This window comes from Megalobrama amblycephala, linkage group LG23 (genome assembly GCF_018812025.1).
Source record: "Megalobrama amblycephala isolate DHTTF-2021 linkage group LG23, ASM1881202v1, whole genome shotgun sequence".
NCBI lineage: Eukaryota > Metazoa > Chordata > Actinopteri > Cypriniformes > Xenocyprididae > Megalobrama > Megalobrama amblycephala.
In genome coordinates, this window is record NC_063066.1 from 23320943 (window position 1) to 23529200 (window position 208258).

Genomic DNA, 208258 nt, shown 5'->3' on the forward strand with positions numbered 1-208258 from the left:
TCATTTTCTTAAAACACATCTCTGGTCTTATTGTGATTCATTGGTGCATGTTATTCCAAAGATATATGAAGTTTAACTTGCATTGTGTTAATTAACTATATTTTATAGTTTACAATGGTGAAATCACAAATATGAAAAGCAATTTCTCATTAAGTCAAATAACTAAATTAAATTAATGACTAAATTATTAACTAAATAGTAAATTGTTATTCATCTATTTCCTGCATTATTTATTTATTTATTTTTTTTTTTTTTGCGTAGGCTTTGCTACCCTTGCTTCCTCTGACGAGCCACCGCTGGTTTATAGTAAGATTTGGTGACATTTTATTTCTTGACTACTGCAATACATGCATTGTAAGAAGCAACATAATATCATTTTGCAAAACAGACAACAAATTTGGGTGGCAAATACCTACAAAGCTTATAACAATAAAAGAAAATATTTTTGAAAGAAAAGGGATTTGAAAAACATATATCATTACTGAAATGCCGTCGAGTGTGAACTTAACATTCAGCTTCCACGTCCCAGTCAAAAAGCTTCCTCAAAACTGGGTGCTGGTGGTGTTTCTGGAGAGTTGTAAACCTCCATAACTGACTGCAATTAACAATCCAATCAAATCCTGATGTATAAAATCAATGTCTGCCTCATTCTCACCTATTTGACTCATAAAAATATTCAGAAGTACATTCCAGAAGTAAAATGGCTTGCAAAAGCCTTTTAATGTTGGCTTCAAGGTCTTAGACAAATAGGAAACACCAGATTGCCTCACTGAGGGATTGTCTTTACTCCACTATCCTGCATTGGTTTAAGTATTTAAAGATGCTACTTTGCTGGGTTATTTGATTAACAACCTAGTGTTCCTTCTGTCCTCTCCCAGGAGGTTTTCAAAGAGCAGCCCGCAGGATAGATCACATCCATCCCATATTCCCTGTGGAAGTCTTTAATGTGAATTTTCTCTTGGGGAGACATACAGCCTCTTTGCCTCAGTGCATTCCCTGTGTGCGTGCTCGTGAATGTGATTGATCATTCAGTCTTGGCACGTATATGATTTTTGTTAGTACAATAAGTGTCACGGCACAAGGACAGACAGGGAACCCCTGCATGCAGTGATATCAAAGCAACATTACCCATAATCACATATGTCCAGAGAGCATCTCTTGGGATGTGCACACACGTTATAATGTGGGCTAGACTGACATGTTCTGTAGTCTCTCCACAGACCCTCCTCTTCTCTCCCCTTCTGATTTATGCCAATAAATGAAGCATCTCTCTCCTGCACCCTCCCTCCCTCTCTCCCTCTCCCTCTCCCTCTCTCTCTCTCTCCCTCCCTTTCTCTCTCCTCTTCTGTGTTCACGCTCTATCCCTCCCTGCATCTCAGTCACACTCGCTGGATCTCACAAAAGGAAGGGAAATGCATGCAAACCCAGCGAGGTGGAGAATACGGGGGAAAGTTCCATCCAGCAGTCAGTAAGAGCAAACGCACACGGCAGGGATCCGCCAGAGATGTGAGAGGTCCGAGCGGCCACCCATCCCCCTGTCTGCTCGAGAAGACACCGGGGCCAGCTGCAATGACCTGGGTGAATGGGAAAGAGCTCTCTGTGAACCTCCACCTGTGCAGCTGCCAGCAAGCACTCGAGCTGCCCAAATAGGAGGGCATGACTGGTTGGGCTGAAACCGGCTGCTGCATGCAAACGCTCCTTCAGACATAGGTAAGGTTCAAGCTGCCATCTAATTCAACAGATTTAACCTCTGAAAGGATCAATATAATCATAGGGGAGAAAGGGCTTTGCGAGCTGTCGTTCTTGGTTTTTGTTTGGTTCTCGCTCTTGGAGAAACTGTACATATTGTGAGATTGGCATGTCTGAGCGAGAGCATGGTTCGAACGAAGTTTGAAAATACAAAAAATTTGCGTGTAATCAAAACTCATGCCTTGGAGATGCTGGGAAAGATCCTCATTAAAATTCAGTGTGTGTGGCAAAGCAGACAGTAAAATGAAAAAAGGAACTATGCCTTAAGCGATCATATCTACTTTACTCACAAATGAACAGTAATGTCAGCCACAGTCGTCTTATTGCAAAATCGTTATTAAAACTCATTTACCTCGTCAATGAACTCTGAATATGCCAACCAAAGGATGTCAACAACATTATCTGGTGGCTTTGATTAGTGGACATAACCTTTCACTTGAGCTTGCCTTGCATTTACAGAACTGGAATATTCAGTTAGCAAGCATTAAATGCACTATTGACTGAGGAAATGCTTAATTTGCATTGGGCTAGGGTTCTGTGAATCCCTTGTGATGGGGGTGCAGGTTTAGTACCAGTGAAAGATTTACACATGTATATTGTACCTCGGCTCACAATTTCAATGCAGGCAATCTGTGCTAATAACCACATTCAGTACACAAAATCAGCTGTGTTTACATTTGCATGTTTATTTTCTTGCATCATTACGAATAATGATGCATGATTTTTAGAGATGAATCTCTGCCAATCTTTCAGGAAATCTTTGTTTGTAACTGGATGCGCTTCTTTATTTTACTGTAGGGGAAATGTTGATGCCTGGCATAGATTAATGATGTGTAGTGAAGAGTGGAAATTTCATGTTGTGCATGTTGAGAATGGATAGGAAGGTATGACTAAGTGATTTCAGTCTTCTTTTTCCTTTACTTTAACCAATGAATGTGGAATTTGATTGGGGACTCAACAGCTTTGAAAACTGCACCATCATGTCCTCTATATTCAGTGACTGATTTGCTCTTAGGCTCGCTGTTATGGTCCATATTTACTCACATGTCCAATTCAATCTCATTTGAAATGATTAAATCTGTCATATGGTCTCCCGTGGACAACACAGTTATATGATCTTCAGTGTCTTGTTAACGCAATGGTTGGCCAACATACCGAATCGGACACAGCAGCTCATATGCATGTAAATGCGTACTCCAAACCAGGAGTGCAATCTGTCGATTTTCAGTTATAGTACAACACGATAAAAGTTTATGACAGTATAAGGAAGCACCATAGTGCATTTCCAAGATTAAACCCTGTGTAGAAATGTTGCATTTAGAGGTGATTAGGTCTGGTAGAGATTAGGTGTCTGCCATTGTTGTGTGCAACATTCATCACGCTGCTGAGCAGCACACTGTAGAATGGCCATGTCACCAGCTTGAAGGGGACAGATAGCAGGTGGAAAATTTACAATGGCAGTATGAAGGTACAGTGATGGGATCAAGTCATAATGGCCTTGATATATAGCTACCATGGTTCTGAATGATTTCCATTTTCATTTATCATGACATTTACATAGTACTCTACAATACTTCAGACAATACTTATTAATTAGTGGAGTATTTGGAGTATAAGACGTTGCGTCTTTATGAACTTTATCACTATCCAACTACAATCACTATCCAATTTGACAGTTGACAACAACTCTCAGTTTACTTGGCACTTTCTTATGATAACTGAATTTATTCTCACAAAATATAATAATTCAGCCTATGTTAATATTTCAGTGTCCACTTTCTTATGATAACTGATTTTATTCTCACAAAATACAATATTTTTTTTAGCTTATGTTCATATTTCATGTCAAATAGTAGTCTGCCAGTCATTATCACAAAATAAATCCATTCGGGGTGAGACAAGACCCGTGGTCTGAACCACAATGGTAGTTTAGGTGCTTAGTCAGGTAAGTTTTAGATTAGTTTTACCAACCTTGGATTTTGGATACCACAAAAACAGGTTAGTTTTTACTGGTGTCCATTCCAGTATTAACGTAAGCTCAACTGCTAACCTGCTCCATAACAGGTTTGGTTGTTGCTCAGCTCGTAATCAGGTATTGAACCAATCAGCTGTTAGCACAGTGACGTTGCTGATGCCGTCACTCCCTGTTTCTCTGGCTCTTCAGATTAAACCTGACTGCAGAGAGAAATATTGGTAACACTTTATTTTAGGGTATTTTAACTAGTTGCTTATTAGCTTGTATATTACTATTATAAGTACTTATTAAGCACACATTAATGCCTTAATCTACATGACCTTATTCTGCTTTCTTAATCCTTCCCAATACCTAAACTTAACAACTACCTTACTGACAATTAATGAGCAGTAAATTAGGAATTTATTGAGGGAAAAGTCGTAATTAATTGTGAATATGTGTTCCCTATACTAAAGTGTTACAGAAATATTTTAATATTTCCATTATATTGTAATTATAACTATTCATCATAATAATTATATTCATATAATAATAATAATAATAATAATAATAATAATAATAATTTATTCCATAGAATAATTTCTGAATTTTAAGCTACATATTAAAAATATCTGCAATTGACTGGCCATCCATCCACAGAGTTTCTCTGACTACGGTCTGAGATGCAGGGATAGACTCCAGCATCCCTGCAACCCTACATAGGACAAGCGGCTTGAAATGGATGGATGGATGTATCGAAAATATTTGTGTGTGTGTACGTGTACAGGTTTATACTTGTGAGGGCCAAATGTCCTCACTTATATAGTGAAATATTATGACAACCGACTAGTGAGGACATTTTACTGGTCCTTGATAGTCAAAAAGGCTTATAAATCGACCAAAACATGTTTTTGTTTAAATGTAGTGTTTTGCACATGTTTCTGTGATAGATTTAGGGGTAGGGGTTGGTTTAGGCCATAGAAAATATCATTAACCTGATATAAAATCAATGCCAAAATCAAAAATCAAACCATTACGCCTATGGAATGTCCCCACAATTCACAAAAACAAGCATGTGTGTGTGTGTGTGAGTGATGGTAATTACAAACACTAACCTTTTTTAATGATATAGTTGTGCTTAGCCTTACATTTTGCTAGCTGATTTAACATGTAATAATAGCAATTAAAATTAATTAATTAAATTAATAAAAAAAAAAAATGCTTTTAGTAAGTTTAATAAGCCTTTATTTTCTTGTTGTAAAATCTGGAATCACTTTCTCTGACAGAAATTTTTGTATATTTTATTTCACTATTTTCCCCTCTTCAGCATTCCTCTCAAGCTTTCCAGGCAGCAGTCATTTTTTCTGTTGCTGTGTAGATATGTTTTAATTCTTCATAGTCTTCATAATTATCTCTTCATTAGCAGCCCAGAAATATACTGCACTAACTGTCACCAGCAGGGGATCGTATTGTCTTGCGACTGGATGTTTGCTGCAAATGTAATGCTTCACTGTGCACGCTGATGAACTAATCACAAACTCAGGATCCAATCCTGAACTGACAGAGAAAGTTTAGTTTGAGTGTAGTGGTACCTCTTAAACCTGGTGGCATTTGTTTGGTTTTGTCAGCTTGAATCGTATAAGGCCTCTGATCACTTGTCAGGGTTTATTTGCATTAAAGGGATGGTTCACCCAAAAAATGAAAATTCTATCATTTACAGTATTTGGGTGAACTATCCCTTTAATGACCATCTGACTGTACATTAGCCCTTACTCAAGTTTCAAGATGACAGGATGACAGAGATTTTGTATTTGACTCCTTCGGAGAAAGGGTCCTGCTGGCTTCGCAGTCTGGACACGTTCTAAGTCTTTATTGGGTTCTACATGACACGAGAGGTCAGAGGCTGGGTTAAAATTAGAAACATGACTCAAGCTTTTCAACTGTAGGTATTGAAAAAAGTCAAAGGACAGATGATAATAAATCAAGGGGGATGTTCTAGACAAACAGGACTTTTGGTGACTAAAAACATGTCTTTGAACATAGAATTGCACGGATCAGTGCATCCATTTTGACATTGGCACAAATGTATTATTTTGCTTTTTCTTAAACTACTTTAGTTATTGTAACCCAATGTTCCTTCAATAAAATTAAAGAATTTGACTTTGATAAAAAGTTCATTTAGATGGTTTCAGTGTTGGACCAGTGTTGTAGTCGAGACCAGCTCATTAGAAGTCGAGACCAAATCAAGACCGAGACATATTCTTTCTGCTGAGGTAGGGCTGGTCGGTATGATGATATTTATATTGTTACCATGGTATCAAATGTCTATTGTTTGAGGTTTTGCTATATTGTGTATATCGCGGTATGTAAATATATAGGCCTAGCACTATTGAAAATTCAGAGTGATGAAATGCATGAATGAGAATATAAAGATGGGGACGTGCTTGATTTTAAAAGACTTATAAGCGCACTATATCCAGAAAAGGAACTCGGTGCGGTGCTCGTGCTGACTGGCACACTGCCAAAGTGTGCATACACATGGCTGCCTTTTTCAGAAGACGATGGTGGATTTGGGATGTTAAAAAGTGTTATTAAGCACAATAAGCAGTTAAAAAGAACTGTGGCGTATGCGCTGACTGACACAAAGCTTAAGGGCGTGCACGTCTCCAATTCAGTTCTCTTTCACATCTTAATGCACTTCATGTAAACATAGTCGTTTATGTCTCAAGTGAAAGTAAACAGTTGGGTGTAAACGGGATGTGTATCAGTATAATAGATCCGTGCATTTGGTCTTAAAGTGACAGGAGCCTAATATTCCTACCTGCTGCTCTGTGTCATTAATGTGAATCAAAAAAAAGAGAAAATAACTGACTGCTCTTCACTGAATAACTTTTTTTTAATTTTCTTTTTTTTTTTTAGCTTTAATAAGAATAAATTTATATTTAATTCATTCACAGTTAAGCAATTCACAGTGAAGGTTATTTTTTTAAGGTTTTTTTAAGGTTTTTTTTTTTTTTTTTACATTTTGTTATTAATTTTCGTAACTAATTCTAAATAAATGTTAAATAAACCTATTGTACCTGAAAAACATCTTGGGTTACTTGTGTAACCCTGGTTCCCTGAATAAGGGAACGAGACGCTACATCATATGACGTAGCATCGACAGTTCCCATGAAAGGGAACTTAATTTGTTTTAATTCATATTTTTGTTATATTGACAGAAATTAGATGAAATAACACAATATATCTATATCATTATATATATTTTTATTGTGAAACAAAATTTCTCATATCAGAATTTGGTCATGTCGCTGATGCCTGTGGTGAATGAAGCCTGGTTTTGTGTCAGTGTCACACGAATCTTCGCAGTGCACACACAATGTGCTCCGATCCAGAGACATGGTAACACAGAGTGTTAAGTACAGTGTTAAGAGTCGGCACAGACCATAAAAATTAACTGCAGTCCAGCTTGGTTCACCAGTGAAACTTTGTTCTTGGACTTGAAACAGACTTGAGACTGAGTCAGGTCTCGAGTACTAGCTACAACACTGTGAAGTACATTTATAATCAGGAAAAAAAATGTAATACAGTTTAAAAAAACTGGATAATATAACTGGAAAATGTGATCTATCTTAAAAGGTCAAAGCTAACATTTTTAGCAAAACCCATATATTTTTCTTCACAGAGTATAGCTTGTATAACTAAACAGAATGGTACAGGCATATCAGTAGGTTGGTGTGTCATATAGTGTTGATTGCAGATTGAAGTTGATGCAAATGCAGTAGACGCAGCTGAGAGCTGCAGTGCAGTGACACACAGAGGGCTATTATACAAAACACACCCACTCTAGTGAACACTCACCAATTTCACAAATTACACTGGATGGCATTTGAGATTAGCAATAAAAATTGTTATGTGGTTATTCAGGATTTGTGACACAGCCTCGCCATTAGACTTCATGCCATCACTTCTGATAAGACTTAAAAAAAACCCAGGCGTTATATTTTGCACATAGCCTATTTTTAGGACCATTAAGTATTATTTTTGATTATTTAGTATGACAGTTAAGCAAAGCAAAAAAGTGTTAAAATCACACACACACGATACGACACAGAGTGTGTGTGTGTGTGTATATATATATATATATATATATATATATATATATATATATATATATATATATATATATATATATAAAATATATAAAACATTATTTTTTTTTTCACATTACAGTAATGAGATGTAATGTGAACATGTTTTTGGTGATTACTTTCCAAAGGCACATTTGGAGTCTTGGTTCATGTTTTATGTTTAAATGCAAAGTAACGATTTCTGGTGAAAGAGACTGGTGTCCAAATTTGTGTTAAATTATAATCAGTAGGTCAGGGAATTATCCAAAGCTGTTGCTTATGGTTGACTATGTATGTACCTATCATCTACAAACTCCATTAATGGCAAAGCAAAGCCTCTGGCTACCATCACACTACAGTCTATGCAAGGCCTTAACTACTTTTTTTTTGAGTGATCATTTAGTTCCCATGGAAACCTTTTGTAACTCATAGCAGGATAGATGAAAACAAAGATACTGTGCACAGACGGAGAGAAAGAGAGGGAACTGTGGATGAGAGTCCACCTACTCAGAGCTGGAACAGAACAGCTCTTACCATGGTCAAAGAGCAGCCACTCACAGCACTGCCACATCAACACTACAGCTTCACTCCCAAACTCTTACTGCTATAAATACAGCACTAGAATATCTGCAACTGGATGAGCTAATTCACAAGCTATATTAAAGACAACATGAAACTTGATTGTATTAACATCCTTTTATTTATTTTTTTTACTAATGTCCATTGTCTCACTGTGCATGATTCATCATTGCATGTTATTCTTACGAAAATAATGTTTGAATACATAATAGATCAACAAGTCCCACCCTACACTATTTATTTGCACTACTAGGTGCAAATAAAAGTATCTGGGTTAGAAACAAACAAATTCAATGTAGCAAATTGTTAGTTACATACATAAAGGGATTTTTTGGAACATTGCTCAAAGATGACAGGAGCATAGGAGCAAGATGCATAATCAGTGATGTAAGGAAGTATGTTTTTACTGACAAGAGAGGTCAAATGGATGGTTATCAATCCCCAGCACTGCACATTGGATTACTCTCCTATTTAACACATCTGATTTATATCATCCGCTTTAGATTGATAACATTTTTTAACATTTAGATTGGTAACATTTTCTAAAATAAGTGTCTTCTGCTCACCAAGGCTGCATTTATTTGATTCAAAATACAGCAAAAACAGTAATATTGTGAAATATTTTTACAATTTAACTATACTTTAAAATGCAATTTATTCCTGTGTTGGCAAAGCTGAATTTTCAGTCTTCAGTGACAATATGTTTAAAAAGAACAGCATTTATCTGAAATAGAAAGCTTTTGTAACATTATACTGTTCAAAAGTGTGGAGTCAGTAAATATATTATCTATCTATCTATCTATCTATATATATATATATATATATATATATATATATATATATAGAGAGAGAGAGAGAGAGAGAGTAGTTATACTAATACAAATAGGTATTTCAATCAGACCCATTGCCAGAGGTGTATAAAATCAAGCACCTAGCCATGCTGTCTGCAGTTAGAAACATTTGTGAAAGAAAAAAAAAAAGAAGAAAAAAAAAGGTCATTCTGAAGAGCTCAATGAATTAAAGAGTGGTACTGTGATAGGATGCCACCTTTGCAATAAGTCAGTTCAAAGGTCAAAACCCCTTAAGTCAGGGATCTGACTTGGCCACTCAGGGACATTCACCTTTCTATCCTTAAGCCATTGCATTGTTCTTTTGGCATTATGTTTAGTATCATTGTCATGTTGAAAGGTGAATGACCTGTTCCTCTTGAACTGTCTACTAGAGGGACGCAGGTTTTCCTCAAGTATTTGGATGTACTTGGCAGCATCCATTTTCCCTTCAATCCTGACCAATCACCCAGTCCCTGCTGAAGAGAAACACCCCCACAACATAATGCTGCCACCAACATGCTTCACAGTATGTTTATTTTGTTTTGGGTGGTGTGCTGTGTTTGCTTTCTGCCAAGCATAGCGTTTGGAGTTCAGTCTAAAAAGGTGAATTTTGGTCTCATCAGACCATTTTGCCAGATGGCATCAGAGTCTTCCAGGTGTGTTTTTGCATAGCACAAATGAGACTGAGTGTGGCACTTTTTCAGGAAAGGCTTCTTTCTTTCCACCCTGCCATACATGCCAGCTTTGTGTAAAGCTTGTGAGATAGTTGTCACATGCACAGACCGACCAGTCCCAGCCATAAAGCCTTGTAAGTCTGCAAAGTTGCCTTTAGCCTCTTAGTAGCTTTTCTGAACAATGTCCTCCTGGCTTAAATCTTCAAGAAACAGCTGGTTTTATTCTGAAGTAATCAAAACCGCTACAATTGATGTCAGGTGGGGCATTTAGCATGGTGTTTGATCTGGAAGCTGACTGGTTGCACATGAGCAAGTTTATAATGGTATACTCTAAGGCAGGGGTTCCCAAACACACTCCTGGAGCCTCCCCAACACTTCACATTTTGCATGTCTCCTTTGTCTGACACTCCCATTTCAGGTCTTGAAGTCTCGACTAATGAGCCAATGATCTGAGGAATGTGTTCGGGAACCCCTACTTTAAGGGGCTTATCACAAACCAGGTATTTCACTAATTAATTTTTAACCCTTTAACACGTACGATCACACCGGTGTGATCAGTCTTGGCTGGCACCAGAAGCGTACGATCACACCGGTGTGATTAGAACGTTCAGTGCATTACGTGATCAACTGCCAAATTCAAATGTGCGTGCGCGCTTTAACTGGCGCTAAACCAGAGACGGACGCACGCAGCGCTTTTCATATATCACATATATGCAGTGTTTTCAACCAAATAATGTTAATTTCAGGTTTCAGACATTTAAATACACATGAGTACTAACAAAACAATATATTTAGAGTTTGTAAAATACACAATGATGTCTATAGAAGCGGAAATAACAACCCTTTCCATTATAACTTGACCACACCTTTAATTCATATCAGATACACATTGTGAAAGTAACTTAAAAGCTTACCCTATTCTTCCCCAGTTCACCGGCACACTTACTTTCATGTATTTCGGGAGAAGTGGAAAAATTCACGGGTTGTAAATCCAACAGATCCGATTCTCTGTGCGGTGCAAACTAACATGGCGGCGCCCATCGCTCATATGGCTCAACTAACGCGATCGTTATAAAGGTGCTTAAACAGCAAAACACATCCACTTGCACATATTTGTCAATCTGAATATTAGATATTTCATGCTATAGTTAACAAATTTGTGAATATTTTGAATAAAAAAAGGAAAAATGAAATGAAAGCAGATCATCATTCATACAGTGCTGCGGTGTGTCACGTAACAAGCAATGACGCGTCACCATGGAAACCATAAAGTGATACGTTCTAAATAACGGTCGCCTTAAAAAACTAACGCTGTGGGGTCAGCCAGAATATTTGAAACTTACGTGCGAAAGGGTTAATAATCCTCCAGACCCTCGGTTTCACAGATAAGGCTTAAGCTAATCCTAGACTAAAATGCATGAGCTGTTTTAACTGAAAGCAACTTGTACTGACATATCTTAAAATATGTCGGTGTCAATGCTTTTTCTCAAAATGCACACCAGAAATGTTTTTATTTAGTGTACTTTTATAAAAACCTATGAACTAAGGCTTAATCCTGGCTTAGGCTGAGACCTGTCTGTGAAACTGGGCCAGAATGTTTTAAAATGTTATTTTAACCCTAACCCTACAGCTAAAAAAAAAAAAAAATAAGACTTCATTTATTTTATTTTCTAAGGTGTAATGTTAGATTTTCACTGCACTGCACTGTACTTTGCTTAGATTTATTCCACTCTTCTAGGCAGTAGCTTTCCTTTTTATAAAACCCAGCTGAGAAATGAGGTGGTGACCTGGAGTATGTCCTCAAGTTAACATCATGTTGAAGCACTTAAGAGTCCTCCAGATGAGAAACTAGAAGATCCAATAATACAGACTTCTACTGCTTCTGAGAACTTAGACTAGTTAGAGGATATGCCATTATTTATTCAATCAACATTGAAGAAAATGAGGTCCCAGTCCCTTAAAGGTGCCATAGAACATCTTTTTAAAAGATGTAATATAAGTCTAAGGTGTCCCCTGAATGTGTCTGTGAAGTTTCAGCTCAAAATACCCCATAGATTTTTTTTTTTATTCATTTTTTTAACTGCCTATTTTGGGGCATCATTAAATATGCGCCGATTCAGGCTGCGCAGACCCTTTACATTCTTGTGCTCTCCACCCCCAGAGCTCGCACTTGCCTTAAACAGCATAAACAAAGTTCACACAGCTAATATAACCCTCAAAATGGATCTTTACAAAGTGTTCATCATGCAGCATGTCTAATCGCGTAAGTACAGTGTATATTTGGATGTTTACATTTGATTCTGAATGAGTTTGATAGTGCTCTGTGGCTAAAGCTAACATTACACACTGTTGGAGAGATTTATAAAGAGTGAAGTTGTGTTTATGAATTATACAGACTGCAAGTGTTTAAAAATAAAAATAACAATGGCTCTTGTCTCTGTGAATACAGTAAGAAACGATAGTAACTTTAACCACATTTAACAGTACATTAGCAACATGCTAACGAAACATTTAGAAAGACAATTTACAAATATCACTAAAAATATCATGATATCATGGATCATGTCAGTTATTAATGCTACATCTGCCATTTTTCGCTATTGTCCTTGCTTGCTTACCTAGTCTGATTATTCGGCTGTGCACAGATCCAGACGTCCTGCCCTTGTCTAATGCCATGAACATGAGCTGGCATATGCAAATATTGGGGGCGTGCATATTAATGATCCCGACTGTTATGTAACATATTAATGATCCTGTATGTTATGTTATGTTGAGATTCGCCTGTTCTTCTGAGGTTTTTAAACAAATGAGATTTAGGTAACACTTTACTTGAAGGGGTGTGCATAAGACTGACATGACACCTTCATAATCATGACATGACACATGTCATGAATATGAAGGAGGTTTTATGAATGTTTATGACAACTGTCATTAAGTGTCATTCGCTCTGTTATGTCATTTTAAATGCAAAGATGACATTGCTTGAGATGTCCGAGTTATGACAACTTGACATAAACCAATACATCGTAACCTGTCAGTGTCTTTGTCATGACAACTTGACATCGTTTAGCTTTATGGGTTAACATTACATTAAACTGTCATGTGGTTGGTTTTGACATTGGCTGTCATGAGGCCATTATAATAGTGTCATAAATATGTATCTTGAGCTCAAGTACAGTGGTACAAATTGAACTTGTCATTAAAATGTCATTAAGTGACAAAACTCTGACAAATAATTTTATAAAGGTGTCATGACTATTTTTCATTTCATGTTTTTTTGTTTTTTTTTGTTTTTTGTTTTTTTAAGTTTCCTCCAACAGAAGGTCAGATAATAGACAATTTCAAATTTCGTAAAAAAGATGACACTGTTATAAAATAATGGTAACATTTTATTTTAGGGTCTTTTAACTAGTTGCTTATTACTATTAGCATTCATATGGCTAAAATATTGGCTATTTATTAGTACTTATAAAGCACATATTAATGCCTTATTCTGCATGATTTTATTCATTATTAATCCTACCCAATACCTAAACCTAACAATTAACTATAATAAGCAGTAAATTAAGAGTTTATTGAGGGAAAAGTCATAGTTAATCGTTTATATATGTGTTCCCTGTACTGAAATGTTACCAAAATAATGTAATGTAATGTTAACCCATAAAGCTAAGTAGCTTTTTAAGTTTGATAATTAATCTGCTATGTCATGTTTGTGACAGGTTATGATGTTTTGCTAATGTCAAGTTGTCATGACAAAGACACTGACAGGTTATGATGTATTGGTTTATGTCAAGTTGTCGTAACAAAGACATCTCAAACAATGTCATCTTTGCATTAAAAGTGACATAATTGAGCGAATGACACTTAATGACAGTTGTCATAAACATGCATAAAACCTCCTTCATATTCATAACACGTGTCATGTCAAGATTATGAAGGTGTCATGTCAGTCTTATGCACACCCCTTCAAGTAAAGTGTTACCGAGATTTATATAAGAAGTAGGAAACAACAGTGTTTGAGACTCACTGTATGTTATTTCCATGTACTGAACTCTTGTTATTTAACTATGCCAAGGTAAATTCAATTTTTAATTATTTAATATGTCTTAAGTCATGTATAATTTTCACAACTCGTGTTTTCAGAGCTCTTTGTCAACTAGAGATTTGTTGAAACATGTATTTTTTTATTTTTTTTTTATGTTTTGTCAACTGAATGTTTGACACTCACTACAACACATTAAATTGTAAAGAAAAACTTCCATCCCTCACAGCCACATTTTTGTTCCTGTCAAATTAAATATGCTGTTGACTCTGACTGAGGTCTATTCTTTGTGTGCCAGGAGCATGTTGAGGCAGGAGAGGGCAGTTTGATTTGAATGTGGTTCAATAGGAGCAGGATATATATATATATATATATATATATATATATATTTTTTTTTTTTTTTTTTTTTGTTTTTTTTTTTTTTTTGTTTTTTTTTGATGGAACTATTTATTTTGACTATGATTTTAAATCTACTTGCATTGGTTACTGAACACTGTTTTGTTTCAATAAATCTGTGAATAGATTCTGCTCTATGTCACAGACATCTTATCAGTGCTAAGTGCATACTCGAATGCAGATACTCATGCAAAAATACAGTACTTTAGAAGGAAATGGATTGCAAATTTCATTGCCTGAAGATGTGTAAAAATAACAGCAAGAGCTATAATGCTGATTAGACAATTAATTAACACTGCATGAGTCCTTTTCAATCATTATCAGTCTTAGCTTGAGATATTTGCATGATTCACTACCACAGCCATCCATGTGTGTACAGTATATGTGCAATTTTACAGTGAGTATGTGTGTATGTCTGATTTAAGTGTGTTTGGTCCTGGTAAACCCTATGTTCTGAGGACAAAATGTCCCCCCAAAAATAGAAATATCTGAATTCTTTGTCTTTGTGGGGAGATTTTTGGTCCACATGAGGGCAACACTTTTTTCTTTGAAAATGTAAAAAAATGCAGCTTAGCGTAACAAGGTTAGTAGATAAGGGAAGAAGGAGGTGGGAACCGGCGAACATTTAACGTAACTTTAGTAATATTCAATATAAACAAGGCCCCTCATGGACGACTGCTGCACACACATAAACAAAACATAACGTAAAATATTCCAGGCCTGGTCCTCTCTTGTCCTTCACTGTCGTCGCTCCTCCTTTTATGCTTCCAAGCTCCTCCGTGAGATACGAGACTGGTGCGGTGCACAGGTGGCACTAATTATCAATCATGCCACCGGCCTCTCGCTGTTCTCATGGTTTTCAGCCTCGTCCTGCTTGCCACAGGTAGGTTTAGGATTAAGGGATAGAATATGCCGTTTGTACAGTATAAAAATCATTATGTCTTTGGAAATTCCTATTAAAAAACTTATAAACCCAATGTGTGTGTGTGGATTTAGAGTGTGTCTTCAGTCTAAGTACAGAGGGCTCTAAATGTCTGAGAGCAGTAGTGATAATATAAAAGTTAAAACAAAAAAAGGTATGTCATGTTTTATTTATTACAACCAAGCAAAACATGTCTGATGTCACAAGGCAGCTGGTGACAGAGCTCAGTACACTGAAGTGCAGAATCATCAGTGACCTTAGTGAACAACTTATAACTGGTACCTGATGAAGACTAACTAGTTGAAACATTGTGCTTTATTGTAATTTAAAAAAACAAGTGTAATAGAAAGAATTGTTCTACAACTGATCCCAATTTGAGTTTTAGATGTGCAGTTCCCCTTCAAAAGCTACTCTCAGTGCTGCGCTAATTTAAGCACTATGAGAAAACATCTTTGTTTGACCGGTTGTGAACACGTGTGGCAAAGGCGCCAAGAATTTGGCTTAAATAACCTCTTCTTTCAAGCTCTACATGATGAGTTATCAAAATCATGGAACAAACCCTATTCCTCTCATGTCTTCAAGCCCTTGACGTCGGTATATTTGTATATCGTTGGTGTGAAGGCACAGGGATATACGATGATGAAGAGATGCTCGTAGGCTATCTCTCCCCTGGCAGTGCATCATCCTTGAAAAAGCCTGTTCTTCCCTCCAGATAATGTAGAATCACATCTTCGCTGCTGGGGAAGGCTTTTCGGGCTGTGGGTCAGGCTGGTGATGCTCTGGACACCATGTTGTTGGTGCTATATGCATAGTTAAGCATGTGCGGAGGTAATGTTAGTGAGGAGGTGTTTTTAGAGCTGCGCCGAGCTACAGATTTGTCTCTCCGTGCAACCAACTAAATGGCCCACTCTTGATGCCCCTGTATCGTCTTCCGGCCTATTACAGTAAACACCGTAGTCTGGAGGTTCTGGGAGGCTAAGAGATATGAGGAAGCATTTGTGAAGTTCCTCCCCCGCCATGCTCAAGGGTTGGGGCTGTCAGCCACCCAGCTCAAACCAGGTCTGTCTCAAAAAAGGGAGGTACAGAAGCAGAGCATGGTGAGTCATGGTCCCCCTCACAAAATTGGGCCTAACAAAAAGAAAAAGATTAAATAGCGAAATATTAAATGTTCAATTACTTCCTGCCATTTCTCATGACATGAAACATTTAACATTCCCCAATCAAGCAGACATTGTGTCTTCTGACCTATTACAGCCATTATTTTCTGGTTCCCAAAACAATGGGGGGTTGTGTCTGATTCTAGACCTTTGCGGTCTGAATCGTTCTTTCAGAACACTCAATGTTGACAGTCAAAATGATTGTGTCTCAAATTCAACACAAAGATTGGTTTGTCATGATCGACCGATCATTCGGTTCAGAAACTTCTTTTCTACCATTAGAAAATGTAAACTGACCATAATATCAATTCACATAAGCGACAATCAGGTCAGCGCCGGGAAAGGCAAGAAAACTGCGACTTAAGCCGGGTTTCTGTGTGGATTTCTTCCTGTCATCACCAAAATTTCAGGAACAGCTTATTTGTTTTGTAATTTAACAATTGATGGCTGTATTTCTGGCCCTGAAATACTTCCTCAGGCAATTAAGAGGCTACCATGTCCTGGTGTGCGTGGACAACTTGGTGGTAGTCGTTTATATAAATCGCCAGGGCATACTGTGTTTGTCTGAACAAACTAGCGCAGCAGCTTCTGCTTTGGGGTCAGGAGAAGTTCCTGTCCCTCAGTGTGATTTCCATTCCTGGAAGCATGAATGTGGGAGCAGATTTACTGTTGAGATGGGAGGTCACACAAAGGGATTGGAAGCTCCATCCCGATGTGGTCAGTCAGATCTGGAAAAGATTTTATGAAGCAGAGGTGGACCTCTTCGCTTCAAAGGAAACAGCACAATGTCCCCTTTACTTCTCACTGCTCATCCAGCCCCTGGGTCTGGACGCATGGTCCAACAAGGTTGGACAACCAGAGTTTCTCAGAAATAATATCTCACCTTGACAGCTTGCCCTGGGCGATACCGAGCAGGAGGTATCTCCTGTCTCAGACTCAGGGGACGATACTCCATCCCCGGCCAGAGCTGTGGAACCTTCATGTCTGGCCCCTGAGGGGGACCGGCTAAAAGCTGATGGACTTCCAGTGGAAGTATGTAAGCCTTTAAGTGGCACGTCTTTGAAAGCTGGTGTACTATGCATCATGCAGACTCAGTTCACTGCCAGATTGTTTCAGTACTAGAGTTTCTGCAGGAGAAGCTGTCAGCAGGCACATATCCTGCAGCTCTCAGAGTTTTTGTGGTGTCATCTCAGCCTGCCACTCTCTGATTGCCCACTTCATTCATGGAGCTAGGCATTTGAGACCACCCACCAGGGTGAAAGTTCCCTTGTGGGACTTAGCCGTGGACTTTGAGGGGCTTGTCGATGGCATCTTTGAACAACTAGAGTCATCGCCAATCAAGCTTCTGACTTTTAAGTTGGTTTTCCTTATGGCTATATGGTCTTTAAAGAGAATTGGAGATTTGCAGGCTCTATCGGTTTCACCATCCTGCTTAGACTTTGCCCCTGGACTAGTCAAGGCTATTTTGCAAGCTCATCCCGATTACCTTCCAAAGGGCATCCGGTCATTCTTGAAGCTTTCTGCCCTCCACCATTCACTTCGCTGGAGCAGGAGAGATTCCACTTACTCTGTCCAGCTTGTGCTCTTCAGATTTACATCCACCGCACTAGCCAAAGTTGTAAGTCAGAGCAGCTGTTCATTTATCGTGGGGGCTGTAACCGTGGGGTGGCTGTGACTGTCACATTGGGCGAGAGATGCTATCGCCCTAGCCTATGAGGTGCGTGGTCAACTTTGCCTCTAGGCATCAGGGCTCATTCTACCAGGGGGTTGGATCCTCGAAGACTTTGACAAGGGACGCTCCCTTGCAGCAAGTATGTGATATGGCAGGTTGGTCCTCTCTGTACACATTTATTAGATTCTATAGTTTGGATGTTCATGTTACTCCGGGCTCTCATGCCCTTGAGTCAACATCCCAAGCCCATGTCTGAGGCACACACACTAAACAACCTTGAGGGGTCCAGACACTTCCAGTGCAGTTGGAATTGGTATTCTCATTCCTTAAATCAGCACAGCATTGAGAGTAGCTTTTGAAGGAGAATATCTAGAGTTACTTGACTGTAAGCCTGTTCCCTGAATAAGCGAGAATGGGATGCTGCACTTTATTGCCATACTGGGCATGTCCAGGATGTTCTTCAGACAAAGTGAGAAGAGAAGAGAAGAGAAGAGAAGAGAAGAGAAGAGAAGAGAAGAGAAGAGAAGAGAAGGTTTTGAAAAGTGTGCGAGAATCAGTAGAATTGTCAATTTTATTGTGATAGTATGTGGTTTTATCAATGAAGACATTTGTAGAGAAGGAAAAGAGTTGTGACCGATTCAAGCTAAAATCAGTAAGATCTTTAGTTCCCTTTCATGGGAACATTGACGCTGCGTAGTCGCTTTGGGAACGCCTCTGCGTGTTTTGTCTTGAAGCACTCATGAAATCGAACCAATAGTGTGACGGGACGTCAGTGCGGATGACGTCACGGACCAGGAAGCTATAAAGCACTCCTGAGAACAAAGAACGCCAGCTTCTGTGTCTTCAGCAGCGCTCTGTGTTATCGTGTGTTTTATTTGGTGTTGTCTGTCATTTACATATACAGAAACGATCTCTTTTGTTTGAGAACAAGAGTATCAGTATTACACCACATATATATGTATATAAAAGACACTATAATGGCGAGCAAACAACATCAGACCGTGTGTTTTTCCCTACTTTCATTACTTCACGGGTGGGGATACACACGAGCTCTGTTTTGTTTGTCTGGGAGCGGAGCATGCTCAGGCGGCCTTCGAGGGGGTTGTTTGCGAGCATTGTAATATAAAACATCTCCACTCCCGCCGGGCGCTCTTTGAGGAAGGTGCCGCGGCTCGCGTTCTTCGTGGTCAGGTCCCTCGCATCTGCCGAGGCAGAGCGGCGGCTCAGATCATGGAGTTCGCAGATGAATTTGGCAGAGGGGTTAGAGACGGGCGCTGCCCTTTCTCTGCCCTTACCTGCCAGTTTCAGTGCCGTCTCCCAGGTGGAAGCATGCTCTGCGGTTTCTTCCCCCGGGTTGAGGCACCGGTACTTCACATGTCCAGCTCTGAGGAGGTAGATATTGTGATATTGATTTGAGGACTCGCCACCTCACACACATATCGTGTTTCAAAATCACACGTTTATTCTAACATCAAAAACAAATCAGTTGTGTTTGAAAGCCATGATTATTTTGTTTATCTGAAATATTCAGACCGTGAAATACTTGTCTGATTATTTTCTCGATTTAACTGAGAAGTTAAATATCTTTCTGAATTTGTCAACTTACAAATATTGAAGATATATTTGTATATATAAAGAAAGTGAACAGCAGTTTGAGTTGCGTTCCTTCCAGTGCTATACTACAAAGTGAGTAGGGATGCACACGATGTTTTGTTTGCTGAGAGTGGAGCATGCACGTCAGTTCACAGCTGACAGTGTTCATTCATAAAAATGTCCCGAAGTGTAAAGAGAAGTATGCACTAGTGAGAGTTTTTAGCTCCACTCCTGTTGGCTTTATTCTCGAGGGAATAAAAGTCTAACGCAAGGCTCGAATCTCGCGTTTGCCGCGGCAGCGCGTGGATTAAGCCTGCAATAAAGAACATATAGCTCGGATCTCGCGTTTGCCAAGGCAGCGCGCAGATTAAGTCCGCAATAAAGAATATACGGCTCGGATCTCGCGTTTGCCGAGGCTGCGCATAGATATCGTGCCCGTAATATATTTTATATATATGTTTATATATATATATATATACATGTTTATATATATTTGGAGGGAACTGAGTAGACGGGAGTTCCCTTTCTCTCTTTCCCTATAATATTGCAAACTATTACGAGCTATAATTCTTTTTGTATTCTAATATATTCAGCCTGTCATTTTTGACTGTTTGTTTTTGGCTGCATTTATTTTAAGAATTAAATGAAATATTGAATACATTAAATTCTGAGGAATTTAAAAAGAAAAGAGGCCGGTCTGCCAACCCTGCCACCTCGTGTGCTTCAGGGCGCAGCGGTTTCCAGTGATCCTCCAAGGAGAGGAGGGTCATAGAGTGGTCAGTTCAGTTGTTCCCTGCCGGTTCGCCGTTTCAGGGCACTGGTCTGACCGTTCATTCAAAAAAAAAAAAAAAAAAAGTGTCGCCACCCGTGCTCCCCCGCAGAAAGCTTGGGGACCGGGACAGGCAACACAGCTGAAGTCTTTGTGGAATCTGCGGACTGTTATTATCACCAAGAAGGCTTCGAAAAGGTCCTGACGCCAGCGGCATGGGACAATCGAGGGTAGCCCCCTTCCGAAGAGGGTTCTTTACCACACTATATGGTATCCTCCCCTCCTCGGTGCCCTCAGGGGGCCGTTCTGCCAACCCTGCCACCTCGTGTGCTTCAGGGCGCAGCGGTCTCCACTGACCCTCTGAGGAGGGCCGGTCAACATTTGATTCGGTTGTTCCCTGCCGGTTCGCCGCTTCGCTGCTTCAGGGCGCTGAGTCAAATGCTCAAAAAAAAAAAAAACTCCAGAGGCCAGTCTTGAGAGACTGGTTCCCTTAGTAGATTTCTGGTAGATGGAAACTTCCAAGTATTTCTCAATGGGTACTGCTCACAATAGAAAAGGGTTACAGAATTCGGGTCTCGCCCGCCCCAATTTAACAGGGTCTTCCCTATAGTGGTGGACCCCTTGCAGTCTCTGGTATTGGAACACATAGTTCTGACGCTCTCGCAAAAAGGAGCTATAGAAGGGGTTTCTCCTCCCAGCTAGCTGTCAGGGTTTTACAGTCTGTACTTTGTTCCAAAGAGGGTTGGAGGGTACTTTCATGTATCCATCCATCCTCAGCACAGGAGGTTCCTCAGATTTGCTTTCGGGGGCGAAGCTTATCAATACAGGGTTCTTCCTTTCTGCCTAGCTCTTTCACCCCACACCTTCACAAAATGCGTGGATGCAGCTCTGGCTCCTCTGAGACTCCAGGGCATTCGCGTGTTGAATTATATCAACAATTGGTTGAATTTAGCTCAGTTTGAGCATATAGCAGTCCAACATCGAGATGTTGTTCTGTCTCACATCAGAAGGCTAGGGCTGGAATAATTGCCAAGAAGAGTGTGCTTCTTCCAGCTTAAACTACCAACTATCTAGGGGTAGTCTGGGATTCCATCACAATGCAGGCACGTCTGTCTACTGCTCTGATGCGTTCCATTCTCTCGGCCGTGAATGGGGTGAAATTAGGCCAGTCACACACTGCAAAACAGTTTCAGAGACTGTTGTGTCTTACGGCAGCTGCGTCCAACGTGATACCTTTTGGCCTGCTGCACATGAGACCCTCACAGTGGTGGCTCAGGACCAAGGGGTTTTCTCAGAGAAGAAATCCTTTTCGCATGATTAAGGTCACGCGGCGATGCCTTCGTGCCTTAGTCATGTGGAAGAAGCCTTGGTTCCTGTCCCAGGGACCTGTGTTGGGGGCTCCTTGTCGTCGTGTAATGTTAACAACAGATGCTTCCCTCACAGGCTGGGGGGCGATCATGAGTGGTCGCTTGGCTCAGGGTCTTTGGGAGGACCATCTACTTTCATGGCACATAAATCATCTGGAAATGATGGCGGTATTTGAGTACTCAATACTTCCTCCCAGACCCAAGGGTCGCCACTATGTGTTGGTTCGCACAGACAACATGTCAGTGGTCTCTCATATCAACCATCAGGGGGTCTGAGGCCTCGCCAGTTGTGCAGATTAGCCCATCAGATCCTCTTGTTGGCCCTGGGGAAGCTCCTCTCCCTGAGAGCAGCACTTATCCCGGGGCATCAAAATGTGGGGGCAGACATCCTGTTGAGGCAGGGGCAGAGGCCCGGGGAATGGAGTCTCCACCCTGAGGTGGTGGAGCTCATTTGAGAACTTTGGTCGTGCAGAAATTTACCTATTTGCTTCGAAAGAACATCTCTTTGCCCACTGTGGTGCTCTCTGACTAATCCACCCCTCTGGGGTTGGATGCCATGGTGCAGACGTGGCAGAGGTTACTTCTGTACACACTATTTCCCTGATCGCTCTGTTCCCAGGAGTTCTGGAGAGGGTTTGCCTAGAGACGGTCTATCTCATACTGACAGCCCCGTTCTGGCCAACCCGAGTTTGATTTGTAGACCTAGTGTCTCTTCTACACTGCTCCCCCATGGAGATCCCTATCAGACAGAACTTTCTGTCTCAAGCGGGCGGCATGATAATTTACCCCCACCTGGAGTTGTGGAAACTCTGAGCCTGGCCTCTGAGGGGGCTGGGCTCATAGAATCCGGTCTCCCAACTGAGGTTGTCGAGACTATACTCCACTCCAGAGCTCCTTCCATGAGAAAGCTATACAGACAAATAAATGGAAGTTGTTTTCTACTTGCTGTAGACAACGTCAGCTGGACCTGTTCCACTCTTCTATCAGTCTTGTGCTGCAATTTCACCAAGTATAAAACTTGGATGGTTTATCTCCTTCTACCTTGAAGGTTTATATAGTGGCTATTTCCACTTATCATGCTTTGTTGGGGGACTCTTCTGTGGAAGAGACTCCCCATTTATACGCTTTCTCTGTGGTACCCAGAGGCTGAGGCCTTCTGTGCGTACAAAACTCCGGTCTGGGACTGGGCTATTGTGTTGGAAGGGTTAGCTGAGGCTCCCTTTGAACCATTAGAGGAGGTGTCTGGAAGATTCCTCTCTCTTAAAACTGTCCACCTGTTGGCAATATCATCTCTCAAAAGAATTGGAGATCTTCAAGCACTTTCGGTTGCTCCCTCGTGTTTGGAATTTGCGCCTGGTATGTTCAGGGCTTTCCTTCATCTTAGACCTGGTTATAAATCCAAGGTCCCCACCAACGTCCCAGGACCGATTGTACTGCAGGCCTTTTGTCCTCCTCCTTTGATTAATCCGGATCAGGAAGAATGAGCAAGTGGGTGGTCGAGGCCATCTCTCTTGCCCATGAGTCATACGGGCAGCTTTCACCTTTGGCTGTCCGGGCACACTCTACTAGGGGTATGGCTGCCTCAAAGGCTTTGATCTCGGGGGTTCCCATTAACGAGATATGTGATGCGGCTGGGTGGTCAGCTCAGCATACCTTCATTAGGTTGTATAACCTTGATTTGGGCTCCACTCCAGGGTCCTCGGTGCTGTCGTCGTAAGATAACAGACAGGCACTTGGTCTTATGGCCTAGTTGGGATAGCGTTCCCAAAGCGACTACGCAGCGTCGATGTTCCCATGAAAGGGAACGTCTCGGGTTACGTCTGTAACCCTGGTTCCCTGAATAAGGGAACGAGACGCTGCGTAGCTTAGCCATACTCCCTGCACGCCTGTGAGCGTCTGCTTCATCCATATCAGAAGCTGGCGTTCTTTGTTCTCAGGAGTGCTTTATAGCTTCCTGGTCCGTGACGTCACCCGCACTGACGTCCCGTCACACTATTGGTTCGATTTCACGAGTGCTTCAAGACAAAACACGCAGAGCCGTTCCCAAAGCGACTACGCAGCGTCTCGTTCCCTTATTCAGGGAACCAGGGTTACAGACGTAACCCGAGACGATTTACGCCACCTCCTCTCTGCAGCCCTGAGTCTAGACTTATGCTCACAGAGAACATCGGATAGCCAGGGGGCAGAGGGTGTGGCGTGGGCTATTTGCTACACGTGTTCACAACCAGTCAAACAAAGATAGCACTTAAATCAGCCCAGCATCTCGTTCACACTTTTTCAGGGAACAGGGTTACAGTCAAGTAACCTGAGATGGCTTCTTGATACTCTATTGATAATACAAAAGTTACTTGATAGGTTTACTTTAATTTGTTAATTTGTTTGTTTGTATTTTAAATTCCTTATTACATTTATAACTTGTGATAGGTTTATGAAATATGCTTGGGAAGTTTACATGTCCTGTGTTGTGTCATGCTATAGTGAAAAACGGCATTTTACTAATTATTTACATTTACTTGTCACACAGAATAACTATGTAAATTTTCTTAATGAAAGCAAAAAAAAAGAAAAAAAAAAAAAAAAAAAAGAATTAAAACCAAATAGGGACTATATATATTATATAATATTAATATACATTTTTCATTTACAGAATTTTTAGCCTAAAATCTTGTTGGTAAAAAAATCAGTTAGTCTAAGCCTCAGACATCACACCCATTGTCCGTTGGCTGAACGTCTGATGCATATGGCACACTTAACTGGAAACACAATTTTCGAAGTCATCATCTGGTTGGTTGAATTCTACAGTATGTCTGGGAGATGTGTGTTGTAATGACTGAACCGATCAAACACACAATTGTAAAAAGTTAATCATTCACCCATGCAGACTCCATAATGTCTGGCTCCCACACTGAGCACTATCACCCTTCTGCTTCCCTCACACACTTCAGAGACACTTGGGACATTGATTGTTCTCAAAACAAGAATCAGACATGCAGCTCATAGAAATGACATCCTTTCCACTAATTCATTGACAAATTTGCTTAAATTAATGAACATGCATTTCCCCAGTACATTTTGTGTATTATTACTTTGGGTATATTGTTCTTTTGTATATTGTACAGGTGCTGGTCATATAATTAGAATATCATCAAAAAGTTGATTTATTTCACTAATTCCATTCAAAAAGTGAAACTTGTATATTATATGCATTCATTACACACAGACTGATTTATTTCAAATGTTTATTTCTTTTAATTTTGATGATTATAACTGACAACTAAGGAAAATCCCAAATTCAGTATCTCAGAAAATTAGAATATTGTGAAAAGGTTCAATATTGAAGACACCTGGTGCCACACTCTAATCAGCTAATTAACTCAACACACCTGCAAAGGCCTTTAAATGGTCTCTCAGTCTAGTTTTGTAGGCTACACAATCATGGGGAAGACTGCTGACTGCAAGACACAAAAAGTCATTGCAAAAGAGGCTTACTGTTCACAAAGCTCTGTGTCCAAGCACATTAATAGAGAGGCGAAGGGAAGGAAAAGATGTGGTAGAAAAAAGTGTACAAGCAATAGGGATAACCGCACCCTGGAGAGGATTGTGAAACAAAACCCATTCAAAAATGTGGGGGAGATTCACAAAGAGTGGACTGCAGCTGGAGTCAGTGCTTCAAGAACCACTACGCATAGACATGGGTTTCAGCTGTCGCATTCCTTGTGTCAGCCACTCTTGAACAACAGACAGCGTCAGAAGCGGCTAAAGACAAAAAGGACTGGACTGCTGCTGATTGGTCCAAAGTTATGTTCTCTGATGAAAGTAAATTTTGCATTTCCTTTGGAAATCAGGGTCCCAGAGTCTGGAGGAAGAGAGGAGAGGCACACAATACACATTGCTTGAGGTCCAGTGTAAAGTTTCCACAGTCAGTGATGGTTTGGGGTGCCATGTCATCTGCTGGTGTTGGTCCACTGTGTTTTCTGAGGTCCAAGGTCAACGCAGCCGTATACCAGGAAGTTTTAGAGCACTTCATGCTTCCTGTTGCTGACCAACCAAGATGCAGATTTCATTTTCTAACATGACTTGGCACCTGCACACAGTGCCAAAGCTACCAGTACCTGGTTTAAGGACCATGGTATCCCTGTTCTACATTGGCCAGCAAACTCGCCTGACCTTAACTCCATAGAAAATCTATGGGGTATTGTGAAGAGGAAGATGCGATATGCCAGACCCAACAATGCAGAAGAGCTGAAGGCCACTATCAGAGCAACCTGGGCTCTCATAACACCTGAGCAGTGCCACATACTGATCGTCTCCATGCCACGCTGCATTGCTGCAGTAATTCAGGCAAAATGAGCCCCAACTAAGTATTGAGTGCTGTACATGCTCATACTTTTCATGTTCATTCTTTTCACTTGGCCAAGATTTCTAAAAATCCTTTCTTTGTATTGGTCTTAAGTAATATTCTAATATTCAAATTTTCTGAGATACTGAATTTGTGATTTTCCTTAGTTGTCGGTTATAATCATCAAAATTAAAAGAAATAAACATTTGAAATATATCAGTCTGTGTGTAATGAATGAATATAATATACAAATTTCACTTTTTGAATGGAATTATTGAAATAAATCAACTTTTTGACGATATTCTAATTATATGACCAGCACCTGTATAGTGTTATGCATGTCTGATAATAGAACTACTAGATAATGTAGCACATCTAGGTGGTGTTTCATATCAAAATACTTGCCGTTTAATAACTCACACTTTGATAGACATCACCATCTCTTAGAATGCATTGTATGTTTGTTAAATTTATCAGGGTATAAATGGACACAAACTACGAGCTTACTCCCCTCATGCAAATTAGTTCACTTTCAAACAAAAGAATTTTCCCGCTTGGAAATTGCACCTTTCTCATTGGTCAAGCCAAAACTCAAAGGTGTGACCTCTGTTGAGCTTTAAAAGCCCCCATGCAGATTGCACTGCTCTCTTCTGGTCTTCTGCCTTTGTTCTTGCCGATTCTGCTGATTGCTGGTCAACTCACCCGGCCAGCCGGACGGCGCAGCCGCATTGACAGGCCTCATTCACTTCAAGCCATGCACAACTTCCTCATAATTTTTTTCACTCAACGCATAAGATATTGATTACAACTTCAGTACCATCGGACCAAAGCATCAAGAATTTCTCCTGAGACTGCATATCTGGACGCTCCTTAACAGTTAAGACATTTGCAAGTATTGTACATTTGAACACTAAACGGCGATTTAGTATTAAGTTGTGGTGCTTTATAGTGAGAGACTGATGGTTCTTCCAGCTCCTTTCCCCTGTTATGCTATGGTTCAATTCATTTCAACTCTCTCATTTCCTATGTATGCGTGATTTGTATGTCTGCGTGTGTTTAGTCTAACTACGTGTTCGTGATTTAGTTCAATAAAACTTTGTGCACATTCTTGCGAGTTGATTCTGATCTGCTTCTGCAATGTCAATGATAACATGCTAAGAAAGAGTTATTTTTCTGTGGCCACAGAAAATATCCTTTTTGAAGAGTTGATAGACGATCAATACTGAGTGTTCGCTGGCCGAACAGATTAAATGATTGTAATATTAATTCAGCTACATCAAGTTAATTCGTTAACTGATTCAAATATTTATAATGAATTATAACGAGTTATGATAAATTATTCATATTTCCCTTTTGAGCTAATCTGTTACAGCATGTCCATTTTTTAATGGTCCGCCTAGAAACAAATGCTGTGATGCCAAACCCCCTGATGGAAGAAGAACGCTGTCTACAACTGTTACAATGAGTGCTTACCAGGATCAACTAAATGATGGATTTTAAAAAGTATGCGAAGTTCACGGCTCCGTTGTTGCAGTAAACTTGCACAACATTCTTGAATGAATAATTTATTAGACTTTACATTTTCACATCCCTACACATGACGCAGAACAAAACGAACTGTGAATGGTTGCATTACAGTCAGTCAAACGTCCTCTTGGGCGGTCCTTGTGAAAGCTATGATAGAGTTCAGACCTTCAGAAGGTCTGGCTACGCGAGACAATATATGTCATATGAACATTTTATGCATCTTTCCGTTTACTGTACATGTTATGTTCACTTTTAACTGTAAGAAAAAAGAAAGAAAGAAAAAAATCTGAATAATTGTTAATCACATATTAAACTAAATTAGGATTTCTTGTTTCCCAAAGAGTGAATCTAGAAAAGACAGATAAAGTTGAATGGTTTGAAAGGGACAACAGGACTATTCAATCCCACCATGCCTTTTACTGCAGCACAATCCAATACTAGTTAAATCTTTCATAAGGTTTTTATAAAATAAAAATGGAAAAGAGATATGCAGGAAAAAAAAAAAAAAAAACATATAGATATATTCACTTAATATTTCAACAGAATTTAATGGATTTCTCTTTTTCAAGGGCTTTTTTTTTCTTTCTTTTTTTTCTTGTCTTGCTTAAAGCAATGCCGTCTCCTCTTCTGTCCACTCTACATGTAAGACTTGGACCCTTCAGAAACAGACCTACAAAAACATTTTGAAAACATTTAAAAAAACAAAAAAAAAAACAAACAAAAAAAAACCAGGAAGCTGCATAGTGACCTAACTTAATATACAGAGAGAGATATAAGTTAGCCATGGAAGATGGATTCCCCTGAAAAGTATAATGCTGTGATTCTATCAGAACATTTGTTTGAGCATCCTAATATGATCTTATATACAGCTACACTGCAAAACTCAGATATTTGTGATATTTCTTCTTTTTTTTTTTCAGGAGTAATTGTAAAAAATAAAAAAATTAAAAATGTCAGAAAGAACACACCATGCATAAAACCTGAGAAAAAGGTTTTTTGTTTTGTTTTGTTTTGATTGTTTAAATCAGAACAGGGGGATCTGCATTTGCATTTATCAGTCCCTGCAACATCCAAAATCATGAATCAAGATCGCCTTCCATTGGTGGTAACTATAGTGAGCTGGGTTTGCTGATGTAAAAATAAATAAATAAATAAATAAATAAATAAATAAAAACAATGTTAGTGGCTTCTCCGTCACAAGTCGTGCCCCAGTTTGTGTACTTATGCTCTATTTTATGTTGTTTTGTAGTATAAAGGGTGCTAGTTGTGTGTTCACACTGAAAATTCCAAAAAGAAAAAGTACATAGTGCGTCATTTGGGACACAACTGCAGTTTACATTCTGAGATATCAACACTGCCATCTAGCATTCAGTCTCATATCTCACAGAGGAGCTTGGAAGCATAAAAGGAGGAGTGACGAGCCGACGGCAGTGAAGGATGAGAGAGGACCAAGCCTGGACTATTTACATTATATTTTGTTTATGTGTGGCAGTCGTCCATGAGGGGCTGCCACCTTTACTATCGTTTTGTGTTTGTTTATTTTATAATTATAGTGTTTAAATCATTCGCCGGTTCCCACCACCTTCTTCCCTGAACAACATACCATGTTATACTGCTTAATCTCTGCTAACACTTTATTTTGATGCTCCCCAACAGACAGTCAACTGATAAGCAACTTTGTAACTAGGCCTACATGTTAACTTATTCTACTAAACCTAACCCTACCTAACAGTCTACTATAATCTCTATTGAGAGTTTATTGACATGTAGTTGCAAATTAATGAGAGTTAGTAGACATGTAGTTACAAGGTTACTTATAGTTAGTAGAATGTCATATCATAAAAACAACAGTATCAATGAATGATTAAATCCATGAATTCAATATTCAGTAAGTAAGGCTTTGTAAACATGCACATCTATAAAGTTGTTCATATGTAAATACTTTATCTGTTATATGCTGTCAATATGTAAATATTGCACATTTCAATGTCTATGCAAACGGGAGTAAATGTACATGTGTGGTAGAACCACATTTTATGTAAAATACATATGCATTCTCGAGATCACGTTGGACTTGTCACGTTGTCTACCTTGAATCTGCTCAGTGGATGCATGTTGTTTAAAAATACAATTTGTGGTTGTGAAAACTGTATCACTGTGAGCTCTGGGGCTAAAAACAGAAGTGCTGATAAAGTTCATGTATTCCAGTGGGCTCACACTCAAAGACCATGTGCTCAGCTCAGAGCATGCAGGCACCATTTTCTGCTGGCCCTTCATTTCACTGAGTACAGCAATTAGAGTAATGACATTAGGCAAATTACAACACTAAAACAGACACCAGGTACGTGAGCACCATACATCTCAGCGATATACTTAGTTCATACTGGAGGCAGCATGAGCTCTCTGATGCATGGGAAATGAATGATATGTTCACGTGAATAAGATGAAGCACAAGCATTAATAACGTTCAATCGTATATCTGATGATTGCCATTGAAACTAGACATCTGCTCATAAATACTCAAGATTTCTGCAGCGGCTCCATCTTGGAGATGGAAAATCAGATGTGTGTGGCGTGTGGTGAGACTGACTCAAGAACTGATGTGATTGATTGCACCAACCTTTTCCAGTGCTGCCATTTTGTGTTTGTGTTGGAAGGGCATAAAATTCCCTGGACCACTGGGGAAGGCATTGCATGACATTGCATAAAGCATGCATAATGATATAGAGGACTTCATGCTAGCTTCCTGCATGCATTTCCATTTATTTGGTGCTTTATGTGCTGTTTGCTTAGGATGTCCAATTGTATCATTTCCACAGTGCAGTCTATTTTCAGACTAGTTCTCCCCAAAAGAAAAATTCTGTCATTTGTGTAAATGACAGAATTTTTCTTTTGGAGAGAACTAGTCTTCCAACCCAAATGATTTTCATGTTTCTTTGAAACACAAGAGAAGAATTTCTAAAGACTGTTTCCATACAATTACAATCAACAGTCATCAAAAAACAATATAAAAAATTGATGCAATAGGCTTCTGAAATTGTATGATAGCTTTTTTCTTCTCGAAGAAACAGATTGAAATTAAAGTTTTATTTTTAAATGTTAAACTTTCCCTTCAGTTAGCTGTGACTGCGTAATTGAGTTAAAATTGTGATTTGTGAACAAATCATCCCGGCTGTCTGTAAAATGGATAAACATATTCACTGAATATCTACATTTAGGAATTGGACATTGATGCTTCTCTGACAAACAAATGGAGAAATTTTGGTCTGTCTCTCACAGAGCTTATGACTTTGACTTCAGAAATGTAGGGCCTGCTTTACACCTGGTCACTTCATGAGTTATCTCTGATCCGATTTGAACAGATTTAAAATGTAACTTTGCAGATTTTCAACCCACTTTTTATTGCTACAATGTTGGTAGTATGTAAATGAACAAGATTTACTCTTTCTCCATGTTACCTGGACTGAGAAATTAATTTTTATTTGTCAGCAAAAGTCCGCCGGATGATGTGTTTTGTGTCATCCAGCGAATTTTGACAGCTCCAGGGCTTTTGTGAAAACTACTGATTATACTTTTTCTGATTATTCATTATTTTATCTCCGCCTAAGGACAGTCTGATTGAAAGAGGGTTATTAACAGAACCAGTGGCGTAGCGTCTGGGCATGCAGGGTATGCACGTGCAAATGGGCCCAGGCGGATTGGGGGCCCGCCAAGGGGAAAGAGGGAATGAACTTTTAATTTGTGGCCATGATAAATATATTTTGTATGCATGTAATGTAAAGTAATTTCTGTGTGAGAGCTTACTGAAGAGATACAACAAGACTTGTCTCCAGCCCTTCCTTCTGGCCATTTTTTTATTGTTGAGAACAACTCTATCACATCTAGCTTCAGCGACATGTGCACAGTTTTAGTTCTCTTTCATCCCTGTTGCTGTTGCTTCAGCGGAGCGCTCATTTTCAAAAATGTCGCACCATGTCGCAGAACAGACTATCGGGACTGGCAATTATTCTTTCCATTGAGAATACACAAAGCTGTGAATTAAACACCAAGGACATTGTGGATGAATTTGCCTAAAGAAAGGCTCGGAAAAATCGGTGTTTTTACATTTTGTGACGCCGTGCCAAGATCGTTGTTTGCATGCAGTAGTTTAGTATTGACATTGACGGAGTCTTGGTTATTTTAGTAAAGGGGGTCTACTGTTGATGTAATGACGAACAATTTGTTGTATGTGTTGTGGATATTTAAAGTCCCCGTGAACCGGAAGTTGCAAATGACTTTTCTCCAGTGTTGTGACATATTTCCAAGTGAAACGGAATAGAGTACCTCGATGATGTGTTTTTGTATGCAAAACCCATTTTAGGACTTCCGGTTCCATCGCCCTAAAGTCTATAGGTTTTTTTGAATGGGTTTTTGCTAAATCACCTGAAATAAGGTCTGTGGTTAACAAAGCCTCTAAATATTTTCACGTTTTGATCTATGACATAAAACACATCAGTTATAACCCGCTTGTGATTTTTTAAATCTTTATTGTGTCTTAAAAACGGCGGTTGCTAATAAGTTGCTAAAAGGGACTACTTCCTTTGGCGGGGACTTTAGACGTCATCATGACAAAAAGGACATTTGGACAGAATTTCTCATGAAAAAGTGGATAAGTATTCATACACAGCGCAGATCATAATCAGCGAGCATGTTTTTTAAATAAAGCTGTTTTTTAAATAAAGTTTGAGGAAGTTTGGTGGTGGTGACGTTGAACCGCGACCATGGTGTGCTGTAGTCCATTTATCGCCTACTGTTAGCGTTTTATATCTGATGACTTTATTTAGGCTTCAAAATGTATAAATGTTGTGTTAACTTGTAAAGATTATCTTGATAGACAAAGTGTGTAAGCGTCATAACACTTTGTTAAACACAGAGCTTATTTTTTGCGATTTTCTAAATAGGCTTTCGATCGAGGAAACCCGTGCGCCGCTAACTTCCGGGTTGGCCTACAAAAACACGTCATCTCTGAGGTACTATATTGAATAGAGGGCAGGGTTTTACTTTAGCGCTCCTCCTCTCTATCTCTAGCATCTATAGCAAACTAACGGATGGAGGGGAGTGGTTTAAATGTTTTCAACTGAAGCCGTCAAACTGACATCATCAGAGAAGGAAAGCCATTCCAGACCGGAAGTAACTTTTCAGACAAACAATTTTTTTCTGTGTATTAACTTGCACGGATTAATTGTTCAGCACTAGTAATATGCACTAACAAAGTAAATAGGGTCAATTTTGATTTCATGATGACTTTAAGAAAAAAGTTTGCTTTGCATAGCCTATTCAGTTTAACAGCTGTGTAACTGAACTGCACACATTATTTTTGATGCTTAAATTATGTTCTAAAAATGAAATTATCAAACGCTTTTGCAAAACTGTCTGAATCCACTCCATTTGTTTGGACTACTCTCACTGAATAGCTTAACCTGAAGCGATTTCTGTCAATAAAACACACACAGTATGGAGAGAACAACAATCGCTGTTTTTCAATTGTTTTCCTCTGTGAACATGCGCTAAATTAATGTCTGACAATTTCGTTGCTTTTTGAAATTTCTGGATTTAAAAAAAAAAAGTTTAAAACGTCTAGAGATAGAGTCTATACTCATTCTGCGGTATCTCTCACTGATGGTCCGAAAAGTGTATAATAGTTATGCTATATAAATAAAAAAAACTCTTTGTGTATATCGTCAGATGAAATCCTGCAGGCGTCCATGGTTTCTCCGTCCATGCAATAAAATGCACGTCCTTGAATGAGTGTGGATTTCTAGCGTATTTACTTGAACTTCTCAGGTAATATCTATGGTTTGACCCTTCCAGAGGCTGCTGAAATCAGAATTTAAAATGGACTGAATAAAGCTCTCTACGAACTTGACGTGCGATACCATGATGATTGACATGTATGCGCGTGAATCACAAACGCACACGCTCAGAGCAATATTGTAAGTTACTGCATACATTTTTAACAAGCAGAATAATAGTCAGTCACGATACACATAGTCTCACTTTTAGCTCTGTCTTTTAACTATTATAGTATTTCGAAGAACAAAAACAACTTTAACTATTGGCTTAACATCAAGTCAGCTGTCACTTTACTTTGGCGCAAGGCCCTGGGGAGGCGCGCAGCCCTGTACGGTAGCACGCTTCGCACAGCCCTTGCAATGGTACTGGGAATATTATACTACAATATACACTACAGTTTACTGTAGTAAAAACTAAAGTATACTACAGTATTTATTACAGTTTATCAGTTCACTATAGTTAATACTACAGTATGCTGTAGCATTCATTAAAGTGTTGTAAATACTATAATATATACAGTATACTAAAATTTACTATAGTATGGTTCAAAAACACTATAGTATTTATTATAAATTACTTGTCACGGAATGCACACAGACAAGATGTTAGGATCCAAGCACAGCATTTATTGGGAAATCCAAAGTCGTAATCAGGCAGGCAAAGGTCAAACTCCACAGGAAAGTCCACAAAACAAAAAGCCAGAGATACAAAAAGTGCACGTAACAATACAACAAACCACAACCAAGGACAGAAACAGAGTATAAATAGACAGACACTAACACAACAAACACAAAACAGCTGAGTGCAATGACATGGGATAATGAGTCCAGGAGGTGAGTTATTGGTAATGTAGTCTAAGGTGAACAATGTCCATGTTGGAGTGCCCTCTGGTGGCTAAACGGGGCACTCCAACTCATGATCATGACAGTACCCCCTCATTACGGAGCGGCTACCAGACGCTCCATGAAACAAAAACAAATACACAACTCTCAGGAGGGAGGTGGACTGGAGGAGGACCAGGGGGAGGGACGGTGGGCCAGGACCAGAGCCCCTGACTGAAGGCCAGGGAGGAGCCGGAGGAACAGACCATGGGGGCTCTAAGAAGGTTGGGGTCCTGGCTGAATGCCAGGGCGGCGCTGGCGGAACTGACCAGGCGGGTTCCAGAAGGTCTGGAGTCCTGGCTGATTGCCAGGGTGGCACTGTAGGAACTGACATGGCGGGTTCCAGCAGGTCTGAATTCCTGGCGGAGTGCCAGGGCGGTGCTGGAGGAACAGACCAGGCAGGTTTTAACGGTTCAAATGGCCCGGGCAGTGGCGGCAGGGCTGGCGGCAGCGGCAGGACAGAAGGCTTGGATGGCGGCGACGTCAGGGCAGAAGGCTTGGATGGCGGCGGCGGCAGGGCGGAAGGCTTGGATGGCGGCGGCGGCGGCAGGACAGACGGCCTGGGTGGCGCCAACAGGACAAGATGTTTGGGCGGCGGCAGCGGCAGGGCAGACGGCCTGGGTGACGGCGGCAGGGCAAGCGGCTTGGGCGGCGGCGGCGGCAGCAGGGCAAATAGCTCTGGTGGCGTCGGCAGGGCAAGGCGCTTAGTTGGCGGCGGCAGGGCAAGGCGCTTGGGAAACCAAAGAACAACCTCTAGGGTGGTCTCCGGGCCTTGAGGGATGGAACCCCTTCTCCTCCTCCTTCGTGAGTGAGGCGGTAACTCGGTACCCACCTCCACTGAGGACTCTGGAGCGGACTCTCTGGCTGGAGCGGACTCCCAGGCCTTGAGGGATGACTGAAGCCTTCCTCCTCCTCTTCCTCCTTTTACGTGAGTGAGGTGGAGACTCAGTACCCACCTCCTCTGTGGCCTCTGAAACGGATTCACGGGCTGGAGCGCGTTCTGGCTGAGCAGGTGTTGCCCATTGGACTCTATGGGAGAGATAGTTGACAAAGCCCCAAAAGTTCAAAACCTGCAGCCTCTCCATCTCCCATTGGGGCAGAGGATCATCGAGACCTTTATTAAAAATCTCTAAGCGCCTCATCATTATATTTTAGCCCCACCGCCTCCGTCCAAAACCTCAGGGAAAAGCACCATACCGCCTCTCCCTCCTGACGTAGAGCTATCACCGCCCCAAGCAAAGCCACACGCTCCCTGCTCGTGGCTGCCGGAAAAACCCTCATGCTGCTGGATCCTTGCAAGGGTGGTTTGTTCTGTCACGGAATGCACACAGACTAGATGTTAGGATCCAAGCACAGCATTTATTGGGAAATCCAAAGTCGTAATCAGGCAGGCAAAGGGCAAACTCCACAGAAAACAGTCCACAAAACAAAAAGCCAGAGATACAAAAAGTGCACGTAACAATACAACAAACCACAACCAAGGACAGAAACAACCGAGTATAAATAGACAGACACTAATGAACAAACACAAAACAGCTGAGTGCAATGACATGGGATAATGAGTCCAGGAGGTGAATTATGGGTAATGTAGTCTAAGGTGAACAATGTCCATGTTGGAGTGCCCTCTGGTGGCTAAACGGGGCACTCCAACTCATGATCATGACATTACTATAGTATTTTTTAACCTGGGTGGGTAGACTAGAGTGTTTTTTTATGGGATTGTTTGGTATGGTATTTTCTTGATACTTTACAGTGAACACCTATAAATGTCTCTTCAATATACTTGGGGGGTGGGGGACTAGGGGGACCCGTACAATTTAAACAAATTGGATAGCTTGTTAATAGTGTGACAAGTGTAAATAGGCCCTTATAGGAATATAGTACACAAATTGACTACTTTTATGATGCTCAGTCCCCATTCATTGTAATTGCAAGGAAAAGAGCATTCCTCGTTTGTGTGATGAAAGAAAGTCATTCAGGTTTGGTGTAGCATGAGGGTGAATAAATTATTATTTTGGGGGGGTGAACTATGCTTTTAAGAGTACACATGTGTGAATCTGGTCTGCCATCTATCAGTGACATCTGTCAAGATTCAGAGTCCATATTGGCCCCGTGTTCTGGGATGTTTTCAGATGAAAGGACCCTCTTCTTTACTACAGTATATGAAAAGGAATATGTAGGAATATGCTCACACTCTCAGTTGGAATAAGCATTATGGCAAATTGCCTTTTTACCTTCAAGTCATTTTATGTGTATAGCTTTTTTAATATTTATTTAGTTATTTATTTTACAAAACATTGTTGCAAACAGCTGTACAGATATTCATAATGTTAATGTTTAGAATATATATATCTTCATGCCAAATTTAGCGGATTAGAGCTGGTCAATAATATTGTTTACAAATTAAATATTACACCCAATTGATTAAATATTTCCTAATTGATGGCCTACAAGAATAGTTCAACCATTCAAATGAATTTCGTTCCAGACCTGTATGGTCATATTTTTTCATGGAAATGTTGCTTTATAGCAGTTATATGACCGGAAAAAGAGCAATAAAAGTTGCCCCCCGTGATTTCTGTCTTCGGATATCATAGGTCTTGAGCATAGACTGAAATTTAAATATAAATTACAGTATATTAGACTATTTAGATGTTTTGTTACCTTTAGACCTTTTAAAAAGTGTATTAGAATCTTAGTTTAATTTGAGAGAAACTTCTAGAAAAGAAATAATAATTAAAGAAAATCCATTCCAGCTAGCCCCCTCAGAGAACAATCAATTTTTCATGTCTTGAAACCTTAAAGACTGTTAGGTACATTACAGCCTTAAATTACAACTTTGAAGCATGACTCATATTATGTGCGAGAGCTGACATTAGCTGGGAAAATGAGAGTGCTTATTTGTGTCTTTACAACCCACATAGAAAAGCTTTTAAAGCAGGAAAGAATCAGACACATCAGGATTAGGATCACCAAAGGTCTGTATAAAGTGTTTTTAAATGTCAGTGAATTACATAATGAAATGATAAGGACAGATAATGACAATTTCATTTGAATAATTCCAAACTTTTCCACATTAAACTGCTACAGTACGTGCATGTATATACCAGTCAGTGTTGTCCATTTTCAGTCTTCGATTTATTCTAAAGTACATTTTCTAAAATAAAATCACCTGTTTTATCCATCCATCCATCCATCCATCCATTTTATGAACCCTTGGTCCTGTGTGAGGTCATGGGGATGCTGGAGCCTTCCCCAGTGTCTTGGGTTATAAAGCAACAACAGCAACAACAAAAATCTGGATTTTAAATATTTCTGTTCTTCCAGTGAAGTACAGTAGAGGAGACCAAGCTACTCTATCTCTGAGTTTATTTATGTTTACTTACTTACTCTCTCTGTTTACTTATGAGGTTTGGAGTAAAAAATGTAATTACACTAATGCTTGTTTTCTCTTGCCATGGTTTTGTGTGCTGTATGCTTTGTATGCATGTTTAACAATTCCTGTTAGCCAAAGTGATGATGTGATAATTTAGTATGTAACCATTTCCATTTGGAATAATCCAGGCCAAATATTTAATAACACTTAATATATTTTTATTATATTTAATAAAAATCAAAAATAAAGAAAAAATAACAATAAGGCAATTAAAGGATTAGTCCACTTTTAAATACACTTTTCCTGATAAATTTACTCACCCCCATGTCATCCAAGATGTTCATGTCTTTCTTTCGTCAGTCGAAAAGAAATGAAGGTTTTTGAGGAAAACATTCCAGGATTTTTCTCCTTACAGTAGATTTCAATGGCTACCAACAGATTGAAGGTCAAAATTACAGTTTCAGTGCAGCTTCAAGGGCTTTAAACGATACCAGATGAGTAATAAGGGTCTTATCTAGCGAATCGATTGGTCATTTTCGAAAAAAATACAAACGTTTATGCTTTATAAACAAAATATCGCCTTGAACGTACTTTCCGCTTCTGTGTTTTTCATAACGCTTACGCTGAATGTTCTACGCCTTCCCTATTCTGGTTACGGAACGAACGCGGTATTATTACCTCATAATAATAATAATAATAACAATAATAACAATAATAAAAGCATTTATTTAATCAAGCTCCAAAAAAAGGCTCGTTGGATATTGGGGGACTTATAAACGTCACACATGTAAATTAATTTGCATGACTTCCTTAAGAATTTTACATTATCACACTATAGGCCCCGCCCACACCAAGCCGGTCGGCCGTCGGGAAGTTTTTCAGTGTGTTCTGCACTGTCGGCTGAAGTTAGCCTCGTCAGCTGACGTGAGGCGACAACACCGTTGGCTTTCGTTGCTGCTAGTTCTTTGACGTTGGGTTGGTGTGTCCCGGCCTTATCATCTGACACTTCCCTACACTGGATGCAGATGAATTTAGAAGGATCTCAGCCTCAGAAACAAGTGGATGGTTTATTTTAATGGTGTCCTGAATTGCGTCAGAGGATTACATGTTTGTTCAGAGAATGTGACTACAGATTGTTCTGTAAACAAGGCACAGTGTAATGGAAAGTTCACAAATAAACTTTTGTTGAAAGATGAAGCAGTCAACCGTATGGGTTCTTTGGAATACTTTTGTATTTTTACTCAAGTAAAATTGTAAAGGAGCACTTAATACTTTTTACTGTAGTAATATTTTAATAGCGTATCTATACTTTTACTCATGTACTCAATTTGTGTATTTTGACAGCAGCATTTTTCAGTGATTAACAGAGGGAAACTATACCCTTAAGATGATTATTATTATGGCACAGCTGCTGAGCACAAATGCACAAAGTCAAATAGAGTCTTCAGCAGCCTTGTATGCATAAACATTCATTTTCTCCCTAGAGATTAAAAAAATAAATAAATAAATAAATAAAGCGTTTCAATCCATGAACCAGCTCTGACATCATTGGTTGCATTTTTTTTTAACTCGCATCAAAGTTTAAAAGTAGTGGTAAAGTGATTGTAAAAAAAATAAATAAATAAAATGTAATGAATTACTCATCCTATGAATCACTGCGAATGAATAATAAAATCAACAAGGACAGTTCAATCAACTCTTCATTATAAATAACTGATTTTACTTCTGTGTATTGCAAAATATTGACATATATGCAAATATATAAGCAGTTTAAGAGTGTTGGGAGAATGACTGGATTATGTCATTTGCAATACTTCATAGGAGTGGCTGGTCGCTGCTGAGCTCCTCTGCTGCAGTTCTCATTTCCATGGTAACAGTGACTTCTCTGATTGGTCAATCTCTCTTCAGTATTCAGTTTGTCTTCTTGAAAGGTTTATATGTAATAGTTAACTATTTTTCTATGGGGAAAAAAAATGAATGTGATTTTTACTTCCATAAAATCCTTCATTGGAAGAAATCAAATAAAACAGATTTCAAAACAAAAGCAGCATGTTCATGTGTTCCTGCCAATCACATCATATTTAAATGGCTGCTTATCTCATTCCAGTGACAATTCTTCCGGAATCCTTCCACTACCCTATCTCCACCTTTATTACTGATTCACAAGTTCAGGACTTCCTACTAAAAGATGTGAACTTGTGAAACACGTCTCATACACTATAGGGATATAAGGATCACAAGTTTGGTTAAACTCCAAGTTCTACTCAGATGAATAGTAATGATGAAACTGGTATCAGGACTGTGTTTAAACCTGTGAGACGAGGGATATTGCACAAACTTTAATAGCTAGAGCAGTGAATAATGAGGTGGGGGACTGAGGTCATTAAGATGAAATCACATAGTGTGGAACTAACTCTCACAAACAGAACCAACTTACATTAGTAATTATTTACTGAGTAATTAACCAGTAATTAACATAGTACTAATTAAGTGTTAAGTGGAAGTCAGTGGGTTTAATGAGTTGAAGAGGTACTTAAAAATGTTCCAAAATGTTTTATTTATTTATTTTTTGTTACTAATGCTCATACTTTAATCATTTGAGGAAACTTCTGACCATAAAAAATGGATTTTGACATTTAACTCACCTTGCAACATTTGTGCAAGCATGAATGATAGTTTATATTGTGCAACATCTTGAATAGTGAGTTATTACTTATCAAGTCATCTTCATTTATATAACGCTTTTCACAATACATATTGTTTCAAAGCAGCTTCACAGTGACAATAGGAAAATTATTATTGAGCTAAAGTTGTTTTTTGATTTAATCACTTCCGTTGTAAAAATTGTTAATTATTACTTTAGGGACCTTTCCTACTGAGAAAAAAAAACAAAAAAAAAAACCGAATACCTTTAATGCATTCTTGCCGTTCATTTACGTGTTTAGTCTATAGGTTTGCGTGTTTGAGTGCGTGTGTTTGAGTGTGTGTTCGTATAGCTTGGTCTTTTTTTTTTTTTTTTTAAAGTGATATTTGCCAAATTACTTGTTTGGTCTGCATAATACAGAAAAAATTAGTTGTGTCCGTGGATCTATGCGAACTGGAATAATTTTGATAACATTTTATCTATACATAGGGAAAGGAAAGGGAAGGAAGCCTTCGCAGGGGATAATTTAGTTGAAAAATCAGAGCTGCGTTATAGTCATGTCTAGGCACAGGTCCTTCATCTCATCTGGATCTGGCAGGCTGCGGCAAACCTCGGGATAAACAGAGAGAGACTAATATTAGCATAGACACCATTCTTCTTATGATGTAGCGAGTACATCAGGTGTTATGGGAAGTGTTCCCGGTTCCGGCTGACCTAATCTATGCAGCCTAACCATTTACATGATTTGAATTATACAAGTAGATAATGTGTTATGTGTATGCAAGTTTAAACAGATGTGTTTTTAGTCTAGATTTAAACTGACAGAGTGTGTCTGCTTCCCGAACAGAGATAGGAAGACTTATCTAAGGTATTAGGCAGTGGAAGGAGGCACCTGAACCACCCTTGCCATAATATCATTGGAGGTGGGCTATTTTGACTTAAGCCAGTATGCGACTACCTGGGAATTCTCAAGCAACCACATAGCAACACACTAAAAAAAATGACCTGATAAACTCCCACAATTACCTAGAATTGTGATGGTGCAGACGTCGAGCCTCAGGTCCTGCAACCACCATCAGCGCCTGAATGGGTAGATCCTTTGGCTCTGTCTCTGGCCTCAGATCATCTTGCTCCATCTCAGCCCATCAACCCGTTGGCTCCACCTTGGCCTCTCCACCAGACACCCTCAGCCTTTCAGCTCCACTGGGTTCCCTTGTCCCATCGGCTTCCCCTTTGTCAGTTGTCACTCCACCTTCGCCGCAGACTTGTGGACCTTCCGCTACACTCCGTGCCTCCACCCCTATGGCTGCAGCGGGCTCCTCCTTCCCTTTGGGTATGCCTCAGTCCTCCATCACACCGGAGTCACCTAAGACCTCGGGCAGTCTGGCTCCACCTCAGACGATCGTCGCCGCGCCCAGGCCTCCTGTGCCAACGATGTTGCTCTTCTCCATTGGTTCTCCGTCTGCGCCCTGGGATCCATCGGCTCCGCCTTCATCAGTTGTCCCCCAGTTGACGTCACCCTCCACTCTACCTTGGCTCCTCCCTCCCTCGACTCCACAATGGGCTGTTGTCTCTGGGCTCTGGGTCTGTGCCGTCGGACACCCTTCATTATCACCGCCAGGGTCTCGTTGTCCATATTGCACCATCCTCTCATCATCTCCTGTCCTCCCTGTGTCATTGCCTCAGCCACCTCCAAAGCCACCTCCACACCATGTTCTGTCATGGATATCTGGACTCATTTATTTTTAGTTTCTCTTTCAGTTTGTTTTCATTAGTCACATGTCTCTTTGTCTTTGTTTCCCACCACTCCTCAGTTCCCTTGGACACTAATCTTCCACCACAACTGTATGTCATTTAGTTCATTATATCTGTGTATTTAGTTCCTCTGTTTTCAGTCTTTGGTTGTTGGTTGATGTTTGTGTATGGAAGTGTTATGTTATGTTAATACTCCTGCCTTCATTGTGAATCAAAACCTGTTTATATTTGATAACCCCGTCTTCAGTCCATCTTCCCTCATCTTGATCTTGTGACAGATGGCACATTTTGCATTGCATTGGGGTAGGAAGTATTGACTCCTTCAAAGGTTTTAGAAAATAGTGTTATAGGTGATGTATGCATTCATATTTTCTATCCAAATGCAGTGGGGAATACATTTGATTTCTGTTGCTTAAGCTCAGTGTAAATAAAAAGAGAACAGTTAAAGTGTTAAACATTAAAGTGAACAGTGATGATAGAATAGCCTCATATGATTATATATTAAAATAAAATTTTAAATTGTACAGTACTTAGCGCAAATGAGTACACCCCCTTTGAAAAGTAACATTTTAAACATCTCAATGAACACAAAAACAATTTCCAAAATGTTGACGAGACTAAGTTTAATATACCATCTGTTTAAATAATAACATGAAAGTAAAGTTAATACACATTTTTCAGTTTTTACTCAAATTAGGGTGATTCAAAAATGAGTACACCCCACAACAAAAACTGCTACATCTAGTACTTTGCATGGCCTCAATAATTTTTAATGACAGCACCAAGTCTTCTAGGTATGGAATGAACAAGTTGGCGACATTTTGCAACATAAGTTTTATATAACATGTTTAACTTACTTAACTTACTAAAGTAAGGTTAATAATATAATTTAGAGAACAAAATTTTCAGTTTTACTCAAATTAGGGTGATGCAAAAATGAGTACACCCCACTGAAAGTCTCTGAAGCAAAGCTAAATTTTAGACTACAAATGACTAATTTAACAATAATTCAACCAGGTGAGTCTAATTATTTATTACACAGGTGTCCAGCAGACAGTTGACTATAAAAGGGTGTTAAAACCCCTTCCCATTTCATGCTGTCAGCAATGGCACCACATGGAAGAGAAATGTCACAAAGAAAATCATTTCTTTACACCAGAAAGGTGAAGGCTACAAGAAGATCAGCAAAGCTTTACTTAACAGTCAGAATACTGTAGCAAAAGTGGTACAAAAATTTAAAAAAGATGGAACTGCAACCATCTCACAGAGACGTCCAGGTCATTCACAGAAGTTAACACCTCGACAGGAGCGTCTTCTGATGAGAAGTTTGAAGAAAATTGGCATGCAAGTTCACTGCAGTTATCTAAAGAAGTAGAAAGCCAAACTGGGGTCACTATTTCATGTGACACAATACGGCATACACTGTAGAGGAATGGCATGCATGGCTGATGTCTACGAAAGAAGCATCTCTTAAAGTCCAGGCACAAAAAAGCCCGTCTAGAGTTTGCCAGGGCCCATGCTGACAAATATGAAGACTACTGGGACTCTATACTCTGGAGAGATGAGACCAAGATAAATGTTTTTGGAACTGATGGCTGCAAAACTGTATGGCGTCGCAAAGGTGAGGAATACAAAGAAAAATGCATGGTGCCTACAGTGAATCATAGTGGTGGCAGTGTTCATATGTGGGGCTGCATGAGTGCTGCTGGTGTCGGGAGCTGCATTTCATTGATGGCATCATGAATTCACAGATGTACTGCTCTATACTGAAAGAGAAGATGCTACCATCACTCCGTGCCCTTGGTCGTCGTGCACTTTTCCAACATGACAATGATCCTAAACACATCTAAGGCCACTGTTGGATTTTGAAGAAGGACACCTAAATCGAACACCTATGGGGAATTCTGAAGAGACAAATTGAGCATCACTCTCCATCCAACATCCAGTCTCTAAAAGAGGTAATTCTTGAAGAATGGAAAAAGATAGATGTTGCAAAATGTCGCCAACTTGTTCATTCCATACCTAGAAGACTTTGTGCTGTCATTAAAAATTATTGAGGCCATGCAAAGTACTAGATGTAGCAGTTTTTGTTGTGGGGTGTACTCATTTTTGAATCACCCTAATTTGAGTAAAAACTGAAAAATGTGTATTAACTTTACTTTCATGTTATTATTTAAACAGATGGTATATTAAACTTAGTCTTGTCAACATTTTGGAAATTTTTTGGTTTTCATTGAGATATTATTTAAAATGTTACTTTTCAAAGGGGGTGTACTCATTTACGCTGAGCACTGTAACTGTAAATTGTTCGTTGACACCTAGTGCATTAACTGAAGTGCTACCATTAGGATGCCGATTTCTATAACACCAAAAAGGAGGGCACAGGATTCAGTGAAGCCAGGATAAAAACTGAAAAATAATCCCAAACATGAAAGCTCTAGCGTAAGTTCTGCCAGGAAGACTCAATGCACCAATTAGTTTAGAGCTAACCAATCATTATCTTGCACTTGGAGTATATAAGATTGCCGACACATGTTTGAGTCCGCAGATGCTGACGCAAACCTTCACCTCCATCCTCCCCACCACCACCAGGATGGTCCCTGTCCATACCTCCCAGGGGGGTCGGCTATGCCCCTGCCTTCATCTTCAGGCAGGAAATGCAGAGTCCGCAACCCTTTTGGATCTGAGCTACGGACGGGGCCTACACCAAAGAACTTTCTTACAACATTTTGCTTGCTGATTGTTTATAAATATGGTTGTCACGTTATCTTACCTCCCCGAGTCTTTCTGGTGGAACTATAAGCAGTGACAGAAATGAATGTGTGAGTCACTGTATTAGTTTAAAATGATTCATTTAGGAACAAAGCAAGTGACTAGCTAAGTCCGAAATCTCATACTCTGTGACTAGGTACTTTGCAAGCATTAAAAAAGTATGGTCTACATAGTATGAATGTGTTTAATTTAAAATGAATTAAATTTGGACGGACTACATGTTGTCACTCTCATGTGACCTATGGTGTGAGTTGTGTCGATTTACTGCCATTCATAAATCCTCTCCCATAGCCTCATGGGATATTAAAGTGTTCATCAGATACATACTGTTTTATGAATACTGTGAACTTTGCACTTTTTCACATACTATATAGTGGGGAAGTATGCGATTTTGGATGCAGCCACTGTCTTTATGCATAGACTGTAAAAAATATGGAAGTAGTGTCTGTGACGTCACCCGTAGATATCTGAAGAGCATTTCTGAAGCAAAAATGAGGCCGCTGCCATCTTATTAGCGCGTCACTGCATGTCACTCCCGGATAACTGAAAATAGGCAAAGAGGCGGGACGTGGTTGGAACTGAGGTGCCTGATTACTGAAACCACGCCCGCCTAGAGTGTCATGATCATGTTAGCAGGCAAAGGAGATCTCTATCTAAGATACTATCTAAAAGATTAATAAAGGTAACAAGTTATATCATTAGAAAATTCTAAAGGTTTACTGTCAGTCTGCGGTGTCTTTTTTTACGATATAGATGCTCGAGCACTAGTAATTGTAATTTGTGCAAATAACAACATGAAAAATCAAACGGGACTTCATACCTTTATAATGAAATAGCGATCGCACAATGAATCCAATCCGTGGCACTTAGGTCAAATGTCCATGAGCGTCCATTGAAAAACAAACAACAATACTTTTTGTCCACAAAAGCGTTAGATCCATGAAATATTGATATATTGTCCATTGTTTGCATCACATTTCTTCTGAATGATCTGCTCTCCATCATCATTCTTCAAGAAATTATGCAATCTGAGTAGTGTTTATGTTGTAAAACGGTGTATGATTGTATATATCTCACAAACAAATGAGCCCACGTCCAATTGTCATTGTAGTAAATCTCAGGAACAAAACTTTCAGCCAATGCCACAATCCAACAATGTGTGTTCTGTTTATCTTCCACATGCATGCACATGTACACAGACGCTATTGCTCCTAAAAGCTGGTTGCCAACCGCCAATCAAATCAAAAGAAGAAGAAGATGTACACAGACGCACATCTGTCTCGAGTCTCGACCATTAATGCAGCAAGCCATATTATTTTATAATTGTATATATTATTATTTTATAATTGTATAAAGTAATCCCGAAAAAAAGTACAAACACGGCAGAGATGCCAAATTCAGCGGCTGGAATTAGCTGAGGTAACATTACGGCTCACAGACAGCAGCTCAATCCACCTGTCAATCAAGTGACCACGCCCTTAATTATGCAGAACTTTAAGGCTTAATATAATTTAAACGGACAAGTTATAAAAAAATTCACCCCCTTCAGAGTTGTCATGAAGGGCAAAATTAGCTGTATAGACCAAAACGACAAATTGATCCAGGCTGTAATCATGTTTTTTCTGCTGTAAATTTGGTCATTTTAACATGAGACTCAATGAGATTCTGCTCTCTTTTGGAGCCTGTCCCTAGCGGCCAGTCCATGAATTGCAGTTTAAGTCACTTCCGTATTGGCTTTAAGAGAAACTGGGGGAGGTTGCTGCTTGTCTTTATGAATAGGTCAATGAATCTTTGACTCACCCGATTCATTCAAAAAAACTGAATCATTCAGGAACAAAACACTGCGTTGAACAAAGATGCAACGTTTATTCTTTAGCTTTGTTTGGTGCTATTTTTGCTGGTGAAATGGAGCAAAAACTGTCAATATTGACAATACTGTGTCTAATTTTTTTTTGTCACTTTATATTAACTTAAACAGAGCCTATTTATTTATTTACATTTAATCATTTTTAGCAGTAAAAAAAGGAGGACAAATGAGCATCCGGCTCAAGGCATAGACAAAGAGGTGGACATGTCCTTTCAAAACCGGAGAGTCCAATCTAAAACTGGACAGATGGACACCCTAGCTACCATGTTAAAACCTCTATATTTAGGAGGATTAGGAGATACTACATGCTTGTAAAACTAAGAGCTTAAGGCATAAGAGGTTTCCTAAGACAGTAAAAATTAGGGGGTGTTTAATAGGACATGCTATATTTTCTTTTACAGTTAATTAATTGCATGTTCTTTGAGCTTTCAATAACTTTAGAATAATGTGGCTGAGACTCGCAACTCTAAATTCTTATAAACCATGTTGCAATTTACTGTGTACCACAATGCAATTTGGCAGAAAATCTCAGAGAAATATATTATAGTTGAAACGCTCCAAGAAACGCGTAAAGAGAATCATTTCTTCTGTGGTCAAGATACAAATAATTGCGAGTGATTTTCATCTGTGAAATGGCTCTTGTGTTAAGCCTTGGGGTTCACTAGGGGCAGAGATTAATTGGCAATCTGCTGTGAATGTAATTAGGTGTCACATATATTAAACATGCTAGCTTTTTGGGATGAATTGCAGGTCGTTAGGTCAAAGACACACTGACTGAAAGGCTGGTCCTGTCCCGGACCTCTGTACATCCAGAGACCTCTGCATCAGTGATAGATGACTGCAGCGTATACAGAGTGGTGCTACACAAAATCATTACCCTATGAATTCAGTGCTGCCTCCCGTGGCTTCTCTTGATCTAATTGTGCTTGCAACAATAGCACTGTGCACACTGGTTCAGGCAGCGCTACATATTCATCTCATCTTTGTCCCTTAAAAGCATTCAGAGTTTAAATCCAGCTGAGAAAGATTGTGTGATATTGGTGGGCAGCTACCAATGTAGAGTTTATTTGAATTTTTAAGGGTGATAAAAGCTTTACAGGGGTGATTGAGGCTAAGATTGGAGATGATTATTCTTTTGAATATCTGCGCTGCATGGGCTACATTGAACATGTACTGTGTGCTTTGTATTCTGCTTGTGTCTATGCATGAATTGCACCATTATACTGTTGTGTATTTGCTCATGATTTACTAAAGGAATTATGCTAATCAGGTAATGCTGCAAACATGCCCACAAAAAGTGTTGATTGCAAAAAAAAAAAAAAAAAAAAAAAAATCACTATAAAATATACATAGGCTTCCTTCAATATACCTCCATTTACCACCAACTTTACAGGCAAGTCAAATTGCACTGACCTTTACGAATGTGATACATTCTATAATGAGCCTCATTTCCATAGAAAAAAGCCATGATTGTTCAGTAAAAAAGAAAATTATTTGCCATATAGAGTGACCCTGGTTATATTGGACAATGAGTGGTATTTGTATGTATGAATGCATGTACTGTATGGATGCTGCCAAACTGTGCTAAAGTGGAGTAACTATTTAGTAAATGTAGCAGTTTCTTACAACTGGGTACCAGAACGCAGTGGGTCTCATAAGTGGCACTACATTTATACTGTGGGTTTTGGTCACACACCACTTAGAGGGATAGTTCAACCAAAAATTTCAAAACACTGCTTCATGACGCTTCTGAGCTTTATGAATCAAATCAGTGGTTCAGAGCACCAAAGTCACGTGATTTCAGCAGTTTGGCGGTTTGATACACGATTCGAATCACTGATTCGACTCAAAAGATTCATAACGCTCCAAAGCAGTGTTTTGAAATCGGCCATCACTAGGTATTGTTAATAAGGCAATATTTTATTTTTTTTTTTTGGCGCACAAGAAATATTCTTGTCGCTTTATAATATTAAGATAGAACCACTGTACTCACATGAACTGATTTAAATATGTTTTTAGTACCTTTATGGATCTTGAGAGAGGAAGTACCATTGCTGTCTATGCAGGCCTCACTGAGCCATCGATTTAATTAAAAATATGTTAATTTGTGTCCCGAAGATGAACGAAGGTCTTACTGGTGTATAACGACATAAGGGTGAGTAATAAATGCCATTATTTTTATTTTTGGGAGAAATAACCCTTTAACTCTAACAGCACCTTGAAAACTCATGTCATGAGATTTTGAATAAAAGGCACCACAATGACTAAAGAGTCCTGTTCCCAGAGTATGTGTACACAGAAAAACTATTTAAAAAACTATTTAACAGTATTTGAAGTGCCCCCCTATTATGCGTTTTTGGATATTACCTTACATGTAGTGTGTAATATAGCTGATTGTGAAGGTAAAAGGTCTGCAAAGTTTCAAAGATGGTAAAAGGTCTGCAAAGATCAAAGTGCAGATAAAGTGAGTTATTGTCTCCCAAAAGAAAGAAGTGATTCCGAACTGCCTAAAACAAGTCATCAGTAATTCCAGTTTTAATTCCTGCATGAATCTTCATAAGTTTGTAGCAAATTTGCACAACACCAGCCTATGGTTTCCATTGGCTGACCTCGAACAATGTCTTTTTTAACCCTCAAACACTGTAGGTGTGCATGCATTTTTGTTGATCCTGGAACAACATTCAAATCAACCAATCAGATTTGAGGGACACGTTTACAGATTATGTCAAGTTTAAGCTTAAAATCATGAATTGGTGCTTCTACATCAGTGTTAATCATCTATCATTTCCCTCTGATTTTTTGGGCTAACTTATGGGTAGGGTTAGGTTTAGGGGTAGGAATAGGGTTAAGACTAAATTTTCAGACTGGAATGTTGTTCCAGGATCAACAAAATATGTTGACCCAGGAATACATCTAACTCATCAATATCAGGACATGCCTGTAGGTGTAGCTTGAGGCCTGGAAGAGTTTGGTTCACGTTGTTGACATGTTGAGAAGATGCTGATGTCTGCACTGCCAAAGCGAATCCACTTTGCATGCACTTCTAAAGAATGAGAACCTTTTTTTAACCAGGAAAACTCTTGAGGTTTAGAAATCTCTTTGTGTTCTGGTCAAGACAGGCAGCACAAATAGTTTCACAAAAATAAGACTTTACAAAAGACGCAACATAATATTAATTTTACATCACAGCCATCTCATAAATTATCAGTCAAAACAATTACAGTCAGATAAACCTAACACCAACTCTGAAGCGCTGTGTTTTAAAGCTCTGTGTTACTTGATTAGCATGGGTTTTGCACTACTCACTTTTGAGGATATTGGAGCTTACAAAGTTACTTCATGTTTTACACCAAGACATCACAAAGCCTAGCAGATATGTTTGCAAATATCTGCAAAAGATTAGCTTCACCAAACAATCCAAATATTGCCATCTGAGCCATCATGTGTTTGCCATATACCCCATGCTAAACGAACACATCAATGACATTTGCTGTCTGGCAGCATTGATACGTAGCATTCAATAAGCACTGAATGATTTATTCATTGGATCAAGAATTTTGATCCAATTAGGCATCCTAACAGCTTTCAGCATATTCCAGCTTTGAGCTCAGCCCTCAGATTCTTAGTGCAGTCTAGCTGAGTGTCTTTTCAAAGATTTCTTGCTGCTATAAAGACCTTCTGTCTCAATGTGTCGCCTCTAACTGCACCGCATACAGATCGCATTGCATTTAGTAATGCTGGGCCGGTGTTGGTAATGAATTAGTGGTGTGAGGTGCTCGGGGAGCCATTTTAGAACACCCACTCCATGGTTTCATTAGCAAGTTGACAGAGTAGCTCCACTGATCGATGCCTAAAAAATGTATAGCCCATAATTAATGCTGGGATTTATGCAATATGAGAACATAACGCCAGTCCCTAGCTGTGTAATTAATCCAAGTGCTGCAGGGGCACACCTCATGTGAACTGCATTAAAGTAGCACATCCTTTTCCACAGCTTGAGTGAAGAGTAGAATTTAAGTATTACTCTGAATGAGCTCTGGCCCTGTTTGGTAATCACCCTGTCCAGGGCCCTTTTTATACCTGATATTAAGATGTGTTTTCATCAATTCCGATCTCAAGTGGACGACACTAAACACAGGTGTAAATGGGGTCTAAAGCTTGTCCACTTTCGACCACTTTCAGAGGTATTCGAAAACAGGGCATTCGACCGAATTGCATTTTTAGTGTAAACTCTCATGTTGTCGAATGCGTTCAAACAGCCTCAAATATCGCCTTAAATCTGCCTACTGACTTAATGTGTAAACAATATGTGAAGCGTGCAAGCCAGATGGGATTTAAACTTTGTCACCTGAAGACCAAAGTTTGGTCTGAAGACGAAAAACGTACCATGCACAGTGTTCTCTCACCATTCCTGATTTCTGACACACACTCACAGCGTTCAGCGTGGTCTTGTGGCTAACAGAGCAAAAACAAAAGCTGCTGTTGCTCTCTGTATGTTATTCCGTCATCTCCGGATATGTTCATATGTAAAATTTGTGAGCTTATTTCGTCGGTAACACTTTACAATAACAGTACATGAATAACCATGAACTAATACCTGAATTAATAGTTACTTCAACATGAACTCATGATTAGTTAAGATATGAACTAATGAGGAGTGATCCTTAACTACGACAGGAGTCATGAGGATTCATGCATGAAAACAGCAGCCTTAACTACGCGTTAATACGTTTGATAATTAATGCATTAATTAACATTTAGGGGTAAACTAAATCAAACAGTCTCTATAAGAAGGAATAATAAATACTTTGACTTTGAAATAAATTTAAACAATTTATTATTGTCAGAATTTAAACTAGTGACATCAGCAGCTTCATTATAAACATTACTGAAAGGCACAGGATTAGTTTGTCATTATTTTCACTGATCCTCCTTATCAAACATATAAAATACTAATAAATACACTAATAATTTATCTTAAAAGGTCTTAATATGTTTTGTGATATTCTTTCCTATCAAACTAAACAACTGTGACTTACAACAGTTCCTGAGGAATCGGTTCCCAAAAAAATAACCAAACAGGCAACATGAACTACGGTCAGGGAACGTTTGCTGGATTCAGATTCAGAAGTTCACTCTCCATCCAGACGCAGGCTGTGATCATACTGTACCTCCATTCTCTGACTTTTTGAAAAGTCACACAATATCACTTAACTGGGCTGAATACTTATATATTTGTATTAGTACATGTGTATTTGATAGTAAGTTAATGATAAATCACAAGTTGAATTTGGTAAGTAGTTAATAATTAATTAATTATGATTGTGCCCCCTCAAGTAAAGTCATGACATAATTATGCATTAACAAACCATTAGTTGATGTTAGTATATGTTAAATTAATAATGAGTTAATTATGATTGTGCCCCCTCAAGTAAAGTCATGACATAATTATGCATTATTAAGCTATTAGTTGATGTTAGTATATGGTTAGTTAATTATGATCGTGCCCCCTCAAGTAAAGACATGACACGATGCACTTACAAATCATTCACTAATATATGAATAAACACTAAGAGTGCCATCCTTATTCCTTTACACCCCGGTGCAAAAAAACAAAATAAAATGTATTTGTATTTTATTTTTATATACATAATTAAACATATATGGACTTGAAAGCAAGCCATAAACATACCTGTAAAGACACACATAAGGCACATTTAGCAAAATTAAAATTAAAATCGGGCGTCCACAAGCTAATGCTAATCAAAGCATATACATTTAAATGACAAAAATACAAATACAGTTAATAACTGCACATAACCTCCTGAAAACCCCAATAAAACATACATGTAAATATGTCTTTAATTATTAATTCGGCTTACCAAAGCAGTCAACATTTATTAGTTTAAAATGCCAGCAACACAACAAACGCCCCAAGAGAACACCTAGCGTGCGCCACTAATGAGTGTCCCGCCAGAAACAAACCCTACATACTTTAGTTCCGGGAATAAACTATGACTATTTAGCTGTGACTAAATATAAATGAACAATAAAAATCAGAAAACGGTTTAGATCAAATTAAATTTATTAGTGGTAGTTAGTCTATTTTCCACATTTGATTAGACAGATCTATGTAATTAATGGCTAAATAATCATGTGCCATTCCAATCATTTGTCACAAAGCTGCAGATGACAGATTATGATATTACAGTGTAAATTATGACAGTATTAAATCACGTTTAATTCATATTCAGAGTACTTCTTGTTTACTCTTATGGAGCCTGATTTATTTAGTTTACCCCTAAATGTTAATTAATGCATTAATTATCAAACATGTATTAACGCATAGTTAAGGCTGCTGTTTTCATGCATGAATCCTTATGACTCCTGTAGTAGTTAAGGATCACTCTTCATTAGTTCATATCTTAACTAATCATGAGTTCATGTTGAAGTAACTATTAATTTAGGTATTAGTTCATGATTATTCAAGTACTGTTATTGTAAAGTGTTACCATTTCGTCCATTAGATTGAAAGATCTGAAAAATCCCATATATTTACCCAAACATAGACCCTCCCGTCGAAACAAATCAGGATAGAAGTGGTTGAAAGTGGCCAAAAGAGACAGATTAAAACACCAGGTGTAAACAATATGTGTCTCCCTTGTCTACTTGTGATCCAATCGACCAAAACACATCTTTATACCAGGAGTAAACAGGGCCTAGTGTAATTCGATCACATGTGGTCAGCTGAGACAAACTGCTATTTACACCTGCTAACATGCATCTCAAATGCATCTCCTGCGACCACTTGAGATCAGATTTCCTAAATGGGAGGATTTTCAATTATTACATACAGGTATGTCACATACAACATTAGTGTGTTTCAGTGGAACAAAGTTTAAAAACACTCAATTATACTTAAATGCCATGCAAATGTGCTGTATTAATTGAATTTTCTAAATCTGATGCTAAATAATGAAATCAGTCACACTTAGGAGGATACTCTGTGAGGTTCTAAGCATGTTTACGTTTCCCATTTAATTGATTAGATGTTTGATCAGAAGTCCCACATAACCATTTAAATCAACCTTGGCACAAAGGTTGGTTACGTTGTTTTCTGTCATTTGCTGTTATTGTGAACGCCTCAAGGGGAGTATTCAAGAATTCAGGGTTAACATCCTGTCACATAAACCCTAAATTCTTTGTTGATTAACCCAAAACCTACTTGTCTTGCAGTTCCAAATAGACAGCCCAGGAGTAGGTTCAGACATCTCAGAGCAGGGCTGACCCAAGCCTTTATGGGGCCCTAAAAAGAATTTTATTTGTGTGGTCAAGATAAACAGTATAATAAAAATAAATGTAAATGTACAAAACGGATAATACTAAATTAAATAATTACATAAAATGAACAGATCATGAACAGTTTTTTTTTTTTTTACTTTGGGTTTTGCACCAGCACACCACACCTTCAAAAGGTGGTCTGAGGTGCTGTTTATGTAATTTCAGGTATGGTTTACAACTAGTATGAAGGCAATTCATCCCATCTCACCTATCCATCCTAATAACAATTGCTAATAACGGTGTGTTATTTACTACTGACTACACTAAAGAATGTTTATCATAGCTGTTTGTCTCCACATAAAGTGCGTGTGAAGTTTCAGTGTTAAATCCTCCAGGGACAAATATTTCAATAACACAGTGAACTGGCATCTTCTCCCTGTGAGCTGTTACCCTAAACAGCTACAGCTGGTACCATAGTTGAATTTATGCAAAGGAAATGTGATTGGGAGAGGTGGAGGAGAGGGTTAGAAGACCTGCAGTTACTATCACAAGGGCATATGTTTTTACCCTTTATCATGAATTATCATTTATCTATGCTAGGGAGACGTGTGGTCCCATGGGATGTAGACACTCTGTTGAGTCAAACATAATCAGTCTCTTCCAGAAGATACTGTATCATAAAAATTGCATAGTATTCAAGTATTTATCTAGCTCGTCAAGTGCAAAGTCATTAAATGAGAACATTTCAATTCAAAAATCATAGCTGTACTTCCTAAATAAACAAGGGCAGTTTGTTACATCACTCTGAATGCTATTTTTAGTTTGGCCCGTCACCGTTTGACGTGCATCAGAATTCCTGTGCTCCTGACGTCTTGTTTTTTTGTTTTTAATTTCTAATGGCATCCTTCATTTTAAAGCCCTGCGTGACTAGATGGATGCAACATCTGGTTGTGAAGAGGTTGTTTTTGTGTGGCTGAAACTTCAGAGGCAGGTTTAATCTTTCTTCTAACACCTTTCAGCCCTAGAAGCTGCTGGTGTCTCCCCCCTGATGTGGGCTTCCTTCCCTTGATACGACATCAGTCTGCTAGGTGCCAGGTGGTTGCGATGAAACATTGCCAGCTACCAAATGTTCGTCATCAGCAATGAGAAATGGAGAGCAAAGCAACAAATATGTAAAGTCACCTTTATTTAAGTGTTTTATACAATACAGATTGTTTCAAAGCCGGAAAAAAACAACAAATTTACAGTCCTGCTCGTTCGTTTATGTACCTCTAGCAGAATATGCACAATGTTATTCATTTTAATGAAATACGAGGGATCATAAAAATTGCATGTCATTTTTATTTAGTACTGTCTTGGCCACATGAGAACTGCCCACCCAACTGAAGCCCAAATTATGTTCTGTTCTGTTTATGCAGTTTTTCTTCAACTACCTTGTGAATCAACGCCTCCAGGACACGGTTGCCACCTTGTGGATAAACTAACTACTGCAATAAAATTAAATACGCATGTATGTCAATGCACGTACAAAGTACGTGTGGTTACAAATATCCAGTGGTGCTCCTACATTACACGCATACTCTTCTGATACGAAATTCACATCACGTGCACTGTACCCTGACCCTCGCGTACGTGTAAAATGTGAAGTATACTTTGAGCGTGAGTCTGGTTTCTTCCAAGGTTTTATTTCTCCATTTCCAGTGCTCGAAGTGGGACGGTACGGACTACTACGCGGTACCGGCACTTCTATAATTTAAGCTGTAGCGTACCCTCACGTTTTCTTGCGTACCGGCACTTCTCATATGTTGCCGGTATGCCATCACTAGACCCTTTTTTAAACACAATCACACTGCAAAAATGGTTTGTCGGTTTAACTTAAAATAGCCTAACCTGGTTGCCTTAAAATTTTGAGTTAATTTAAACCAAAAAAAAAATTAAAAAAAAATTGAGTTGATACAAAGAACGGATTAGTTTATTCAACAAACTCAAAATATTATGTTATCTGAACAACATTCGTAAACCTAAGCTGATTTTACAAAAGATTTGTGACAAATTTTTACAGTGCAGTGACAGACAGAATGCACTGATTTAAACTGCTTAACAGAGTGACAGAGACAGAGACAGAGAAACATATGTTATTTTGTTCCACTAAATAATGAACCAGCAGCGGATTGTGACATTTATAGCCTTTAGAGTAAAGGGATTTGTGGTTATTGATGTCCCTTTGAATTATAGAAGTGGCAGAAGTTTGTTTGTTTGTTTGATTGATTGTTTTTGTTTTGTTTTTGTTTTTTGTTTTTTTATATAGAAATGGTTTAATATAGGGCAGATTAAACATATTGCCAATCTAGACAATTAATATAAGGTTTGTCTATATTCTAAATTAATGTTAATGAATATGACAATAATCAAGGTAATGCTAGGGGTGGCCTACAAAAATATGTAATTCCTGTAACAATCAACATATTTGCATCTGCTTTGCAAAAACTAAGTCTGCTAATAATAATAATAATAATAATACATGTTGGCTTTTTTACATGGCAACATAATAAAAACTTGAATTGACTCATCAGATACTAGGACTGGAATATTTTAGTAGACTACGTTTGCAGTATTAATGACACTGTCATCTTCTCTGTATTCATCTCTGTATTTGATGGATTTTTGATTGATGAGCCAAATAATTTTACAATTAATTATTGACACGTAAATTTATTTATAATTATTTGTACAGCTGTAACTGGTTTCTTTTGTGGAAAAAGTAACTTCATCCAACTACAAAAGGATTTAAAGCCATTTTCAAGCTCTTTAAAACCCATCAGTCCACTGTACATTAAATAATCTACAAATGGAAAAAGGTTTCAGACTACTGCCAAATAGTCCACAAAAATCATCCCAAAAGCACAGTGCAAGATGCTTCAGGAAGTTGTCAATGGATCAAAGGACAGAAGGTCAAAGTAATCCAAATGCAGTAGTAGGAAGACAAATCCAAATGCAGCAGGCTGGTACAAATTCTAAAGATCAGGCAGTGATAAAAAAATAAATAAATAAATAATAATAATAATAATAATAATAATAATTTTTAAAAAAGGTAGCAGGTGTTCAGGAAAACAGAACTGGTAAAGAATTCTGAATAAGATCAGGATATGATGGTCTGCAACAAACAGAGGAACAAACAGAGTATATAGAACAACTGGGAACAGGTAAAACTGCATAATTAAACCCTGAAAACGAGTCATGTGCTCACAAAAAAGGGACAAAACAGAAACCCTGACATGAAAACCATCACAGCAGTTCTGTTGTATGTTAAAATGCTTTGATACGTCTTTGTGTGCAAGGACAAAAAGATCAGAATGTAGGAAATTTGATCTAAAGCGCTCATTGTAAAATTGGCCCAAAATGTGATATTGTTGCAAATTCATTTTGTGAGACAAGACTTGTTAATAATTTTCATTTATATCAACAGTTAAATGTTCTTTTGTTGAAGAGCATAAAGCCAAATAAAAAGCAGCAATGCTTTCAAAAAGACTGGTTGGCTGAGGACGATGCCATATATCCATAGTACAATAAACATATTTTCACAACTGGTAAGGAATGGATTTGTGCAAAGTGGGCCCACACTGACTGATTCAAAAATTCAAGATAAATTTGATTCAAATTTGATACTGATTCAATAAATTCAATATTCATATGAAATACGCCTGCCCTGACATTGTAGCTCCAAGATATACACTGTACTTTTCACGGTCTGGTTATATAGATCGCACAAAGATGCAGGAGATAAACAAAATAGTCTTTAATAATAAATCTAATTAGTAAACTCAGGAGATCACTGGAATTTAATACAACCACGTTAAACATGGACAGAACCAAACACTGAACAAAGAGAACTAAGGGCTTAAATTCACAAGGAGGCTAATCAACGGAACTACAAACTGGTGCATAACCTAATCAGTATCCATAAACAAACAAGGAAATAGAACTCAGGCAAACAGAAACAGGGAAAGCCATTTACACAACAACAAAGTATTAAAAATGGAAAAGTTTTTCCTTTGTGTTTTTTGCAAACAGACGTAAACATGACCCCTGTTCACACCGATCTGTGAAAACTATTAAAATTGCTGTATTAGTTGGTTAGGTCAGTTTGTAAAAAACTACATGCCTATAGACTGAAATCTATGCATGCCTATGATGTCATCATTTTCATAAATTTGAGTTTTTGTAGTTCACACAGAGACAATAACTGTATCGTTTTAAAAATATGCATTTTGAAACCTGTTTTCAAAAGTTTGTGTTTTCATGCCCCCAAAATGCCATTGTCCTGTAAATGAATGGCAAAACCACGTAAAAAATGTTCAGTATTTAGTTGAAAACAAAACTGTCTGCTTAATATCAGTTAACACTTTATTTTGATGCTCCCCTAACAGACATTGTACTGAATATAAGTAACTTTGCAACTTCATGTCAACTTATTCTATTAACAAGAACCCTAACAATGTACTGCAGCCTACCTAGGGGCCATTTACACGACACCGTTTTCAGCTAAAAACGGAAAACTTTTTATGTGTTTTGGCCTTTCATTTACACGACAACAGCGTTTTGGTGGCCTGAAAATGCAAACTTTTGAAAATGGGTTTCAAAGCGAAAGTCTTTGAAAACAGTCTCTGTGTAAACAACAAAAACGCGAATCTGTGAAAACGATGACGTCATGCACACGTGCATCACACGTTAGTGTTTCATCGCCATCTAATGGCCTGCCAGCAGAATACAGCGTTTTTAGTCACTTTCATGGATTCATATAAATGGGGATTGTTTTGATAATGGTGTCGTCTGTACGCGGAAAACTTGAAGGAAAAACTTCTCCATTTTAACCATATCTTTTTTTGTGTAAACATGCCCTTATACTCTAGTTAATTGATATGTACTTACAAAGTTACTTATAGTTAGTAGGATTCTAAACTGGATCAAAATAAAGTGAAGCCGTTACCAGTGTTTACTTTAAATCAAAAACCTAGAGATTAAATCAATACTAGTTTGATTCAAAGTAATCACAACTTCAGTCCAGAAGAAAAAACGGGACACTTTTTGTACCCCAAAATCATTTTTAAACTACAGGTATTCTTCTCAGCGCAGGAACTCCTCTGAGCATGTGCTAATTAATTGTGTGTTTTCTCTTTTTTTTTTTTTTTTTATTAGTACAAATATTATTATTAATTATTCATGAAAAATGTCTAGCTGTGTGCTTGATAGAGTTATTTTTTGCTGACTCTGGATCTTATTGTGAAGCCACTGGGCCATGTTAACTACAGCCAATATAACCTTTAGAGAGTTTACAGCCTCACAGGAGAGGCACAAAATGTGAAGTGTGGCGTTAAACAGAAATGCTGAGGAGGCAAATCGACCAGGGGGGGAAAAAAACTCCCTTCCTCTTCACTACAGCCGACCTACAGCCTTCTTTAATTTACAGCTTTCAAGTCAGAGAAGACGCCATTTTGCATAGTGTTACTGAGCTTTAATCAAAGTGATAGATGGAGATGTGGTGCGTTTTAAAAATGGACAAGCACATTCATGAGTACAGACAGAATGGGAAATGGAAAATGTGGTGTGATAGCAGTTGTAGACTTGTTTCTCTAAACTGATCATCAGTGTTTTATGAGTCTGACAGTGTGCAGTGGAAACACATGATGTTGATGATGATGATGATGATGATTTAAAATGTTGTGTTTCTAAATGATCCAAATATGAAATTCATTTAAATATTTCACGGTTGTCTTGAAACCATATGTTTGTCTTAAGAGAAACCTACATGTCCTACTATGTAGTCCTGAAACACATCTACTGTATATAACAAAGAAGCTTGGTTGAAATACATTGATCCAAAAAAAGCGCTTGGACTGGACACTTAAGTCATTAAAATCTGGACTTAAGTGACACTCAAAATTCTTGCGGGGCTACTGTATGTAGTTTCGAAATATAAAGGTTCACAAATGAATATCATTTTACATAAAGCATTATGTGAGCTAACTGAGGTTTGCATAGAATTCAAATTTTTCAAGTCAACATGAAATCAAAATCTCTTTTTACTTTCTTAATACACATTCCTGGCCTTATTGTGCGCAATTCCTCGGTCCACTTCATTCTACAGAGAGAAAAGTTTGTATACTGTAATCACTTTTGCAATGACTTTCCTTTTAACCACTTACTTTCAATTACTCTATTCAGTAAGTGCCTTCTCTTTTCCATAGCATTTAAAAAGCTATTCAAAAATATGTTTTATTCGGTGCAGCCAGTGGTTATAGGCTATGAGGCAGAAAAACTGATTGAAGACCTAGTAAGACACAGAAGTGTGATGGTGATGGAGGTGTTGTTTAATTTATTGATTAGGCTGAATGCTGGAAGGGCTGTGCTGTTTCAGTGACATTGCATTACATGAAGTGGGCTTTTTGCAGCCTGGCACACTCCAGCTAAAATGGCTCTCTAGCTCTGCATTTATGAGTGTGTTTGCACTCTATCTCTGCCTCACATACCTTCTCGGGGAGGAAAGGGCTTTTGCAGTTGACTGGCTTGCTGTCAGGAATATAGCTGCTGGTTCTGTCAAAGCACTTTAAGAAATGGTGCCTCACCTCAGTAATCGCAGATAACTTGTCAGTTTGAATCAAATGGACAGCCAACAACTGTATGAAAACAATACCTGTGCGAGCTCCTGAACACACTAAAATCGGTGGCACAGATAATTACTATATATCGATAGCTTGCAAAGATAAATTATTTTTGTCACAAATAGCACTGCATCTTGAAAAATAATACACCTGAATAAATTCATGAAATTGCAATCTGCTATTGGGGAAAAAAAGCATATGTAAAAATGATTGGCAATGTCTATCAAAGGGGTCATTGATTCTTTTTATTATTGTATAATGTTTCCTGAGGTGCACTCATAATATGGTTTTTACATCAAACAGTTGTCATAATTTAAAAATAAATGGCTATTTTCTACCCTGATTTTAGTCCTCTGATTTGAACACTTTAGGGCATGTCTGATGTAGGACGTCAATGTAAACACCCACTGCTGTGAATGGCTGACATCAGTTGAAATAAGTATTACATGTGCAAACCTTTTGAATACTTTTACCATATTTTTACTATTACAGCTGTCGAGATTAATGAATTGTGAAAAGTGTTGATTATTGCATTATATTTAGATTTAATTCTATCACATAGAAGGTTGCAGTGATTAAAATTGAGCAGATGACATTCTGTTGATCGTGTGAATGCAGTGATCTCGTCATTGCAACACAATTTCTGCACTCCCACAAAATGCTTTCACCATAACTAACAATGCAAACACAATTTAAATACAGTAAGAGATTCATTGTGTAGTGTAAGAGCATCACTATAACATGAGTTTTGGCAAGTGTCCAGATAAACTCAAGCTGCTTGACTGACAGCTTCAGCCATTATAAAGAGAATGTTCTTTGAAATACAAATACTAAGATTATTCATAATGATTTTAATTTAATGCTCATTACCAATTTAAATATGAAATGCGTTACTTACAGTTTGCAGGGTCCTTGCTGATTCCAGAACAGTTGATTCCTGATCTTTGAGCAAATGTTTCTGGGCAAAGCCAGTCTCGTATTGTGACTTTTTCTCAAAACAGTCGCTGGTAAAATGTTCACTACAAAGATGCAAGTCGGCACTGACGTGCCTAGGACATTTGTTAAAAATAAACTGAATTAATTTTTCTCTGACATCGGGATCCTTCGGAAGCTCATGCAAAGATGTTTTTCCACATCCAGGAACAGCACAACGTTTGGGTGGCATCGCAATCTTGTTATTATCACAATCTTATCGTAAACAACTAATGTTAGGCCTACTTTAGATCCACTCGCTGCTCATCAACTGAATATCAGTAGGCGGGGACAATGATGTGAATGCAAATGATTGTGCCCCTGTGATATCACATGCCACAAGCTTTTTTACAGATTGATTTTATAAATGCATTTTTATTGATGATGAGGACTTTTTAAGTTATGGAACATGCAAGATGTAATAAGATACAAAGACCTCTTAAATGCCAAAAGACCAAGGAAAATTTGATTTCTCGTCATGACCCCTTTAAATTGTAACAGAGAAAAAAAAATCTAAACCTGTTGATGCACTTGTAATTATATGCAAGAAGAGATTCTGCTAATGTGTGAAGGGGAAATAGTGCCACTAAATGAGGGCTTTGACCTTCACAATTTTATTGAGATTTCAGCTGAGTGTTAAAGTTCTCCTCCCCTGCACTGCAGAGCACCAATTCATCCACAGTATAAGCAGTGCAACCAGCAAAGTGAGCAAATATTTTACATGCTACATGCTTGAATTCAAGTCTTGCTAATGAGACAGGATAAAGACTATTCTTAAAAGACATGACAACATTGTTTTTATGCATTAAAAGTCCACATGAAATTAAAATGAAGTTTTTGGCTTTTAGAATGAATTACAGCATTAAAGGATTAGTCCACTCTTAAATAAACTTTTGCTGATAATTTACTCACTTCCATGTCATCCAAGATGTTCTCTTTCTTTCTTCAGTGGAAAAGAAATGAAGGTTTTTGATGAAAACATTCCAGGATTATTCTCCTTATAATGGACTTCAATGGGCACCAAACGGTTCAAGGTCCAAATGACAGTTTTAGTGCAGCTTCAAAAAGCTTTAAATGATACCAGAAGATGAATAAGGGTCTTATCTAGTGAAACGATCGGTCATTTAAAAAAAAAAAAAAAAAAAAAAAAAAAATAAGTCTTATAAGCACAAATGCTCTCCTTGCTCTGTTCTGCGATGCGCGTTCATGACGTCACGTAATACGCAATTACGTTGAAAAGGTCATGTTTGACATAGCCGGAAGTACCGACTCAGTGTTTACAAGTCAAACGCCGTTTACAAAACAGGTAAAACAACAATGTCGGACGATTTTGAACTTCGAGGAGAAGATGAGTTTTTCGCCCTGCCCTACCTTTTTGAACTGGAATACACAGAGGAAGAAATTAGGCAGATGGAAGAGACTGCATATTGGGATGCAGGGTTAGTATTTGCACATTCAATTTGCAAACACTGAGTCGGTACTTCCGCATACCTCAAGCGTGACCTTTACAATGTAATTGCGTATTACGTGACGTCACGAACGCGCATCGCAGAACAAAGCAAGGGAGCATTCGTGCTTATAAAACTTAAGCCTTTTTATTTATTTTTTTTAAATGGCAGATGGTTTCTCTAGATAAGACCCTTATTCATCGTCTGGTATTGTTTAAAGCCCTTTGAAGCTGCACTGAAACTGCAATTTTGACCTTGAACCGTTTGGTGCCCATTGAAGTCCATTATATGGAGAATAATCCTGGAATGTTTTCATCAAAAACCTTAATTTCTTTTCGACTGAAGAAAGAAAGACATGAACATCTTGGATTACATGGGGGTGAGTAAATTTTCAGCAAAAGTTTATTTAAAAGTGGACTAATCCTTTAAGGTTATCTATAAGCTAGTGTGCTCCAAAAGAATGACAAAATTCACATTTATAAGATATAAGCCTTCAAAACTTACTGTCTCTCACTTCCGCCAATATGGATCAATGATCACTCTGCACTTCAGCTTCTCATCAGAATTTAAAAGACATGACAACATTGTTTTTATGCATTAAAAGTCCACATGAAATTAAAATGAAGTTTTTGGCTTTTAGAATGAATTACAGCATTAAAGGATTAGTCCACTCTTAAATAAACTTTTGCTGATAATTTACTCACTTCCATGTCATCTCTTTCTTTCTTCAGTGGAAAAGAAATGAAGGTTTTTGATGAAAACATTCCAGGATTATTCTCCTTATAATGGACTTCAATGGGCACCAAACGGTTCAAGGTCCAAATGACAGTTTTAGTGCAGCTTCAAAAAGCTTTAAATGATACCAGAAGATGAATAAGGGTCTTATCTAGTGAAACGATCGGTCATTAAAAAAAAATAAAAAAAATAAAAAATAAGTCTTATAAGCACAAATGCTCTCCTTGCTCTGTTCTGCGATGCGCGTTCATGACGTCACGTAATACGCAATTACGTTGAAAAGGTCATGTTTGACATAGCCGGAAGTACCGACTCAGTGTTTACAAGTCAAACGCCGTTTACAAAACAGGTAAAACAACAATGTCGGACGATTTTGAACTTCGAGGAGAAGATGAGTTTTTCGCCCTGCCCTACCTTTTTGAACTGGAATACACAGAGGAAGAAATTAGGCAGATGGAAGAGACTGCATATTGGGATGCAGGGTTAGTATTTGCACATTCAATTTGCAAACACTGAGTCGGTACTTCCGCATACCTCAAGCGTGACCTTTACAACGTAATTGCGTATTACGTGACGTCACGAACGCGCATCGCAGAACAAAGCAAGGGGAGCATTCGTGCTTATAAAACTTAAGCCTTTTTATTTATTTTTTTTAAATGGCAGATGGTTTCTCTAGATAAGACCCTTATTCATCGTCTGGTATTGTTTAAAGCCCTTTGAAGCTGCACTGAAACTGCAATTTTGACCTTGAACCGTTTGGTGCCCATTGAAGTCCATTATATGGAGAATAATCCTGGAATGTTTTCATCAAAAACCTTAATTTCTTTTCGACTGAAGAAAGAAAGACATGAACATCTTGGATTACATGGGGGTGAGTAAATTTTCAGCAAAAGTTTATTTAAAAGTGGACTAATCCTTTAAGGTTATCTATAAGCTAGTGTGCTCCAAAAGAATGACAAAATTCACATTTATAAGATATAAGCCTTCAAAACTTACTGTCTCTCACTTCCGCCAATATGGATCAATGATCACTCTGCACTTCAGCTTCTCATCAGAATTTCTGTCCAAAAGAATCTGAAGCATCCCGCCCCCCACACTACAAACAAAGCTTGTGTCTCATTTCAAAGGCTGCGTCCTCTGGAGTTTGCATTTAAAGTTCAAATAAACAAAGGACACATATCGAAGGATCTCATATCGAAGGACGCAGCCTTCGAAATGAGACATCATTACTGTATCACTGCAGCTGCCGTTAGAATCTCTGGTTGCCATAGAAACAATCTGTGGTCTGAGACGCGCACTTAGGAGTAGACATTCGCATTGGCTGGTCCAGCCTGTTTTTTTTTTTTTTTTTTTTTTTTTTTTTTTTTTTATGCTATTTGAGCACAAGAAACCACATTTATGAGACAGTGGTTGTCAGATTTCGTTGGTGATTTCAGATATGAAATTTATTGTAAGCTTGGTGAACTGCTTTGGAGAATTTGATGTTACCCCATTCAAAGAGATAGGAGCTGTACTTCCATGACTGAAATAGCTGCTTGAGAGGCGTTTCAAAGATGGCCGCTGAGTGAAATGACTTATCTTAAAGGGACTTTGCTATAGATAGAAGCTAAAGCTGCAGCTGAAATCGGTCACTTGTTCAAAAATGACTATTTTCTATATGGTGAATGACACAAAGTGCACTATATAGGGGATAGGGAACGATTCAGACAGAGTAAATATGTGTTCTGTTTGGGTAAATGAAGTCTGGTTTGCGTTAGTCACGCGAACCACCTCAGCGTACACACAGTCTGCTTCGGTCCAGAGACAAGATAGCACGGAGAGGATCATGTGTGCGAGTCACAGACAACAAAATGACTGTCACCAATTTTAATTCTACACAGAATGTTGTATTTTAAAGTGATATGGAGGAGATTAGGAGGAGAAACGTTTAGACAGACTTAGCATTAGAAACAGCACTGAAGGGTGCCATGCACCAACATAAATTACACACTTTTCAAATTACACATCCTCAGTGTAAGTTAGTCCAACTGAAGGCGAGCTTGAAGAACCCAGGTGCAGTTTTATTAAACTCCAAAACGTGAACAAAACAGCCTAACTTCTCGTGAGAGAGCAGCGCAATTCACGTCTCTCCTGAAGATTAAGAGATTGTTATAAAAAATAGCTAATCAAATGTAAAACAACATTGCATATAATTGTCACTGTATAAATTAAATAAAGATTAATCATTTTTCAATTAAGTTACAAAGGCTGTTCAGTCAAGAGCAATGAGTGATTTCCTTGTCTTTTGTTATTTGATTAACATTAAAAACATACAGACAGCAGTAATATTAGGATGCTGTCACTTTAAGACATTAATGCATGGATACAGTACACTGATGCTGAACACATGTTCTTTCTCTAGTGTTTAAGTTCACTTAAGATATAACCTACTATGCAACGTGTGCAACACCCGGGTGATGATGGCGTAAAGGACTGGTCATAGAGCGCATACAGCACTCGCATTGAACAAAGTTTAGGGGAAGCCAGAATGCGTATCTATTAACAGAAACATACATTAGCCTAACTGTCTGTTTTATTTATTTTCAAATATATAAAACGAGATGCTCGATATGTCCTGCCCTGTCTTCCTGTGTCAGTGGAAATTACATCAACACACTGAATAACACTGCAAGTTTCAAGGCACTTCAGTGGGCCTTTAAAGGAACATTTTACCCCTAAATGAAAATACTGTTTTGTACTTTACTTCTTTTCCTATACTTTTTTTTTTTTTTTTTAACCAGAGGCTATCCAAGTGATCTGAAGCCATGCCATAGAATTGTCTGAAGAACAGACCAAAACTCTGATCTTGTATTTACGTATATTTAAATATGGCATCAAGACATGTTGCTCTGGTTATGACAATGACAACTAATGTCTTTTGATATGTGATGTGACACATTTGAATTCGGACAAGTGCAAATTAGATTTGACAGCTGCAGTGGAGGAGAGCATTTCAGCAAGTAACTATGAATTATAAGCTATCAAAATTGCATTAGAAGATTTGGAATGCAGCACTGAAGTTGTATGGATTACTTTTATGATACTATGATGGAACATTTTAGTGCATTTGTGTTCTTTTTGGAGTTTGACAGGCCCTGCTTTCTTTCATCCCACATTTTTCACTGGTTTGGAATGGCATGATGATATGTTTAGGATGACAGGATGCTGTTTAGGTGAGCTATTCCTTTAATAAATGTATGATTTGACATGATGATATTTTGTCCTCTCACTAATGGTTACAAAGTGCATTAATAAAAAATAAAAAAATCATGATATATGCCAGCTGAAACTTTTCATTGTCAAAAGAAGTCAAACCAAATATGAATGCGCTGAGGCAGCACAGCTCTTTTCTAAGCTAAACTTAGATTGTTTTACAATTGAGCTGTAATAAATTCAGGATGCTGCATTTTTGGAGAACAATCGGAAGTAAATATATAAATAAATAGGGTATGGCGCTGATGTTGGAGGTTGTAATAGTCTAGTGGTTAAGGATGTGCAATAATTTATGCCTCTCAGCTAATCAAAACATTCAAGGCAGGCAGCTTGCTCTAGGAGATGAGGATAATGAGCTTAGCATGAAAATAATATTTGATTCCGCTTAAGTGATAGAGCTAAACTGATTGCTGAGTAATTTAAAATGTTAATTGTAATTTCTTTTTTGCATATCCCATACTCACTCAATTCATGATTTCCTTCGAATACATATGAAAGAAACTCAAATGTACTGTTTTTTTCATGGACCTATAAAAATCTCCTGTGTAACACTGCATGAAAAGGGTAAAATGTATGAGGAAAATATATGAGCCAAGTTACAAAGAACAGTAAATTTACAAAAAAAAACAAAAAAAAAAAAACAGATACTTGGTGTACACAACCATATACAAGAATTCATGAAAATTTATAGACATACACAGCTTAACTGCCTGCGTGATCACCGCGGTTTTTTTTTCTAACCAGTGTGAAAGAGACTCAAAATACTCAGTCAATGTTGCACATACAATTAAGAGCTATACACCATTTTAATCTGTGGAATATCTTCTTTTATTTGTGTACACTCAGAGTAAAAACAAAATGTTGTGCTTTTTGTAAAATAAAGAAAACTAACATGATGCGTGATCTCTCGTCTCCCTCTGAACGAACTCCAATCTGATAGTTCTCAGAAAATGATCTGTAACTTAGTGAATACTAATCACAAAAAAATTTGACTTTTGTCTAAAAAAACGTTGAAATGTCAGGTTTTAAATCGTGTAAGTCAAATCGAAAACAAACCTTCTGTGTTTATGTAATCTGTATGAAAAGAGAGCCATGTCAGAAGTCCTTGATTCAGCTCATTATCCGCTAATGTGGCCACGCCCACGGAGCCAGCGCTATTCAGAGGCAAATTCAGTCAATACATGCATACATCATCTTAATCGTGTATTTATTGTCTTGAAAAGTGTTTTGAATAGCCATAGTTAGCGATCTCTGGCCTCTGTTAGTTCAGTTGTTTCCTGGATTGCCTATTCTTCTTTAGCATTGGCATTTGTGGACTAAAAGTGCACAGAGCGCCTTCCGGCTGCAAGTATGAATTGTAAACACAGTATCCAGCGTTCACAGTGACGACAATAAATAATGAATAAATACTCCTCTGTATAGAAAATTGACAAACATGAGAATCCATCAATATTTCTCCAAATGTGCATGCTTTTAAGCTAAAAGCCTATATGAAATGCCATAGAGGTAACATAACTGTTCAGACACTTTGTATCATAGAAATGCATTATATTTTAATAATAGAATACCATTATTTTAAATTGTAATAATATTTCACAGTATTGCTGTTTTTTCTGTATGTTTGATTTACATTATGATGAGCTTGAGACATGATCAACAGAGGGTTTTTTCACAGCCTATCTGACTGAAAGGCCTCATTATTTATGCAGGTCATTAGAGCTCTTTTATGCAATTCTTTTGTCTTCTCAGGTGAGAATCACCCATTATTCATGATTATTCACGCCTCCACGCATACTGTGTTTCTTGACCAAAGATGTTTTAGAAAATTTAAATCTCTCTATTGTTTTATATGAAGGAGTAGGAATGATAATTTTTACATAATTCTGAAGCAAAAACTCTAGTCTACAACCTCCAATACCCAGAAGTCTTGTGAACACAGATTTAATATATATTTTTTGGCTTTATTTCAGTGACTTAAGTTTTTTGTTTTTTCAATAACCACGCATAAACGTTATTCCTTCAAAAATACAAACATGTACATACATGTTCCTTACATATTATGGTAGCCTAGTTTGTGTTGAATACAGTGTAATGACACTTTTTCCATTAATATGTTTATGAACAACTGAAAAAAGCACAAATGTCAGGGCATGTCAAAACTTCTCCAGGCCCCAAATCAGCCTCAGACCCCTGAGGGTTAAACACTGCTGCTTGTGAGAACTGATGGCTGTCAGGTGTGAAGACCTTTCATATGTTAATGACTGGCAGTTAAGGTGCTTGCTGTGCTCTCAGGTGGAGGGAGGGGGTAAGCGAGGGAAGTTCCAGAAAACAGCCTCAAAATAGTCTTAGGCCCTGTCCCAAATGGCACCCTAAACCCTCATGGTCTTCCTCTGAGTCCGCACTTTCACAACGTAAAGACTGCCGGGTAAAGTCCTCTGCGTAGCTCACAGTCTTGCAGGCTCAGCAGAAGTGCGCATCAAGGGCGCATAGCAGCCGCAAAGGGGGCGCTCACGAGCTCACAAGCTTAAATGACGAATGGGACACCCCATGGTCTTGTGGACTTAAAGGGTTAGTTCACCCAAAAATGAAAATTCTGTTATTTATTACTTACCCTCATGCCATTCCACACCCGTAAGACCTTTGTTAATCTTCGGAACACAAATTAAGATATTTTAGTTGAAATCCGATGGCTCCGTGAGGCCTGCATAGGGAGTAATGACATTTCCTCTCTCAAGATCCATAAAGGTACTAAAAACATATCTAAATCAGTTCATGTGAGTACAGTGGTTCAATATTAATATTATAAAGAGACGAGAATATTTTTGGTGCGCCAAAAAAAAAAAAATACCGACTTATATAGTGATGGCCGATTTCAAAACACTGCTTCAGGAAGATTCGGAGCATAAATGAATCAGTGTATCGAATCTGCTGTTCGAAGCGCCAAAGTCACGTGATGTCAGCAGTTTGGCTGTTTGACGCGCGATCCGAATCATGATTCGATACACTGATTCATAACACACCAAAGCTTCCTGAAGCAGTGTTTTGAAATCGGCCATCACTATATAAGTCATTATGTTGTTTTTTTGGTGCACCAAAAATATTCTCGACGCTTTATAATATTAATATTGAACCACTGTACTCACATTAACTGATTTAAATATGTTTTTAGTACATTAATGGATCTTGAGAGAGGAAATGTCATCGCTGGCTATGGAGGCCTCACTGAGCCATCGGATTTCAACAAAAATATCTTAACCCATAAATGCATGACTGTTTCGCCAATCATTCTTACATATTCGGGTCTTTATTGACCCGGATCTATATCTAACACGGATGGATCTCTACCTGTCGTGATAATATAAAACTCCTCTGATATTAGAGTAACAATTACAGAAGAATAAAATAAATCGTATTTTGTTACCTTTTAGAGCTTGAAAGGGCTCCGTTTGAGCAGATGTTTTATGCCATCATCACTGTCCTCGTCAGAGCTCATTTCCCAGTAAATTCAGCAAATAATGGGCTAGTTTTATGTTTGAGGTCACGAATATGAGCCCATTCATGATCTCAAACATATTCTCAAAACTATATAATTTTCACCAACTTCAAAATCAATATTTCGATCACTAACAGCTTCACCAGATCCATCCAGTAACAGTTACAGTCATATTTGATTGCGTTCAGTACTTGCTCTGCAGTAAATAGCTGAGCCATTTCATGTTTCTCTTATTATTTCATTTTCTGTCTAAATGAGTCGTCACTTCAGCATTGTGTATCAGACGTTGCCACCTTGTGGAATAAAGGTGAATTGCACTTATTCTGTCATCTAATTATTGTTGTGCAGAAAAAATATATGTACACTCATACACACCTCGGGTCGTTTGCGACCCTTTACAATTTTTACAAAAAGTGAATAAAAAAATAGGCATTCTTTTATAATTTTATGATTTTTTTCTTGTTATATTCTTTATAATGAATTGATTGAGGAATACCAAGAAGGTTGATGTCTAACTATAAAAAGTGAATGACGTCCCGGGTCACTAAATACCCGAGGTATGCATTTAAGGGTTAATTTAGTAATAAATGAAAGAATTTTCATTTTTGAGTGAACTAACCCTTTAACATTGTAAGTCCACAAGACCAAAAGGGCACATGAAATGTGCCATTTGGGACAGGGCCTTAATTGTCACCAGTAGTCTGTTAGTTTAGTTTTCATGGACTTTTAGTTTGTATTTCATTAGTTCATGTGTTCCTTTGTTTGATTTTCCTGCCTTTTCTTTTGTTTCTATAGTTACAGATGATTATGAGTTCGCTTGGCTCAGCTGTATTTGATTATTACCTCATTTGTTGTATACTTAAAGGGTTAGTTCACCCAAAAATGAAAATTCTGTTTTTAATTATTCACCCTCATGTCATGCCTCATTTCCACACTTGTAAGACCTTCATTCATCTTTGGAACATAAATTAAGAGATTTTTAATCAAATCCAATTCCTCGTGTGGCCTGCATTGACAGCAAGTTAATTTAGACTTTCAAATGCCCAGAAAGGTACTAAAAACATATTTAAAACAGTTCTTGTGACTGCAGTGGTTCAACCTTAATGTTATGAAGTGACAAGAATACTTTCTGTTTGCCAAAAAAACTAAATAAAGTCTTTATTCAACAATGTCTAGTGAAGAGTGATTTCAAAACACTGCTTCATGAAGCTTCAAAGCTGTACGAATCTTTTGCTTTGAATCAGTGGTTCGGGGCACTGCAAAGTTACTCGTTACTCACAGCCTCGCTTACTGAAATCACGTGACTTTGGCAGTTTGAGATCGTTTAATACATGCTTCGAACCAATGATTCGAAACAAAAGATTTGTAAAACTTCAAAGCTTCATGAAGCAGTGTTTTGAAACCGAATTGTTATGAATCGGCTTCATAACATTAAGATTGAACTAATGTAGTCACATGAACTGTTTTAAATATATCTTTAGTACCTTTCTGGGCATTTGAACATCTAAATTAACTTGCTGTCAATGCTTCAATGAGCCATCGGATTTTATTAAAAATATCTTAATTTGTGTTCCGAAGATGAACAAAGGTCTTACAGGTATGGAACGACATGAGGGTGAGTAGTTAATGATATAATTTTCATTTTTGGGTGAACAAACCCTTTAAGTTCCTGCATTTCCTCAGTTCAGTGTCCAGTCACTTTTGTGTTTGGAGTGTTTGCTGCAGCCATTTGTGTTATTTATCTGTGGACTGTTATTATTAAATATTCGTGTTGTAACCTCATTCTGCTTCATTTTTAGTTCACACACTTGTGACATTAATATTACTGAACTCAAATTTATCTAGCATTATCATTTTTGACAGAGCCATTAGAGACCATATCTATGTATGATTTATAATTTGAAGGCATCCTCCTCCCCAGTTTCATTCTTGTGTCTATATTATTTCACAGAAATTAAAACCAGGGGGTCATGTATAAAACTTTATGTAGATTTCATCCTAGAAGTGTGCGTACGCAAAACTTTTTTTTTTTTTTTTTTTCAGATTTATAAAACCATGCGTATGCCAGAACCTTTGCAAAATTCCCTTTATAAAACCCAATCAGCAGAAGATTGTGTGTACTGTTGCCACTATATCAGGTTAAACTTCTTCAGCCAATTATGTATTTATCCACTGACCTACAGAATATGATATTATTGCTGTCTCAAATGATAAAGTTATGAAATTAAACATGTCACTAGTTCATATAACCACTTGAATGGGTCAGTAAGATGTATTGCTGTCTCAAATCAAACAGTGTTTTTTATTCTGTTTGCCCTTAAAGGTGTGAGCTTGACTTAAGGCAAGCTTAAAGAGTGGTTTGTTTCAGCAAAACCGTTTTAAGCATCACATCAATAATGAAACCAGGCACTTTGATTAAAGTTCTTCAAAACAGATGGAAGAAGTTTAAACAGAGCAAAACTCATACATATTTTATTATTAGATACTAGTGTGTTTGAATGGGTTCACAGTATTTGAAATGTTTGGCAAAAATTTTTAATTGCATTATAAAGCTTCTAAATGCTACTATTGTGGTGTGTGTGTGTTGTAGATGCTCATTAAAATAATAAAGAAAACTGTGCTGAATGTTTAAATTAGTAACTGTGTATAAATGAGTGGAAAGCTGGCAACTTCATTTGTCTTTATGGAGTATGTGAAGTATGAAGTATGTTTAGGGACATTTAATTGGTGAGCCCTGAGTGCCCTTCACTAAAATGTATGCAAATGCAAATAATTTGATCTTTTGAATATGGGACTCAATGGTCCATAGTTCAGCTTTCCGCTCTGAGGTGGAAGGCTAATCGCACGGCTCATTGAAGGAAAGCAGACAACGAAGGTCCTTCTGCAACCCAGCAGTTAATTAGCTTTTGGTTATCAGCTATCAAACTAGCTTTCCTGGATGCCAGAGGTGTAAATCAGAAGGAGATTGTGTTAAATTTACCACAAATGATTCACAGCAGAAGCACCCTGGGGACAACTCATCTGACAGAGTAATTACCTCAATCATTGACATCCTGTACTCGATGATGGTGCAGGTGTGTGAAGGACTGAGATTTGACCTTCCATTTTTCCTTCCAGATGTTCAAAACACATAACAACACAATGTCACTTAGAGATATTTAAGATTTCAACTCTTTCAACCAGAGGCATTTCTAGTCTCTCATCAGAACTAGGGCACAGATCCCCATCAAAAAGTCTTGCATATTTTGATACACATTTTTTGATAATGATATGGATACATTTGCAAGTTGTGTTTCATACAATGGATTGTAGGTAAATATCCATCACATTCAGCTCGCTTTTGTTCTCTGTCTTAAGTGTTCCGTCACTCTTTCCGTCGGGTAAAACACTGTAAACAATGGGTTACAAGTTAGTTCTAAACATCTAATAGAAAACATATTGATTGCTGAAATATTATCAGGAAAACTGAGTCCCATTTAGCCAGGATTTATCAACTGCTTTTCACAAGTGAGGTACTACTGATGTATTTTATGTAATATAATTAAACATGAATCTCTATTGAATAAAGCACTATTTAAATAAAGGTGACTTGATATGGAGCTTGTATTCACCACAGACTTCATTTCAAGCATTTAACTAGTAAAAACCCATTCAAAAAAACTTTGGAAGTGCAAAACTGCGTGCTCTGGTTTTAGGACTCATTCCTGCAGCACATTATTTCCTTTAAAGCTGCACTACAGAACTTTACCGCCATCAGTAGATGTTATACAGTACACATAAAATTGCATGATGCTTGCTGATTATTTATTCTATGTCGATCGTTCTTCGTCCCTGCTCTTCTACTTGGGTGAATCTGTTAGTTTGAGGAGTCCTTATAGTGACCAGTGATAACCATATCAGAGTGGATCTGTCATGCTGCACCAAGACCCCTGAAAATAAGAAGAACTTTTATCAAAACATATCAGACGAAAATGCCATATGAGCAGTAAGTGATGTGTTTACATTTTTTTTGTTTTTTTTGCCGCACTCTCCATTTTAGCGGGTCAATGAGGGTTGCTCTTCATACAGAACTGTAATTTATGACATAGGGGTGTGCAGTGAAGCCAATATCTCTATCTGTATCTGTTTGCTCCTCTGCCATTGACGCTCGCTGAGAAAAACGCTGCCAAGACAGATCCGGCAAAAATGTTAGTCGAATATCACAATGCTTTGAGCCAATCAGATTCGAGGACTAGCACTAACTAAATGTACATGTATATGTTTTTCTTATTAAATTACATAGAGGTCTATGTTTTTTATTTATATACACAATAAAATGTAGACAGGCTTTAGAATGAACATATATGTACAGAACATGAACATCAACAATATAAGCATGTATTACATACAACATACACTGCATGAAAAGACCAGTATACACTGCAGAATTTCAGATGAATCCAAAAGTATTACTGACCAGATATATGGGAAATACCACGGGTCCATCTACTGCAGAAATTATACCAGTGCAGTGCACAGGGGATGCTCCTAGCAATCACGCCACCGGCCTTGTGCCGTTCTCTCACGGCTCTCGCCCCACCCAGCTTGTCACATACCCCCATTGCCCCTCGCAGGCCGGGGTATACTCCCGCGGTCTTCACTCTTCCGCGCTCCCGACCTCCTCAGCCGCACACACACATAATAAAAACATAAAATAAAATCAAGGCATGGTCCTCTCTCCGGAGCTCCTCCGTGAGAGATACGAGACCGGTGCAGTGCACAGGTGATGCTCCGATCACTCCATCTACCTCGCACCGTTCTCTCACGGCTCTCGCCCGCCCTGCTTGTCACAACATCTTTCTCATAGCCTGAAAACAACAAAAATATAAAAGATTGCATATTATTGGATATTAGAAGATTGCAACAACCTTCTGAATGTTCCTTTTTTTTTAATAATCTCAGAAGATGAGTTGACCCAATCTTGTGTGTAAAATCCACCATTGCTGGTCACCAGCATAAGGTATGCTTTTGCACGCTTGGACCAGCATGGGATGCCGGTTGTTGGTTTGCTGGATCCCAGGCTGGGATGCTGGTTGCTGGTTTGCTGGTCCCCATGCAGCATGGGATGCTGGTGTGCTGGTGGACCAGCATGTGTTGTCTTTTGGGTGCTAATATGATCCCAGCAAGGCTACTACAAAACTTGCATGTGTGTTTACATATTGCGTTTCTCAGTGTGTGTGATTGTAATTAAAGAAAGACCAAGACAATTTTCCAAATTACTTTTAATAAATTATTTAATAAAATTCATGTTGCTGGTTACATGCTTACTGGTACACAGTAAAATCCTCAATATTAAAGTGTCATGAAACACACGGTGCTGTTTAGAGGACTAGAGTATGTGAAATATGTCCATAAAAACTTGAACATGCTAACTCCAGTCTGTATATGATCTTTGATTCATGTTGCGAGCGTTGTTAAATTTATCGCAGTGTTCCGCGCAGAAACCGCTCTCATGTTTGCTCCACATATTGTTACATGTTGTTTGAATTCTGTGCTGTAATGCGACCTTATGCATAATACAGCACAGTGATTGGGTTAAAAGAGTTCATTCTCATGAATAAATACAGAGAAGTGCTCAGAACCGGATGATGTAGAATCATGCCTCTCCAGCCCCAGCAGCCAATCACACACTCTGGATGCACGCTTCTACGTCAGATTCCGTGACATTGCTTCGACTTTGCTTTTCAACCCGGAAGAGCGAAATTGCTCAGACCAATGCAAAAATAACCAATTTCCACTTGTTGATTAAATTTATGTGTGTTTTCAGTGATGTGCAGCCTGTGCATATCTGTTCACATCTAAAAAAATGTGTTTTGGGGTTTCATGACCCTTTAAACAAACACTGCTCAATTTCCATATCGTCACAATCTGTAGAGTATAAAAGTAACACTGACACAATGTTGAAGTTAGTGAAATAAAGTGATGATGTCACCTGCGGTTAACAAGCAGAATCACTGAAGATACACACATAAACAAAACAACTACAACTTACTTAGAGCCACACAGCCTTAGATGAAATCAACTGCAAATAAAATCAGTATCTCACCAGAGGATGATTAAACAACTCTGAAAACAGCATTGCCATATTCACTTATTACAAACCAGTTTGGCAAACCTGTTTGTACATGTACAAAGGTAGCTGAAGTCTGTTTGAAGTCACCACTATGGTGATTAGTGTAATATATGCTTTTATTAGACATTTTTCTTGGTTTTCATATCTCTCAATGTTTTTGTTTTGCAATGTACACAAGCTCTTCTTCTGATTTTAATTGATTTTTATAGAGATCTTTTGAAACAGGAGACTATTCCTTTGAAGCTTTGAAATGTTTTTTTTTCCAGTTTACCAGTGACACTGATTAATAATGTAATCATAACAAAAACAATTTTACAATTTTCAGTTCTACTTTAAGCAGAGGGAGCAAAAGAAATTAAGGAAGTTATAATCATATAATTAAATAAATCATATGTTTTAATTTTATATTGTTTTTATTTACATCATTAATGTGTTAAATATAGAAATATGCCAGCAAAAACAATGTTTGTCCCCAAAACACTGCTTGCATACAGAGAGCTGGCCTACTCACACTCAACCCCGCAAGACCATGCTGGCGAACCTGCTTTCATTTTGCTTGAGCAGCATGAATGTCCACCAGCGAGACCAGCACTATTCCAGCAAAAACCAGCCTGGACCAGCATGGAATCCATGCTGGTTTATGCTGTATTTTTCAGCAGGCATTATCTGAGAATATAAATATATATAATATAAATAAGGTTTTGTCATTAAATATATTAGTTTTATACAATATAGATAATCAGTCTTAACTGGTTTGTACATCATGCTGAAGTGAATTCTTCTCGGAACTGTGCAGGCCTACTGTGTTTCAGTCTGTAGCTGTTGGTGTGCAGAAATGGGTCCTCAGGAATTTTGACCAAAGATCAGTTTTTTTTTTTTTTTTTTTTTTTTTTTGAAAGTTTGGAAAGGTTTAGGGTAGGGTTAGAGTGTAGAATATACAGTTTGTACAATATAAAAATCATAGTCTATGGAAAATCCTCATTAAAAACATGGCTTCAACATAGACATGGCCGACTAGACATAGACTCAAAAAATCAGCAGGCTTGAAGAGATTATTTTAACTTTTAAGGATTTGACTATTTCCTGCTTATTTTATTTTGAGCCTGGATTACATTTTTCAGTAATGTCATTAGTTATGTCTGAATTAGATGCTAGCGGTTACTTTCGTCTCAGAGGAGGTGATGGAGCACTCAGCAGGTGGTTTTGGAATGGACATATTATGTCTGGCTGATCCTTTAGAAGAAAACTCAAACTAAAGGCTGTGGTACAGCCTAAGGAACTGAGTAGATTTGGTTTTCTTCTGCATCCTCTGTTCTACATTAAATTTTAATTCTGTTTCTACAAAGCGGTTCTGAAAGCCACAGGCTGGTTGTATGGCTCTGAGAATACAGCACAGCAGGAGTTAAGCATTACTGAGTTCATGGCGACGATCAGAGTGGATGTGAGTGCAAAGTCTGTGTGCATTTGAAATTCTCTCTGACGCTATGTTGTAAATGCTTTCATAGCATGAGACCGAAACAGTTAATCTCAGTGTCTTCATCTCCTTAGAGACCCTTTTTGGAATTCCAAGAGCTCATAGAAAGTGCTCATTAAAATAAGGTTAGCTTACTGTTGCAAAACATAAGTGCACTAGGCAACCTCAGCGGGTTTCAACTTTGACTCCTCAAGTGTTTATTGGGCGTCCTATTCTGAGAGCTGTAGTGAATTAATTTAAAGGGGTCATGACATGAGAAATCAGATTTGCCTTGATCTTTTGACATTTAAGAGGCGTTTGTACCATTAAAACATCCTGAACATTTCAGAGCTTAAAATGTCCTCCTCCTTATAAACAAAGCATTTATTTAATCAAGCTCTGAAAATGGCTTAATTTGATATTGCGGGATCTGTGACATCACACGGATTTGCATATGCCTCCTGCTTCCAGAGCAAGATGTCGACGAATAGTTATACATCATCACACCATAGGCCCACTGGCATCCAGTCGCTTAACGGCTGACACTTGCCCGTACTGGATGTGAGTGCCGTGTCAAACACATAATAATCATTGACACTGTCTACAGTGGATGCAGCATACAGATGTGCGTTCAGCTTCTAACATACTCCACGCACATAAAACAGGACAAAGGGAAGAGTGAAAGAATGTTCACTTTGACGCGTCCAATTTAAACAGTTCGTTTGTGTCTCTGTACAGACTTCAGAAGGATCCCATCGGCCAGCATCGGAAACAAGTGGATGATTTATTTTAATAGCGTCCCAAATTACGTCGGAGGATTATGTTTGCTGGGAACATTTTGTTTTGTAAACGAAACACAGTGTAATGGAGGGTTCGCAAAAAACTTGTTGAAAGATGAAGCAGCCAACTATAATGGATCTGACAGCAGTTGCATCACAATCCATAAATAAATGATTTCATAATGCTTTATCTGTAAATTACAATTTTATATGGATAATGTTTTCAAAACACTTACTCGTGTGCAATAACGTGTAGGCATTGATACTGTGATACTGACGTTAGCCAATCATTACAGTGGCCTTAAAGGAGCTGCCCCTTAAAAAGACAGAGGGTCAGAATGAAGGTTTAAAATAATCGTTTTTGTGGAAAAACTTTATTAACATCATAAGTGAACCTCAAGGAAAATATAAAAATTATTTTTTATAAATCCATGTCACGACCCCTTTAAAGATCGCAAACTCTGCAGAATGGGTTAACATCAACATGAAATCAAAATTTGCTCTCTTAATACACTTTCATGGTCTTAATGTGCTGTGCATTAATTCATTAGATCATGTTATTCCAAAGAAAAACTATTTTTTTTTACACAATCTTTCATCCAGGGCAGGTGGCAACTTTTTAGTTGAAAAACATATTTCCTTTTTTGCTAATGTTAAAGGGGTCCTATTATGCTTTTTTTTTTTTTTTTTTTTTTTTTTTTTTACATTTACACCTTTCTCTAGTGTGTAATGTTGCCTGGTTGGGTGGGCCTGGTTGAGTTAGTTAGACGTGTGTTGTCGCCATGTCCAAGAGATGCTGTTTCTTCCACCCTGAATCTAAACTCCGAACTTAGGAAACAGTGGTTAAAATTTATTTTTAACACTATTCATCAGCAGTACAACCACAACCTTTTGTGTTCTCACAATTTTTCCAAACAACTGATTCTGAACCATGCAGTTCAATGCAGGTCAGATGTTATAAATGTTATAAATGTATGAGAGGTATAGGCCCTGTACCAAATGGCACACATATGCACTTGTGGTCTTGTGGACTAACAATGGCTTTCACGTGTGCACGCTCATAAAGTGCACAAGACTGCAGGGTGTCCCATTTGTCATTTTAGGTTTCAGAAGGGTGCTCGTGAGCACCCCATTTGTGGTCAATATGTGCCCTTGATATGCACTTTTGCTAAGCCTGCACTGAAGCGAGCACTGCAGCAGGCTTCTACTCATCAGTCAAAGGGATGTTACTTACAAAAGTGTGGACTCGTAGGAAGATTGTGAGTGTTTAGGGTGCCATTTGGGACAGGGCCATAAAATAAAGAATTACCACTGTGAAACTACCTCAACAAGTTGTGCTTGCGAAGGTGGCTCAGGTTGAGCAGCTTGTTATTCTCGACTGTCATTATTGGACTCGGGCTGAAAACTGATATGGCAAAACTGATGCCATAGTTTGTGTAGTTACAGTAGTGTTTACAGCACCTCAGAACATACTCGCCAGTTATGGTAAGGGGTGTTACATTTGCGACACACGCTCTAAGTGGTAGACCAATCGCAACAGACTGGACTTTATGAAAGGTGGGGTTTAAATAAACTAAAACTAAAACAGAGTGTTCCAACAGAGGGTGAAAACAAGTGCTGCTACATTGTAAATTATAAGAATATATATATATATATATATATAGATATAGATATATATATATATATACACACTTTTTTTTTAGATGATGTAAATCTATTCTAGTAAACCCCATAAACAAAATCATGAACCTGTAAATGAGTATGTGAGTATACAATTCATTAGATAATGTTATTCCAAAGACAAATAAAATATTTTTACACAATCTTTCATCCAGGGCTGGCGTGAAGACTGTCTACTCTGCATATAGGAAGTGACGGTAAAGCTTTCATCAAAATGTGATAACTTAAACTATAACTAAAAACAACTTTTGTTTTTTGCTAATGTCATTTACAGTGTTGGGGAAAGTTACTTTTAAAAGTAATGCATTACAATATTGCGTTACTCCCTAAAAAAGTAACTAATTGCGTTACTTCGTTACTTTTTATGAAAAGTAATGCGTTACTTTACTTTTGCGTTACTTTTTCTCACCAGGGCTGGGCTTGCTTGTTTGTTTGTTTTTTAATAACAACAAAAACATTCTAATTTTGGCAAAAAGGCCCTTTCACACCAAAAGTGAAATCAATAAGCCTTAGGCTGAAGGAAAAGCATATTTACACCTGTACAGTAGAGGGCGCAGCTCAAACAAATCTTTCAGATGTGCTGCCGTTCTGGATTTAAGAAGAATAAGATACAGTAGAAGGAAGTTCTAGTTCTTATTTCTAAATCTAATCTAAAGTATTTTTTGCTTATTAGTATGGTTGAATTGAAGGTCAGCAGCAAAGACATTGGTTAATAATTGAGATTAAATACATAAAGTATATTTGTGTAATTTAATATAGTTAATTATTACAGGTTTGCAAAAATTCTGAGATTGCATTTCACTGTTTTTATTCATTTTGAGGAATACTGAATGATTTTGTGCAAGTGAGATGAGTAAATGCATGTTCACATTTAGTCTAGAACTACAATAACCATCATTGCTTACACAGCGCACACAATATCTCTGCACTGTATTCCTCTCAACATGGGGACAACATGTCAGTCAATAAATGTGAAAAAGTAACTTGCATTACTTATTTGAAAAAGTAACTTAGATATTTTGTTGTAAATTGAAAAAGTAATGCGTTACTTTACTAGTTACTTGAAAAAGTAATCTGATTACGTAACTCAAGTTACTTGTAATGCGTTACCCCCAACACTGGTCATTTATGCCATGCAGGCTTGGTAAATGTTAAAGGGGTCCGATTATGTTTTTTTTTGTTTGTTTGTTTGTTTTTTCTATTTTCAACTTTCTCTAGTGTGTAATGTTGCTGTTTGAGCATGAAAAAAGGTCTGTAAAGTTACAAAGCACAAAGTAACTCCAAAGGGAGTTATTCTCTATATCAGTAAACACTATTTCTGAACTCCCTGAAACACATCGATTATAGTCTTGTGTTTTCTTCAGGGAATGAACACGTCACAATATTCCTATAATTTATATTGTAAATTATAAGAAAAATAATGATTATTATATAATAAATAATGAGTTTGTTTCAAGATGTAAATATATTCTAGTAGACCCCATAAACAAAATTATGAACCTGTAAATGAGCATAATAGGACCTTTTTAACTAACTGTCATTTAGTCTTGGGTGAACCGTTACCTGCTTCATTAAAAGTGGATGATGGCAGGAGATTTTCACAGTCTACTGTAAACTCACAATTAGATCTGGCTTTTATCTGGTATACAGCATGGCATCTTTTCAGATCCAGTCAATACACTGTGGATTCAATCAAGTCCTGTATTTTTTTTTTTTTTCTAAATTAATACATTTACTCCTACATTTATCCCAAATGTTGGGTTTAAAAATTAATTTAAAATTTGAAACCAATGGATGGGTTTGTCCATATCTGTCTCAAACATGGGTTGAAACAACCCAGAATTTTTTAGAGTGCAAGTACAAATAGCCCATCTTATTGGCAGATGCTATTTTCACTAATATCCGCCCACCATTGTCTGACTGAGACAGACAAAACTACAAAAGAAATCCCACTGATAACAGTATCTGTGGCACAGAGAATGTGGGTGGAGTTAGCTTTTGACGCGACTGACTTGAGTTTGAGTCTGCCTTTTTCCAATCTAATTTTTCTCCTTTTCAGCTCCTTTTCAGGCAATTATTTTAAACATATTTTCTATAACAGAAAATATTTGAAAAGTGGAAATAGTGCCTAACGTGTATTTAATAGAGGGAATAAAATGTTAACAGAGGTGTAGGGGAAAGCTTTATTGATAGGGACAATTAGGCCCGGTTTCACAGCCAGGGCTTAGACTAAGCCAGGATTAGGCCTTAGCTCAATTAGTACATTTAAGTAGTTTTTTATAAACATACCTTAGAAAAAAAACATTACTGGTGTGCATCTTGAGCAGGGCTCCAGACAAAAACAAACAAACAAACAAACAAACAAAAAAATTATTAAGCAGCCACTGGCTCCTATACGGGGAAAAAACAAGCGCCAAATAATCTTTTTAAGAGCCACACAACAATGAACTTACATTTTGAAATCACTTACTTTTAGTCATCCTGTTGTTTTCATATATCTTCCCGTTTCAGTTTCAGCATTTTCATCTTGTGATTTTCTGGGAAATGAATTTCACTTTTGTCACTATTTTCACTTAATACTATTATAGTTTCTGTTAATATTTTGAATTCGATTAGATTTTTATATTTTCTGCTTTCATTTTTCGTCCAGTTTATTATTATTATTTTTTTTTTTTAACATGTCTGTTTAGTTTGTATAATATTTTTGTTTAAGTATTAACATTTATTTCAAGTAGTGAAAACTGTTTTTTAATTGTTAAGTTAACTATAATAACCCTGATGCTAGTAAAATCTTTGTATTCAATAATATGTCAAATAATGTTCTTAGTCTTTCCTTACTGAAGCTACAACAGTTTACTTTGAAATGAAAATAAATATATAAATATATGGAAATAGATATATTAAATTTGGTTTGTGTAACCAAATGACAAACGGGGGAAAAGTTACTACTTGACTTTAATGAACATGCTGAAATACAGCGGGACTCTTATTTTGAAATGTCTGTGCTTTACTATTGCTGCTTATTCAAGTTCAGATGAGGAAGAAAGATGTACGTTGTTACAGCTGTTTACAACACATTACAATATAAATAATACAAAGTAAACTTTGTCATAATTGATCAGCATTAGTTCATAAGCAATCAGTTGACAAATGTGCGCTAATCATTGATTGCGAGCTGCTCTGAAGCACTGTTGCGAGAGCCTAAAGAATGCACAACTGCGCCATCTTTTGTCTTTAAAAAATGCAGCACTCACATTTATTTAACGAAATTAAAGGTGCAATTTGTGATATTTTTTTCCGCTAGAGGTCGCTAGAAGCCTATTCAAAACAAAGGCGTAGTTTGATGACGCCAAGTTTTAGAGCGGAAACTTGGGACATGTGGTCTCCATCTCAACGGACGGTGCAAAAGAATAGGGATTGGAGTCTGGAAGAACTCATGTTCGTGGATGCGATTATTAACGTTACTGTAGTATGAAGCAGAACAGGACCGAGTGTTGCGGGAGCTGAACGAGGAGCTGGAGCGATTGATCAGCACATGCCTCACGAGCAGCGGGACTTTTATTATGACACAGTCACCGGCGCCGCTTCCGCTTTTCCGGTCATGAGTTTACAGGAGCTGTCCTTGTCGACAGAACCAGCGGCAGATGGTAAACAGTAATTATGTTCCATAAATAAGTAACACAATCCACCATAAAACGTGCAAGAAGTAAATAAGGAACTGCTTGAAGCAAGCTAGTGGTTTGCTGGACGCTAGACACTACTTCCGCATTTGTCCACGGCACTGTTGTCATGTGGTTTCTACGTCAGTAAAGGCGGTAACAAAGGGTAACTGACGTCATTGACAGGCGACTGCACTGCCCCGTGTCACTGTTTAGAATGGGAATTTTCTCATGATTTACAAGTAGGTGAAAACATTAGAGATATTGTTAGTAATCAGCTGGACAAAATATATAACACTAGCCTAGTGGTTTTTGGATATTTTACTGCAAATATTTTACATATTGTACCTTTAAAGTTAATAATCACATTAGTGAGTATTGCGATTTGTTTTTCCATCCACAAAATATAAGATGCCTTAAAATGATCATTAATACTCTTGTTATACCATTTAAGGTACTGAAGACTTTTTATAACCTTAAATTTATCTGATGAGCATGAGCAGAGTGGAATAATAAAAGTGATCAGCATGACTGATATTCAAAACATTAAGCACGTGCTGCATTGTGTGTGTATCTGCAAAACCGGAAATAGGCAGTTGTCTCCTTTATGCAGGAGCAGAACATGCAAGCTAGTTGGCATTCAGCTGTAGTCTTTTCGGTGTGTTCAAATGCAGCTTTTTTGCACCGAAGCAGGAGACGCGAGGCAATACAGTCGGCTTTCATCAGCCTTAGTTCTTTGGTGTTGGTTTGGTGTGTGATATTTCTCCCTACCCTTTCATATTTTGGCGCTCAATGTCAACATAACAAATTTCACGAGTTCACACTTGCAAATAAGTCAGATAAATAAATAGTATGCGTATTTGGCGTGCTGTCCGAGGAGAGGGCTCCGAGCTCGATATTTGGCCCGAACCCAGAGTACTCCCCCCGTATTCTGGTTAAGGAAATAACCAGGCGCGTGTGAGATTGGTTAGGAAGATAACTATGTGAGAGTGAGGAGATGGGGTGGTGGAGGGATGCTGAAGAACTGTCGAGGAACATGGGTGAGTCGACTGTGTATTTATAATGGTCTCCACTTATGCTGATTGGGTAGACTTATTGATTACTGATTGCTGACAGCTGGTCAGAATGACGTGATGATTGAAAGGATCATTTGAAAGTGCTCCTCCCGAATTTTGTTAATGAAACATCATTATGTGATTGGCTACTCTTCACAGAACACGCAAATAACATACAAATTTTACAGTTATAACATGTATTGTTCTTTGTCAGTCATCATCTGTACTGGTTGTGTTTATAGTTCTCTGTTATTTTCTGAGTATTCTAGTGTCTGATTGAAGACTACTTCGTGAGATTGCCTGCATCAAGTGTTGTTGGATAACGCCTCTGTTACAACTGTAAACTTGGTTCCCTGAAGAGGGAATAAGATGCTGCATCGGAGACGCTGCGTCAAAGACGCTGTGGGAATGCTCTGTGTGATTGCGTCATGAAGCACATATGAAACCAGTCCAATGGTTAGACGAGATGTCAGAGGCAGGTGATGTTACAACCAGGAAACTATAAAGCAGGCCCACTAGCTTCTAAAAGTCTGAAGTCGCTGACAAGCACGCCGGAAGTATGGCAGGGCAATGCAGCATCTCATTCCCTCTTCAGGCAACCAAGGTCACAGTTGTAACCGAGATGTTCGTTTTGAAGGGAACTCGCGCTGGATTGAAGACGCTGTGGGAAAGCTTATACCCATGCCACCATATTGACAATTGCCTGTCTAGTGTGGAATCATAAAAGCACTAAGACGAGAACACAGCTCAAGTCCAGTTAGTAGAAGCTCATGTATGTGTGAGGTGAGGACCAGCCTACCGTATCACAAACATCTTGAAGCCAAACTCCTGACAAGAGAACTTTAGAAGCAGCCATACTCCTAGTAGAGTGGGCCCGGACTGACATAGGGGAAGGTTGTCCGGATGACTCATAAGCAAGAAAGAAACCCTTGACTATCCACATGCTCATCCTCTGCTTAGATGCTGGGGACCCTTTACTAGGAGGCCCAAAACAGACAAACAGTTGTTCAGATTTATGCCACTGGGGAGCTCTGTGACTAAAGCAACTAATGGCCAAACTAGGCACTGCAGATTATTACGTTCCTGGTCTGGATCCCTGAAGGGAGGAGGACAGAAGGCCTGCAGCAGAATAGATCTAGCCTCATTAGTGGGGACCTTAGGAATGTACTCTGGCCTAGTTTGAAAGAACACCTTTACCATGCTGGGTGCAAATTCCAAGCACGAAGGAGCAACCAAAATATCTCGCAGATCTCTTATCCTTTTAAAGGGTTAGTTCACCCAAAAATGAAAATTATGTCATTATGTCATGTCTTCTCTTTCGGGTCTGTTGTCAATCCATGTTCACGACTCTGCAGTGATGCTGCTGACATGTTATCTGGTGCGCCGAGCTTCGTTTACAGTCTGAGGCCAGGTTCACACCACACACGTCAGCAGAGTGTAAGCAGCGCGTATTTTTTTCGGCGTAAATGTTAACAGATGAGAGCATTCACACCGCACACAGAGACTGCACGGCAGCGCGTTGCAGGAGCAGAGCAGAAGCAGCAGTGCCGCGATCGTTTCGGTGCTGCTAACGCTCAATTAAAGTGAAAGTACACCTTTGATGGACAAAATAAATATGATTTCACACAAAAAGTGATTAAAATGCACAGAATAAGCATATCTAGTGTGTTTTAACAAGAATTGAAGTATGTCAGGAAAGAAAATTAATATTAAAAAATATTTATAGAAGATTTACTCATTTAAACTTGTTTTTAATTATTCATTTTGGGTTAAAGTATGGTATTATAAAAAACTAAACTAAACTAGCCAGAAAATAGGATATATAAACATTATTTAGTTATTACACAGACAGCAATATAGGCTCTAGCATACCCAAATCAAACCTGAGTTTGCTGGCTTTTTTCACTGAGTTTGCTGTGTTGTAAACATGTTCATGCGGCAGATGATGTAAAACACAAAGCTTACCTCATTCGTGTGCAGCAATGGATGACATGAGGCTTTTATTTATTTATTTTTATTCATTTTATGTTTATATGTGAGTTTTGTACACCTTGCATGTTAACAAACGATTAACGTTTATTAACGATTATTAATGTTATAAATGACCAACTTATAAAAACAAATTTATAGCTGTCTTTGTAAAGAAATGCCCACTTTATATGCAGCTTCGAGCCGCTGCTGTGACGCTGTACAAACGCTTCCAGTGTGAATACTCGCACATCTCTGCAGCTGGAGTTCATGCTCACGCGCTGCTAACACGATGCTCACACGCTGCTCACGCGCTGCTGACGTTTGCGGTGTGATCCCAGCCTGAGGGAGACGCATGCTGTAAACAAAACAACCTTCGCAAACATGTCTAAGGATTTTGACACAGAGGAAGACTTGCATTTTTTTTCTCAGCCATATTTATTTGAACCCGAATACACGGACGAAGAACTAAGAGCGATGGAAGAAGCTCCTACACAGCAGCAACCGCTGTCACAAGCAGCGTCACTGCGGAGTCGTGAACGCGGATTGACAACAGACCTGGAAGAGAAGACAATGCTGAATAAAGTCATAGTTTTTGTTATTTTTGGATCAAAATGCATTTTCAATGCTTCAAAAAATTCTAACTAAGCCACTGATGTCACATGGACTACTTTGATGATGTTTTTATTACCTTTCTGGACATGGACAGTATACCGTACATACATTTTCAATGGAGGGACAGAAAGCTATCGGACTAAATCTAAAATATCTTAAACTGTGTTCTGAAGATGAACAGAGGTCTTACGGGTTTGGAATGACATGAGGGTGAGTCATTAATGACATAATTTTCATTTTTGGGTGAACTAACCCTTTAAGAGACATAATAGCTAAGAGGAACAATGACTTGAGTCAAATACTTGACTGGAACCTTTTCAATAGGCTCAAAGGGAGCCAGGGACAGGCCTTGGAGCACCAAAGCTGGCACCCTAGTGCTTACTGCAGGCCTCAGGCTCAAAGTGCCATGGAGGAAACATGTAACCAATGGTTCTCTGCCTAAAGACATTCCACCGAAATGAATGTGGTAAGCAGCTGTGTCCGCCACATAAACCTTTAAAGTGGACGGAGATAACCCTGCAGTGAATCGCTCTTTCCAGAACTCCCCTGGAGCAGAGATTTCTGGGGAAATGCATCCAGATGTAGCCTCGGCCATGTCTGAACCATAGCATCCAGTCCAAGAGGAGCTGGATGCATGAGGGAGAACCAAAGTGAACAGAGAGACGTCTCTCAAGATGCAAACAGATCCACTTGAGCCTGGCTGAACACCCTCCATATCTGCTCCACCACCTCTGGTTGGAGCCTCCATTCCCCGGGCCTCAACCCCTGCCTTGACAGGATGTCTGCTCCCTGGTTTTGGCACCCAGGGATATAAGCTGCCCTGAGTGAAAGCAGCTTCCCCTGGGACCACATGAGGATTTGGTGCACCAGTTTGCAAAGTGAATGTGAACGCAAACACCATTACTGATTTATGTAGGCAACCACCGAGCTCCCAGCATGGGGCCTTGGGATAGGAGCCAGTGTTTCTTTCACATTACTAAAACATATAAGCATCAGCGCGTGACCTTGATCATGCGAAAAGGATTGCCCCTCAGGGAAAATCTCCTGGTCCTGAGCCTCCACTGTAAGGGTCTCATGTACAGCAGGCAAAAAGGTATCACGCTGGATGCTGCTGCTGTCAGACCTAACAGTCTCTGAAACTTTCACAGTGAGTGACTGGCCTAACTTTATTCAGTTTACTGCTGACAGGATTGACTTGATACGTGCAGAGGACAGATGTGCCTGCATCATAGACGAAGTGAAAAAAAGAAGAAAAGAAAAGTGGTCCACTGAGCTGGAGAAAGCACACTCTTTTTGGTGTTCAACCTCAACCCCAATCTTTCCATGTGAGTGAGAATGACATCTTGATGCCGAACCGCTAGCTGATGCAACTGAGCTAATATCAGCCAATCGTCAATGTAGTTCAGAATGCGTATGCCTTGTAGATGCAGAGGTGAAAGTGCTGCATCCACGCATTTTGTGAAAGTGTGGGGTGATTTAATCTGGCAACAGCATAACTCATAACCTCAACTAGTTCCTCATATACAGAAGAGTGAGGTGGCAAGTCCTTTACATCTTCTGCCTCTATGTTTTTTGTCTCAATGTTGCCAAGCAATGTTGCTTAGGCACTTTCCCATTGAGAATGAGCAACACATTTCTATCTGGATACTTTAGATCAGTCGTGGGCAGTTTTTTGAGATCCTCCGATCAGAATGCTAGCAGCTGATCACGTGACTAGCTTGGAGATTTCAGAAAAAATTCAAACAAGATGGCGGGCTCTTAGTGCCAGTGTAGCGAAGAAGAGGAGCGTGAACTTATATCTTTTTATGCTGGTAAGTTGTCATGTGTCAACCCAAAACAGGGAATTTACCTCATTTAATGCTTAAAATTCCAACAGATGTCCAATTTAATGTACATAGGCTGTAATTTAGCCATCAAATATTTTTAGTTAAATGCTAAAAAGACGTGCTCCATGTAATGTCTGCAGTGGCATAGGCTGTAGATAGTATTGCCAGAAATCGTATTATTATAGGGACATGAGAGGGTCTGTATCTCTTACCATTGGAGAAAGTGTAACGGCTAATTTAATAATGTGCCTCACCTCTCAGCCTACGGTGTAATGGCAGTGACATCAGTTGCAACCAGGCACGTGCACAGGTAGGGCTCAACCTGTGCAGAGCACATGCCCTTTTTGTCCTTACACTCCGAAGTGCCCCTTTTTTTTGGAGGTGTTTTATTTTATTTATTTTCTTGAATAAATCAATGAATTTTCTTGAAAAAAATCAATAAATTTACAAATATATTTAGCCTAATAAAGGTATTAAAAAGAGCTTGTGACAAAATCGTTTTGGTTCCGCTCAAACTGTCAGTCAAACCTCTTAACTCCGCCCCCTGAGTGCAGCGAACTGAAGTTCCACAGCAGAGCAGCTGAACGTCTTGCTACAGTAAATAAATATATTGTTGTTTGAATAAGTAGGCTACAACGTTGTCTTTATGAAAGAAACATTAGTATGTCTATAAAGTTTCATATTTTATGCATTTGAGGCCTGAGACCGGCGGCGAAGAGAGAGGGAGGGGGCTAGCATTTGTCTTCTAAGTCATAGCCAATACCAATAGCCTACAAATAGCCTTAAATAGCCTGTGCATACAGTACAGTAGTATTACATCTTTTATAAATTGAGATTGTGGCCAAACGTATTTTACAACAGGAAAAATTGAGTGCTCATAACCTATTGATGACGACGTAACACGTAGCCTAATGTGATGCCATCGTTTTAATGACGGACAAATTGCACATTTGCACATATTCGCTGGTCAAAAACCCGGCGTAACTGCATTTGAATTTGACAAAAAAGCGACTGAGTGATCCCTGTCGTCAGCTAGGTAAAATATATTTCTAAGGAATTTCTTCTTTGATTTATGATGGCTATCTGCATACACTTAATTCATTAACATTTAATCGTATTATATATGGTCACACAGTATGGTTAATGTTTACGATGTTAATATGTATTTGCTCGCTAGATAATGTTTTTAATCTAGTATTGTATACTCCCCGCTCTTCACATGTATAAACATAGTAAAACATGGTTTTACTACAGTAATGTTGTAGGAACTAAAAAACATTACAGAATCATCAGGTCACTGTGCTTCTTTATATTTTATAATGCAGAATGTAATGTGTGTGTATTAATGTGTTGAGAGGGACATCTCTGGATCACAGTGAAGTCAAACATCTTCAAACACATGGCTCACAGAAGATTGCTGTTGTAATTATTTTTAAAGAAGCCCTGAAACCCTGTATATATGTGTGTGTATATATATATATATATATATATATATATATATATATATATATATATGTATATATATATATCGTGCCCTTTTTTTTCAGTTTCAGCACATGCCCCTCAAAAGGTCTGTGCACGGCCCTGGTTGCAACATTCCCTAGTCTGCCTTCTCTTAAAAAAAATACATTTTTATCAAGTTAAAATCTACATATAGTTCCCAACAAAAGCATTGTTTAGTGTAAAACATGCTGAAGATTAGTGAACAGGCTGTCGAATAATTAAATGATTAGCTATTTCCCCACAAAAGCTGTTTAATCAGCATAGTGAAGCCTCTCATCCATTGACATCCTTTCAAAAAACAGCCTCTGGTCTCCTTCCCTGCGTACCGCCAGAGGCGGAGCGTTAGTATTAGCCATTCCGCTTTTTTTGCTAAAGGACTTTGGTATGGCATGAGAAAGTAGCTTTTGACGCAATCGACCAGGGTTCGAATCTGCCTTTTGCCTAACTCACTCTTCTCCCTTTTACCATCACAAATTAGATTGGAAAGGCATTTATATTTAATAAAAATGAAGAAAATATTTGAGAAGTGCCTAAAGCCGGGGAAACACCTAACGATTAGCTGAAACATTCTAAGACTGAACTGAACACACATACCGATTGTTTCCTTCGACTGGAGCCGATTTTAATCGTTGACAGTCGGAGAAGAACACAAACGTTTACGATTGAGACCGCTGCTAAGCAACACACTGTGCGCGGGATCTTGAAAATGGGTGTAAACAAACAGCTGGCGCTCTTCATCTGCAGCTATATTTGTTTGGAAAATAACAAAAAAAAGAGGAAAAACGCTCAGGATATGTGTGAGGTCCTGGCTGGAGAGGCAACATGGACTTTGTTCTCTACAGAGAGAATTTGAGGTGAGTAAACTTTGTTAAATTCATCTATTTTTAGGGCTTGCACTCCGGTGGTGTCGGCCGTTGTTAAGCAAGCTGCGATCCTCAATGAAGCTTGTTCGACTTGAAACGGCACTGTACAGACCATTAAATTACCACAGAAGTATACTACCACAATGCGACCTCAAAGGGCACTTTCACTTTCGCGATCAAAGGGGCAGATGCTCCTTACATATTGGCTCTTTATATTCTCTCTGTATATATTGTATCATTAACTGTTAATTTTGTTTCCGTATCCTTCCAGATAAATAATATATATACAAAACATGAAAAAAAAAAAAATAAATCTAGTCATTATCTTTGTCACTTGTTGCCCCCCTATTGGCTGGTGCCCCAGGACACTCGCCCAATCCCGTCTATGGATAATCCGGCCCTGTATCTGACACGTTCAAAGCTTCCGCAATAGCAGCCCATCTTCTTTCCTTATCGCTTCTATTATGGTATTCCTTCAAAGATATGTTGTAGGCCTATAGACATTCGTACTCTTGTATAGAGTTCAACCAGTTTTTCTTCCATACCGGTTGTCCAATGTGTTTTTATGTTGCAAACGTTTTTGACGCCATTTCGGGAATTATCAAATTTGAGAAGAATCTTTGTGAGGAGGACTGGCAATGACTGTTTCTAAAATTCTAAGACTAGAATCGTTAGACGCAGCACACTGCACGATTTTAACCACCAACTGTAAACACCGACTGAACGCAACTGGCTCTGACTCGGCGCGATTGGACATGATCAGTCGTAAGTATCAAATTACATTCATAATCGGCCTTACAATCGTTAAATGTGTGCCCGGCTTAACAAGAAAAAATTAAGAAAATATTTGAAATGTGCCTAACAAGTGTTTAATAATAAAGTATTTATTGGGTTGGCAATAGATTTGTTTCTCTCTGATTAGTTGCAGCCAACTGTCTGTTGCCCTAATTAGTTGCCCTGTGTCTCACCAGGTTGCCTGTTGACAGCAACATTGCCCAGCAACATTGCTCAAAATGTTGCCCCATGTATCATCACCTTTACTCACAGAGTGATGTAACATATTTAGCTAAAAACATGTCTCTCGTCTTTCCGGGGTTGCAATGTGTTATCCAAAGTTTCTGGAACCGTCCATGCTTGTTTTCCAATGTGGCCTAACACAAAATAGGTAACATTTTAAATCTTAAACTCAGCTTTTTAATGGATCTAACTAAATTGATCAGCTCTTAACGAGTGCTGAGTAGTCCCTATAAACCCGAGTGTACTGCCTGTTGGCGCCACCTAGCAATGAAAAAATTAATAATCATATTTTTCAAAACTGGTCCCCTTAGTAAATTTTCTGGCAGAATGGAAACTTCTCCCGAATATTTCAAAATGGGTGCTGCTCACTATAGAAAAGGGTTACAGAATTCAGTTCGGGTCTCGCCCGCCCAGATTCAACGGGGTCCTTTCCACAGTGGTGACCCTCGAGCAGTCTCTGGTTATGGAACAGGAAGTTATGATGCTCTTGCAAAAATTATCTATAGAAAGGGTTTCTCCTCGCAGCAAGCTGTCAGGGTTTTACAGTCGTTACTTCATTGTTCCAAAGAAGGATGGGGGACTACGTCCTATCATAGATTTACGTGTGCTAAATTGATCCATGCAAAAGCTCAAGTTCAAGATGCTAACACTCAAACAGATTATCCCACAGATCAGGTCCGAGGACTGGTTTGTGGCGACAGACCTGAAAGATGCTTACTTTCATGTGTCCATCCATCCTTAGCACAGGAAGTTCCTCAGGTTTGCTTTCGGGGGCAAAGCTTACCAATACAGGGTTCTTCCTTTCGGCCTATCCTTATCACCCCACACATTTACGAAGTGTGTGCGGCTCCACTGAGACTCCAGGGCATCCGTGTACTGAATTATATCGACGATTGGTTGATCATAGCTCAATCAGAGCAACTGGCAGCTCAACATCGAGATGTTGTTCTGTCTCACATGAAGGTCTTAGGCTGTACTGGTTCCGACTCAAATTGCCAACTACTTAGGGGTAGTTTGGGACTCCACCACGATGCAGGCACATCTGTCTCCTGCTCGTGTGAGTTCCATTCTCGGGGCCGTGAATGGGGTGAAGTTAGGCCAGTCACTCACTGTGAAGCAGTTTCAAAGACTGTTGGGTCTCATGGCAGCTGCGTCCAACGTGATAACTTTTGGCCTTCTGCACATGAGGCCCTTACAGTGGTGGCTCAGGACCAAGGGGTTTTCTCCGAGGGGAAATCCTCTCCGCACGATCAAAGTCACGCGGCGATGCCTTTGTGCTCTGACTGTGTGGAAGAAGCCTTGGTTCCTGTCCCAGGGACCCATGTTGGGGACTTCTCATCGTCGTGTAATGCTTACAACGGATGCTGGGGGCGATCATGAGTGGTCGCTCAGCTCAGGGTCTATGGGAGGACCATCAGCGTTTCTGGCACATAAATTGGCTGGAAATGATGGCGGTATTTCTTGCAGTAAAATACTTCCTCCCAGACCTGAGGGGCCATCACGTGTTGGTCCGCACGGACAATGTGTCAGTGGTCTCATATATCAACCATCAGGGGGGGTCTGCGGTCTTGCCAACTTTGCAACTTGGCCCGTCGGATCCTCCTGTGGGCCCAAGGGAAGCTCCTCTCACTGAGAGCAGCTTACATCCCAGGGCATCAAAATGTGGGCGCAGACGCCCTGTCGAGGCAGGGGCCGAGGCCCGGGGAATGGAGACTCCACCCCGAGGTGGTGGAGCTCATCTGGAAAAATTTCGGTCAAGCGGAAGTCGACCTGTTTGCTTCAGGAGAGTCAACCCAGTGTCCACTGTGGTTCTCCCTAACACATCCAGCACCATTGGGTCATTACGTCTGTATGCATTTCCCCTTTCGCTCTGCTCCCGGGAGTTCTGGAGAAAGTACGCCAGGAAGGGGTCAGTCTAATATTGGTAGCCCCGTAGTGGCTAACCAGGATATGGTTCTCAGACCTAGTGTCACTCCTAGACGGCTCCCCGATGGAGCTTCCTCTCAGGCAGGACCTCCCGTCTCAAGCGGGCGGCACGATAATTCATCCACGCCCAGTACTATGGAAGCTGTGGGCCTGGCCTCTGAGGGGGCCAGGCTCATAGATGCTGGTCTCCCAACTGAGGTTGTGGAGACCACCCTTCACTCCAGAGCTCCCTCCACGAGGAAGCTGTATGCATATAAATGGAAATTATTCTCTACTTGGTGTAGACAACGTAATACGGACCCTGTCCATTCTTCTATCAGCCTTGTGCTACAATTTCTCCAAGAAAGATTCTCGGATGGTTTATCTCCTTCAACCTTGAAGGTCTATGTTGCAGCTATTTCAGCATATCATGCTCTTCTGAGGGATTCCTCGGTGGGTCGAGACCCCCTTGTTATCCGCTTCCTCCGTCGTACCCTGAGGTTGAGGCCTTCAGTGCGTACAAGAACTCCGGCCTGGGACTTGGCTGTGGTATTGGAAGGGTTAGCCGAGGCCCCCCTCAAACCACTAGAGGAAGTTTCAGAGAAATTCCTCACCCTAAAGACTATATTCCTGTTGGCTATTTCATCTCTTAAAAGGATAGGAGATCTTCAAGCACCTCCATTTGAAACATCGGATCAGGAAAAACTCAATCTACTTTGCCCAGTGAGGGCTTTGGATGCATATGTCCACAGAGCTGACCTGTGGCGTAAAACAGATCAGTTATTTGTATGTTACGAATCTCCTAAGAAAGGAGGCACAGCATCCAAGCAGAGGATGAGCAAGTGGGTGGTTGAGGCTATCTCACTTGCATATGAAGCGGCCGGTCAGCCATCTCCACTAGTTGTCCACGCCCATTCTACTAGGAGTATGGCGGCCCCAAAGGCCTTGCTGTCAGGAGTTTCCATCAATGATATATGTGATGCACCTGGATGGTCATCCCAGCACACATTCATTAGGTTTTACAACCTGGACGTAGGCTCCACTCCGGGGTCTTCAGTTCTGTCTACAAGATAAACAGACAGGTATTTAGTTTTAAGGCGTAGTTGGGATGGCATTCCCATAACATCATATGACATAGCGTCGACAGTTCCCATGAAAGGGAACGTCTCGGGTTACTTCAGTGTAACCCTGGTTCCCTGAATAGGGAACGAGACGCTACATCGTGTTGCCGTATCCCCGGCATACCTGTGAGCTTCTTGCTTCAGCCATAATACAGAAACTAGCGTTCTTTGTTCTGGGTATGCTTTATAGTTTCCTGGTCCGTGATGTCACCCGCCTCTGACGTCTCGTCTCATCATTGGTTAGATAAAAGAGTGCTTCATGACGCAATACGCAGAGGGTTCCCATAACGTCATATGACGTAGCGTCTCGTTCCCTATTCAGGGAACCAGGGTTACACAAGTAACCAGAGACGATTTCAAGTGGCATTTTTAGTCATAACTTCATGAAACATGAACATACCGTAGAAAATGAGTCTAAAATCAACATAATCCCTTGTATCGATCACAAGCTATTCCTCATGGAGGAATGATTTTAAAAATGTTATGAGTTATGAGTCTTTACTTTTGTGTATGTCACTCAAAAAAAAAAAAAAAAAAAAAACAACTCTAAACAACTCTAAAAATGCCTTCAGGTCTAAAATGGTTAAGACAAAACCTACTGTACCACAGCAATAACAAACTTCAGAGTACTTCGATAAAAATACAGTAAACCATCTGTTTTAAAACCAACAATCATTATGTTCACACTTGATTCATAAATAAAAATTTCCACAGTCCCACTCAATCAGAGCTGTATGACTGAGATTTAGAAAATGCAATAAAAAAGTAAATAGCCAATTTAAAAAAAAAAAAAAACGACAGTTGAGCTTCTTGTCTATGAAATTATTTCTGTTTCTTAGAAACAGTATCTCTAATATATCTCTGTTTTAACAGTTTGCAGCTATGCAATCAGATGCACCTTTGAAACATTTCCTGTAATGGGAAATTAAGCTTATCACCTCTAAATTAATTGAGATGGTAACCTAAAGTTTTTATATAATACAATTGCTTATAGACTGAATGTCAACCTTATTCACAATCAAGCCACGTTTGTCCAATATCCGTTTTCATTGATGATTATAATTAAAAGGCATTGCTATAGGTCAAAGACTCTGTGGAAGTGACTGATGAGCAAAGTATTTTTACCATGTTACTGAAGCAGTGACCCAAAATGTTGTTCAGTTTCTAATGGTCTTTGACCTTTATATTCCGCTCTCTCTGGGTTGTGGGTCAAGGGGAAGTTCAACTCTTCATTACAAATCACTGTGGACTGGAGCTTTTTCTGTTCTTTTGTAATTTCTCAGTGGAAAGTGTGAGTGAGAGCTTTGTCTGTCCTGTTCAAGCTGATCCTCACTGTTCAGTGTGGACAGCGTCCTTACAGTTGTCCAAATATTAAACTTTATATAGTTCCTGAGAGTGTCTGTGTGCTTCTTTTTAAAAGCTACAGCACAGTAAGTAATTTACCAACAAAGTATTTTAATTTTGGGAAACTTAAAACATAACATATTATGTTTAACTCCACCACATTCCAGAAATGAAGTAATCCACTGGTAAACAAATAGTTTTGTGAGAAATTAAAAAAAAAAAAAAAAAAAAAACTTTTAGCTGCTTGTTAGAAAAGGGATCTGACACATATTCCAGGATTGCCTTTGACCGGACAGTCGGGCACAGTGGGTCACCCTGTTTGACAGACCAGTGCTGCAAAGCTCTGACAGAATCTTTTGTTCAGATTTTATGTGTGCGGCAGCTCTTCTCTGAAGGATGCATCACGGAACTCTGGCTTTATCAGCAATGCGTAATCTGTCCAATGCATCTTTAAACGGATGCATTCAAAGAACAGACAATGCCTGCAGACTTGACAGGACTCACAGCTTTCTGATTTAATCAGTTCAGCCACAACTCAACAGATCAATAGATGTCAAAGGACATACTTTTAGAAAATGAGCACATGGCCTGACTTTATGATAGAAACAAAAGGGTTGTATCCCAAACAAAGATATCTAGACTTGTTGTAAATTGTTGTAAAGATACTGGCATAGTTATTCAATTAGAGACGAGTCTGACTGCTTGAAATCTCAAAAAATTGAATTTATTCAGATAATCTATTTTTATTTATATGTGTGTGTGTGTGTGTGTGTGTGTGTGTGTGTGTGTGTGTGTTTCTGATGTGATAGTATTTTATTTTTTTCCTTCTGGTTTTGTAAAGAAGTTAGATACGCATTTTAATTGCTAAACAGTTATTTAAAATGAACTCAAAAAAAGAAAGAAAGAAAGAAAGAAAGAAAGAAAGAAAGAAAGAAAGAAAGAAAGAAAGAAAGAAAGAAAGAAAGAAATTGGTAGTTTCTCAAATATTGACCAGGTCATGAACTGAGATTAAAATCTTAGCATTAACATTTATGATATTTAAATTAATATTCTGATGAGCTGATGAATGTCTTTCCTTTCCTTTCCTTTCCTTTCCTTTCCTTTCCTTTCCTTTCCTTTCCTTTCCTTTCCTTTCCTTTCCTTTCCTTTCCTTTCCTTCTAACCAAACAGAAACTTGGTAGAAAATGAGAGACATAATGGTAATGGCAGTAATATATTGGAGACATTCATTGTTATTAAAAACAAAATCGGAAAGAAACATTTTCTATAAATTAATTACAAGCACAAAATAATAATAATAATAATAATAATAATAATAATAATAATAATAATAAATAAAAGTCAATAAAAGTCTCCAGACTGCAGATTGAACCAAGTAAAGATGATCTGTGTAACACAGCTGTTCATAATACATCTGAAAGAAGATACATATGTAAGTGACATTGGCACATATGGAGATTGATTGTTTTGGTCCATCATCATATAAAACATTTCTATAGCTTTAAATATATAGATTCACAGAACAATTACAAATGTAACAACAGACTTCTGTTACCTTGCACATTGACTGCTAATCAAACTTAGGATGTAAGTGGCTTGCAATTGTTTAAGTGCAAATATATAATAATTTTTAGTTTCATTTCTATATTGCACAAAATGTCTGTGTTTACATCAGTTAGCTACTGTATATGTTTAGGCTCAAAGGATACTCTATGCAAGTATGTGAAAAGGTAAAGTATGTGTACGTGTCGTCTTTTGTTTGTCAGTTCAACTACTGTCATGGCACAGCAACAGTTTAAAAGAAAATCTTACTGAGCAAGTTATATACAGTTTCCCAGGGGTGGCCAATCCTGCTCCTGGTGTCTCCATTGTCCTGCAGAGTTCAGCTCCAGCCCCAATTACCCAATCACCCCTCAGCTAATCAAGGTCTTACTAGTAGGCATACTAGATATTTCCAGGAAGGTGCGTTGAGGCAAGTTGGTTCTAAATTCTCCAGGACAGTGGCCCTCTTGGTGTATACCCTTTTGGTGACACCCTTGGTGTATACAGTAGGCAGGCACTTGAAAACCAACACATTTGGTTTAATGCCACAGACACTGCAGAACTACCCGCAAACACTGGACCAGACTATTTAAATAAGCAAAAAGGCTCACTAGATGAAAAATATGCAGAGGTTAATCAGCTTGTGCCATGTAGTAAATTATGTGTTAGCTACACTCAAAAAAATGATTCTAGCTGCTTGTTCAGTTTATTTAAATAAAATAAGCTGAACCAACACAAATCTTTAGTTTTTTACTTAATTGGCATTTGCACTCAATTGTATTATGTTAAATTAAATTAAATTTGCAAAATGTTAGGTTAACCTAAACCATTTGTGTTGGGACGACATGAATCATTTATGTTGCATTGATTGAAACTGGGCAGTGGATTTCTAGTTCCCAGCATGCTTTGAGTAGGGAAAGATCAGGACAGTAAATGTTGAACTTAAGTGCTGTTTAATGTGTTTTTTAGTAAAGGGAAATACCTTTTAAAGTTTGATGTTCAGTTATATTTGACATTTAAAAGAGTTTATGTTATGTCGATTTTTTTGAGGTTACCATTATGCTGAAGTGTAGACCTTGTGGTTAGGCTCTGGGTGGCTACATGAAAAAAATCTATGTTGTTCTCAACAAGCTTTAATTGTGCTAAAGCCAGTGATGAGAAGTTCTTTACCTGATCATTACTTGCATGCTATAAATTTTATTTAGCATATGAAAAAGTGTTATTTTAGTTTAGTTTTTATAGAAATATAAATAAATTAGTTTGAAGGCCAGCACATAATTTACACTGTCTACATATGGTCATCAGCTTTATCCCTCTCAACGGTCATGAAACATGTATGTCTGTGCACAACTGCTACTCACAACCTAAGCACAAGCGCACATCTTCACCACGATGGTAACAAAAAAAAAAAATAATTATACGCTACAAACTCTTTTAAATGTTCAAAATAACTAAACATTAAACACTTAAACACTAACAGGTCTTTCCATTTCTTTAAAAACGCAGAAAACTTGAGCAACTCTGCACAAGGGCACCAGTCTGAATTGCAATAGCACTGGTTGGATCAACAAGAATTAATTATGTTCAGGAAACATTCACAGAATATGTCAAATGAAACTGGTGTGATCTCATTCAATTAGGATGAATTTTACTCATCAGTACAATTAACCTAGCTTAAGTTCAAATAAATCAGTTCAACTGTGTGGAAATAGGTGTCATAATTGAATTAAGTTAGACCAACAAGTTATTTTTTTGAGTGTAGCAGATTGCAGGTAAAGGACCCATCAGACTGTACCATCTAAAGTTTCATGACTGAACTATTTCATGTTTTGATAAAGAAAGCGGTTTTAAACATGTTGTGACTGGTTGCAACAATGCCCCGAGGAGTGAAATGGGGAAAGAAAGAGCACTTTTTCCATTTGCAGGAGGAGATTGTTTCTGTCACATTTCACTGGTTTGGAGATCAGACTGTTCATGGATAGTAAACATGACCTCTTCTTCCTCCTGTTGTTCAGGTTTCAGATTTTATTGCACATGAACACAAAGAAGTTCTGAGCATTCACTGGGTCCACCATTGCCTCAGGAGTACAAAGTCAAAAGACTCAACATGTCAAAACACTTAACATGACCACACTGTGATCAGAGGGCCCTCGAAAACCACAAACTTGAAGTATCTGCTTCATATTTCTGAGCAGCAGGACTTTTGTTGCTCTTGTATTAATTATGTCTATGGCATCAGCGCTGTGCTTCATCTCAGTTTGATTTCAAGCAGGAAGAAGGCAGCTTTGAAGTTTGCAAAGATGTGAAAGAAGCGGCCCTCATTAGAGTGTGAGTGCCTGACATGTTAAGTCACTCGTCTCAGAATGTCTTAATGAATGAATTTGTTAGTTCCAAAAAAATCTATATCATTCCATACTTTAATGATGAGTAAATATTCTCATGTCAAATGTGTGATGTTTGCTCATCACAAGTATTACTGAAATGACTGGTGTAGTGATGGTTTAAAACTAGTACAAATTGGAAAAAGTAGGGAACTAGGATTGCAAAGATGAAACAAAATCACATCTGTGACAGCCTATAGTCTCATGAACTTCACAGATAGCTATAAAGCTATAAAGGGATAACTGGAACAAAGTATTGTCAGCTTCTGATTGGCTGAAGCAAGCTGTTCACAGGCATGCAGAAACTACGGCAAGGTGATGCAGTTCCTTCTCAGGGAACCATGGTTACAGTCGAAACAGGACAAAAGCACTTGAGACCCTGGTGTAGAGTCCAAATGCAGGCTATAAAATATGTTGAATGTGTGCGAAGAGGCCCAGCCTGCCGCATCACACACTTCTTGGAGGGAAACTCCTGACAGTAAAGCCTTTGATGCCGCCATACTCCTATGATTCTGCACCTAGTAGGCTGTAGATATAGCCTCAACAATCCACTTACTTACTGACTGCTTGGAAGCACCCTGTCTCGGTGAACTGAAGCATACCAGCAGCTGGTCAGTCCATTCCCCGGGCCTCATCCCCTGCCTCAATAGGATGTCTGCTTCCTGATTTAGGTACCCAGGGATCTAAACTGCCCTCATTGAGAGCAGTTTGCCCTGGGCCCACAGGAGGATCTGGTGTGCCAGTCTGCAAAGTGGGCACGACTGCAGACCCACCTGATGATTTATATCAGAGACTACCAATGTGTTGTTTGACCGGAGAAGAACATGATAGCCTCTGAGGTCTGGGAGGAAGTTACTCAGTGCTAGAAATACAGGCATCATCTCCAGGCAATTTATGTGCCACAAAAGTTGATGGCCTATCCACAGACCCCAAGTTGAGCAGCCATCTAGGACCGCAGCCCAGCCTGTGAGGGAAACGTTTGTCGGAAGCGTTTTGCGATTACAAGTGCCCCCTAACACAGGTCCCTGGGATGTAACCCTGATCATGTAAAATTTGTTGCCTCTTGGGGAAAACCACTTGGTCTTGAGCCATCTCTTCAATGGTTTCATGTACAGAAGGCCAAAAGGAATCACATTGGATGCAGCTGCCATAAGTCCCAAAAGTTTTACAGTGATGGCTTGGCCTTGCTTGATTCTGCCTATGGCTAAAAGAATTAACTCGATACGAGCGGGAAACAGACGTGCCTGCATCATAGTCAAGTCCCACACTACTCCCAGAAAAGTTGTCAACTGTACTACAGAAAGCATAGTTTTCTTGGAGTTTAGTCTTAACCCCAAGAACCTCATGTGATTGAGGACAAAATTTTGATGCCAAACATCACTTCCTGTGACTGTGCTAGAATAAACCAGTCACTGATGCAATTGAGTACACGAATGCCCTGGAGTCGCAATGGAGCCAGAGACGTGACAAGGCTAGGCTGAAAGGGCGAACCCAACACTGGTAAGATTCGCCCTCGAAAGTCCTCGGACCTGATTTGGGTCACAATGAGCTGAATCATAAGCATGGGATGCAGATCTAAAATGGGACACAACCCCCCATCCTCTCAGAAGGAGGAATATGCTCTACGGTGTAACGTTTGTGCAACTTTCCTGGGTGGACACAAAGTAATGAACTTGCAGGAAACCTCGGTGCCCCGAGGCACTGGAAGTGGCGGGGTTGGCAGATCGATTGCCCGAGGGCACAGTGTAGAAGTTGGTACACTTAAGCATTCAGGCATCAGGATATTTACCTGAAGGAGTGCTGGCTGAGTAATATGTCTGATGCCCTGAAGCGGATGATGACAGAGAACAAACATATTTCTCCAACACCCTCCTTGGAGGAAGTGAGCCTCCCAGTTCTGCAACATTCCTAGGAGGAGACTGGGCCAAAACTCGCTGGAAAACACTGTGCCCTGAAACACAAACAAGGTTGGCAGACCAGCCTCCCCAGTTTATATATATATATATATATATATATATATATATATACACAACATTTCATGATGAACACAGCCAGACCCCTCAAGAGCTGACTGTTCATGCTCCGCTCCCAAGCAGACCACACACAGATCATGTGTGTCACCTCTTGTAATGTAAGGCAGGAATACACACAGATCTTAAATGCTGCTTTTTTTTTTTTTCTTCAGTGGTACAAAGAAACACCAAATAAGATGTTACACAGAGCACTTGCTGAAGACACAGAGAGTAACACTTTGTTCCGGGTATCCTTAATAGCTTCCGAGGTACAGTATGCTGTTACACATCACGGGGTAACGTTGCGCCAATCAGAATTTGAAAAGTTGCACACGTGCTTCAGACACAATCACACCAAGGCGTTCCCCATAACATCATCAAATCAGACGCAGCATAGATTTCTCTCGAAAGGTAACAAACTTTGTGTGTACACTACAGTACATGCATCCTGACCCCTGATCTCAGTTGTCTTTTGTTTTGTTATTTATTGTCATTTTTAGAGTGTTTATATTTTATAGATTGTCATATCTGTAAGTTACACTGCACTGTGTTAATTTGCATAATAGTATAGTTTTCTTCATTATGATAATTTCATCAATATGTATCTCATTGTTTGTGTGGCTTTTGTTTCTATCATACCTCCATCACTAATGCTTCACTTTAAATGCTGTGTACATCTGTGGGTGTTGATTTGAAGCTAAATGTTTATTAACTAAGAATAATAAACTCAGCAATTTGTGATATGACAAGAATCAAGGCAATACTCATCAAGAAACTGATATAGTTAAACGGAACAACAGTAAACAACTGATAGTGAAAACATATATAACAAGCCAATAAGGAAAAGAAATGAGCATTACAGATGAAGCAAACAACACTCACTTACACTGGGAATCTTAGTTCAGGCTTAGTGATGTCTCGCGCATATACTTCAATGAGTGCTAGACATCACTGCCGTTGTCAGAGCGCGATCAGTCCTCACTAAGCGAGTGCTGAACGCGGTTGGACATAGTGGTGTATTAGAGGTAAAAAATGATATAAATACTGTTCGGTTTCTCGCACAAACTGATCGTTTCGTGTCTTAGGACATCAATGTGTCATCACGAGCCGCAGGGTTTAATTTGGATTTGTCTATGGAAGGTTTTTCGACTCTTATTGATCCAAGTTCCCATTCACTCCCATTATTTGACTGACAGACGGCAACGGTTGGAGTTAAAAATCATCATTTGTGTTCTTCTGAAGAAACAAAGTCACCTACATCTTGGATGCGCTGGGGGTAAGCAGATAAACATCAAATTTTCATTTTTGGGTGAACTATCCCTTTAAGTGATCCTGACTGAACTTAGACTGAAACATTTTTTCTCAACGTGTTACATCTTGTCTAGGTTAAAGGAAGCTAAAATGGAAAAGAGGAGGAGCCGACAAGGCTAAAATAACACACACACATACTTGTATGTGGTTTACGGGGACTCTCCATAGACGTAATGGTTTTTGTCAAGCTTATTTTTTATTTGCACAATTTCCTCACTTGAAAGGGAGGGTAACATCATCAACGGATGCCTTAACTGGATTCCACTTTTTTTTTTATTGAAAAGCATCAAATAAGCCAACAGAAGAAAGGTAAAAAAACCTTTAACAGGAACAAAATACAGAAAATGTAAATGAATTGTAAATAAAGCTTATTAAACATGTTTTTACCAATGAGATCTTTGTATATATTTTAACACGAAGCACTCTCAAATGATATTATTAACAAGCTTAATAAACTTAATTAGTATAATCTGCACTATACACAATCCAGAAAATTAACCTAAACACTTACACAATAAAGAGAAGAGATGAGCAGAAACAAAACAACTACAACTGACTTAAGCTCGGGATACACTGCACGATTTTAGCAATCCTATAAGATCATTACTTTATCACACTGTGCGACATAGATCTACTAAACTTGGGCACGACATGTATGTAGACTGTACGATCATGACACCTGTTGACTCCTAGGCTACTCTGCAAGTTTCTGTAAAAGAATAAAATGTCATCAGCATGCGCTAGTGATTAACAAAAAGACATTTTTATTGGCTGGTCAGTAGACGCAGGTCGTAGCAGCAAATACACTGTGTGATGATCATACAGAATTTCTGACACTGTCAGAAAATGATCGTAGGCTATCTTCGGTCGCAAGTCCGGGAAAACAGCCATCTTTGAACCTCTCACTGTTCGAAATAGGACCACCGATTAAGAGCCACGATCACAGAAACAGCCACGATTGTTTCACGATGGCAATCTTTCGTCTGGGACAGCCAAACATCATGCAGTGTATCCCAGACTTTGCCTAAAGCCTGGGATACACTGCTGTGATCGTGGCTCTTAATCGGTGGTCCTATGTCGTACAGTGAGAGATGTTCAAAGACGGCCGTTTTCCCGGTCTTGTGACCATAGATAGCCTACAATAGTTTTCTGACAGTGTCAGAAATTTGCTGCTACGACCTACGTCATCACACAGTGTATTTGCTGCTACGACCTACGTTTACTGACCAGCCAATAAAAATGCGACATGAAATCAAAGCGACATGGCACTAAAACTTAAAACTGCTTACCTCAAGCTCTTTTCCCTTCTTTCACTGCTTCCTTTTTTCAGCACACATAAAAACTACATCTGCCAAAGTGTGATTCAACATAGTGTTTTGTTTACCAGTAGCGCATGCTGATGACGTTTTATTCTTCTAAAGAAACTTGCATCGTAGCCTACGAGTCAACAGGTGTCATCATCGTACAGTCTACATGCATGTCGTGCCCAAGTTTAGTAGATCCATGTCTCACAGTGTGATAAAGTAATGATCTTATAGGATTGCTAAAATTGTGCAGTGTATCCCGGGCTTTAGATGAAATCAACTGCAAATAAAATCAATATTTACAGAGGATGATTAAACAACTCCGAAAACAGCATTGTCATGTTCACTTATTACAAACCTTGGTTTGGCTTAATTTCTTTGGTACATGTACAAAGTCACCATTATAGTAATTAGTGTTCCCTTTTATTTGAACGCTTGGCTATTGGACTTTACTTGAATTAATTCCCTTTCAGCAATTGTTGAAAGTCAATGCTATCACTATTGTCAACGATATTTCATGCTCCTGACTGCAATGATTTTACTATGTGCATTGTTTTGGAATCAGTAACTTACAGCTAAATTTTAACACATGTGAGTTCCCAAATTAGTATGAATGTTTTTAAAAAATTCAGTTCAGTTTTGAACTTTCACTATCAAGTTGTTACTAACTGTCCCATTGAAAGAGCTTTTCTCATAACCCCTGTTAATGAACAAACTGCTTATGATTATTATTATTATTATTATTATGCATTTTTCTTGCTTTTCATATTTCTAAATGTTTTTGTTTTGCAATCTACACAAGCTCTTTTTAACTGATTTTACCAGTTTATCAGTGACACCGATAAATAATGTAGTCATAACTAAAACAATTCAAATTTGCTGTTCTACTTTCAGCAGAGGGAGCGAAATGAATTACAAAGGTATAATCATATAATTCAATAAATTATGGCCCGGTTTCACAGACAGGGCTTAGACTAAGCCAGGATTAGGCCTTAGTTCAATTAGGACATTTAAGTAGCTTTTATAAACATACCCTATGGGGAAAAAAGAAAAAAAAAAAAAAAAAGAAAAAACTGGTGTGCATCTTGAGACAAAACAATGGCACTGACATATTTTTAGATATGTCAGTACAAGTTGCTTTCAGTTAAAACAGCTCAAACATGCATTTTAGTCTAGGACTAGCTTAAGACTTGTCGGTGAAACCAGGGCATATGTTTTGTCCTTTAATTGTTTTGTATTGTTTTACATCATTAATGTGTTAAATAAAGAAATTTGCAAGCAAAAACAATGCTTGTCCCCAAAACACTGCTTGCATACAGACAGCTGATCTATTCACACTAGGGTTGCCACCTTCAATACAGAAAAATAAGGGACGCCTGCCACAGCGGGGGCCACACCCCTCGGGGCCACGATGACCACGGTTCCGATGGCGTGCCAGTGGTGGTATATCATAACAATAAAACATGTTTTCATAAAAATATTAAGATTGATACCAATGGACATTATAATAAGATATCTGCTATTGAAATCAGTGTGAACAGATGCAATCAGTCTCTCACTATCACAACTTAAGTGGTCATACTGAATACACAGCTATGACAATAATAAACATAGGCCAACACCTGCGTTAACTCAGCTGCTGTAACCCAGAGGGGAGTAGGATAAGAAATTGCTAATTAACTCGAGTAATTTTATAGAGTGATGTGAACAAAGATTTTGGCTAAAATATTTGGCATTGTTTGCAGTAACACCATCCAAACAGTGAAACCACACCTAAATGACATAATATCTACAAACATTTCTTATTTAAGTAAAACACTTAACAACATTTTTATTATTGGTAAGTAAATATATTTATGTATTTATTTATTCCATTTTTATATAGTCTATTGTTAATTCTATAGTATTGAATGATGCAATTATTTAAATTGGTTAAGCATAACAAATAGTTGTTTATTTTATTCACATAGGTACTTTATTTTATTTTGTATTACTTTATTTTATTCACATAGGATTTGATTAAATATGTATTAAATATACCTCTCTTAACTCTTATTAAAGTAATGCTTATGTATCTGACTGTACAACTTAACCTTAATAAACAAATCATACCATAACATGATTAATGTACATTATTAACATTATTTCTTAATAGGCAGCATATGAAACATTATCAATTAAAAAAATTGAGGTGATAAAAAAAAAATCTGGACCTGCCTCCGCCATCGTTTCAAATGGATTCTCTGACAAAAGAACGACCAAGGCGGCGTTCTGCCCTCCTCTGACTCTGATTGGCCGTGATTCACGGCCCGTGAACCTGAAACAAACCAATCAAACCAACGATGGCAGCGAGTATTACCCAATCAGGGGCAGAATAGGACACGTCTTCACACAATGATTTGCATGGGATGCTGCATAATGTGGAGCTATGTAAAATACGGAACAAATCGTGTCCCGTATTGACTTGATACGGGACGCGTCATTTTGCCTGTAAATATGGGACGATTCCGTATTTCACGGGACGGGTGGCAACCCTAAGTCACACTCAACCCTGCAAGACCATGCTGGTGAACCAGCTTCACCAGCTCTGTTTTGCTTGAGAACAGCATGAATATGCTGGTCCACCAGCCTGGACCAGCACTATACCAACAGTAACCAGCATAAACCAGCCTGGACCAGCATGGAATCTATGCTGGTTAATGCTAGATTTTTTAGCAGGGATTGAGACAGGCCAATGTTTCACACTCTTCTTGGCTGCTTCCTTTTTACGCCAACCCATCCATAGTTACGTTTAAGGAAACTTTAAACTGCTTCATACCCTTCCCTCACTTCTTCAGCTCTCATTGAACTTCCTATCAACTATTTTTTTGACAAGCTGTATTTTCACTGAAATCCACCTTCTCATTAACACTTTACGCCCTCTGCCCTGTAGTCTCAAAACAGATCCAAAGATCAGTCCATAGCACGAATCATAGAGAAACAGGACAGTAAACCTTATTCAGATATCAAAACAAAAAAAGGACGTCATTCTTCCATTCTAGAATCAACACTATGATCATCAGCCCACACAGGCCTTTTCAACTTTCTCATGCCTCCTCCACCTACTCTGCCATCCACAGTCTTTGCTAATGACTTAACGCACTTCAAAAACAAAGTGGTCATCATTCTCCAAAAGCTGCAAGTACAATATACTCCATCCTTTCAAGCAAAATCTGTCATGTTCCTATAAACGTGGATGCGAGCTTGACTGACATGACCTGCTAAAACTAACGCTACGCTTGATATCCATTTAAGGATGCTTTTTATAGAATTTGTTTGCAAGTTATTTTACAACAATTTGACTAATCACCTTGAATTCCATAACTTTTTGTTGGCATGGTATGAAGATGATCTGATTCAATTTTTGTGAAAACTAGATCAACGGTCTAGGGGGAACCAAAACGCAACAGGAAATACAACCCATGTATCTTCTTCTCTGAGGTGAATATATCTGTTGTGTTCATTGTAACAAGAAGTTATCACGTTCACTTCTGTCATCAAACAAATGGAGTTCCAGTCCAGTGATAATTGACTCAGTGAAAAAAGTACACAGATGCTTTTTTAGAGTTTTCCAGGTGTTGTATTTCATGTTGCGTTTTTGTTATCTTGATTTCTCACAACTTGTGTGCTTTTTCTAAATGAAATGCAGTACCAAAAGAGTCTCATGAATGCGCACCTTGTGCAGCTGTGCAGAGAGGTCCAGTGGCTAAGGTCAAGAATTTTATTAAATAATACATTAAATTTTGATTTGTTTTCTTCACAACCCTATGATATACCCCCAGAACACTTGGAATATACAGCACTTGTCACATGGGATTTTTTTAAGCTTGATGCTGGTAGAAATTCACTGCCATTATATGAACAAGTGCAAGCTGTACATTTTTGTGTAGCTGTACAATTCTCCTTTTGTGGTCCATAAAAGAAAGAAGGACATACTACATTAGAACAACACCAGGATGAGTAAATGATGACTTAATTTTAATTTTGGGGTGAACTATCCCTAAGTTATAACAAATTCCCTTAAGGGATCCTCTTTAGTCTAATTGATTCCCCTTTTAGATTTAATATAAAACTGTTACTACAGCAAAACAGTGATCATCATTATCATCATCATCATCATCATCATCATGTTGAGGATGTATGGTTTGAAAAGTGTAAAAAGTGTAAAAAGTGATCATTTGTGTTGCTGCATGGCACTAGTGTGTCTCTCTTACTCGTCAGTGCTGTTTCTAATGCAGAGTCTGCCTAACCTTCACCTCCTAATCTTATCCATATCACTTTAAAATACTTAATTTTAAATGATTCAAATGGGATCGGATATGTTTTGTTGTCCGGGCTCGTGCGTATGACCCACTCTGTGCTATTGTGTCTCTGGACCGGAGCAGACTGTGTGCGTTCAGTTCGTGTGACATCGATGCAAAACCAGACTTCATTCTCCCCAATGGAAAGCATATTTACACTGTCTGAATGGTTTCCTATACCCTTGTGCACTATGTGCCTTTCACCATATACTGCAGTAAATGTGTGAACAAATGGCCGATTTAATTAAGACACAGCTTTAGCGTCTATTTATAATGTAGGGTATGGGAGGCTTCAGATTCTAGAGAACATTTGATTGGACAAAAAATGTGATGAGAAGCTTAAGTGCAGAATGGTGTCATCAAAATCGAAATTTCTTTAGGCAAAGCCCAGGATACACTGCACAATGTTTGGCTGTCCCAGACGAAAGATTGCCATCGTGAAATGCGAATTTTGTCATTGTTTTGGAGCACATAGCTTATAGATAACCATAAAGTGCCCCTATTATGCTATTTAAAATGTTCCTAATTCTGTTTAGAAGGTCTCCTACAACAGTTTTACATTCATCAAAGGTAACAAAACAAACAAACAAAAAAACATTCATTTTCTCATAATATACATTTCACATCAATGATTCACAAACGGTTCGTGACTCAATGATTCACAAATGATTTACAAAAGGCTTCCGAAAGCTCAGTGATTTTACACACTGTACAGACAGTAACGGTGGCGTTGATTTTACTATATCGATCCGAGCACGAGTCCGATGATGAAATATTGGAAGAACTAGCTACTTATTCAATACAAACCTCCATCTCAAGGACGACTTGAGCAGGACGTTTCTCAGTGATACGCTACTCAGTTTGACATTCATCATGAGATGTTGCAACTGTTATTCCTTCCCATCAGCATTAACAAGTGTATGTTCATCAACAAACCGATGTGTATATTTCTAATATATTGCGGTTTACATGTGTATTATTAACAGTATCAATAACAGTGCATATGTTAGCCGAGCACTAACGTGAATGACTGATGTAACATTTAAGTTTGTCCAACAAATCTTGCTCCATCATTACTCGGAGTAGTAAGAACGACAGACAATCTGCATTAATGGACACAATTTTAGGTAATAGAGGGCTCACAGATGATTAGCAGAAGTAGGTGGGCATTATGCAAATGTAGCTATTAACTTGTGACGTGTGAACTTGAAAATGGGAAAATGGGATTCAAATTACAAAAGACTCATGTAAGTGGTTCAGAGTCTACTGTTTCTTTTGAGAGACAATAACTTTATTTATGATGCACTTTGCAGGCAGTTTACATTCACATATAGCTATATTACACACTGCATGAAAGGTAATTTTCAAAAGTCTATAATACGGGCATTTTAAGGCTAGCATATTAATACTAAAAGCCAAAAACTTTTAGTTTTGATTTCATGGGGACTTTAACCAATAAGAGGTAGGCCTACTGAACATAATATTTTATAGTAGTGTATTTATACCCCATTACAACAGTCTCTTTACACTTACTGCTCTCATAAAAATGCTATTTACTTGTATTTAAACCTACATGTAACAGCAAATATTACATTTTAGTTCACTCCCTTTCTAATGAGCTCTGTCTGTTTGATACGCACACACACCACACCAGCGCACATTCAATGCAGTTTATAAAGTTCAACTGAGACTCGCTTGCTGCAAAATGGAAACACTCGTGGGAACATATAAAAGATATAACCATAAAAAGTTATGTGCTGAGAAAAACAGGTATCCAAATGCATTAAACTGCACACACATGACAGGGCAAGCCGGGGGAAACTATATGCCTATGAGTTGGTTTGAAGAGCATAATATGACACATTGTCATGTTAAGGGCAACTTGGTTCCTGCAGCAGCTCAGTCTGTGACTTCTGCTATAGTTCAGATGTGTTTTGTTCATAGAAATTTGTTATTAAAGGGATAGTTCACCCAAAAATTAAAATTACCCCATGATTTACTCACCCTCAAGCCATACTAGGTGTATATGACTATCTTCTTTCAGACGAACACATTCAGAGTTATATTAAAAAATATCCTTGATCTTCCAAGCTTTGTAGTGAATGGCGCTCCTGATTTTGAAGTCCAAAAAAGGGTATCCATCCATCATAAAAGTAATCTATATGACTACAGGGGGTGAATAAAGACCTTCTGAAGTGAAACAATGTGTTTTTTAAAGAAAAATATCCATATTTAAAACTTTATAAACTAAAATATCTAACTTCCGGAAGACTGTTTATGCAAATCGACTTGAGCCAAAAGAGTAACTTCTGACACAATGTATGACGTAGGATGTAGAAGTAGCATAAGCTTAGACTCCTCTCGCGGTTCAAACAAATAGGGCTGGGCAACAAACTCAAGCTCCTCTTCTTTTATATCCTCCAATATACATCTAAAAATTCTCATTTTGGACTTCTAATTTGTGATCAGTGTTTTGTTTTGCTCTATCCTCTGCACTTCCACGTTCATCGGTATGTCATGCATCAGGTCGGAGATTATTCTTTTGGTGTAAATGGATTTGTGTAGGCCATCTGCCAGAAGCTAGTTATTTTAGTTTAAAAAGATTTAAAAATTGATATTTTTCTTACAAAAAACATTCACTTCACTTCAGAAGGCCTTTATTAACCCCCTGGAGCTGTGTGGATATCTTTTATGATGGATGGATGCACTTTTTTGGACTTCAAAATCAGGAGCACGATTCACTACCATTATAAAACTTGGAAGAGCTGGGATATTTTATAACTCTGTTCATCTGAAAGAAGATAGTCATACACACTTAGGATTGCTTGAGGTTGTCATGGAATAATTTTCCTTTTTGGGTGAACTATCCCTTTAACGACTGTAAAATGACTGACAGATGTTTCCGTGCATAGCACACAGATGTGATTTATCGATAATCAAATTTGTTGCTGATTATTTTCGATTATTATTATTACTTGTTGAATCTCATTATCCTTATTATCGTGAATTCAAAAGAAATAGAAATGTATTTCAACTAATTTGTATGATATAATTTCCAATTTTCCCCTTGTGTTTGTGTGTGTGTGGAAGCTCACTGTTGCCGAAGTGCATATATTTAAGGTTTTTTTTTTATGTTTCAGGTATATGTTTATTGAGTTTATACAGTTTATTGATGCTTCTTAGACAGTCTTGTGCTGTGCCGCAAACCAGTCTGAGAAGTCTGCAAAGTTTTCTCATGCTGAGAGATAAGCAGATGTATGCGTCTGAGGAAATTTATATTTCTGCTTCACACCGTGCCTAACAACACCTTTCAGCCGTGACTGTATTCACAATACAGCACGGCTTCTCAGATCTTATTGTTTACATAACTAAATGTTCATCAAAGGTCAGTTTCCATCAATGTCAATAAGTGACTCATGGGTGTTCTTCAGCAAATGTATGTAATTAGAAGAAATTCAATTTCTGTGTTCTGTATTTACATCCATCAGATTTACATGGCATCTCTTAAAACATTACCCAATTATAGGAACTCTAAACGCTACTATTACCACATATACATGGCCTAGGCGATTATTTTAAAGACTGATTTTCTTTCTTTCTTATTTTTGCAGTGGCTCTCTCTACCTATGCAGAGGTATTGAGGATCTTGGACCCTGAAAATCATACCAGCTATCCACAGCACCTTGCCTAGAAACATCGTAAGTCATAGACATTTCATAATCAAAACTGCTTCACATAAACTTTGGGTTAAAAGATAAACTGGTGATATTCAGTCAGATATTATCTAGAGTGAAAGAGACAGTTAGCTAGTATTGATTTGATAATATTTTCAGCTATATACAAACAAATACACTAATGAAAATGCATGTTTATTGTACATTTTTTCAAACAGTGAGGAGTTTTGTAATAGTTTTCACCCTAATTAACAAAAAATTGCATAAACATGCAGCAAATGTTTACCATTGTACAGTACTGCAATCACTGATCTTTATTGATCATGCCTCTAATTATTTACATCTGGCAAGAGAATTTAATGTACATCACAAAATATATTCTTATCATGCATTATGGGGGGGGAATGTGGTGAATGTAAATCCACGATTCTTCTGCCTCAACATCTCCACAGGCCTCTTCCATTGTGGTTGGTGGTATTGTTTAACAATGACAAGCTCTTTTTCCATTGAAAACAAACTAGACATCCACCTCATTGTTCTGAACTTGAAGCATGTATAATGTTTGGACATTTACAGATCTTTTTACTCTAAGGCTGTCTCAAAACTTTAAATGTACACTATCAGCAATCACCATATAGTACAATACTCATAAATATAGAAGTGGAATGACATAGTAACACTTTGGATCTGTCATAGCTTCTATCACTCTTACTGTACACCTCTTTTGTTTCCCCTTCTCATGCTTATTCTTATTCTTTTTTTTTTTTCTGATTTGTATAACAGTCCTTGTTATATTTAAAAAAAAAAAAAAAAATAGTTTTTATAGTTAATGTAATTGTGATAGCTGTGTAAACAATTAGAAAAATTGCATTTCCTGTGTTGTGTGTATTATTAACCAAGCAGATACCAGTTGACCAAATTGAGAAATTGAAAATATCCAATTGAGAATATGACAAATTACACTTATATATTAATTTGGTTGGTTGTGTGAACTGTTGTCAACACATTGAAGAATTGTGTACACAATGTTTTGAGGAAATCTGTAATTTCGATGAAACGAATAATCTGTTTAGGACAATTACAGTGTGTTCAGATCACCATAAGTGTTTTGAGAGCAAGTGATTTGAGGTTGAAGAAATGTGTCAAATCAATAAAAAAAAAAAAAAAAAAAAAAAAAAAAAAACACTGTAATAGATATGAAATCCAGTTTCTGAATGTTTCCTGAAATGCAGCAATTTTAGAAGATTAATTTCTGTCATGTTTTAAAGGGCCATGTTATTGCGTTAACTGTCCACCAGGCCCGATAATAAGGCGTAACTTCAACAAGAGGTCGAGTCAATGTACTGTTTGAATTACTCATGAGTACATTTTAAAACAAAAAGATGGAGAAAAAAAGTGCTTCCAGGATGTGTAAAACTAGAGCTTTGTGAAGCAGATTTGCACAGTTATTGACAATAGACTCAATTTTGCCAACATCCTCTTCTGCTGCCTCTAGGTCTCATCGTGTCTTATTAAATTCTTCAGCTAAATCATTAAGACTACTAAAAAGTCCACAGATCTGAGCTGTTCCACTCCACGTCCTGCTCTCTGCTCTCATCCTCTGAGTGCATTAAAAATGAGTCACGTTTGTGATCGAACGCAGTGCATTAGAGCTCATGAATTTAGCATGCTTTACTATGCAGAAGCAAGACTGTTTAATCTGAACTTTACTGAGTGATATTCATGAACTCATGCTATTTATAGCTCAGGTCAAACCACCACATGGAACATTGATGGGCTGGTCAATGATGTCATGGAGCATTACTTCACTGTGAAAAATGAAGAACTGACAGAGTATAGGCATACGCTTTTGGTACAATGACTAATTTTATTACATCAGAAACATAAAAAAACAATGTAATGACTGTCAAAAAGCTATCGGCTGTCTATGTCTCTACATTAAATTTATATTTAATCATTTAGCAGATGCTTTTATCCAAAATGACTTACAAATAAGGAGAACAATAGAAGCAATCAAACCAACAATTGGGGAACAATATGTATGTCCCATTTAGCTAGCACAGTACATAGCAAAGATTTTTTTTTTTTTTTATAAATAAATATAAATAAATGGATAGAATAGAAATAGAGTAGTAAGTGCTAGTAATAAGGGGTCAAGTGTTGACGAAAAAGATGCGTCTTCAGCCATTTCTTGAAAAAGGCTAAAGACTCAGCAGCTCGGGTTGAGTTCGGCAGGTCATTCCACCAGCAGGGAACAGTCAAGGTAAAGGTCCCTGGAAATGGTTTTGTGCCTCTTTGGGATGGTACCACAGGGTGCCGTTCATTTGCAGAACACAAAATAACTCTGGAGTCTGTAAGATGCCCTATAAAATTCCAACCAAATTGTTTATCATCGACTTAAGGAACAAGCTGTTTGGTACAAACAACACCTCCACCATGTGATTTTTATGCCCTGAAGACTAGTCCTACTAGGTTTACCTTTTCAAAGAGATTTTAGATGAATGGCATAACACTCAGAGACTGTAGTTCTTACCTCAAAAACAAATGCTGGGTTACTGTATTTGCTCACAGACGTGTTCCTCCAGAGACAGTATAAAGAAAAGAAAATGACTGGGGGAAAATCATAATGTTCAACGATTTGGCTCTTGTTTTACTTTATAATGTGCATGCTTATGACATGGAACCTTAAAAAACCTTCCATTTTAGCACAGTTGAATATACTTAAGTATAGTTGGACCTCAGCGCGACTTCCGGATAACTAAAGTCTCATAAGTTCAAAATTAGTTCCAATTTAGGAGTATATCAATTTAGTATACCAAAAGTACAATTGCAGGGTATTTATATTAAGTACATAAATATGTAAATGTATTTGTAGTATGCTTAGCATAAAATAAATATTTCAGATTCACTTTGGTAGCCTATATTTATTTTTCACTAGGGAAAACTGTGCCTACATATAAATACTATCAGAAAAGTGCTAGACAAATTGCTGGAGATGCTGGCAAGCAACTTGTAGTCAAAGACTGTGATTTTGCCAAGTAGGACATGTTCCTGGATCAATGTTTTTTGTCTGTCCTGGAACAGTGAGAAATTGTATGCATGCCCCTTTAGTCTTCCACGTTTAACCTCATGAAATTCAAAGACACTTAATTCTTACAGTCTAGTAACATTTCTAAATAATGTTGAGATGTATATACACTGTACGGCCTGAGTAAAACTGTTCCCCCATTGTAGCCTTGTTTTTCATTCCTTGCCACAATTGTCTGTGGCATGCTTATATGGGGGACTGAAGAATTATGGAACAGTCTAGCAGAAAAGTGGGTAATAATACAAAATCTTGAAGACTCTTATTCACAAACACATAAAAACAATGGGTCTCATTCACTAAGCATGCGTATGCACAAATTTGTGCGTGAAATGTACGTAGGAACAATTTTAAGAACAAATCACGATTCACCAAAAATCTCGTACAAAAAATCATTCTAAATGTATGACCAAATATAGGAAAAACTGAAAGCACTCGTTCAAGCACCTATTCTGTATGGCCTTATAATCATGTTAAGAAGTTATATAAATGTGACCCTGAACCACAAAATCAGTCATAATTCGTACGGGTATATTTGTAACAATAGCCAACAATACACAGAGTCAAAATTATTGATTTTTATTTTATGCCAAAAATCATTAGGATATTAAGTAAAGATCCTGTTCCATGAAGATATTTTGTAAATTTCCTACCATAAATATATATATTATTTTTGTGAGTGGATATGCATTGCTACGGACTTCATTCAGATAACTTTAAAGGCAATTTTCTCAATATTTAGATTTTTTTGCATCCTCAGATTCCAGATTTTCAAATAGTTGTATCTCGTCCAAATATTGTCCTATCCTAACAAACCATACATGGATGGAAAGCTTATTGATTCAGGGTATAAATCTCAATTTCAAAAAATTTACCCTTATGACTGGTTTTGTGGTCCAGGGTCACAAATATGAAATTGCATCCCAAGACTTTAATTATATTATAGTATAGTATAGTATAGTATAGTATAGTATAGTATAGTATAGTATAGTATAGTATAATAAGTATGTTACATTAATTGTATTATATAATCCATATATAAAATTATATGATAAAATTATTAAATACAAATTAATCTTAAATACATTTCATCATATACAGTGATTATGTTCAGCTGCGAAGTTTCTCGGAATAATGTAGATATACGTTTATGGGTCAATGACGTATAAGGATTTTCAACAGGCCAATTTTTAAATACAAAAAACTAATAATATCTATTGCAATTGTTTAAACATTAAGAATGTTGTGTACACATAAATCCATATTAAAATTTTAAATTAAGTTATTTTAGTGTGTGTGTGTGGGGGTGGGGGGGGGGTGGGGTGGATTCTCATGCTAAACATGGCCAAAGTTGGACTTGCAGAAACTGTGTGTGATACCCCGAACATGCTTAATATTTTACAAGTTCTCAATAATTGCAGTGTTTAAAAACAAAGTATTTGCAATTCGTTTGAGATTCTGTAAAGAATTACCTTATATTTTTGCTCTATGACTTCAGAGTTGCCTTCTTAAATGTAGTTTAACATTTGTTTTTCCTTTAAATAGCATACAATTTATAAAAATGTTTTAAAAATACCATTCACTTAAGCATGCTGTATCAGTGATTCATATTTCAGCCACAGAAATTAGATATTTTTAGTTATTGTTATTATTGGTCGCACCACATGATGTGTGGTCGCTCCAAATGACACAAGACCTTACATTTCATTAAAAATCTAATCATTTAAGTTGAAATTAATTAATTCTTTAATCCATCAAGGACACATTAGGCTTAAATTGATCAAAAGTGACATTTAGAAAAAAAAGACATTTATAATATATTGCTTTATATCATATCTATATAATCATTTTTTAAGAAAGAAGCTACAGAATATGGTTCCTCATTATTTCTGTCTAAAAAAAAAATCAGGAGTACAATTCCAATCACCACAGACTACTAAGAATTCATCAGAGTTAAACCTTTTTAAAATGTCTCCCAATTTTCTGAATAAAATAGTTCTATCTGTACCTCTGTTTGGAGCTTAAATATGTATAAAAACAAATACTTTATTATGAATTTCAGAATTAAAAGATGTCCTTTAACTAATGCTATTTTTGATATATATTTTTTACATTACAAAAATACAGATTTACAAAAATCTGTAAATAGGATAGCTAGCTCTGCACTGACATTTGTGCCATTGGCTAAAACACATTTTTCCTTCCCACCACAAATTCAACTATTCATTTTTTGAGTCACTATCCCCCAGTTTCACAGACTAGGCTTAAGTTAGTCCCAGACTAAAATGCATGTTTGAGCTGTTTTAACTGAAAGTAACTTAAACTGACATATCTTAAAATATGTCAGTGTCATTGTTTTGTCTCAAGATACACAACAGTAATGTTTTTTTCTAGTGAATGTTTATAGAAGCTACTTAAATGTCCTAAGCGAACTAAGGTCTAATCTTGACTTAGGCTAAGCCCGGTCTGTGAAACCAGGCCTATGAGTTTCTTGTAAAAATATTACACGATTATCTTTAAGCCTAAGAAATTCAAATAGTAAAGCTCTTTTCCCTCCATCCCTCAGCCCATTAACATTCAAAGATCCTCCTCTTAGAATCTGCATTACAGGGGAGAAATCTTACACCCATGTGCTCTTATTTTTATTTTTTATTTTCGTTTTGACATTTTTACTTAATCATTTTGAGTTTTACATACAGCTGTCATAAATTTTTCCAGCCTAAATCATTTTTGGTTTCGAAATCACATTGTAACCAACAGTCTTCTGAGCATTCATTACTGATTTAACAAATTTGTTACCATCAGGGAAGTATTTTAAAACATCAACCTTTTTCCCCTTTAGTTTGATCCAGAAATTCATTTCATTTTATCACAGAATAAACGCCATTCATCGACTGACTGCAATCAAATTCAGAAACCTCCGAGCAACTATCACATTCCTCCATCTGTGCCTCATCACTATCTTCATCAACTAGCAAAGCAGACTGCAAACCACCTCATGCACCAGTGCCATGTTCACTATTATTTACAGAATCAACAACATCCTACAAAACATTTGGGCCAACTTTATTTCACCATCTTGTTTAGGTAAATTAAAAGCACTCACCTCGGATTTTTCACTCTGTTCTGAAACACTTTGCTCAGCTGAAGATTTTTGTTGGTCTGATAAACTTCAGATGTAGAATTAGATGCCTCCATATCTCTGCCTTGAATTTCCTTCCACTTTTGTTTTTGGACGCAATTACAGGTCTTTTTTTTCCTTATCAGAGATTTCAGTGTTCTCAGATCGATCTACATGCTCTTTGTTATTCTGTTATTCACTTCATTTTCCATCTGTTTTTTATGTGGGCAAGTAAGTCTCTTATGCCCTGAATCTCTGCATTCGAAACAATGCATACTATCTGTTGTTGCGAAAATCACGAGCTGTCTCCATGTTGTATGCAAAAAGAAATGTCCAAAGACTTAGAGAGTGCATTTAAAAACATGAAAATTTGTCTTTGAAAAAACAGCAAGTTTCAATGTTTTTGCAGCCAAGAGGAACCACTTTAATAGAACCAGTGAACTTACCAAATCGACAAGTTCTTTGGAAATTTCTTTATTAGAAATTAAAGGAGGCATGTTTGAAATTGTCACTTTAGTAACAGGCACACACAGCGGCGTTAACAGCAACAATGTGTCCATCACAAAAATTCCATTTTCAACATGCCTATTCACTAAATTTTCCTCTTTCGGAAAAACCACGACGGCCTTGCACATTCTAGAGGCCGAGACTATTTTTCCACGTCCTACAATATCTCCCATAGCTAGTAAAACATCTTCTACCGTAAACGCTTGATCCGAAAAAAACCTTACATCCATTCTTGATAGAGAAAACCAGCGTTCCCTCACCTGAGGGAGATGCCATAGTTTTCAAAATCAAAAAAATTTGCAACACCATTTCAAACATAAAGAAAATATCAAAAACTGATGAAAAACACCATAAAAAAACAAAGAAAATTTGAAACAATTTCAAGTGTACCACTCTCACACCCCACGCCTCACTCTCACTTCCCAGCATATAACACATGAGAGAGAAAGAGAGAGAGAGAGAGAGAGAGAGAGAGAGATTAAATGATCTAAGATAGTGGTTTACTCCACAAAGACATTTTATCCAACCTTCCTGAGAGAGTGTGAGTACTTGAGTTGATATTTGAGACATGCTCTCCCCTGGGTTTTGTTCACTGATCCATAGAACATACTGCTGGTTCATTCAGTCGTAGGCAATATGAAGAGCTACTGTATCAAACCTTTTATTGTTTAAAACAATATGCAGAAATTAGACATGAGGTTGATGAATGCTGTTAACCTGTGGGCAGTGTTGCATTTGTTTTACAAAATCAACATCCAATATACTTTGGCGAGATACAAGAACTTGTAAGGAGTGATTATGGTGAAATATCTTGTCAGACAGATATATGAAATATATTAGATGTTGTTGCATCTGTAAACAGAAATCTTTTTTATTTATTTTTTTGCATCTAATTTAGGCCCATTCACACTAAGAACAATTACTGTAAAGATATAATGATAATGTACTCGGTTACTAACGTAACCTCGGTTCCCTGAGATATGGAACGAGTACTGCGTATGGGGGAAAAGTCTCCCTTTTTCCCCGCCACTGAAGCCTTTTCAATAACGCAGTGTAACTGCACCGTCATTGGTTCACTCATAGACAAGTTGTTGAACCAATGGCGGCGCGGCTCAGCTGCGCGGCCTATGAGAAGAGAACGCGCGCACATTCCCGCCAAAAGGGGCGGGGTAATGTGCTATATAAGCGGGCGAGTCGCCATAGGCCATCAGGCCATATCGACTGAAGCGACGACCTAAGCCGCAGCCTCGTGGCATGGCAAGTAACGCAGTACTCGTTCCATATCTCAGGGAACCGAGGTTACGTTAGTAACCGAGTACGTTCCCTTTCGATATTTCACCCGTACTGCGTATGGGGGAACGAATTCAACCGCGCCGTGCCACGGCTGGGGAACGACTGAACTTGAACAGGCACCAGAAGGGGCCGAGGACAAGTGAAGGCCGAAGCCGTCGTACCCTGTTACACTACGGAGGAGAGAACTCCTGAGTTTGTGATGTGCAAAAAGCGGAATATTAAGGGACCGCAATTTTACACTGAAAGGACCCGAGCATGCAAGGTCGGAACGTCCAACTGGTAGAATCTGACGAAAGTGGACGGCGAGGACCAGCCGGCCGCCTCACAGATGTCTTTGATAGAGATTCTACTGGACCAGGCCCATGATGAAGCCATGCCTCTAGTGGAATGGGCTCTAACTCCAATGGGGCATGTAGCGCCTGCAGAGGAGTAAGAAAGGGCTATGGCGTCAACGATCCATCGTGATAGACGCTGTTTCGAGACCAGAGAGACTTTGGTGCGGCCACCAAAACAAACAAATAGCTGATCAGATTGCCGGAAGGGCTGTGATCGCTCGATGTAGACGCGCAAAGCCCTAACGGGGCATAGTGATTCTAGCCCTGGCTCGTCCGATGAACGGGGGAGCGCAGAGAGTGAGATCACTTGTGCTCTGAATGGCGTAGAGAGCACCTTGGGAACGTAGCCAACCCTTGGTTTGAGCACGACCGTGGAGTCGTTAGGCCCAAATTCAAGGCATGCAGGGCTCACAGAGAGTGCCTGCAGATCGCCAACGCGTTTAACCGATGCTAAAGCAAGTAGCAGAGCGGTTTTAAACGTTAAGGGCTTGAGGCCTGCTAGACTTAATGGCTCAAAAGGAGGTCCTTTAAGAGCCCTGAGGACCAAAGAGAGGTCCCAGGGGGGAACGGTGAGGGGACGAGGAGGATGCAATCGCCTAGAACCCCTCAGAAACTTAATAATCAAGTCGTTCCACCCTACAGATTGTCCAGCAATGGGCGAGTGAAACGCCGCAATGGCTGCTACGTAAACCTTGAGCGTGGAAGGGGCTCGCCCCGAGTCCAGTCGCTCTTGGAGGAAAGTTAGTATGGAAGATACTCCGCATTCCTCCGGGTCAATGCTGCGTGTAGAGCACCAGCTAGCAAAGACTGACCACTTCTGGGCATAGAGGCGTCTCGTGGACGGAGCTCTTGCCTGTGAAATGGTATCTAGCACATTCCTGGGGAGGTTAGACGGCTCCCGTCGAGGATCCACAGATGTAGAGCCCAAAGCTCTGGCTGTGGGTGCCAGATTGTTCTGTTCGCCTGAGAGAGGAGATCCCGTCTCAGGGGAATTGGCCATGGGGCTTTTGTGGAAAGCCGAAACAGCTCCGAGGTCCAAACCTGGCTCCTCCAGAGTGGGGCCACCAACAGAACTTTGTGTCTGTCCTCTCTGATCCGTCTGACGACCTGAGGGATCAGGGCGATCGGAGGAAAGGCGTAAAGAAGGGTATTGGGCCAGATGTGGGCCAATGCGTCGTCCTTCTTGGAGAAATAAGTTGGGCAATGAGAGTTGTCTCCTGAGGCAAAGAGGTCCACCTCTGCTTTCCCGAAGAACTCCCATATGGTTTGAACAGTCTGGGGGTGGAGCATCCACCCGTCCGAGGGGATGTTGTTCCGAGACAGCATGTCTGCTCCCAGATTGCTTTTCCCATGGGCTTCCCCAAGTGTTGAGTGAGCGAGCACTTGGGGAAGCCCATTCCAGAAGGCGTTTCGCCAGAGCGCATAAGCGGCTGGACGAAAGACCCCCCTGGCGATTTATATATGAGACCACTGTCATACTGTCCGATTGGACTAGGACGTGGCGATCCGTCAGACGAGAATGGAAGGCTTGGAAGGCTCGTATCACTGCCAATAATTCGAGGCAGTTGATGTGAAGGTGGCTTTCCTCGTGTGTCCACGAGCCGAAAGCCGGGCTGCCTTCGCACAGGGCACCCCAACCTGAGTTGGATGCGTCTGTCGAGAGAACCGTCCTTCGTGTTACTGCCTGTAGGGGTACTCCTAGAGTGAACCAAGTAGGGTTCATCCAAGGTTTCAGAGCCATCAAACAGGCCTGATTGACCTTGAGGCGAAGGCGCCCGTGACGCCAAGCGTAAGGAGGGACCCGGGTTTTCAGCCAGAACTGCAGGGGCCGCATGCGAAGCAGGCCGAGCTGGAGCACTGGGGAGGCAGAAGCCATGAGCCCTAGCAACCTCTGGAAGAGCTTCAGAGGGAGGTAGGCCTTGTTCTTGACGGAAGCCGCGAGCTGCTGAATAGCCAGAGCATGCTCTGGTGAGACTACGGCCGTCATGCGGACCGAGTCGAACACTGCACCCAGGAACGAAATTCGTTGAGTGGGGAGTAGTGAGCTCTTGGCTAGGTTGACCCTGAGACCCAGGCACTGTAAGTGGCTGAGGAGCACGGATCTGTGGTGTTCTAGTTCCGAACGCGAGCTGGCCAGGATGAGCCAGTCGTCGAGGTAATTCAAAACTCGTATTCCCATCTGTCTCAGAGGGGAAAGAGCCGCATTCATGCACATCGTGAAAGTGCGGGGGGCCAGGGAGAGCCCGAAGGGGAGGACCGTGTACTGATAAGCCACACCCTCGAATGCGAATCTCAAGAATCGCCTGTGATGGGGGGCTATCTGGATGTGAAAGTAAGCGTCTTTCAGATCCAGCGAGCAAAACCAATCCTCGTGGAAAATCTGCGCAAGGATTTGTTTCAGCGTCAGGACTTTGAACTTTAGCTTATAAGGGAAAGGTTCAACAACCTGAGGTCCAAAATGGGTCTGAGACCGCCGTCTTTCTTGGGTACCAGAAAGTAGCGGCTGTAAAAGCCCGACTCGCTCTCTGGAAAAGGGACTGTTTCTATAGCCCCTTTTCTGAGTAGAGTTACGACCTCTGCTCGGAGGACGTGAGCGTCGTCCGCTTGTACCACGGTCTGGATGACCCCTCCAAATCGCGGAGGTCTTCTGGTGAAATGGAGCGAGTAACCCTGGATTACGACTTTTAGAATCCATCTTGACACCCCGGGGATGGCTTTCCAAGCCTCGGCCCGTGTGGCAAGAGGGAGGATTACGTCGGGTGACGGCCCGAGAGAGGGCGGGCCGGACACCGGGAGTGATGGAAGAGGATATTTGCTCTTTTGTGAAATGTTTAAAAATAGGGTCGCCGTTAAAACGGCGGTTGGGGAGGGCACAATACTTGTGGGCCCTGTGGCAGCAGGCTGTGTTATTCCCGCGCCCAGAGATGAACGAGGCGGAGGGGAATTTGCACGAAGGAGTTTCTGGGGTGGTCCGGCCGCGGCGGGACATGCCCCAGTCCTCTTCCTTAACAGATCAGGATGACTTTGGAGTCGCCGGGTCCAGCGCAATCCTGGGCCGGGGTCCCTGGCGTCTCGGGAAGGGTGGGCGCTTAGAAGGGCGCGAGCGCTGGCGGTGCTCCTTGGGCGGCGCTGCTTGGGAAGCGGAGGGAGCGGGCTTCGTCTGCTGAGCCGGCGCAGGCCTGGGGCGGCTAGAAGCAGACGCAGAGCTCGAGCGCTTGGGTAAGAAGTGTCTCATGGCCTGAGACGACTTCTGTGCAGCCGTGAAGAGCTCCGTGAAACCCTCCACTGCCGGCCCAAAGAGTCCTGATGGGGAGACGGGGGCATCCAAGAAGGCCGTCTTGTCCTGATCCTTAATTTCCGTCAGGTTCAGCCACAGGTGGCGCTCCAGCACAACGAGGCTGGCCATGGATCTGCCAATGGCCTGGGCCGTGGCTTTCGTGGCCCGCAGGGCTAAATCTGTGGCGCTGCGGAGGTCCCGAAAAGCAGGCGCATCAGTGCCGGACTCGTCCAATGAGCGGAGGAGTTTGGCCTGGAATACTTGGAAGATGGCCATGGAGTGTAATGCTGAAGCAGCTTGGCCCGCTGAGGCATAGGCCCTTCCTGCCAGGGCGGAGGTCGTCCTGCAGGGCTTGGACGGGAGGGCTCTCTTCGTCTTCCATCCCACAGCCGCAGGAGGACAGAGGTGAGCAGCCACTGCTTCATCCAAGGGCGGCAGATGCTCGTAGCCCTTTTCTTCCGAGCCGTCCACAGAGGTGAGGGCTGAGCGGTGTGAAGTATGCAGGCGGGCAGAGTAAGGGGCGCGCCACGACTTCGTTAGCTCCTCGTGGACTTCTGGGAAGAAGGGAGCGGAGCGCTGGCGAGGGGCCTGACGACGACCTGGGAGGAACCACTCATCCAGGCGGCTCCTAGATGGCTCCTCTGGAGGGGCCCAATCGAGGTCGAGGTCTTCGACGGCCTTGGACAGGACACGGAAGAGCTCGGCGTCCATGCCCGTACCGTGGTCGATGGGCTCCAAGGAAGGCAGGGGGGCGGGGTCGTCCGACTCGCCAACCCAGGCTTCTGGCTCAGAGGCTGCCATGGACACAGAGTCAAAGAGGGGCTCTTCGTCGGATCCGCCAAATGAGACGAGGTCGCTTGCATCTGCTGAGGGACGCTGGTCAGGGCGGGAGAACAAGACGGGGGATTGCTCTCTGCTGGGAGAGGGCGAGGCACGCGGGTGCTGAGCCGACGTGGGCTCGCCCATCTCCATGCGCTGAACCGCTCTGCCCCGCGGTCTCTTCCTCGCAGGAGAGGGGGACGGGAGGGCGCGAGCGGCGGGGTCTTCCTGTTTGAAGAAAGCGGCCCGTGAGCGCAGAGACGCGAGACTCATGGACTCGCAGTGCGAGCATGAGCCGCCAACGAGCTCGTTATCCGCGTGAGACTTGCCCAGGCATCCGATGCACTCGTTGTGCCCGTCTTCTTCGTGCAGAGGGGCTCTGCACATACCACAAGAGTGGTGTGGCATTTAGAAATGCCGTGCGCCGTGAAAACGGCGATTGGGAGGCTCTGACGGCGAGGGCTGGTGCTCGAAGCGGTGAAAACCGCTGGAAAAATGCTCGAGAGCGGTTACTGTAACCGCGGGAGGACGCAGAGAGGGCACGCCGGATGGCGGCAGGAGACCCGCTGAGAAGCGGCCAGTCGCAGGAAGCGGGAGGCGGTGGCTCGTCGACAGCGCGAAGGCGGCAGTCGGCGAGGGCGCGGGCGCTGTGGGGATCCGGCGAGTTGGCTGGGTCCGCTGCAGGGCCTTGTCAACGGCGGCGAAGCGTCTTCTCAGGCGACGAGCTTCTTTCCCGGCGAGCAGGCTTCGGCGAGGATCAGCGAAGAGAAGTTCAGTCGTCGCTGAAGGAGAAAGGACTGATGGCCTATGGCGACTCGCCCGCTTATATAGCACATTACCCCGCCCCTTTTGGCGGGAATGTGCGCGCGCTCTCTTCTCATAGGCCGCGCAGCTGAGCCGCGCCGCCATTGGTTCAACAACTTGTCTATGAGTGAACCAATGACGGTGCAGTTCCACTGCGTTATTGAAAAGGCTTCAGTGGCGGGGAAAAAGGGAGACTTTTCCCCCATACGCAGTACGAGTGAAATATCGAAAGGGAACCATAGCGTCCACACCAATCCCTTACAAAAAGTATACGTCAAGTTAATTTTATTAAGTATAAAGTTGCCACAGGATGAAGAAGAAGAAGACAGACTGAAGACTGGATACAAATATAAATGTGATTTTACTTGAACCAGAGGCAGGCAGGTGTAACTGTGCACGTGAGCACATGCACAGACATAGACCAACAAACACAGAGTGAACAGGGAGGAACTAAAAAGAGTGGTGATGAACTAAATGACGAATAGCTGTGATTAATGAATGTCCATTGTCACTGATGAGTGGTGGGAAAATACAAACAAAGGAAAACATTTGATGAATGAAAACAAACTAAAAGTCCATGAAAACAAAACTGCGGCTGCATTCCACTCCATTTTTAGACACGCACTCACAAACTTCCCTAAGCTCTTCCCTTCGGGGGATTCCCTGCCGCCATTTTGAAGTGCGTTCAACTTCGTGAAGTGGACGAGGGAAGGTTATATGGACAGACTACTTCACTACTAAGTGACTACTAAGTCTACTTCATATGTACACTTCAGGCAGCTCCATAACCCACAATGCAACACGATTGTGATGTCACTGCATGTTGCGTTTAATTTATCCCACCACAAACCATAGAAGTATGTATATAACTGTATGTATATAACTCTATAATATATAACTCTATGATATATTAATTATCATTTTTTTTTAATATTCAAAACACACATACTGTATATACATATAGAATGCTGCATTAAATAATTTTCTAAGGGGAAAAAAAAATAATAAATCAACTCTATGATATATTATTATTATTATTATTATTATTATTATTATTATTATTTATATTTAAAACACACATACTGTATATACATATAGAATGCTGCATTGAATAATTTTCTAAGGGGAAAAAAATTTAAATAATAAATCAACTCCATAGTGGATTCCAAGTGATCAAGGGCTTAGGATGTTCCAATTCGGCCCATTGCAAAGGTTCTGCCAGTAGTGAAAAAGTATGTGAACCACTTGCAGAATCTGTGAAAATGTGAATAATTTTAACAAAATAAAGGAGATAATACAAAATGCATGTTATTTTTTATTTCGTACTCTCCTGAGTAAAATATTTTACATAAAACATGTTTACATATAATCCACAAAAAACAGCTGAATTTATTAAAATAACCCCATTCATAAGTATGTGAACCATTGATTCTTAATACTGTGTGTGGTTACCTGATGATCTACGACTGTTTTTTGTTTTGTGATGGTTGTTCATGAGTCTCTTGTTTGTCCTGAGCAGTTAAAATGAGCTCTGTTCTTCAGAAAAATTCTCCAGGTCCTGCAGATTCTTCAGTTTTCCACCATCTTTTGCATATTTGAACCCTTTCCAGCAGTGACTGAATGATTTTGAGATCCGTCTTTTCACACTGAGGACAACTGAGGGACTCAAACACCACTATTAAAAAAAGGTTCAAACATTCACTGATGCTCCAGAAGGAAACATGATGCATTAATAGACGGGGGGTGAAAACATTTGGAATTTGAAGATCAAGGTAAATTGTATTTAATTTGTCTTCCGGGAAACATTAAAGTATCTTCTGTTGCTTCCGAAGGGCAGTACTAAATGAAAAAAAATGTATATTTAAACAAGAAAATAAGAAAAATTTGGACATCTTCGTCCTGTTCAAAAGTTTTCACCCCCGACTCTCAATGCATTGTGTTTCCTTCTGGAGCATCAGTGAATGTTTGAACCTTTTTTAATAGTTGTGTTTGAGTCCCTCAGTTGTCCTCAGTGTGAAAAGACGGATCTAAAAATCATTCAGTCACTACTGTAAAGGGTTCAAATATGCAAAAGATGGTGGAAAACTGAAGAATCTGCAGGACCCAGAGGATTTTTCTGAAGAACAGAGCTCAGTTTAACTGTTCAGAACAAACAAGAGACTCATGAAGAACCATCACAAAACAAACAAACAAACAAACAAACAGTCATAGATCATCCAGGTAACCAAAGAATCAATGGTTCACATACTTATGAATGGGGTTATTTGAATAAATTCAGCTTTTTTTTTTTTTTGTCTTGTGGATTATATGTAAACATCTTTTATGTAAAATATTTTACTCAGGAGAGTATTAAATAAAAAATAACATTCATATTATATTATCTCCTTTATTTTGTTAAAATTATTCACATTTTCACAGATTCTGCAAGTGGTTCACATAATTTTTCAAGTGAACTCAAAGGTATACTGATAGTTTATTTGTTAAATACTTGTAGCACACTTTTTTAGTTTTTTGAAAGCATACTTTGAACTATGCTCTCAATAACGTAATAGTTTAGTAGTTTTATACTCCAGGTATACTTGTAAATTTTATGTGAACTTAACATCATAGTTTTCCTTTAAAAACCTCTTCATTTGTTTTCCTAAGATTAACCAAAGTCTTACAGGTTTGGAATGACATGAGGGTGAGTAAATGACAGAATATTAATTTTGGGGTGAACTAATCCTTTCAGTCATTTTAGACTTGCAATCACAGGCTGGCACTAGCTCATTTGGGTTTATTCAAATGCCTGTCTTCAGAAACATTGTCTGAGTTGTCATCGGCTGAGAGAGTACGCTAACGCCCGAGATGCTAATGAGACATATCTGTCATAGTGGATGATTTGCCTAACTAGACTAATTACTGTGTTTCACCCATACATGATAATGAATTCATTATTTATGTTTTGGCTGTATTTTCAATCATCTGATCCAATCTAGAGATGTTGACTTAGAAGGCTTATTATGGGAATGATGTACGACAACATAAGTGTGAGTGAATGTTTTAAGAACACACTCTTGAGCTCGTAAAGAGACAGCAAAAGCAGTGTGGTCAGATATGTTTTTCCCTCTCTCTCTCCCTCTCTCTCTCTCTGTTGATCTCTTGCCCAGGGAGGGCAGGCTGTCTGCTGTGATTCTGATCTATCTCACTAGCTGGCTGACAGCTGATTGACATACAAAAAACATGGTTTGCTTTCTAGAGCCTGTTCCTGTGGCCTCAGAAATAGACACTGACAGGCTGGCATAGATGTTATTCATTTAATGATATTCACAGACAGACAACAGAAGTGAAGGGTCAAATCATTATTCAGATAGAGAGAAATGCATAGAGGTAAGAGCAGTGGCCATTCTTGCAGAGGGGCCGGTGCCTCCAGGATCCCCCTCCGGTCGCCCTAAATTTGGAATAGTGTCGCACCAATTTTCTGAAACTGGATGTTTTGTCCTGTGGTACCATAAAATATTTTAAATAAATTAAAATTGCATGTCAGTACAAATACTGTTTGTCAGTAGATGTATATCAACAACACTGGCATGTTTGGTTTTATTTTATTTTGTGATTTGGAAAATGTTGGAATCAAGACATGGAATGTAGAAGTCAGCGACTAGTTTTTAACAACTGGTAAAGGGAGGATTTAGCGTGAAATGACCTCAGATATCAGGAACAAGACAGCAGTCAAATTTAATATGGTTGGGCAGAGAAAGGTATACTGTAGGAAATCACAGAATCATTTCCCCCTATATAACCAGATCTACGTCCACACAATGTAATTTTCTGAACATTAAGACCTGCCAGCAATTAAATCAATGAGTCACAGGATCTTGATCATATTCCACAAGTTAATTATCATCTCAGAGGTGTCTCCTGTCTCCTTGCACTCCTTCCAGTTTTCAAACTAAATCTACGAACCACTTGCTGTGGTTTGATAAAGATGGCAGTATGCAGGCCTCAGACTTCCGGGAGATCCTTTGCCAGCTGAGCAACCACTTTTCTCAATCTCCTGATTGATAAAATCAAGCTATGCTCTACTTCTGCATTTAATATCCTGTTTCATTTGGAAGCGCATCTCATTACAGAGGTAAAATTGGTTCTGAATAGTGTGTTACGTTACATAAACAAGAGGAAAAACGAGTGGGGAAAAACTGCCAGTGTCACAAGACAAAATCCACTTAAATGCAAGATAAAATATATTTTGAAGCATATTCAAAATATTTGTAATATATATCTATATCTATCTATATCTATCTATCTATATATATATATATATATATATATATATATATATATATATATATATATATATATATATATATATATATATATATATATATATATATATATTGAGCAGTTTTGCTTATACCTGATAATTTTATACTTTTTTATTATTAATGTTTACATGCTTTTTACTTGAAAACAAAACAAATTATTGTTTTCAAAATTATTATTATTATTGTTGTTGTTGATTATTATTTGACACCTGGATTGTTGAAACCTGGATTTTACTCCCATCAGACTTTTTGTCAACAGACAGAACAGAATAAAGCAGTTTTAATGTCAAATTAAGTAAAAAAAAAAAAAATAAATTTTTTTTTAAAAAAACAATGGCTCACACTTTAGATTAGGGTCCAGTTCTCACTATTAACTAACTACTAACTACAAATTTTGCCTTAATAAACTCCTAATTACTGCTTATTAATAGTTAGTAAGGAAGTTTTAAGGAAGTTAAGATTAAGGGATGTAGAATATGGTCATGAAGAATAAGGCATTACAGTTTTTTTCAGTTGCTTACATACATTTGTCCAGTCTGAGGTCACATTTTTAAAACTCTAAACACAATTAGCACAACATCTGTCTGTTGTGGCCATACAATTACCACATTTCATTTTCACACAAAATGTCAATTAACACCTTTCTAAAATGCTTAAATTTTCTTTCACACATTATTTACAAATAATCCATGATCCATTATTTACAAATGCTTAAACACAGCATGTCACAAAATAAAGACCCAATGTTCTAAACCTTAAATATAGTATAAAGCCTCCACTTCTGCAACAATCGCAGCTCAAAAGTTCTGAAAGTTATGTCAGATTTTTAAGTAACAGACTACTGAAATATTGAGAAATAGCTGATTCCATTCTCAGTCAGGTGTTGAAGTTCTTTTTATTACTTGGACATACATACTTTGTTCAATATGGATGTTGAACAACTCAGAGAAGCAGAGAGAGAGAAAAAAAATGTCTGGATGAGGGAGAGGAAGAGTTGAAGAAGAAGAGGAGTAGTTAGATCAGGACAAGGGGGAAGAAGAGGTAGAGGAGAGGAGTAAGAATGTGTGTTAAACTGTGCATCTGTATGTTTTTTCCCCCTTACACATGTGGAACCTATGAAAGGTTATTTCTGCCATGGAATAGAAAAGACAAAAGGTAATTGTGACTTTTTTCTCTAAATCCCATTTGTATCTCAGAATTCAGAGTAAAAAAAAGTCAGAATTGTGACATGTAAACTTGCATTTGCAAGAAAAAAAAGTCATAATTATCTTTTGTACTTTTCTTTATTCTGTGGTAGAAAAAAAGCTTCCATAGTAACCAAAGGCCGTGTGTGTTGGATATGTTGTTTATCAATGGCAGCAATTTTGTTTTTTCATTAAAAGCATCATGTAAAGATTTTACTACAACAATTCCATATAAAACTGTTCAATATATACGCAAAATATGCGGTCTGCGTAGGGCACCAACTACCAAGGGGGCACCATCCCACCCTCTAGGGGGCACCATAAACACCCCACCCCCAGAAAGCAATTTCAATGGAGGTGGCAACTGAAGTTCTGCATAGGGGACCCATTTGACTAGTGGCTGCCCTGAGCAATTCTATTACTTTCAACATCTTTTTTCTATTGTACATTCTATAATGAACTGACTCATTTACTTTTAGATATTATGTTGCCAAGAATGCACACATTCAATACCAAAAATATAGAATGGCTTACATGTAAGCATACTTTTACTGCAGTAAAAGGAAATGTAATTATAAAAACAGTAGATTTCATGCTTCCCCCACAATCCAGGCTCACTATGACCCTACAGGACAAGCGCTTTGGGAAATGGATGGATGGATGGATGGATGGATGGATGGATGGATGGATGGATGGATGGATGGATGGATGGATGGATGGACAGTACTGTGAGGGTTCTAGTCTTCTAGTCCTCCCTCTCTCTGCCACTCTTCTTTCCAATGTGTCCTCCTTGATCCATGTTTCCAAACAAAATCATTCTGAAGCATCCCAGTTTACTAAAAGATTACTGAATAAAAAAAAATATATATATCACTGAAATGGAGACTAAAAATACATATTTTGGATTTTAGTTGAAATTGTTATTAGTTGTGTTTGGAATAATAATTTAATTTAATTTTAAGATTTTATATTTCAATAGAATTCCTGCAGAAATTCACAGTTTGCCATCATTCTGATTTGAATGTGCTTTTATCTGTTTTGAAAGCAGTGTATTAGCATTCGAAAAATCTGCTGCAAATACAGTCAAACCAAAAATTATTCAGACATTTTTTTATATTTTTGATATATTTTTACTAGTAGATGCAGGACACTATAGTTCATTTATGTAAGTGAGAATAGCAAAATAAATTAAACTGTGACATATTATACCTAAAAATTCTTCATACACTGGACTACCAGTAAAACTGATAAAAAAATCTGGAACCAAAAATTATTCAGACACTTTGACCTGACCATGTTTTGCTTAAGTGACATAATTTAGATTAAGATGAGATCTTATTTATGTATTAGACTACCCTTTTTTTGAAACTATAGTGAATAAACTGAATTAATGAATGAAATGTTCAAGGTGTCTGAATACATTTTGGTTTAGCAGATGGTGAAGTATGAATTACAAACGTTTTCAGGAATTTTGAGAAATGTGGTCACTGAATGCATTTTGTATGAAAGCAATGAAAAATGATTCACAGTTTGGTCCACATAGACTTCTGTTTCGCTGAATGTGTGAAGAGTTTTGAAAATGTGGCATCTGTGTTGATGAACAATGCTTGTTAGCAACTGATAAAAAACTGTAAGACAGCTGAAACCCCTTCAACCTTTCTGCGTCATCGAAAGAGGGGAACGGGTAGGAGTTCACAAAACAAAATAATCCAGGGGCATGTAGGTCAAAGCGAAGTCCTTACAGTTCTTCTGAATTACCATTTTAATGTCAAAGTCTTCCTGAGAAAGCAGTGCATAAACAGAAATGGCAATTGCATTTGTGTGTGTGTACTTGTAATGTTCACAGTCTATGAGAATGAGTGACATTGAGATGGAGGTATTCACTGAAGCATGAAATAAGCTTTTCTAGAGAACAGTACAGGGTTGAGAGGATGGGGGTGGGAGTGTGGGGTGATCGCTCATGTTATTTCTTAATTAACAACTTGCTGTTCTTAAGCCAAGCTCATAAAATGTGTTCTATTCATCCTTTCTGGACGGTCTGCTACTAATTTCTGCAGATATTAATTTCCATCATAAATGCTGAGCATCAGGAAAAGAAGCTTTAAAAATATAAATTACTGTACACTCAACATTGTGTATGCAGTTAAAATTGATTTAAATACAGGATTTCCATATCCATAGTCTTTCAAATTGAGGATGGATTTACCAATGTGCCAATGCAATGATGCCAGCAAGAATAATTTGTTTTGTCTTTATACAATCAAACCCAGACAATCCTGTTGGTTTATAGGGACCAAGCACTGAAAGTGTGTTCTGCAGCACTTGATTGCAGCAAATAAACTTGGTGCATACAACTGATAGACAACAGATTTTTCTAATAACTAAAGAAAAGAGGGGTTCGAGACAGGCCTGTAGCTAGCTAGAGATGAAGGATCAAGGCCATGATTTTGAGAACAGGCATGACAGCAGCAGTCTTATATATTGAAAGATTATGTGTATTTTCATTATCTTTAGTTAGATGCATTTACATTGTGACTGTCTCAGCTGCAATCAACTCTGTCTGTGTTTGTAAAGGTGTGAACCAAATGGCCCATACAGACATATGGCCAACAGAAATGGGTGTGAATGTCAATGAAACAGCATTGCTCAGAGTAGATTGCAGGGTATCGATCTCCTGTGGGAGGTCCTAACAATGTTCTATTGTTTGTAGCCCTTTTGTCTTAATGTATAAAGTTCTATCCCACAGACAGAACTTTAGGTTAAGATCTTTTGAAGGCCGACATTCTGACATCGATGCTGAAGAACTGTGCTACTACTACCTTCAATCAATTCTTCTCCCCACAAGAACTCTGGTCAAGGTTACTTATTTTACGTATTAGAGAAATCTAATACATTGGCGAGCCACCCCAAAAGACTGCTCAGCCAAATACAGTAAAATCTAACAATATATTGAAATGTTTGTATCAAAAGGTGTTGTTCGACATCAGCTGCAGCTGGATGTAACCGATAGGCGATAGTTGCCGCTTGCAGTCAGGGAGGAGCTGAAAACGGAGACGTGAATTCAGACACTTTCTGCCTCCCGTAGTGACACTCACGCTGTGTTTGCATACTTTATCACAGCTGAAGTGAAATAAATGCAATATTTGTCAAATACACAGACAAATATGTTTCAGAGACATTTCATTCAATACTTTATGTACTGTTAATACAGAGTCTGTTTGTACGAGAATAGGGTTTAACATAGGGTGAAACAGCTGTGTCGTCATTAGAGCTCATGCAGCCGCTCTTGAGAAGCTGCTCTGGCTGACTCAGCTGACTGCTCTCGAATCGCTCTCGAGGTACTTTGAAGCCATATGTCACAGTGACGTGCTGTCGGCACTATCTCAAGTCGGACACATTTCTAACCAGCATGCACTGCTTCAAGTCAGCTGCTGATTGGTCTGCGCAGTGCTGCATAAAGTTGAACAAGCCTAAAGAGATGTTGTTTGTTTGGTCATGTGGGGGCCGATCACATGTATGTGGCCAGTGTGATTCATGGTCATAGTGCCACCAGCTGGCAGCAGGAAGTGTGGCACATACAAATTACTTTGACAGTCCTCTTATGTTTACCCACTTAAATGCATATTAAATGCATACAAAATAAAAGAGATAATACAAAATGCATGTTATTGTTTATTTAGTACTCTCCTGAGTAAGATATTTTACATAAAAGATGTTTACATATAATCCACAAAACAAAAAAATAGCTGAATTTATTAAAATAACCCCATTCATAAGTATGTGAACCACAGATTCCTAATACTGTGTGTGGTTACCTGGATGATCTACGACTGTTTGTTTGTTTGTTTTGTGATGGTTCTTCATGAGTCTCTTGTTTGTTCTGAGCAGTTAAAATGTGCTCTGTTCTTCAGAAAAATTCTCCAGGTCCTGCAGATTCTTCAGTTTTCCACCATATTTGAACCCTTTACAGCAGTTACTGTATGATTTTGAGATTTGTCTTTTCACACTGAGGACAACTGAGGGACTCACACAACTATTATAAAAGGTTCAAACATTCACTGATGCTCCAGAAGGAAACACGATGCATTGAGAGTCGGGGGGTGAAATTCTCTTCAGAAAATTTGAATATAGTAACTGAGTAATATGAGTATAATATGAGTATAATATGAATTGACTCAGCTGACTGCTCTCGAATCGCTCTCGAGGTACTTTGAAGCCATATGTCACAGTGACGTGCTGTCGGCACTATCTCAAGTCGGACACATTTCTAACCAGCATGCACTGCTTCAAGTCAGCTGCTGATTGGTCTGCGCAGTGCTGCATAAAGTTGAACAAGCCTAAAGAGATGTTGTTTGTTTGGTCATGTGGGGGCCGATCACATGTATGTGGCCAGTGTGATTCATGGTCATAGTGCCACCAGCTGGCAGCAGGAAGTGTGGCACATACAAATTACTTTGACAGTCCTCTTATGTTTACCCACTTAAATGCATATTCCCCACGATGCACTGTTTTCCTAAAGCCACCAGGTGGCAGTGGCACTGGTAATTAGGCCTGTCATCACTGCTTGCAGCCATATTTAAGTTTAATTTTCAAGTATACCTCTAGAGATGAAGATACCTGCTCATGCATTCAAATGGCAGCTTGCGCAATCAGAATTGAGCATTTCTGAGCTTCCTAGTCCTGAGTTCTACAGTTTCAAATTTTCATAAATACATGGATCTTGGCCATAGCTTTTTTATATATGGTGTTGCAATCCAGTGGGATCACATTACCATTCTTACATAAAGTGTACATAAAGAAAGAAATCACATAGAACCAAATAAAACTATAATATAATATCAAATTAAGTTAGATTTGCTTTAACTGTTGTGCATGTTTATGTCTCTAAAGTTTACATTGATATTCTATGTATCACATGTCCATCAAAACTAATGAAGCATGATATGAGCTAATGTGAGCTAAACCCTGCAAATATAAAATATATCATGACCATGCAAAGAGAATGTTATTGGAAATCTATTTTTAACCAGACTGCTGATGAAATAAAGTAATCCAAAATAGGTATGATGGTGCAAATTTTGAGGCAAAGACTTAAGCATATGGCTGAATAAAAGTTTGATAACTTCCTCTGAGAATTCTCATAATGCTCACTTAACCCGTCTTCTGCTGTTTAAACATCCTGTCTGACTGTTGCAGTCTACGTCTTTGAGCTCCAGCAGAGTGTTGAGTTCTAATGAGGCGGGGCAGACAAATGAAGGGGAGGAGAAGTTGAGGTAACTGGAGCTCCGCTGATAAACACAATTTACACTCTCCACAACGAGAGACGTTAATTATCTTCACAGACTAATGAACAACTCATGGAGACAGAGATAGGACAGTTGAGACAACAGAATCAAAGACAGTTATATAACCTTCCAAAACAATATCATATCCATATCCTTATAAGGACAGTTTAAATAAGATGAAAATAAGGACATTAGTAACCAGTTTTGGTCAACCTTCTCTACCATTTATTGAAGCATTCCTCAATATTGTTCCATAGAAGAAAGTCATAGAGGTTTAGAACAAACATATTGGTCATAAATGCTGTCATTTTTTATCACACCATTCCCATGCTCTCAACACATTGTACCTTATGCTCTTATAGACCTTTTCTAAGCATCATTTCAAGCATGTTGAATAGCTTAATTGATTTTGTGCCACTTGCATTAAACTCTGACAAACGATCAATGCTATAACGTGCAGTGTACCTTAAATATTGAATAGAAATTATTTATGCTCCACCATGCAAGCAGTATGAGTCATTCACATGGCAGCATTTGTTGTAAACACTTAGTTAGTTCACAAATATTACCACCTTATGTGGAATGCCTGTGAACTTTTACATATAATTTATGGTGTTAAAGTGAATACAGTTGCAAGAAAAAGTATGTGAACCACTTGCAGAAAATGAGAAAATATGAATAATTTTAACAAAATAAAAGAGATAATACAAAATGCATGTTATTGTTTATTTAGTACTCTCCTGAGTAAGATATTTTACATAAAAGATGTTTACATATAATCCACAAAACAAAAAAATAGCTGAATTTATTAAAATAACCCCATTCATAAGTATGTGAACCACTGATTCCTAATACTGTGTGTGGTTACCTGGATGATCTACGACTGTTTGTTTGTTTGTTTTGTGATGGTTCTTCATGAGTCTCTTGTTTGTTCTGAGCAGTTAAAATGTGCTCTGTTCTTCAGAAAAATTCTCCAGGTCCTGCAGATTCTTCAGTTTTCCACCATATTTGAACCCTTTACAGCAGTTACTGTATGATTTTGAGATTTGTCTTTTCACACTGAGGACAACTGAGGGACTCACACAACTATTATAAAAGGTTCAAACATTCACTGATGCTCCAGAAGGAAACACGATGCATTGAGAGTCGGGGGGTGAAATTCTCTTCAGAAAATTTGAACTAAATATAATATGAATTGAGTATAATATGAATTGAGCAGTTTAGTTCAAATTTTCTGAAGAGAATTGATCACTTGTTATGATGAACAGATTTGATTTAGGCTTTTACTCACATGTAAACTTTGACCAGGATTATATGTATCATATGGATTAGTTTTCCAGTCTCTTTTATGAAGTTTTCGAAGCGTCAAAGTGGTAGTTGCAAAGGCAGTCAATGGAAGGAAATCTGACAGCATTCTGTCATCAAAAATATCTTAAAAAATATCTGTGTTCTGAAGATGAACAAAAGTCCTATGGGTTTGGAACAATATGAGGGTTAGTAATTAATGACAGAATTTTCATTTTAGGGTGAACTAACCCTTTAACAGCCTTACCTGTCAATGATTACTCAATGTCACTTAACATTTTAGAAAGTACTGTTTGTATGATATTAGTTTTGTCAGATTGTGATTGTTTAATAATTGTGACTTAGTTAAAAATCAGAATGCATTGTCATTAATAACTGTTATTAATAAATGTTATTAATTAAGACAGTCATCACAATAAATGTGTGAAAAGTGTCACTTTAGAACAAGCTTGGAGCTTGGAGAAGGGAAATGTACTATATCTGGTAGCAGGTTAGTTGACAACAAGACCTATGTCTTACAGATTTCAACATGTTGAAAGTCTATGTATCTTTTCATAACAGTAGGGTACAACATGGCTAAAGGCACCCTGGGGGTATTTTTTTTATTTATGCCCCTGTACGCAAACAGGGACACACGTCGTATATTATTGGGAAACCCGCCACAACAATTATCCACCTCTCCTCCATTTTGCTTGGGAACTAATGTTTGATCAGAACCAACGTGTACACGACTGCATTCTCTGGAATCCTCTCATGTGGAGGACCTCTACATTCCGATTGGTTGCCGCCGAACCGCGTCATAGCTCATTACCATAAAGTTGACCTGACTTCAACTCTCTTTGATGCCCACACCGTCCAAGACGTGCTGCGCCGCTGCTGGCTGGAGCTCGCAGTGTGAACGCACAGTTAGAGCGCGCCTTTAGTCCTGTTGCACCCTACCACTTTTATGTACAATGGAGTTGAAATGTTTGTTCTGCTGTTCAGGTAGTTTCCAGTATACTCCAGTACTGCATCACCACTATGCTTCCACCCTGTAACTGGTTTCAGAAATTCACTGTCACAGTTTCGTTTGCTCTCTACTGCTCACCCCATTTATAACACATGGGTGTTCATACACCTGCAGGTGGCTTGAACTAGTGTTGCACTAGAAGTCCTGTAGAGGGAGGAAAAATAGAATGTGCAACAATTACCTGAGATACTCAAATAAAGATAACAAGCTTTGAAACATTGTCCCATGGCCTCACAAACTTCGACTTGGCAAAAATGTAGTCAGTGCTACAGGAAACTGTCAAAGTCCATCACCCTTAGCATGTTAAGTAAGGCAGTAGACAATTAATATTATCCCGACTGTGGAGCCAGCCTTTGTCAGTTGGGAGGTGGCTTTGTAGGGGATGTACATCAACATCCAAACTTATAACTGCTTATCACCAGACCAGACAAGTGTATCTCTAATCTGTCCGAGCTTGCCCACAGGACAGATTAAAAGTTAGTGCCTGTAATAATGGTTGATGAGGTTCTGTGTTTAACAGACTTTATGTTGGACCATGCATGCTCTCTTCTAGGTATGACATTTAGATCTTTCCTGGGCTGAAATATAACCTTGGACCTTGATCTGACACAGTACAGAGACAAACAGATCACATTCAGCAGCAGTGGTTCTGCTATGCCATGTGTTGTCAGGAGTTTGTCACATAAGAGACATGAACATGAAATAGAAAAGGCAGTTTGGAGCCTGGAGTGTCAGAATTGGAGTTGATGTGAAACGTGATTCACCTAGGAAGTCTTGGGTATTCAGTTGAACTGCTGAGAGGTTCATTTTAATAAACATAGGAAAAGGAATGGTGGTGGTGGTGGTGGTGGTGCGGATGTCTGAAATAGAGGCTAGTCTCTGATCGTAATTCTCAGTTTACAATAGAATACATAATAAATAATATAAATAATATAGAATAATATAAATCATATTAATACATGTAGAATACATGATATTAATTGCAATTAAAGTATTTTTATTTCAAAATTCTTAAAACACTTTTTTGGGGTCCATTGACCAGACCAAAAGGCATCACACTATGCTCACAGTAACCTGTAGATGTGGTGAATGTGGCCCATGTCTACCCACCTTGGGTTGTTTTGCCAAATGTATAGTGTAAATACAGCTATCAGGTCACTTTTAAAAGATGTAAGCTGGTTATCAAAAGACTAGGTCAGCCTGAAATGCAAGGCTGACTGTCTGACACCATAAAATATCCATGATGGAGAATACACTAAAACACGTTCACAAAAGAATGAAAGGCTTAAACAATAATACTTGATACACACTAAGCATGCTTACACACAAAAATGCACAGATATTTTGTTGTAGGTATAGACATTTAAAAAAATTGATAGGTAACAAAATCGTTACTACAAATCTCCTCTGTATAACACCCTTGTTCAGTTTCATAATAATCATTATGTGGCACAACTGTCAAAACTGAGATCACAGTAAAAATGATGTGATAAACTTTGACAAAGTGTGATTTTAAGTGTTATAATAGAGATTTTATAACATCAAGATATGAATGCAAAAGCTAAACCTGTGAAAATAATATATATATATATATGTATATATATATATATATATATATATATATATATATATATATATATATATATATATATATATATATTACACTGGTAATATATATATTACCAGTGCACTATAATTAAAAATAAATAAATAAATAATATTTTTTAAGAATTTGTTTATCAGCCAATGCTTGAAACTGATAGAAAGATTAGATTAAAATATTTCTTATTCTATAACAGTAGTATTACAGCCTTCATCTTTCAGTTGAAATGACCGATAGTTTTACTGTGAGCCCTCTGAGCATCATAAATCCATGAAACCTGGCATGTTTCTTCAAAATGACTTGCTCTCCATATGTACACCATTTTGTTAAGTTTCTACTTTGTGCACACAATATATAGACATGTTACTCACAATGGGCCATACCAGATATAATGTATATAAAAAAAAATTGTTCCCACTTTATATTAAGTGGCCTTAGTTGTTCAGAATGAGGAGATTTAACATATGATATGCATATTGTGTGTATGTGTGATACGTACATGATATATATATAATGCATATAGGGTCTAAAACTTGATAGAGGCACCCGGTGGGTGTTTCCTATCAAACTTTGCACAGAACTCTAGAGTCATAAGTCAAACAAGCCCACCAAGTTTCGTTCTGATCGACCTCCGTTAACCTGGTCTAATAGAAGCTCAAACATTCATTGGCAAATGGCGGTTTGCAGTGTGCTTTCAGAGACCCTCCACCTTCATATTGGCTACGAGTAATTCATATATGCTATTGTACAGCAGCAGCATGTCTTACTTGCTCACAGCAGCTTGTTGTGTATTTATCAGCAGTAGCAAGTCCTGTTCTTGCCCTAGCAGCAGCAGCAATAATCAAAAGCAGCAGCAATAACTGGAGCAGCAGCATAACAGATCTGTTCCACCAATACCTAACACATTGGCACTGTCCATAAACATGCTAAACACATGCTAAATTTGTTGTAGTGTTTTTCACAATATTTTAAAGCAGCTTCACAGAATATCATATTGTTAATGCCTTAATGCCGAATGGTTTTGAGCTGGGACATTTAGCAGCAATATAAACAATCAGTTTGCCATGTATTACAATATATTTCCCTTTAGGGGATTGTACTGTATGTATGCTTAGCCACAACGCAAAGGCTCTTTTCACCGATGTTTAATGGACTCATCGACACCAACAACACCATAGAACTGAATAAAAGGATGAATGTAAAGCAAACATCAATCACATATTCACTTACATAGAAAACACACTTATGACTTTAAACTCGTAAATAAATAGAAAATACATCCACTTACCACATTTGCCGGCTTGTAAGCTAAGAGAGGGGTTTGTATCTTGAAGTTTCTTAATCAGATGACTTATGGTCGTTGAGGAAAAACGCCTTAAACCTTTGTGATGATAACATTGTTCCATCTTTTCATGCAGTTATTAACTCATTTGCAGTGTTATGGAGAATTATAAAATCTGTTAGATTTTGTTAAATTTTTATCAGTTTGGTGTAATGACAAACCTAACTGCATTTAGCTGATGTGGATCACAACCTCAGTTAAATGCCACATCAGGGTTTAAGTCTTTCATCAAATTGCCCACCCTTTAACAGTTTAACTGAAAAGTTCTCTGGTAGTCTGTGACAAGCAGGTTCAATCTGAAGGTACCTTGGACTCCATCAAGAATGGCACAGGTCTGATGAGGGCCCAATAGTTGTAGGGAATGTGAAATTGACTCCTTGAGTTCACTTAAGGTGAAATACTTCTTCACAAGGACCTAGTGGCACAGTGCTAGCACCATAGCAATGTTACCTTTAAATAAGTCATGGGCTATGTCCTTGGGATAACCAGTAGTAATGTGAAAATGTTTTCCTTCACACTCTGAACATAATTGTCCTTTATCCTTGGTGGAAAAGCATTTTGTAGCACTTCCTTTCACTGGAATTTAGCATGGTGGCCAAGGCAGAATCAACAGATACAATCACCACTAAAGCTTTCATATAAACCACAAATTGCATGGCAGCAATGTTACCTGCTACAACACTGAAACTTCTTCCTGCTCCAAGATGCAAAGATCTTTCTAAAGATGCTCTAAACCAGGGGTGTCCAATTCTGCTTCTGGAGGGCCAACATCCTGAGTTTAGCTCCAACCATCTCCAAAAGACTTGCCTGGAAGTTTGTAGCAGAGATGGTTTTGTTATTGGGATATACGAGGGTCCGTGGCTCTACCATTGGAAAAAGCGTAACAGCTAGCTTGCATCATGTTTGCCTTGATAACCAAGCCTTGACATCACTGAATTTCGTTCAGAGTTGTGCGACAGTCAATCACTGTTTGCGGCTACCATAGAAAAGACTGAGAAGTGCCATAAATGGAATCATACCTGTTGCACAATTGTCCGTGACTTCTCTTATAAAACAGCACTCCTATAAAACAGGTTTGGACACTTCTGCTCTAAAATGACGTTATATCCAAATCTTATTGCCTCATCAGTTTTTACATCATCAGAAGAGCCAGATGTATTGATGTAAATGCAGACCGCAATTCAGGATAGATCAGTTCAGGTATTTGACAAATCTTGGATGTTCGAAGCAGATTTCTCAGATGATCTCAAAATCATCAACAAATATGATCAGAGAGATTTATTTCACTTAAATATCTGCCATTAATAAAGGGCTTGATCATGGTCAGGGTTGTCAAGTCAGTGGTTTTCACACAGAATTTGACTACTTTTAAACTGTTGTTAGTGCGCATGTGTCGAGCAACTGTGTTGGCGCACGCTATCAAATATGTGAGACTGTAAAGATGAATTTAATGCCACTGACACTTCTGAAACTTTGCAGTGTGTCAGTGGCCAATGGTCCTCTTTAGCAGCATGAAAGACAAAACTTTTATTCTTAATGTCAATGTGTTATAAAAAGAAAGCAAGCAGAGAGCACTACCATTACAGAGCTGTCGTCACTTCATTGAACTCAAGGACAATCTCTAATATATCATGTTTACAATGTTGGTTTTAATTTGAGGATTCGTGACACTGTGACTTAACAAAAAAAAAAATATATTTTGCATTCTGACCAAATTAAAAGGTAGAGGTAATAATAATTGATAATAATAATAATAATAATGAAACATTTGTAGCAACCCAGAGTATAAATAGGCACTATAAAAAGTATTAAAAAGGTGGAATGGAGTATAAAAAGGTGTAACGTTTTTGTCTTTACTAACAGACTGTCTCAGATCAGCCAGTGAGCAACAGCCAGGCCTAAAATTACTTGTGAAAACAAGAATACAGCAAGACAAATCATTAATCCTTATTTTAAATGCTTTTGTTCAGTGACACTTTAAAAAGGACAACCATTAAAGGATTAAGACTTAGCTAGATAATAAACTGTTGATACTCAGTAAAACTACAAATATTGTCTTGAATAGGCCTAAATAAAAGTCTTATGATCTCAGTTTGTGGCCCTTTTCATATTATGTGGTTTAAAATGCTCTAGACCCCTGCTCTAGAGTTTCATGACAAAATTGCTTATCTCTCTGGAACACTGTTCTAGTGGTTTTGGATATTTTAATCCAAAAATCCTACATATTGTGCCTTTAATAGTCTTCCAGCAAAGCTTAAACACAAACCCAACTATTACAAATAATATTATTTTATATTATTGTACAATTACAACTTATACTCCTTTCCTATTACATTTTAATGTAATAGGAAAGCAAACAGTATGAGACAATGATGATTTTTTTTTTTTTTTAGGCTAATGTAAATTCATGTTCCATTTTACATTTACAAGTCACATCGAACACTCATCAATTTTATCTTTTTAAACATTTTTTACAATGTTGTTAACCATGTTAACCATTGCCTGGTTAAGCCAGACAAAATTACAAAAGAACCCTTTACATGAGCAGTGGTGTGGAGAGTAAGTCTACTGGATTTAGTTTTGAAACCACCTTTTCGCACATAAGCCAGGAGAGACATTTATTTTAAATAAAATATGAAGAAAATATTCAAAAGTTAGAAATTAAGTGCTATAAAGGTATTTAATACGCTTATAATTAAAATTGGATGTGGTGACGCATGCAGCTTACATTGTTAAAACCATGGCTCCCTTCCTGTACCTTAGAGGAAACCTTTACTTGTTACAGGGAAGTGACAACACATCCATTTATGATTTTAATAAATATATTAATATTTACTAAATACAGTGTTATTATTGCATACTGTCATAAAAATGTACTGCAAAACCCTAAGGTACACCTTGAATTTATCTTGAGTACTCACTAAAAACCAGCTCACTTATAAATCATTTCACGCTTGTTCAATTCAAACATGATGTGAAGTAGGTTTTATTTACTCTCCATTTCCACCTGTTTCCAGCCCCCCTCTTTCATGACTTTTCAGCTGTGTTTTGCGGCTACCACCCTAACATTCACAGCACGCTTTAGGGGCACATGTAAATTCTTACTCTGTTCACTGCTGCGTCTTTTCCTTTTGTGTCTGTGAGAGCCATAGGCAAGACCACCTACAGTATTGATCTGAGATCATTAAGTGTTAGTACTAACATTCTATATATATGGCAGAGGTAGCTGATAATAGGCAGCTCTGACAAATTACTCACATGGCCACCCACACAAAGCACTGATACGCCAGAATCATTCCCACTGCCCTAACTACGTTAAGTTTTCTCTTTATCTTTCACACTATTGCTGATGTGCCACTGATTGTCTTGTCAGCTTGCTGTGCTTCTGTAGTACATATGCCCTGGAGAAACATACATAGCTTTTGCAGCTACAGAAAACCTTTATGTAATAATCATTGGGGTGCTTTGTAAAAATGCCTGAACTATCAGGGAGAGGTAACTGAATTACTACTATACAGTACAGCATACAGTATGGTGGGCAAGGTCTCCATATGTATTCTTGTCCTGTCATGTAAATGCACTCATGTTTTTAATGAGTGCAAGCAAGCAAAGCTTAGACTGCAGAACTACATGTAGAAGAACAAGCAAGACTATAAAACCAGCTTCACTTTGTAGTATCTATTAACTGGTTAACGTACAGTTCTTTCTGGTTTCCAAAATAGTTCATGTTTGACTGATATTAAAAACCATTAAAACAATTCAGATTTTATTACAATTTTTAGAATAATTATTTTTAATACTGTTTTGTCTCATACCCAAAACTGTCATTTACTGTCTTCTCTCAGCCAAGGGGATGGAGAGCTGGGCAAAGCTGGGAAAGTGTAGAAAGCAGATGATGAAATGATGGTTGAAATGAGCATAACTACACAGGAACAAATTAATAATGCATTATTAACACTCTAGTAACTACTATCAACTAACAATAAACTCTGATTAATGAATTAGTAAGTAATAGTGCTCAGTTGTAGGTGATAATTCACTATTAACTAATCAGTAACTACTGTTTTTTCATTCCTCCCAGAGAACTACAAAGAACTACTATATACAGGTTCAAAATTAACATGAATGATGCATAATGTATAATTAATTCTAAAGTAAAGGCCTTGGTAACCCACTAGTAATGACTGAAGTATTACTAAATATTTAAGAAGGAATTACTAATTATATGGTTCAGTATTCTAAAGTGAAAAGCATGATAACTCTCTAGTAACTACTGAAGTCTTTGTAAACTTTTGATGTTTTTGTATGTTTTTGTACAGTAATTCCCTATGATATATTTGGTAACCCTAGTAATTACTAGTGGGTTACCATGATCTTCACTTTACAATACTGATCCAAATAATTAGTAGTTCCTTTAGAAGGATGTAGTAACACTTAAGTAATTACTAGTGGGTTACTATGATCTTCACTTTAGAATACTGATCCAAATAAGAAGTAGTTACTTTAGAGTTATATAGTAACTCTTGAGTTACTGATTAGCTAATAGTGAACTACCACCTTTAACTGAGCACAATTACTTACTAAATCATTCATCAGAGTTACTTGTTAATTAATAGTAGTTACTAGAGTGTTAATAACGCATTACTCATTTGTTCCTGTGTAGTTATTCATTAATGAAGGATCAGTATTCTAAAGTGTTACCAATAATCTTTGTCTGACCAGCACAAAGTCAACTGCTTCACAACCTCATCCCATGCAACCCTGAAACCATGAGACATTTCCAGTTATCTGTCAGTCATGAAAACATGATTATAAATGAATAACACAAACATAAAGAACATCAAGAAAATGCACAAATTCAAAGTATGTTTGTTCTTATGAAGTGACGCATACACACAATTAGCAAACTTGCTTTACAGGAAAGCCCTTCACACAGTCAGAGATGGGCACAAATACATCAAAATGTATTTAGTTACAAATTATAAATACTTACTCATCAAATGTATTTAAATTAAATACAAAATACTGCTGTAAAAAAGGATTTAATTAAAATACAAGTAATTTGTAATTTGAAAATGCAAAAATACAAACAAAATTTACACACAATCATTTGAAGTGCTCACTGTAACAATTAAATATAGATTGATGATCCTTATAAAGATACTAAAGTTATTCATTCAGGAGCAGTGAGTGATATTGTCTTTTTCTTTTGTTGCTTGATTAATATTAATGACAGACAGCAGCAGGTTTATTAGGCTGCTGTCACTTTTAGAACGAACACACAGTCTGAATGTACTTATGTTTACATTAATTTAAGACACGACCAACTGTGTTTTCAACCGCAATTAATCAATGTTTTTTTATTACTTGACCTACCCATCCGCAGATTATCTGCAGCTCATAGGGATATAACTGCGATCCACAGCACACGACATGCTTTGGTCAATTCACAAGTTCTAGCCATTTGCGTTAATATTCTGTCCTTATAATGACATTCAGTGAATAAATTCTAATAATATATTTTACTAGATACTTTACCTTAAAACAGCAGTTTGATTGAACACAAAAGCAGAGTCTTGACCTTGCTATGCAAAGTAAGACAGATGTTGGTCACAAGCTCAGTAACCGAAACAGCAGCCACCTTTTATGGTGCATTCACATGGGCGTCGGCGTTAATGCTTCTTATTTAACTTTGAATGGGTGATGTAATGCTTTGCCGAACTGAAAACCGTTAAGTTAAAAATGTCTTAACTTTTCAAGTGCCAACGCAAGCTTCAGCCAATCAGATCGCCTTATGCAAATACCCTAGCACAGACGCTAGCCAATTGCATTCATGCAACACCGGAAAAAGTAATATGATTGGCTGTTGTCACTATGATGGTCGCGTCAGCACCAAGCTTCAAAACAATGAGCTTATGCTGCAATTACGCCATAAGTCACGCAACTTGTGACGTTATACTAGGAGCGGTTTGTGACTCGAATTTATGCGTTTCAATGGCAACACTACCATTTTGGAATTCGAGTCACAAACCGCTCCTAGTATAACGTCACAAGTTGCGTGACTTATGGCGTGAATGCAGCATAAGCTCATTGCAGCATGAGCTGTTCATGTTCATTATTATTGTAATGTTATGTGCTTTGGCACATGAGGTAATTTAACGCAGTCTTTCGTGATACTTTTCTCCCTGCTGTGCGCAGTCATGTGTTTTGATGGAGGCGTGGCTTTGGAGATGCTCTGAAGGGAGGGTGGGATCTTTCAAAGCTAGCTCGCTATTGCTAGCCTCTCCGAAAATGACCTAAATTACCTAAACCTAAAGCCTGGTGATGAAAGTTACTGTCTGCAAGAATAAAATAACATATTTGAATGTATTTTTGTTATTTTAAATACAAAATACTTTCTCCTAAGGTATTTAATTACAAATTACATTTGATTTTTTCTTTGCTAAGGAAAAAACAAATTACAAAATACTCAAAAGTAATTAAATACGTATTTTAAATTAAAATACTGCCCATCTCTGCACACTGTTTAGGTTGATCATAAAGTTGCCAATAATTACTAGCCACAACTTTTGAAATCATGCCATTTTAAAATAAAGTAAACCTGCAGAGTTTTACATTGGCGGTGTGTGTAAACAAATTACACTGTAGATTTTAAGTGAACTGAACTTAAGAGTGCCTCCTGAAATGGCCATAGTTCATTCTTGTAAAATGTGTTGAGATTGCTGACACAACAATAAGTGAAAACCACTTAGTGGCTGGTAGCAAAATGACTTGTCGCTGTCTAAAAGTGCATTTGGGGCAGGTCGTGGGTGGTCTGATGAGTCTCGATTTCTGCTGCGACATTCAGATGGTAGGGTCAGAATTTGGTGTCAACATGAAAGCATGGATCCATCCTGCCCTGTATCAACGGTTCAGGCTGCTGCTGCTGGTGGTGTAATGGTGTGGAGGATATTTTCTTGGCACATTTTGGGCCCCTTAGTACCAATTGAGCATTGTTTAAATGCCACAGCATTTGAATTGATGTGTGGAAATGTTTGCACCTGATATTAGGCTTTTTTTTTTTCGTCTGGTCAGGCTCAGAGACCAGCTAGACCAGCTGAAGACAAGCATGGCAAGATAAGTATAATGTGTATACATTTTATATGTTACATTATTGTGGCTGATCTTACTGATCTATAGTCCACAGCAGTCTTTTTGCAATGAAGTTTGTCAGTCTGTCAAAGGGTGACTCTTGTGTTCTGTCTGTGCTGTCTCTTTTGGTACAAAAACAAATACAGACAGATATCTCTTGCTGTTGCATCATGTCTTAGTGGGTTTTTTTTTTTCTTCAGTGTCACACACCGTGAGCACCATGTTTTTAAGACAAAGTAAAAACAGATCATTGTTTAAAACTTAAATCTTGAGGCCCCTGTTCCATTTTGATGTAGTCTTTTTGCCTATTTTTGAATGCAAGAGTGTGTCTTGTGTAAGTATGGTTTGGCAAGGCCTGCTGTCTGTTGTTATAACTTGGTCTGAGCTGACTGTGAACTCGCAAAAACAATGCTTTATGTTTATGTATTTGCAGCTTAAATTGCTTGGATGGTACAGTTGAAGGACATGATTAACCCTTAAATGCATACCTTGAGTCTTTAGTCACCCGGGACGTCATTCACTACCTTCCTCCTCATTCAATTTTTAAAGTTAGACATTAACCTTCTTAGTATTCCCCAATCAATTAATTATAAATAATATAACAAGAAAAAAAATATAAAACAATGCCAGTTTTTCCATTTTTTTTTTTTTTTTTTTGTAAAAATTGTATAGGGTCACTAACCACCCAAGGTGTGTAACAATGTAAGTATATATATATATATATATATATATATATATATATATATATATATATTTTTTTTTTTTTTTTTTTTTTTTTTTTTTTTTTGCACAACAATAATTGAATCTTTGATGACTGAATAAGTGGAATTCCCCTTTATTCCACAAGGTGGAAATGTCTGATACACAATGATGAAGTAATGTTTCACTCATAGTTACCGCAGGCAGAAAACAAAAGAATAGGAAGTATCATCAGAAAAACCTGAAATGGCTCAGGAATTTTCTGCAGTGCAAGTACTGAATGCAATAAAGTATTAGTGTCACTGTCACTTGATGGTGGATCTGGTGAAGAAGTGATCAAAATATTGATTTTGAAGAAAATTTGAAAATTCTAGTTTTGAGAATGCGTTTGAGATTGCGAATATGAGCCAGATGCTGAATGTACTAGGAAATGAGCTCTGACGAAGACAGTGATGATGGTATAAAACATCTGGTCAAACTGAACCCTTCCAAGCTCCAAATAGTAACAAAATGTGCTTTATTTTATTTTTTCTGTAATTGTTACTCTAATATCAGGAGAGTTTTATATTATTGTGACAGGTCGAGATTCATCAGTGTTACATATGGATCCGGGTTGCTAAAGACCCGAATATGTAATAATATCTGGCGAAACATTAATGCATTTAAGTAAATGCATTTAACGATATTTTTTTTAACATGATTACATCATTAGCTAAATTAATGTTTTACTGATTTAATGGGTCCTGATTTTAACATCTACCGATGCTATAATGCAAAATTCAAGGTGTTCTCATTTATTCATTGATAGAGAATCATATTAATCATCGTTGAAGTAAATTTTACTCACTGTCGTGTCATTCCAAACTTGTATGTCTTTTTTTTAATCTTTTTGTGGAACAAGAAAATTTATTATTTCCTGTTTGAAAATTTAATGCAAGCCATATCCCTACTCCTAAACCTAAACCTATGAACTTCGACTCCCTGCCAAATTATTTCCTCCCTCCTTCGACTCCCTGCCAAATTATTTCCTCCCTCCTAACCCCATCCCTAATCCTAACCTCTCCCCCACACCTAATCCTAAACTAGGGTGGTAATAATTTGGTAGGAATTTGGCACAACACCAGCTCTGACCCTACCCATAAGTTATCACTAAAATCAGATGGAAATGATAGAAGAATAACAATAAGCTTGACAATTTATCCTATCAACAAAGATGTTGATCCAGGAACGTTGCACTTAGTGAAATCAGGTTCTGCCCGTGTTAGAGTGTAATTACACAAATAAGTACTGAATAATGTTAATGAAAAACATGTATTTACTCTACTGTGTGGTTAGGGTTAGTTGGTTGTAATTATGTATAATTTGCTGTTCACTAATTTACTAATTATATATAATTATTGCTTTAGTAAATACATGTAACGTCTAACAATGATACTGGAAAATTAAGTGTTACCTATACTACAAAATATCATCTTTTGCAAAAGAAAGAAAGTCATACAGGTTTGGAACAACATGAGGGTAAATAAATGACAAAATATTAATTTTTACTTGTACTATCCCTTTAACTGAAAAAAGAATCTAAAGTGAAAGATTACAGTTAGACTTTTAGCTTTAGATTGTGAGCTATGTTTCTGTGTTAGGATTAACCTTCTATAGCCAGATTTTTGGCATATGGTGAATGTCTTGTGAATAGATGTAATCCATCCTCACAGCCAGGGGTTAAACTGTAATTGTGAATGTGAGGGAACCCTAAAACAACATTTAACAGAATAGACACAAATACATTTTTCTTTCCTGCAAATATAATTAGCAGTCTAACACAATTTAAACACACTGGCAGGGTGAGCATTGATAGATACTGTAGCTCTCAAACTTCAGCTCAGGCATCTTGGGCCCTCGACAGCGCTCTGCAAAAGATCAAGTGATTTTGATTTCCCCACACTGTTTGCTGAGATAAATGTGGTAATGAAATGCTGGGACAGTGCTTCTTTTAGGGGGCGGGGTTAGAGTGTCTTGCGCCTCTCACTCCTTAGTGTGTGTGTGTGTGTGTGAGTGCTTGCGTGTGTGGGTGTTTGTGTGTGTGTGTATGTGCATAACAGAAAGAGGCTGAAACCCCTGCAAGCCAGCCTGCTCAGCCTGCCAGATAATTGCACACTGGCGGCCCAGGCACTTGGTATTCTCAACACACGGGCAGAAAACACACGGCCAGATAAGGCAGCTGAAAAGAACATCCATCACCCTTGGTGCAACATTAAGTCAGACAGTCCGTGAGGCTGCCTGAACCAGGCCAGGACTCAAGCCAATAGGGAACCATTCTGTTGTTTTATAACAAATAAGATGCAAAGGAGATGCTCATATAAACAATATAGTATGACAATACATTGCTCATGTGCAGTGATGCTTGAGTAGACCACCTGTCATATACATAGGGTTTGCTCTGCTGATCAGAAAATCAAATGACGTTAAAAGACTAGTTTACCTCATGCCATTGCAAAGGGGTATGACTTTTTTGGCTACCCTTTATTTTAAGGTGTCCTTGGTGTAATTATACAGTACATTTAAGTACTGAGTAATATCAGTTAAAACATATTCACTATATGGTTAGGTTACATTTAGTTGCATGTAATTATGCATAATTACTATAGTAAGTACTGTACGTGTAAGATGTATTTTACAGGCACTGTAAAATAAAGTGTTACCAGTTTTTTACAACCTTGAATTTGATTTTAATTGAATTCACGTATGAAGGCACATCACACAATAAATATACAAGGTATATGGTGCTTAAGTATAGAACGTAATATTTGTGGTATATTTACTTTGTATGAAAATGAATAAAAACACAATAGATCTATTCCAAAACAAATGAGCTACCAATTTTGAAAGCATTTTAATACATTACATGTATCCTTCAAGATGAGCTCAGTGAAAATTTTGATGTTTTAAACATATGTTTTTCAATACTGAAAAAAAATTGTTATAAAAATAACTCTTTCACCTTTTCTGTTACAAAACTCACAGAACAACTAATGTATGTTATCTCTTTCATACACTTCATGTGAGCAGCGTTGTGTGGCTTGCTTGAGTGAATGTTACCAAAGTCACTGCCTGTAGAGTGTTTCAAATCGATAATTTATGACTTATTCCATGACGGTTAACATGCTGCCTTAGAAGGTACCTGCTTATGTAAACAGTAAACAGTGAAACATCTCAATGGGTTTTGTAACAGAATCATACTATGTGAAAGTATGTGATTAATTTGATGATTTGTGTAGGGTAAGGGATAAATTAGTCTTGCGTAGCTAGACCATCAGACTGACGGCAGAAGGTCTGGGGCCGTATTCACAAAACATCTTAAGGCTAAAAGTAGCTCCTAACTTGCCAATTTCTGAGAAAATAATGGGCGTGTCAGTCCTAAATTTAGGAGTATTTCACAAAGCATTTTAGTGCTTAAGCTAGCTCCTAAATCTGTGAAAAATTAGAAGTCAAGAAGACTCCTAAGTCACTAAGACTAAATCACAAACAATCCTAAAATGGTTGTTGCCGGCAATCCGCCTCAGCAATCTGCCAAAAGACGCAGTAAACCACTGATGCAACAGACGATAGAGCCTTGGGTGCTGAGAATTTTCTTCATAAATTAATTCATATTTTATTTATAGATTTTAATCTGCTATGACATAACATAAAGGTTCATTTATGTACAGGCAAAATGTATTGAATGATGGAGAATAAAACATTGCAGTCAAGTTGAAAATAATGTCTTATCGTCAGGGGCCAGGGCCGATAGCCTTGTCAGCTCGGGTGACATGAGTTCGAGTTCCGGCTCGTGGACCTTTCCCGATCCTTTCTCTCTTCAACTTTGCTTCCTGTCTACTCATTGTCCTATCATAATAAAAAGGCAAAAATGCCAAAAAAAATAAATCTTTGTAAGTAAGTAAGTAAATAAATAAATAAATAAATAAATAAGAAAATTAGAAAATAATGTCTGAATACATGTGGCAGTTGTTTTCATGAATTCACACTTACAAATGATCAGATAAAAAAGTAAAATAAGCATATTTGGCGTGCTGTCCGAGGGGAGGATCAGAGCTCGGAATTTAGCTCAAACCCAGAGTACTCCCCCATATCCTGGGAATAGGAACCAGCTGAGAGTGCGGAGTTGGAGAGAACTCTTGAGGTAAGATGAGGAGAACCCTTAGTGGTAAGATACAATGTTTTGTGAATACGGCCCCTGGACTCAGCCAATCACAGTTTTCGTTTTGTTCCACATCTTGTTTAGGGGCATGAAAATGTAAAGCTGATGTCCCTACAATAACAGACTTAACATAACTTCACATGCTTTTGAAAATCCAGTGTTTAGTTGATCCTGGTAAGAGCTCATTGTCACAGTTGTAAACACGACAGCGTTTGGTGTCATGGCATTTGTTTCCAGACGGACCCTTAAAGAATGCGACACGCACGTTTCCCAGATATCCTGTAGAATTCAACCAACCAAATGATGACTTACAAAATCCTACAGTGTTTACAGTTAAGTGTGCCATATGCATCAAACTTTCAGTCAACGGAATGACGTCTGAGGCTGAGTCTAGGGATAGACTGAATGGCAGCAATAATGTTTTAATGCCCAGTTTTTCTGTTATTATTGGGCAGTTATTGAGGAAAGCCACTAAAACAAAAACCTGAAGAAAAGAACCTGCTTTTGTGCCCCTTTGTGCTTTTGTGCCCCCTTAAGGCCCGTTCATACCAAGGACGATAACTATAATGATATAGTTGTAAACATTGTTCTAAATATAAAAGAATAACAGAGTCCACACCACAACTATAACGATTATGATACAGTGAAACAATACTGTTGGAATTACTTTCAGAACATTTTTTTTTTCCCAGCTGATGAACGATAAAAACATTGACAGCCAATCAGAATCCATCCAGCTCTACAGAGGTTGAGCATTTAAAGTGACAGACAACAAAACTGCAGCACACACTTATAATAAACAGAACGACATTGTGCGTTGATGTGGTGGTTACTGTTATTGTTCTTGGTGTGAACAGGCCTTTACTTTCTGAGTGTTATATGTTATCTGTCTTGTGTATGGACTCTTATGTTACTTCCTGTCTGGTCCCCATTTCGTTGTCAGTTTGTGGTTCTATTGTTCATTGGTTCTGCTCAATTGTTTCCCCTGCTGTGTCTTGATTCCTTGTTATCTTGTTAGCTCCTCTGTGTATAATAGCCCCAGGTTTCAGTCAGTGTCAATCATTTTATTTGCTTGGTTTGTCAGGTTTTTGTTTGCTTTGTTTCCCCTGTGTACGGTTTACCTTTTGTTTCTTTGGTAAAGACTGCTTGCACTTAGATCCAGCCTCTCCTCTTCCCTGCATCGACCGTGACACGGAGCAGTGGAACTGCTACAGAGGAAGTGAAGTTTGCATTATAGAATTGACCATCATATCTTGAGGCATCAGATGTTTTAAGTCAACATGAAATGGTATTCACAATCCTTTTTAGCTGTGCAATTTGACTTATTTCTGAGTACAACAGAACATTGATTCAACTGAGCATTGATTTCATCCATCAGATAGTAGGCAGAAAAAAGCCCTATGTCAGTGAATAAGAAAGCCAGTGGAGGTGGAGTAGATTATTATATTTTGAAGAAAGATTGACAATTTTTGGAATAAATCATGCTCAATAAGGTTAGAAATGTGCATTAAGACAGTAAATGGAGAGATTTTTGAACATGCAGAAGTCTATTGTCTGCTGAGCACCTTATGCAACAGAGTGAATGTTTGCCTCCCACCTACAGCTGTATAAAATCACAGTTCCCAGAAATGTCACATCGACAGTCAAGTCATGTTAACAGTCCACCAGGATTTAAAGACCTCTCCTGAAGTGCACAGTCCCCTCTATATTCTACAGCGATCAGCCTTAAAGTACTTGAACTATGAGATTTTTGTAAAAAAAAAAAAAAAAAATAATAATAATAATAATAATTATGTTTGTGTTTCTATAACCAGACTTTCAGAAATATGCTGTAGTCAGGTTTACCATTTATTAATTTTGACTTGATTACTTTCACAACGGTAGCAATTTTAACAGAAAGACAGGATGGAAATAAAGAGGGATTGATGGCTTACGTGAAGGTGTCACATTTAAGATCATTTTGAAATCTTTTAATCATTTTAAATGTTTTGAATACATCAAATCCATTGTTAATACTTAATAATGTTTGCTCTGTTTTTACCTTCCAAAAGTCAGTTGTTAAAGATATTTTACAATGGGCTAACAGGATGGAAAGTGAGTATGCTATTCTCAATTCAACTGTTGAGGAAACGAAAAACCTACAGTATAAAAATGATTAGCAATTAAAAAAAATATTCCCCCCCCAAAAACAGAACTGATTCGAGAAAGGCAAATTGAGAAACCCCTAGACAATTTCGTAATTAATTTTAATGCTGTTAAATAATATTTTGGTCCCACTTTATATTAAGTGGCCTTAACTACTATGTACTTACATTTAAATTAATCATTTGATACAATGCACTTATTGTGTACATACATGTTTTTACAATGTACTTATATTTTAAAAACACCTGCATGTAATTACATCTGTAATTAATTTCTGTAATTACATTTATAATTACACTGTTGACCCATCCCTTAACCCTTACCCCTACCCTTAAACCTACCCATACCACCAAACCTGTCCCTAACCTTACCCGTATCCCACCTCAATAGCAGCAAAAGTGTTTTGCAATTCAATATGAACCCAATAAGTACATTGTACTTATTTTTGATCTAAGTACATACTGTAGTAGTTAAGGCCACCTAATATAAAGTGGTACCAATACTTTCATAGTATTAACAATATTTTCACATTCAAAAATTTGTTTTTAACATTTTATCCAATATACTTTTCCATATATAATGAGGACACAAAAATGTACTTGATAATGAGAATGATCCAACATATCAGCCTCTGTATGGACGGATTCATTACTGTTACTTATGAGCGCTCGCAGCAGGATGTCCATCTACAAACTAGACAGTTTTTAACAAAGCGTCGCTGGAGGTGCAGTCATTTATGCAGAGAAGGCTGACAGGGAGCCAGTGTTGAGGTGTGTTTTCCCAGTCCACATATATTGTTTCCTGTCAGTAAGCAAAGGACTTGTGCACCTCTCTGGACTCTGTTATACTAATGACTTCAACTTTGACTCACTTTGTCACTTCATAGCACAATCAGTAAACGGTATTCTCCCTTTCTTAGTCAAAACATGCCAGTCACAAGCAAGAGACACTGACAGAAGAAACCTCCGTATATCATGAATGCTGATTGTGAAGCAGTCGGCACCCCTCTGACAGGTGACGGAGAAATGACACATCCAGACTTCCAGACCCTGCTTCAAAATCACTCTCAACCCACAGAACGTCATAGGCTGCAACTTACCTTATTATGAGGGCCAAGAGCACCAGCATGGCTCCCTGTCTGAGAGCTTTTGCTGAAGGAAACTTTCCACTCACATCTGCCAATGCTGCTGGATCTGTGCAAATTTCCATCACTCACATCTCGATCCACCCTCAGCACTTTACAGTGTCTCATTCTTCATTTCCCCCTGCCGCCCACATCTTGTCTGATAACGTTCCTCTTCTGTTTATTCCAGATGAAACCCTCATTCTCTTTGACAAATGCACAGTCCATCATGCTAATATGTTTTGGGAAGCATTTGTTGTCTGGAAAGTCATTGCCTATCTAACTGTTAATTGTCTGTTTTGTGGTTTGGATTTTGCAATGAAAGTTTTAGTCACCTTTACTAGGCCTTTGGAATGCAACCTAAATAAATAAATGGGTTACAAAACAGCATATTTGTTGGACTAATGGTGGTGGTTGAATGGAGCAGTAGAGTTTCCGTGTCCAGGGTGTATAAATGTCTGTTCAGCAGAGCTGATATAATTGTACAGTTATTGATGAAAGACACTGCCTAAAGCAAGAAACTGCCCTTGTTTCTGGTTGGTTTTGTTATAATGGTTTGAATGTCTTTATTTCAGGGTTATGTTTTGAAGAAATTTTGACTAAGCTCTATAAGAAACTGCTTTAGAATGAAGATCAAATCTTCACTTATTTTCTTAGTCAACATGGAACTGCATTCATAACCCATTTTACTTCCAAAATATTAAAAAAATAATAATAATACAGCACGGTGTTTAATGAGTTTTTTGTGGCATTTTTTATCCTTTGTGAATTGCCTGAATGGTGAAAAGTGGACATTTAGCATTTAGCAGTGTAATTTTTTAACTATCCTATTATTGTTACTTTAACCTCAAACAGCATGCCCAGAATTGATCTGTTTAAATAAATATTGTATTGAGTGTTAATAAAAGACCTGTGTGGTTTGCATACACAGGATAGTCTGGCATTTCTATATTTTGTGCCGGAAAAATCCTTAAATCCTGTTATATTCATAAAAAGAGGCTGCATAACCTCTAATCTCTCTATTCCGCTTGGAAAGATGCTCTGTCAGGGGTTGGTGAATATTCTTTTACATCATGTATGCTGCTTAAAGGAGACAGCGCTGTTCTCAGCTGCTGCCAGCAATTTAGCATTACAATCCATTTGACCCTGAGATAAACATTTCACTGTTACTTTTCGCTGCTTTATAAAATACAATAGTTGTGTATCACACAATATGTCTGCAGACATTATAATCTTGTTTCAATTTACTCCTTTAGACCACACTTACTAACATGTGGATCACTTCTTCTCTGAGTAAAAATTACATTGAGGCTCTGGTTGGGTCCTTTAGTGTTTTGGTGACCAAGCGAGGTTGAGTTTGGACTCTGTTTGCACATTTTGTGTCTTCTTATTCAAACACACCTAATTCTATCAGCTTGTTAGTAGAGACTTTAAAGCCTTTTTCAGATTGTCAGTCCAAATCCGTGCACATCCGATCATACACGAGAGATGTGCTGTCAATGTGTAGTGAAATTTGAATTGCATGATTAAAAATGTCAGCTTTCACATGTTTTGACTTAAATTTGTTTGACTTAAAGGGTTAATTCACCCAAAAATTAAATTTCTGTCAATAATTACTCACCTTCATGTCGTTTCACACCCATAAGACCTTCGTTCATCTTCGTAGCACAAATTAAGATATTTTTCATAAAATCCTGCATTGCCAGCAAGACAATTAACACTTTCAATGTTAAACATGTATTTAAAACAGTTCATGTGACAAGAATACTTTTTGTGCACCAAAGAAAACAAAATAATGGGCGATTTCAAAACACTGCTTTATGAAGCTTCAAAGCTTTACGGATCTTTTGATTCGAATCAGTGGTTCGGAGCATGTATCAAACTGCCAAAGTCACACCCCCCAGTGGTGAACCATTGAAATTTTGAAACACTTATCACGTCATAAAGCCTTGTTTACTGAAATCATGTGACTTTGGCTGTCCGATCCACTGATTCAAAACAAAAGATTTTTTGAAGCTTCGTAAAGCATCACTAAATATTGTCATAAAGTCGTTATTTTGTTTTTTGGCACACAAAAAGTATTCTTGTCACTTCATAACATTAAGGTTGAACCACTGTAGTCACATGAACTGTTTTAAATACGTCTTTAGTAGCTTTCTGGGCATTGAAAGTGTTAATTGTCTTGCTGGCAATGCAGGCCTCACTGAGCCATCAGACTTTATGAAAAATATCTTAATGTGTTCCGAAGATGAACGAAGGTCTTACGGGTGTGGAACAACATGAGGGTGAGTAATTAATGACATAATTTTCATTTTTGGGTGACCCTTTAACTAAAATATGGAGTGGATTTCTTACCAAGCCTAAAATCCTTCCATTATTTACCATCCACCATTATTAAAAATTACAACCTGCACTAACCTTCACCAACAAAACATTAATTAACATGTTGACTCACTAGTAGCACTTAGCTTTTATATTGTGAAGCAGTTGTGAGTGTAGACTACTGTGAACATACTGCTTTTAAGAATGAATATCACTGTTTTTGTTGCCTTGCAATCTTCTGTCTCTTAATGTCACAATACAGCTGTAAGGCTTTGAGCTGAAGTAAGTTACAGTATAACAGCATTGATGAATGAATAATGCATATGTATACAAGGTTAAATGTATAGCAACCATTCTTTGTGGTAATGTAATCTGCATCTGAGATGAACAAACAACTACCATTCACTACCATTAATCACAAATTATATAACCTGCCAGCAAATCAACAAGAAAATGAACTAGGACTGCACAATTAATTGGGGAAAAAAAAAAAAATCAAGATAACTAATTATGAAAAATGTTGATTACATCATTCCATTTAGGTCTACAGATCTACACACACACACAAATTGCAGTGGTTGAGCATTATTACCAGGAATATTCAATGCATTGGCAAATCTCAGGTATAAAAATTGCATTTAGTCATTTAGCAAAAGCTTTTATCATACACTCACAAGGAACATAACAAGTAATATATTGCACTAGAGCCAATGCCAAGTCTTAAGAGTTACCAAGAGTACAGAATCTAGATCAGAAGAAAAATGCAGGAAAGCAAAAGATATGGAAAATTTAAAGTGCCCCTATTATGCTATTAAAAGTTTCCTAATTTAGTTTTGGAGGGCTCAAACAATAGTTTTACATGCATCCAAGAAACACTTTCATTCCATTTCAGCTCTTTTCTCACAGTGTCTGAAACAGTTAGATAAAGAGTTCAGTCTCTAGGCCCCGTCCGCACAGAGACGTGTTTAGATGTAACCTATATGCAAAAATTTTGTATCGGATAGGCATTTCGTCAAAACGAATCCGGAGTTTTCAGAAGGTGAATATGATATTTTTTTAAACCGGGTCCTAGAGTGGATAAATCTGAAAACACCGCCCTTGCGTTTTCGTGTGTACAGCCTATCCGTATATTTTGTGAAACAATGATGTCATCACCCCACGTGTCGACACTAGTCAGACAACGCTAACAGCACAAAACAGCAACAACAACAACAATAGCAGACTCTTTGTGCTGCAGAAGCTACTGAGCCAAAATAAAGCGTTATTTCTAAGCTTTACTAAAGTTTATATACAGCGTGTAAGGTTTATGCGCATGCTCCAAGTCTTATTCTCTGTTTTAAGTGTATCTCTGTGGCAGAATTACAGCACCACATACTGGTCTGGCATGTATACTACATCGTTTTGAGTTGGTTTCAGTGGTTTCATGTGTACACAGATAGGGAAAAAAAAAGATTGGATAGGGAAAGATCTGGCTTCGTGTGGACGGGGCCTAAACCTCTCCTTTCTGAAAGCTACTCTGCTCTGATTGGTCAGATGGCCCAGTCTGTTGTGATTGGTCTATTCTGCTGTGATTGATCGGCCCAGTCTGTTGTGATTGGTCTACCGCAGTGGTCGGCAACAGGCAGCCCACGGGCTAAAACTGGCCAGCCAGCAATACTATCTAGCCCGTGCCTGCAGGCAGATTATTTTATAGCGGCTGGTTTTGAAATAGATCTTTGTCTCGTGGTGTCGTCTAGTAGGCTAGACATGACTTTTTTTCGTGTCACATTGCTCCGCAACAGCTAAAAGCTGTCTACACTGAATGCGACAAACCGACCATTGCAAAGCACTTGGACTACTTCAGAAACAGAACAGGCAATTTGTTGTGTGTTGTGTTTGTTACTGTCAGGAATTTGTTGTGTCGCGTCGCGTTGTTGGTAGACACAGTGTTATATTCTTTGCAAACAGCGACAACTTCGTTGCAGATAAGACACACTGGCTTTGCATTCACAAAACTAGGAAGGATGAACGTGTAGCAGTTTTACTCTCGTTGTGTTTTGTTGTTCTTAATGAAGACACTGCGGATGGAGGAGGTCTCAGGATGTTTTATTCTGAAGAAGCAGGTCTGCAGAAATACACAGAGCACAATAAATTTTTTGGGATACACATCTCTCCCCTTCAGTTCATCCATACAGCATGGAGAAAGCAGCATTCTCATTTGAAGAATGAGAGAAAGCAACCAACCCCGTCAGCAGCAAAAGATGGCGCTCTTCGCACATCGCAGGTGGTATCATGTGCGTCACCAATATGTGCCCCATAAAATATTCTGCATGAACGGTTCCTACTGGAATTAATTATGTACGTTATGGCTCATTATAACTCCGAACACAAACATAAGTCTTGATGAAGTTCATTAACATTATTCTTTATATATTGTAATATTTTAACCAGCTGCAAACACATAGTTGTCTTTCCATTCTTCTTTGTATTCCCTATTTTCACTGTCAACTTTCCTCTTTAGACTCTTTGATAGTGCCATTTTCTCTCACCAGCTAGCTTAAATGTTAACATCACTCTGTACACAACATAATAGTGTACCTCCAGCATGCAAACAATTAAAAAAAAAAAATGCAGTTTAGTACGTGAGGATGCCAAGGAATAATTCTGTGTGTAAAAGTAGGCTATGTCAAATAATTATTACAATAAGTTAGGCTCCATTGTGTAACAAGCAAATTAAAATGATACACATTTATTATTCACCATATGGAAAGAGGAAATAAAACAGTTTGTTAAGAGCATGACTCAAACAATGCCATTAATGGGCTTATTCAAGTCCTCTTTTATTTTTTTAGTTATTTTTATACATTACGCATCTCCCATATATGTGTGTTTTAGCAAGGCGGTCTGTGTTGCAAGTTGGTGAATGAAGATGTGTCACTACTCTGCTTTATTAATTTATCCAGTGTAAAACCCGGACACTGCCACACAAATGTGGCTTTTTGTTAAATGACTGTCCTACTACAGGATTTAGCGCAGAGTAACAGCTCACTACCAGTTACAAAAGACAGTCTGTCACAGGCTAGTTGCATTTTTCATCAAATCATTTCTTAAATTATTCTTTGACTATGTTCTGGCCCACCATCTAATGGCAAATTTTTTTTTGGCCCGCTGCCAAACTTACTTGCTGACCCCTGGTCTACCACTTACAGCACATATCAGAAACTACACCCTACCATATCTGAAACAAATTTCAGCTCTGGATTTTCCTTAGCACTTGATACACAGTGATATGAACAGTAATTATGGCGTTGGTTGCATTGTATCAATTCCACCGCGAGTCCTCGTCCTTTGGAAGTGCATGCAAAGAGTATTTGCTATTGCAGCACAGATAATAGCATCTTCTCAACATGAACAAAATGAACCAGACTCTTCCAGTCTCAGCTACAACTACATTGTTTGAGGGTCAAAGTAGATGTTGTTCACAGGCAGCCAATGAAGACCAAAGGCTGGCATTATGCAAATGTGCTACAAACCTACATAGATTTTTAACAGGAAGTGAGACTGAAATCATGACGACTCGTTTTAGCAGTTCAGAATTGCTTTTTTTCTTTTAGGAAACAATAACTATTTATCATGCACACTGATCTTTGCAACTTTGCCAACATTTTACATTAACAAATGGTTGTATTACATATGGTCTCCCTCAGTCTGTAAACTGCAGTCGCACCAGTGGCACCACCCTAAGGACTGTCCTAAGGACTGCCCTGGCTGTAAATATATGATTTATTTAAAAAAACTCAATAACAGTTTTGTTTTTCATGCGAAATATAATGCAATATATTACATAATACATTTCCACTAATGCTTATATTTTTCAATATACTGCAATATTTGCATTGACCATGTATGACTATATATTGATACATATAAAAATATTTAGAAATGAAGACCAAAATAGCATTACATGTAATATTAATAGTTTTATCCTTTATTGTGTACATATATTGCACATACATGTTCCCATATAAATGTGAATGTATGTTCACACATATATATATACATTCACGGAATGAGTTTTCTGTGACAGCAGATTTCTAGTTCCCAGCATGCTTTGCTTCTGACTGTTAAAGGAGAGTAAATGTCAAAATTAAGTGTTATTTCATGTGTTTTGCTCAATATGAATATAGGGGGAGATCCGTTAGTGTTTAAAGTTGTATTTTTTGGAATTTAAAAGTGTTTCTGGTATGTCTGGGGTTTTGGGGTTACCATTGTGCTGAAGAGCTTGAGCCTGTGGTTAGGTTGGTGATTGGCCAAACACCATTAAGACTATAATTACTTTGTTTAAATAAGCAATAGCTGTGCTTTCTTCAGCACAGTGATAGTCTCTTTGCTTAATACTTTAGTATATGGAGGTGTACTTGAGTTTTTGTTATCTAGCTTAAAAAAATATGAAACACGAATTATATAAATAATTATAAAATAAAAGAAATATATTACATTATATATTTATCTATATATGTCAAGTCATCCTCATTTATATAGCACTTTTCACAATACATATTGTTTCAAAGCAGCTTCACAGTGACAATAGGAAAATTATTATCAAGCTAAAGTTGGTTTTTGATTGAATCACTTCCGTTGTAAAAATTGTTAATTATTACTTTAGGGGCCGCTTAAATGACACCTTTCCTACTGAAAACCAAATACCTTTAATGCATTCTTGCCGTTCATTTATGTGTTTAGTCTATAGGTTTGCGTGTTTAAGTGTGTGTGTGCGCAGGAGCTTGGTCTTTTTTAAAAAAAGTGATATTTGCCAAATTAATTGTCTGGTCCACATAATACAGAAAAATTTGTTGTGCACACCCAGATTCCTAACTGACGACAAAGACTTAACAGAGCAGCCATCAAGTGTTAGACAGTATTCTAGGTTATTATGTGCAGAGGTTTTTGGTCCAATAATTAGTTTTTTCTCAATTTAGTAGGAAATTACTTATCCATTTTTTTATATCAGCTATGCATTCCGTTAATTTTGTGAATTGGTACACCATGCTTCCTAATGATATCTCCCAAGGGTAGCATGTACAGAGTGAAAATCAACGGTCCTAGTACTGAGCCTTGCGGTACTCCATATTGAACTTGTGATCGATATGACATCTCTTCGCTTACTAGTTTATATGTGTTTATACTGCACAAGTAAATATAACTGCAATATATTACACATGCAGTACCATATCTGATCACATACATCTATATATTAGATTTTTGAAGTTTATTACTGAATATAAAAAAAATACATACATTATGATATATGAGTAAATATATTGTCACATACACTAATAGTCAAAAGTTTGGACACATCCTCTTATTTAATGTTTTTTCTTTACTTCATGACTATTTACATTGTAGATTCTCACTGAAGACATCAAAAATATGAATGAACATATGGAATTATGTAGTAAACAAAAAAGTGTGAAATAACTGAAAACATGTTTTATATTTTAGATTCTTCAAAATAGCCACCCTTTGCTTTGATTACTGTCGATGAGCTTCATGAGGTAGTCACCTGAAATGGTTTTCCAATAGTCTTGAAGGAGTTCCCAGAGATGCTGAGCACTTGTTGGCCCTTTTGCCTTCACTCTGCGGTCCATCTCATCCCAAACCATCTCGATTGGGTTTAGGTCAGGTGACTGTGGAGGCCAGGTCATCTGGTGCAGCACTCCATCACTCTCCTTCTTAGTCAAATAGCCCTTACACAGCCTGGAGGTGTGTTTGGGGTCATTGTCCTGTTGAAAAATAAATGATGGTCCAACTAAATGCAAACCGGATGGGAGGGCATGTCACTGCAGGATGCTGTGGTAGCCATGGTGGTTCAGTGTGCCTTCAATTTTGAATAAATCCCCAACAGTGTCACCAGCAAAGCACCCCCACACCATCACACGTCCTCCAACCTGTGTACCAACCTGACTTCTGCACAACACAACTGATTGTCCCAACCCCATTAAAGGGATAGTTCACCCAAAAATGAAAATTTGATGTTTATCTGCTTACCCCCAGCGTATCCAAGATGTAGGCGACTTTGTTTCTTCAGTAGAACACAAATGATGATTTTTAACTCCAACCGTTGCTGTCTGTCAGTCAAATAATGCTAGTGGATGGGAACTTCTACTATAAGAGTAAATAAAACTTGCAAGTCCAAATTAAACCCTGCGGATCGTGACGACACATTGATGTCCTAAGACACGAACCGATCGGCACTCGTTAGTAAGGTCTGATCGCGCTCCGACAGCGGCAGTAATGTCTCGCTCTCATTGAAGTATATGCGCGAGACATCACTGCCGCTGTCAGAGCACGATCAGACCTCACTAACTTAAGCGAATGCTGAACGCGGTTGGACATAGTGGTGTATTAGAGTTAAAAAAATTATATAAATACTGTTCGGTTTATCGCACAAACCGATCGTTTCGTGTCTTAGGACATCAATGTGTCGTCACGAGCCGCAGGGTTTAATTTGGACTTGTCTATGCAAGTTTTATTTACTCTTATATTAGAAGTTCCCATCCACTAGCATTATTTGACTCACAGACGGCAACAGTTGCAGTTAAAAATCATAATTTGTGTTCTACTGAAGAAACAAAGTCACCTACATCTTGGATGCGCTGGGGGTAAGCAGATAAACATCAAATTTTTATTTTTGGGTGAACTATCCCTTTAAGAAGGCAAGAAATTCCACAAATGAACCCTGACAAGGCACACCTGTGAAGTGAAAATCATTTCAGGTGACTACATCATGAAGCTCACTGAGAGAAGGCCAAGGGTTTGCAGTGTTGTCAACAAAGCAAAGGTTGGTTACTTTGAGGAATCTAAAATATGAAACATATCTAGAGTCATTTCACACTTTTTTGTTTACTACATAATTCCATATGTGTTCATTCATAGTTTTGATGTCTTCAGTGAGAATCTACAATGTAAATAGTCATGAAAACAAAAAAAAAACATTAAATGAGAGGGTGTGTCCAAACTTTTGACTGGTAGTGTATTTTTCAATATACGAAAAGCGGCAATTCCATATGTATTATTATAATATATATTGTAATAAATTAACACAATATATTATTCTGTATATTTTCAAATATACCATTAAATCATTTAATATATTGATCATTCATATATAGGGAAATATATTTTATTTGCATGGGACCAACTGGAAGTCACTGTTCAGTCACTGTGTTGATTACTGATGTATACAACAATATTTAGTATTCAGAAACAGTATTTTTATTTTTATTTTTTTAAGCTTATTTTAAATGTGTACATAAAGAATATGGCATGAAATAGCAATGTTATATTACGGTTTGGGTTATGTTTACTAGGTATGTTTGCCACAATAGTTTGCCCTACAAATACCCATTTATAATTATAATTAATTATCATACGCCAACTGTTTTTTAGACTTCTTGGAAAATGCTTTTAGTAACTGTCAATTTGTTAGCAATATTCTAGTATCTAAAAGCAAAATTTGAATTCCTCTTGAAACCAAAAGGCCAATATTGAGAAATTGAGAAATATGTCTTAGAGAGAGAGAGAGAGAGAGAGAGAGAAACACATCAGCCAGAGACAATGACAATCAACCAGAAAATGGATCTTGCTAAAAGAGTCAGAAGGGGGTCAGAAAGGGTCACAGGACCTGAATAAAGCCATCAGATGCTTATTGGTTTTTTGTAGTGACTGATGCTTATGATGAGGGGACAAGAAAGCTTATCAAATGTTACTGTAAGTCAATAACACATGCTCACAATGCATTGCAGAATTTATGGATCGCTTACAGAGCCAGAGAGATAGCCAGAGAGAGACCATCTGGGCATGACTCCATTAACTGTAAATATTAACCCAAAGGCGCTGGCTTCACATTAGGTTGAAGCAATTTTGTCGGTCATCGCAACCACATTTTGAAACTCACAAACTAAAAGAAGTGGCGACATGTCAGTAGGGCTCTACTTGAGCTCCTATTGAAAATCTATTTAGAAATGATAAACAGTAGATAGTGGGAATAATTCATTTATACAACTTGAAGTGGTAACTATTCTTTTCCAAATTGGAGATGGACTTAAAATCTTGCCTCTAGACAGCTGAATCATGACCTTTTGTAGTAAGCATGGCCTCATCCTCATCCCCTACACCCACTGAGTAGACAACTCTCTGTTGGGTTAAAACTGAATCAGCTTGGGTAAATTAGATACAATGATAAAGAGAAATGTACCGCAAATACCCAAATAAAAGGAGATGCACACACATTATTAAAAAGTTCATTAATAACTCATGACATTCTCTGGAAAACATGTTTTTGCCTGTTACATTCAAAATGTTTTGGGGCTGAATGTTACAACAACAATAATTTCTAAAGAACTTTTAATTAGCATATTATCATAACAGATCACATCACATACAGTCAATATTACTGCACTTTGTGAATAGAAAAAAAATATAGAAAAAGAATGCCAGATGCAATGGCCAAAGATGTCACTTTTCTTTCAGATGAGAAAGCTATAAATCGCAAATGACCTTGAAATTTTGTGCAGCTGAATGACTTCAGATCTCCGCCTTGTAAACAGCCTCTATTAATGTCATTAACATTTAAAAGAGCACCAAATGCTTTACTTGAGAATGGTGAGTGGCAAGAATTCCTTAGATTTCCAAATACCTGCAATACTCCAACTCTCAGCCACAAGGAAAAGTGCGTATGTCTACTTAGACCCAGATGTGGCGCTAAGCACTTTTCCACAACAAAAAAACGTTTTTAAAAAATTTGAAAGTTGACATGGATTTAATGTACGCACACTCTCCGATCAAATCTGTGCATTCGCACATTTTACAAATGAAGCCCCAGGTTTCTGCTGACAGTTTTAATGACAAAACATTTTTCCTGTCAGATGTAGACACAATTCTAAAAATGTAATATTTTAAGAACAAACGTGAAAGACGCTTGGGACAGTTGACGGGCCGGTGCTACATCGTCACAAAAGTTTAAGCCTTGCCAATTCAAATATTCAAGCACAAGAAGTTGTGAAACATAATTCAATTCATTACTCACACACTGTGGGAAATTTAAGCCAGTGTGCAAATACTAAATTGATCTCTCTTTTATGTCTTCTTGCACTTGAACAGACAAATTCACGCAAAAAAGAAAAAAAAAGTCTTTAATTAGTATCATAGTAAACATAGTCAGATATGTCTGTGAATGTAAAAAAGTTGAGAACGAAAACATGTGTACAGTATGTATCAGTATATTGGATCTGTGCATTAGGTCTTAAAGTGACAGCAGCCTAATATTTCTACTTCTGTCTGAGTTTACAAAGGAAAAAAAAATCAATCACTGCCCTTGACTGAATAACTTTTGTAACTTTAGACTGTTTACTTGTCTGTTTACTTAACTGTTTACTTTTAAATTTATATTAGTTGGGCTAGTAGTTTTAGCTGTGGTATCGCAATTGGAATAGAGAAATGTGAATTTACACTGGTATCTAAAATGTTGGTGTCATAACTGCCTGTTTTTACAATAACTTTTTTAATGGTTTAAAGAAGGGGTGTCAAACATACGGCCCACAGGCCGAATATGGGGAACAGGACTGTAAAATAAAGTGTAACCATAGTTTGTAAGGTTAATATTAATGTAGGCTAAAAAATGTCAGCACACTGAGGTTTAAAAACAGGTAATTCAGCCCACACATGGGTACATTTTTCCCATCCGGCCCTGAACCTAAAATGAGTTTGACACCCCTGGTTTTAAGGATGGTAAAAAAGTATTTATGGTCTGTAAATTTTCTTATGTCACCGGCCATTGGCATGTTTGGCAAAAAGTCAGTTTTAGGCCCTGCATGTACTCCTTCATACTTTTTGGCTCTCTGAATGTTAAAACTGTTTAACCACTGGGAGGATGACTATGAAAGTCGTGAAGATGGTGTGTGTGGTCTCAGTGACGGCAGGGTTGAGTGGAGCCATCATTTGTTGCGGTCAGACACCTCACTTTTCATCAGCTCACTTCTGCTGTATCCATGGCAACACTTCAGCTAGTCATGCCCTTGGGATGCATTTCTTGACAGTATTACTCTGTCTCCATTGCTGAAAAGGTTGGCCCAATGCTGAAACATTGTTTTGTATGCATGTGTCCTCTCTTCTTGGTCATTTTGTCTTGGTTTGTGTATCTGTGACCTGTCTGTGTGCATGTAGCAGAAGAATATCCTCCTCTGATAAGGATTTATTTGATTAACGGATAATGACAGCAGCTCTTTTGGGTCATCTCACTAATGTCATACAGTATTGTATACACAAATTAGAACTAATGTTCTCTAAATTACAGTTATTTACCAGAATAATGTATCGATCAACCTAAATCTGTCAGCAAACAAGTGTCTGCATCCTCTGGTAATTGTAATACATTTTAGCAACCTGTACTTTGTGCCCTTTTAATCTGTGTAAAGCCAAACTCATAAATTCTTATGAATCATGTTGATTCTTTAGCATTAATATAACACTATAATTTTGCAGTTCATGAATTTGAAACTTACTATAACCCATCCTATTATCCCCAAGAAACTTATACAACTTAAAGGTGCAATATGTAATATTTTTGCAGTAAAATATCCAAAAACCACTAGGCCAGTGTAATATATTTTGTTCACTTGAGTACTTACAATATCCCAAATGTTTCCAACTATTTGTAAATCGTGAGAAAATTGCAATTTTAACCAAGGCTCTGGGACATGTGAGGTGTCGCCTGTCAACTGCGTCATATCCGCGCTACCCTCGGTTTCCGATTTTATTTTGTAGAAACCATGGAAACACCTAACAGCTAACATAGCATAATCAGATGCAGCTTTATTTTTATTAACAGTAATACATCATTTTCTCCATCATACAATACATTTTAAAATTAATTGCATGCCATTTATCAACAAAAGCCATCCAGCATTTAATATGATATTCTAAAATCAATCTAGCTTACTGCAGTGTGTAACAGTGTCTCACATCAGACGCTGGGCGAACGCTCAGAGTAATGTTATAACATTTTCAACACACTCAGATGTATCTAATAATAAACAGAGCTGCGTTACCTCATACTTATGACCGGAAAAGCGGAAGCAGCGTGGCGACTGTGTCATAATAAAAGTTCCGTTGCTCGTGGCATGTGTTGCGCAATCGCTCCAGCAGCCTTGTTCAACTCCCACAACACTCGGTCCTGCTCTGCTTCATACTACAGTAAAGTTAATAATCTCATCCATGAACATGAGTTCTTCTTAAAACTAGGCGTCATCAAGCTACACCTTTGTTTTGAATAGGCCTCTAGCAACCTCTAGAGGGTGAAATTATTACATATTTTACCTTTAAAATTATAAAACAATATATATATATATATATATATATATATATATATATATATATATATATATATATATATATATATATATATATATATATATATATATACAAATATATATATAATTGTATTTCTTACAAGAACAAAACTAGTAATATCTGTCTCCTCCAGAGTTTTAGAAGATATCTAAACAATGTCTAAATTTATTTAGGCTGCATTTATTTAATAATAAAAAAAAAAAAAATACAAAACAAAAAAACAATAATATTGTGAAATATTATGACAATTTTAAATAATTGCTTTCTATTTTAATAATTTTTAAAATGTAATTTATTCCTGTGATGCAAAGCTGAATTTTCAGCATCATTACTCCAGACTTTAGTGTCACATGATCCTTCAGACATCATACTAATATGCTGATTTGATGCACAATAAACATTTATTATTATTATTATTAATATTTTTTGCTGCTTAACATTTTTGTGGGAACAATGATACTATTCAAACATTTGTATATATAAAACAAATATTAATACTTTTATTTAACAAGGATGCTTTAAACTGATTGAAAGTGACAGTGAAGACATTTATAATGTTACAAAAGATTTATATTTAATGAATGATTTAATAAATAAATTTAATAAATGCTGTTCATTGAACTTTTGTTCATTGAAAAAAGTATCACCATTTCCACAAAACTGTTAAGCAGCAAAGACTGTTTTCAGCATTGGTAATAATAATAAGAAGAAGAAATGTGAGCAGCAAATCAGCATACTAGAATGATTTCTGAATGATCATGTGACTGAAGACTGGAGTATTAATGCTGAAAATTCAGCTTTGATCACATAAAAAACAGTTATTTTAAATTGTAGTAATATTTTGCAATATTATTGTTTTTACTGTATTTTTTACAGTATTATTACTGATATTTTAATCCAAAAATCGTAATGCGTAAATATTATGGAAAGCATGCTAGTCAGATGGGATTTAAACATTGTCGGCTGAAGACTCAAGTTTGGTTTGAAGACGAAAAACATACCGAGCACAATGTTCTCTCACCATTCCTAACACACACTACCAGTGTTTGGCGTAGTCTTGCAGCTATCAGAGCAGAAACTAAAGGGCGTGTTTATATATAAAATGAACAGGTTTATTTTGTCCATTAGATCGAAAGATCTGGGGGAAAAAAAATATACATTTACCTGCCCATAGACCCTCCCCTCGAAAAAAATCAGGACAGAAGTGGTTGAATATGGACAAAAGAGTTAACAGATTAAAACACCAGGTGTAAATGGGTATACGTCTCCCTCGTCTGCTTGTGATCTGATTTACCAAAACTCATCTTAATACCAGGTCTTAATAATAGGTCTACATCTCTCCTCCATCCATACTGGCCAAAGGTCTTCACAAGCATTCACATGTATCATGGCATACACCTGATGGAAAGTAAACCCTCATGACACCATTCCAATCCTAAATGCAGCTTCCCCCCAGCATATGAGTCATCGTGCTGGGTGATGTTAATGTTAAGGTTACTGCTGCCTCAAATACAGATTTCCACAGCAGCCCAAAGTGTTTTAAACAAACAGAGGGAAGAAAGTGCTAGAAAGAGTCTGGGTGAATAAACAAGCCGATGTACCCGTGACCTTCAGAAACTGCTGGGAGGCACTTGATGACTGAAGATTGTCACTTTGCTGTGACATATTCACAGCCAGACTTCAGTAATCTCTGGCCTGCAATTTACCATTCCAACTAAGAGCTCTCCATTTTTTATTTTCTTTGTCTCACTGTGCCTCTTTGTTTCTTACTCTAAGTAAATTCACTGCACAGAATAAAAGGAGTCTTGGAATCTATTATTTCACACTCTATCTGTGTGGCCATGAGTGATGTGCAGGTTCACACTGGCTCTAAGAGTTCTAAATGCTTTTTGCATAATGGATCTTAGAGTATTCCATAAGGGCTTTGAATATTCTGTTTACTAATCAAGTAATTTACATAAGCCAAGATTTTAACAGAGAGACTCTGTTAGCAATTGCTTTACTAGCAATGTACAATAACAGTTACATGTGAATTAATGACTAAGAAAGCATACATACGAGTCGGATGAAACAAAGAAGTAATTCAATTTGCAATACAAATTGGTGTAAACCTACATTTCAATGGCATTCTGTGGGTCTTAAATGTTATCAGAAATGGCTCGTTTATAGTTGGTTGGTTATAGCTGCAGCTCTACAACTATTTGAATTTAACCATTTAGAAAGTCTAAAATACTAGAATAGCTTCTATCCTTATGGGGTCTTTAATCCTCTGAAAGAGTTCATTGTTCAAAGTTAATTTTGATCAATATCCCTAAGCATATTAAAGGCAATTATTGTGTGAGCTTGTCACAATGTAATGTAACTTGTTTAATTGTAGAGATGGTCAGAGAGAGGGTGAAAAATAGTCATCAACTAATAATAACTAAATGATAACAGTTTTTGACTAAATAAATAAAAGAAGGCGAATTAAAAACGTGACTAACATTATAAGTGTACCACGGAGATTTGAATGTTGGGTTACACTTAATTTCGATGGTCCACTTTTAGACATTCTACTAACTATAAGTAAATTGTCATATAGGGGAGATCAGGGATGAAAGTAACACCTTTTGTTTGAGCATCGGTAACTCAGTGTTTTTTTTGTGCTATATCTCTCAAAATTGGACACATAGTAGCCACATTTGTCTGCTATATATATAACTCATTTGGACATGTACAACACAATCACAGATTATGTGAGTTAATCTCAAACACAAAGAGTTCCATTGTTACAACCTACCCCACTACTGGGGATAGATGTAACAATGAGAGCTTATTTGCTGAAATAAGATCCACACAATCTAATTTTATGCAAGAATGTTATTGAAGAACAAAGAATAATCAGTTTTGAATAAAGTGAACAATTTAAAGTAACAAAAAAGCATTGTATTGTATTTATTTAAGAACATTAAATTTAGCACAAAAACAACTGCTGTGTGTGTTTGTGTGAGTGTGAGTGTGAGTGCGTGTGTACTGTATTCCTGTCACATAACAGTTCAGTCACTTGTTATATTGCCATCCACCTATTTTATGTGAATTTTGGGATATCACATAAAAAACGCTGCACTGTAAACCCAAATAAGTTGGCAAAACTCAAAAAAATTGAGGCAATCAGTTGCCAAAATTTTTAAGTTAAGAAATTCAAAGTCGAAGTAAGCAGAACTGGCAGGTTTGTTTTTTTGTACTCATACATTTTAATTGTTCTTAACTTGAATTATTTGAGTACACTAATTCATACATTTAACTTTAAATTATCATGTAACCTCATGCACCATTTTTCACCATGATGGTAGCTCTCCAAAAACCCATAACTGAAACTCATCTAAATTAGCATAACGAAACATTAATCACTACTAAATCTCGCATTTTGATTTATTTATTTTATTTATTTATTTATTTTTTTTTTTTGCGTGTATATGTCCATTCGAGGTACAAATAGACGCAGAAGAGAATGGCATTCGGTGTTCACATGAATCTGCGCGCACATAAATCAGCCGCACATTCTGAGTTCTCTTTCGTGCCATCTTGCTCTCAAATGATTTAAAATCTCTTGAATGTTTAAAGTGACAGGACCTAAAACACGTTCAAATGATAAACTTTCATTGTATGATGGTCAAACTTTGCAGTTAATCAGAGAATCACCTGCGTTTTGAACTGTGGTGTCTGGTCCGTATGGATTAACAGTCCCTACTAGACATCGCAGACTGCGCACATCGCGATTTCGATGCTAAAATAATATATCATGCAGCCCTATAATAAACCATATAAATCATAATAAAAAGCGCACAAGCGCACAAATAAAGCTTATTACCACAGCACACCGGGATAATGATTATGAATGTGTCGGGGGAAAACAGCAAGGAGACTGCTTTAACATTTTAATAATTAATTGATAAACTAGTGTTTTCTTTTTCTTTTCTTTTTTTCGACTGCGTCCACAGTAGTGGACTCAACTATATACATATTTCATATGGATTATATAACCAGTGAATATTTGTTTTCCATTAGAATTGGTTTAACATTTAACATTTAATTTGACATTTAACTTTCTGTAGATATATTTTTCATGTCTGTGAGGCAAGTTTACATGGAGTTTCTGTTCTTTCTTTTTTTTTTTTTTTTTTTTTGGCGCGCTCAAGTTCACAGAGAGAGGTGGCAGAAAGCTCACCCTTTTTGCTTTCATTATTTTACAAAAACAAGTTTTGTTGTTATTGTGAGTGCACACAAATAGAAGTAGACAGTCACAGATTCAAAAGGTGTATTACTCTTATCTGTTTGACCAAAAATGACAGAGTATTTTAAGTGCAAGTGATCGCACCAGCGCCACCATGTTAGCTGTCATGCAGTAAGAGGGGGCTACTATTCAGCTTTCACACTCCGCACAAACACTTGAATAGCCCACATTTTTGTAGGTTAACATTAAAGCGAAGGGCCATGTAAAGTTGCTACTACTTACATGTTTCAGATGATAAGCCATATTTGAGGTTGATGAATGATAGGTGAGCATTTGAATGTCCTGCCCGATGTACTGTAATTATCACATAGATGATCTGTCTAACGCCTAGGTCCTGAAGGCCTAACGAGAAGTATTGAACAATTGAACAGAACAGACAGTAATGAGGGAACTAAACGAGACAGGTGATAATCATCAGTAACTAAGGAAACTATAGGCCTCTTTACATAGCTGAGCTAAAGCTGCTCTGTGCCTGCTCAAAATTCTGTATGAAGATGTAATGCCGCATAAAAGCCTGACTAAATTATTACTGCTCTGACCCACTTCAGTCCTTTGAATCAAAGTGCCACCTCTGAGCAGCATGTCACAGTAAAGACATTCAACGCAATATAAGAATGGGGATAATTAATATAATAATTTTGTCATCATCCTTTTCCCTAAAAAATGCAAATTGCTGTCATGCAGTGGATGCGGTAAAACAAAAATGAAGGCTGTATCTAGTAGCAAGCAGTAAACTTTTAATGAAAACAAACTCAGGATCACAACACTTCTCAGAATACTCAAATAGAAAAACACAGGAAACAGAACAACCACTTATAGGACGCAGAGATCAGAGCCCAAACAGAACAAACACAGGCAATATTCACTAAAGCAAACTAACCAAAGAAATAAGAAGCAGGTGTTACTTAATAAATCAATGAAAAAGCCTGGAAACAGACAAGCATACAAACTAGGAAAAACCAAAACAAAAACACAGACAAACCAATCATGACCTTATTTTGTATTAGATTTGTTCTATGCATAATTGTGACTGATACATGTTATGGGTGGCAAGTGGAAGCAGTTTTGATACACTGTAATACCTACATTTGTGAAATGGTTTTGTGTATTGTTGTGCCTATTTGAAGGAAAATAAAATGTGTGAATCATAAAAAAAATAAGTCATAACATAAATGATTATAACTCATAAAATTATAACTCATCATCTCTCATCTTTGTCCTCACAGGTGAATGTGTACAAAACAGAGCCAGCCCCCTGAAGCGGTTCACCCAGTCCGGTTCTGTCCTTTCAGGGGATGGCCCGGGTCCAGGATGGGCACACAGAGGAATATGACAGGTGCAGTCATTAATAATCCTCTTATGTCAAATGAGAACAATGGTCATCATAAAAGAGGCATTACCTTATCTCCACACACGTTCAGAGGAAATAACCTCATCTACACAACACTGAATCAAAAAATGGCACAAAGCATTGATGTTTTTTTTTATTTATTATTATTGACCAGGTGTTATGTGAGATACAGAGAAAACTGTCTGTATAAATATAATTGCCAGTCCTTGTGCTGGGGTAGTTATGCAAATCTTGGACAATAAAAAGCATGTTTACCATTTGTGTCACCCTAGAAATGAGATTCTAGGTTTCATTTTATGGACACTTTAGTATTGTCAATCTGTTGTCTTGTTTCTCAGCTCTGTGATGTTAGAGGACGGTCAGGATGGCATGGACAGTGGTAGCCTGACTCCTGGCTCAGCTCGACAGGTCTGCATCCAACGCCATCCAAGCCACGGCTTTGGTTTCATTGCCGGCAGCGAACGGCCTGTCGTTGTACGCTCTGTTTCAGCGGGTAAGACGCATCTCTGTCTGGAGTTATGGGCCAGATGTCTATTGTCCCCTGGCTCTGCTGTGCCAGCCAATCAGCTTCATCTCTTTTTAAAGGCTTTTGAGTTGTTCAGATTTTAGATGACTTTAATCAAATGGGAATTCAGATACTTGAGGTGTATGATTTTGTTTCTATTTGATGCCTTGATAAGATAAGTGTGAAAATCCACTGTAGGAAAAGTTATAACAACTGCCTTGGGAAAGAAGTGAACTTAATAAGTCTTTTTCTTGAGCAAAATAGGCAAGCTGACATTCATTACAATCTATATCGTTCATTTCTAATATACACAAATTTCATTTGCGTTTTTTAGTTTGTCAAGAGATTTAAAGTGCTGTTTTAGAAGAGTGTGCATCTGCGTATGAATCTGTAAATCAAGTAAATTAGTCCTCAGATGCCATTCTGTAATTTATAGCAAAAAATCTGACATTAATTCGATCTCAAACAGAGAAGTTATTACTCTACCATCTTCGTGACATCATTAACCAACGTGACTGGACGACTCATTTGCGACAATATTGTTTCGGGAAACAGTCTACTTAGGTTCAAAAACAATGCATCATACTTTTGGCGCTTTTCCACTGCATGGTACGGTTTGGTATGGTTCGGTACCACTCGATACGGCTCACTTTTTGGTGCTTTTCCAATGCATGGGATGACTCGGTACGGCTCGCTTAAATTGTACCACCTCAGTTGAGGTTCCAAGCGTGCCATACCGATACTAAATGAGACGTGTGAACACTGCAGATCACTGATTGGTCACAGAGAATCGTCACCACCAGTGTCATTGGATTTGAAACACAAGACACCAAACCCGCTAGATTTAAAGGTGCAATATGTAAGATTTTTGCAGTAAAATATCCAAAAACCACTAGGCCAGTGTTATATATTTTGTTCACTTGAGTACTTGCAATATCCCAAAGGTTTCCAACTATTTGTAAATCGTGAGAAAATTGCAATTTTAACCAAGTCTCCGGGACATGTGAGGAGTCGCCTGTCAATTGTGTTATACCCCCGTTAACCCTCGGTCTGCCTCAGTTTCCGGTTTTATTTTGTAGAAACCATGGAAACTCCAAAGACGCTTTAATATATTACACGTTTTAATAGGCAAGGGAACAACTGTTTTGATATATTTATAGAGAGAAAACTAATTGTTGTTATATAGCTCAACACGTTTAGTCTTATTGTTTAAATCTAATTTTCTTGATTTTCTTTTGCGAGTACCATGCTTTACCATGCCTCAGAGAAAAACATTATTTTGTCAAGTAGCTAACATAGCATAATCAGATGCAGCTTTATTTTTAGTAACAGTAATACAGAATTTTCTCCATCATACAATACGTTTTAAAATTAATTGCATGCCGTTTATCAACAAAAGCCATCCAGCATTTAATATGATATTCTAAATTCGATCTAGCTTAATGCAGTGTGTCTCAAACAAGTGTCTCACAGCAGCCACCGAGCGAACGTTATAACGTTATAACATCATTTTCAACACTCTCAAATGTATCTAATATGATAAACAGAGCTGCGTTACCTCATACTCATGACTGGAAAAGCGGAAGCGGTGCCGGCGACTGTGGCATAATAAAAGTTCCGCTGCTCATGAGGCGTGTGTTGCGCAATTGCTCCAGCAGCCTCGTTCAGCTCCCACAACACTCGGTCCTGCTCTGCTTCATACTACAATAACGTTAATAATCGCATCCATGCACATGATTTCTTCCCGAACCCTGTCCCTATTCTTTTGCACCATCCGTTGAGGTGAAGACCACATGGCCCAAGATTCCGCGCTCAAACTTGGCGTCATCAAACTACGCCTTTGTTTTGAACATGCCTCTAGCGACTTCTAGCAGACAGAAATCCTACATACTGCACCTTTAAATTGTCAGTAACAGTCACCGCAGTATCAATTGTTCGTGAAACGACTTGCTTTAAATGACTGTTGCATGCAACTTGAAAAAAGAAATGGCTGTATTGTGGTCAGTAGATGAGGTGCAGACTCGTTGGTAGATGATGTGAAGCGGTACTAAACTCAATGGAAAAGCAAACCGAAAGTAAAGCGAGCCAAGCCATGCCGTATCGAGCCGAGCCAAGGCGAATAGTACCATGCAGTGGAAAAGCACCAAAATTGATATTTAAGCAGCGAGTTACGTTGTTGTACGTTGTAACGCACCAATGATTGGTCAGATGGCCCTGTCTGTTGTGATCAATTCAAACATGAGTCCTCATCCTTTTGAAGTGCATGTAAAGTGGATTCACAGCGCTGAAAATGCATATTTTCAACATGTCGACAACACAAACCAAACTCTTCCAGACCTCAGTTACAACTACAGTGTTTGAGGGTCAAAATAGACGTTTTTCGCGGGCAGACAGTGAAGACCATATAGACTAACATTATGCAAATTTGTTACATTGTTACATACGTAGGCGCTTTAACTAATCAATTCTATCAGGCACTAAGAACAACACAAGTTTCTGACATGTCTCCTTTACAGATGGACCATCAAGTGGCAAGCTTTACCCCGGAGATCAGATCCTAGCCATCAACCAGGAACTCGTGAGCGACGCGCCCCGGGAGAAAGTCATAGACCTTGTAAGGTAACACCCTTTACTGTCACCAGAGGGAAGGGCCTTGTCTGGACGCATGACTGTGCTTTATATATTTCTATTCCATATGTCTCCATCAGATAAGAGAATTCATTTCAGATAAGACATTCTTTTTACATTCTGCAGCTCACCGGCCAAAATATCTTTTTCTTCTGCAGGCGGTGCAAGGACTCGATTGTTCTCACTGTGCTGCAACCACAACAGGTAGTTAAGGACATTATGTCTTCTCCAATCGAAATTACCTTAAATCAGTCCCTTTCAGTCCCAAAGTCAAACTACTATGCCAATTTCAATATAGCTAGTCTGTACATTTTTACTGGAATTTAAAATTCAGGTGTAGCTTTGTGTTCAAATGCACACCATTTGCTTTGTGCCAATGTTACATAATTACTATATACATAATTACATAATTAGTGCATTGAGACTAAAGCTCAGTAGTGAAAATGTCATGTGAAATGTTTCTTTTAAGGCCCACATGTTTTGTGTCAACATTCCCCTATGCATTGATCTCAGTGGAGCAAAGCACCAAGCTACAGCATTAACCCTGCCGCCACATTGCATACAGGTTGAGTGCTGTAACAGCGCTCAAAGGTTTAAACAATTTCAACTTTGACCTTGTTTGCTACTGAGCTTGCGGAGCCCAGTCAATTCCTCAGCTGTTGACAAGAAAAACCAATCCTCTGTGTATACAACTCCAGTGGTACAACCATTCTTAACAGATCATAATATTAATCAGCATATACAGTCAACACATTAGATATTCTATGCAAATTAATCAATGATAAAATTGCCCTCATGTGATGCCATTTCTAATGCTTGTCGGGATCAAAGCAACACATGATGTGTTTATTGCATCAAGGTCTGAAGTATGGGCTTTAGCCATCTAAGTGAATTATCAAAATGTATATATTAATTTTTCTTGTTTTCCAGTAAAAATGTCTAAGTGTGCATAAAAATATTATTTTACTTGAGAAGCAAATCTGCATAAGGGATGAAGACTTGATTGCAGAGAATCTTGAATTAGGTTGTTCTTATCCCAGTTGCAATTTTTTCTCTTCTTATTTTAAGCATAACATAAAGAAAAACTATTTTCCAATGGGGCAAATAAATCAAGATATATTACCAGAAAACAAATCTTACATCTTACACAACTTTTCAAGTAAATATACAAGACAATTGTTTTATGTTTAATGCTTTTTACTCTAAATGAAACTAGTCTTAACTTCAGTTTTTCTGTCTATTTCTTTCTTTCTTTCTTCCCACCCTCCCTTTGTCTTCCCTAGTCACCTAAATCTGCCTTCATAAGTGCAGCCAAGAAAGCTCGTCTGCGAACCAATCCCCCCAAAGTGCGCTTTTCTGAGCAAGTGTCCATCAGCGACCCAGACTCAGTATGTGCTGCTGCCTCACATCACACCCCAGTCATATCTGTGCTAACACATCTTTCCTTATGTGCTGAAATGAGACCTGCACAACACCATATGACTTGTAGGATTTGAGTTTGTTGAACGGTCTCAAGGTATTTTTTGAGATGATTGTTCACGGTCTGTTCATGATTATATTTGTTATTATTTACAAAGGCAAAGTGAATGTATCAAACACTAGTGTCTCCTTTTGAGAGTGTTACATGGCTGTCATTTCAGAGTTGAAATACTGAAGTGCGATTCACTCTACATCTCCTACTCATCTCATTTCATCAGACTGCAGGTTTATTACCCAGAGGGGCAATGCGGAAATCCCTCTCCTATTGTGCTTCCTTAATCTAGATGTGGTCCTCCATTTTGAGAAGTTAAAAGGATAAATCCAAAGCATACGCTTCTGCTGTGATCTTCCTCCACCATCCATGAACTCCAGACTATATTAAAGTGCATACATAAAAACACAGGGCTTGGAATTGACGACGATTGGTTTGGTTGGAATGAAAGGGCCATAGTGTTTTTCTGTTTCATATTCATAGGGTAGATTTGCAGAGAAGTCAGTCTGGCAGATTTTGACAGATGTTCTTTTTTTGAATTGCATATGAGTCCTTGTTTGTTTGCTGAGATTTCTTTGGATTTACAGTAGACTGATTTGAACACAAATGCAACAGTATTGCAACTATGTAACTATGTTCCTGAATTGAAGCAATTCATGGCTATTGAAAGGAAATTCTAACAGCAGGTGCTTTGAATAAATCCTTCTGGTTCTTATTGAGATGTTTAGGGTAACAGAGTTACGTAGAGGAACTTAACATCAGCTTCCTTTTAACACTTCCAGCCTAATAAACTAATCGAATAAGGTTGCATTGCATCTAGAGAAAGACTCAGCCTCTCCATAACCTTTAATGTTGTTACTAGACATTCATTCATTCGTAGCTTTCCATTAGCACTACAGCTGCCATCTCCTCTTGGTGAACATGGGTCGATAGCACCCATGTTAATGTCAATGTCCATGGATTATGTCCCATACAGTTTGATATCTGCCTTGTGAGCAAGGAAGAGTCAACACTACACCCTTGGGTGCTGGTCGCACCAATTTAATAAAGCGGACCGATGGGAGGGGTGTGCAGCTCTCCTGGAAGAAGAAACTTGCTGATCAGGCCTAGAGGGCCAAAATCGGTAAAGATCAAACCACCCTCACCTGAGCCTCCTCTAATCATGTCAATCCATCTTGTGTGATCAGCAGGGGCCAGCAGGGCTTTCTTCATTAAAACTCGCCTGTCAGCACAGAGTACATAAGCTGCTACGTTTTATTAAGGGGGTTAGGCTTAAAGACAAATGCCAACGTGGGACTTATTATTCATATCACATCATCTCACGCCGTAGCTAACGAGCAATTGATTGGGATTGTGCTGAATGTATGAAACAGAGTTAGCCAACCTGCTCACTTCACCGCCTGTCATAACATGGTCCCAACTGACACGCCAAATTGATATATATATTTTTTTTCATTCTGTATTTGTGTATAAAGTGTAATAGCAATTTGCACACATTTCCAGAAGCAAGCCTAAAGAGACTTTGGGTAAAAAACTGAATCGTTTATATAGAAACTTTGAGTGAGGTCTGATATACCCATTAATGTAAGCATTTGATTACAATCATTTTTGCTTATTGGAAGATCAGTGGACAGCTGATTGAAAGTTAAGCTTATGTCATGTACTCCCACAACAACATGGAATTTGGTACAAATCAATATGATGCTGGTGTCATGATGCTACTAAAATTAACGACCTCTCATTCTTCATACAAAATTTCCTTCAAGGTTTCTCACTCACTTCAAGGTGCACTAAGTCATTTTTCACCACTTTTTCCAAGTTGTATGCAAATATTTGGCAAATATTATTAAAATGATAGTCACATCAGTGGCATAGAAAAGAGTTCAGCAAACACAATTCACTTTATTTCAGTAACTTCATTGTTATCTAGCATTTTACATTACAAAATAAATGAATACGGGTGACAGTTATGCATAGGATATTTATATGCCATACCAAAATTTTGCTTTTACATTTTACTGCATCTTTGGCAACAGGTGTCAAGATAACATCTAGGGCCAGATTTACTAACATCTTGCGCCAGCGCAAACCCTCTTTTGGCATTAAAAAACCACTGTCGACATTTACTAAATACACGCAATGAAAACAAAAAAATACATTGCAGAGCAAAGAGGATACTGACAACACATTGACAGACAAGACAAAGCAGGTTACTTATGATATTAAACAAAGTCCCAGCTTTTAAAATTAAAACAATAAAAACCATTTTGTGACTCTTTAATGTTTCGTGACCATGGTCGTGACAGATTGCTGTAGCGCCTCAGCTCAAGAGGCTTGTTAACCGATCATCTCTTCCTACTAGTCCATTTAAAGCATCAAATAAACATGAATGAACATGAGAATGAATGTTGTTTCAAACACGGAAAGATGTCAGTATACACCATTTTTCAAGTTTAACTCCACCGAGGTTAATCTTCTAACTCCTGACTGCTTTGTCGGACAAAATGGCGGATTCGGCGTTCTGATTGGTTAGATTGCTTGTCAATCAAACTCCCGGCAAAGGGTCAATTGTTTGCAGCTAATGTTTGCGCTAGTCAATTTACTGGTATTTGCGCCATTATTTAACACCCCAAAAAGCATGTCTTAACCCATTTTGCGGCATGGCTGCAATTGTTGCTGCTAGGAGGAGACACTGCAGAGAACAGAGAGCACATGATAGAAGGGAGAAAATATTTTCCACTCGTATTAATTTCTTTGGAATGCTAGAGGAAGACGTTATCCGTATATTACATGTAACAAGTTGCACCTGATGAGCATCAGCTTTGCTTATTTGCGACCCAATGCTAATTTTCACAGCTCTTGGTAGATTGCGTTGGTCATTATGTAAATGATTTGACTGCATCTGTGTTCTTTAATTTGCACGTCAGCAGTAGATCACGTGCAAAACTTGCCACTCCCATCGGCGCATTTGTGGAATTACGTTCTCATGCTAATTTGCCCTGTATCTGGCCCCTAAAGTTGTAGTCTTTTGTTGTGCAGAAAGATTTATATTTACATTTATTCATTTAGCAAACATTCATGTGGAGTCTAGAAGGTTGTTCCACAACAGAAGGAACAGTGAGTGTGAAGGTTCTAGGTCCAGGAGAGTTCTGAAAAAAGGCATCCACTAGAGGTAGCCAGTGGCGTCAGACCAGGATGGGTGTGACATGGACCTTTTTGGTTGATTTGGTCTTGAGACTACAAGAGCCAAGTAGGGTCTGATTTTTCTAATACTCTAAAGAGGAAGGGGCCAAGCACTGAAACTTGAGGTTCTCCGCTAGTTAATGTGATTTAGAAACCCTCTCCAGGAAACTTTAAAGGCTCTGCCATGAGGTCAGACTGTACTTCTATTAATGCCCAGAGACATTTCAACTCAGTGACACAAGGATCTGGTGACTCAAAGACAGCAGACCATTTTAGTTTAATGAGGATCAATGATTTGGAGTTGGTTCTTGCCACCACAAGGTTTTGGCGATGACAGCATGGCAGTAGGCTTTTGAACCAGGAAAATAAATGGGCCAATTCAACATAAACAAAAAAATACTTAGTGCACCTTTAACTTTTTTTATTGGAGATAAAATAGATGCCTTGAAGATTTCCTCTTTTTGCTACAAATATATGCTGCGACTGAATTCAGTGTTTGTGTCCAAGTGATCTGTATTTGTAAAACATGGTTTCACATTGGATAGGGAATGGATGTGATACGACCTCTGCTTAATTCTACTGTGTATGTCTAAAGTAGTTTTGGTCATTTATCCAATTAATTTAAAGTATTGCTCATGAGTTAGACAAAGATCTTCCCTTTAACCATTGTTTTAGATTTAGACTGCTTTTATTTAAGGTTTTCAATACAGTTAAAGTCCTCTCATGTGTTTCTAAATTCTTTCTTTGTCTATTAGAAGATATTGGATTTTTTTATTTGATTCTCTGTATTTATCTATTCAGTCTTTTTTTCCTTAATAACTCACCCAAGGTTCACTGACTGTTTCTTCCTTCTTTCTCCCCTCTTTTTTTTTTTTTTTTTTTTTTTTTTTTTTTTTTTTTTTAGACCATGCTTAAAGACGACTCTCTGCTTCTGATACCAAATGTGTTGAAGGTGTTTTTGGAAAATGGACAGATCAAATCCTTTACATTTGACAGCCGCACCACTGTTAGGGTGAGTGTTATGGGAAAACTCTTCTCTGTTACTAGAAACACAATGTGTGGAATTCACTACAAATGAATTTACTTGATTTGCTTGCTTGTTTATTTAATGCATGTTAAATATGACAGATTTTAGCAACATTGCTAATTTACATCCATAGTCCCTAGGCAGGTAACACAAAGAAGATACTTAATTTTGCATGGAATGCTTTATACTGTTTATGTTCATCCCCAACCCCCTGTCATGTTTCACAACAAAACAAGAGTATAACCAAACTATAACCAAACTGACACCTGCACATCAATTAATTTACATTTCATTTAGGTTCTAACATGGTTTAGAAAATTCATTAGCCAACATTATTACATTTTTCTTTCTGAATGCAAAAGAAGAAAAAACATATCAGCGCTTTTCTTTTGTACCGGTGATCTTACATTATGTAGATTTGTCAATTACATAAGCTTCAACTGATCTCTACATTTTTGAAAGTTCCAGCCAAATAGGAAAAGTTCTGATATCATATATCAATAAACAAGATTAAATGGCAGAAAAAGTGAGCTTTTTCCTTTCCTACATTTGTGGTTTCACAGCAAGGCTAACATTTCCCACAATCCTTCCTGAGGTGATATCTTCAGCCTTTGGCCAATATCACCAAACAGATTATCTCAATCCTGGTGACGGTACACAGCACAGTAATCTGTTTATCTCCCATTGCGAGAGTTACTATCATCAAACACAAAGTATATAATGTATTACTTCACACTGGCCAGTACTCTCCAGACAAGCACGCATTGGTGCTTCAGCAGAGTGTTGGAGCACAGCATTTGCTTTAGACACATTGAAACCTCATTAAATATTTGGAGTCTTTTCAGAAGTAAAGCCACTAGTCAGTAAAAAGCCTCATACATTTGTCTACAGCGACAGATACTCAGAGCAGAGTACTGTGATTAAGAGTTCTGGTTTCAATGCTTTATCACTGATGGAAATGTCAAGCATATCCTCCTGTAGTTTACAGACTGCTGATGCCGTTGCTTTCCACTACATTTACTTTGCACTGCATATCTGAGATATTGTAATATAGCAGAATTCATGATGCTTTAGGGGCTAAAAACACCAACCATGAGCAGAATACTCAGATGATGACTCAGGCGATTACAGAATACTAGAAATTGTTCTCCTTTTTTCCTTTTGCCACAGGATGTGATATCATCCCTGCAGGATCGCCTCTCTCTACGCTACATTGAGCATTTTGCTTTGGTGCTGGAGTCCGGTGGACTGGCCCAGAATCAGAGGCTGCATCTACTCCAGGAAAACCAGCCACTGTCTCATGTGAGTAAATGCCACCCAAAAACCAATGACTGATGCATTACCTTCATTCTGAATTTCAAGGTACAACATACACCAGCTTCACATGGCAAGTTCCAACAAACAGTTAAAAGTTAAAAAAGCTTCTTAATTTGAATTAATTTGTATTTAATAGTAATTAAATACTAGTGATCCATGTTATTCAACATGATTTGAAAATATTCCAGAGCATTTTGTGCTCCAATGGAAGCAAGAACAGTTTTTAGTGACAGACATTACAATTTCAGTTAAATTAAATTATTCCAAATCCTAAAATGTTCCTTATTCAATGGTTTTGGATTTTGAATCATTTTTCAGTTTACTGAATATAATGTAATATACAGTAATTAGAACATGTTATTAAGAACTGGGAAAAACTAAATTACATGAATGATGAAGTAAACTTTGTATGGCTGCCAGCAGCACATAACCCTACAACCATAAGGAATGGAATGTGACAATTTAGTACTGGAATGTTTGTTAGTGCTGTATTTCAAAGGTGTATTTTATTTTATTTTTTCAGGTAGTTCACAGGACCTACTTCCAAGGAATGAAGTGTCTTTTCCGTATTTGCTTCTTCCCAAAGGACCCTGCTGATTTACTGAGGAGAGACCCTGCTGCATTTGAGTACCTCTATATTCAGGTAGATTTAGTCATGCGTCAAGAAACAAATGTTCACATAGGTAGTCTAATACTAGTATAAAGCCTCTTGATCTATTGTTTGTTCTGAATTCCCACAGAGCCGCAATGACGTCATTAAAGAGCGATATGGAATGGACTGGAAGTCCGATGTCACACTTAGGTTGGCAGCCCTTCACATCTACATCACTGTGTCAATTGCGAGACCCAATCAGAAGATTTCTTTAAAGCACGTTGAGTAAGTCTTACGGTTTAAAAACATGCATGAATGCCTAAAAAGGGGGAATTGTCATTTTTTTTATTAAACCTTGATCCTTACCTTGATATTAATATGTTATGTCTACACTAAGGCTGCACATTTTAATTTGAATCAACGGAAGTTAATGCATGTGTTAAAAATGGAAAGTTCTCTGTATTTGCCGTTGTATGTGTTTTTTATTGCAACATTTTGAACAATGACAGAATTTTTGTGCTGAACATTCATGTTGGTGTTAACAGGCCTTAGTCTTCACATTCAATTTTGTACAAACATGTCTATATGGTACCCATAATAAAATGTTTTCCAACCGTGGCAGATGACATTGATAAAACCATCAAAATGTACCATAAGCTCTTGCTGGTTGCATGCTTTAAACCTGCATCATTTTCTTTAGGAAAGAATGGGGATTGGAACCTTTCCTTCCTTTGACTCTGTTGCCAACTGTTAAGGAGAAAAACGTCTGTAAGAGTCTCTCACAGCTGTTGAAGACATATCAGCATCCTCCACCGGCTGGTAACAAGGTATATCTGGCAATTATCTAACTAACTATTTGGATCAAATAAATCTTAAATAGAGGTCTTTCTTCTCAAATGTGACTTAAGAAACATGTGACAAAGAAACCATTTATCTCATCTAATGTAGAATTTTTTTTTTATTTTTTTTTTTGTATTTGTGTATGAATTGTATGCCCTAAAAGCATATCAGATATGTAATATTGGAATAGAAATATGCTGTGTGCAATTCATTTCTCCATAATGATCATTTATAGCCAAAGCACACCTTATAGCAGCAAAACATTGCCCTCTGCTGGCTAGAATATCAATAAATTTCTTTTTTTATGATTTATTTCTTAGTTTTAAACATTTTACAAAAAATAAGTCACAAGAAAGGATGACATTGACAGAGAGTTAGAATATCACCTTCTATGCACTTGCACAACTCAACAGTTTTATTTTCTCTTTATCCATGCAGGTTTCTCCTCTTCAAGGGAAACTACAATATATGCGTGTCTTGAATGACCTCCCACCATTTGGAGGCTTCTTGTTTCACACAGTTGGCTTGGTAACATGAACCTAACATAGCTTCTCAACCAATAATCAGGACTATACAAATAATCATTAGATTTTTGCACTGATTTTATAGTTTTAGAAAAATGTTTTAATATCTCATTAGCTGTCCTTCTCATTAAATTTCTCATTATTTTCTTTTTCTATTGAAAGGATGAGAAGCAGTCAGCCACTACATTGTTGGTTGGGCCGAGACACGGTATCAGTCATGTTATTGACCTGAAGAACAACCTAACAACTGTCTTAGCAGAGTTCAGCCGTGTGGCCAAGGTCCAGCTCTTTAGAGAGCATCATGGGGTAGCCCGTGTTGAAGTAGTTATTCTGGAAGCAAAGGTGTGAAAAATGCAGAAAAAAAAAAAGAATTTATATTATAGTTTTAACCCTATGGCAGTTTTGTGTGTGAGAAACAGCATTGTAATATATAACATTATAAAATGTAATGCTATACTAATATCTGTTTCCATACTAACTATTGTAGCCCTTGGTCTTGTTAATGGAGTGGCCAGATGCATCAAACTTTGCTTGTTTGATCTCTGGCTATTACAAGCTATTTGTGGACCCTAAAAGGACAATCTACTGCAGGATACCTGGTCAGCCTTATATGATCAAGGCAGGTATGTTAGAAATGTTATTGATGCAATTTCATTAAAATACAAAAAGTCATTGCATATCATTTTCTGACAGTGCATTTGCTTTGCTTTTCATCTTTCAATGACAAGCAGAACTAAAATATGTTGTGTTACATATGCAGTTTGGGACATGTCAAAGCAAAAAGATGTAATAATGGTGATAACATGTCCATGGTGGCATCTAAAATATACGCTTGTCATTTACGTTTTCAAATAGTGAGAAAAATAAATCAATCAATCAATTAATTATGACATGAATTCATCAGGTTGCTTCCAAAAAGAATTTGTGATTATTATAAGGATTTATCATGGCAATCATTCATAATTCCAGTTTGACCCCTCCATCTTCTTGAGCTCTCCATCTTCATCTTGAGTAAGTTTATATGAGTGTAATGGAAATGCTGATCTAGATATATTCATATATCTGGATGTTGAGTTTATACTGCATCGTATTACTAAACCATGTATTGGATGTTCGCATCTCCTGTGGTCTGCCAAAAAGAAAGATCACAGCAAATCATCACATCCCACAAGGCTTTTTTCCATCTCTGAGAACTCTATTCAACAGATTCACCTTTGTCATCTGGACTCATTCCCATCCATCATGTTTTCTACTCGTTCAACCACTCAGACAGTTCTGTCATTTAGATTCCAGAAGCACCCATGCCCAATTCCGCTCCGGAGCCACTGTGTTAAGTGGAAGTCGTCGCGAAGAGAGAGAGGGGTCATCCAGAGAGGCAACACAGAAGACATCAGCATCACCCATATCTCAGCACCTTGGCTTGTGCCACATCCATTTGAAAGAACAACAACAGATGCAAGAGCTTCAGATACAAGCAGAACAGGAGCTTGACATTAATGAGAACCTTATCTCGCAGGTACAGAGTCGCTCACGCACAAAGTCTGACCCCACTCTAAAGAGCACTGAATCTGTGGCAGAACAAGACGGTCCCACTGATGACAGTTCAAGCTTCAGGAACAGAGCGAAAACAATGGAGCCTACACAGAGGTTTTTCTGTGACTCCTGCAAGGCAAAACTCCAAGCTGAAGGTTTGATCTCAGACACTGGGGAGGCTGGAAGGCTCATTTTGCAGCAGTGTACAAATGCATGTGCTTCTCGTGAAGGAGGTGCTGTTGATCTCATTGCCTTACCACTACCTGGGAATGAGGAAGATGAAGAGATAGATGATGGAGTAGGAAAGTTGCAGCCTCCCCCTCCTGCCATAGCAGCACCACCCCCAGGGTTTCGTGATAACAGCTCTGATGAAGATGACCCAAAAAAGGGTCGGAAAGGAATCAAAGCCTCTGCTGCTGTGGCAGAGGGTCAGGAGGAAGTTCCTGTAACACTGATTGATAATGTGACCACTAGGACAGTTCAAGACCATGCTCAGGAGTTAGATGATGCATTAGTGTCCACCCTCCAGGCACTGGAAGCACTAGCTGCATCGGAGGATTACCCACACCATCACCAGCAGACACCACAGACAGCAGGTGGACATATGTACTTTTAAAAGTGCTGGTTCTTTAACGTGTCTATGAGTAAATTAATCTTTTGAAAGTAAAGCAATTTGTAAAATCATAAATCTTCATTTAAAATTAGTTGTTTGTGCACTTATTTTGACAAATTATATTCAAATTACAGTAGCCTGACATATGAAGTTAGACTGTCCCAAAACAAGTATTAATGCAGTTTTACTTACTCCTTAACAAAAACAAAAAACAAAGAGTTGTACATTTTCAACAACATTTTAGTTTGATATTTTATTGATTTTTAGTTAGAAGATGTATTTTGTCTCTGTAATTTTGCTTACCTGAAGTGAAAAAGAGCTTACGTGATTTCTTACGAGCATGGTTGTGTTTTGTTTCTGTTCCCTTACAGGGTTGATTGTGCTTGCTGCCATAACCCCTGAATCATCCCTAGACTCTGGACATGAGACAAATTCATCAGAGCTTACTGATGTGTCTGAGATGGTGTCTGCCATGAAGCAGCATCAGAACCAGGCATATCTATTTGCCCACCACATCAACAAAGAGCGACTTTTCAGTCGACGAGACTTCCCTTTGTCAATTCCTGGCTGTACAACACAAGCAATTGGGGGAGGAGCCTTTTCAATGAGTCAGATCCGTGGTGGGTGTCCACCAAAGCCTGTGATCTTAAGTAAGACTGTGCCCTTGAAAGTATGTCCCAGTCAAGAAATTAGTCCATCTGACAACTCTGTGGAGCAGGGGAAGAGCCAAGAAGCAAAAAGTGAGAAGGATATAGAACAATCAGAAAAATGCCCCGTCAAAGAGTGCTTAGAAGAGTCTGAACAACAGACATCTGAAAAACTTAAAGCATCAGAACAAGTTTGTCCTCCCCAAGTCAACAAAGATCAATTGCCTCTTGCTAATGAAGAAAAACCAAGCTCCATTACCTCAGAAGGTGTCCAGGAAAAAAATTCTGGTACAGTCACCCTAGAAACTACCAGTATAGCCTTACCTGTTCTCTTGCCTGTGGATAGAACTGCATCTGCAAAAATTTGTTCGACAAATGTGTGCCAAGATGCCGAGAATGCCTCAAGTGAGACCACTAAGCCTTCAAGTTCAAAGGTCCTTCTGCCAGCTGCTGACTTGTTCTGCACATGTCCAGTAAGACCAGAGCCTGGTCCACAGGTGCGTCTGAAAGATCAACAGGCCCCAAAAGTGGTAGTGTTTCACACTTCGTCTCCCACAGATGATGAACATCTCCGTGCTAAAGGACTTCAGTTAACTAGCAACAAAGAGAACACAGTGAAGACATCTGATGCAAGCTTGGTGAAGCCTAGCACCCTGCCTCCTAAGTACTCACCAGTTATGCCTGTTAAAGTAGAACGGAAAGAGATGTCAGAGGCAAAAGCAGAGAACTCCCAGAGTAAAGCTCCCGTGGAACCACAGAAAGCTGCTAAAAGTCTGCCTGTTCTGGTAGACCCAACACACATCTTAGGTTGTGTGGAAAAGGGTGCAACTATCCCAGGAGCCGAGTACAAGAAACAGACAAATAAAGCCAAATCCCAGCGTAGTACTCCATTCCTGAGTTTCAGGAACTTAATTTCAGCCACTTTCCCAGCACGCTTGCGCAGAGAGACAGATGAACGTCGTGCACAACTTCAAAAAGTCAGGCAGTACGAGCTAGAGTTCCTGGAGGAGCTCCTAAAACCTAAAACATCACAAGGAGAGTTCATTTCACAGGGATCCTCTCCTGTTCCCTCATTTACCCCATGTGCCTGCCAACTTCGCACAAGTCCTGTACAGAAAGTTCCTGGGATCTCACGAGAACAGCGACGCAGCTGCGATTGTAAAAGAATGTGCCGCGGAATGCGTCTCCCAGATACAGCGGTTGGTTCTGCAACAGATCAGAGAGGAAGAGAGAGGGCAATCTCTAAAACACCCCCAGCTATTCCAAAGTCTCCACACGCTCAAGGAGAATTACGGAAACCTCAGACTTTGGAAATCAAAACCACTCGAATCCGCTCCACAAGCCTTGAGTCTAGGGAACCCAGAGATACACCATCATGCTTGCCTACGTGCACCACCCATTCAGAATGCATGGGTGCGCCACAATATAAAAAGCTACAAAGGAGATATAGTATAGGGGAGATCGATAATAATGGCAGCACGCCCCTGTATGCTGAGGTTAAAACTACAAAAGCAAAGAGCCTTGAGAAAGAAATGGAAAGAGTCAGGGCCACTGGACTTAGACTTCCAACTCCAGTGGAACCTGTACATACTAAAGATGGGGATGCAAAGAAGAAAGGGATATTTTTTATTCAGGGAGAAGAGCTACTTCAGGAAAGTCGTGAGGGTACTGCTGAGGTTCTAGGGTTGCCAAGTGAGGATACAGAGGACAGAGAAAAATGTTGCTCCTTCTGCTTCTGTTATCGCAAATGTGAAGCTGCTGATGAGAGCAGTGAAAAAGATGAACTGTCTTATTCAGTCCCCTTGCAGGTCTTGCCTGGAATGCATCTAGATTCAAGGGCAATGCCAGTAGTCAGCAAAACTCTTCAGGTACTTGATGCAGAGGATTGCAGTGGGGAGGAGGAGGAGGAGGAAGAGGAGCCACAAACACAGAGGATTGATCTGCGGACATGCGGGAACCTGGAAACTAGTTTGGCAAGAGTACAATCCTTGCAGGGCAAAACATTCTCTCTACCTGATGGATTCCTAAATGCACAACTTGATGCCAATGAGCTGCTCTCAATTTTAAGGCAGTGTGCCAATAGTCCCCAAACAGAGGGGGAACCTCGTATCCCCCCTGCAAGGCTGGCAGAGTACAAGCAAGAACTTGCAGTCCGTTTTAAAGAGTTCAGGGCATCATGTAGACGAGTGGCAAGTGTTGAGAAAAGTCCCTCACGAATGCTAAGTGCTGTCACAGCTAGCTTTCAGGTGCTGTGCAATCTTACTCATACATTCATTCGGCTGGTCAGGGGTGTACGATCTGAAACTCAAAAACTACAGCTTTTACGTAAGGTAGAGGAGGTAGCTGTCAATTACACCCTTCTTCTTCGGGCTGCCGAAGAGGCAATGGGGCATTCAAGTAGCCTCCCCAATAAGAGTGCAAGTCCTCAGCTCCATATATCCACTAACATGGGCTCTCTTAATCGCTCTATCAAAACCTTGCCCAGCAAGTAATGACTCATTCACACGAGATTGTGGGGCAGACCGGAAAGACAACTGCTCAACTCTCTGGCAGGAATCTCTTCGGATCATTCATTGGTTTACATTTTTACTCGCCTTTCTGTTCACTGCCTGCTAAATTCCATTATTGCATAACTATCTACTGTTATATGTTTAAGAAGGTTGTGCCACCTTGTACTCACAAAGGATCATTGACATTGTATGTGCACAGAATTGAGGAAAAAAAATACAACTGATTCTGTGCATTATGGGTGATCAACAGGGCTGTTCACTCTCCTGTCCTTAGAGATAAGGGTACTGTGAAAAGGACTTAGTTTTTGTATGTTTAGTTCCTATATCTAAATCACAAAATGATCTTGGGAAGGGCTGGTGGGAATAGGGCCTTAGTTATTTTGTGTCATAAAAATGGTTTCTATAATATATTATGGGGAAAATTATATTATCATTATTGCAACTACAATTACTGTAGACATTAAAGCTACATAATCTAAAAAAAAAAAAAAAAAAAAGAAAGAAAATTTAATGGTAACAGATTTTGTAAATTAGGTAGAGAGAGAAATGGTAATTTGGTAATGTGCTTGCTATTCAATTTTGTTTGTTGTGACATGAAATACTCCCTTTTCACAATATCACATTCACAATGTCTGGATTTGTATCTCTGCAAGGGTCTGAATCGACACTTTTTAATGAATATTTATGAACACAAGAGCCTACTAACAAGATAGTGGAAGGAAACACCTGCCCAGGGTAGACAATGTAGCAGATTCAAATTCACCGGAATATTAATTAAAAGGATACAATGGTTGATCTGAGACCAAGATGAAAAAGGGCGGTCCTGTTTTCTAATGCACAAAAAAAAAAAAAAAAAAAAAAAAAAAAAAATCCTTTTTTCACTTTCACACCCACATACTCATCCAGCTCTATACCTCATACATGTAGAGGCAAAAAGTGTTTTTTGTTTTTGTTTTGTTTTTGTATTGGAGGAGTGGGCTGGGTTCTTGATAGTCTAATAATTTTGTGCAATCACTAAAAAAAGCTTGTGTATATAAAATAAAATAAAACATTTTGTTTTCACATATAGCCTATACAAGTACACAGATAACCAATGTTTCACAATATATCTTTTTTTTAAATATTGCTTTAATGTTTTTCTTCTGTCCCGTAATTTGAAATGTCTTATATGTAGAAAACTTTATTTTTTCATTTTCATGTGATGTCACCCATTGTGCACTCCTGAGAACATAACCAATCCCCCCACCCACACACACACACACACACACACAGAATAGTTTTATATGTATTTTAATAAAACCAACTGCTGTCTTATGTCTGAAAACTTTTCTGTCTCCTCTTCCAATCTAAGATATAAATGGTTAAATTACAGTCTTATAATCCATATAAGGCTCTACTGTGAAGTTTAAGCAATTAACATCTCATTGTTCTGGTGTCTTGCATGTTATTTATTCTTTAAAATAGAATTGAATGAAGTGGGCTCTGTCAAGCCAGCAACTGAAAGACTGTTTAATGCTGGATTTAGATTAACTTGTATCATTAAAAGTTCAACAATAGTTCAGATAGAATCTAGTTTACAATATTTCCATATAAAGGTATAATTATTCTATACTCAACTTAAATATTTGTGAAGCTTAAAATCATATTTGAGAACAACTAACATTGCATATATTTATCAAAATAACTTTAAAAAAAAAAGGAGAAATCACAACATGTATCTTATGATTTATAGTAGTATGTACCAGAGACAAATAGTAACTATATTTTCAAGTATAATAAAGCATGGAACCTGTTTATTTTTATAAAATACATTACAGTAAACAATATCATCATGTTTATACATGTTTTTATTTTCAGACATACTTTCTGTCAAAGACTAGTTGCATTGCCAAAATGAGATTTGTCACAATGCTTCATTTTTGTTGTATGTGGTCATATTTAGTTCTTTGAGTTCTTGTCAGTGTTTTTGCTTCACTGTGGTCTTTTTGTGTGTAAGGTCATGTTTAAAGCAATAAAGAGTATTAAAAGTAAAGCATTTTCAGCTTAGTTTTGGCTATGAGATCAATTTAATTCACTGATTGAGTTAATAATGAGTGCGCTGAAAAAAATATTATTCAAATACTGATATTGATTTACACCCTTATCTTTAACACTATAAAAAGTATACAGCAACAAAGAACTTATCATTTGCAAACTATTATAGATAAATCATAGTTTATAAATAGTTATTACATTAATAGGCAATGACTAGTGCTAGTGAGTTCTTCATTCATTGTCACTGTAAGTAACAAACTATTATTGTTTAATTAGCTCATATGTTAAGAGGTAGATGTTTTCTATTCTTTAACAACTTCTTAACCATACCCAACATATGTAAAGTATTTTAAACCAGCAGTAGAGTTGTTAATAGTGATTAGGAATAGTTTGCTCCACTTTAGATTAGGCCACGTAAAATACTAAATTGTAAGGTGTCCGAGAGAGCTCAACATGCTGCAACTGCAAATAGAAAAAATACCAGCAAATTAAGAAAACATCAGTTTGACAACACGAGCCGCAATTACTCACAATGCAAACAAATACAGAAATGCACTGCAAATACTCGCAACGCAACCAAATACTCACAATGCACATACTATAATAAATAAATAAAAATAAATTAGAAAAAAATAAAAAATAAAAAAAAAATCACCTTTTAGGTCATCGACAAGACCACTGATGAGCAGACATTGAACAATAAGGATGTCCCAGCCAGGTTCGTCACTTTTTTCAGGCGAATAGACTGTAGGTTTTAAATGTAGCTATGCTGATGTACATGAACTACACCATCAATAATAACAAAGTCCATTCCCACATAGCAGAAATGTTCATGTTCCTCACGTCCATCCTGGAATGCAGACTTTAGTATGGGGATCACATTTGTTAAGAAGTTTTGTGGGCCTGCACAAAATGAAAGAAAATCATCGACATGACATGCAAGTACTCCAGTAACTTTACAACCAAAAAAATACGTCTGGATCTACTTGAGACATTCTACCACCTGTGTTCAGCATGATTTCTTTCACCTTGTTGTACCAATACAATGATTAGTTTCCATAAAATATTTTCCTTTCCTGCTTCAGGAGGGGGCTGGACATAGATTTCTCTGGACAACTGCTGTTAAAAAAGCATATTTGATGTCCATAGAATGGACTTGCCACTTAAACCAGAGGCTTTGCCTGCTCTGCCTAACACCTTGTCTCTGTAGACCACCATCCTGTTTCATAAATGTTACGGTCTGTCCTGTTTTTAACTTTACACCAGCAGAAGAGACAGGGTTACCACAAACATTGTGATTTGTTTCAGTTTGTTTCATACTAGGATGAACCACTTCTCCTGTATTCACCTCCGTCGCTGATGTTTTCCTGTTCACTGTCTGTGTTTTCTTCACTTCTTCACCTGCTGTCTGGCTGTTGTCTTGCACAGTTTGCTTATTCTGAGATTGCTGATCCTGTATTTATCTTACAGAGCCTGGATTAATGTAGTCTAACAAGAGTCCCCCCATGTCTTACAAATACAACAGCTCCATCCTGACCAATAACTACCCCTGGTCCCTTCCACTTAGGACAGCTCTTTTGTAATTTACCTTGTCTTCTGTCACATACATGTTATCTGTGGGCCTGAGCTACTTACATAAGCCACATTTCCACCGAAATTACCTGGAACAATTTGTCCCAGGAACTTTTTTCCCCCAGACCTATTGCTAACTGTGTTTCCATAGCAGTCTTAAGTAGCATGAAGATAGTCCGGTGAAGTAGTACTGCGCGCGACTTTCCAATTCTCGCTGGATTTCGTCCTCCGCATATAAGCTTAATAAAGCCTGAACCTCATCACCAGTCCATCGGTCGTATTTTTTAAACTCCATTGTTGATTCGAATAGCAAACAACTCTTACTACACGCACAGCAACAGACTTTAAAAAAAAACGATAGTTGAAATAAAATGCTGCGTGGATTCAACCAATCAAAATGCTGCATGAACTCAACCAATCAGCATGTTCAATGCCCAAATCTCACCCCCGAAAGTTCCGGAACTTTGAAAAAGTACTAACTACCCCAAAGTTCCTAGTTCCTGGAGAAAGTTCCTGCGGTGGAAATGTGGCTTCAGTGCCCTTCTTATCCACTCAGAAGACTCTGCTTCTGTGAATGCTTTCCTAGAAGCATGTAAAGCAGAAATGTGTTCTCCAACTCTAGCACTCACAGTTGCACCTTCTAGAGCAGGTTGTTTATCAACTAATACAGAATGGGTTAGGACTGTAGCCATGAATTTTCAACATACTGTTCTTAGCCTTGAGGGCCCAGTTAAGGGCAATGTGCCAGTCACATCCATTTTCTCGTTTGACCTTCTGGTTGATCTTGGTGAATGTTTGATTATGTCTGTTAAGTAATCCATTTTTTCAGGTGCTGTATCCTGCTGTTGTTCTTGTCTCAATGTTAAAGTTTTCAGCCATGTCTTTGATCTATTCATTGTTGAATTTTCCACCATTGTCACTGCACAGCCTTTTTCATCTGCCATCAGCGTTTTTCATCTGGAGACACATTTTCTGTCACTGTTAGGACTTCCTCTTCAGTTTGACCTGTTTTAGTTTCTTTGTCTCTGATATTGACACAGTAATGTCCAGAACTCATAAATTCAAGAGGAATGGATTGTTTGAACATCACTGCACTGTCCTTTTCCATGTCCAAAATGGTCCCTTCCTTTTTCAAGGATGTTTTCCTCAGCTGGAGTGGAATGTCAGTCTTGACAACTTCAGATTCAATTTTGCATTTTGTCAGTCCTATTTTAACTGGTAGTTTCATATTTCTTGTGGAATATACCAAATTTACATCCCTGAAACAAAATGGTCTGCAACTGGGAGTTTCTGTTTGCATCAACTGGTTTACTTGATCTTGGTTGAGGTCATCAATATAGCTTTCCAGCCATTTCTCACCACACACCGTACAGGTATAAGGTCAATAATCTCTGAACTCAATGATTCAGTCATGAATATCTCTGCATCTGACATGGAGGCCTTTGTACTGAACTTATCCAACGGATTAGTCCAAGGTAATGGCTGCTTTAGTTGCCCACTTTGAAACGTTGCGTTCCGTTTTTTTCTTCCGTGTGGTCTTTGTTTTGTGAAAATTCTTTGTTCTTTGTCCTGTTTCACTTGTATTCCGTTTGATGAGCCTGTTCTTTTCCCTCCAAAAATCCTTTTTAGAGCCAACTTCATAGAAGAGAACTTCAACTCGGCGCAGGCCGTCAATGCTAGCCGTTTGCTTTTTACGTTGAGACAAGACGTGTCTGCAGTTTAAAAGCCAGCACAGCATCAGGAAGCGTCATATTATACTTTCCCATCCGGGTGTATCGCTGTTCAAAATCAATTTGTAGTCTGCCATGGAAACTGAACTATTCTTATTTTGATATGCCATCAAAATAAGAATAGGCTTCATATGCGCAAACCTTTTCCTATTTTAGGAATACGCCTTGCAGCCTTGCCCTCATCGTTGCCATACCATTATCAGCTATTTCCATTGCCATTCCACAGGCTCTCCCCTCAAGCCCCAAGACAACAGCAAGTGCTTGTTTCTTTTTGTCAAGGTCGGTAACCCACATCCAGATATTAACTTAATTTTTCCAACACTCAAATGGCCTGGCTTCATCAAAATTTGGTGGAACTTTATAACTAGCTGCCATTCTTTAACCATCCTCTGCTACCATGATGCTCCAAATAAACACTACATTTATAAAGTTAACACACTGTATTTGTTGCACAGCAAAGTTTCACATATTCACCATTGCCACCACACAGACTGAACTGCGACCTGCGCATGCTCTAAAATTTCCACACCCATCAGCACCTAGTGCCAAAGTGAATAGTATAGACAAATCCGGCGAAACACGGAAGTAAAGCAGCGCCGCCATTACTGCGTGCCTTGCTGCTAAGGAAGTAGCAGAAGTAGCGTGTTGGTCCCGTAGGCTGTAGCAGATGTTAGCTATATAGTTTTTTTAGTATGTATGCTGTCCAGTGATGCCGGGCAGAGCGTGTTGTGTGGTTGGTTGTTTTAACAACAGCACAAAACTACAGGCCTGGAATAAAACCGTTTGTGTAATCCACGAAGCTTTGTTGCACATTGACTGCCCATGTTTACTGCCATACGGATTGCACAGAGTTTCTGGTCGAGCGGAGGACCAAGATGTGCGTCAAAAGTGGATGAAACACATAACCGAGGTAGCTCATCGCATGCCAGATGATTAATAAAATAATCTTGAATACCTGTAAGAACATGTATTTTATTGCTACAACTGGTCATGGCTAAGGCCATCCTTAAAAATATTTTGGTTTGCCGTAACAGCCAAAAAAATAAAAAATGGTCGGTAGGTCGTAAAAAATGTAAAAAAAAAAAATTTTTATTGCATCACATTAAGTGTATTGTGATTGTCAAAACATTTTAGTAACTAAGCTGAATTTTATTAGGTTTAGTGACATGTTACAATGTTTACATGGTAGGCTACAATTTCTGGTAAGCTACACTTTTTTATTATTTTTTATTCAATTATTATTATTTAATTATTATTGTGATTTGATTTAATATTGACTCATTTGGATAAATATTAGGTAGGCTATAATTTTTCTCAAGAAAAAAACAACTCACCTAACTTAATGCTGTAAACATACAGAGAGCCCTATCAGCTGGCAGTATTATTTAAAAATAACAATTTAAATATAATGCATTTTTTATTATGATAACAACTTTATTTAATGATATAAGTAAAAATATAATAAAGATGTAATACAGTACACATATCAGCCAAAACAGGTTCTGTGTGAGGGGCTGCTAGCTGACAGCGTTCGGTCATTTCTGAGAGATTTACCTCAGACGAAGGCAAGTGTGAATACATAAATCCATTTTGAAAAACATGTTTACAAGAACATAACATTATACGTAACGTCGTTTGATGTTGTAATATTTTTTAATCTGTATTTCTAGCATGTCACATTTACAAGCACCAAAACGGTATTTATTGTTTGAATTTCGTAATAAAATTGACAGAATCTGAGAGCTGAGATTTTTTTCTATCATAAGTAACCTGCTCTGTCTAGTCTGTCGGTCTCTGTGTCCTCTTTACTTCGCGATTTTTCTGTGCGTGAGAAAATGGATGTGTGGCGTGAGAGCGTGTGAAAAGCGTCAATTGCGTGTGTCTCACATTTTATTGCATTTGTATTAGCTGTTTGAAGAGTAAAAAAAATCCGTGGGTCTTAACGCAATTACAATCGGCAAGTCGGTCGGACTAAAAGGGGAAAAAATAATTAATTGGGTCGGTCCTAAATTGACAGGGTCGGTCGGGTTATGGCAAACAAGAACATTTTTAAGGATGGCCTAATAATTATTTAAAACTTGAAGCTTGTGAACATATTAGCAACACAGCTAGTAATGACAGCGTTCGGTTTTATTGTTGTCATCAATTAATACACTTCTTAATTACATTACATTACATTTTTACATTATTACATTATGTTGTCAATAAATTACCTTTATCGGTAAGTTTTGGCCACTGCCTGACATCATCTACCCATGTTCCCTTTCACCAGACATTTTCTTTAATGAGCAGGATACGCTTTAATTGAAATGTCATTAGAGGGCACCGGCAAGTGTCACACCGTCACACTTCGCAGGCACGCAGTAATGGCGGCAGGCAAGATGGCGGCGCCCATAGAGTTCGCGGCGGATTTGTGTATAGAGGGGAAATCATAGACATATAATAAACACTAGATGCCCTATTGGCCGCTTTGGACTGTTGCTGCGATACGTCAACGAGTCCGCCATATTGTGCGGGGCAAGACTGTGCTGTTAACAAACACAAGTAAACGGACGAGCTGCGGTTTTTCTGGATAAAAACAAAAATAAGGTTTACATTTATCAACCAATTTCAGTGGTTTATAATGTACGTGGTGTTCAAAAAGTTCTAGTTACTTAAGATCTCTATAGTTAGACATATAAAATATTTATTTTAATAAAAAATAGTCAAAGCTCTGGCTTGTCATGTATTTGACTGCTTTATTCTTGCATAAGAATTGTGAAAACGCCCATACTGAGATATAATTTAATTTTCACATTAAATTAAATAACGTTTTCTTATTGTAAAAAAGGGATTTTCTGTCTTTAACGCAATTTTAGCTTTTCTTGAACTTAGAATTGACCACCACTGATAAAATGAAACAAAAATAATCAAATACAAATCACACAGGCTGCTTTCTGTATTTTTATAGCACTAAAATGATACAGATAGATACTCCAAAAACATACAACAACAAAGATAACTGATGGATCCTTTATGGTAATACATATGATATGGTAGGCTACATCTACAGTGCAATGCAAATAAAGAAATAAATTGAGAATAGTAAATAGTTTGTTATACACTATAAGAAATAGTTTATGTAGTGTATATATAATATAAAAATATAGTCAATAATAAAGTATATAATATTGTCAATAAAGAAACAGTATACAACAAATAAAATAGTAATGAATAGAACATTTATAAAATAGTATAAGTACAATAATATAATATCATAATATATTGATAATAGCATATAGTATAATAATACTATAATAATAGCAATAGAATATGTAGTATCATTTACAGAATATAGACAATAATATAACATCATAACTATAATAGATTGATAATAATAGTATTGGTATAATAATAATCGCAAATACAATGTAATATCAATTGCAGAATAATATAGACAATAATAAAAATAGTAAATTAAATAGTGACTAGTACAATAATAACATAGTATTGGTATAATAATAATAACAACAAAAGGCTATATATTTATATTTATATTTATATATATATATATATATATATATATATATATATATATATATATATATATATATATATATGTATATTTTATATCAGTCTCTTGGAAATGGTGAGAACAGTCCACTGACAGGCTCTTCTCAGCTTTCCTTGAGGCTTGTGTAGCCCTGGTTGCAATGGGCTGAAAAAGAAATAAATATATAAACAAATCACCATTTAATGGCAAACTTTTAAATAATGTAGAGTCGGGAAAATTCCCTTCTAGCTACTTACCACTGTCTCCTCAACTCGTTGTCTTTGTGAAACCTTAAATGTGTGAAAAGCTAGCCCACTAACTAACCTTAAAGTAAGGGTTAGATTAAGATTAACAAAATATCAGCCACCTAGCCGTAACGAGTACTTGTCATAAAAGTCGGTTTTAATAAAATAGAGATGCATATTTAAACTTTAGTTTATAAAATAACATAAGCTAAAACTATATTAGAAATCATGTAAACTCACGTCTCAACTTTCACAGCTAATTAGTGACATCGCTAGCTATTTTAGTCTAACTGACTCCGGTGGCCAACTACTATCAATTATATAATGACCAAATACAACCAGAAACAAATGTTCAGTCTTACCTGTGAAAGGTTATTCCCCGAGACCGGTTTTCAATTGTGCAGCGATTTGTACAGCCCCAAGCAGCACACGAAGCAGGCATTTTTCTCAATTCCAGTTATGAGCGTTATGCGAACGTTGCCCCGCACAACATGGCGGCGCCGTTGACGTACGGTCCAGCGGCCAATGGGGCGTCTAGTGTTTATTATATGTCTATGGGGGAAATAACCTGTTAACACTTATCCTGTCTAAACCACAACTTCATTTACCAGAAATATGATTGAAAATCATATGCAATAATCAGGTTTCAGCATCCAATCTCAATGATCAAATTCAATAAGAAAAAAAAATCAACAGATTAATAACATTTATTCAATACTGATAAATTGTAAAGATTTATATGTTTGTAAAGTTGTTTATACATAAATTTACATTTTAGATGATCAATACACCAATATTATATGCTTTTGTGATGTAAATGTTTATAAATGTACATGTGGTAGAACCACAATTTATGTAAAACGCATACAAACATTTATGAGATCACATTGTTAAAATACATCAGTTTGGGTTAGGATACAAAGGATAAAAAAAAAAAAAAAAAAAAAAAACTCTTTACATAAGAGCTAATTAAACAATGATATTTTGTAAATTACATTAATGCAAAACTCTGTATTTGTACTTATGCTGCGTTCATGCCATGAGGTAATTACCGCAATTTCAAGATGACAAAACATATGATGTTCTACCAGAGCTGTGCATGTCCTTCGACTGGGAACTATGCGTTTCTATGGCAAAATACAATCAAAGCCTAAATGAATCTGCAGCAGTCAGGTGGTACAGCGGTCATGTGGTACAAGTAGTTGCTCTGAGAACATTCCCAGCTTACAAATTGTAATTACAAGCTCTAAGAGGATAAGAATGTTTTTTACAAGTTGAAATATCCTAATTATAGCATGAACACACCTATAGTCTATTAATGTATTAACAATGTTCAGACTACAGTTCATAAACTATGAATCGAGTTGATTGATTATAAAAAGGCCATTAATTTGTTTGCTGTGGAAAATATGTCTGAAAGCTATTTGTTTGCATTCATCTCAATGGCAGTTGTGTGACTGGCACAGAATATATATATATATATATATATATATATATATATATATATATATATATATATATATATATATATATATATATATGTGAACTGTCTTTTTTGCAACAAGTTTTTGCAACCTTGTCACCAAAATTGTCAGTACAATGTCTAAGTGCAGTTTAACAGCTTTTGTTTCTTTTAGTAAATAAACATTAAACTACAAATTATAGTGTTATAATGTATAGCTATAGGAATCATCATGATGGAATCTTTTGATATAGCAATATCTTTTTTATTTGCCTTTCATAACCTCAAATATTTTAAGAACTCTATTATTCTGCCAGTACAATTCAGTGGAGGTCACTTAACATTAGGTGTCATTTAACAATTTGTACTTATAAAATAAATAAATAAATAAATAAAAATAAATAGGCATTTGAAATATTCCAGAAAGCAACGTTAACTTACGTCACATCCAATCCTTGCTTACTCAGTCAATCCGGAGTATTAAACTCAAAGCCAACGGTGACCACACAAAGACATTCTCAACTAAGCGCTGAATCCAGAAGTCACCACGGAAAGGACGCTAAGAAGAATTGCGCAATACTTCAGGCCCGCTCACACCAAGAACGATAACTGTAAGATAACTATAACGATAACTATATTTGCATCCACACCAACGAACGATAAGATTTTTCTGGACCTCAGCACTTAAGTTCAGTGATCCCAACGATATCGTTTCTCTGTATCATTATCATTATAGCTGTTGTGTGTTATTCTTTTATATTTTAGACTGATTTTTAGAACTATATCTTTATCGTTATCTTTAAGGCCTGTTCACACCAAGAACGATAACTATAAAGAGAACTATATTAGCATCCACATCAGCGGACAATATCATTTTGTTTATTCTAAGCATGTTTTTGTCTGTCACTTTAAATGCTCAAGCTTGTTAAAGCAGGATGGATTCTGATTGGCTGTCAATGATTTTATCGTTCATCAGCTGGATAAAATAATTCTGAAAGTGATTCCAATGATATTGTTTCTGTGCCGTCATAGCTGTGGTGTGAACTTGCTCTGAAAAAGTATATTGTTTTATGCCAATTATAAATTTAAAAAAAGACTAATTGAACTACGTTTCTTGTAAGGTGAGATGTATCACAGATGTATTTTATTATATAAATAAATATGTATAGAAAAAGTCCTGTTGAGAGGAAAAAAAAAAACGAGTGCAGATCCACAATGTGCGAGATGAGAATTTTGTGTGAAATCTATCATGCTCACTGGAGCCTCAACAATAGGGCACATATGTGCTGAATACCTCAAGTAAACACTTTCATATCCTGCAAGTTACCTAAGGTTTTGGAAGCCAAAATTTGAGATTATCTGCTTACTCCGAGTAAATGTACCGAGGTAAGTCACATAACCTGCTTTATGGAATATCATCACCATCTCAGTGCATGTGTTACTTTAAATGTAGGTAAATTTTAACAACATGTACTATTTACATAATAGATGCACTGTATCAAATGGTTGTAAAAGTAAATACAGAAGGAGTAGGATGACTAATTGTCAAGCATTTGGGAGTTCGGTGCATTCTGAACTGAGGGATGATACTAAGAACAGTTGAAGAAGTGCATCAAACAAAAAGCACTCAAAGGTGCAACTCAATCAGCTTCCTATCATGTGCATCAGAGGTTCTCAACATTTTTGACTTTGTCCACAACATTCAAAGACTCCATGACTTTAGTTGTTCGTAATTAAATATTTTAGATTTTTGAATAACTAGACATGTATTTTAAAACATCTTGAGATCCCCTTGAAGTTTGCTGAGGCCCCCTGGTTCGACATGAATTCGAACAGTAGTCAAGGACTGTGGCACAGTAAACATCAGGACACCGATGAAATGGCTACATTTTTGCATTTCAAAAAACACTGGAAATTTTCAACAACAGGCAGAGCCAAATTTTCATTTACACATATTAACTAGATTAATTTCACTACCAGTAGCAATGTGTGCTCATGCTGGCATATAAAAAAGTTAGTCTTTTCAAATCTTCTATTATGTTATATTTATTGAATGCTAATTTGTTTTGTGCTTCAGAATTTCTGTTAAGAAAACAGTGAGAATCAATTGTGGGATTATTTTAGAGAGTGAATATTTCAGCCACAGGAAGGATTCTACGATTGAGAGCCCTTAAAATGGCAGATTCCCTATAAGTGACCCGACTACTGATCTACAGAGCTGAATGAAACACACACATACTGGGTTATAGAAAAGTAACAGAA

At 38.1% G+C, this 208258-nt stretch overlaps 1 protein-coding gene across 3 annotated transcripts; it reads left to right on the plus strand.

The window, feature by feature from the left end:
- Window positions 1–1344: 1344 nt before the first annotated feature.
- frmpd3 (FERM and PDZ domain containing 3) lies at window positions 1345–196654 on the plus strand. Of its 3 annotated transcripts, XM_048176107.1 has the most exons (17): window positions 1345–1710; window positions 114069–114155; window positions 177907–178016; window positions 178370–178524; window positions 181053–181155; window positions 181323–181368; window positions 182448–182552; window positions 186723–186830; window positions 188016–188147; window positions 188686–188805; window positions 188903–189039; window positions 189455–189581; window positions 190033–190122; window positions 190281–190460; window positions 190606–190741; window positions 191405–192247; window positions 192636–196654. In XM_048176107.1, the coding sequence occupies exons 3-17, from the start codon at window positions 177976–177978 to the stop codon at window positions 195401–195403; spliced, it is 5091 nt and encodes a 1696-aa protein (XP_048032064.1). In that variant the 5' UTR covers window positions 1345–1710; window positions 114069–114155; window positions 177907–177975; the 3' UTR covers window positions 195404–196654. The 3 variants fall into 3 exon arrangements, with proteins under 3 accessions (XP_048032064.1, XP_048032067.1, XP_048032066.1); XM_048176110.1 differs by lacking the exon at window positions 191405–192247 and having other exon boundaries at window positions 1346–1710; XM_048176109.1 differs by lacking the exons at window positions 1345–1710; window positions 114069–114155 and having other exon boundaries at window positions 173626–178016.
- Window positions 196655–208258: the final 11604 nt, after the last annotated feature.

What these genes read in the sequence shown, in the direction of transcription:
- frmpd3 (XM_048176107.1), top strand. Translation starts at nt 177,976, where the DNA reads ATGGCCCGGGTCCAGGATGGGCACACAGAGGAATATGACAG. An exon ending in TGTACGCTCTGTTTCAGCGG is followed by an intron (nt 178,525 to 181,052) that starts GTAAGACGCATC and finishes TCTCCTTTACAG; the next exon opens with ATGGACCATCAAGTGGCAAG. An exon ending in GCAGACACCACAGACAGCAG is followed by an intron (nt 192,248 to 192,635) that starts GTGGACATATGT and finishes GTTCCCTTACAG; the next exon opens with GGTTGATTGTGCTTGCTGCC.